General features: G+C 37.6%; 5 protein-coding genes and 1 long non-coding RNA gene across 10 annotated transcripts; 2 read left to right on the top strand and 4 right to left on the bottom strand.

The window, feature by feature from the left end:
* Window positions 1-6,286: 6,286 nt before the first annotated feature.
* On the bottom strand, window positions 6,287-17,541 carry LOC134844176 (uncharacterized). Of its 2 annotated transcripts, none has more exons than XM_063860734.1 (4): window positions 17,233-17,541; window positions 13,327-13,647; window positions 12,581-12,653; window positions 6,287-8,032 (listed from the first exon to the last, which is right to left on the bottom strand). In XM_063860734.1, the coding sequence occupies exons 1-4, from the start codon at window positions 17,310-17,312 to the stop codon at window positions 6,884-6,886; spliced, it is 1,623 nt and encodes a 540-aa protein (XP_063716804.1). In that variant the 5' UTR covers window positions 17,313-17,541; the 3' UTR covers window positions 6,287-6,883. The 2 variants fall into 2 exon arrangements, with proteins under 2 accessions (XP_063716804.1, XP_063716805.1); XM_063860735.1 differs by lacking the exon at window positions 17,233-17,541 and adding an exon at window positions 13,726-13,832.
* Window positions 17,542-17,688: 147 nt separating this feature from the next.
* On the top strand, window positions 17,689-30,096 carry LOC134844177 (uncharacterized). The gene is made up of 4 exons (XM_063860736.1): window positions 17,689-17,879; window positions 22,562-22,627; window positions 23,967-24,080; window positions 28,959-30,096. Exons 1-4 carry the CDS (start codon window positions 17,831-17,833, stop codon window positions 29,498-29,500), a joined length of 771 nt encoding a protein of 256 aa, XP_063716806.1. The 5' UTR covers window positions 17,689-17,830; the 3' UTR covers window positions 29,501-30,096.
* A 28,800-nt stretch (window positions 30,097-58,896) lies between these two features.
* On the bottom strand, window positions 58,897-76,821 carry LOC134843797 (uncharacterized). Of its 3 annotated transcripts, none has more exons than XM_063860078.1 (10): window positions 76,599-76,820; window positions 74,780-75,094; window positions 73,648-73,962; window positions 73,137-73,306; window positions 72,836-72,986; window positions 72,428-72,537; window positions 70,186-70,381; window positions 68,741-68,936; window positions 59,711-59,812; window positions 58,897-59,208 (listed from the first exon to the last, which is right to left on the bottom strand). In XM_063860078.1, exons 1-10 carry the CDS (start codon window positions 76,663-76,665, stop codon window positions 59,016-59,018), a joined length of 1,815 nt encoding a protein of 604 aa, XP_063716148.1. In that variant the 5' UTR covers window positions 76,666-76,820; the 3' UTR covers window positions 58,897-59,015. The 3 variants fall into 3 exon arrangements, with proteins under 3 accessions (XP_063716148.1, XP_063716149.1, XP_063716150.1); XM_063860079.1 differs by having other exon boundaries at window positions 58,897-59,202; window positions 76,599-76,818; XM_063860080.1 differs by lacking the exons at window positions 58,897-59,208; window positions 59,711-59,812 and adding an exon at window positions 61,286-61,481 and having other exon boundaries at window positions 76,599-76,821.
* An 11,273-nt stretch (window positions 76,822-88,094) lies between these two features.
* Window positions 88,095-170,037, bottom strand: LOC134843527 (meckelin-like). Of its 2 annotated transcripts, XM_063859632.1 has the most exons (19): window positions 169,928-170,037; window positions 169,625-169,815; window positions 151,470-151,686; window positions 151,079-151,218; window positions 135,300-135,396; window positions 134,323-134,346; window positions 113,198-113,287; window positions 112,612-112,807; window positions 108,979-109,178; window positions 104,227-104,283; window positions 103,926-104,024; window positions 103,410-103,508; window positions 103,240-103,335; window positions 102,615-102,986; window positions 94,792-94,989; window positions 93,847-94,119; window positions 93,235-93,340; window positions 90,045-90,187; window positions 88,095-88,401 (listed from the first exon to the last, which is right to left on the bottom strand). In XM_063859632.1, the coding sequence occupies exons 1-19, from the start codon at window positions 169,928-169,930 to the stop codon at window positions 88,321-88,323; spliced, it is 2,682 nt and encodes an 893-aa protein (XP_063715702.1). In that variant the 5' UTR covers window positions 169,931-170,037; the 3' UTR covers window positions 88,095-88,320. The 2 variants fall into 2 exon arrangements, with proteins under 2 accessions (XP_063715702.1, XP_063715703.1); XM_063859633.1 differs by lacking the exon at window positions 134,323-134,346.
* Window positions 170,038-173,429: 3,392 nt separating this feature from the next.
* On the bottom strand, window positions 173,430-184,436 carry LOC134844627 (uncharacterized). Its single transcript, XR_010162695.1, has 3 exons — window positions 184,279-184,436; window positions 173,726-173,841; window positions 173,430-173,613 (listed from the first exon to the last, which is right to left on the bottom strand). It is a non-coding gene; the product is annotated as an uncharacterized LOC134844627 (long non-coding RNA).
* Window positions 184,437-216,292: 31,856 nt separating this feature from the next.
* LOC134844776 (uncharacterized) lies at window positions 216,293-219,271 on the top strand. The gene is made up of 4 exons (XM_063861592.1): window positions 216,293-216,655; window positions 217,227-217,891; window positions 218,519-218,841; window positions 219,222-219,271. The coding sequence occupies exons 1-4, from the start codon at window positions 216,293-216,295 to the stop codon at window positions 219,269-219,271; spliced, it is 1,401 nt and encodes a 466-aa protein (XP_063717662.1).
* The last annotated feature ends 20,804 nt before the right edge of the window (window positions 219,272-240,075 follow it).

Consider the following 240,075-nt stretch of genomic DNA (forward strand, 5'->3'; position numbering starts at 1 on the left):
CCCAAAGTTTTACCATCCTAGCTTCAAAATACAAGGAGTTATCACATCTTTTATCGAGCCCTTCAACTGGTTTTAACGTTTCTCTAATAAATTTACATATATTTTTCCTAAATACTTATCAAAGCAAACAAACTCGGGTATTAGGAGAAAGCCCTGCGCAAGACCAAACTAATGATATTCCTCCCACTTGAATCCGTCATCTCTATGAGGAGTTCTTTTAAAAAAACTGATGTGTACTCATCAAAAAAAAAATCCTGTAACAACAAAAAATGACTAAAAAAGTGATTGAAAACAGTTTAACACTAAATCTGATAATAACTTCATCAATAATGTTGTAATTTACGCTTAACCTCAAAGTTTTGTCATCCTAGCTTCAATTTAGAATGAGATATCACATCTTTTATCGAGCCCTTCAACTGAATTTAACGTTTCTCTAATAAATATGCATATCTTTTTCCTAAATACTTTCCAAAACAAATAAACTCGGGTACTAGGAGAAAGCCCTGCTCAAGACCAAACCATATTACTTCCATTTAAATCCGTCATTTCTACGAAAAGTTTTTCCTAAAAAACTGATGTATACTCATTAAAAAAAAAGACCTGTAACAACAAAAATTGACTAAAAAACCTGACTAAACCTATTTTAACCGTACTCATGATGCTAACATCATAAACACTGGTGTAATCTACGCTTAACCTCGAATTTGTATCATCCTAGCTGCAATATACGTAGAGTTCAAGGCATGGTCCAATATAAGGATAGTCAACTAGCATGGAGGTCATCACGAAAAAATTCAAAGACCGGTGAAAACAAGCAAAAACGGGTACTGGAAGACAGTATAGCTCACGACTGACTGACTGATAGCTTTAATTATCAAACATGTCAACATAGCACGGTTTTTATAATATGCACTGCTTATAATTCTGTTTTTATGAAAAAACTATTTTGAGTCGAGTAAGCACAAAAAGCGCCTACCCTAAATGCTTAGTTGAAAAACATGTACAAAGAAAAAACTGTGTAAACTTCAGTTTTTAGTCATCCAAAGGTTCATTTCGATCATAAATAATTGTTTACAGGTGACAGCGCCTTTGAAAGCGAAAACTCAGATCATATTCCGCTGAACATCATGGATAAGTTAAGCATAAACTAAAGCTTTGGGTTTATCTTTAAAAAAAAAACTAAACCAATTTTCAAAGCTTACAGGACAATTTAATATGCTTTAATACTAAAACTGCTTCTGAAGTTGCTCTGAGAGCTACCTCGTTTGCACAAACTGACAATTTGTTTAGATGTAATTGCAAAATTCAATGTGTTATTTTGCTACTTTGCATAATTTTTTTTGTTTTTGGTACGGCTTCCCCAATATGTTTTCTTAGAAACTAAAACTACAATAGGTTCATCGTAATCACTCACTTACTCTGTTTTTCAACAACACAATTGAGCTTCTAATTACCTTGCATTCCTCAGTAAAAAGGAAAATTTCAAAGACACGAGAAAAAACTCAGAATTGGTATAAAATTCAATTTTCGCAAAAGTTGCAATTAGTCGAAAACATCTTTTCCTCTCTAAATTTGCAACAAATGGGAGTGCTTTAGAGAGCTCTAGCTATGATCTTTTGATTGAAACTACAATCAAATCATGTTAAAATTGACTCATAACGTTATGAGTCCTAGAAAAAAAAATGTTGATAACAGAATGACTGGCAGCAGAAAAAAGATCATTTCTCTACGGAAACTTATTGGATTTCAAAAAAATTGGTATGGTTGAGCTTCTCTTGAGCTACGAAAATAATATAAAACCACTTTCAGAGCTTAAAATTTCATTTTCTTGTTACGTCTTAAAAGAAAACAGTCTGACTAGGAAAACAAATTTGGCTATTTGTTAGCCTTTTGTTCATCCCTGTATCAAAACCTTTTTTTTATTTTCTTCGGCTTTGAATGAGTTGAAGGAAATCACATAATAATAAAAAGAATGAGAAAATTTCAAAATATTGATCAAACAATAAGAATTCTGGGATTATTATGATGACTTGAGCGGCCAGGACGTGAGATTTATGTAAAAGCGAGGTTTTAAGCATTAATAAAATTTTATTACAGCTATAGTTGTTGCTGGTAGCTGGACGAATTGATTAGTGATTGTTGTATACTTGATCAGTATGAATAATTTGGTGATATTTACAGTATAATATGATAATCAAACAGCAAAATTTCCTTTAGGAACAATCCACATATAAATAGTGATAACTATTTCTCTTGGATAATGTTTGATGTTACAGTTCAATGACATCATGATTTTCTAAGAATATGACACCACTACTCTTTAAAAAAATTTGACGGTTTTTCATTTTTCACTGGTCGAACAAACCACTGATCAGTTGGTCTAAGACAATGTCGATGAAAATGACATGGCTGCTTCCGTTTTTAGACCATCTTCTCTGTCTCTGGATGTTAGAATAACTGCTATTAACCCTTGAGTGGGTTTTTTTCTTCTTTTTCTTCAGTAGTTGCCTTCTTTGGGGCAATTCTCAATTGGCGCAATTTTCGTCGTTGGTGATGATGGCTGTTAGAAGACGTCAGCTCCATGCAAAACTCCTCAAAATTGCCAGGATTTAATGAATTAGAATATCTGTATTCTTGTTTTTGTCTTCTTCCGCATGAATTCGTATCGCTTTGATGGCAATCCCACACTCCTGTTATCAAATGATGACTTAGAGGTCAGGACTTGAGATATATGTAAAAGCAAGGTTTTAAGCATTAATTATATACTATTACAGCTATCGTTGTTGGTGGTAGCTGGACTAATCGGTTAGTGATTGTTGTATACTTGATCAGTATGAACAATTTGGTGATATTTACAGTATTAAATAATAATCAAACAGCAAAATTTCCGTTAGAAACAATCCACAATAAAAAAGTGATAACTATTTCTCCTGGATAATGTTTGATATTACAGTTCAATGACATCATGATATTCTAAGATCATGACAATTATCTCATTTCAAAGTAAAAAAACTTTTGAAACAGTTTTTTTGGCCTAAATTCTCAAAAAAAATGAGATAGATCATGAGTATCACTTGATAAATGGATGGACAAACCTGTTTTGTTTTCCCAAAGACGAATATTGCGTCAGTTATTCAGAGTTGATCCAAAGAGAATTGTTGTGGCTAGAAATTTTTTTTTTTTTTAATTTTTTTTTCAAATCTGTTTTCCAAAAATTGTGAAATTATTCTTAAGAAACCCTAATCCTAACCTAACCCTAACCCCTACCTACCCCGAGTCATTTTCGGAGAAGAAGAACTGTGTGGCTCCGACCTTCGATATCTCAGTTTTACTCGTCGTAAGCTAACAATTTGTGACGATTAAAACTGAGCAAAAAACCTGGTTTTAAAATCTCATTTTTGATGAGCAAGGTGTTTTAAATTGAGCAAAAGCACTCTTGATTACTTTAAATTTGATTAAAAACAAGTTTTAACATTATTCTGAACATCTTGACTTTTATGAAAAAATGGTTATCATACAATTTTCATATATGCCAATTGTAGGATAACTATTTTTTTAGCTTCAAATTAAATTTTCGTTTTTGATGAGCATTGTCCTTTAAATTAAGCAAAAGCACTCTTAAATAATTTAAATTTGTTTATGAACAAGTTTGAACAATTTCTGAAAATCTTGCCTTTCATGAAAAAAAGGTTATCATACAATTTTCATATATGGAAATTGTATGATAACCATTTTTTTTTCAAAAAAATAAACGTAATTATTTTTCATCACCAGACTGTTGTATTTGGTTCAATTAGCCGGAGAAACTAGATTGAGTCTTTTTTCAATGGTTTTTTGAAATTGTATGAATATTGTATGATTAGCATTTTTCCATACATTTGATGCAGGCAATTGTATGATAAGCTTTTTCGGTGTGGGGAAATTTAAAATAAGCATTTTCGTTTTATGGATGTCAACCCGGGGTCACATTATCTTTCCAGGCCTTTTTGTTGGTTTTAATCGGTTTTCTTTATAAGACCGCTCATAAACCGCTCAAAAACCGCTCAAATCTTGCTTGAAAAACCGTTCAAAAATCACCGCAAGAAATGAGCTGTTTTTGAGCGGTTTTTTAAACAAGATTTGAGCGGTTTTTCCAAAAAAAAACCGCCCAAACCGCTCAAGCCGCTCAAAAGTTGCTGAAAAACCGCTCAAAAACAGCTCAATTCTTGCGGTGATTTTTGAACGGTTTTTCAAGCAAGATTTGAGCGGTTTTTGAGCGGTTTATGAGCGGTCTTATAAAGAAAACCGATTAAAACCAACAAAAAGGCCTGGAAAGATAATGTGACCCCGGGTTGACATCCATAAACCAAAAATGCTTATTTTGAATTTCCCCACACCGAAAAAGCTTATCATACAATTTCCTGTATATGAAAAAACGCTTATCCTAGAGTTTTTTTTTTAATTTTCTGAGCCTATGAAACTGTAAAAAATTGTAGGACAAGCATTTTTAGTCAACCCACGCTAAGATGCAGTTGAAATACTATCTACAACTTAAAAAAGTGCTTAACCGTTCTCAAATCAAGCAATATTTTTTTCGATGTCTTGACCAAAAACAATGTGAGCGACTTTTTTCAAATGCTCGAGCAAAATAAATACTGGAAAATATGTAAGATTTGAGCGGTTTGAGCGGTTTTTTTAGACAATTACGCTCAAAATCTTGCTTCAAAATGAGCGTTTTGAGCGGTTTTTGAACGGTTTATCTAAAAAAAAAACCGCGCAAGATTTGAGCGGTTTTTTAGGACAATTACGCTCAAAATCTTGCTTCAAAATGAGCGGTTTGAGCGGTTTTTGAACGGTTTATCTAAAAAAACCGCGCAAGATTTGAGCGGTTTGAGCGGTTTTCTTAGACAATTACGCTCAAAATCTTGCTTCTAAATGAGCGGTTCGAGCAATTTTTGAACGGTTTATCTAAAAAAACCGCTCAAAAACCGCGCAAGATTTGAACGGTTTTTTTAGATAAACCGCTCAAAATCGTTCAAATCTTGCACGGTTTTTGAGCGGTTTTTTTTAGATAAATCCGTTCAAAAACCGCTCAAACCGCTCATTTTGAAGCAAGATTTTCAGCGTAATTGTCTAAAAAAACCGCTCCGCTCAAACCGCTCAAATCTTGCTTCAAAATAGGTGAAAAATCTCGACTCGGGAAGGTCAATCGACCTGTACACATTAATGTTATATAATATCAAAACATAAATGATATATGAATACATAAGAAGTTTTATCTGGAGTTTTATCTATCCATGCCGGATGACACCCCCCTTCCCCACCCGCTCCCCCGCTAAATCCGCTGGTGGGGGTAGCAACGAGTTGCAACTTATAAGAGGGCTTTTGGTGCTATTGCACGACCGGACCGCTCCCATCGGAAAATTAGCAAAAATTGGCTCCGAATGTGCCTTTATAGCGAAATTAGGGTTGTTCGGGAAACGTTGATTGTCCCAAAAGTAACTCCCCCTCCCCTTTAAATCCGCTACTGAGTATTAGGGTGTCTAATTGTGGATGATGAAAATGATTCGTCGTTTATTGAGGGTGACAGTTTTTCTCAAATGAAGTTGTTAATATTGCTGAAGCCCGCTTTTTGAAAAGTTGGCTTAACTGAACTAATTAACTTCACGGTGATATATCGAAGTCAAATGAAAATTGCAAACGAATATTGATGTCAAGCAACATTTTATTGTTGACACTATCAGGGCCATCCCAATTTTCAAACTGGGCTTAGCAAAGAAAATATCAAACCAACGGTTATTTTTTTTAAAAAAATTATCACTGCCTGGACGTGAGAATAAACATTTTCTGGTGTTCGCTACGTGAAATGATTCTATACCTGAAAATTATTTCAAGATTTTGTGAGAAAAGAAATGAAACGTGATCTGCATTTTTTTTTCAAAAAATATATAGCTTCAATTTTGATTGATTATAGTAGAGATGATGACTATTAATAGACTCTTCTAGGTAAGAACCAGAATAACTACTTAGTTACCAGATACTTTTTAAAAAAAAGTTAGTGTATAAACTAAAAACTACTCTTACAAATCTTTTTTCAAGCTTTCTCACTCAATTTTGTTTTTGGCTTCCAAATTTCACAATTACTTTTAATCGGGTTTTCTTTCTTTTTTTGCAACTTCAACATGTGAACTCAAAAAAACATTTTTCAAAATTCCGATTGGGTTTTCCGACCCAATATTTTTTTAAGGTCATGAAAAAATGAGGTGCTAGTCGAATATGGGAAACAACTAATCTAAAAATATAGGAGTTAAATTTTTCTCCAAAAAAATTGAAGTTCTGAAGCCAGATTTTTTGAAGCCAGAAACAAGGCAAGGGGAAAAACTGTCCCCTTGCCTTATTTACATAATAATGAATACAGCATGAGAAGTCATCAGGCATGATTATCTGGAAGCCTTTGAGAAACTGCAACATCACAAATTAAAGCATTAAATGAAACTTCATAATGGGGTAATCAGCAGTAGCAAGTGCACAGAGTTTTTGACGGGGCTGCTTTTTAGCCCGACTAAAATGAATTATCGCGCTCCTTTTAAATCCTATAAAAACATTTTGCCTTTAACTTTTGTGCCGGTTCAATTTTTTAAAAACTCAGCTCGGAAATAAAGTTTTTGAGCGTTTTTTTTTTTGCAAAGTTTAGACCAAAAAATTGTGTTTTTTTTTGCGAGCGTTTTCACTTTAAATTAAAATAGATTGGCGTCAAAGGCGAAATTGGGAAATTTCTACGGTTGATTAATCAGAAATAGCTACCGTAAAATCACTCTAAATTGAAAATTCTTTGGAAAAGTTTAGAAACAAGAATCGAGAGGGAAAGTGCGCGACAAAAAATGCCCCCTCGGCGCTCAATTGGTTATTTTACAGTTAGTTCTTTTAACTCCATTATTCCCATCTTTTCGTCCGTTGTCACAAACACCAATTTGTCTCTCTTTGCAGTCCGGATCAGCGCCATGATTTTGAAATCGAGACGCTCCTCTTGTATCAAAGCAATAGCAGGGTTCAAAATATCAGGCCTGTTGAAATTCAGCTCATATATCATGATTCGGTTTAGTTTCCTTAACTGTACAGCAACCAAGTATATTTTAGCCCCAATGTCGATTCCCATGATGCTGTGAATGGCTCCGATATTTGCCAGGTTGAAGTGATACTTTTTGAACTTGTCGAGAACGTTTCCGTTTTCCATCCATTTCACAGCAATCAAGTCGTTGTCATGCTCATTGGCATGGAACAAGTAATCTCCGTGATAGAATGATCTGAAAGATTTGATTTTCAGAGGGATTTCAACTTGTTCTTTTTTAATGACTTTGTCGTTTTGGATAATTGTGTAATTAATCACATTCTGCTCTTTGCACTCCATCGCAATCAGCATATCAGGTGTACCAATTAGCAGAAAGCACTGGACCTCTTCATAGGTACCATGCTCCTCTAATTCGCCTTGGTTCTTCAGGGTAGAGCAATCTATCTGCTGTATTTCACCAATTCCATTTTCGTTCAAAACAGCTGCAAAAAGCTGCCCATTGCTCATGGCAATTTTGCGCGCGTCTTCTTTATTCGGCAAGAACTTGCTGTCGACCAACTTGATTTTGTTTCCTTCTATATTAAAAACAGATATCAGTTGTTTTTTGGTGGAGCCTTGCTCCCCAAATAGGAGTCTTATCGTGTTATCCTCGTACGATACCGCATACGACAGATACGAGGTATCTTTCTCCGACTCTCCGTTCGCAGCTCGATCAATTACAGGACCAAACAACACTTGCAGTTTCTTCTCATGCGTTTCACATTCAGTTCCCGAGACTCCGTGTGAGAACTGTGTTCTCTGGAACTCTCCCAGCTTGCTGTTCATCTTGACCCGAGCAGCATCGCTCGCGAAGATGTCGCCCTCTTCCCCGTAGACGTCTTCCATAATGTAGCCCAGAATCTCAGAAGCAGCGCCTAAGAGGTTTTTGTCCGATGAGTGACTTTCTTGGTTTTCACTGAAACCCCGTTTCCACTCTCTGATTTTCTGAAAAAGTAAAAAGTTGGTTCAGATCGATCAACAAAGGAGAACAATTATTCGACAAGAATACAATTTCTGCTTTCTTAGTTAAACAGTGTTAAACTTATTCTACCTGTAAGAATTGCTCACAGGCAGAGGTGGGTTTAGGGAAGGGCGCGGAAAAGCGAACCTCATAGGTACTACACAAAATCCAACTTTTGGCCGACCGGCCCTACAGGTTATCTATAACTGCCAAAAAAGCAAAAAAGTTTGGCAAAATTTTGGAAAAGGCTGTTTGAAGGGGTGTCAGGACTATTGCTCAAAGTCAGACGGCCCTATGCGAATTTTTCCGTTACTAACTTGTCCTAAATGGCAATTTGTCCTGTGCCAACTTGCTCCTCATTACATTTTATCCTATGTCGTTTTGCACCACACTTGTTTTACTTGATTCTCTGATGTTTAAATTGAGGACCAGCATGTGACTATGTAGTCTACACTCGTTTTTAGAAAACGAAAAAGTCTAATTGGAAATAATTTAGGCTGAGCCTAAGCAAAAATGTTTTTTGGCGGTTACAACGCAAGGTTTGACATTAATCCACAATTACGCCATTGAAACAGAATCAGACAATTTGCGTCAATCTTTTAGCATTTGCTTCTTAAAAGTTTTGCGTCATTCTTTTTTAATACTTGGTTCCTAAACATCCAACATAATTACTATGAGTCAAATTGCGTGGGGACTCGACGAAATAAACGACCGCTCATAATCGACAGACACAATTTCACAAAAAACAACACGATTTCACAAAAAGCAAACAACAAAAGCCACTGAGCGCTGGAGATGCGCACGATAGTGTTGCATGCTTATTATCACAGCAGGAGATGAACTGATATCAACCAAAACGAGCACAGCCACGTTGTAAGACCTGGAAAAACCAGATTAAGCAAACCAGATCATGCATCAGATAAAAAAAGAAGCCACGCAGCAAATTGTATCATCAAAAGTAGTCTAACTGCCACTAGTCTCCAGGAAATAACAGCTAAGAAAGCAGCTCAACTATCCTTGCCCAGTTGTGCAGCAAAAACAGAGCTGTTAACCGTCCGAAACCAAACTTGGTCCCATCCTTGCCAATTTTAATATGGTTTCAACCGAAAATACCGATTTTTTTTTCATTGGTCACTGGAGCAATGGACTCTGAGCGAAAATTCTTTTTCGGTGGCTCAGATAGTGTTCATGCCCTCTTTACAATTCACTTTGGCGATGCAACTTTATCTGCTTTATAGTACACATAATCAGATTGGCAGCTTTTACCCGCCTTGCATTTTTGCTCTATAGCTGAAAAAAATGAATAGAAGTATTCAAAATTCCCGAAAGCCTTTTCTTCTGTCTCTGATAACGCGCAACCATGTGGGGCAAAGTGGCATGTAACCTTTTGAAAGTCGTCAAACACCAACGTAATCCAAACATAACTTTTGCGCCTGGAATCCCATGGCTACAAAAATACTTGTTAAATCAAATATGTTGAACGACAAAAAAATGAAACACTATTCGATAAAGCTTTTAGTTGGATCACTATTGCAAAAGGAATAACATTTTATCTGAGCTTTTGCAAGAAATAAAATCATTGTATAGTCATAGTTTTCAAGTTACCAGGAACAGAACTTCACACGAATGCTATATCAAAACCCTAAATGTTCCGATTGCACTTTAAAATCTAAGTGTTCGCTTTAAGAAATGAATAAATATTCCACAAAAAAAAACGAAAAAACGAAGCATTTTAAAACTTTTCCTAAATCATCACCCCACACGCTATTCTATATACAAAATGTTATATTTTCCAGATAGCAAATTATCAAAAGCATCCTCAATTCATTTGGAACGACTTCTAAGACAATTTAAATCTCCCCATACGAGTTAATACCGCACAACGCGCACAACTTGGCAACGTTTAACCCCATAATTTTACAAAAAAAAAACAATCACAGGTGAATTTTTTTAAATTTGAGCTCAAAACAGCAAAAATCTTTGAATGATATGGAAACTCCGTCAAAAAATTTTCTCCGAAGCTGTGATTGTTTCGTTTGCCTGTTAAGGTCTATGGAGCAGTAAAAAAAATAAAATAGTTAAATGTATTAAAATGAAAGTTTTTTTTTGAAATATGAGATTTTTTTGTGAAAACCATCCACCCACACGCCATATAAAGTCCGAAGTGATAGATTTCGCTACTAGTAACAAATCAATTATGGCAAATAAGGTTCCTTCAACCAATTTGGAACAATTTTTTTGACGGGTTGAGTTTCCGCTTGCGCGCTAAGAAACCCAAACTGGCCAAAATGTCAATCCTTGAACCCCTTTAATTTTAAGAAAAATGATCACAGGTGAAACATCTTTTCAAACGTAAGCTTAGAACAACAAAACTTTTTGAATGATTTTGAAAAATTTGGTCAAAAAAGGCTGGCTAACAAGTTGAAAAATGTCTGAAGAAAAAAACCACCTCGTGCACAATTTTAAAGATTGGCTGACAATTTTAAATTTTGACCGATGGAGCGCGCCGTATATCTATTATACTGTCCTGAGACTTAAAAAATTGTGTTTAAACTATTTTTTTTCCATTGTTCGTTCAATCATAGTGGGAACATTTTAGTTTGCTATTTTCAAGAAAATCGACATACCAAAGAAGAAACACAAACAAAAGATTCAATTTTAAAAATTCAAAATGCAACTAAGGCTATTCCTGGAACCGCAAATAAATGCATTTTATAATTGTTCGTTTTCGAAATGCACAAACTTTTCCGAAATTGAAACTTAGAAGCGCATTCCACAAATTCGCCTGTTTCTTGAGCAATTTTGAGCGTACATTGTTTTAGCTTGTTGTTTGTGGAATCCAAAACAGCACAGAAGATCCAAAAAAAAGCAAAGTTACGGATTCCGCAAAAAAACTGATTTTGGCTTTTGCATAATCCGCTCAAAATTCGAAAAATGCGCAGTTTGGCCTCGTAATGTCAAAACCAGAAGTATTGAGTGCTTTTTGTTCTAAAATTATTCTCATTCAAAAAAACGCTAGCAAGTTGAAGTGTACATAACAGATGATGTATTTTAAGTGAAAAAAGATCAAAAAATAGTTTGCTTTGTCCAAAATAACCTTTTTTCTAGAAGGGGGATGAGTTATGGGCAAAAAACAAGAAAAGCGTTAAATAATATAGCAGCAACGTTAAATTGCCAGAGAGTTAAAACTTGGTTGTCATCACATTTCGTCTAACTTTGTCTAATTTCAAAAAAGTTTTCAGGTAATTTTGGATCTTTTCCCTCAACACAAACCTTCAACTGAAGTTTTTACTAGTCAATTTTTGTTCACATTGTCTGTTAAAGACATAAAATGGCATGCCGATTCCTTAGGCAAAAGCAAATATATTTAGTTTTTTTATACTCAAGCTTTTACAAATCTCGTTACACCATAAAATTGTTGCTTATGAGGGGTAATGGAAAAGTCATAATTTTTTCGCAAGACTGAGACATACAGTTTGTCTCAGTGTTGGAAAAAATATGGCTCTTTTTCCTCTCCCCCACCCCTCACAATTTTATGGTGTAATGGGGTTCGTAAAACTTTGAGTAGGAAACAAAGCTAAAAATATTTTTCGCTTGATGAGTCCGCATGCCAGTTTTTGTTACACCCGGACAATGTGAAGAAAAATTGTGAAAAATATTTTTATGTTAACTTCATCAAAAGTTTTTGTGTTCTATCATTATGTATAAAGAGAAATATTCGAGATTTATGTGCAACATTAAGTGAAACCTGGCTGGAAATCACTCTTTTGTAGCTTCCCGCGAATGGGCAAATATATGGCGAACTACTATCAGTTTCTGTGGTCAAACTGCTTCATATACAGACAGATTGAAATAAAGTTAATCTGAACCTAATCTAGGTTTTACCAGTTCTTTTCCAGGTCTTTTGAGACTACGGAGAGTGAGAGTATGGAGTAAAAGACTGAATATTAGTTTCAGATTAAAAAGCTCTCAGACATGCCGGTCTCATCCTCGGCGCTTATGGATAGGTTCAGAAAAATTACAGAAATTTTTGAAGGGGTGGTTCCAGGGGCGGATTTAGGGGGGGGGGGGTGCGGACGCCTTTCGTTCTCAGGCATTCGACCCCCAGCCGACCCAAAGGGTCCCCCCTTTGGTACTTTTTCAGAAATCCATTTTTGGCCGACCGGCCCTAAAATTTTTCTAAAGGCGCCTTTGGCGCCAATATATACTAACTTTGAGGGGGAGCGCGCGCCAAAAAAAACGCGATCTTTTTGTCAAAATTTTCCAAAAATTGCCTAAAAACGGCTTTTTCGACCTAGTTTTTTCTCAAAAAAAAGTTCGTCAAAAATTTCGAAACTTTTTTGAAAATAAGCCCCCCCCCCCTCGAGAAAATTCTAGATCCGCCCCTGGGTGGCTCCCATGTAAGCAACTTTTCAAAATACTTCTTCATCTAGCATCTCTTCAGTTTCCTCTGGTGGTAAATTAGTCTTAGGATAGCTCTTTAATAACTCATGGGAGTAGGTTCTTAGATGGTAGAGTTCAAAAATACTCACAAGGTATGTGGCGAATCCAGCGTCGTGATCTGTCATTACACTGCTGGCGTCTCGAGTTAGCCGTTTCAGTACTCTGAAAACTTACAAATTTTGTTTCTTTTGCGATGCAGTCTCTCGATAAGTGAAAATATTAGTTGAATGTCTTCTTCATATGCTCTCTAGATTTTGTATCTAGTATCAAAATTTCCCATTTTGCAATAAGGAGATGTAGCAGCGGATTTGGGGGATCCCCCTGTCCTCAGGAAGTAGACCCCCTGATCAGCCATAGGTTTTCCCTTGGCTACTAGTTTAAGGCATCCATTTTGGGCTCACCGACTACCATTTTTCTTAAGACATCTTCGGCGTCACTATATAACACATTTGAGAGGAGCGCGCGACAAGTACGCAATATTTTAATCTAAACTTTCCAAAAAACCGCAAACGTTTTTTTTGGACAAAATTCTTGTCTACAAAAATTCGAAAAAATTTTTGTCACCCTCAAACAAAATCCTAAATCTGCGCCTGGGGCGAAGGGGCAGTTAAAGAGATCAGATTTCAAAATACTCTTATGATTTGTGAAAAGCTTAGAAAGTCGAATTGCCAAATTTCAAAAAAGTATCGAAAATTTTGTTCGTGATTTTTTACATCACTACAACTGGTTTCTCAAAATTTCAAATGAATAGTAATTTGAGCTTTCAGAGCTTTTCATAACGCCAGAAAAAACCGGGCAATGGATTTTAGACTTGTTTCCTTTTTTGAAAATTTACCGTGCGAAGCCTTCAGATTCTGAGCAGAGTTCTTCCATTAGTAGAGTATATGCCTCCCATTCTTTCGACTCCACAAAATAGTCAACTTTGGCTCGCTTTGCCGCCTTTCGCTTCAACTTCAAATTCATCTCTATCTCTTCAAGTCTCAATGTCAATCTGATTCTCAAGTGTTCGAGTTCAGGAGCAGAGGTTTTGGCAGTTTCGATCAGTCTGAAGTTTTCTTTCAGAGTTTGAAAACTCTCGAGGAATCTCTGGAAGCCCGATACGTTAACAGGAGGCAAAGATTTTAAGAAAGATTCCATCGCATCAAAATCGAAACTTCTAAAAGCAAACATAACAATTAAATGTCATGGCTTGACAAAAAATAAAGTAAATATGTTTGACGAAAATAAATCTTACACCATCTAAAAAAATGCTTTTCAAACTCTGCCGATCAGCTGATTTTTGTAATAGTTTCTGATAGTTCCAATGTTATCTATTTATAAACCGAAAAATTTATAGTTTTTATAGTTTGTTTAATTTAACAGCTGGAATATACATAAAATGCTGAAAATATGATTTACAACAGCTTTGTTAAATATAAATGCACTGCGTAATATCAGTTTTGATTATAAAAAGCGAAACTCTGACAATAACTTTTGGTTGCTTAGTCGTCGCAAATTCTGGAAGGGATCATTCAATTCTGCGCAACTATACGGCAGTTTAGTGCGATCATAAATCTTTGTGTTTTGCTCGGTACAGCTGATGAACTTGCATCTTACAGTGAAATGGAATTGTAGCGTTTCCTTTTATTGTACCCGTAATTTAAAGCCTCTAAGATAATTGAAATAAGTTCATTAGCAAAGAACTTCTAAATTAACATTTAGTGGATGCCTACAAAGTATGAGTTTCGGACTGTCTTGTACTGTTGAACGTTTAGGAGTGTCTTGTACTGTTGAACGTTTAGGTTTTCTTCGTTTTTATGAAGGCTTTAAAACTTTTTAATTTTTCAAAATAATTTCATTAAGGTGATAATCCTTTAGTCTACTTCAAAGAGTAATAAACTAGCGTTTTTTTGTTTTTTTTTCTTAACTTTAATAGAATGCATACCAAAAAAAATTCGCAGCCTTTTTTACGACTAATTTCGCTTATGTTTTTAGAATTTCTTGTTTGTAAACGATCGAAAGAAACCAATGATATTGCGAAGTTGTTTCACAAAAAGGTGATAAACATTAGTCAATTTAGAGGGGAAATAAGAGTGCAGTTTTTAATATTATGAGTTTGAGAATGCCCAAAACTTATATGTTTTGAAGCATACGCCTAATAGAAAGTAAAGGTTATGAAAGTGTTAACATCCCTTTGTTAATTTTGAGGAACAATGAATCACCCTTTTTGGTTGCGTAATTTTAGCTGAAAGCACACCAGACAAATGATTTTGCTCGTTTTTTTTTTACCGCAAAGACCACTTGACAAAAATTTTGATCCTCAGAAGTTTTTTTCAGTTGTTAAGTAACTGCTAAGCGAATTTTTCACCGCTCATACTATCTTTTATTTAAAATCATCCCAAAAACTTCTGGTTGTTCACATTGTTACAAAAAACCGTTACATTAAAATGATAACGAGCGGCCTAACCAATGATTTCTAAATTGTTAACTCTACGTGAATGCCTCCTAAATGTATAAATTTGAGCATATTTACCGCTAATTTCATAGTTTTTCTTCTATTTGTAACCAGCAGAAAATTGAATCGATATATCAAATTCATATCATAGGATTTTTGACATTTTTATTATGTTAGCAAAATTACTTCATTTATTAATTTTTAAATGTGGATTAGCAAAACTGTGACACAAATTATTTCAATTCAAAAATATATAACAGCGCTTTTATCAATAATTTTTTGTGAATGTCTGCCAAATATATGTTCAGAGCTTTGTACGGAAATTTTTTTGTTAACATTCTATTTGTAAACACTGAAAACGCTATTTACAATCCGAAGTTTGTCACACAGTTGTTCACATGAGCTAGCTTTTCAGCTCTATTAATTTTACGCGAACACATACCAAATAAAGGTTTTGGACCCCATTTTCGGGGGTTGAGAAATTAGGCAATAAGCAAATTAGGCGGAGGTCCTTAAGAAGAAATAAGACGATTTTGCAAAACTGCAATTGTGAGAAAATAGACGAAGGTGAGAGAGGTTAAAATTGTTTGCAGACCAAATTCGTTAGAAAAATGAAATTGTTTGCTGACTACATTTAAATTTCTGTGGCCAAAAATTTTACAAGTCAATCATGCATAATTTATTCAATTCAAAACTCTCCTGTAATATTCGAATTTGACATTTATGTTCATTTATACTAATTGTTTTGATAGATATGGAGATTTTATGTTCTTGTTGTATTTGTGAAACTTGACTCTCAAAAAAAAATTTTGTTGGCCCTTTCCTTTTCATAGCTTCTTCGTCTAAAATGCCAGATCTGTAAAAAATAAATTCTGCCTCATTTCGTTTTCGTAGCGTCCGTCTAATTTGCTTCTCGTCAAATTTCCTAGGCCCCGCTTTTTTCACAGCTTAAGTTGTGGACTTGTTATTTGTTTGTTAACGCTTGAACATTTGATCAGTACGACAAAGTTATATCACAAAACTGTTGACATCACTTAGTTTGTCTTAAGGGGTGATAAGCAAGCGCTTCTGGTCTATTGGTTATAAGCGAATACATCCCAAATATTTGTGTCGGAGCGTTTTTACCGCTCAAGTTTCGGCGTTTTTTCATATTTATAAACGTTTGAAAAACTACTGGTAATCTGCAGTTGTATCACTAAACTGTAAAAAAACTAGTTTTTTTTCAAGGGGCAATAACAGTGATTTTTGTCTTTTTTTGGAATGTAAGTGCCAATCAATTTTTTTGGGTCTAGAAATTTTAAGTGACTAACTACCAAAAAAAGTGTTGCAGCTTATTTAAATTCTATGGATTTTATCCTGTTTTTGAACAGTTAAAATCTTTATGGACATTCGCGAACCTTGAAATTGTTTCACGAGCCTGTGACTTTCTTAGTTTATTTTTTAAGACAATAAAAGTTCTGTTTTTGAGCGTTTTTTACATATCAATGCTTTTTTTTTCTTGTAACCACCTGGAAAATCTATTGATGAAGAATTTTTTTCTCAAAACTGTGCAATAATCAAGATTAATAATGATCAATGATCGAGAGATTTTATAAACGATTTTTCAATTTTATGTTAATTGCCACCAAATATATGTTTTGAAGCTTTTTTTTCAGCCATTTTTTGAAGTCTTTTGTCTTTTTGTAAATGCGTAAAAACTTTGTTGACTTTTTAAAATTCTTAACGTTACCTCAATAAGAGTGTTGAAATTATAGGGTTATTTTAAAACATCTTTAAAGAAAAGATTTAAAAGTTTTAAAAAAAGAAACCTTTTGGAAATATTTGGAGAAGTATTTTAAAATTAATTTAGGTTTAGTTTTTTTCTTCAGTTCTTAATAAGTATTTTGTTTTAGCAAAAGGTGGTTGAATTAGATAAGAAACTGCCAGATTGGGAGAGTGAAATTGTTGAAACCGGAAGTGTGAAATTATAGTAGTGGGAAATAACGTTTCAGCGAAAAATGGCGAGGTCAGCCTCTCATTTCTCGTCATGTTTGTCTGAAAAAGAAAAGTTTTCTAAGAAATAAATATTTCAAAAAAAAGTTTTGTCCGAAAAAAACTTTTCTCCAAACTGAGATATCTTTTATAATTACTGTTTTTGGAACCACAGCCAATATGCTTTTTGTATGATATTACGTTTGAATCTTTTTAGCGTTCGTTAAGGTACTTTAAATTGGGTGGCAAATCCATAGTTCTGTCCCTTCGCACAAAATATTTGCACATCACGAATTGCACGGAAAAATTTAATAATATATATGTTTGTGACCTTACCCTTGGGTCTCATTCAGGTCCATTGATGTCACATGCGAAGAAATCTGGCCAAATTGCACAGTACTATTTGAACTACTCATTGCAAAACGATTCGTTTCGGCTGTCTGACCAAGATAAATAAAAATGCAGTCGAAGCGGCAACAGAGCTTTTTGTATGTTACTTTTGTAAATTTACGATAAGCGGTTTGTTCAGTTTTTTCAATTCATCATGGTTATTTCTATGATTCTCGAAGTGCCATTATAAAATAGTTGGTGGTGTAAAATTGAACCTCGCAAAACAAGTGCGAGAGCAGTTTTTATGGCCAAGCAAACACAAAATCGTAAGACAAAAATGAGCAATGAAAAAATTTAATACATTTTTTAACCGTTGTGCGAAAACAATTTAGACTGACAACAGAGGTGCTTTTATTTTTTCAGTGATGACTAGCGGCTGAAAAAGATACCATATAAGACGTTTAACACTTGATGCTGAAGTAACAAAAATATGCAAAAAAACTTCAAGATTTGATGTTGTAGTTTAGACTTACGTTTAGACTTACGTTTTACAACTCGAGTTTCGTTTTTAATTAATCGGGACTTGATTTACAACTCTAAGACGATGAGCATCCGATCGACAGTCACGGCAGATGGTTTGGATTCCAGTTCAGGTATTGTTCAGGGTTAGAGCAGATAATGCTAGCAGGGGGTTGGACATACGAATTTGACACCTATCCTCGAAATTTTGACCATAATCACTCTGAACGTGATCACATTTTTACACGCTTTGGAGCTATTTTTGACCTAAAATTTAGTTTAATCAAAAATTTTAAAATTTTCTCAAAGACGCCTCAGGTTCCAAAATGCTCTTGAGAGCTTCTTTTTTAAAGTTTTTTTTTCGAATCAGTAACTTAGAATCAGAGCCAAAAATTTTTTCAGAATCAGAGCTAAAAATTTATCAGTAAATGCATGCGTAAATTGGGTTTCTACTGTTCTGCAGTGCTGATTTAATTTATCCGGACAAAACGAACAAAATTAGAAGTTTTAACCAAGGGTTCTCCTACTGGGACGGGGTTAGACAAAAAGTGAAGAGAACAAAAATGGGTTAATGTTTTACCGGAGTATCATCGTGCATTTTTTTGCAAAATTCGGAATCAAAACTTCCCCACAAATATGTCATTACTTTTCTTAATTAATCAAAATTGACGCTGAAACTATCAAGTTAATTGATGAGAAAAATATATCAAAAAAACTTCTTATACAGCCCAACAAAGCTTTAGAAAGTTAAAATCTCCAAAAACTTCTCTAAGACGATATATTGTCGCTTGATGGCTAAAAACTATTATTTTCACTTTACAAAACTCAAAATCATTGCTTTAAAAGAACTTTCTTCGTTTGATGTAAATTTCTGATCATTTAAGTTGTTAGTTTCAGCATGAGGTAAGTTTTGTTTCCAAAAATTTTGGTTCCGTGAAAGCATTAATAAATGTTAGACAACGTTTGTTCTATTCCGAAACGCGTTTGTAATTTGCAATAACTTTTGTTTTTCCCGCATAATGTCGATCCACAATGTAGTAAATAAAGGAGAACAGCATTTTTTTTACTCCAACCCTCATCCTTTGGATTCACGCCTTTTAATCATTAAACGTTCAGCTTTCCTAAAGTGATGCTATGTAATCTAGCAGAGCAACTTTTGCTCATCATATGAGAGCATGCGAAACTCGAAAATTTTTGAGTTTTTCCGAATTCTACATCAAGAACGCTTCCCTCCTAAATCCAATCCCGGTTCAGACAGTTTTTTGGTAGAACCATGATTAAAATTTGTGAATACGACACTAATTTAACTCTTAACTTAATTTTTTTAATAAACACTTGTCCGATGGAAATGGGCCTTTCAAAATCAGGGTTGTTTTCTCCTCTTTTTGACCTGGATACTGAAAACAAACAGACAGCGCTATTGTTTTCCTTTTAATCAACCGCGTTGAAGCGTTTTCTTTTTTATCTTCTCCTTAATTGTCACTTCAAGCAAAAGATTTATCGCAAAAAAATTGGTTTTAAAACTGAGAGAAGAAAAACTCTACTTCTTTCTCAAACAAATTGTTTGCGTTGTCTGTTTCAGTAAATCTGGTGTCCTTTGAGCAGAGAACGACCCCTTAAAATGAACATACATTTTTTGAAAAAACAATTAAATTGTCTTGAAATGATGATTGTCATTGGATGAGAGTTTCTGTTAGTCACTTTACAATTTAAAAAAGCTATGGAACAGAGGTTATCTGTTTTTAGAGCCCTCACTCTACTTGACTGCCCTATTACTAATCACACTTAGATATGATCAAGTTTATCAATATCTTTTTTTCGCTCAGCAGTCTATACGCCAGCTCTCTGCTAAATTTATCTTACAAAATTTCAGCTTATTTTCATTATGATTATTATGAATCAAAGAAAAAAAACGTTCTTTGGCCCAGTCGGTTAGTATAAACAAAAAATTATATTCAAAACATAGGTCGGTTTAAGTTTTTTTTCTTTCATCAGACATTCCAAAAGAGCTGTATAAACTTATTAAGTCCTTAAATATCTTCTGAAAAAGTGTGAAAGATGTCCTTGTATGCAATTAAGTGTACTCTAAAAGGTTGATGAACTGATATTACATATCAAAAAATAATAATAAAATTTGTGCCAATTTGAGAATCCAACTCTTTTTTTCAATTTGCTAAACTGTGCTTTATAATGATTTCCAGCATTTCCAAGGCTTATCTTCAAACCTAATTTTGATAATTTTCAAATTAAATTTTCTCGTCAAGGAAGAAATCTCGTCAAAGGAAGTACTAACAAATGATGTGCTTTTACAAATGATTTTTTTTTCAACGACCCAATTTGCGAGATTTCAATAAAACTTATATTAACTTCAGCCAAAAAACAATAGATAAACCTCTAGTAAGATAAGTTTATGTTGATAAAAACTTTTATAAGTTATGTTGATAAAAATTTATATTGTTTAAGTTGAAAATAATCCAGTCTGCCCTTCAAATTAGGAAAAAAATTGACTTCAATAAAAATTACCCACATGTGACAACAGAAAAAATTAGCCACATGCAATCAAATTCCAATTGACACCCTTTTTTGTCAAAATGAATCTAAAATAAGTTTGAAAAAAAAACTAACTGATGTCAATTAATGTCAAAATTTTGTCTAAGCGCATAAAAATCAAATGAAGCTATAACTAAATTGGTTTTGATTAAATTATTTTTACAATTAGGTTTTCCCTCAAGTTTTACTGTTGAGCAAATTTGTATTTTTTTTTATTTGGGAATTTTTCAGCTATTTTTATTTTTTTTTTATTTGGGAATTTTTCGGCTATTTGTCGGCTATATGTCCAAAAAGTTTAATTTTTCAATTTTTTTCTTCAAAATTTCACAGTATGGTTAATCATTTTCATTGTAAAAAATTGATCGTTTTGGTGTTAATTTTGATTTGTTAATTGACCAGGTAAAACTTGAAGAAAAAAAATCTTTTTTGCATTTTCCTTTTTTCAGTTAATTTTTAGAAAAGTCATGGATTTACTGCTCAATTATGATATATTCTTTTTCTGTAGAATGAGAGAAATTTGTTAAGCATTTTCTTTAAAAATTTACCTTTTTTGTTCTATTTTTATTAAAAAAAAAGCTAAATACAACACGAACGAAACAATTTTTCAACTTTCCCATAAAAAAAAGTAGTTTTATCTGTCAGTAATTTTACGCGTTTTCTAATCATGCTCATATGATCGAACGATAAAAAACCAAAAAAAAAATTTTTTTTTAATTGGCAGTTTTTTGTCTTTTTTCATCAAATATTTTCCTTACCAGGCTCGATTTTCATCCCTCTTATTTTACAAAAACAAAGTTTCCTAAAAAAATAGAAATTATTTTGATGAAATTGTACTTTTGGTCAAAAAAGTTATCAAGAAGATTAATTTTTGTTTTTAGCCAGGACATACAGCAGAAAAAGTTGAGGAAAAAAAATTGCCTGTTCCAATTAAGTTTTCTAATAAAAACTATCAATTGATACTTTTGAAGTTTCTAAATCAAACTGGAATCGTGAATTTATACTTATATCGAGTGAACTTGAAATATACGACTGAATACAAACTTTCTATAGTCTAGAACGGAAAAGTATTGATTTGCTACTAGGAGCAAAATTTATCACTTTGATTTTTTTGTTGTGTGTGGGGTGTTGATTTTCACAAAAAATCTCAAATTTGAAAAACAAAATCATTTTTTTATTACATTTGATTTTTTTTACTTTAATACTGCTCCATAGACCTCAAAAGGCAGTCGGAACACTCAAGCTGTCGCACTGATACGAGCAGTCTTGTTCTGAATTTCGTAACGAAAGTAACGGAATCTTGGTGCTTGGGTAGTTTTTTTCTTCTGACAATTTTCGACCATTTAACTAAAAATTTCTTTATATCATTCAAAAAGTATTGTTGTCTTGAGCCTAAATTTGAAAAGATATTTCACTTGTGATCAATTTTTGTAATGTGATGGGGCAATAAAGATTGCAATTTTGGCCAAATTGGGACAATTAATGCGCGACATATTTGGCACTGTTAACGCGTAAGCAGAGATTTAATCCGTCATAGAAATCGTTCCAAATTGGTTAAAGGAAGCTTTTTTGCCCGCGTCTGTACAAACAGTCCCATAAAAAACAGTCTAATACAAAACAGTCCGGAAAAGTATAAAAATGAACAAGAAAACAGTGCGGTACCAAATGTCCGAAAAACAGTCCCAATTGATAATTGTTTTAAAAAGCAGGCAGGCTGAGTATTGTCCTTTGTTCGACAAACTTATTAAACAGAACAGTAACCGCCGCAGTTGCGCCAACGTACTGCGATCTTGCCAACAGAGGGTAGGACTTAATACGTAATTTAGAGCCGGTTATCGCCGCAAAGCGGCGACGCGCGCGCAGCCGCTCCACCGGCTACCTTAAGCCGGACTTTTATTTATTACTTCCTCCGTATTTTCCTCCATTACATGATTTTTCGGAAGATTTTGTATAGGACTTTTTTGTATGGGACTGTTTTGTATATGCACCTATTTGCCATAATTGATTTGTTAATAATTGCTAAACTTTGTACTTTATATGGCGTGTGGGGGAGATGATTTTCACAAAAAATCTCATTTAAAAAAAAGAATTATAGATTTATTTTTTTTTTAATTTTAACTTTCCATTTTATTGCTGTTCCATAAACCTTAAAAAGCAGTCGGAACATTCAGGGCTTTGCCCTGGTACGTGCAGTCTTACTTTGATTACAAAATCAATTGTCCAATATGAGATGCTTATGAGTAAAAGGTTTTCAAACTTTACTTTTTAGTCATACAAGAAGCTGGACCTTCACAGACTGGCAACGCGGCAGAAATCAGACAAAACATAGCAGCAGGTATGAAAATAAATTACTTCAGGTGTGATTATTTTACATGCATGTTCATAGACATTTATGAAAAAATTCAGGTGGTAAAAAAAAACAAAACGTAAGCGTTTGAATCTATGCTTTTTTTCACGCTGAAACTCCGAAGTTAACACAAAGGTGGTACCAAAACGAAGTACTAACAAAAAATATATTAAAGCAAGTTTCATCTAATTGACAAAATGAACTTTTTGCAAAGAACACATGTTACAAAAGTTACCTGACGCCTCATGCTCAGCAAAAAAAAACAACAAAAACTTGACCAGAAACTAAGCTGACTGAGGAAAATATACTTCAGGAAAAAATCGAAAACCAATTCTCATTATACATTCTCAGTTTCATACCAATTCTCAGTTTCATATCAATTTTTTCAACCACTCTTTACTGAGTACCGAAAGCAAAAAAGATAAAAACAGAGGGGAAACTGAGCCGAAAAAGAACAAACAACAAAAAAATGTCAAGTCTCGCATTGAAAACTCAGCAAAATGGCTGATTTATGCTCAAAATCACGGGCGGATTTAGGAGGGGGCGGGGCGGAAGGTGCGGACGCCCCCCCCCCCCCCCCTCAGTGATTGGACCCCCTGCCGACCCAAAGGGTCCCCCCTTTGGTACTTTTTAAGAAATCCATTTTTGGCCGACAGAACCTAAAATTTTTCTAAATGCGCCTTCGGCGCCAAAATATACTAACTTTGAGATGCAAGTTCATCAGCTGTACCAGGGGCGGATTTAGGAGGGGGGCGGAAGGTGCGGACGCCCCCCCCCCCCCCCCCCCCCCCCCAGTGATTCGACCCCCTGCCGACCCAAAGGGTCCCCCCTTTGGTACTTTTTAAGAAATCCATTTTTGGCCGACAGAACCTAAAATTTTTCTAAATGCGCTTTTGGCGCCAATATATACTAACTTTGAGGGGGATATCTCAAAATAGTACAAAGGGGGGAAGCCTTTGGGTCCTCATGGGAGTCGAATCCCCCCCCCCTAAATCCGCTACTGGTCCTAAGCATCAGATTTCCTAAGCACCAAGTAATCAGAAGCAGTCATTGATTTTGAAAAAAAAAAACAGTTCGAAGTGCGATTTCTGAGAACAAAGTTTCGAGCGGGGAAAATAGTACTCGAGTGCAAAACAGATACTAATTGCAAAAAGTAAACTTATTCCAGTAAGTTCTGCTATTTATCACTGTAGTTGAATCTTCAAATAGACGGCTAATTAGCAGACAGAGTTAAGTAAACAGTAATTTAAATTAAATCCTTAATAGAAAAATTATGGCCTATGGAAGTGATTTGGGCAGGACATATATTGAAACCGAACATTTTCAGGCGACGTGCGCCCTGACCCGGGGCCTCAAATGACCCAACATCCACCGAGACAGTATCAGCATGGAGATGCCACTATGGACGTAAACGATTTGGGGCCAAACTGCCGATTGGACGGTAATTAACGCTCAGTTCTTCTTAAGCATATGCAAAAATTCCAGCAGAGAAAATTATATACTTTTTTTGGATTAAGTTAACATAACTTGATTCTAATTTGGGATTTTTCAGCATATCAGAATCGAGCATTTTACATACAGCGCTTAGCAAATTTAATTTAAATTAAGCGCTGGGGGGAGGATGTTAATTTGATCCATTTTTAAAAAAATTGTATGAGAACAAAAGAAGCTATCAGCTAAAATAAACTGAAAAGATTGACTTATATGTTGTACTGAGTTGACTGCGATGTCAAATTTTTTTTACCCCTCGTGTGAATTTGAAATTGTAGTGTTTCTTCAAGTTTAATCTACAGTTACTGCTCTAGAAACAGGCAAAAAAGGAAACAGATCATTCAGTTAAGCATGCAAGAGCCTAATAAATGTATTTTTTTGAAAGTTTAGTGTTTAAACCGAATACAAGGTGAAAGAATACAAGGCTTTACAGGATACAAGGTAAAAACTCCAGGCCAAGGTATTCATAGTTCATAGTTGCTCGTTTTTTTTTCTTCAAAAACTTCAAAACGGCGATTTCGGAAGCTTCTGTTTTCAGAATATAACACCTGTCTATTGGCCTTTTCTGTTGCTCTTCTTATTCAGTCCAATTCAACAGTGGAATTTCTCACAAAGTGGAAGTTTTAGTTTTTGTTTTCTTTTTTTTTTTAAATTTAAACATAAGGTACCATGTCTTCAAACTAATATCTTAATTATGAGGTTTTTAGTAGTTCATATAGATAAAAAGCTAGACTGTCAAGTTTAAATAGACTTCTTTTTAAATATACTAGACTTCTTTTTAAATATATTTTCGTGTTTTTCAAATTTAATTCGTGTTTTTCAAATATGCATTTTACAATATGGTGTTTTCGTATATGCCGCAACGGATAAAAACCAAATTAAATTACCTAGAATGCAAAGTAAATCGTAAAATCAGATTTGTCAGTTAAAAATACAAACTAGTCATTAAACCAAACAAGACAAGAAAAAAGTTTACTCAGAACAAGAACTACATATCTATGGATTGCTAAAAGTTTTTTTGCAAAATTATCAAAAACTATTGTACATGCAAAATTTTGACCCTATTATTGGGTCAAAACTATTACATTATTCAGTAAACATTTGACAAAATTTGCCAAAACTGAAAAAAAGCTCAAAAAACACCGACCAATATTGATAAGTTTTCCAAATACTCCTTAAGTGTTTGAAAGAAAGTCATGCTAAGCAGTGTATCAAAGTACTACCCTTTGTTCGCCACAATTATTTCAGCGGCAACTTCGTGATAAACACATTGGTAATTACCATAATACCGTGTTTGTTTGTATTTTCTCTCGGGAACTAAGAACCAATTCTTTATATTTCGGCCTTCAGACATTTTTCACCGATCTCCCCATAATTACTCCTTATTATTTTAAATGTAGGGGAAAACTGTTGAGAGAGGGAGTTTATATGTGCGAGGATGGTAACTCATTCCCGAATGCTTGTAAGAATCTTAAGTCGAAAAAAAAACAATTTAAAAAAGTCATACGAAAAGCGAGTAGTACAAATGAAACCGTGCTGTAAAAGTAGGAAACTGAGTAAATCTGAAAAAAACCAACAAAATTACAAAACAGTTTTTTAAAATTTGTTGTTACAAATTTGAAGATTGATGAAGCAGTCATCAGGATTTAATATTTGTTGCTTGGCTTGTTTGGTGGCTTAAATGATTTTCTTCCGACCACCGAACAAAAAAGAAAATTAACTGTAATTAACGGGAAAACTTTAGAGGCCACAGACGCGCATTCGTTCCCATATCTGGGTTGATCATATCAATGATGCTAAATATATCTTTCTGTACTTTACAAAGCGTGTGGGAGGATGATTTTCACAAAAAAAACTCCAGACATTTTTTTAAATGTATTTTTTGAAAATTTCATCACTTTTTTTAAAGCGAAGAGTACTCTATAGATCTCAATTAGAACAATTAGGGTTTCGCCCTGATACGAGCAGTCGTGTTATACTTTATGTTTCAAGTTTCAAGAAGATTGATGAAACAGAATTCAGGTTTTCAGTTAAAATGCCTTATTGGCCTACTTTCTTATGAATCGTGTCCTTCTGAGTACTTAATAACAAAATTATGGAATAATACAAACCAGTGTTTTTGAAGCAACTCGAGTGCGTTCGTAGAAATAAGCATATTGATTTGTGAAACTCTAGTTAGACATACAAAAACATATGCTAGAATCCTTCATAGGCGAATAAAAAAAAGGGCTGAAATAAAAATTAGCCAATCAGATCTCAGTTTTCCAAAATATGTAAAAATAGCATCAAAATCTCAAACAAAAAGTATTTCCAGGGACTTGGTAATAAAATTAGCCAAACATAAAACGGCGGTGATACACAAATTTTCAAATTGTCACTGACAGCCTGCGAATTGAAACAATTTATATATTTTTGAAGGGGTTCGTTATAAAAGAAACAATTTTTTTTTTCATTTAATTCCTTTTAAATAATCGTCAATTGATCCATATTGTTAATTGAATATCGGCTGATTTTGTTTTCCGTTCACACATGAGTCCTTCACCCACTCACTTATTTATTGTTTTTTTTTATGTAAACAATCGTTATTTTTTTTATTCTGTAATCTATTAGAAACTAGGCAAACAAAGCTACTTGAATTATTTCCGGAACTCTGTTTTATCAATTTTGAAATCTGAAACAAAAAATTTCAAAACTTCAGCCCACATCAGTTTTTTAATTTTAATTTTACTCAGTTTGATCCTTTTTCTGCACAATTTTTTTTGCCCAAAACAACCCACAACCCACTTTTCCAAAAAAAAAATTAGGTCAAAAAATAGCCCTCCACCAGCCCGAATTTGTGTTTTTGGCTCACTTCCTCCTCATTTGGGTGAAATTTATCTGGTTTATTCATCAAGGTACAAAGCCAGCAGCACACAAATTGATCGCATCAACGTACATTAGATACAAAGTTTTATATGAGAGTGAATTAAACGCTGTCCATTCTTTTTACGCTGTCCATCTAAAAAATTACATTACAGTAAAAATAACTGTGTATTCTTCTTTAAACTTTTTGATTGTGAATTTCAAAATTTATTATAATCAAGGTTTATTCAATCGTAATGAATCATTGTAGACTTTTCTAAAAATGATAATTATATAAATATAATTCACTAATGTTAATATATATGCTGTAATGACTGCTTCCTATCCCTTGTTGATTACAATTTCACCTTCGAATTTTGAAATAATCATAACCTAATTTTGTAGACTGCCCTCCTTGAGGTTCAATGGATGATAATCAATTATCTTGGACTTTCATGGTTTTTCTCCATCAAAACAATCATTTATAAAACAAATAAAATAGATATCAATTTAATCCCTTAGAATAATTTATACAGAACCATAATAGCTTTAAAAAATTATGTGTACGAAACTGAATTTTCCAAAACCTTCAAAGTAATTTTTCAAATTTTGAACATTGCAATCGTTAAATTGTGTTTTACCATTGCCTACAATGATGTATTTTTTCTAAAAATTTTTGTCTTCGCCACTTTCCCCCGCCACCACCACCACCACTTACTTCACTTACCACACCATGCCCTCCCATACCACTTACCCTTTACTTACATTTACCGTAAAAATACGTGAAAATACTGCAACGTGTGCCCCCCTCACCTCTACCCCCACACATATCTTAACCTCCCCTCCCATGCAGACCTTTAAGACTTCCCCCACCCCCAAAAAAATCTTTATGGGGTTAGGTGTGTGTATTAATAATGGGGGATGGGAGATAGGCGTGTTCAATTTGGGTGTTAAACAGAAGAACTGGGTTTAAAGTGTGAAAGGTACAGTTTTTCATAAATTAATTTATGAAAGTAGATTTGGAAATTGAATATGTTGTTAGTATTGCAAATTTAGTTGCCAACTTGCAGAAACTTTGAAAAAATCATAGGTAATATAACTAAATTTATAATAATCCTTTAAATCCATTATAATGGATTTTAAATGAATTAAAATCAATTTAATTTCTTTAAAAAAATAGATTATATTTGATTACAATCGATTTTGTGGTCTCAAAGTGTAATTATAATCAATTATACGGCAACATTTTTGACCACAAAATTCGTTTATAATCGATTTTTATCCCTGGAACTTCACTGTGGCTGTCACCATAAAAAATTTTAAAAATCCAATAAATTTGATTATTTGACTTACTGATATGTTTTACTAATAAGTTTCAGAAAAACAATAAAAAAAATTTTACTTGCTTTAATTGAGAAGCTACCATGCAGGCCAATTTAATTGTTCAGATATCATCATAGATATCATCAAGTATTGAATAGATCAGAAAGCATGCCTCAATTCAAGTTGGAACGATTTCTAATACGGATTAAATCTCCGCTTAAGCGTTAATAGCCCCAAATGTATCTTTTAATCAATCTGTTAATTGTTAAAATCTTAATAATAATTAATATGGATTTTTGTTATCACAATAATGGATTCCATGTTGCCCTCAGACAACTAATTAGAGCAAAAAATCAATTATAATCCATTTAAAATATTTTAAGAAATTTTCTCTCCACTTTTTTGTTTCCTATTGTGCAAAATTTGCAAAAACATCTGCCTTTACCAAATTAGTAATGGAAAATTTTTGTAAAACGAATGTACAGCCTACTCGATTTCTAAATATAAACTTTCGCAAACGATCCACGAGTTTATCCACGAAAATTCAAAGCGGGTTGATAATTTAGACAGATATATTCAAGCTGATTCGAGCTGACACCCGTATTTGTAAACATTTTTACCGACCTACTGATTTTTTTCATCTGATAAACGCTTAATATTTTAGAAAACCCCTTCAACATATCTCGAAGAGAACTCAATGATCAACTAGGACCCTTGATGATGGTAGAACAAAAGCTACCTGGTTGCCAAGTTTCACTGATGAATCTCATCGTTAATTTGGATCGGTTCGAGAAAGATGATTGGACGATTGAGAGTGCTCGCAAACTGGACAGTCACCTGCTACATATTCGGAATCTGGCGGAAGACTTCAAAATGGATTTCTTTAACAAGGTCAACGGAGTTCATGGCGCCAGATTAACACACATCGCCGACCCGTACTACTACATTGACCTTCTTATGCTTCTTAAAAAGGTCATTACTTCGGTAAAAGCTTTCGTGGGTCATTTCAAGCTCCAAATAGACGCAATTGAAAGAGTTCGAGGAAACGGTCAAACTGGAAGAATATCAGAGCGTCTCGAAGCAAGAGAGAGCGTCAAGTCTTACTTAACTGACGATGTCGATGGGCTGCAAAAGCTAATTAGGAAGCTTAGAAGGCGGGAAGCACGAGCAGGTTTGGCGTTCTCCGACAGTGAAGCTGAAAACTAAAATGCTTAGGAATGAAATAAAAGACTTTATACTGTTTAAGCGAACAAGTAAATACAAAAACAAGAGATATTGCAGACCAAACTTCATGTTCCGACCCCAATATACACCCCCATTCCACTAATGTCGAGAAAAATGGGGCCGTAAATTTCTCTTTTTCAGAAAAAAAACACCCGAAAATTGCTTGGAGACAAAATTACTTTTGCAGCCTTATCACTCGAATAAAAAACACCGAATGGGGAAAAGAAATTCTTTTAATGAATGTTTTTGATTACCTTGAATTTCTTTTTGAAATTTTTTCAAGCTTCTCAATTTAAACTTCCAAGGTCGAAACATTCTGCGTCATTTGCACATAGCGACTGACTATCCTGGTTCTGCTTGATACTACTTTGTAAATGTAGTAAATAATACATATTTGTACATGAGAATTACTAGTCAATAAATAGCAGACTGGCAATTTTATGATGTTGATGATTTACTGAATATTATTGATTGAAGCTGATAACATGGAGTGGCTCGTATGACTGATGAGGCAATCGGTCGTCTCTGGAGTGTATAAAATCTCAGGTTTGATTGTGAAATTAATATTTCAGTTTATTTTTTTCCGGTTTTGGAGAATTACGAGCTTTTTGTTTATCGGCGATATTTCCCTCCTTGCCAAGATCTCTACAAGGCAAGCCCCCACCGACCATTCCCAATTGCTAATATCTGACGTATCCAAAGGAATAAATCGATATTTATCGCATGAGAAATAACCTGAAATGTTGTTCTTTTTTGACTGAATTGGTTGTCTTCTACTGGGGTTCGTCGGTGTATTAGCCTGCCTTTTCCGCTTAGGCGCATCCCCTGAAGTGAACTTGTTTGCTGTTGGGGCCTTGGTTTTGGCTGTTGGTTTTCCTTTGAAAGGCGGTGAGGATGAGGAACACTGGATGAAGGTAGTTGTACCGGTATCCGCTGTCGTCCTTTCCGGTGGATGAAGGATTTCACTTTCCAGGTTTGTCTCCAAAGGAATCCGGGAACTATTCTTCTAGCCTCTCCTATCTACTTCGACAATTTGATGGAAAACCAATGGTTCCTATAGTTGCTCGCAAAGTGGGTGCTTTTAACAAACCAGATTTTATCACCGCTATGTTCAATTTACAAATATCTTGTACCGGGGAAAGTTCAAATGTCAATTGACGTGATTTTATTATTTCAGTTTTAAAGTCTTCGATGTAGCTCAATTAAAGACTTTAGAAAGAAGCATGCCTCAATTCAAGTTGGAATGATTTCTAATACGGATTAAATCTCCGCTTACGCGTTAATAGCCCGAAATATAACTTTTAATTATTCTGTTAATTGTTAAGATCTTAATAATATTTAAGATGGATTTTTGTTATCAAAATAATGGATTTCATGTTGCCTTCAGACAACTAATTGGAGCAAAAAGTCAATTATAGTCCATTTAAAATCATTTAAAAATTTTTTTCTCCACTTTTTTGTTTCCTATTGCGCAAATTTTTGCAAAAACACCTGCATTTACCAAATTAGTAAGGGAAAATTTTGCAAAACGAGTGTACAACCTACTCAATTTCTAAATCTAAAGTTTCTCGAACGTTTGCCGCTTGTTTCTTTTTTACCACCTCCATCTCCGTCCCGCCAAAGTTTGCCCTTTACCACTAACCCCCGCCACCGCCGCCGCCAGAACGAACCAAACCCCAGCGTTGTGATTCTTGAGGGGGGGGGGGGGGGTCGAGACTTGCAAGCCGTTGGTTCGGGGAGTTTATCCATAAAAATTCAGTGCGGGTTGATAATTTAGACAGATATATTCAAGCTGATTCGAACTGACACCCGTATTTGTAAATATTTTTACCGACCTACTGATTTTTTTCATCTGATAAACGCTTAATATTTTAGAAAACCCCTTCAACATATCTCAAAGAGAACTCAATGATCAAAAAAACAAGAGATATTGCAGACCAAATTTCATGTTCCGACCCCAATACGCCCCCATTCCACTAATGTCGAGAAAAATGGGGCCGTAATTTTCTCTTTTTCAGAAAAAACCACACAAAAATTGCACGGAGACAAAATTAATTTTTTCTTGCAAGAGTTCAACCAATTTTGCAGCCTTAACACTCGAATAAAAAACGTCGAATGGGGAAAAGAAGTTCTTGTAATGGATGTTTTTTAAAACATTGAATTTCTTTTTGAAATTTTTTTCAAGCTTCTCAATTTAAATTTCTAAGGTCGGAACATTCTGCGTCACTTGCACATAGCGACTGGCTATCCTGATTCAGCTTCTTACTACTTTGTAAATGTAGTTAATAATACATATTTGTACACGAGAATTACTAGTCGATAGCAGGCTGACATTTTATGATGTTGATGATTTCCTGAATATTATTGATTGAAGTTGATAACATGAAGTGGCTCGTATGACCGATGAGGCAATCGGTCGTCTCTGGAGTGTATAAATTCTCAGGTTTGATTGTGAAATTAGTATTTTAGTTTATTTTTTTCCGGTTTTGGAGATTTACGAGCTTTTTGTTTATCGGCGATATTTCTCTCCTTGCCAAGATCCCTACAAGGCAAGCCCCCACCGACCATTCCCAATTGCTAATATCTGACGTATCCAAAGGAATAAATCAATATTTATCGCATGAGAAATAACCTGAAATGTTGTTCTTCTTTGACCGAAAAGGTTCCCGGGTTGACCAAAAATGCTAGTCATACAATTTCCATATATGGAAAAATGCTAGTCATACACTTTCCATACAGTTCCATACGTACAGATAATTGCATGAAAGGTCTATGATTAAAATTTTTTCATATATGGAATTTGTATGACTAGCATTTTTCCATAAACCAAAAACATTGAATTTTTACATTTTAATTTCTCAAAATTTTTTGGTTGTGTTCGTAACCGAACACAAATGACTTAAACCTTGGTTACTCAAACGTAGTAACCAAAGGTGTGGCCGTCTCGCATTAAAAATGCTTTGGAAACAGCCTGCAATGTCTTTATTCTGTCTCACGCAAATCAGATAACGAAAGTATCAAATTTTTAAATTTTGGCAAAAGTTTTCTAAGATGGTTATTTCTAAAATTTGAATTTTCAAAATACGAGACATTGATCAAAGCATACAAAAACATGCCATAGAAAACACGAGGAGTCTTGAGCACTTTTGAAAAATGGTATCAAGAGAAAAGGAGAAAAAAATCCAATATTAGTATATCCAGGACTACACATAAAAAAATAAATTTTGCATACAAAATTTTTTTTTTTGAAAAAATGTTGGTTTGAGTACGAAAATCATTTTGCGGTTGAAAAAAAAACACAAAAAAATTTTTCGGGGGTAATTTCAAAACATATGGAAATTGTATGATTCGCATTTTTTTGACAAAAAGTTTTTCTTTTTTATTTTGTACGATACACCAAAATTTATGCCAAAATAAGAGAAAAGTTCTTCGAAAATTCGATGACACCATTTTAAAATGTATGAAATTTGTATGACTAGTATTTTTTCATAGACTTAGTTTATGGAATTGTATGATATTAGCATTTTTGGTCTACGGAGGTCAACCCGGGTTGTCTTCTACTGGGGTTCGTCGGTGTATTAGCCTGCCTTTTCCTCTTAGGCGCATCCCTTGAAGTGGACTTGATTTCTGTTGGGGCCTTGGTTTTGGCTGATGGTTTTCGATTGAAAGGTGGTGAGGATGAGGAACACTGGATGAAGGTAGTTGCACCGGTAGCCGCTGTCGTCCTTTCCGGTGGATGAAGGATTTCACTTTCCGGGTTTGTCTCCAAAGGAATCCGGGAACTCTCCTTCTAGCCTCTCCTATCTACTTCGACAATTTGATTAACGAAGTATGGAAAACCAATGGTTCCTATAGTTGCTCGCAAAGTGTGTGTTTTTAACAAACCAGATTTTATCACCGCTGTGTTCAATTTACAAATATCTTGTACCGGGGAAAGTTCAAATGTCAATTGACGTGAGTTTATTATTTCAGTTTTAAAGTCTTCGATGTAGCTCAATTAAAGACTTTAGAAAGAACGTTACCTTTGCTAAATGGATTCCTGGGGGGAATTCTGCTGTTTGATCTCCCTACCATTTTATTTCGAACCACTGAGTTGTAACTTTTAGCCTGTTTTTTTTGTGATTAAACTTTAGACAGAAAATGGAGTTGATCTATCATAAAAAACAGATTTCAATCCACTAGATTGCTTTAAAAAAATTTGGATGACGATGACTTGTATTTATTATTTTTTGATAGGGCATAAGGTAATTCCTGAGCGACAGCCCGACACCTTACCCTGGAGCTTGACCAAGTACAAGGGATCGACTCACTGGGTGCTCAACTTCGAAGCGGTAAAGTTTGCACTTGAACAACCTATATATAGCTCACGCTTTGAACGCATCGTTGGCTCTTTATTTGGCAACTGAGGAATCCTTCTTTCAAAATCTCAACTTCAATCCACAGGTCAATTTTCCTGGTGGATGGCGTGAAAATGTTTCCGATGAGTCATAAAGAGACCCTGGAATTCACAGGTTTAACGACATATTACATAATGACATTTTACCCTATTTCAACCTACACTCTAAAAACTTCCCGTGTTGACCTCCATAGACCAAAAGTTAATGCTTATCGTACAATTCCATCCACGGAGTCGATGGAAAAAATGATTATCATGCAATTTCAAATCATGAAAATTTTAAACGATGCGTTTTCTCCAACCAAAATTAAAATTTCAAAAAAATCCTGGAAATAATTTTTAGGGTATTATAAATTTAATAACGTCGTTTTTGTTGAGAATGCGCTAAGCTCCTGACAAGATATCGTGTGATGCAAAAAATTGTATAAATTACACAATTTTTCGGCATTTTTGTCTAGGTCACCGTTAGACAAAAACTGATACAAAGAGGTTGGATATCTAGATATAAAGTTCAACTCTAAAAAACTAGCTCAGACTAAACGGTAAAAACTGATAAACTAAGACTGGTTTCAAAAAATAAGATTACGGTAAAATGCTGAATTAAAAATAAGATGTCAGTTTAGAGAACATAATCTAATAAAATAAACCACTTTGTCCAAAGTTTAGCAAATTTTTGGCAGGGTACCTTTCTTAAATTGCTTAAAATGCTTCGAGTTAAATATGACTGCAAAAATAACAAGAAGTTAAACTACACGTAATTCAAATACTTTCTGCAAGTTTCTGGCAAGCATGCTATAGTATTCAACAAATTTTCACCCGCAAAATACCAAACCCGGGTTGACCTCTACACTCCGAAAAAGGTAGTCATACAATTTCATTCAATTCTTCTTTGGGAAAATGCTAGTCATACGATTCGCATAGATAAGAGTTGTTCGACTAGCATTCTTCCACAATGAAAACTAATGACCATGCATGGAAATTTGTATGACTAGCAATTTTTTTTTCAAATTCAGGTTTTTTCAAAAAAAAATCATTTTTCAACCCACTTTGAAAATTTTTTAAGGCATCCGAAAAAATGTATCGCAACATCCCGTGTTGATCTCCATACAAAAAATGGTTTATCAGACATTTCCATACATTTAAAATGCTTGCCATTCAATTCCATACAAAAAAATGCCTATCATAATATTCCATAAACAAAAAACGCTTGTCACACAAATCAAATTCTTCGTTGATGTATGCAAAAAAATGCAAAAAATCCATGCAAGCCCTCAAGGGAGAAAATGATTATCATACAATTTCCATGTATGAAAATTGTATATTACACATGTTTTTCAAAAGACAATTTTGTCTCAGAATTACTTCAAAAAGAGTTTTTGTATGGGTTTATATAAGTTTTAATCGGTTTTTAAATAAATGAGAAAATATCGGTAATCAAAATCATAATTTTTTTGGAGCTGAAAATGCTTATCATACAATTTCAATTAAAAAAAATTGCATAAAACACATTTTTCCATAGATTATTTTGTCTCAGAAAACTTCAAAAAACAATTTCTTGGATAAATTTGTACAAGTTTAAATCAATTTTTAACCAAAAAGATCATATTGGTCATCAAAATCATAATTTTTGAGGGGTGGATTTGAAAAAATATTAACACGACAGATAAAAAAGACAAAATGTCAAGACAGATTAGAAAAAAGTGTAGCTTATTTTCAACTCTGGTCACAGTATCAACAGAACTGTTGAACTTTTCATTAAATTAGAATCTATGTGGTTGTAATTGGTGAAAAGGATGCAGCGTAAAATAACACATTGCGAAAAAAAAAGGCATTTTTAAGCGAAAATTTGAACGAAATGAATTTTAGAAATGAAAAACAAATAGAGTAAACAATAGAAACAGCCGCAGCCAGTCTTAATAGAGATAAACAAAAAAAAACAAATTTTCATCAAAAGATTCATTTTTTTGAGGCATCTCTCTGTCTGGCTGCATTTGGGACAGAATATTGTCCTAACTGGTCAAGCGTCATAGTTCCCCCTCGCATAGCATCAAGGATTCACAGTGCCAGCAACCAATCTTGATCTCTAACCTTGATCTGCGTGGAGGCTGTCGGCCGGCGAGCCTGTCAGTCAGGTTTAGCTCCTTGCTATCGGGCACTACGCTGCTGATTGACACTTCTATACCGGGTTATAGGGGGTAGCATTTAATCGAGAAGGTGTTAATCTGATTTGTGTCCCTCGCTTCGTTCGCCTTGATGGTGTTTTGACCTGGTTTGTTCATAAGCGTAACAGAAGTTGTTTAGTCTAAGAATAAAAATATGGATGTTGAACTTCCCACTGTCCGCAGATATTCTAGGCTGATGGGGTTCTCTGTGTGTGGTCTTTTCCAAGTCAATCATCAGGCGTGTCAACATAACTCGTTTTTCCAATAATTTTGCTTCTGTTTTTTCTCATTGGTCTAACTTTATTTCGCTCGGTTACCGTGGCCAAGGTGGCTTCATAGGAGAAGTCCATTTTGCTCTTGACGCTCAGCCGTTAATTTAGCCGTTCATATTGTTTTGGGTGCCATAGGTTTGCTTCCCTTTTTTGTAAAATTTTGTTTGATTGAGTTGAATTTCCAATGGGTTTTGAAAAAGTGCTAGTTGGTTTTTAGCCGACTGGTCTTGATTCTAGTTTTGACGGGCGGCTAGTGCAAAAGTCTAGTGACCTGGGTCACAGATTGTGCCCTGAAAGACATTTCCTGATTTTAATGGCTGCCTAGCCTTCTCGAGATCCAAATTATCGTGTAGTTAAATTCTTCTTTACGTCCTCTAGCGAGATTAAGTCGCTCGAGTTGTCCTCGGATACAGCCTCAGTCGAGATATTTAGGTGATTTTGCGTAGCCGGCTCGAGAAGCTACTTCCACGTGACAATTTTGAGATCGACCGTCGTCGAGCCGGAGGTTATGTTCGGATTCATTGGTGCTCTAATGGAGGCTCATTGATCCTTTTCTCCGCTCTGCAATGTTTCTCGGAAGCTATTTATACGCGCGTTATTTATAGTTTTGAAAGGTCCAGTTCCTCAAACTTGTTTAATGTTCTTTTTGTGCAGGCGAGCTCTAGAACATCTGAAATCAAAATTTCGAGCCGTTTTTTTGAGTAAAAGTTTGAGGGCTCACAGGCTAAATCAGACTTTTGTAAATCAAGAAGGGGGCAATTGTTGAGTAGGTTAAGTTAGTCGGCTTTTCGACCAATCAGAATGCAGCAAAATTCGAATTTTACATAAAACGTTTTAGTGCTAGTTTACTGCTTTTATTTCTAGTGGTGGGAACTTTTTTAGAAGAGACCATACGGAGGGCGATTGTAAAGTAGATCCGGAAAATTCATGCTACCCAGTTGTTTGATTTGATACTCACAACAACTCTTCGCTCTATAAAATTGTGTTTATAAAAAAATATTATGCTTTTTGTGAATTGATCCAGTTGTTCGTTGTTAAAATTGCTGTCATTAATTTTTGACCAATGAAACATTTTTTTTTATGTTTCATTTTTATGTCCGATGTAGGGAAAACTGAGTTAGTTTGGATTTGGATTTGAATTTTTGTCCTTTAGAGTTAGTGGTCACTCCAAAACCTCTAAATTGACTTGAGTCTCTTTGACATAGGGGTTGTGGTTTACCCCATTGAAAACTAAGGGTTGTTTCAGTTTTTTCCTCACAACAGAAAACTTCTCAGAGGTACTGTTTACCGTTTTGTTGTGACTGATGTTATCTTCGATCTCATTTTCCAATGCCAACAAAACCAGATTTACAGTGATTTTCTTCTGATTTACTACGAACTCGAGTTCCACCTGTGATTTATCACGATAGGTGGGCTGGTTTGTTCTACCGTGTTGGTTTATGATCCGCTATTTCTGTAATACTTAGCAAAGTGTCTTTCAAGCCGGCAACTGTTAAAGAATCTCTCCTTAGCTAGACACGCCGACATATTTCTCAACGATTGCACTATTGTCGCTTATTTTTCAAACTTTTTTGTTTTTTGTTTCGGAAAACAGTCATTACGAGGCCAAACTGTGCACTGGATAGGCGCAAAATTTGTTTTATAATTATTCCTGGGTTCCAGAGACAAGTTTTTACACATGTTCTAAAATGTAAGTGGACTCCACTTACAAAATCTCTGTGGATTCAGAGTACAAATACTTGTGAAGTAAAATTTGCCCGCACATTAGCTTTGTCGCTGATTCTGCTTGAGCAAATATAGCTAGTTGTTCCGGATTCCGCAAATAAAAGCAAATTTAGCAAAATGTAAGCGGATTCGGCAACTGTACGCAGGTTTCACATACATAGGTGAACTGTATTTTGTTTGTTATACTGAACTGAGCTAGCCCTTGTGTGAACAATTAAGAGCTAAAGATAGAATTATATCTAGCAAATGCGAAATTTAAAAGCAAAGATCTAACTATTGTTTGTGAATGGAAGATTTAACTAGTGTTTGGAATTGATGAATATTATAACTAGTTCAGCATTATAACCCCTATATAATTCAGTTTGTTTTCTTTCTCTACGTATTTAAAATTGCAAAAAATGTTCATTTTTCAGCATTTGAGATCGGAAAAATGTTCATTTTTCAGCATTTGAGATTGGAAAAATGTTCATTTTTCAGCATTTGAGATCAAAAAATGTTCATTTTTTAGTATTTCAGATCGGGAAAATGTTCATTTTTCATTATTTCTTTCAGTAAAATGTTCATTCTTTCAAAATCTTTGCAGTAAATGAGATTGAACAGTTGGAAAATCTTGTAATGATTCACAAACAATAGATTTTATTGAAAAATAATATTTCAAGAAGAAACTATGTATGTGATTGGAATCCGGATTTCGCTTACAATTCGGCGGATTTTGCATACAATTTGGGGATTTTGTTTACAGTTGCGACTTCTTAATTTAACTATACTTATAATTTTTCATGTGTTCCACAAACTGTTCCGTTTCCCGGAAAAATTGTTGCGGATTCCGCAGTTTTGCCTATTTTTGGAGCTATTTTAAACGATACGGTGTTCTAAATACTTGCCGGTAGAACCCAACTTGTCGGTGTGAACAATTTGAACCCAACTTGGCGTTGTGAACAATTCGGTGTCGGTACTTGTCGGTGTGAACAATTAAAAGCTAAATATAGAATTAATTCTAGCAAATGCGAAATTTAAAAGCAAAGATTTAACTATTGTTTGTGAAAGGAAGATTTAACTAGTGTTTGGAATTGATGAATACTATAACTAGTTCAGCATTATAACCCCTATAGAATTCAGTTTGTTTTCTTTCTCTACGTATTTAAAATTGCAAAAAAATGTTCATTTTTTAGCATTTGAGATCGGAAAAATGTTCATTTTTTCAGCATTTGAGATTGGAAAAATGTTCATTTTTCAGTATTTCAGATCGGGAAAATGTTCATTTTTCATTATTTCTTTCAGTAAAATGTTCATTCTTTCAAAATCTTTGCAGTAAATGAGATTGAACAGTTGGAAAATCTTGTAATGATTCACAAACAATAGATTTCATTGAAAAATAAAATTTCAAGACGAAACTATGTATGTGATTGGAATGCGGATTTCGCTTACAATTCAGCGGATTTTGCATACAATTTGGGGATTTTGTTTACAGTTGCGACTTTTTAATTTAACTATACTTAAAATGTTTCATGTGTTCCACAAACTGTTCCGTTTCCCGGAAAAATTGTTGCGGATTCCGCAGTTTTGCCTATATTTGGAGTTATTTTAAACGATACGGTATTCTAACTACTTGTCGGTAGAACCCAAAACAGCAAAAAAATTAGCAGTGTTGCAGATTCCGCAACAATTCTGCTTTTAGCCTGTTGCGGTATCTGCTTACAATTCACAAAATGCAAAATTTGGCCTCGTGATGGTAGTGCTGATGACAAATTTTCAGTTTATTGTTCATCAGGAGAGGTCTACCTCGGACTAATCGCTTCCTTACTTCTGACAATCAATTTGCATCAAATTAATTAGGTTGGTCTGCTAAAAGACTAGTTTTTCATATTTTATGCTAAAATATTGGTCGACTACAAGATATACTAACTCTCTATGATACAAATGCAGCCAAAAACTACACGGTTCAAAAGAAGCTGAGCTGGAACACTGTAAGAAAAACACAATCGCATTTCAGATTTAAAGTCTTTATTCTCTAATTTTTTAAATCAGAATGGTTTATGAGATGGGCCATTAGGATTTGCTTGTTGTATAATGCTATGAGCTGCTACAAAACACCGAAAGGAGGTCACGCTATCTTTTTTAATTGATTAGTTTTTTCACAATACTATTCTCAATTTTTAAGCTCAACCCTACTATTTTTACTGAGCCTCAAAAGCTCTAAGCATGAAATAATTGTAAGAGTTATAAAAGAGATCAACTGTTTGCAATCAGAAGTTAAGTCTGATTGTCTAGAAATATTACACATCTAATATAGAGTTTGCTGGAGTGGATTATCATTGATTAGTCCTACTGATGAGTCTTCATGTCTTTAAAATGGTTAGTCAAGTGTATGTATCAAAATAAAAGGCTTGAAGCAAAAGTAATAAGTGAAGAGATATTAACTGATTGCAATTAACATCAGGAAAAAATCGACCACACAGTATTGTTCTTAGACAAACACGGCGGCTGCTATATAAGCAAGAGGTTTTATTGCTATTCTGGGGCGGATTTTGGGGGATTCGATCTCCTGCCGACCCAACCGGTCCCCCTTTGTACTATTATGAGATATCCATTTTCGACTAACTGACCGTAAAATTTTTCTAATTTTTCGGCGCCAATCTATACTAATTTTGAGGGGGGAGCGCGCGCCGAAAAAACGCAATTTTTTGGTCAACATTTTCCAAAAAGTACCTAAAAACGCCTTTTTGGCCCGTTTTTTCTAAAGTTTGCCTGCGGCGCAGAAAAATTTGTCAGAATAGGGTCTTCATAGTGATTTGAGAGAGCTCAGATAATAAATTTCGTCGCCTTAAAAAGTCGACAAATTTTTTCTTTTGAAAATCCCCCTCCTCGAGAAAATCTTAGATCCGCCACTGTTGCTATTAAATCTGCTATAAGTAAAAAGTTTCATTGGTAAGCAATCTGTGGACAACACTGTAAAAGCAACTCTCATCAATTTCTTTGAACTAAAAACGAATGGTCTTCACAACTTCACTATGAGGTTAGATTTTGGCGTAGAAAGCAACATAAATTTCAATTTTTTTGAGCGCATTTGACGAGTTCTGACAGCCAATTTAATTTTAAATCTTCTTGAACTTTTGATTCAATCACCAAAAAAGCGGGAAAAATTGTCGCTTGGTGTATTTTGGTTTTTTAGTTTTTTAATAAAACACAATAAAACAAACATACGTCAGACGGTAAAAAAGATCAAAAAATTTTACAATAGTGACTCAATCTATAGTTTAACTATAATCGACCTATATTCGAACTGAGGTACCTGCTACTATGCTTGTACTTAAGTGATTGCTCGACTGCATTATCAGAAAAACACGCCAATTATAAATGTATAACAAATTCAATTGAAACCAATCTCCCTCGTTTTCGTGAGCTCATTGGTTCACTTGAATTGTAAGTCCTTGCGCTCTTTTTCGGTCATTAATCTTCGGGGACCGGCCTACTAGCATGCGTGCCGCTTAGCATGCAACTATTAGTGCAATAAGAAATGTGTTTGTTTTGTCAAAATTAAAACTAAAACTCACAAACTAAAGCGTGCGACAAACTAAAGCGTGCGTGTTAAAACGTTTTCAATTATTTTTTTTTGGTCATTTTTTGTTGTTACAGTCCTTTTTTTTATTGAGTACACATCATTTTTTTTACAAAAAACTCGTCGTTGAGATGATGAATTTAAGTGGGAGGAGTATCATCAGTTTAGTTTTGAGCAGCGCTTTCTCCTAGTATCCGAGTTTGTTTGTTTTGGTAAGTATTTTTATGAAAAATATATGCATATTTATTAGAGAAACGTTAAAAGCCGTTGAAGGGCTCGATAAAAGATGTGATAACTCCGTGTATTTTGAAGCTAGGCTGGTAGAACTTTGGGCTCAAGCGTAGAACACAACAGTATATATGAAGCTATAGTCAAGAGTAGGGTTAAATTAATTTAGTTAGTTTTTTGTCAATTTTTGTTCTTACAGGTCTTTTTTTAATGAGTTACACATCAGTCTTTTAAGAACAACTCGTCAAGAAAGTGATGGAAGCAAGTAGAAGTGGTACCATTCGTTCGTTCCTGAAAAGATTTTTTTCGCAATAACCCATTTTGCTTGATTAGATGAGTATATAGGAAAATTTATTGCAGATTTGTTTGAGAAGATTAAATAATAGTTAAAGAGCTCGATAACAGATTTGATAACTCAATGTGCATTGGAGATAAGATGATAAAACTTTTATATTAGGCGTAAAATATATTAGTATTGATGTTTTTGTTATCCGCTATGCTGTTAAAATCGTTTTATTTAGTTGTTTTAGTCAATTTTAGAGGTCTGGTTTTTTTTATAACTCTGAATGTTTATTCGATCTTTGAATTACACAGCGACCTTTTTTTTGGATTGTTAATGCATTGTGGATATGCTGAAGGTTTATGGGATTAATTTTTGATTTTGGTTTATTGATTTTGATTAATTTTCTGAAAAATGTCTTTTTTTGTGTTCATCCTTGATGCGATTTTTTGTGGTACACATTTTTTCATTTTTCAGGATAGTGGGTGACTAATTTTGTCATCTTGATGTGTTCATTGTTGTTATATTCATCAGTTCTACTGAGTTAGCGATCGTTGCGCAAGCGGTTTTGCTCTGTGGTAATTTTTGTCCGAAAAAGTTGTCGTCACAAATTGGTAGTTTCCAATAGCTTGTGGTCTTGACTACTTAATGTTTCTACAGTTTGACATCTTTGAAATTTGCAGCGCCGCTTTTTTGGGTTGTTAATGCGTTGTGGGTTTGCTGATGGCTCATATGAGCTCTGGGTTTTTGATTTTTGTATTTATGTTTCTGAAAAATGTCTTTTTTGTGTTCATCCATGATGCGATTTTTTGTGGTACAAATTTTTTTCAATTTCCAGGACAGTGTGTGGCTAGTTAAGAAATCTTGATGTGTTCATTGTTGTTCCATTCATCATCTCTACTGGGTTAGCGATCGTTTCAGAAGTGGATTTGCGCTGTGGTTTTTTTGTCCGAAAAAAGTTGTCGTTACAAATTGGTTGTTTCCACTAGCTTCTGGTCTTAGCTACTGAATGTTCCTCAGTTTTGACAACCAAAAACATATACAACGACAATTTTTTTCGGTTGTTAATGCTTTAATGCGTTGTGGGCATGCTGAAGGTTTATGGCATTAATTTTTGATTTTGGTTCTTATGTTTCTGAAAAATGTATTTTTTTGTGTTCACCCTTGATGCGATTTTTTGTGGTACAAGTTTTTTCATTTTTCAGGACAGTGGGTGACTAATTTTGTCATCTTGATGTGTTCATTATTGTTATATTCATCAGTTCTACTGAGTTAGCGATCGTTGCGGAAGCGGTTTTGCTCTGTGGTAATTTTTGACATTTGACATTTTTGAAATTCACAGCGCCACTTTTTTGGGTTGTTCATGCGTTGTGGGTTTGCTGATAGTTCATGAGAGCTCTGGGTTTTTGATTTTTGTATTTATGTTTCTGAAATATGTCTTCTTTGTGTTCATCCATGATGCGATTTTTTGTGGTACAAATTTTTTCATTTTCCAGGAAAATGTGTGGCTAGTTAAAAAATCTTGATGTGTTCATCGATGTTCCATTCATCAGTTCTACTGAGTTAGCGATTATTGCAGAAGCGGATTTCCGCTGTGTTGATTTTTATCCGAAAAGCTGAAAAGTTGTCATCACAAATTGGTTATTTCCACTAGCTTCTGGTCCTGGCTACTGAATGTTTCCTCAGTTTTGACAACCAAAAAGTATACAGCGACGAATGTTTATGATCTGCTACTTCTGTAATACTTAGCAAGGTGTCTTTCACGCCGGCAACTGTTCAAGAATCTTTCCTTAGCTAGACACACTGATATATTTCTCACAGATTGCACTATTGTCGGCTTATTTTGCAATTTTCTTTGTTTTTGTTTCAGAAAACAGTCATTACGAGGCCAAACTGTGCATTGGATAGGCGCAATACTTGTTGTCTAATTGTTACTGGATTCCAGAGAAAAGTTTTCAAACATGTTCTAATGTAAGTGGAATCCATCTTCAAAATTTCTGTGGATCCCGTGTACAAATACTTATAAAGTAAAATTTTTCCGCACATTAGCTTTGTTGCTGATTCTGCATTGCACAAGTATAGCTTGTTGTTCCGGATTCCGCAAATGAAAGCAAATTTTGCAAAAAGTGAGCGGATTCCGCAAATGTACGCAGATTTCACAAACATAGGTGATCGCAGGTTTGTTTGTTATACTGTACTGAACTAGTTCTTGCTAGAACAATTAAGAGCTATAGTTAGAAATTTTATCTAGCAAATGCGAAAAATAAAAACAAAGTTTTAACTATTGTTTGTGAATGGAAGATTTAACTAGTGTTTGGAATAGATGAAAAAAATTAATAATTCAGCGTTACAACCAATGAAATAATTTATCTCAGTTTAGTTTCATTCTTTTAGTATTTGAAATTGGAAAACTTGTTATTGAAATGTTATTGAAATCCGGAAACAAAAAACGGATTCCGCTCACAATTAAGCGGATTTTGCCTCCACTTTGGGGATTTTGTTTACAGTTGCGAAATCTCAATTTTAATATATAAGTATATATATTATGATTTGTATGTGGAGTCCACAAACTGTTCCGGTTTTCGGAAAAACTGTTGCCGATTCCACAATTTTGCCTATTTTTGGAGCTGTTTTTAACAGTACAGTGTTTTTGCTATGTGTTCGTGGAATGCAAAACAGCAAAGAAGATTAAAAAGTTAGCAGTGTCGCAGATTCTACCACAAGTCTGATTTTGGCCTGTTGAGGAATCTGCTTACAATTCACAAAATGCAAAGTTTAGCCTCGTAATGGTAGTGTTGTTGACAAAATTTCAGCTAATTTTTCATTAGGAGAGCTCTGCCCCAAACTAATCGCCTCCTTACTTCTGACAATCAATTTTGCATCAAATTTATTATGTTGGTCTGTCAAAAGACTCGTTTTTCATGTTTTATGCTAAAATATTGGTCGACTACAAGATCTGTCCCTAAGTTATTTAAAAGGGCTTACAATAATTACATAGGGATAGGAAAAGTCTGACAAAACGTCTATCTTGGGAAGTCGCACATCGAACGCTACCCGAGCTCTACTAAAAATTTAGATTTTTTTTGCCTCGACAAGTTTTTGGAAACGCTATGCCATATCTTCTGATCATGAGTTTTATTAAAACACTTTATCAGCAACAAAGCGAAACTTTCTTATGCATTTCAACTTAATTTTTGTAGTGTCGTGGGGGTGTAATAAACTAGTTTCTAAGTGTCACGAGCAAAAACAAAAAGGTAAAAGAGTGTTTATAGGGTAAAGCATCCTCCCCTTTTGACTCAGAATTCCTACGGGTACAAATTGGTAGCCAACAAGTTTCCCTGGGATTTCCAGCCACTAGCTTGGGACTGTTTGATTGTATGGCACATGCAAAGTGTTCTGAATGGATTTCCTACCGGCAAAATTGCTCATGATTTCAAGTATGTAATCGAAAATCCCTATTTTAAGTCTGCCAGACAAGTTCCCGGGATTTAGTCTATTTGTAAGTATACGTTCTCGATCGATGCTTCAAATTCATGAAAATGTGTGAATATGATCATTTTCTCAATATTATGGTGCTTTTGTAATAATATAAAATCTTAATATTTTTATTGCCTGTGCATTTTGAGCTCAACTCAACGAATTATGATGCCTTTTTCAATTAAACTTTTTTAATCGTGGCTTCATGAAAATCTAAGACCATAAAAAACAAGGGTTTTGTTGCAGTTGTAAGCCCCATAAGTCGCTTATGACTGGTAGATATCAGAATTGATTTTTGCAACAACACAGCCATCTGATATGATAACAATTAATATTTTGTTAAAATCAGACAAAAAAAACGCAGTTTTTATTTTAAAAAAAGTATTCACAATTTTTTAAATTGACTTCTCTTAAAAACAAACAAAAAACGTCACGTGAAATAATTTAAGTAAGATGAATTTCACTTTTTTGCTAATTTTCTATGATAGAAATGCAGCCAAAAACTACACGGTTCAAAAGAAATTGAGGTAGAACATCGAAAAAAAAATCGCAAATCGCATTCCAGATTTAAAATCTTTATTCTCTAATTTTTTTAATCAAAACAATTTATGAGATGGGCCCTTAGGATTTGCTTTTTGTAGATTGCTATGATCTGCTACAAAACACCGAAAGGATGTCATGATATCTTTTATAATCGAATAGTTTTACACAATACTATTTTCAATTTTTAAGCTCAGTCTTACTATTTTTACTGAGCCTCAAAAGCTCTAAGCATGAAATAATTGCAAGGGTTATAAAAGAGATCAACTGTTTGCAATCAGAAGTTAAGTCTGATTGTCTAGAAATTTTACACATCTAATATAGAGTTTGCTGGAATGGATTATCATTGATTAGTCTTACTGATGAGTCTTTATGTCTTCAAAATGGTTAATCAAGTGAAGGTATAAAAAAAGAAGCAAAAGTAATATATGAAGATATATTAGCTAATTGCAATTGAAATCATGAAAAATTCGACCACAGTACTGTTTTTTGACAAACACGGCAGCTGCTATATAAGCAAGATGGTTTATTGCTATTCAGGGGCGGATTTAGGGGGGGAGGAGAGACGCCTTCTTTCAGGGATTCGGCCCCTGCCGACCCCTGCCGACCCCTGCCGACCCCTGCCGACCCCTGCCGACCCCTGCCGACCCCCTTTGTACTATTTTGAGATATTCATTTTTGGCTGACTGACCCTAAAATTTTTCTAAAGGCGCTTTCGGCGCAATATACACTGAATTTGAGAGGGGAGCGTGCGCCAAAAAAAACGCAATTTTTTGGTCAACATTTTCCAAAAAGTACCTAAAAACGCCTGTTTTGGCCGGTTTTTTCAAAAGTTTGCCTGCGGCGAAAAAAAAATTTGTCAGAAAAGGGTCTTCATAGTGATTTGGGAGTGCTCAGAAAATAATTTTGGTCGACCTAAAAAAAATCGACAAAATTTTCAATTTTTTTTTTTAAAAATCCACCCCCTCGAGAAAATTTTAGATCCTCCATTATTGCTATTAAATCTGCTATAAATAAATTGTTTCATTGGTTTGCAATCTGCGGACAACACTGTATAAGCACCTGTAATCATTTTTTGAACTAATAACAAATGGTCGCCGCAACTTCACTGTGAGGCTAGATTTTGGCAGAAAGCAACAAAAAATTTCAATGTTTTTGAGCACAACTGACGAGTTTTGGTAATAAAAACATTTCATTTTAAATAAAATCTCATTAAATTTGTGATTCGATTACCGAAAAAGCGCAAAAAATGTCTTTTTTGGCGTTTTACTTTTTTTTGGCGTTTTAGTTTGTTAATTGGAACGCAATGTTCGGTACAACAAACATACGTCAAACGGTCGAAAAATCAAAATACTTACAATAGTGACCTGATCTATAGTCTAACTATAATCGACCTATATTCGAACTGAGGAACTGACTACTCTCTCTTTTTTTACTTGGGTGATTGCTCGACTGCTCTACCAGAAAAACACGCCATTTACAAATGTAAACAAGACTGCTCGTATCAGGGCAAAGCCCTGAATGTTCCGACTGCCGTTTCAGGTTTATCGAGCAGTAGTAACATAAAAAAAATTAAATATAATTTAATAAAAATGAAAAAAACAATTCTAAAATTTGAAATTTTTTTAATGAAATCATCCCCCTACACGCCATATAAAGTTTAAAAGAATAGATTTTGCTCATTGTAACAAAACAATTATGGCAAATAAGCTTCTTTCAACGATTTTGGAACGATTTAAAAGACGGATTAAATCTCCGCTTACGCGTTAATAGCGCGAAAAATATCGCTCGTTAAATGTCCCAAATTGACCAAAATGGCAATCTTTAAACCCTCATAACTTTACAAAAAATGATCACAAGTGAAATATCTTTTCAAATTTAAGCTCAGGACAACAAAAAATTTTGTCAAAAATGGCTATAAAAAAATTTTGTCAAAAAGGGCTAGTTAAAAAGTACAAATTTGTCTGAAGAAAAAAAAACCCACCCCGAGCACAAATATTCCGTCAATTTCGTCTCGAAAGTCGGAACAAAAAGATTCATTGAAACTTATCCCTCGCTTTTTTCTGAGCTCATTCTTTTACTTGAATTATTAATTTTTGTCGGTCAGTAATCTTTGGGGACCGGCCTACCAGCATGCTTGCCGCTTAGCATAAAACTATTAGCGCAATGAGAAATGGGTTTGTTTTGTCAAAATTCTAACTAAAACTCAAAGTGATGCGTGCGATAAATTATTCCAATTGTGGATGCTAAGCAGCACGCATGCAACTACACCCATTAATCTTCCTGCTTAAAATTATTTTGTTTTGACTTTCGAAGAAAGTGCATAATTTCTATGCTTGGTGTGATTTTTTTTCCAGTCAATTTTCGACCTGTTAACTAAGCGTTTTTGACGGAATTTTTTTAAATATTGACTGAGAGATAATGTCATCCTAAGCTCAAATTTGAAACGTTATTCCACCTGTCATCTTTTATCGTAAAGTTGCTGTTGTTTGAAAATAGATTGTTTGGCCAATTTATAACACGATTAAGAAGCAAACTAATGCCTTCCAATTTGAATTGAGACCAGCATCTTATTCCCATTATCATAAAACGAGACGATAAACACATCCATAGTAATTTACATATTTACATAGCGTATGGGGCAGGGGTTGTGGTAAAGTGAAGTAAAACTTTACTCGTAAATTGAAAATGATTAGTTTCAATACTTTAATTCAAATTGAAACTGTGTCTTTTAACATCATCTGCGGTTCTGTGAACCAGCTTGACAAACGTAACTCGGTGCGCAAAGCTTAACAACTAAAGTACAGAATCTACGCAGCGATCAGCACTGCATGACCTTGGCCATTACGTAATAACAATATATATAATTATAGATACCAATATGCGGTCCAAGGTTAGTGTGCAGCAAAGAATACTTGGTTACTGCACATGCAGTCTGTGCTGTACTACACTCCCCTTGCACTAACAAATTTCAGATAGTATACATATATAATTTAACTAGTTATGAGTTTTGGTACTCAGTTTAATTGATTTCAACGGTTAAGAGTTTATATGATTCTCCTTTCTATTCTTCCTCTTCTCTATTTTGATCTACTGTTTCGATTTCCTCCGCATATAGTGGTACTTGCCATGCCGCGTTCCAAGTCTTTGAGATATCTAGTGCCTCACTTCCAAATTTCCGCCGAAATAGATGTTTTTCAATAATCCCAACTTTGTCTCAATCGGCCTACTGACATCCGGTTTCAGTGTTGCTAATTTGACTCTGTATGCCTCTAGCGCCGCTTTGTTAAGATCGCCAAGTCTTGATCGGTCGTAATTAATTTGATGAGGTGTGTCACTGGATTTCCGAAATGAATTGAGCCCTTGTTTTTCGTTTGTCTTCCGCTCGGTCTGATCGGTACTTCAGTCTCGCCTGATTCGTCTGAAAAACCTGGAGGTGCATTGCTTCTTTCATCCTCGCTTCCATCTGCGTTTTTCAGGATTGCTTCTGCCTCTCTCTGAACTCCCCTTGTCAAGACCTGGCCCGCCAGCAGATTCCAATCTTCAGTGACTAAGTCATAGCTTTGAGAAGTCTCTAATGTCTTTTCTGCTGAGGTGTTCCGAGTGATTTCCTTACTCTTGTCCTTCAACTCTTTTCTCGGAGTTGATGTGTTGAGAGCCTTTTCGGGAGATGACATGTTATTTGTGTCATCCTCCTCCGTCTGAGATTTTTGGTGTGCTGTTGCTGCAGCTTTCTATTTTCTAGTCTCTTGACCTGTAGGCTTCTTCTCCTTCTTTCCAGCACCTTTAGATTCTACACTCTCTTTATTTCCCGTCACTGGACCGGCATTGTTGGGTTTAGCTCTCTTTACAGCCAAATTAAGGCCTCCATTCACCTCTAATTCTTTTGACGTTACATTCTGTTGACTATTCTGATAAAGCTCTACTGTATTGTTCAAGTTCGAACGTTTTTGTATCTCCGGCATCTCGTCAGAATCATTAGTTTTTTCATTGAACCCACTTCCTTTTTCTTCGACTTCGATCTGGGCTCGTCTACAAGTGGACTTCGTCTGAAATGTTCTTTTTTTGGGCTTTTATCTCTCTTGTCGTTAGTATCGATTTTTGCTTGAGCAATGTCACTTTTTCTATACACTGTTCCTGCAGCTGTTTTAATTGTGTGTGGGGTTTTTGAAACTACTTTCCTTTTTAATGGGTTAGTCAACGCTTTTTCCTTTTTCCGGTTTTTGTCTTTTCTCAGAAGGTTAGTTGAACTTGGCTTTATCTCCTCGAGTTTATCTTCAATAAACCCGTATTCCCACGAATACAATAACTCTTTCCGTAAGTCTGGGTTAATTGTACTTGTCTCGTCCACTATTCTCCTAATGTCATTTGCCGACGTATCTCTTCTTGTCGCGTTCCAACGGGCATTCGCCTCCAATTATGTCCTCAGAGCTTTCGCCGATTCTACTTCAGCTTTGAACATGGGACTGACGTCTCTGCTATCTTGACCTTTTTTTAAAACAATTTTTACGTGCTCACGCGGCAGATCAATCCTTCGTTTCAACTGCGATGCTGTGAGGGCTGAGCGCTCCAGATGTTCCTTATCTAAACGATCAGAACTTTTAATGAGCTTATCCCTTAATATCTTGAATTCCGTCATTTAATCGTTTTTTGTTTACTCCATCTAAGGTCTCTAATTATCGTGCTAAGAGCAAGTTTTAATGATGTGACGTTTTCATCCAATAACATAACTCCCAGTCTCCGTTTTATTGGTTGAATAGCTCGCTCAACAAGCCCGCATCCCCGGTGGTCCCCTACCGGACAGAATTTTTGCTCGTTATTAATTTCAGAACAGAACTTTCTCATTGTTTTTCCTTTAAATCCCGAGAATTTATCAGTTGTTATTGATTCCGGTTTTCCTTGTGTTTTAATATAAGTACGCAGAAATTTCACCGATGGCTTTCCCCCGGTCGGTTTTGTTATTTTTACTGATGGAAATTTTGAATATCTATCTATGGCTGTAAGCAGGTAGATTTTCTTACCCTTCTTATCATCTAAAGGGCCGGCGTAATCTAATTGCAGCTCTTGCCCCGGCTGCGTGAGCAGTGGGAGAGGTTTTGACTCATTTTTTGGTATAATATATTTAACATTCATATCATAGCGAGTACAACTACGACATTCCTCTGCCAAATTCACAATGTCTTTGTACTTGTGTGGCCACCACAGGTACTTAGATACGTCTTACATCGCTTCTTCTCCTGGGTGGCCTCGGTGAATCCGTTTAAAACTGCAGAGCGTAGTTGTCCCGGAACTGCAAGTCTCCCATCTACTACTATGCAATCGTCTACACAGAGTGAATTTGTGTAAGGTCCCATCAGTTCAAATGAGTGGCGATCTTTCCGTTCTATCACTCTACTCAGACGATCCATCCACGTGTCCTCCGTGGTTAATTCAGCAAGTAGATTTTGGTCGAAAAGCTTCGATAAGTTGTTTAGATTATTGTCTTCTACTTGTTCTGCTAATCGGAATTCTTCCTTTCTGGACTTTCGAACATTCTTCTGTCCCCCAATTAGACTAACCTCCGGGCTTGAGATGGAGCTGTCTGCCGTAAGGTCTACTTCGATAATTTTTGATTGATTCCTTCTGTACTGTTCTCCTGTGGGCTGAGCATATTGGTTGATGCTTCCAATTCCAACAAGCTTCCCGGTATTACTTTATCAGCCCGCTCGGATCTTACTAGATCCCAAAACGAAATCAGTTTTTGAGGCTCTGCTTGCTTAGTCTCTAAGTGTGTCGGTGTTGACGTCGATTGACCCGAATCCCTTCTCCATTTAATAATATCCATTTTCCGCCATTCTACCTGTGGCGTATCGTCCTCCGAACTGTCGGAATCTTGTCCTCGATGCACTGTCCTTGTTCTCCGATATGTTGTTTCCCTCTACTTCTATCCCGTTCCACTGTTTTCACTGTCTTTTTGGTTTCTCCTCCATTCTGCTGCTTGTTTCTAGATATACTTGTTTACTGATTTTGTCGACCGACTGTTCGCATTGAGAAATTTTACATAAACTGTTTGGCACACACTTTGAAAGACTTGAGTTTGAACCGTTTTCGTTCCGGTCGAGCCGTGTTCATTTTTGGACAGAACGGTTGCTATAGCAACTATGGGAATTTATCTATGATTCACTATGATTTATCTTTCAAATCATCCAATGTGTCTCTCAATCCAGAATGTTCTAGAATATTTTCATTCTGAATTTTTTTTGCTGAATCAATGAACCGACTGCTTAAGCAGTCGAGTGCTTTATGAAAACATTCAATCGATGCCACAACAAATTTTTCATCTAAATATGTCTCTGGCCACGGTACCCGTTTGGTTCTCTTGACATATAATCCAAAATTCCCATGTTTTTACCTGATATATGTACTACTTTAAATTGGTAAGGTAATAACCTATCTACCCACCTAGTAAGTCGGGATTGGTACGTTTTGTTAGACTTGTCTTCACCTAAGGCTGATGTAAGAGCCTTATGGTCTGTGGCCAGAATGAATTCTTTCCCCAGTAGGTAGTGTTTAAATCTATCTACCGCCCAAACTACTGCGAGCAGTTCTATTTGTTTGTCGAATACTTTTTTTCTTGAACGTTAAGATAACGTGATGCGAACGCAATAAGTACCCAATCATTATCTTCCATTTTTTGTTCTAACGCTGCTCCGAGACCACTATGGCTAGCATCACATTTTACCCGAGTATCCTTTTTAGGATCATAGTAATGGATTTGTGCGATTCGTGCCACCGCTGTTTTAATCTCTTCAAAGATTATCGAGTGTTCTACCCCCCACTCGAATTTTTTTCCAGGCAATTTAACATTCTTCATCTTCTTTTTCTCATTTTCTTCACGTAACAATGGTCTGAGTCTGTCTGTTAAACTCGCATTGTTAGGGATAAATTTAGAAAGATGATTAATACTACCCATGAACGATCTTAATTGTTTTAAAGACTTCGGGTGTTGCAATTTTAGAATTGCCTCTGTTATTGTGATTTTCGGTGTTATGCCTTCTGACGTAAGTTTGTGACCTAGCCAGTTCACCCCTGATTGAGAAATGCACATTTTTCCAATTTTAACGCTAAGTTTTCATTGTCCAATTTCTTCAAAGCATTTGTTACCAACTGTTCATGTTCATGTTCATCTCCCTTGGATACGATTAAAATGTCATCCAGAAAACAGAAGGTATTTTTTGCAATATTCAATGTTCGATCCATAGCTTTTTGAAATTCTGCAGGCATAACTGCTAATCCATAGAACCCGGTTAAAAACCTATATGTTTCTATTGCCAGTCCACCCACTATGTTAAAATTACACTGCTTACCTGTTTCAGCATTCAGTTTAATTTGACTATAGGCATATTTCAAATCCAAAAGAGTGAAATACAGCATACCAACTGTATTAGCAGTTACTATCTGACTGACTCCATCCAATAATTCATCCCCAATCGGCATCTGATATTTGTTTTTATACAGTTGCCTATTTATGGGTTTTGCATCTAGCGCCAACTTAATGGAATCATCTTTTTTCACAGTAACTACTATCGGAGCAATGAAACAGTCACTCGTGCATTTGTCCAATTTTGTTATATGACCCTCTGATAACAGCTTTGATAATTCAGCTTGCACTTTGTCTTGTATATGTATAGGAATCCTCCTACCTTTTTCCTGAATGGGACATAGTGGGTGTTTGAATTTTGTGTTCACCACATGGTTTTTCGATTCCCCTTTTTGATCAAATAGGGACGGAAAGTTTTTTTAAAACTGATTTTTTGTACCTTCCGGCTGCTCACACAGTAGCACGTCAAACCTGGACTTTTGTGATGGGGCAGACTTCTGTGTTGTTTGTATTCCCAGTTTTCCTTGCAAATCTAAGCCCAGAATACAACTTGCTCGGCGTTCTGTAACTAAGAACGTTGCGTCTGTCACTTCCCACCTTGCTGACCTGATACTAGTACATAATGCACCAAGTATTTGAATTGGTTGTTTGTTATAATCAACAAATTGCGTCGATAGATTCAGTTTTTCAGGTGGAATGAACTTTATCTTTGTAGCTCCCTCCATCAGTTGTTTGGCCGTTGTCCAATTCAGAAAAGATACTGGACTTCCCGTGTCAATTGTCATATTGATAATATGTGTATCGATTCTTACCAAGGCTTTCAAAGCTTTTATTTTGTATGATCTTGAATCCCTTCTAATGTAAATTTTTCGAACATCTTTTGCATCCATTCTCGTCTCTTTACTTTTGATTTCTGATATCAATTTTCCAATTTCTCCATCTGAGTCCTGTAATTTTGATTCCACCGGCATGATTTCAAACTCTTCACAGGAATCAAAACTACGAATTAAGTTGCATTCTTCTTCTAAACTAGAATTTTCTTCCGCTATTTCATTCACCTGGTTCCATCTACACATTTTTGCGAAGTGATATGGATTATTGCAGCTTTTACATGTTTTTCCCATCGCTGGACAAACTTTCACCAAAGGTTTTACCACATCTAGTACATGTTTTTTTTTCAGTTCTGTTTTTATCTTTGTTATCGTTCCATTTCTTCTTCAATTGGTCTCGATTTGATCGTTTGTAATTCTGATTTTTGTTCCCAACTGCCATAATTGGTTCCTGTTTTATTTTAATCTGAGGCTCAAAAATTTTTCCTCCCATTGAACTTGGTTTGTTCAAATTTAATGGCCCGTTTCAATACTTCATCTGGTGTGAAGGTTTCAAAAGTCAATGTATCTTGCAATGCAGTGTTCTTCATTCGTGATATAAATAGATCTCTCACCAATTCTTCCTCTAAACCACCCAATTCGGCCGTAGCTGCTTGGACAGTTAAAGCCGCATGAAAAGACTCCAAAGTCTCTCCGGATTCTTGTGTCCTGGTGAATAATCTATATCTCTCGTACGTACTGTTTTTCGTCTTTTCAAATGATGCTTTAGCTTATCTCACTATCTCACTGAACTCAATCTTTGAGATTTCGATATGTGGATTTTTCTGTACGAATTTTTTCTTTCCTTCTCTGCCTAATGCCAAAAATAGACGAGACGTATGTCGTTTTTGAACTTCGTTATAGAACACATTATGTCCTACCTTTGGACCTCGTTCTCTTCTCTCTTCATTCTCGAGTATTACTCTGTCTCTTCTTAATCTATCTCTCGCCTCCCGATCTGTTGTAGCCTGAGCAGTTTCATGATCTCATGGAGTTTCCGGGTGAGGCATTGGCTCATCAATTACATCTTTTGGTTCTTCTAGTAATATCTCAGGATTTACACTTTCTTTGACTGTCACTGCTAACATAAATTGATCCAACCAAATTTTGAAATTCCACGGTGGATCCGAGCTAGCGGACGTCCAGAACACTGGGATACCCATGTCTGTTCTTTTATTCTGTGCCATGAATCCTGCTGGCTGCGCCATGTGGTAAAGTGAAGTAAAACTTTACTCGTAAATTGAAAATGATTAGTTTCAATATTTTAATTCAAATGAAACTGTGTCTTTTAACATCAGCTGCGGTTCTGTGAACCAGCTTGACAAACGTAACTCGGCACGCAAAGCTTAACAACTAAAATACAGAATCTACGCAGCGATCAACACTGCATGACCTTGGCCATTACGTAATAACAATATACTTATAGATATTAATAGTTATACTTATAGATATAACAATATACTTATATACTTATAGATATAATATAATTATAGATACCAATATGCGGTCCACGGTTAGTGTGCAGCAAAGGTTACTTGGTTACTGCACATGCAGTATGTGCTGTACCACAGGGGTGTAGAAAATATAATTTAAATGTCTTTTAGCCAAAACCAAATTTGTTTTGTTGTGAATATCTCATTGTTTACACATACATCCAAAAACTGCTGATCGAAAAACAAAACTTCTGAGATTCAAAACGCATCAGAAGGTTTTTCTTTAGGCTACTAGCTCATGCGATCAATGTAAATGTTATTTTTTTCGCTAACTGCTGTTGTGCAGCTCGTCATCCAATAGTAATCACCACAGCCAGCTCTAACCTGAAGCTGTTACAATTACACTTTAGTATAAATCCGCGATCATTCCTTGCTACAAAACACAGTGCTGATTTAAATTATCCGGACAAAACTTGAATTTTCAAACGCGTTTTTCTCAAATTGGGTTAAGATTTGACAAAAAGTTATGAGAACAAAATTTGCTTAGAATTTCACCAGAATTAATATGGTGCCATTTTTTCAAAATTCTCAACAAAAGTTTTACCCCAAAAATGGGTCATTTTGGCTTTTTTCAATTAATCAAGAATTAAGCGGAAACTACTTTGTTAATTGATAAGAAAATTATATAACAGGAAGCCTCTTACGCAGCTCAACAAAGTTTAATAAGGGTTAAATCTCCAAAAACCAATATAAGAGAAAAAATTTTCACTTGATAGTCAATAAATGTGATTTATACTATATGAAACCCAGAATCTCTGTTTAAAAAAATATTTTAAACAATTTGCGCAGATTTTTGGAGGTTTAACCTTTCTTAAACTTTGTTGAGCTGCGTACGAGGCTTCTTGTGATATAATTTTCTTATCAATTAACAAAGTAGTTTCCGCGTAATTCTTGATTCATTGGAAAAATCCAAAATGACCCATTTTTGGGGTAAAATTTTGGTTGAGAATTTTGGAGAAAAAATGGCACCATATCAATTCTGGTGAAATTCTAGGCAAATTTTGATCTCCTCACTTTTTGTCTAACCTCAACCCAATTTGACAAAAACGCGTTCGAAAATTTAAGTTTTGTTCGTTTTGTCCGGATAATTTAAATCAGCACTGTATTGTCTCCAACAATGAATAAATTTTATTGAATATCCTCGAAAACAAATTATTCAAATAATTTTATTGGCAATAATTGCGTAATCAATAATTTTTTACACCCTTGTGTGTGGGGGAAAAGATGATGAAAAATGAAACAGAAAACTTTTTTTTCTCAAGTATTTTGTCAATTATTCAACCCAAAAAAAATTTTGAATTGGCTTAAGCGCAGTCGAGACATTCAGGGCTTTGCCCTGATAGACGAGCAGCCTTATTTAAAATATTACAAGACTGCTCGTATCAGGGCGAAGCCCTGATGTTCCGACTGCGCATTAAGGTTTATGGAGCAGTAATATCATTAAAAAATTAAAAGTAATAAAACAAAATGAAATTTTTTTTTTCAAAAATTTTTAATTTTTTTTAAATCATCCCCCCACACGCCATATAAAGTACAAAAGGATAGATTTCGCTACTTGTAACAAATCAATCATGGCAAATAAGCCTCGTTAAACCAATTTGGAACGATTTCTAAGACGGATTAATATATCGCGCGTTAATTGTCCCAAATTGGCCAAAATGGCAATCTTTAAACCCCCATAACTTTACAAAAAATGATCACAGGTGAAATTTGAGCTCAGGACAACAATACCTTTCGAATGATATAAAAAAATTTTGTCAAAAATGGCTAATTAAAAAGTCGAAATTTGTCTGGAGAAAAAAAACCCACCCCGAGCACAAATATTCCGTTACTTTCGTATCGAAAGTCGGAACAAAAAGACAAATCTCGACTTTTTAACTAGCCATTTTTGACGGAATTTTTATATCATTTGAAAGTTATTGTTGTCTTGAGCTTAAATTTGAAAAGATATATTACCTGTGATCATTTTTGGTAAAGTTATGGGGGTTTAAAAATTGCCATTTTGGCCAATTTGGGACAATTAACGCGCGATAATTTCGCGCTATTAACGTGTAAGCGAAGAGTTAATCCGTCATAAAATCGTTCCAAATTGATTGAAAGAAGCTTATTTGCCATAATTGATTTGTTACAAGGAGCTAAATCTATCTTTTTGTACTTTAAATGGCGGGGGATGATTTTCATGAAACTTTCAAATTTAAGAAAAAAAAATTTCATATTATTTAATTACATTTAATTTTTTTAATGTTATTACTGCTCCATAAAACGTTAAAAGGCGGTCGGAACATTCAGGGCTTCGCCTTGATACGAGCAGTCTTGTTTATTCTTTGTTGTCGATGTTTTTTGTATTCCAGATTAAAAAGTTGTCCTAGCAAATAACATCAACTGTGGCTTGCTAAATCCAGGAAAAAAATGTCATAATCTGGTGGTAAAATTTTTACAACTAGTCAAATAAAATCGGAATTATTTGAAGAAGTTACAAACAACATAAAAACAAATTATGAACAGAACAGGCGTATAAAATGCAAACAAGACTGCTCGTATCAGGGCGAAGCCCTGAATATTCCGACTGCCTTTCAGGTTTATGGAGCAGCAGTAATAACATTAAAAAAATTAAATTAAAAAAAATAAAACGAAAATTTTTTTTGAAAATCATCTTGTTAAAATCATCTTGTAATTTTTTTTTTAATAGCGCGAATTATATCGCGCGTTAATTGTCTCGAATTGGTCAAAATGGCAAACTTTAAACCCTCATAACTTTACGAAAAATTCCGTCAAAATGGCTAGTTAAAAAGTCGAAATTTGTCTGAAGAAAAAAAACCCACCCCGAGCACAAATATTCCGTTACTTTCGTATCGAAAGTCGGAACAACAATCTCAAAATATGCCTGCTGTGTGAAGCCAGCGTAGTTCACGAAAAGACTCAGTTCTCGAATTGGCTTGGTTAGACAAGGCTTTACCGGAAAAAACCTGAGCTGCGCATGTGTAATAAATTGCAATTTTCATCAGAATTAAAATTGATTTTTAGGAAGAATGTGAATTATTTATTTATTACTTCTATGTACAAATAAGCTAGCCAAACAGTAGAGAATGAATAAATCATAGTTTTGGATTTACTGAGTTGTAGGGCATGTATGTTCTCATAGTCCAGTATCTTCGATCTGGTTTTCGTGTCTCATTTGGAAATTATAGTCATCATTGGACTCATTACCAGGAGTGATGTCACTGAAGGACAACTTCGGCTTCGTTTCCTCTGTCCTTGTTTCGTAGTCTTCAGTGTACGCTAGATTTTCATAGTTCAAACCTCGACCGTAGGAGGTACCTGCTCTGAAACTGGACCAATCATTAAAATACTAAAATGTCAGCCATTGTTCAATAACGCTAGATGTTTTTGAATTTTCTGATACATTTTCCTCGTCCTAAGCAGATCAGCCTTTTTTGCAGATCAGCCCAGATATATGTATTTTGCAATTCTTGTACCCAATTTTAAGCAGGAAACAATAGTTCGACTGTTGGATGCTTAGAAAATTGCGCTTTTGTTTCAGAAAAGAAGATAATATTTTCTGCAAAAAAACGAGGACAAAGGCTTGATAGCTATTTATAATACAATCGTTTCGAAGCTAAGAACAAATGGTAGGAAGCAAAAGGATATAGGAGAACTTCAAGGTGTTCCTACGAAACGGATTGGCGTCCAATGATGATGATGGTCATTTTTAGATACTACTCGATGTAATGGTGGATTTTTTAGAATAATTTGAAAACTGTGACTTTAAGTGCCTCGTAACAATTTTTCAATGTCTTTGGAAATCATTATAACAACAAACAGTTCACTTACAACGCATCTTCATATTCGTTTTCCTGCAAATACACTTCGTCCAGACTAGCCACATGGTGCACAGTAGCCTCACGATGACTACCGGGTCTCATTGTTGGATTTCTGCGAAAAGAGAGAATGACGATTTTTTAGTTTCCAAATCACTAAACAGATAAAATCTGAGATGAGCTTAAGGAAAAATGTTTTTAATTGAAGTTACAACACACTGAAAACTAATTTAGATATCAAAACTATGAAACCTGCAAATCAGGAACGGACTTAATGGAAGCAAGTTTTTTTTAACGAGGATCTGGGCATTTCTTGGAACGGAATTGTCTTCCAATGATGGACCCGATGGGCTGACATAGGAGGGGCTTTTTAAATGAAGCCAAGTCTCCCTCCCATGGATTGGTGAAAGCTGAAAGCCTGTGGGTTTTCAGTTCAAGAGTGTTGCAAGCCCAAATAAGCGCCTGGTTACAAGTTAAAATGCAGTGTCCTTAAACTTTTAAGAAAACACCATTGTAAGTTGAATTGCCGTACTTGCACGTTAACCTGTGTTTTACCTCATCTTGGCTCACAGTCCCTCTACTTCTAATCCCAGCTCGCCTAATCCTTCTCTATGTCCCCTTTACAGAAAGATCCGCAAAGAAAGAAACAAAGAAAAATGTGGCATCCTTTTTGTGATTCACAATAACCCGGGTTGACCAAAACTTCTTATCATACAATTTTCATATATGAGAAACTTCTTGTCATACAATTTCATACGTACAGAAAATTGTATGAAAACTCTATGATAAGCATTTTTCCATATATGAAAATTGTATGATAAGTGTTTTCCCATAAACCAAAACTTTTGATTTCTTCTTTCTGAATTTAGTTTCTGAAAAATTTTCGGTTGTGTTTGCAACCGAACACAAGTGACAAAGACCTTGGTTACTCATAACAACAAAGGTTGGACGGTCTTGCATATTTCATGCGTAGAAAACGACCTGAATGTGGGTGTCTTTCACAATTAATATAACAAAAGTAACAAACTTTTCTTTTTTGGCAAAATTTTTTAATGATGATTATTTCAAATTTGTGAATTTTCAAATTATCAGAAATTGATCAGGGCATACATTAACACCCCATACAAAAGAAATTGCAATTTTCAGCGTTTTTGAAAAAAAAATTTAAGTGCAAAGAAAATAAAAGCCAATTTTATCGTATCCAGGACTACGTTATGCACACAACATATTAAATTTTGCATGCAAAAAAAATTTTTCGAAAAATGTTTGTTTGCGTACGAAATTCGATTTGCGGTTGAAAAAAAAACATAAAATTTTTTGGGCAAAATTTGGAAAATTACTTACTCAAAAAAATGCCCGTCATACAATTTCCATATATGGGAATTGTATGATAAGCATTTTTTTCAAAAAACGAAAACCTCAGTTTTTTATCACCAGACTGTTTTATTAGAATCAAACAGCCACAGAAATAAGTTTATACCAGTTTTCAACCATTTTTAGAAATTGTATGGAAATTGTATGACTAGCATTTTCCACACACTTGATGTATGGAATTGTATGATAAGCATTTTCGGTGTATGGAGGTCAACCCGGGAAACTAACATTACATGTTACAGACCAGTTTAGGAATTTCGTTATACAGTTGTAGCAAAATCTTTGTGCTTGTAACTTTTTTATTCGTTCTTGCGATATAGGGGCATGTTTTTAATCTAATGTAAATTTATTCAATTCTGTCTGGAGACCTGCCAGCTGGCCTTGTCGACCTCTTTTCTATCTGGTGTATGCTAAAACAAAATGTCAAGATGAATTAATTTTCTTGAACTACATGTTTGCCTTCAAAATTGAGCTTGACTTAACATCCGTTTTCACGTTTAGATCATGGTGCAGCAAGTGAAAAGAAAGTGGGAGCAAACCCACACCGCATAATGTCGTTTTGGGATTCACAGACGACGGAGCCGCATGCAAACTGGAGAAAATGGATTATCAAAATTTACTGTGACATGATTGCCAAGTATAATATTGACCCTGATGGCAATTACTTAGCAGCTTCCCTCAGCTTATTAACATTACCGGGAGATTTAAGCGGCAAGCACGGTCTGGAGTCGGAAACAAAAGTTAAAGTCGAATCGGTTTTTAATTATCGGAGATGAAGCGCAACGAAAGGGACAATGTCATCGGTCCTGGACGAAAGGGACAATGTCATCAAAAGCGAATTGTCACGCGCGACGCGCGACAAAAACACTTGCGGAAGTATACCGCATTGCTTTGTCATACGAGAGGAGAGAGCGGGCATACAAATTGTACACCGGTAAGCCAGCCTCGTTGACGCTGCACATTTCCATCAAACAGAAACCTGTAGGGAGCATCAGAAAAATATCGGGATACTTTCGTAATCGGGCGTGCGATGGCAGAGGAAGCGCACCGGATGAACTCAGCAGGCGGGAGGAGATGCTACATTTATGGCGCTCCGATTTATACTCTGGAACATATTCCTAACTGCCATGCGCAGAACCTAACAAGCAACCCTAGTCGGAAACTCAGTCATTTTGAGAAAACCTGCCAGGGAGTAAGAAACTGAAGTAACCAGTGGAGAGTACGGAACCGAGTGGGGTTAGTCATGGACGAAAATGAACATCAGAGTTCATTAAGTGTCGATAGTTGTAGCATGCACAAGGAACAAGCTGGATGAGTCAACCAACAGCAGGCAGAAAAGGAAAAAGTATCCACATTCTCCGGGTCGGTCGACTATACGGGAATGTGCATAACGAAGAACAACACAGTTGAAATGACAATTTTGGGGGTCTGAGTTCAAGCTAAAACCTCCGGACAGAAACCTCCGGTCCCCTGTCATCATATTCAGCATGAATGACCTGATGTCGAATTTGGGTATGGCGAATCATCAACTACAATCGACTAAAGACGAGTGTCTTGATTATAACAGCAGTCGTTTGCATACTCTTGGAAAAACTTCGGTATCGATTGAGTTGCACGGGTGAACGAGAAGTGTCAAAGTGTCAGTGATAGCAGGGAACTACCAGTGAAAGCTCGAGTGCGATTGGATTGGATACCTCGGACAGAATTTGAGTTAGCGTAAAGGGGAAGGGTGAAAAGGATTGTAGGGGAGTAAAGCAGTGACAATGCAGAAGGCCTGGATGAGTGGCGAACGTACTTTTATAAGTTGTCTCCGAAAATATTTTCACGACCAGGGAAAACCCGAAAGGCAAAAATGAAAGAAGTCTTTTTGACTGTTTATAACTCATTTTGCAGAAAGGGCTCAGGGTGCTCTATTAGTCTTCAGGTAAACAGGAAAATAATGCACTTAGTAAACGGGTACACAAAATCAAATTTCATGAACACTCAGACAAAAGTTACGTGTCACCAATAGTAATTGCGGTACAAAATATGCAAGCCTACAGTTGGCATAAAAGTCAAGCCAAATAATCAAACAAGCTGACAAGAACAAGTATGACAAAAATCGACAAAATAGTTAATGAGATTAGTCAAATAATTTCAGAACGAAAAACGAAAGTAGTATTTTTCACCAGCCTAAAATTATCGTATGCATACGGTCATGCAGGTAGTCTTAGAACAAAAAAAACTAGCGAACAATGTAAGTTTTCCCTTGTTGGCGGGAAAACAACAGGAACATCATGAAAATGATGGCCTAAAAACAATCCAGGGAGAATTTCAAAAAGTTAACGACGCCATGGTAAATGATTTTCTACAAGCACGTGCTTTTATCAACGACATATCAATCATTTCGAAGCATGCGAAGATTGAGCACGTATCGTTAATAGAAAAAGTGCTCAAGAAAACGGACGTATCTAACGCCTCATTGAAATCACAAAATGCAAATTTGCAAAAATCGATTGTGGTTAGCTCGGGTTCAAAATCGCAAAAATGGAAGACAAAGCAAAATTTTAGGTACCAAATAAAACAACAAAAACGACAATTAAACTCAATTGATCATGCAAAACACTCGCAGCCAATCCAAAAGTGCCCAGAGATGAATATGCAAAAAAAACAAGTTTAAATCATTAGTGCCACGAGAGGGTGTGAGGTCATGCACATGGCGCCTAGCCTTTCAAAAGCAAAATAACTGCATACCGAAGGAAATAGGCAAATACGAGAATCCTAAGTTTAGATTTTCGGCTCAAACTGTTAAGTTCAGTTGCAAACAATAAGTGTCCCCTAATAACTCTCTTGAAAATCGGAAAATGGTCAACACCATTGTTACAACAACCCAATCCAGAAATATCAATTTTGTTGTTGTACTAAACAGTCTTGCTAGTAAAACCCCTCCTCTGAGCTCAAATTCAGACAATGAGGTGATTTCTTTTGAAAAGATACGGCCCAAAATAAGTTAGGCTAAAAATATTTTTTCTTGTCATTTCTTCACCACTTTTCATGGCCCTTGTGCTACATTTTGAATCGGAAAAATTGTTTTTTTTGGCTATTCTGTTGAAAAGCCGCAATATGAGGAAAAAAGGTTAAGCAGAAATACTTAACCTTACTTTCGAAAAAGCTTATCTGGCAAAAGATCCGATTATGAAAAATATCAAGGACGCGATCCTTGACAAGGATCCGCAGGCCAAAGAAACGGTGACGCGCTTCTGGCAGTACTATGCTCAACTTAATAACAATTTTGCGGTGAAAGAACTGCCTGTTTAAAGATGGCCGGATAGCGATCCCGAAGGCTCGTTTCACAGCGGTAATGAGAAGGCCCCAACACAGCCATCCTTGCCGCTGCGAAAGATATATAGATGCGAAAGGACATCCCCAAGGCAAATTTCAGTGAAAGGTATAAACTTTTCTGAATCAACCGAAATGGTCCCACGGGATTTTTGGGACCAATCAATTAAGTAACAGATCGGAAAAAAATACCTTCTAGTGGCAGTAGATGTTTCATTTCTTTATCTATCAAGGAGTAGTAAATCCAAATCGTACTTAAGTTTTTAACCATGTATATCGCTAGGCATGTGCTTTCAGGAAAAAAATGCACAGATCTGGCATACGGTTTCTTTTCTTATGAGATTCAAAATTCTACCTTTTGTAACTATGAAGAAATCGAAATAGAAAGTTCACCGGTGAAAGATTAATGGGAATGGTAGCGAGAACCATTGGATCGTCGAAAAGTTTTGTTTTACCTTACTTGAAGGAGGATTACAAAAAAAGTTATGGGAACTGGTTTCACGAGCGGTAATCGCTTTACGCTCTGAATTGAATTTCACGCCTTTATAAGGCTCATCACAGAATGAAAACTAACTCAAAATTTCATTGCCTTTCAAAGATACCATCGCTAAGGAATTTAGACTGGAGAAGTGTAATAAACCAAAAGTTACATCAATAAGTTTTAGCAAAGGAACGCCCGGAAAATGATGCAATCATTGACGACTGGTTAAAAACATCGACGTGGTCAACCTTGGTGTGTTCCACAATATAGGAACGCACCAAGGTTCTTGGACAAGCACGAACTTGCCACGCAGGGTATCAAAAAAACGCATTCGAACGCACCATCCTGGTTGAAAAGACACAAACCGAGCATTATTGTGGTCTACAAGAAAACAGAGGTAATCGCTCAAGGACAACCGAAGGTATAAGAAACTAAGTACTCACATTTGAGAAGTAACTACACATACGGTCCAAATGAAAAAGATATTTGCTAAGGCAGAGGATGCATGATTGGGTCTGACAATCCAAGATGCCAGTTAACTGGGGCTCATCGATACGAGTACCCCTAGCATAAGCTCGAAAAACAGAAACAAGCGCGGGCCTATGGAAAACTTAAAAGCAGGGCGGACACTCTAGCAGTCGGAGCGGAAAAGCCGAAACGGAAGTTGCTTAAAAAGCGAAGTGAAACAGAAAAAGTTAAAACAACCTGGCCAAAATTTGAAGTAATGAAGAAAACGTGGAGGTCATTTTTAAAAAAAATTGAGCGGATGAAAGGGGAGCGAAGCTGACGAGACGACGAAAGCTAAGGAAGCGAGCGAGAACGAAAAAATGGGGACATCAGAAACCCCAGGGCCAGCTGAAGAGCAGCCCAAGGGACTGGCTAGAAAATTAATTCGTCAAAGAAGGAGCGTAAACATCAAATGCGGAGTGATTATCTGGAAGATCACGCGCAAAAGGTAAAAGACACGTAGAAAAAAGGAATATTCCGAGAGGACGGATTTAAAAAGCCAAAAAATTTAAGCAAACCAAACTCACTTAAAACTCAATGAAATCGGTAGACGTATGTGTTTGTAGCATTAACTGTCCACAGGACCTATGTACACGGGTACACAATTTTCACAGTATTTACGGGAGCTTATATTGATCATATATTTAAAAACTTCGTTTGAAAATTATTGTGGCTGTTCCCATGGCATAGCGGCATGTTGCTTAACCTAATGTAAACTGAATGAGTTCTATTTGGAGACCTGTCAGTTGACCTTGTCGACCATTTTGTGTCTCTCATATGCTAAATCAAAATTTTCAGATTAATCAATGTTGTTGAAGTTCATATTTGTATTCAAAACTAACTTATACGAAATACCCGTTTTCATGTCTACATTACTAGATCCTGTTGTCATGCGTTGTTAGTTTACTTGAATTTACTTGAACTTTATATATCTAAGGTTTATATGTCTATATTTATATCACTATATTTAAATTGCACTGCGGATGCCAACAAGCACTGCATTCACGATTAGAAAAAAACAAACTATGTTGAAAATTATCGGGACCAAATAACGAAATCACTGGACCCTGTAATTCATAAGAAAAACAGAACCAAAATTGTTTCACTACAGATGACTACAACGGTTCTTTCCCGATTTTGTCCCTCGCATCACAATTTCTTCTCCTATCAGCTTACTGATTACACCATCGCTAGTATCTTTTGACCTACACCTGAATGAAGATTTAGTTTTACCCACAAACCTTGTCCACAAATTTTTTAATTCTGATGATGTGCATGTTTTTAAAACATTTTTTTAACCGATTTTGAGTAGGATTTTTCTGCAGCAGTCCCTTCATCTTTTCTCGCGACTAACATTAACGCCATTAAAACTTCCTTACATCTAGTGTAGTTTACACAAAATGAAGCCCTGTGAGTTTATACGTGTTCTACTCTCATGATTTCACTGCCACCTACCTAGGGAAACTCTGCTGAATGAAATAAGCCACAAAATTCTTTTAACTTCCTGTTGTTATTTTTTACAACTCGCTTTCATCACACAGATAGTTTTTACACGCTCACTATCTTTCCTTTCTCAAGTGAGTCCATCTAGTTGAGCTATTTCAAAGAAGAATTTTTTATTATCCGATTTGTGTAACTCGTTGTTTTCTTACTCTTGCTACTCACAAAATTTACCATATGATTAACTGTGTTCTGATTTCCAATAGAAACAGAAACAAGAATTATTTTTTTGAGCTCACAAAATGTGACGCCGCCGCCACCACAAAACAAATATGTTTTTAATCCCTTGCAAATGGAAGGGAAATGCTATTGGAATAATTCGTATAACGTTTTAAGCCTTGAGAATTGAAACGACTATTCTCATTCAATGCGAATAATAACGATTCCTCTCGTAAAATACGAGCAAACGAAACATTCTTCTCGTAAAATACGAAAGTACGAATAGAGAATACGAAGTTAAGAAGTAACTTCTCATTTAATACTAAAAGTGGTACGATTTCCCATCTGAGTATAAATAGAAGCTCAAAACTACGGGAATTCATTCCCAACAATTTCTCTTCTAACACCACCACCTCCCTCTCTAAAATTCCAACAAAATCTCACCAAATACCAATACTCTCTCTTCAACCACCCCAACCATTCTCTAAAATAATATCCAGTCTCAGCAGTAAAAATATCTCTAATCTCACACTTAAAATAAAGATTGAGTCAAAAGGCAACTTGCTGTAAGTTCGTACTAACCTTTTTTTAATAAAATATTTCTCAGCGAATTTTAGATTTACTTTCTAAGATAGAAAGTAGAAAGGACCCTTTATTCCTAGCAAGCGTTTTGTCCGGCGCACATAGTGTTGCTAGCTCAGAATAACTGCTTCAAAAATGTTCACCCAGAAGCTTGTGGGATCGACTTGTTGATGATGCGCTGTTCCTCAACATGAAGACTGACAAGCCTAACGCTATCAACTTGAGCCGACAAGCTAACAAGCAAACAAACAATGAAACCAGGGGCGGGTTTAGGGGGGGCGGGGGGGGGGGGGCTTACGCCTGCCTTTCTCAGGGATTCGACACCCTGCCGACCCAAAGGGTCCCCCCTTTGGTACTTCTTAAGAAATCCACTTTTGGCCGACCGACCCTAAAATTTTTAAAGGCGACCCTAAAATTTTGAGGGGGGAGCGCGCGCCGAAAAAACGCAATGTTTTGGTCAACATTTTCCAAAAAGTGCCTAAAAACGCCTTTTTTGACTGTTTTTTTTTCAAAAATTTGCCTGCGGCTCAGAAAATTTTGCCAAAATCGGGGCAAAACAGTGCTTTGGGAGAGCTCAAAAAATCTATTTGGTCGATCTAAAAAAAAGGTCGTCAAAATTTTCGATTTCTTTTTGAAAATCCGCCCCGCCCTCGAGCAAATCCTAGATCCGCCCCTGAATCAAACGAAAACAATCCTTTTTTCGGACCGGCTTCTCTCCTCAAATTGAATAGTACAGGCACTAAAGGCTTCTTAGAAATTTCTAGATAAGTTCGAGCAAACATCTAATTTGGTCGAGCAGATTCGACCAACGCTTCTTCTAAGAATTTGACAGGAGCGCAGTTTTTGGACAAAATTTTCCAAGAACTGTCCAGAAACGCAATTTTTTTGGACAACGCAATTTTTTTGGAAAAAATTTTCCAAGAACTAAACAGAAACACGGCGCAAAAATTTGTTTTGTGAGTGCTCGGAAACTAAATTTAATGGACCTAAAAAAAGGTCGACAAAATTTTCAAAAAGTTTGGGTCCGGTTTTCCGGTCCTGTTACATTTATGAAGGATTTCCTTTGATTCTCCGGATTCAAACTGCTTCTGTGTCGTCAAGTTAAATTAAATTTTTGATTACTTGGGTTGTCGCAGCCCGAAGAGGAGGTACACCGAGACTACAGCAATTAGGAGCAGAAGGAAGAAACATATGGCAACTATTGTTGCAGGCTTCAGTCCCTCGTCATGCTCTTCACTAACTCGGATATCGATTTCCCCTTCACGTTGAGCATCATCGTCGCCTGGCTCTGCATCGTCGTCTCCATTCTCAGGCCGGTCTAATTGTAAATTCAAACGTATAAACTATCTAGTCACTTCTTTTAATATTAATTTGTGTTTTTTCAATCATATATATATATGATTGACAGAAAACAAATTAATTGATGATTTTCATAATTTATTCTCACCCATGTGTACGAAAATAGCCATAGGATATAGGAAAAAGGTGTACGTACAGCGTATTTCTTGATAAATTAAAAAAACCAAAATGACCCATTTTTGGGTCAAAATTCTGGCCGCCAATGCTGGTGAAATTCTAAGCAACATTTGTCTTCTGCTTTTTTGTCTAATCTTACCGCAATTTGAGAAAACGCGTTTAAAGTTTTAATTTTTATTTTATTTTGAAATAAATTTGAAAAACAGCCATTTAAAATATAGACTTATGGCACTTCAGTTCCTACATGCATTCACTCGTCCCAGTTACGTCACATCTACGTTACAGATTTGACAATTATAAGGAGTAGCAGAGCTCATAGGGGAGAAAACTGGATCAAAAGGTGATTATTTCATTCCGCTGTGAAAGATAAAAACTAAGTAAAGTGGAATTTTGAAACTGAAACGTTTTTTGGGCCTTTTATTCTTTTGCTATTGAAGGGCGTAGTTTGCCTTCCACTTCAGCAATAGTTTTGAGTGATTTATCATGAGCGAATTTCCTCAGAAAAAAACTCCTTCCAGCCCTGAGAAAAAATGTTGAAATTTTTTCTAACAATCCTAAAAGCATGGGATCTACTTAACAATTGCCCTCCCCCTTTTTTAAGAAAGGGGGGGGGGGGCAATTTTTAAGTAGATTAAAATAGCGCATTTTCGACCAATCAGAATGATGCAGCAAAATTCTAATTCTCAATAGAAAGTTCAGGGCTAATTTACTGCTTTTATTAATAGGGGTCGCAATTGTTAAGTAGATCCAAAGCATGAAACCACGGGCAGAAAATCCACGTTAGGCCACAATTGTTCGGATAGGAACAATGATCAAAGTTAAATGAGGAATGGCCAGAAGAAAGGGGAAGCAGGCAGAAAAGTTCTTCAATCACTGTGAAACTCAAAAAACTGTAAGATCCATAAATTACGTTAAATGGTTGGGATGTTTAACGGTTAAAATAGTGCGATTTCTTGTATTACTTGAAACTTTGGATTCTCTTGCCATGTTGTTTTAAGTCATGGGTAAAAATAACTTAAATTGACAACATCGTCGGAAATAAAAGAATTGAATTAACATAGCAAATAATGATTTTCTTAAATTTGACTCACGATTGTATAATTTGTGCTCATAAGTCCACGGAAGAGAAACATTCCACAGACTCACAGAAACAGTTAGAGTGAAGTTGAATCCCGAACTGAAGCCCAAATTTTCTAACAGGTACGAACACGACACGGCTGTTGTGTTACAATCACTGCCCAGAAAAAATCCCGTTCGTTCAACGTCTCCGTATGGTTGATAGGTAACCTGAACAAAGAGTGTGAATAAAACAGCCGAAGTAAAAACCAACCGAAAATGCGCAAAGTATATAAATCAGCCGAAAAGTTACGTCATATGAAACCAAAGTATATAAACCAGGCGAAAAGTTACGTATATGAATCAAATTTGCATAACTTTCGGAGCTGTTGTATAATTGTTACATAACTATTTCATAACACTTACGCATTTTCGGCTGGCGTATATGGTAGCTGGTTTATACATCCCCGCTTGTTTATATACACCTGAACAAACTGTTCGTCATGACAATGTAAATCAAGAAAAAAAATCGTTCATATTATAATTCTCCTGGTCAGAAATTCGAACCAGCTGGTGGATTTAGGTTGTATATCAGGAAATCAACTCAATATATTGAAAACTTTCCATTTTCATGGTAATTTTTACTGTCAGCTTTTCTTTCAAATTAAGTTTTTCTGCGTTGTCCACAGCTTTTTAGTGAAAAACTGAACATGACCGAGGGTCGTGGTCCCAGATTTATGCATAGACTTTGAAAGTAGCGCCGTATACGAATCCATATGCCAATTACATATTCGCATATGCAAGTTACCTAAAATCACAAATAATTGATCACGAAGTCGTGAAAGTCTGGAAAAGTGCAAAAATCTGGGCTAAAAGTCACAAATATGAGGATGTAGAATTGCGCAAGTCTCGACATAAAGTGGCCAAAAACTGAAGACAGAGTAGCAACCATGCAACAACGTCGCCGTTTTGCAAGTCTGAACAGAAAAATTCAAATGATCCTGCACAAAAATTCGAGAAGCAATATCCAGCAGAAAATTTTCCTCATAAAGAAATACTACAACAATTGGGGGCTCTTTTCCCCGTTCTCCCCACATTCGATTTGTAAATTTGAAAAACTACTTTAACGTTGGCATAATGCCATTTTGAAGTCTGATTTTTAGACTTTTGCAACCTCGTATTTAGACTTTCGTGACCCAAATTTGGCATGTCCAGACATTTGCGACCAAAACATTCGCGAAATGTGCGACAATTTTTGGTCGTTAAATGCTGGAAATACAAAATTCTGGTCGCAAAACTCTGAACTTAGTGGCAAATAAAACTGGCGCAACGTTCGCGAAAATTTTGGTCGCAAATGTCTGAACATGCCAAAATTTGATCGCGAAAATCTGGACATGTCAAAACTTGGCTGCTATAGCCTGGACATAAAAAAACCTAAACTGCTAAATGAGATTAAATCTTGTCTACAAAATACATAAAAATTGAACAAAAACGAAAAATTGGGAGCGCAGTTCAACACAGAGGCGAAGTTGCACTTTGCATGCACAAGCACAAACATGACCGGCAACGCTACAGGGAAAAACTGAATGAGTAAAACTTTGAGTCCACAAAACTTCTTAAGTGACGCAAGCTAATTATGACGCATTGGCAGTACCAGTCAATTTGAAAAAAAAATTACCAACTAACATGCCTCAATTTATAGGGCGGACGCATTTAGCTAGTATACAAAAAAGTTCATTAATAACATCCGACCCTGCCCACTTTTATATTGTTGCGGGTCTCCTTCCCTACGCTCTACGCTACAGGTCCATGATACCTTGCAGCTAAAGTTCTATTTGTAAAATTATAGTCTGTGTTAAAATCCTTAGCATTGGCTGTACTTAATAATTGATTATTGACCAGAATGAACACATTTTGTCGCAACAATATTTGCGTCGCAACAATGTTTGAGACTTAGGTTGGAAAAAAGAGAGTTCATACTAAAACACAAACTTTACTTGTGCAAATATAAATCAGTATTAATCTATATAAAATTCAACTGCTTCCAAGACCTCAGGCTGCCACTGATAGATCTTCCTTAAAAATAGATAAAAATAGTTTTCAATTTTAACTTGTACTGATTTGAAAGTTGAACAATTGCAAATTAAATTAGGGTCCTGGTCTTGAATTCGATTCCATGCTAAGGCTGAACGACTGAAAAAGCAGTTGAACCGCAATAGCACCTCAAGTACCAGAGACAAGAGACACTTTTAAAAAGAGATTGTCTGCATATTTTACCGTATAGATGAAGGTGAACTCCTCCCTAGTGTCTAGTTTGTCGTCGGTCAGAGTGATCGTGCAGTTTTCAGAGTCGCAGACAGAGGAAATTGTCAGAGAAAATAGTCGGTCTAAAACAAACAAACATAACTATACGTGCGTATTTGACTAGCTGGTGAGTATTGCAGTTGACGTCTTTTCTGAAAACTTGAAACGAACTTTGAGAAAATTGTAACGATAGAAATCTCATGGTTGTTGTTCATTCCAGAGGCCTGTAATGTGAAGTGTTGAAGACCAGGTAATGAGAAAACGTAACCATAGCTAGTTTTGGTAATCTTTTTGGTAGTTTGGAAGTTTTGGTAGTTTTGGTAGTTTTGGCATTGTTGCTAATCTGGTAAGTATAAAAAAATATGACATATAGTTTCTAACCTATGACTGACAAGCTGAAATTGAACAAAGTTGGATTGGACACTGGATAGGAACAGTTGTGTAGATCACTTTTCCGGAGGGCCAATTCAACCTGAACATCTTCTTCATTAAACGTCTGGGACAAGGGGAAACAATGCAGTCCGGTGTCTTGCTGAAAAAGAGACTCTTTTTAAATTTGCTTTTAAAAAGTTTCAAACAACCACACAGCACCAATTCTTATTCTGAAACTGAGATAAACTCAATCGGGAAGAAATAACTCACATCATGAAAAGTAACTAACTAACCTAACTAGCCAACTAACCTTTCTATCGACGCTGTATTCTTGTTCGCTCTCTAGAGTTTTGTTGCCTTGTTTAAGGGCTAATACCATTCCAGTATAGTCCACAGTTGATTTAGCTTGATTCCACTTAATGCAGAACCAGTCTGAAGTCTTGGACAAGACTACTGGCGTCTCAGAGACGTGTGGCATAACTAAAAAAAATGAAATTGAAAGTCTTAGAAAGAAGTTTAGTATCACTATTTAAATTTACATCCGAAAGGACATTAAGTTTTTCTGCTTTAGAATTCTGGTTTTGAAGATGCAATTGTGGGAAGCAAAACAGTAAAAGTTAATAATGAATGAATACTCTGCTATTATTTCTCGGAATTGTATGAATTGAATAGCACAAGTTTTCGGCTAAGATGAATATAGAATTACTCTTACAGAAAAACAAAAAGATTGCAAGAATATGATAATTTTCGCTTACTTTGACATTTTTTCAACTAAAAATCTATTCAAAATTTGCTCGATTTTTTACAATTTGAAAGCTTACTTGAGCATGCTTTATACTCTGTAGCATCATTTGACTCCAGTTCAGGGTTGTCGCATTCCGACCGATTGTTGATAGCATAAACTTGGAACTTATATTCAGTTCCCGGCCCCAAATTGTATATTTCGAGGTTTTCGTTCACAGCTACTGTTCCGGTGCTTCTGAAAGCTGATTGGTTGTTGTGGTCGGTTTTGATGCCGTAATGTGTGAGGTAACCATTGTTATTGGAGGGTGTTACAGGGTTGTCTGAGGCGAGGATTGAGATTGAGGTCTCATTGGAAATGTAGGGAACGCCAGAGAGATCAGGGGCAACAGGTGCTGCAAACAACATCAATTACATGAACTTGTGGATCTGTATAGTTATCCTCGCCCCTATGCTACCTAGTAACAAATATGCATGCCTATAAAATACTAATTGAAAGAAGGTTAAGCCTATGCGAATTTCCTAACTAGTAACAATTACTATTATTACTTTAAATATTTTAAGTATTTCTCCCTCTGGCGATACAGGGGGAAATACTGAAGGAGAACCCATAAATTTCGCAAATGAGATAATAAAACAAGTATTTTTAACTATAATAATTTCTCGGAAACTAAAGCTATTTAGGGGGGGGGGGGGCGGAGGCTCCACCCCTCAGTGATTCGACCCCCTGTCGACCCAAAGGGTCCTCCCTTTGGGACTTTTTAAGAAATCCATTTTTGGCCGACCGACCCTAACATTTTTCTTTGGCGCCAATATATACTAATTTTAAGGGGGGAGCGCGCGCCGAAAAAACTCGATTTTTCGGTCAAAGTTTTCCAAAAGCTGCCTAAAAACGCCTTTTTTGGACTGTTTTTTCGTCTGTTTGTTGCGGCGCAGAAAATTTGGCCAAAAAAGGGACGAAACCGAGGCTAGGGAGAGCTGGAAAAATCAATTCGGTCTGTTTGGACTGTTTGTTGCGGCGCAGAAAATTTGGCCAAAAAAGGGACCAAACCGAGGCTAGGGAGAGCTGGAAAAATCAATTCGGTCGACCTAAAAAAAAAGGTCGTCGACAAAGTTTTCAATTTTTTTTTGAAAATCCGCACCCTCAAGAAAATCCTAGATCCGCCCCTGATTTAGGGATACCAAAAAGGAACCTGAATCGTGCCTCTTTACCTGTGCAAAGATGAATGGTAAGTTGGGATATGTCATTCTGGCCTGCACTCGTGAACAGACCGTCAATCTCGAAAGTGATCACGCTCCCAGGTGTCAATCCCGAATAGGAGAACCAGGGTGGATAAGTCTCATCGTCGGTCTTATGACTCAATTCACCACATGCTTCAGGATGGTGGATTAAGGAACAAGTTATATTGCCGACATGCCAAGATGCATTTGCAACCGTTTCATTTGTGATGGCATCGGAAGTCACGGAGACGTTGACCGTCGTTGCAGTGACATCTTCTAATTTAAAAAATAGTCTACTCTCCACACCTGAAAGAAGAAAAAAATCATTTAAATATTATCAAAACATCGGAGATTAGCAAACTTGAACTGGTATCTGGTATCTCAGTATAATGACTCTTTAATCTTAAGGATACTGGTTCGAGTCTCGCCATACCCCAGAGGCATCTTTTCCAAGCAACAAAAAACAAGGATAGCCGGTTACCGTGCAATTAGCACAAATTGTTCCGACCATAGTCTTAAAAAATACAAAAAAAAGGTTTTTTCTAAAACAAAAATTCAGAACTTAGGCATACAATGCTGATTTAAATTAACCGGACAAAACGAGCTAAACTTGAAATTTAAAACGCCTTTTTCTCAAATTGCGTTGAGCTTAGGTGAAAACTTATAAGACCAAACTTGATTAGAGTTTTAGCAGAACTAATATGGTGTAATTTGTTTTGCGAAGTTCAGGCCAAAAATTTTACCCCAAAAAGGGTTAAATTGGCTTTTCTTAGTTAATCAAAAATTACTCCAAAAAAACCCAGTCGATCAGACATGATTATATCAAAGTGAGCCCCTTACGTAGTCCAACAAGTTTTAAGGAGGCTATATTCTCCAAAACATTGTATAGATTTATTTATTTTTGTTTGATAGACAAAAAAGGTCGTTTTTACTAAATAAAATACCAACTTTTTATTTAAAAACAATTTTTAAACGGTTTGCATTTTTTTTGGAGAATATACCCTGCTTAAAGTTTGTTGGGCTACGTAAGGGGCTCATTTTGATATAATTATGTCTGTGATCGACTGGATATTTTGGCGTAATTTTTGATTAACTAAAAAAATCAAAACGACCCATTTTTGGGGTAAAATTTTGAGCCCGAGTTTCGCAAAACAAACTAAACCATCTAAGTTCTGCTAAAATTCTAATCAAGTTTTGTCTTCATAAGTTTTCACCTAAACTCTACCCAATTTTAGAAAAAGGCGTTTTAAATTTCAAATTTAACGCATTTTGTCAGGTTAATTTAAATCAGCACTGTATTCGACAGTCATAATAAAATAGGCAAATTGGAAAAATGACTATGCAAATTAGAATAATTCAAAACGAAAAAAGAAATTTGAAAGAAATTGAAAGAATTATTTGAATGTTTTTGATTCCCAAAATGGTCGGAACAAAAAAAACTAAAACAACTCACCCAAATGCAAGCGTCCTCCCTATTTTCAATGGTCGGAACAACAACAATTTACTTGCTTAGGACCATTTTCATTTGAGCTTAAAGGCAGAATTAAATTATCGACATAACAGCAGTTCAGCTCCTAGCGGCGAACCACTGCTATTATCTGATTGAAGTCTACATGCGATATATCTTGTACTATTTTTGGATTGAAAAAACCCTCTGCCCTCAAACAACAAAGACAGACCAGGTTTTTTGAAAAAGTTAAGGGGGGGGGGGGACAAATATTTAAGCGACATGGTTGCCATATTAACTTTTGCAAGTACAAAGTCATATAACATTTAATTATGACACTTGAGCCCAATTAATTGTGCTTACCTTGAATGTTTAAAAGGGTCCATAGGTGAAACGAGAACAAAGTGCACCGAAAACTATAGAAAAACATCTTCAAACGATGAATCTTCTAAAAGTGAGTTCAGATGTTTCTCAAATTTGAATCTACATTGAAACTACGCTGTCATAAAAACATAAGCTGATTGATGTAATAAAATATAACTATTCAAAGTTGTATAAAGTATGCATACATTAAGCTGCTTTAATAGTTAACTAGTTAATTTTTTCATCTTTTCTGACTTAATCGTGGCGACGAATGTTCACCAAGTTTTTGATGCAGAGTCGAAGTTGTTCTTTACAAACTTCAGCTTAAACTTTAAAACAGATTTTTTACAATACAACCTAAGCAAAATTCAAGCCAGCAGAAAAGAATGTTCTAAGCAGTTTTATCTTTGAAAAAAAAACTATGCCAGCAGAAAAGAATGTTCTAAACAGTTTTATCTTTGAAAAAAAACTATGACAGTAGAAAAGAATATTCTATGAAGTTTTATCTTATCGGAAAAAAAACAGAAGGAAAAAAAGTTTCACACCTATTTGCCACACAAAAACATATGCTACGTATAGGCGTTTTACAATTTTTAAGAAAAAGTTGATTATGTTTCCTATTTTACAGAACCTCAAAACTTTTGAAAAGAACTCGGGTTGCCAATCGTAGAAGGTAATGGGCAGCCACACGTATCCAATTATGGCTTGCGTGGAAAATGACTTATCAACTTATTGGAACTCAATTATCTGCATCATTGAAGCGATCATTTTCATTTGTGATCAAAATCACCGTTCTGTTCTGTAACTAAACTGAGAAAACATTTTAGCAGACAAACAAAAATCAACAATTATAACTATTCCTTTACATTTTCTCTGTATCTGCTTGATCAAGTTGTTTTCTTTCAAATCAAAGTATTGTTTACAGTATAACCTGTTACAGATTGCACGGGGCTATCAGATTGAAAAACATCAAACAATAGAGCCAGGTGTTTGGGAATGGAAAATCAAATTGATCTGCAAACAGAAAAAAAAAACTGAGTTCGAATTTTCTTTTTCATTATATGAATTTTTTCTTATCTGGGCTTGTTTTTCATCAGACTAAATTCAACTTAAATTTAACAATTTTTACCAGAAATGTTAATGCTATCCGACAGATAGCTTACAGAACTTACCTATAGCTCAGTAGCGGGTTTAGTAGTGTACGCCCCCTCCCCTCAGACATTCGACCCCCTGCCGACCCAAAAAGTCCCCCCTTTGTACTATTTTGAGATCCATTTTTGCTCGACTGGCCCTAAAAAATTTTCAGATCTTTGTGAAAAAAATAAAAACAATTCAAAAAAAACGAATAATTTTATTCAAAATTTTTGTTTACAAAAAAGCTTCTACCACACTTTGTGTCAAACGCAGAGTTAGTTTTATCGTCTGGCAACACATTTTTAATCGAGAATAAAGTACCTCGTTTTGGTTCGTAAAGATTTTTTAGCTGGGTTCGATTAGCCCGTACGCATATACAGTACGAAATTAATCGCGCTGCATATGTACCAACCCGGGATGACCAAAAATACTAGTCATACAACTTCCATATATGGAAAAATGCTAGTCATACACTTTCCAGGCAATTCCATACGTACAGAAAATTGCATGAAAGGTCTATGATTAGTATTTTTTTCATATATGGAAATTGTATAACTAGCATTTTTCCATAAACCAAAAATATTGATTCTTACATTTTAATTTCTCAAAATTTTTTAGTTGTGTTCGTAACCGAACACAAATGACATAAACCTTGATTACTCAAACGTAGTAACCAAAGGTTTGGCAGTCTTGCATTAAAAATGCATTGGAAACAGCCTGATATTTGTTATTTCTGTCTCACGCAAATAATATAACGAAAGTAATGAACTTTTAAATTTTGGCAATAATTTTCAAAGATGATTATTTCTAAAATTTGAATGTTTAAATTACCAGACATTTATCAAGGCATACAAAAACATGTCATACAAAAGAAAGAGGAGTTTTAAGCGTTTTTGAAAAAAGTTACGAAGAGAAAAGGAAAAAAATCCAATATTAGTATATCCAGGACTACGTTATACACACAAAAAATTAAATTTTGCATGCAAAATTTTTTTTTCAAAAAATGTTTGTTTGAACACGAAAATCAATTTGCAATTGAAAAAAAAAAAATTTTGGGGGCAATTTCAAAAGTACTTAGAAAAATTTTTGTCGTCGCCATCAAAAAAATGCTAGTCATACAATTTCCATATATGGAAATTGTATGACTAGTGTTTTCTTTTCAGAGAAAAAAATAAAAAAAGTCAAAGTTTTCAGTCGTAGCAGCCCAAAAAAACACTTAAATGTTTTGCAAGCAGTAGAATTGATTGTTCAAAGCTTTTTTTTTCACAAAAAAAAATTTAAAAAAAAATTTAATCATACAATTTCCATATATGGAAATTGTATGGGTAGCATTTTTTTTCATACCATTTTTTTTTCCTTTTTTTATGAAGAGATACCAATTTCGATACCAAAACAACTATAAAACACCTTTGAAATTCGATTAAATTCATTTTGCAAAAATGTATGAAATTTGTATGAACAGCATTTTTCCATAGAGTAAGTGTATGAAATTGTATGATTAGCATTTTCGGTCTATGGAGGTCAACCCGGGAAACTGGTAGTTTTCAGTTAGCATTTTCGAGATATAGATCTGAGAGCATGATTATCCTTCAAGTGATCTCCAATATTAAGTACATAGAGGCAAAGCGGAGCTTCGAATCACTGGTTACAGAACGCAAACATAGCATAAAAAGCAAGCCGAAAAAAACTGAGACGAGAGACAAAATCATCTTAAAGTTTCGTACATTTGTCTCAAGTGAAACTCAATATCATGAAAATCACTTGAATAACACGATTACCAAGGAGACAAACTTTATCGAGAAAAAATTTTGCAGAAAAAAATTTCGGTATATGCGCACTGAGCCAGGAAATCAAAGTTTACAAATTTCAAGCTATAATGATTCGAAAAATCCAAACTTTATGTTCTTACCGAAATACCAAAACGCATAGAGTCTAGTTTCGCAATTCAAACGACGTACTATTAGGCAAAAAACAACAATATATCAAATCGAAAACATTCAACCCAAAGAAACATTCAAAGTGAAAGAAAAACAAGACTGCCCGTATCAGGGCGAAGCCTTGAATGTTCCAACTACCTTTTAAAAATTATGGAGCAGTAGTAACATTATAAAATTAAATGTAATAAAACAAAATTGAAAAAATAAAATTCTAAAATTTGAAATTTTTTAATGATACATCCCCCCACACGCCATTTAAAGTACAAAAGAATAGATTTTGCTCATTGCAACAAATCAATTATGGCAAATAAGCTTCTTTCAACCAATTTGGAACGATTTTAATACGGATTAATTGTCCGCTTACGCGTTAATAGCGCGAGATAAATCGCGCGTTTATTGTCCCAAATTGGCCAAAATGGCAATCTTCAAACCCGGATAACTTTACCAAAAAAGATCACAGGTAAAATATCTTTTCAAATATAAGCTCAAGACAACAATACCTTTTGAGTGATATATAAAAATTCCGTCAAAAATGGCTAGTTAAAAAGTCGAAATTTGTGTGAAGAAAAAAAAACCCCACCCCGAGCACAAATATTCCGTTACTTTCGTATCGAAAGTCGGAACAACAAGACTGCTCGTATCAGGGCGAAGCCTTGAATGTTCCGACTGCCTTTTAAGGTTTATGGAGCAGTAATAACCTAAAAAAAAATAAATGTAATAAAATGAAATGCAATTTTTTTTTAATTTGAAAGTTTTTATGAAAGTCATCCCCCCACAAGCCATATAAAGTACAAAAGGACTATGGGGATTTTCGTTCCTTGTAACAAATCAGTTATGGCAAATAAGCTTCTTTTAACCAATTTGGAACAATTTCTAAGACGGATTAAATCTCCGCTTACCCGTTTATAGCGCGAAATTTATCGCGCGTTAATTGTCCCAAATTGGCCAAAACGGCGATCTTTAAACCCCCCTAACTTTACAAAAAATGATCACAGGGGAAAAATCTTTTCAAATTTAAGCTCAGTACAGCAATACCTTCTGAATGATATAAAAAATTCCGTCACAAATGGCTAGTTAAAAAGTCGAAATTTGTCTGAAGAAAAAAAACCCACCCCGAGCACAAATTTCTGTTAATTTCGTATCGGAAGTCGGAAGAACAAAGCGATTATATAAGATATCTGAGCTCTGTTACTTGCACAATTTCGAACAATTAAATGCTTTAAATAACTGATTCTTAAAGAAAACGGAACGAAACAGACAAAATCAGCACTGTGTAGTTAAAAACAGAAGTTTTAATTCACAGAGTGCGGAATAACAGATCCCAAGGGAACCCATAAGACAAAGTCTTTGAATTTGAAATCAATACAAGACTGCTCGTAACAGGGCGAAGCCCTGAATGTTCCGACTGCCTTTTCAGGTTTATGGAGCAGTAATAACATTAAAAAAATTCAATGAAATAAAAAAAATGAAATTTTTTTTTCTAAAATTTGAAATTTTTTTATGAAAATCATCACCCCACACGCCATATAAAGTACAAAAGGATAAATTTAGCTCCTTGTAACAAACCAAATATGGCAAATAAGCTTCTTTTAACCAATTTGGAACGATTTCTAAGACGGATTAACTCTCCGCTTACGCGTTAATAGCGCGAAATATCGCGCTTTAATTGTCCCAAATTGGCCAAAATTGCAATCTTTAAACCCCCGTAAGTTTACGAAAAATAATCACAGGTGAAATATCTTTTCAAATTTGAGCTCAGGACAACAATACCTTTCGAATGATATTAAACAAATTCCGTCAAAAACGGCTAGTGAAAAAGTCGAAATTTGTCTGAAGAAAAAAAAACCCACCCCGAGCACAAATATTCCGTTACTTTCGTATCAAAAGTCGGAACAATAAGGCAAGATACCAGGTGATTGACAGTTTCTGTTTAAAAGAATTTATAATAAAGAACAATACTTCAATTCGTTTTCACTTGCTCAAAGAAAAACTTGAAAAACTGAACTTGCTAAATGCGCTTATAGACAAACCTGAAAACAAATTTTGAGAAACTTGAGGATGTTTTAGGAAAACATCTTAGCAGTTATTCGAAATTTTTTATGTGCTTTTCCCTTGATTGAATATGCTTACAACAAAGTTTATAAAAATATATCGCGAATTCAGACGCTTTGAAACTAAGCTCCTGGCTTATTTCTGTCACCATTTGTTTCTGTGTCATTTTAAATTGTAACTTGCGTGTATTTTTGCCAATTAATTTGACTTGAAACTAAAATGAAGTCTCAGCAAATCGCTAAAATGATTCTGTAAACGAAACTTTACCTATCATGTTTAACAAGTTTTGCGCGTTTAGCATATTTGACACGCACAAAATTCTTTTTTCAATCACTGCTTAATGTATAAGTCAAATTACCCCGTTTTAGAAAAGACAACCATTTTATTTGAGATAAACTACCCGCATCCAGTTGCAAGCGTTAATAATCGTTTATATTACGATTTTAGTACCAGTCTTACTAAAATTGAGAAACAATCGATTTTAATCAATTAAAAATCGATAATATTCTCTCTTTTTAAAATCAATTTTTAATTAATTATAATCTATTATAATCGATTATAATCGATTATTTATTCGTCGATTTTTTGATACAATTATAATCGATTATAATTGATTATAATCCATTATTTTATTCAAACTTCTAGTTCTTTAGTTTTGCACAAAAGTCCATTATAGTCGATTATTAGTTGATTATAATCCCTTTTGTTTGTCCATTTTGTCTTCGAAGTTGCATCTAAATTGCTTATATGTTACGCTTTTTGTAGACGTTGGTTCCTATGAAAAATGTGAAAAATATTTTTAATGTTTTCCAACTAATTCAAATTTATAAGTTTTTTCATTGCTTCCCCATTAGAGTTGTTTTGTGATGCATGTTTTAAGCTTTTTTAAACACCAAAACATTAGCAAATTGATTTAATTTCATGACTGATTCGGAAGATTTATTTTTCATTTACCGCAGGAACCTTTCCACTCATATGAAAGGATCTCTGTGAAACTTTTGTCTCGTGGTAAAACTTTGTGTTCAGATGAACCATAGTGTTCAAGAGATCTCTATTTTAGAGGTTTTCTTTTTGACACAAAAATAATAACCCATAAGATATAATGCGAATATAATTTTGAATTGACAAAATTTTGGCAAAATAAGAGATTATAATCGATTATAATCGATTATAATTGATTTTTAAGGGTTTTTTGTAAGAATTATAATCAATTATAATCGATTAAAAGCGATTATAATCTCTTTGAAATTATCACGATTATAATCAATTATAAATCCTTTAAACAACTAATTTTGGTAATTATAATCAATTTTAATTGTCAAAAAATCATCATAATAATCCGTTATAATCGATTACTTACGCCTAAACTTGGATGCGGGTAACTCTTCTGAACAGAGTATTTTGTTCGATGCGAATTTTTATCGTGGTACTTGCGTGGGGCGTGGCAAAAAAAACGTAAAATGAAAGTTATGTTCGATTTTTTTTTAATCATATAGTCTGGGCTTTCAACGAGTCGTTTTAAACACTTCAAGTCAGGTATGGGAACTTTATCTGAGTTTCATTTCATTATTGTTTCGACTTTTTAAAAATTCCGTCACTTTCTTAGAAAATCAGAGCAATAATGAAATTTTTAATATCTGTTTCGAATTTTTTAGATAAGGTAGTTTAGGGTGTTTTTTTGCTCATAAGTCGTTCCAAGTTGAAATGAGGCATGATGTTTGGTGTAATTGATACGTTACTAGACGCTAAGAACATCACTTTGAACTTAACATTGCGTGTGGGGGTAGTTTTTAAAAACAACTGAAAAAAAAATCATTATATATTTTTTAAAACTTTGAACTAGTGTTTTCAGAACCTATTTCAGAAATTGCAGCGCAGTTGGAAAATTCAGGGCTTAGCACTGATATGAGTTATTTTGTTTATGCTAGAAGCAAGTTTTCTGTTTAATTTCAGTTTGAATACAAAGAAGTGAAGCGGAGCTTCACACCACTTGCAAAGTAACCCTAAAAAGCATTGTAAGCTAACCGTCGTGAGATAAAAGTTAATAGATCGAAATAATTGTTTGCAAAAATGTAAACAAAGAAACTATGAAAACTTAAGCTTCAACTCGATTTTTTCTTAAAAAAATGATTTTTTTGATAAAGAACTAGCCAGAAAAAAACATGGTAAATGATGAATAAGCAAATATATGAAAATTTTACAAAGCGATAACTAAAGGAACAATTATTTCTTATTTGCTAAATTTTTTCCACAATTTGTTTCCCAATTTTATTGTTGTAATGACTTTTGTTGCTTAAGCTAATGTTTTTTTTGATGTTTTAGACAAACAAATCAGCATAAACGAAAACGTACAACCTAACCTGTCTTACTTTTAAATTGTCATATGAACGTTTTTTAGACCATTTTTTCCCAAAAGAGTTACGAAACTGAAAAATAACTATAAGAGGTGAGTCTGCATTTCGCAAACACAAGCCAAATATGACTAGAAGCAGCTTTTAAAAGGTAAAAAATTTATCAAGACATTAAACTGAAATAAAGAAGAGTTTTAAAAAAGTAAATGACCTCTACTTAAATCAAACCCCAGCACTCAGACTTCCAACAAGTAAAGTCGACTGCCCTACACAACTGTTACACTGACGCTTTTATAAACCACATACATGTCAAGAAAAATTTGGAGAATACATTCTTCGAAACATCCAAACACTATGCGGCTAAGTCACCAAATTAAGCGCTTTTTTACGAATTGGGATGAAGACAAATTGAACTTTGTGCACAGAGCCGAAGCTTTGCAAACATTTGAGAGAACACGACCAAAAAGCAGCTCTATCAAGTGAAATAAGAACAAGTAGAAATAAGCCTCGATATAGCAAAAAACTCGATTATGTGTAGGATTTGAATCTGCGACCTACTGCAATCAAAAAACTTTGAGTCTAACGCACTATCCACTCAGTCACGCAAGCTTAACAACCGACAAACACTAGGCACGAAAAAAGGAGCTACATATGCCAATACCTTGCCCATGCGATTCAGCAAAATGGCACCAAATACAAATAGACTCAATTTTTCATGTAATAATTTGAAACATATAAAACTGAAGGCATCCACACAAACTTTGCCTGTAACAAATTGCAAAGCTTAAAACCACATAATGTATAAGTTATGTATTTCAAAAAATTGCGAATTATATTGAGTTGAAAAATTTCTGAAATCCAGTTTTTTTAATTTGAATGTTGTTTGAAACAAATATTTTTTTTCGGCTCATTTGATGAATTAAAAATGCATCAACTGCGTTAATTTATTCCTATTCGAATGTCAAAGCACATGCTTTCAAAAAGCTTTGAAGTTGTCCCATTATTATTGGGGTGCCGCACCATAAAAAGGCTTCTCCAATATTTGCGACTTAGGTTGGAATAAAAACATGGCTCTTACTAACACACTCGCTACGCTATTTAAAAATGACACTACGCTCTCATGTGTAATGGTTTATGCATAAACGATGCTTCTGAAAATTCTCGCCAAATACATAGACCCAGTAAGCTCTGAATATTTTTTTAATTTTAATTTTGTCTAGTAAGAAAATTGTATTTTTTTATTCATTGATTGAAATTAAAAACATATCCAACACAAAAATTGATTGAAAAGTTTTGAACATTTTTATCTTTCAAACTTCGAAGAAAAACTTCTAGTTAAAACATCTTCAATTTCCAGAATAAATTAATGGTTGACCTTTATTATACAGTTAAGCCCAGTTTAAGGCATAGGGGTGAGAAAATTTTTTTTAGGAAAGATCAAAAAATAAGAAAGGGGCAAAATATAGCTCTTAAATAATAAAAAAGTGCGAAAAAAAAATTAAAAATAATAAATAGTGTGCTAGATGCCGGAGTCGAAAACTCAACCGCAGTATCCAAAATCGCACATCCTTGCATCTGCGCCTTGTCAGCTCAAGACTAAATGAACACTAATTATCAGTTTGTTGACGTTTATAAAATCTCTTTCAAAGGTAATTAGTTTTTTTTCAAAATGTTTTGAAAAGTCAAAAATGAGATTTTTACTGAGCCTAAGGCTGTTTCCCATCAGAAGTAGGAGAAAACACATTTGCAGTTGGAATTGAACATCTCTATTTGATTATACTACTCATTCAAATCTGAATTAAGTAAGGTAATCAAACAGAGATGTTCAGTCTCGCATGCAAAAGTGTTTCTCCGTTTTTTTTTTTTGATAAAAAACAGCCGTACGCTCATTCAAAGTCCCATTTTTTGACTCTTCGAAACATTTTGAGAAACTCCATAAGGCCCAAAATTGCCAGTCAGTTACTACTTGAGTCCCTAGTGGATTCCTTCCTCAAATTGAAAATATTTACTTATTCAAGGGATACAATTACCGCTTGCTTTGTTCTTTTCAACTTATAATTTTAGTGTAGTTTTGGTAATGTATTTTTCGAGAAAATACAAAAATTCCAAAAATGGCCAATATTTTAGAAGATGGATTTTTTCTAATTTCAATATTTCTTTGCAGCAAAAATAAGGGCGTATCAACTTTGCAGACAAAATTATTACGAAATACGGTCTTGATTTCAAAAATTACAAATATTTTATTCAAGTGCAAAACTACTTTTCTACTAAAACTTAGGGCGTAGCAACTTATCGAGAGAAACTCCAGCCATTTTTTTTTCGGTTTAACTTTTCATCTCAGATTTGGCAGGGTAGTTTTCGAAGAAAAATCAGAGTTTCCAAACGGTCAGAAACTCAAAAACTGTAAATTTTCCAAGGCGGTTATTTTTATCAGAAAAATTTGGCAACACCAGTTCTGCAAGGAAAACGCTCAAACTTGTTTTTAATAATTAAATACAAAGCTTCAAATTTGGCAGCGTTGAAATTTACGCGCAATTGAAATGAATGGGTTCGGCTTAATAAACGACTACGGGATTAGTCAAACTTTCCATTAGTACCATTTTGTTGAAAATCGGCCAAGTGGTTCGCGAGAAAAATTACAAAATGCTCGAAAATTTAGTAAAGTGTCTCATCAGAAAAAAAGCCTCCATAAATTTCCGTTACACCTATTTTTTTTATCGAAACGGATTAGCCATCAATAAAACAGATACAAAAAAATAATGCTGTACAGCAAAAGTAATCCAGGTAAAAGAAAGTGCTTAGTTGCACCAACAAACGAACATTTTGTTTGCGACTTAGGAAGGTAAAATAGCTACTGGAATATGACACTACGCTCTGCTTGTTGTTCCGACTTTCGATACGAAAGTAACGGAATAATTGTGCTCCGGGTGGGTTTTTTTTTCTTCAGACAAATTTCGACTTTTTAACTAGCCATGTTTGACGGAGTTTTTTAAAAATCATTCAAAAGGAATTGTTGTCCTGAGCTTACTTTTGAAAAGATATTTTACCTGTGATCCTTTTTGGTAAAGTTATGCGGGTTTAAAGATTGCCATTTTGGGACAATTAACGCGCGACATATTTCGCGCTATTCACGCGTAAGCGGACAGTTAAACCGTCTTAAAATCGTTCCAGATTGGTTGAAAGAAGCCTATTTGCCATAATTGATGTGTTACTGTAAAAATTTATCGCTGTGTACTTTATATGCCCTGTGGGGGATGATTTTCACAAAATAATTCAATTTTTGCAATTTTTTTTTATTTGATTTTTTTTTACATTTAATTTTTTCATGTTATTACTGTTTCATAGACCTTAAAAAGCAGTCGGAACATTCAGGGCTTCGCCCTGATACGAGCAGTCTTGTTCATTTTATCTTACTTTTAGCAGACGATTGTGACTTTAACTCAAAAGGTGCTTTCATAACTAATTGCAGGCATATGCATTAATAGGCAGGATGTTAGTTATTGGATCACTTTATGATTTGTTCCCTAAAGAAAAACAAACACAATCTTATAAAACCTATATAAAAGAAAACCAATTGAAATATAAGTGAGCAAACTCACAAACTTTTCCTGAAATAACAAAAAAATCAACACGGCCTATCTATGAGTATAAAAAAGATAAATACATTGATCCGAAACTAGTCAATCGGTACAGCTGCAAAAACTTCCAAATATTCAGCGAAAATTTCCAATGATGTTCGAAATACTTACATCAATTGCGCTTTTGTGATGGTTTGCTGAAACAAACCATCACAAACCAAACTATAACTCAGGACCAGGGGCGGATTTTCTCGAGGGTTTTCTGAAAAAGTATCAAAGGGGGGACCCTTTGGGTCGGCAGGGGGTCGAATCCCTGAGGGGAGGGGGGAGGGGGCGTCCGCCCCCCCCCCCCTAAATCCGCCCCTGAAATGATCTCTTAAGGTTATTTATGGACAAAATTTCGTAGCCGAATGCAGCGCATTTACTCACGCAAGTTCGAAAAAATTCAATTAAAAGAATTCAATTCGACGAAATGATATTGAATTTATATACAATTTTCACGACTTGGTACAGATATTCACAGTAAAATTACAAAAAAAAACAACTCTGATATTTACAATCCAAATTTTTTGCGTTATTAAAAAGATATTTACAAAGAGCCATGACGAAGTTTATTTCCGATTTCATCTTCTTGGTTTTTGTACAAGAGCCATTATTCATCTACAAGCTTCTAAATCAGGAATCTCTCATCTACTAGTGTCTTCTTGGCCAGATTTCGCTGTCCCAAAATTTCTCTAATCGGCACCATGATCTGAACAAAGAATTCAACAATTGAGATCAAAAACAAATTAGCTTCTACCAATCGATTCATTAAACAATGGGACCAAGTGAACAATCTTTTCACTGAATCAAATTAGAGAATCAGATTTGAGCATAGTATATAGTACACGAAGGCATTACTGCTTGAATTTGTCATTTACTTTTAGGGAGATTGTTTAAATAGGCCAAAAAAATAAAATTGAACCATAATAGAACACGAAGGAAGCTTAGTAATAAGAACAGTCGCGTTTTGTGAGACTAGCACAGAAAATTCCGTTCAGTCATCTTGGCAAAAAGAAACGAAAAAAATTTTTATACAGGGGACGTGGTACAAAATTCCTGAGCTAATTATTCAGTATATTATCAAACAAATTGTCTCTACTGGGGTATTCGCTCTATATCGATCCGCATTTTTCTCGACATCGAAATAATAATTACACAGAGGTAAAGATGCACTTCGCATACACAAGTAAAAAATATGACCGATAACACAACTGGGAAAAAATGTTTGAGTAAAAGTTTGTACATAATTTCTTACGTTTGTACTAAAAACATAATTTCTTACGTCGGTACGCCAATTATGAGTCTACATAATTTCTAAGTGACGCCAGCCAATTATGACGCATTAGCAGTAATAGTCAATTTGAAAAAAAAACCAACTAACATGCCTCAATTTATAGAGCGGACGCATTTTAACTAGTAGTAGAAAAAGTTCATTAAAAATATCCGACGCTGCCCCGGCTCGAACACTCTTTTAATTTGTTACGGGTCTCCTTCCCTACCTCTATGCTACAGATCCAAGATACCTTGAAGCTAAAGTGCTAGTTGTAATATAATAGTCTGTGTTAATATCCTTAGCATTGGCTGCGCTTAATAGCTGGGTATTACACAAGCTAAGCTCGTGTGATAGTACGAACTCCCTTTTTTCCACTAAGTCGGAAATTTTAAAAGTGTTCTTTGACTGCAGAATGTGCATTAGATCAACACAAAGGCGAATTTGCACTTCGCATACACAAGCAAAAATGATTTTAAAATTTTACTCATTCAGTTTTCCCAGTTGCGTTATCGGTCAAACTTTTGTTTGTGTATGCGAAGTGCAAATTCGCCTGTGTTGATTTTATGCACATACTGCAATAAAGGAACACTTTCAAAATGAACACTAAAATTTGCTTATGTTAGAAAAAAAAAGAGTTCATACTATCACCCAAGCTTTGCTTGTGTAATTATAATTTTTTTCTCAGCTCGAAACACGAATGCAAATGATTTATTATTATCCAAAACTCCACCTTGAAGAAAGTTTCGTTATGGCACCTGATTTTGCGTCAAAAAGAAAACAGCCGAACACTAAATTCCTTGTCAAAATTAAGTCAAACAAATCTCTGCAGTTCGTCGTCTTTTTATAGAATATTTTGATAGTCTCTCAAATTTCCGGTACAAAACACACAATACTAATAACATGTTCCTAACCCAGAAACTTATTAGAACATTATAGTCCCACCAAAATTTATAATTAGAGGCAATTTATATTTTCTACAACTTTTGCTATAATTGGAAAGATCGATTGTTCCCAGTGCATCATTACTATGAATGATTCAAAGTTAACTTCGAAAAACAATTATTCATTTTTATTGGTACCTTCTGGACGATGTAGACTCCGATGGCTGAGAGGAGGTAGCTGCCGATCATGTAGTCCAGTGCTACGAACAGATACACGTCAAACACGAACAGGGAGAACTCGTTCCCATAGAAAAGAACCTTGTCGAACACGTGACCCGCGTCTACAAACACACAAAACAAACTTATCAAAAACTGCCACAATCCACAAATAAATTTTTGAAACATAGCGTAACATACCGTTCAGAATTCAGTAACAAACTGGGCACAGAGGCGAAGCTGCACTTCGCAAACACTTGCAAGAACACGACCAAAAAGCAGCTATATCAAGTGAAATAAGCCTCGAATTCGCCAAAACGGCTACATGTCGGATTCGAATCTGCGACCTGGCAAATTTGAGTCTCACGCACTAAACACTAAGCCACGGATGATTTAAGTCCCCAAAAACTAGCCACCAATAACGCAGCTACATATGCTGATAAATTGCAAAGTCGATGCAGCAAAAGTAGCACCAAACACAAAAGGACACAATTTTGCATTTAAAAAATTGTAAAGCATAAAGCCATTATGCATTAAAAAAATTGCGAGATACATTGAGTTGGAAAATTTCTGCTGAAATCGAGCTTTTTATCATTGTACTGCTGTTTGAAACAAATTAATTTTTTCGGTTCCTTCGATGAATCAAAAATGCATAAGCTGTGTTAACTTTTTTCCTAATCCAATGTCAAAGCACATATGATATTATACTGCTACTGCAGCCTACCGATTCAAAATGGCCACCAAAAGTAGCGATTTTATTTGCGACTTAGGTTGAAAAAGAAAGTTCGAATTAAAAAAACTTTGCTTCGCAAGTGTAAACACACAGAAGAGAAGTTGCACTTCGCATACACAAGCAAAAATATGACCAATAACGCTACTGGAAAAAACTGAATTAGTAAAAGTTTGGGTATACGTAATTTCTTACGTGACGCACGCCAATTATGCCGCATTAGCAGTACCAGTAAATGTTTATCAAAAGAAATTACCAACTAACATGCCTCAATTTACAGAGCGGATGCATTTTAACTAGTAAACGAAAAAGTTCATTTGAAACATTCTACCCTGCCCAGGTTCGAACCCTCGTACTTTGTTGAGGGTCTCTTTCCCTACCTCTTCGCTACATATACATGATACCTTGAAGCTAAAGTTCTATTTGTAAAATAATAGTCTGTGTTAATATCCTTAGCATTGGCTGTACTTAATAGCTGGTTATTGATAAAATGAACACTTTCAGAATGAACACTAATATTTGCGACTTAGGTTGGAAAAAAAGATAGTTCATACTGTCACACAAGCTTTGCTTGTGTGATGATGAAAAAATCAAATTCAAGAAAACCCTTACTCACAGAAAAGCAAAAACAGAACTTACAAACTTTTATTTATTACTATTCAATGAAGTTCCAACGGTGGCAACCTATGGAAAAAAATTCATGGAAAGATTGCAAATTTTTTAGTTGAAACTCCGTGACATCATGATTCTATTTTTCAAAAGCTAATGATTTATATTCTAGTTTTTACTGTATTTGACAATCATAAAGAAACAGCAAGACTTACACTTGTACATTCGCAAAGATACTTTCAAATTGCGAAAAGTTTCTCTTTTTTTGATAATGAACTCAAGTAAACAGAAAAAAAAACTGACTTAAATTTTTGAAAAAAATCTCACCTAGAAATTTTCAACACAAAGGCGATGCTGCGATTCGGAAACACATGCGAGAACACGACCAAAAATTAGCTCTTGCGAGAACACGACCATGCGAGAACACGACCAAAAAATTAACACGACCAAAAAACACGACTCACGCGAGAACACGACCAAAAATTATGCGAGAACTCGACCAGAAAACCAAAAATCATGCGAGAACACGACCAGAAAACACGACTCATGCGAGAACACGACTCATGCGAGAACACGACTCATGCGAGAACACGACCAAAAATTAACACGACCAAAAAAATTAGAACACGACCAAAAATTAGTGAAAAAAGAAACAGAATTAAGCCTCGGAGTAGCAAAAAAACTCGACTACGTGTCGGGTTCGAATCTGCGACCTAGCGCATCCAAACAAACTTTGCATCAAACAAATCGCAAAGCATAAAACCACATTATGTATAAATTAGGCATACCAAAAAAATTCCGCGCAAATTGAGTAAAAAAAATTGTGTAATCAAAATTTTTTATGATTGTTATGTTGTTTGAAAAAATATGGCTTTTTTGGGATCATTTTATGAATTAAAAATAAATCAATTGTGATAACTTATTACTATTCGAATGCCAAAGCACATGCTATCAAAAAGCTGTTAAGATTACCGAAAAGTGGCACCAATATTTGCGATTTAAGTTGGAAAGAAAGAAAGTTCGTACTAATAGACTTTGCTTAGCAAGTGTAACGAAAAAAATACATGTTCTTAAAGCTCTTTGAAGTTCTTGATCAGTTATGGTTGCCACTTTCTTGAAAAAATTAAACCAACTTGAGAAAACTGGATCAAAGTTAAAGTTCTTGTTTCGCTGGAAATCTGATAATTAAATTCCAATTTCAAGCCGCAAAAAAGCAAGACTGAAAAAAAAAACGAAAACAAACAAATTATGGCCAAATAACAGTCGGAAAGAAGTAATGAACGCAAGGAAACTGAAACAAAACAGACTTGTTTTTTTTTCAAGAGCCTTCAACTTTTGAATTTCTACCTCTTTGAATATGTAGAAAAATTTATGATGGACAATTTTTGATAAAATTAACCCAAATTGAAAAAAAAAACTGGATGAATACGTTAAGCTGAGAAATCTGATAATTAATTTACATTTTCGAAATCAGAAGTCGATCACGTTTTTCGTGACCTTTATACTTCTGCTGTTCGATAGTGGAGTTTACCTTCCTTTTAACAATGGAAATGCACTGAACTACGTTCATTGACTTTTAATTACTGCCATATAAAACATCATTATCACTGATAACTATCAAAATAGTAAGCAATCCCGTTACTTTTCTTTTCTTTTGTATTAAAATTATATTGGGCCAATAAAATGGAAATTGATAATAGAAAAAGAACAAGTTATTGAACTGGTTAGACAATCAAGCAAGGCATTGAAGTGATTGCCATATCCTAATACTCGTCAGTAATTTGCCGAATTGGACAGCAGAATGTCTGAACACAGTCTGTAAAATAGACTCACCACTATAGAATATTCCCCTGGTGGGGGAATTCTCCACAAACTCCATGTCCAGCAGCTTCTCCAGAAACGGCCTTTCCCTCACCTCGTAATCACAGTCAGGAATGTCCTAAACAGCAACCTTTTCAGGGGAAACAAACGGAGCTCGACTTTTCCTTGTAACATTTTGAATTCCCAAATCCCTGAGGGCAACTAAAATTGATAAAGTTCTCAAAGAGGCCAAAAAAGAAATAGAGCTCCCGCTGTTGATATTGTTGCAGCAAGCTCGATAACCATATAAGCTACTTTTTTACAACTTTACTTTTAGCATCACGACGTCTTTGAAGTCGTTGCCAATACCAGGGGCGGATTTAAGGGGGGGGGAGGGGCGCACCTCTCTCCCCCTCAGGGATTCGACCCCATGCCGGCCCAAAGGGTCCCCCCTTTGAACTATTTTTGAGATATCCATTTTTGGCTGACGGACCAAAAATGGCTGACGGACCTAAGGGGAAGCGCGCGCCGAAAAGACGCGATTCTGGTTTAAAAAAATCCAAAAGTGCCTAAAAACGCCTTTTTGGCCTATCTTTTTTTCAATCCAAAACCAATACATTGTTTTTCAATCCGAAACCAACCAACCCTGTTGATGAATGCAGCCAAGAAAGCATTGAGCTGGTTGTATCCCTCAATGCACTTTCTCAGTTGGGGGTTCAGCTGACTAAGCGAGTTCCTGTCCACCCCAGCTCCCGTTTGATCCCCACTGGTTGCAGTAGTGGCTGCCTTGGCCGCATTCGATGGCATGGGGGGTTTGTAAAGTTTCCTGTATGCAGTGCGCAGATTCAGAGGTACTATCATCTCGAATGTCTGGATAGAAGAGTCGGGAAGAAGACCTCGTGTGCCTCTCAGGTCATCCTAAAGGAGACAACAAAATAAATGTTTCCAGTTTCAGAGCAAATTCTATGACCAAGCACCTCACAAATCACGAAATATGAAGCAAATTACATAGGCATAGATAAGTTTAGCCGAGAAAGTATAAAAATGATTTTATTGACTGCTTCCTTGTCCAGCTTGCCCTGGTACTTTCCTACATTTCACTGATACATTGGTTGAAAGAATTGAGCATTGCCAACAGACAGTTGGAAAAGAGTAATGAATGTAATGAAACAGAAAAAACTGACTTTCGAATTATTTCGATTAAAAAAAAAATAGATGGCCTTATAACTCTTTAATTTCTAGAACAATTTATAATTGATAATTTTTTCAAAAAATTAACCCAATTTGAGAAAACTGGATCAATACGTAAAATTTTTCTTTTGCTGTGAAACCTGATAATTAAATTTTATTTTCGAAACTAAAAGTCGATCAAGTTTTTCTTGACCTTAACACGTTTGCTGCCGACCTTCAAAAGAAATCAAAAATCAAACCGCGAAAAATCAAAATTAAGTGTGAACAATATTTAGATTATTTCCTAGAAAAAAATTAACCAAAAAAATCACCAAGACCTATACAAGGGTCTTCACTACGTTCATTACTCTTAAAAATTAAAAGACAACTGGTCCTAATCTTTCGGGCGTTAAAAGTTACCTGTTCTTTCTGCATGAGGAGAGACAGCTGAGCTAGATTTGCGTCTGCAAATCCGTGGACAGATCTGCCGTGGATGTAGTATCCGTACTGTTTCTGACTCATGATGAAGCAGCTGATGTTGCTGATGGAGCAGAGATCAACGAATTGGTTGAAGGGGTCCTCGATGAAGCGAGAGTAGAACAGGATCTCCACTAGGTACTAACAACGAAAAAGAAAACATCCACGACCGTATTTGAAACATTCCAACCATTTTCCATTCGTAATCATTTTAAAATTTAATTAACGTTTAATTTTGGCAAACCAAGCAAACTTGAAAACTAGTGAAAATAGTTGCTGTATCAGTAAATGACTATTGGAGAAGATTTTATGAAAAAAAAACTAGAATTTCAGTGAAAGAATTATTCTCATTGACTTGTAGTATTTATAAAACAAACCCCTTTCGATAGACCATGTTATCCATACGGATATCATAGTAAAACATTCCCATACAAACAATGTACAATCAGGTGCTAAAACTACCAGTTGGTAATGTTTACATATTATAAACCTAAATGATTACATAATACATATAGAAGTCTGAGGATTAAATAAGTATCTATCTATACCTAACAACATATGTAATAGTTATTATGAAACGCTGTATCTCAAATGCTTCGAGGTCAGCGTCATCCAGACTTAAACATAGACCGATGAATTTAAGTTACCATCGTAGTCTTTTCTATTTCTCATTTCATAGTCAGCGATTAGCATAGACTTGACAACTTAATTATACCTCACCTAACGGCTGAGGGTATAACATGGCGCAGCCAGCAGTCACAAAAAATCTATTGGGGATTACACCATTTTGGCAAAAAGCGTCCGCGGAACCACCAATAGAGTGGGACAAATGGAACCAGCAACTGTTTCTTGGCATCATCGCCAAAGATGGAATGAATTTGAACAAGCTTCTACATAACCCCCCAGCTGTTCGAAAACCCCAGGAACCAGGATACGAGCTCCCCATAGACGGAGAAACAGACAAACAAATACGCGATCGAAACCTTCGAAACCAAGAGAAACGTGTAACATGGGAGAACCAATGCCAACACTTGGATAATCTTGGCCCCACAGTCGACGGCATACCATGGGAGGAAGCCGATATCAAATGCAGAAGTTACATATACTTGTGTTTGGGGACGGAGGGCCAAAGACGAGTAACACAATATTATCCAAATCTCAGAATTCAAGATACCTCAACCAGAGAGTTTTGGAAACTCCTTAAGCAACTATTTGTTAAAGAACGCAACGTAACCTTCGATCGTTACGAAGCGTTCACACGCAAACAGGGAAAAACGGAATCTCTGGAAGAATTCCACTGCGGACTTACGGAACTGGTGGTAAAAGGAAACTTTAAATGCACGGCATGCAACGATGTTAGTCTCGAATCCGAGACCGTCAGAGACCTATTTATAGCACACATGTCAAACGACGAAGTTCAAAAAGACCTTCTGGCCGAAACAAAAACTCCCGAACAAGCTTTGGACTACGCAATAAAACGCGAAAGAGGCCTCGAGAACCAGCTCTATATTAGAAAACAGGGAACGACAAATAATCATCCCGGAATGCCAAATATTAAATCTGAACCGGTAAATTTCGTTCAAAAGCGGGGCGGATTTAAAGCGCATCAGCGAGGTGGACGCAGTAGAGGAGGACAAACGTCCAGAAACTATCCTGAGAAAACTGGACAAAAGAAAGACTGTTTCAAATGCGGAAATGCATTTTCAGGAAATCACTTAGCACAATGTCCGGCACGTGACAAAATCTGCAACAAGTGCACTAAAAGGGGCCATTTCGCTAGACTTTGCAAATCAAGTGAGGTTAATGCAATCCAGGAAGACAACCAAGAACAACAAGAACTTCAAGATACTGATATGACAGCATACGTCAATTACCTACAAGCGGGTGACGTCATACCAGGGTGGGAGTTAATCCATCCGGACGATACATCGACAAACTGGATAAATTTTGAACCAAGACGGGCAGAAGAACTATTGGACACAGATCTCAAAGGACACCTGATAAGGGTCCGCTCGGAGAAAAACAACATCGTTTTTATTGCCGACACAGGATCACCAACATCGTTCGTAAACGAAAAAACAGCCAACCTTCTGGCCACAACAGTAAAATCAGCAGTAAGAACAAGAATGCGAGAGGATGACGAAGCTAATAGAATGGTATGCTACAATGGCTACAAAATCCCATCTCTTGGCAGACTAACCGCCCCAATCGAATCAGGAGGTTGGACAATCCACACAGCGTCCTTCATTGTGGTGGACGACAGGCGGGCGAACATTTTGGGGCGGAATCTTCTCCCGCAAATTGGCATCCAGCTACACCAAGAAAGAAAACCAGCTGGTAAGTCAGTATGTCAAGTTAATAGTATTGAAAATTCAGACACACAAATTGCAACGTGGGTCAGAAGTACGTACCCGGGATTGTGTACACGAATTGGACGTTCAAAAAACCATATGGTCCATACACAATTTTTATCGGATTTCAAAGCCTTACAACAACGGGGGCGTCGAATTCCTATTCATATACAAGAAAAGGTGGAACACGAAATTAGATCATTAATCGATCAAGGTCACATCACTCGACTTGAAAAATGTAACGACAACCAATTCATAAGCCCTATCGTCATTACTGTTAAAAAGGATGGATCCATTAAATTAGCCATGGACTCAAAACAAATAAACAAATCGATCCACAAAAATAAGTACCAGATGCCAAATATTGACGTTCTGTTAGACAATATAGCACAATCGGCACAAGAGGGTACAAATAAGCCAGGAACGACGTATTTCTCAACAATAGATCTACGATACGCGTACAGTCAACTACCACTAGACGAAACAACCCGTACGCAGTGTAACTTCAGCATAATTGGAGGAAAAGCAACGGGAACATATCAGTTCCAAACCGGTTTCTACGGGCTTACTGATATGCCCGCAGAATTTCAGAAAGCCATTGATCTGACACTCAACAACGAGAAGGACACTTTCGCGTTCCTAGATGATATTTTAATAATATCCCATGGCACGAAAGAGAAGCACATTGAAAAATTAACAAAAGTTCTGAACAAACTAGATACGGAAAACATGGCTATTTCAATCGATAAGTGTAAATTTGGTTGTAGGGAAGTAGAATGGTTGGGATTTACCATAAACGAACACGGCACCATACCTATCCATAAGAAAACGGACGCAATTATAAACCTACCTCATCCAAAAACATTCAAACAATTGAAAAGTTTCATGGGTTCAGTTCATCACCTCAACAAATTCATCCCAAACTTAGCTCAGCTATGCAATCCCCTTCGACCACTGCTATCAACAGCAAATAAATTTAATTTCCAGTGGAATGAAGAAAACGGGAAAGCTTTCAAAAATGTCTTAAATGCCGTAAAGAACATAACAGAAAACAGACATTTTGTAACGGACCGAGACACCCGAATTGTCTGTGACGCCAGCCGCGAAGGTATAGGCGCGGCCCTGGAACAAAACACACCGGATGGTTGGGCCACAATTGCGTATGCATCACGATTCCTAAATTCATGCGAACAAAAATACTCGGTAAACTAACTCGAACTTCTAGCCGCAGTATGGGCCATTGAGCACTTCAAGTACTACCTATACGGCAGACGTTTTACTTTAATAACGGACCATCAAGCATTAGTTGGTGCATTAAAAAGTAATAGGGGCAATAAAACCTATCAAAGTAGGTTAACCAGATGGATTGATCGACTCATTCCATTCGATTTTGACATACACCACCTAGCTGGTAGTAAAATGGGTCTCATTGACTACATCTCACGACATCCGGTCGGAAAACCTCAACCCCCCGCGTACTGGGATGAAAATTTCGTAGTAGCACTAATTGATGACCTCGTAAAATGCGTAGAATTCCAAGATAGCAGTAGTATTAACGCCGCTTGGAATAACGTCAAAACGGCTAATTATCCAGGCACCAAAAAGCTCGACCGGAACGAGAACTTCGCACGTTCAAATTCGATTCAAACACAAACTGCATTCACTCTGCGTAGTCAATTGCTCAAATCAAGTCGATTTCAAATTAACTCAATTTCAAACAGTTCAAACTTAGAAAAACAAAACAACATGAGTAGACAATTACAACAAGGCATGACTTTACCACCCTTTCGCCGCATAACAAGGAAAGCACATACCGCAGCCCAAACCCAACTCACCTTCTCTCCCCTCAATTACGCATCGTTTAATGCACTTCTATCGAAACCCCCACCACCAGAACTTACATTCAGTGACGTGACACATCAGGTCATACCCTCTACAAACAGCTTCACATTCAACAGAATCGAATCCAAGAAAGCTGATGCCATTTGCCAGACACTGGAAAAAGATCAATCCCCTGACACAAACCATCAAACCCAAACCGACAACAACCAGTCATCAAAACAGGACACGGAAAGCCAAACTATTGCCAGCATAGAAGATGAAGACACCCCAATGTTCCGAAAGAATTTACGAAAGGTGATGGACGTAAGCTTCCTAGCAGCCGCTACCAAACGAGATAGAAATTTATCACCACTCTTAACAATGGTTAAGCAACAAAAGTGGGACTCGATCAAAAGCTGCTACGGCCCTTATTTTTACAATGTAAGGCATCGCCTATCAGTCAGGGACAACATTCTTCTCTACGACGACCGCGTCGTCATACCGAAACAACTGAGGCATACACTGATGGATGCTTTACACCTCACACATCCAGGACAAGGGGGAATGCTAGAAGCAGCGAAGCATGTGTGGTATCCGTTCCTTCACAGAGACATCGTCTCAACGGCACAAAACTGTAAAAGCTGTCGGGAAAAGGGTAAGAACTTTAAGGTTATCTCGGGTAAACAACACTTCACAACATTGGACGCGGTGGTAGAACCAAATGAGGAAATCCAATTAGATTTCGCAGGACCCTTACCGGACGAAAACGATAAGGATGTTTATATATTGGTGGGTGTCGATCGCTTCTCACGCTTTCCGTACGCAAAAGTTGTTACCAATAACAAAGCGGATACAATCATCCGTTTTATGCAAAATCACATAGTCAACCAAGGTGTACCCCGTGCTATCAGATGTGACCAAGCACAAGGTTTCAGAGCCAAAAAGTTCCTTATATATTGTAAATCTCACAATATAAAACTGATTTTCGCACCGGTGGACGACCATAGAGCGATAGGCATGGTCGAAAGGCTCATACGAACATTAAAATCACGACTAGCGATAATGAAAATTGACAAAACAAATCGTCCATATAAGTTAGCATCGGACGTAGCTGAATTAATAAAAACCCTCCGTATTACACCTAACTCTTCTACAAAAGTTACACCGTTTGAATCTCACTACGGTAGAAAAGCTAATACTCCCATAAGTAACCTCAGCACATCGCCTAAATTGTCAAACCTTTCGTGGGAAAATACTAAATTATCATGTTTAGACGAAAAAGTACTCGCAAAACCAGCGTTGTCGGCGGAATCAATGTGGAACAGGGATTTAAACAGCGAGGATGAACTAGACCTGAAATACAAAATGAAGCCCACACCCGAGCACCAATACGTGCCAGAACCAACATTCAACCCGGCCCCACCAGCACAAACTGTCGCGGATAAAAGTGCTACCGAAGCTAATCGACACACACAATCACACTCAGGAAAACGTAGAGCACAGAACCAGCCGGACGCAGACACACACACGGAGGCAGTAACATTAGACAGCAGCGATGAGGAATTCGACAGGAGGCTACTCCAAAAATTCCCAATATGTGCGCACCTACCTTTGACAAATAAGCCTTATGAAGCCAGATCACTTCAGGAAACCTTTCTAAAAGAAAAATCTAATGATTTTGATAAACTAAGGACTCGTAACCCCATAAGATTATTAACATCACAAGAAAAAGAAAAATTACGAAGAGCCCCATTAATATTTCTAAAGGATCGTTTTAAAGGTCCAGCACATACCATTAATCCTAAAACAGGACTACGCCTCGAACAAATTGCTAGAAAAACGGGGAAAATTGCCAGAAAAACAAAAAATCCGGGAACATTTGGGGCGCAGTTCAAAATCATCGAAAACGGCGCAATAATTAATTACTCTCCACACACTGCGTGGATACGGGAAGATGGGAAACAACCTAGGGTAATTAGGCATGACGGTCTTGCATTCATACCAGATCCAAGGGTCTATGGAAAATGTAGACCAGCGGCACTAAAGGACTTTGTCGCGTATAAACACCTACCAAGAGCTAAACCGCGTATTTTAGAGAAAAAGACACCTAGCACAGGGGCACAAGGAGGAACATCAGGAAATTCAGCGAAAAGCCCTAGAAAGCCACCACCAAAATCAACACAGGAGATAATTCAGCAGACATTGAATCGACGAGCCCTAGGTCCACAGAAACTATTGGCTACATTTACACCAACACAGCAAGGGAATGCCCGGGACAGAAGCAAATCGATCACGCAACGCCTCCCGGCAAAGGCAGTACCTCACAGAACAGTTAGCCCGAAGAAGAAAGCAAGAGTCGACCCTGCAACCATCCAATTCGACTGTGATACATCGATTTCACTCTCATCGGATAACGAGCTCGACCATAAATCCCCATCTCCAAGTAAACAACCTGCAGCAAAACGAATTGACTTAAAGGCCACACCAGAAACCAAATCACCGGAAATACGGCGATCAACCAGATCACGAAAAAGCACGCTGGCCGGAAAATTCGGAAATGCCATCCCAATTGGACACATCTCAACAAACACTGAAGCCCCACTCACAGTAGCAACCATCGAACACACAAATACGGAGGATATTACACCGGCGAAACTTAGCACCTCCAATCTGAATGACAAAAATGACGAAAACCAAATCACAAAATACAATGAGGACACGACACACCAAACAGCATCGTTGGCGTCATCAGATGATATAGTGTGTACAGAAGTCCACATGAGTAGCGATACGCCCGAAAACACCCGAAATATGACTAAGACCAATACAATTGCAAGAACCACAAGCTCGCGGTATATTCTAGACAAGCCGCAGATCACTGAAGACTCTTTCAGTAAAGATTTTGAAGAAGCAATGAATTTCTTACAATCGATTAGTCCTATTCGAGGAAATTCAATGACGTTCCAGAGAGAGAAAGAAGACGAAAAACAAACTTCCCCACAACAGAGATCATCTGACATACCTAAAACCGATAAACAACAATCGGCGGAGACGCGAGGACAAGCCACGGATAATTCGCAGGAGGACGATCTAAATCAAGCTTAAATTGAGAACTCAATTTCTTAAAAGGAGGGAAGTGTTATCCATACGGATATCATAGTAAAACATTCCCATACAAACAATGTACAATCAGGTGCTAAAACTACCAGTTGGTAATGTTTACATATTATAAACCTAAATGATTACATAATACATATAGAAGTCTGAGGATTAAATAAGTATCTATCTATACCTAACAACATATGTAATAGTTATTATGAAACGCTGTATCTCAAATGCTTCGAGGTCAGCGTCATCCAGACTTAAACATAGACCGATGAATTTAAGTTACCATCGTAGTCTTTTCTATTTCTCATTTCATAGTCAGCGATTAGCATAGACTTGACAACTTAATTATACCTCACCTAACGGCTGAGGGTATAACAGACCAGATCAATAATAAGTAACTTGTTGATCAAAAATAGTTCAAGAAAGATTTCAATAAGTGCGCATATTTCTTTCGTAATAATGAGTCAAGCTGTATTGGTGTCTTACTTGTGCAATTCCGATAGCTACATAAACACTTGCTCCCACGGCAAACCTCAACCAGGTGTTGTAGGGAGAATTCACATAGTTCTCATCTGGAAACAGGTCATTACTCGGATCTGCCCTCGCGAACTCCTTGAAGTTCAGACCCTCCAAGAAAAATATAACAGCCACAATTTGGAACAAAACATTCGTCTTCCGGATAGTCTGGATTTCATTCCACTCGTTGGCAACGAAGTATGTACGCCAGATGCTAACTGTAGATGCCTCCGATCCCTTCTTGGTGTCGCTGGGCGACTTGGTCGATTTTGGTCTCTCCCAGTCGATGAAGAAAATGTCCACGTTGCACTGTGAGTAGATTAAGTGTAGGACTTCGATACACTAAAAAAACCAGACGTTAAGATAATATTGAAGCACTTGGTTAAAAAAATTCTACTCTTTTGCCCAACTGTCCTTAATGATCTTTGCTTGATAAAACTCTTCAAACATTTGAGTGTCAACGAGTCGAAAATTTAATTTAGAACACCATATTAACAATTAATAGACAGCGTTTAACTGTAATTTAGCAAAAAAGGGCGAGGGATGAGTAAAAAAAATGGGTTGACTCACACTAATGAAGAATAAACAGAGCTACCTTAGCGAGGAATCCGGTCCAGAAATAACCAATGAAGGGTCTGATATCTCCTCTGTCATTGGCCGCGGGCAGAAGAATATACAGTACATCTTGATTCTGAAATAGTTCATTATTATCAAAAACTGATTTTAACCTAAGTGTTCGGAACTTGTAGTATAACACCAACACACCCTCCAGCTGATTAGCATGTACAGTCCAGTGAAGAACAGGACGAGGAAAAATGCGTTGGCAGTTGCTCCAAACCAGGAGAACATGAATTTCAGAAGCGCCTAAAACGGAAATCAATTGTTGCCCAAGTTTGTAACGCTAATCTATGCTCATAGACTTTAAGAAAGAGGTTGCTGTCTGTCTCGTTTGATCTTTCTAGAGCTAAGATTCTCAACGATTATGCTACGCTCACAGATAAAAACGAAAAATATCAGACCAACAAATAATTAGCAATTTCTGGAAACTTATTAGTCCTCTATTTGGTATGTTCTACGAACCAAAATTAATCTTGTACACCATATGAACCTAACTTCAGAATAGATCAGACCTTTCTCAATCAGGTCAAATTCTTTGCACATTTCTGAAAATCTAAGTCATTAACGTTTATAGCTGTTTAATGAAATGGTGAGGAAAAAATCAAGGATTATTACGTTACCAAAGAAAACTGTTGAAATGGATAGATGAAACAAGAAACATACCAATAAATCAAGAGTAGTAGCTCCCGCTCGCTTTCTCCATCCGTTGATTTTAACGACGCTGTAGACCATGACGAACACGCCGATTACACCTATCGCTATCTTAACAAATATTCAGTTTAATGTTAAAAACATTTAAGGCGAACTTTCAATTAAATTTTCCGATTGGAAAAATTTGCACAGAGTATTAGCGAAGACAGCGTAAACTTTATGGCTTCTATGCATGAATACCTTGGTTTTCATGCTTTGAATACCTTGGTTGTCATAAATACCTTGGTTAAAGAATTAAAAGAATGAAACTAACTCCGATGTTTTGGTTGAAATCGCCATACTTCTGGTCATACTCCACCGAAAACTCAGTCTGAAACAAATCAATTATCAATCTGAATCACAGGGTCATACACAGAGATGAAGCTGCACTAGGTGGTTAAAATTTTTGACAACTCATGAAAAACCGCATATATTGGAAACCAGATCTGTAGGCTTTTAGTGTACTCAATTACATGGTTGGTAATTTCAAATTTTATAAAAAAAATGTCCAATTCCTATTTTCCGTCATCTCGAAAACGTCAAATCTCGAAAACTAAAAATATTTGAATAGTCATAATTGGAGTCAAGATTTACTACTCCTGCGAGTACCCTGGCAGCACCCAAGTACAGGGTTGGGATATTTTAGTGAATTTTTCTAAACCTTAGTCAACTTAAATTATTGGAAAAATCATTTAAAAAAACCTCATATCTCGATAACTACAAGGATTTGAGCAGTCATATTTGTAGGTATGATTCGCAACCCCTATGAAAACCCATACAGCACCCAACGTCAGGGTTAGGAATTTCAAATTTGAAAGAATTCGAAGTTGAGTTTTCTGAAAAACTTTGAGAAAATCACAAAAACGTCATATTTGGAAAACTACAAAGATTTTACAAAGATAATTGGATGCAAGGTTTGCAACCCGTGAGAGTACTCTGATGGCCCCTAAGTACAGGGTTGGGAATTTCAAATTTTGAAAAAAAAATTCGTTTGCGTTTTCTGAAAAATTTTTAAAAAAATTCACAAAAAGCCTCATATCTCAAAAACTACAAGGAGTTGAGCACTCATATTTAAAGGCAAGATTCGCAACTCCTGAGTGTACCCTGACAGCACCAAACTACAGCGCAAAGAATTTCAAATTTAAAAAAATTATTTAACTTTTTCAAAAAAAATCACAAAACAGGTCATATCTCAAAAACTACAAGAATTTGAGCAGTCACAATTGGAGACAAGTTTCGCAACCCCCTGAGCAAACTCTAATAGCCCCAGCCCCCAACTACAGGGTTGGGAATTTCAAATTTGGAAGAAAAAAATTTCGTTAAGTTTTCTGAAACTTTTTTGAAAAATCATAAAAAAAACGTCATATCTCGAAAACTACAAGGATTTGAGGGATCATATTTGGAGGCAAGATTCACAATCCCTGAGAGTACCCTGACAGCACACAACTACAGAGCAAGGGATAACAAACTTTGACAACAAAAATTAATTCAAGTATTTTGAAAATTTTTCGAAAAAAAAACACAAAAAACGTCATATCTCGAAAACTACATGAGTTTGAGCAGTCATAATTGGAGGCAATGTTCGCACTGCCTGAAAGTACTCTGCTATTCCCCAAGTATAGAGTTGGGAAATGCAAATTTTAAAGAAATATTTCGTTAAGTTTTCTGAAAATTTTTGAAACATCACAAAAACGTCATATCTCGAAAACTACAAGGATTTGAGTAGTCTCATTTGGAGGCAAGATCCGCAATCCTTGAGAGTACTCTGACAGCACCCAACTACAGGGTTGGGAACTTCAAGTTTTGTAATTTGTTTTGTGATTTAAGCTTTCTGAAAATCTTTGAAAAAAAATCGTCGTATCCCGTACACTAAAAAGATTTGAGCATTTTTAATTGGACACCAAATTCACAACCACTTTGTGAACACTGACAGCATCCCACTATTGGGCTTTTTGAAACTCGGTGGAATTACAATTCAACCTGGAAAATCGGAAAATATCTTAACCATTGCAATAGAGAAAAGATGAGAAAAAAGATAAAGAAAAAGTGACAAAGAAAAAGTTGTATTGAAATATAGATATAAAAAGATAGAGAAAGAAAGATAGAAAAAAGATCGAAAAAGGATCAAAAAAACATATAGAGAAAATATAGAAAAAAAGATAGAAAGATGGAAAAAAGAAACCAAATTGAAAATTAAAAAACTAGGAGACGGTAGACAGACATAATCAAATTAATTTAAAAAGCAGGTACACAGATAGACAGACAGTCAGACGTAATTTGGCCTCGAAAAAAATTACCGAAAAATAAATGACCTTGCGGAAAACTAATTGAAAATTTTCTTAAGCATTGCAAAAGATGATATAGCTTAAACTAGAAAAAATTCTTTCGTTAAACATGCAAAATTATTACGCTTAAACATGGGAGATAGATGTCACTAGCAAAATATTTCGTTAGCATTGTATAATTGAACTTTTGCTATGAGTCGGGTTCGAAAACCCTAGAATATGCGCCACGGGTCCATGAAAGTTTTCTGACATAAGCCACCAACAAAACAGACAGATGCTAAAAAATTGCTAATGCTATGCAGCAAAAAGGGGGCCACCAAATAATAATAAAACGTCTGATCAAAGAGGCATTGAACCTCCGACCTGAAGACTAGAAGTCTTACGTCCTTCAATCTGTGCCATCTATGCCATGGTCGTATATTGATAGGCAAACACTTGCAACCAATAAAGCAGAAAACATGCTATGAAATTTCCAATGCTACAAAAAATTATTAGAGTAGAAAAAGTGCCACCAACAGTACTTTTTTGCGATTTCGGTCGGGGAAAAAATAGATTCATACTATTACACTAAGCTCGCTGGTGAATAAGAATTTCCCTTCTTATCTAGTCGTCTCAAATTTGGTTAACTTTATCGAAAAGTGTCGGTCAAGTAAAAAAAAGAAACAAGGAAAGAACAACGCCAACAGATAGTAGGAAAAGATTCAATGAACGCAAGTAAACAGAAAAAATAGACTTGTTTTATTGAACTTTTGAGCTTTGAAAAAAAAGATGGCCTTGAAGCACTTTGAAATTCAAGAACAATTGATTTCTGATAATTTTTGATAAAATTAACCAAAATTTTTATTTCGCCGGGAAATCTGATAATTAAATTCCATTTCGAAAAAACAAGTCAATCAAGTTTTTGCGACCTTTACTTTCGCTGTTGCATAAAAAAGTTTGTCTTCCTTTAAGCATAGCCAATCAAAGGTTGCAAAAGAGTAATGAATGCAAGTAAGCATAAAAAACACACTAGACTTTGCTGAAAAAAATCTCAACTTACGATTTTCAAAAAAAAGATGACCTTCAAGCTCTTTGAATTTCTAGAACGATTTATGACCGGCGCTTTTTGATAACATTAACCCTATTTGAGAAAACTGGATAAACAGGTAAAATTTTTATTTCTCTGGAAATCTAACATTAATAAATTACACTTTCGAAACTTGAAATCGTTCACGTTTTTCCGCGTCATTTCCACGTTCGTATTTGATGAGTGCTATTTACGTCGCTTTCAGCCCATGAAATTCAATTGAACTCAAAAAGTGCATATAGACCTAAGTTCATTCATAAATGCATCAATATGTATGAACGCAAATCTGTAGTTATTAGAGATTTTTTCCTGAAAAAAAAAAAAACAAAAAAAATCAGCAAGACCTATATAGGAGTCTTCACTACGTTCATTACTCTTAACAAACGAAAAGTGAAAAGAAAACAAAAGTCAAACAGCGAAAAAGTTTGAGCCTGAACAATTACAAAACATTTCGAATCATAATACTACACAGAGGCGAAGTTGCACTTCGCATTCTCAGCAAAAATGACCGGTAACGCTACTGGGAAAACTGAATGAGTAAAACTTTGAATCTACAAAAATTCCTAAGTGACGCACGCCAATTATGATGCATTAGCAGTACCAGTCAATTTGAAAACAAATTACCAACTAACCTCCTCAATTTATAGAGCAGTCTATGGAGCAGTAAAAACATTTAAAAATTAAATGTAATAAAAATGAATTTTAATTTGAAATTTTTTGTGAAAATCGTCCTCTCACACCGTTTACGCGTTAACAGCGCAAAATATATCGCGCGTTAATTGTTCTAAATTGGTCAAAATTGGTCAAATTTTTAAACCCCCATGATTTAACGAAAAAATATCACAGGTGAAATATTTTTCCAAATTTAAGCTCAGGACAACAATAACTTTTTAGTGATATAAAAAATTCCGTCAAAGATCTCTAGTTTCAATGTCGAAATTTGTCTGAAGAAAAAAAAACACCCCGAGCACAAGTATTCCGTTACTTTTGTTACAAAAATCGGAACAAAAATAGTGTGTTAGTATCCTTAGCATTGGCTTTACTTATTATCTGGTTAGTGATAAAATGAATACTTTCAAAATGAACACATTTTTATCGCAACAATATTTGTGACTTAGAAAAAAAGATAGTTCATACTATAACACAAGCTTTGCTTGTATAAATAGCGACCACGGTCATCGACACTAAAAATAAGAAATTTAAAAAGCTTTTGTCTTGTGCCGAAATCAATCACCCGACCTGGAGATAAGGCGCGTCACGTCCTCGCATCTGCGCCACGGGATGGAAACTTTACTATACAAGACCGCAATGAAGCAGCTACATTACTGAAGCTATGCATTGAATCAAAAGTGTCACCAAAAGAGCACTTTTACTTGCGAGTAAGGTTGGACGAAAAGTTGTAATATGACACTACGCTCGCTAGCTAACATGTGTAAATACCTGGAATGAAATTAATTTTGTATTAGAATTAAATTAGAAGAGATTATCCCTCTCATCGTGCCATTTAGTTTGAAAAATAGAAAAATTTAGATCAAGTTTTTAAAACGGACACAACTTTTTAGATTTTTTTTTGGAATCCGAACAACGATTGATTTTTTTGGGAGGTGAATCCATGTTTATGTGAGAGAGCTAAAATGGGAGAAAGAGTTGAGTGCACGCTCAATTTTCTTTTTACCTCTACAGTCTTATCATTGTCATAGTCCGACTGGAAAAGAGGCGAATGCGTCACTTTCATTGAGATAGGATTAGTGGACTTGAAACTGGTGCTGTAGTAGATCTCAATCTTAGACACATACGAGCCCAACACAATATTGTCTCCAGTTGCACCTTGACCAGACAAGTTGTCAACGAGGAACAGTCTGCGGTAGTATTCGGCTAAAACTCAACCGCAGTTACATTTAGTCATACAAATTTAAGGGTTGTTAGATTACTTGTTACATTCGAGCGAAGCCAAAAGCAGCCAAGTAAAGAAGCCAAAAGCAGCATGTTAATGCATATGTTTAGTCTACGAGCATGCATGTTTAACAACCTAACGGTCTGGGAGCACACAATTAAATATCAACAGAGGGTAGGAGTATATACAAACATAAGGGCCGATCATCGCCGCCAGGCGCGCCCACCGGCGAACGTAATCCATTTTTATAGTTTTTGGCCATTAAACTATTTGCGTTCAGGTTTCCAGCATTGCTTTTCTCATCCAATTGGATTCATTTGCATTTCGCTGGACCGATCTGCTTTTGGAATTATAGTGCTTATTCCAATTATCCAGAGAAAACGATCAAGTGTAATGTGCGGTCATGGCTGGAGAGGCTCCAGTGCCATCCGCCTCCTTAAGGTGGGATCGGCTACAGCGAAACTGAATGACATCTGTTTTCCTTATGGACGCAAGGCCTACAGTATAAGTAGGACCGGGACCAAAAATTATAACAATATTGAAAACTTGAAAGCAACTTCCCCAATTTTTTATGCGACTTGACAAAAAAATTTCGACAAGTACTGTTTGGAATTTTAACAGAAATAATATAATTTATTTCGCGAAATTCAGAAATGGGTCGTTTATGACTTCTTTAAATCAGTCAAAAATTACGCTATAACTACCCAATCAATTTCAGAAAAAAATTATTATAAATAACCTCTTGTGTAGCCTGACAATTATTATGAACAGTCGTTCAAATTTTGTTCAAGCAAGTATGCTTTTGATGGATAGGCAAAAAGATCATTTTTATTACCAAAAATAATTTTGTTGGTAGATGCTTTGCGCAAACTTACGGAGTTTATACCCTTCCCAAAGCTTGTTTTGCTACATAAGAGGCTCACTTTGATGATTGAGGCTCATTTTGGCGTAAATTTGATTGTTATGCTTTTGTGTGTTTCAAATAGAGGGTCGTAAAAAATATAGCTCAAACTTTGAATGCGTATTTAATGGCGGTGATGGTGTTTCTTGGCGTATTATTTTGAAAATGAAAATCATTCGCGACAAATTTATGAATTATCCTTTTTTTTCGAATTAAAAAAGTTTTTTAGTTGACTCCGTCTGTCTGCTTATTTACAATGCTACCTTTGTGTTGTATGGCAAGTGTTGCGAAGCTCCGCTTCGCCTCTGTGTTTAACTAGCATGTGTTGCCGAGTAGATTTGGATTAGTCATGAAGTCAAGAGGCTAACGGTTGAGCGAATTTGAATCCCGTGATGAGCCAAAAACGACGACACGATTTAAGGATTAAATTTTGGGTCCGAATTTTGCAAAATAAAATGCCCCATATTAATTCTTGTAATCTTAACAAAACAAAAAATGTCCAAAGTTTTTGTCAACCAAATTTCTCAACCATTTTTTGCCCCCAGCTATACCACCTTCTTCCTACCTTGGTCCTTGATTCCATAAGCGAGAAATATATCATCCATTTCGCCGTAGCCGGTGCCACCCTGCGGAGGCAGATGACACTGGAGCCCCTCCTACCGTAAGATTCGACCCACGAATTTCGTGTCAAATGTCGCGGGCATTGCCCACGCTGCCACGACCGCTCAGTTTTGATAGTTTTCTCCGGATAATCTCAGTCAGCCAATAATTTTATGAAAAAATACATGCTGAGAATTTGAAATTACGGCCGACTAATTCGCGTTGATACACAATCCTACCATGTTCTGCCAAGAATTACCTTCAACTTCATCTAAAATGAGACATAAAATAATTCAAACTAACAATGAGACATGAAACACTAAGGTGACAATGATAGCAACCAGTTAAGGGGTAAATAACACAATGTCAAATCGGAGTTTTTTTTTTTTCTAAAATTCATTTTTTTTTTCAAAATTTTTGAGAACACAGAATATCATTATCTTTTTTTTCTTGGAGGAGGATGTGTGAGTGTAATTGCAAACTTCAGAGAATTTTAATCAATTTTAATCTTCTGTCATTTTCCTTACTCCCGCTTTCTATAATCAAGTGTGAAAACCAAACTCCCAACCGTTTTTTTACTCAACAGTTTTTATATGGTCCGAATTTACGACCGAGTTTCTTGTTTAATATTGGCGCCTGATTTAAATAGGAAACAACGCAAAACAACACAACCTACATTTCCACGCAAAAACTGATGATCGGATAAAAACAGTCTAGACACTTTTCCGTTAAATCCCCCACACCCCCTCAATCTAAAGCACATAGGAGTTTTGCGGAAAAAAGCCCATGTATATTCAACAATTGATTTCACACCGACAAACTATACGTACTACGAGTGAACGCTTGCCCTATGAATATCATATGAATGGTGATATTGTTGAAAAACATATCGTTGATAAAAACTTCATTGATGTAGCAAACGTCAGATTTGAACTTGCTTGATTGACCTAATAGTCGATTAGCAACTCAGTAATGGCTAGGTGAAACATATGGCGGGTAATCTAACGTGACGGACACTAACTACAGGATAGTTTGAATTAAATTGATGCAGAACTTTATTGAAACAGTGGAAATCGTAAAAGATATCAGGATATTTGAAGTGCATAACTTTCTTATTTATCAACTCAATTTATGCATAATATTAATCAGACTGATCAGAAATTGCGGAAACCCCCTTAATAATTTTGAGCCCGTCAGCAATAAAATACGTCTTTACTGTCCGCAAAAGTCAAGCCCACCGGTAATTTTCAATCGCCTTCGAATTAAATACTGAAAATTAAAGAGTCTGTCGTTAGCAAACGGAAAATTGAAACTAATATCATATAAGAAACATAAAGCAAAATCTGCTGCACCAGCTCTCGCCAAATCACTGTGCTTACTGTTAATTTGAACATTTTGAGACTAATGATTATTTAGATTTGAAAAAAAAATCATAGCCAACAGACAGTCTTGGAAAAAAGTCATGAACGCAAGGAAACAGGAAAAAAATATTGACTTAAATTTTGAAAAAACTTCAACTTTCGAAGTTCAAAGTAAAAAATATATGGCCTTAAAATTGTAGAACACTTTATGATTGACACTTATTCGATAAAATTGGCCCAATTCGAGAACACTGGATCAATATAAGCAAAACTTCTATACTGTTAGGAATCAGAAACTTAAATTCCACTTTCGAAACTAGAAGTTCATCATGTTTTAAGTGACCTTTACAATTTTTGCCGTTCGAAAGTAGCCTTCCTTTTAACAAAGGAAATAAAATGAACCTTAAAATAAATTTAAATCAAACGGGGAATTGAAAAAAAAAATTACCAAAAAAGGTTTCCGAAGACCTATTTAAGAGTATTCACTACGTTGATGACTCTTAAAAACAATCCCGGAGAAACTTGCTTAGCCTTTTCCACTTGGTTACTTACTCTGCTCTCCGAACTGAATGGGGAAGTTGAAGAGTTTGTCTGTGGCATCATTAGTGGTGGTGAACTTGAGAAACACATCATAGAAAACTGTCTCATACTCATCCACTAACTGTCTCACTCTCAAACTGCACTTGTTGCGAATGTCTTTTCCGAAGCGGAATGCCAACTGCAGAGAGTACTGGTCTCCTTTGCACAGCTGAAAACAAACCACATAACACTGAGATAAGATCAAGGGTGAGGAACACATCAAACTTATCCATAGCCGTCACGCGAAATTGGGCGCAGGCGAACTTGACACCATTTAAGACCGCAATGGTGAATTTGCCTTGGTTAAAAGAAAAGAAATTCTTTTAAGTCCAGCGCAACCAAACGATCAATGCTTGAGCGTCATGGGATTCAATATGGGATGTTTCACGAAAGCACTACTTGTGACGAATTGCCATACCATCAATGACAAATTCTACACATAAAAATCGGTTGCTGTCTTCGAATGGATGCTGGTAGCATTGAAAAAATAATGCAATTATTGTGCTCATTCATAATTCCCGAATTGAATTATAACATTTAAATCATACTGCTCTCTCACCTGGAAAGCGCCAGTTTTCCAAGCTTCTTCAAAGCCCATGAAGTTTCCATCCACGTCATACTTGTAAGCCACCAGTCTCAGCCAATCCGACTAAAAAACATTTACTCCACAACTTAAAAAGTTTTCTTCTTAACTTGGCGAAAGAAAGTTTTCTTCTTAACTTGGCGAATTTACGGTGATAAAAAACCACAATAGTACATTAGCAATCATATTTATTGAACTCACATCTTCAGTACATTATATGCAAATTATATGTAGTTTGCAAGGCTTCTCAAATTACTATTATTGATATCTCGAGGAATTTTTATTGACAGTGCTTCATTATTTCAAAATAGGAGACAACGAATAAGTATCAATTGAGGAGTTTTACCTGAATTTGAGTGAAAGCTCAATGGAAAAAATTTTGCGTATTTAATAAAAGTACTCCCGGATATAAACTTAAATTTAGATCACACTTTTATTTACGTGACCTGTAAACTACGGGTGGTCTCAAGAATCCAAAACTAAGAATCTGAAACATGCATTTCCACATGAGAGCAAGAGATCTGTTCAAAACTCCCATGCGAAAAAAATGGAATGAAAAAGAGAGCGAAGAGAAAACTACTCTCTACTAGTTACTGATAAAACACATTTTCAAAATAAATACAAAAATTCATTTTTTTTTGTATTTAAGTGAAAATCAATGAAATTTCAGCCACTTTTGGAAGGTTTCGATTAAAAATGCGATCTCTCACAAAATTCCTTAATATTGAAGCAATTTAAGTGTTGATCAGCTAAAAATTGAACTTTCTGGGTGGAGAAAGGCTTCAATTTTGCGGGTGAAACGACTAAATATCCAATAGCATGACAAGGGCTATCACCTTGTCGCGATCGCCAAATATGAGCACTCTTTCGACATGCTTGATACCGCTGTCAAAAAGGCGGAAGCTCTCAATCTGCTAGGATTTTTCAAATTGCCAATCAACGATTGGTGAGGTGTAGGGTGTTACTGCTGTTTTCTGTGAGTTTGGAGCGCTGTTCATCGCAGATCGAGAACGTAAAGCTAATTGCGCAGCTTTTACGTTAGCTCTTGACAGGTTGCAAGCAGGTTGAAATTATACTGCTGCTGTTCACCGGCGCCTAATGGATTAAGGTATACGATTTCATTGTTGAAAAATATTCGAGCGTCGGACCGACCAAAGAAGACTCCTTGGCTGTTGGAACCTGATCTAAACTACATTTTATGATTGGATAAATTAGATATTTTACCAATGTAAAGTATTTAATATTAACCAATCATGATCCATCTAACTAACAACCCACTTATTTGTAAGTGCTGAAGTTACTTGTAATTTCAGCACCAGAGAGATTTGAATTTAACTTAGAAATTAGTTGGACTCTCCCGAGCACTTCAGCAGCCGCAATAAACCAGTATACCCTAGATCTATTGAGCCTAGCAGAGACTAGTTAAACAACCTGAGACTAGATAGTATAAGAGTAAGATTAGGATCGGTATTAGACTAAGAAGTTGCACGAATCTATCCGGCCGAAAATAAGATAGCGTGACGAGCAGACGGTGTACCCTATCCGAAATTACTCTATGAGTTATACACTCCAGTCCTAACTCATCTGGTGCGACCATAAGTCTCGAACAAGACCTTAATAGCTTAGAATTAACTAAAATAGATTAGAAATTAGACAAAAACATTTACAAAATGTTATACGACAATAATTTAATCGAAATGTCTCTACGACTCAATAGATCAGAGCCAATATTCCGAACCATAACAGAACTACCCGGAATTGGAAGAAGACCTCGAACCAGAGACGACATACGACAAAGTAGAAACTTGTCATATAGCTATATGATAGTTAGGCAAAAACCAGAACAAACTTTTATATTTAGAATATTACTGGCAATGAATTTAGATTTTCATTTGCAAACATAAAACCTTGAAGTTAATCTTCAAAATCATTTCAGGCGCTAAACAAAATTATTAATATACAATAACGATTGATAAAAAGATCTAAGATCGTTTTCCTAAAACTCTGCAGTAATATACAAAACATGTTTGAAAAATAATTATTGAAAAATAAAAAATAAAAATTAGTAGCATGACAATAAATGGTTAGTAATTATAAATCATCCTGTTGTTCCAGCTCCATCACCTAAAACATAACAGCAATCATAAACCCACTAATATCATCAAAACACTAAATCTTTCCTTTACACACATTTAAAATTTTATTAAAACTTAAATTCACTTAATTTTAAAACCAGATCATCAAGGCTTATCCTTGGATCTTAAATCATTTTCTACTTAATTAAATTTCAAATTTGATCATCAAGGCTTATCCTTGGATCAAACAGAACAACTTTGTTCTCCCCCACCCACTTAATTAGTGTCTAACGACCTCAAACGTCGATTCACTACCCAACCCTTTCTAAAGACCTAAGACTAATAGAAATTTTTAAACAAAACTAATCATTCAAATTAGGATAAACAGTGAAGAACTTCGGTTATTCATCCTTCACTTGACCCCCCCTCTTAACAGACCCAGGATAAATCTTAGACTTAGTAAGTTTAAAATAGTATCTAACGAACTACTCGCGTTCTAATTATACCTGAACCTTGTGGATCGATTTACTATTCTCCAACCCTTGAACACAATCACTACCCCTAAGTAAGATTAAGTAAGTTAACACCTTAACTTATACTAGCCACGAGAAAGTAAAAAATCATTCTTCGGAATCGATATACTTTTCTCTCCAACCCTGAACAAATAGACCCAGGTTAAGCTAACCAAAAAATCGTAAGAACTAACAGTTTAGGAAAATAGAAATCATTTAACAACCTTTTGCATCCGTCATCCTAAACCTTATGTCATTTAAAAACCTAGGAAATAAACAAACAATCGTTTTACACAATTGTGAAATAGATAACAAAAAATACGACCTTGTAATCACACCTCATACACAAACAGTTGGATACATTCGAACAAAACGACAAACACTAAAAAGAAAAATAATAACGAAACAAAGACAAATAACACGAAAAAGATTTTCAAAAAATCGAAACGCATTTTCAGAATCAGAAACCAACAGTTTAGACGAACTTTACAAACTAAAAGAATCAATAGATAAAAATTGCCCACTTCACGATCAATTATATTTTTCTGACTCAGAAACAACTTCAAATTCATCAAAAAGAGGAAAAAGAAGAATAAAAAAGCAGTATAAACACAAACCAGTACATTTATACAATTGGAATCAACCAATTCGACACATTAATAATTACATATTAACAGTCATCGAACGGAAAAATGAGCTCAACGCACACCCCAGGTGACGAAACCCCAGATGATGATGAAATCTTTCCTTTTATAATAGATGCAACCACTGATAGAGGACAGCATATATTTTGCAAAAATTTACTATTAAATTTATTTGAACCCGGAATCAGTCCATGTAAAACAGAGTTCCCAGATGTAAAAATCAAAAGACAAATCATAGACCACTACTTAAAAGATATATGCAACATAACACAACAGTATGGAATCTACTCCATAGAATTCACCTCACCAAACCATAATAATAGAAAATATACAATTCAAACAGACGATCTTGATTTAGAATTTTCAAAAGTTTTTTCAGAATATATAAAAAGCATCCAATATCATAACTCACAAAGAGCAAACTCCATATTCACCAATGAAGTTTTCGCAATAATATATAGTTATATTTCGATATTAGAAAACGAAATCCCAATAACAAATGTCTCACCGACAGAAACATCTAAACATTTAAGAGTACGACATGAAATCACACTACTCTCTAGTTATTTAAACATCATTAAAGAAAATTTCACGAAAGACGACGTTTCACAACATACAAAACACGATCTACAAAAAATTTTGGCATGGTTCATAATAGATTATTTCACACACAATATTGATTTAATTGCACAAGCAAGAAAAAATTTTAGACCCCAAAACTCGAACGATGATACCGCTATCACAGAACAATCAGATTATGTTTGGGACCCCGAATGGTCTCATCCCGCATTTATAAGCTTCCCACAATCAATCTCAAGTCAAGCAATAAGTACGATATCTTACATAAGAGATTATGTAAAAATAATACCATTCACCATTGATGCAACACCATTAAACTATCATACATTTTTGCCCGATACACAAAATAATAGTTTAAACTCTACAGTCATACACAATGAAAACCTCAATGGAACTAGGAATCTTACTCAACAAGATATCCAGACACCATCACACTTCATAAATGAAGAAATTGTACACACAACAACTACACAACAAAGTATTTCACCAATACGCCCAAATTTAACAACACCAAGAAATACAAATCCTTCACAAACACAGGTAACCTTACAATCAACCGTTAAACTTTCGGTTGCCCCTAAATATTCACATATGGATTACCAAACATACAGACCCATGACAATACCATCAAAAACACGCAAAACATTCACTAGAAACAACTTTACAGACCATAATTATAATTATACACATCCATCAAAAACATATAATCAACCACAAAGAAATTTTAACCAATATACAAGATCTCGAAATTGGGATAACCCAATGACCCAACCTAATTCAATAAATTTCCAAACAAATCCTCCACAGGATCACAGTGAAAATTACCCATTTTTTCAACAAAATAAAAATAAAAAACAGACATCTTATCAAATGGATTATTTATCCTCAGATGATGATTTCTTACAACCAGATATATTTGCACCAAATACTCAAGAATATCGTAGACAAGGAATACAGAGAACACGTACAAATCATAGAAATTTTTCTCCACAATCAATAGATGCACAACATCAACAACCAATTCAACAACAAAATCTAATTAATACACAATCTTTTCAACCAATTCAACAACAAAATCCAATGACTGCACACTCGTATCAACCATCACAAATGCAAAATGAAATACCACTCCCATATTATCTCCAACAACATGAAATAACAAGAAACCAACTTTCAAATTTTTCTCAAATGCCAAATGCAGCAGAATCATTACAAATGACAATGAATCCATACCTTATGGGTGGATCATCAATAACATCAAACAAACCTTTAATGGTTTTCACAGGAACAGACCCTGAATACTCTGTAGAAGATTATTTAAATGCAGTAACAGCAAACCTGATTTTAAATATTGGACCTGAACCAATTAATACGCCACTACATCAAAACTGGATACATCGACGCACAGCGTTAATACAAACAACCTTAGATGGCGCAGCCCAAAAATGGTTTTCAGTACTACCTCTAGAAATAAAATCAAACTGGAAAAGGTTTACACAGGAATTTTCAAAAATGTTTGACTCCGAAAGAAACAAACAACAACAAAGAGTTTTATGTAATGAAATTCGCAGATTACCAAACGAAACCATCAAGCAATTAGCAGTACGAATCGAAACACTAGTTCGAAAAGCATATTCACTAAATACACACGACTATAAAAACACAAAGATGACAGAAATCTTAATGATGACCTTAACACCACAATTAAGGAAAATAGCAATAAAAAAGAGAGCATCCCATCCTTCTTCAATTCGAGAACCCGATTTAGATTTTCGAAAACTAGTAGACAAATTAGAACAAGCAGAAATCACGATGAAACTAGAAGAAACGGAAAATCTGAAATTACAATACGTTAACAGAATTGAAACGACTCCCACTAATATTAATAATATACAGGAATCAGAGACAGACCTCGTTGAAAAAATCACTGAAATACTCAATATTTACGAAAAGAACCCAAACTTTAAAGGCAAACCATCTTTCAAAAAATGGTGTAATTATTGCCGACGATACGGACATAGTATTTCCGAATGTAGACAAAAACAGCAAGACAATCAAAATAAACCTCAAAAATATAAAGAACCAAATAAATCATTCCATCAATACATGAAAAAAGATCAAAACCTACCGAACAAAACAGTCTACAGCAACAACAGTTCAGGAAAACCACTCCCGAACAATACAAATTATACAAGAAATCAATCACCATATAACTCAAGTTATAGAGGAAGATCACCAGAACGAAGAAACACGCATAATTCATCACAAAATCACTACAATAGACCAAATAGTCGAAATAACTACTCCAGATCACATTCAAATACACAACGATTTGTTTCTAGATCTAATTCCCAATCAAGAAATAACTACTATCCAAACAACCAATCACGAAATTCATCATACAATAGGAATAGAAACTACTCCTATAATCGAAATAGAAGTTATTCAAACAACCGAAACCAGAATTACCCGAACAATCAATCAAGGAATAACTCATATAATAGATCGAACTTTAACAGACCAAACAATAATTACCAAAACAGATCGCGAAATAATTCACAGAATCGACACTCAAGTTATAATAATCGTTATAGAAATTATTCCCAATCACCACACCGGAATAAAAATAACTATAATAATTCTAATAATCGCCACAGAAGTAGTACACCTAAACATCAAAGACATATTAATCAAGTACAATCTAATCCAGAAACAACATCAGACCCTCCAGGCATTGATGACACAGTAACTGATACGTTACAACTCAATCAAATAAACTGTACATCATCAGATTCAGAAAGTGATACTGAAAACACTCTTTCTATCAATATGATAAAAGTCGAAAATGACTATGAATCTGTCATATATGAACAACCTTTTTCATCACACATATATGAAAATCAATCAGAATTTCTTCAAAATTATTACACTACACCCATAAATTCCACACCAACGACGCAAGAAACAAATGAGATTAACACTACAAATCAAACCAATAAAAATATCAAAACAAAATGCTTGAATACAAACCACATTTATCAAAATATACAAAAAGAACAACCCAAAGAAAAAATTTGGACAATACCATTTCTCTTAGAAAGCCCAAGAAATAAAGAATTTCAACCACCAGACCTTGAAATAGATTTTTTAATTGATTCAGGAGCAGAATCAAACATAATAAACATCCCCACATGGAATGAAATAAAAACTTTACACCCAAAGCTAACACCTCTTGAAACCTCCAGTAAGTTAGCAACAGCACAAGGATCAACATTGATAAACTACGGAAAAATCCAATTATTTCTCCTCCCCACCAGAACAATGGAGCAAAGCAAAATTTTAAATAAGCCATTTAAACAAATATTCCATATCACTGATATTAAATATAATATCATTGGAATACCATTTATTTCGAAGTATATACCAACAATTAACATCCTAAATAGTAAAATATTAATCAAAGATAAATATACAAAAACAAAAGAAACATCCTTAACATTTTTTCAAAGATTAAATAAACAACCACCATTCTTTTCAAAATTCTACCCGATATTTAACCAACAAAGAAAACACCTAAAACCACTATCAGGAAATATCTATAATTTTTCAATCAAACAAGTTCACCAATATGATAAAGAACAAAACAAACAAAAATTTTATATGTCAGATTTTGAATTCAAACCTATTCACAAATTTTTCAAAATCACAATCTCATCCATAAAATATTTGAAAAATTCGAATTCAGATATCATTTCCTTACATGTCTATAACAACACACCTTACCAAGTAACATTACCTTTAGGACTTTTAGGATATTGTGAAACCAACGCTACAATATCACCAATACACGAAAAAGCCTATCGCGTAAATAATATACTCCAATTACTAGATATTTGCCAATCTACAATTCTTAATGAAGAATTATCTATAAATAATATAATAAGTAACGAAAACAGAAATACGGATTATTTCACAAAAACTCCATATTTCAAACCTACATTCAACATAAGTAACTACACAGAGGACCAACAGAAATTTTTAACAATGTTTAATTTCCAACATTCACAAATAACACAAGACGAATTCGAAAAGTTAGCCAAACAGCTAATTAAATATTCATCAGTCTATGCAACATCAAAATTCGATGTTGGAAAAATCAGTTCATCACTACATCTCCCGTTAACACCAGACGCAGTTTTCAAAAAACAGAGAGCAAGTAAAGTACCAATTCACTTACATGATAAAGTGAACAGATTACTCGATATTTTAGAACAATACAACATTATATCACCAGTTAATAAAGAAGAACAACCAAAAGGGAACACATTTATCAACCCCGTTATCATTCTAGCTAAAGGAGAATCATTAAAAATCGTTCTCGATGCTAGATACCTCAATTCACTTATAGATGAATCAAAATGTAATTGGCCCATTGAACCAATACAAGTTATTTTAACAAAAATAAACGGCAAATACTTTACAACCGCCGATATGAATAGTGCATACAATCAAATGCCACTAGATGAACAATCACGACGTTTAACACAATTTGTTATCGGAAACCAACAATATGAATTCAACCGCTTATTCTATGGAATATCCATAGGACCAGCAGCATTTTCAGCTTTTATGAGCAAAATTTTTAGACCACTAATACTCAAGAAAAACGCAATCACCTATTTAGACGATGTTTTTATGCAATCACAAACAAAAGACGAGATGTTCAATGTTTTAGAAAAATATCACCAAATACTTCAGAACGAAAATCTGAAGGCCGCCCCCGATAAATCACACTTCTTTTTGACAAGAGTTAAATTCTTAGGACATAATATAGAAAGAAAAACAATCACTCCATTGAAATCACGCATTGACGCTATTCAAAAACTTCAACCACCAACAAATAAAAAGAAAATCCAAGAATTTCTTGGAATGTTAAACTTTTTAAGTAAATATGTTTATAAAATGCAATTATATCTACGACCATTTTATAACATCCTTAGACAACAAAATAATTTTGAATGGAACACAGAACATCAAACACGATTTGAAGAAATAAAGAAACTTTTAACTGAACAAATTTCAAACATAATTCCAGATTCAAATCAACCATTTTATGCAATGTGCGATGCTTCGAACTTTGGCATCGGTGCAGCACTATTACAATCACATAATGGTACAAATAAAATGAACCTCATATCAGCAAATTCTCGATTATTCACTCAAGCAGAGCTACGACTCTCAACTCTAATGAGAGAATGTACAGCCATAATATATACACTGACAGAATATGAATTTCTGATACTTGGATCAAAACATCCAACAGTTCTATTCACAGACCATAAACCAATCATCTTTCTCTTTACACAAAAATCTAACCCAAACCACCGAGTTTACAGATTTCAACTAATTCTAATGAAATTTCCAAACTTACATATAGTTTGGACTGCAGGAAAAAATCTTGCATTACCAGACACCTTAAGTCGAAATACACCACCTGAATTACTTACTCGAAAAACAACAGTTGAAATACCCAAAAACATAAAATTCTACCTTGCAGAAAACGAAACATCACCCCGATTGGAATGCAAATATGCAGTAAAAACTGATATTGAACAATCACAAATAAATAGTTTACAACATTTCCCACTTTATTTAGATTGTCAAAATAATCATTATGAAGTTGATCTACTTGGAACATCAACTTTCAAACCAATCCCATATTCTCAATGGATAAAAAATAACACCCAACAAAAACGAACAAAACAACACCCACCTAAGAAAGACCATTTTCCACTAATTGAAAAAGAAAATTTAACTGATAAAATAAATTTATCAGGACCACAAACAAATGATTCAAAATACACAATAAATCAAGTTTTTGACCTCCACGACCCACTTGATACAATACCCTTATCTAAATTCGAAATTGAAAACATTTTTCTCCCTCCAACAGAAACAATTACAATTTCAACACTGAAACAATATCAAAATCTTGACCCGATAATTAGACAACTAAAATCATGGCACAAATATAAAACTAAACCTGTCAAGGCAGATTCAACCATTCTAGGAAACAAAACACTCCTCCGATACTTTCGTAAATTTAACAACACAACAATTAACGAAAATACAGACCTTTTAGAGTATAACCTGAATGAATCTACAGTTCCCTGTCTCCCTTTAAGTATGATTCTTATAGCTTTTAATATTTCACATACACAAAATATTAAAGGACACTCTGGATCAGAAAAAACATATTCAAATTTTATACAAAATTTTTACTTCCCAAATGCACCAATTTGGATAAAAGTACTATGCAATGATTGTATAGTATGTCAACTAAATAAACCTTACCCAAATCAAAAACAAATAGCACAAAAACAAGATTTTAAAGGACAAAGTTTGTACTTTAATCATCGTATCTCATTTGATACCAAAGGACCAATTTCACCCTCATCCGAAGGAAACTCCTACATTATGGTAATTGTTGACGCATTTACACATTATGTAGCACTTAACCCAGTACCACATTGTAACGCTTATTACGCTTACACAACACTCTATGAACACTGGATAGCAAAATTCGGACTACCAGAAATTTTAGTTACAGACAACGGTACAGAATTCATAAATAATGAAATTATCACACTATGTCATTTATATAACATTAAACACAAACCACGTACATCTCATGCACCTTGGACAAACGGCTTAGTCGAAGGTATGAACCGTTCATTACACGAATATCTTAGATGTATCATCAACGGAAATGATACAAAATATACCGAATGGTCAGCAGATGTAAAATTATTTCCCTTAGCATATAATTCACAAATTACGACAACTTTAGGAATGTCACCATACGAAATGGTTTTTAACCAAAAGCCACGCAAACCAATAATGTTTACAGCAAATTCTCATAAAAACGCACAAGGTTATTGTCAACCAAATAAAGACTCAATTTGTTATAACCTACCTTTACATACACACGATGAAGATCATTTTCATCACCCACAAATTCTTAAACTAGCCTCCGGTACACACACCGAATGGATTCTAAATAGAGATAAAAAACACAATGAAATTTATCAAAAAATAACAAAAAAGTTATTACAAAGACAAAACATTAATGAACAAATCAATTCACGTTTTACACCAGCCTCCGAATTAAAAATTGGAACATTTGTTTTAATACCTAATTTTAATACTCAAAAGGGAATTTCTAAAAAATTACAACCCCTTCGAAAAGGACCATACCAAATAATTGCAAGACCCACTGAGGTCACATATAAAATTACCGACTCAAACAAAAAAGAAATCGTTCAACATCGAAACAACCTATTACCTTATTACCCAAAAGAATACGCACTCCGCGAATTAACTCAATTATATTCTTTCACAGGATTAAAAATCATTCAAAATGAACCACATCTGAAAAACACAGAACAAAATGATAACCCCACCGAAAATCAAAACACAAAACCAACCGCCACCAAAAACAATACACAAAACCATAAAGAATCCCCAAAACAAAGAAAAAATAGAAAAATGACCGAACAAATAATACCCCAAGAACAGATCGACAAATCAGAAAATCGAAAAACAACAAGACTCCGAAATCAACCACGTAAAAACTATAAAATATTCATCCCCCAATCTAAAATTTTAAAGAAAGTGGAATTTCAAAAGTAATTTTAACATTATACTTCACAACCTTGAAACCTCCGAAACATTTTTCATTTACATTTTTCAAAATAACATGCTGACAAGTACGCAATAATTCTAGTTCAAAATAGACCAATAGGATTCATCCAATCCGTCACTTTCTCTAACTCAAACTAAGACCAATTAGACGAATAATATAGAACTCCAGGCACATCTATAACTATAACTTTACGACCTCCAGGTCAAAAATAAGCAAACCACTCCAACTTGACAACTAAAATAAATATCACCATAATACCATACCCCTCCCTTATCTAATAACCCAAAGATCAACAATATTTCCCCAACTCAGACCACGAATACCCCCAAAACAAATTTGTTAACTTAGCCTAAAGTAACAAAATGAACATTTTAATTAGCCTAAAGTATAAAAATCTCACCATACCCCGGATCATTTGACAAACAAAAATAAAGAAAAAGACGACCTCCCGATCACCATGAAAATTGCCCCCAACAATTTTTTACAAAACTCAACCCACTTGTCAAAAAACTAATAAATAATCCGACCACACTTGAAAATCGCCTCAAACAGCAAAAAATATTCGACCAAGAGATCATTTCTTAAATGCTCTTCTCTCAATCAGTTACTCAAATACTCATAAATCTTAAACATTTTTTTACAATACTTGAAACCTTTATAATATTTCTTTTTGATATACTTGAATCTTTTCTAATAATCCTAATCATTTTTTGTAACATTTTTTTAATTTTCTACACTATACTCGAACTATTCCTCCAACTTTCCAAAACCCTTGATTATATCCACAGGTACGATTTATACAACTTGTCTAAATGATACGAACAATTTTCAGTAGAACTGATATTTTTTTATTGTTTGTAATTTTCATAACATTTTTATCATCCCTCATTTTGACAATATGCAAATGTATAAAGAAAGCAATCATCACATTTGCCCTAGCAACAATTTTTCTAATTATTTTTTTGGAAGAATATTATAATAAACATAAACCTTCCCACTAAAGTAACAATTCAAAAATCCATCAAAAATTGCTACCCAACAGTCACAGAATCAGTCTTCACCGACATCATCCCAAGATAACCCAACACCACCTTCAACTACTCAAAATCCTCAAACATCTACACGAATTTCTTTTCAAGACAATCCATACACTTTTGAAGAACGACATGCTCGTTTATCAGAACCACTAGAACCAGTTCAACGACAAGCACCTCTAAGCGAACCAACATATAACCTATACCCAACACTACCACAAGAACTAAGTAGAATAAGAAATCCTAGTCAAAACCAAAATACAGTCGAAATAAATAGACAAATTATACATCCTCGACGAAACAGAAATTTTCAAACTCCCCGAGTTCATTTTGATATACCTCAATCCCCATCACAAAACACTCCAGAAAACCCCATTGGTATATTACCAGAAACCCCTACGCTTCTTTCACAACGTAGCACCTCAAGCCTACCATCAGATTACTTAGGTTCAACACCAACATCTGAACAAATACGTGAAAATCCCTTTAACCCCCCAAACCAGGCATCACGACTACCATATTGGACAACACATTCATTTACACAAGGTGAATTAAATTTAGTCAATAATCCAATAGATATTTCTACGGATACAACAACATCCTCATCACTACCAGAAACATTATCACTACCATCAACACCATCAATAAGCCAGATTTCACCACCACCTTTTAACTTAAATTTTCCAAATAATCTCGACGCCAGATATCGAGAACAATCATCAATAAATATTCCTTTAAGACTAGATTGGAATACATTTACAGCACCTCCACCATTATTTGGACAACATCAAGAAAGTAACCGCCTTCATAACTGGGCACTTAATAGATTACAATATCGCCAAGATATTCACAACGATATCCGTGATCACAATATTCAAATACTCCAACAAAACAGTTTACAATTAAAGTTTGAAATCACAGTTAAGTTAAACAATATTACCCAACATCCCTACCCATTAAACCCACCTAACATAACAGCTCAATCACTACCACCACCGTTTATAACTACTGAAGTAATATACAAATACGACAGATATACCAAAAACACAATTGGCTACATTACATTTTATAATCCATACTCAGGATTATCATACACATGTATATTCTAAAATTATTAATTTTTCTCCAACTCCTTTTTCTAGTAATCTCAAATCAAAACATAAACCCTTCCCCTCGTACAGGACCACAAGATTTATTAGTAACACATTACGATTGTGAAGAAAATGAACAAAAAACACTACATAAATATGCAATAAATCAAGTATCACAATGTGAAACAGAACCACAAGCTATAGAAACCACAAATGTAATAGCAACACTCTATTCAAAAGCCCGAGCAACAACAGTTACAGGTTATAAATTCACAGCAACATTTTCCGAAAAGAAAGTACATTGTTCACAAGTCTCGAACGGAAACAAAAACCGACTTGACCATGAATCATTCTATCAGAGTAATATAGAACGTCTTTTACATCTCAATCCCGACGATTGTAAAAATGAATTACTTAGACTAAACATCACACAAAATAAAAACTCCGAAAGAAAGTTAGTTAACTTTCAAGTTTTTTCAGACTCTGTACATCAATCACAACTTGAAAGACACCAAGGACATATAAAACTAGACGAAAAATACCCGTATAACGGCGCACACGGACGATTAACCTATGACCTACACGATAAACATTGGATACCACACATTGGTATAAATAACCCATCAAACTGCAAAGCAGACACAAAAAATAAAGGATACCAAGAAATAATGTTTTTCGATTGGAAAATACAACTCGAAAAAATACAACTAACACGAGATTTATCAGATAATACAATGATCTATCAAGGAATCCGATTACCTTGTAAAAATGATCAAGGTTACTGCGACCCTACAACGAGAACACAAGCAACAATTGTTTGGTTCCCCGAAGATACATGTACAACATTTCAAGTAGCAAGAATACACGCTCGTATGATAAAATTTCACGAAAAATACTTTATACAATCAATTCCATATGAACAAGTACATCCATCACGAAAACAAAGTACTAATTTTAGAAACATACACAATATAGAAAATAAATTGACACGTTTTCAAATATATCAAGAAACAGAACTTGCATGTAAATACAGGAATCCACTTCACAGAACACAATACTCTGAAATATTAGTTGAATACGAAAAAGGATTCGACATGACCACTGGAAAAATAAAACTTGACCCATATGCCACAGGTCATCCTCCAAACGAAGGAACATCCTATATACCAGTTAATTTTGAAAAAAGCAACGGACAACCTGGTGGACATCTAAAACCCCATGACACCAGAAGCACACGCTTACAAGAATTATCACTAATGAATACTACATATTTCGGTAATATCCACTATGATATTCATTTAGATATGAAACTAGATTATACAATTAGCCGAATTTTTCAAGAAATGTCACTCTCCGAATTAGAAACACTACACCAACTATGCGAATTAGAACGAACACAAATATTACAATCACTTGCACTAGCAGTATTAAAAATACCCTATGCAGGATACTTATTATCTGGAAATAGATCAAATTTTTTAGACTATGAAGGAAACATCTTATGGTTTTATACTTGTACTAAAAAAGTATCACCACTATACGTTTTTGAAGATAAACGATGTTATAAAAGAATCCCTATCTTTTATAAGAATAAAGTACATTTCGTGGATACACTTTCACGAAGAACCTATTTCTGGGATACCGCAGTCCCATGTGGATCAGAAAACAGCCACAATGTAGTACAACTAAACCCTGATGAAAATAAATATTATCTTCTCACTCCATATCCCACATTAATGCAATCACTCAAAAAATTTTCACCAGAAAGCATTCGCGCTATTGCTCGAAACCCAAATATAGACTTACAATCAATAGGAATCTATTCAAAATCAGATATTCAACATCACATTAGAACACAACAATTCCAAGAATTATTAACACAAATGGACACTATACAAAGACAATCAATAGACCAAAATTTACGCAAACTTGCGGAAACCGCAGGATTTGCCGATATCTACACGCAAGACTATAGCGGATATTTTAAAGACATTAAAGATTATATATATCTAAACGGTGAAAAATACCGTCCCCAAGATATATCACCAATTAACATTTTTAGCTTTGTTACACTCAAAAATGAGATCCTCGATTTTCTAGGATGGCCCTACTACATCTTAGAAAAATTGACTATTTTATACGCAATGTTTAACTTTATTGGATTTCTTTTCTCACTTTTAAAAGGAATCTACAACACATGTGCTATACACACACAAGTAAACAGACAAGCAAGCGTAGCACGCATACTCTTTGCAGGATTTTTTGGAATCTTTTCTACATCTATAAACAAAATTCTTTTAGACGCACAAATAAAAGAATATAACACAAAAATAGCAACACGACAAAATACATACGACGAAGAACATAACAATGTAGACATAACGCCAACGGCACCACAATTACCACCCCTACCAAATAACCATCCACTATCCCTAGTCCCACGAAATTTTCGAAATTTAGCCATCACACATAATCCAAATTTTCGACTCACCACATCACAAAGTCCCATCCAACATATAATGACACACCAGTCACAAGATCATAATACTTATGAACAAATTATTGAACAACCCCATACCACCGCTTTTCAGTCTCAAAATAATCATTTTTTTAGCCCACGATGAGCCGCCAACTTGGATCACTACACCGATCAAATTCCCACCCAACCAATCTTACCTCTCCAATCCCAATAATACCACTTTTTGCTTTTCCGCCACCCGATTTTCCATCTAGTAATGTAACATCAGGCATGAATTCCGACACTAATTCACACATCTCAGTTTTATATTCCATCTCACAACTCAATAACCCGAATATTGAAACCCCCGATGAATTTGCCGACTCAGAACCATCCCCATCCAATAATTTTCATAACTCTTCTAATTTTTCTCAACCCCCTTTTCAACCCATATTATCCAATAACCCTGACCCAATCACTTCCACACCCTCTTATGCTTCCCAAGTTACCCCAACCTACTCCTCATTTCATTCTGACCAATCATCTCATTCTCCAGACACCCCCCGAATCTCCCCAGAGCTAGATAATTTTATTACCCTTCAACAACAACCCTACCACCTCCATACCCCAACAATAAACCAAATCTCCTCCACAATAAATTCATCCAACCCCCCTACCCCTACACCCTCTTCAAATTATACTGAATCATTAGCACCATCATCCACATCAACTGAATCTTCACTCAACACTAATAGAGCTTACCGCACTTTTAAAAGAAAGTTCCCCAACCATCCTTTCCCAGCAAAACCAGGAACAGCCCGTGAATACATCAACCACCCCAAGCATACTAACACAAAAGAATTTTTAGCCATCACCTTACCCTCATTCCCACAATACACCTTAAACACCCCCCACGACACTAACGAAACACGCAACTTTGTAGATGAATACGTTTTAATGCCCACTCTCTCTTGGACCTCATATTATCATTTTACTAACCCTCTTTGCTTACCTTTATCTAACACTCACATCGATATAGAGCGAAATACGGACATGCTATATCGACTCACTACACCACTAACCGCTAGACAATTTACTTACGTTGGATATAAAAAATCACTAAAAACACACACTGCACCTAGAGCTAACGAATATACACTCGAATACTATGATCACAACATCATCAGAGCTAACCAAGATCAATTCTTAGACGACGATCGCTTCGCTAATCCACAAATTACCGAGAAATTTTTCATCAAGACACCATATATATTTACACTAAACATCTTCGACCGAAAGTTTGATCACATTATTTCAGAAGCACTAACAGACACACAAGCATACGAAAGTTTTAAAGAACGCTTCCAAATATTTTCACTAACCTTTCATTTCCTTGCACCACACGAAAGAGATTTACACTGCTCACACGATATTATGTTGCGCACTAAACAAACCCACACATATAGTTATTATCGCTTCATCCAAAATCACTTTGACCTACACACACCCTCTAGACAACCACACCATCGTTTTCAATTCATTAATTCCAAATACACTTCACCATTTTTCCTAAATTTCACATATTGCATTAAAGATACTAACCTTCATGGTATTCTTCGCAATTATGATCCCATAACCCAAATGTACATCTTCTGTCCCATCACCAAGACCTTCAACGCCGAAGAATCCCGACCCTTCCTTATCCCGCACGAGTTTGTACAACCTATAGAAATCCCAATTTTAGAATTCATCCACAACACTAAATTCAATCACAAATTATATAATCTAATCCAAAACACACCTTATGAGTTTGCAGTTGGCACTGAAGAACTAACCACTATTAAGGCACTTCAATTGCTTTGGCCACTGCTTCAGACTAAAAATATCATCCGCATCTTAGCTAAACTACTAACAAATTCCGATCTCATCCACGACATCTTCCCCCACGGTTTTTTCCCCGACGACTAACAGGTAAGTATGAATTAAATGAATATTACTAACTAATTAAAATATTAAAAAACTCACCATACTTTATCCATGTTTTCTTTAGATTTTTAGCCTTCATCCGACAATTACCTACAAAAACCACAAAAGACAAATAAAAATCGCAAATTTCATCAAACAGATTTCAAAAATTCTATTAATCTCTTACACTTATAAATTTATAAATTTAATACCAATGCAGTAAATTCATTTCTAAAATTTTCCCCACAAGCAGTAAATCTAATTATGATGAAAATTTGTAACTTAAAATTCCCCCATAACTAGCAGTAAATTTCCAAATTCTATGCAGTAAATTAATAAAATGCAAATGCAGTACTAACCTTTTGATATTCTCATTCATTCGCACAGAAATTCTATCCACACTCGCACAGCTCGCCCACGAAGAATTGTTTAAAATAATGAATTTCAGTTTCAAGTTTTCACACTCAACAACTCTAACATATAATAACATGTTTCAAACCTTCCTTTAACCCGGTTGGAAAGGAATCATATACTAAACAAAACTAACCAACGCAGCTTACTAAATACCACAAATCATAGAATAACAGCATGACTAAGAAAAGGAAACCAACGGTACCCAAACCGGATTAACCCAGTTTAAAACTGGATAATTTATTCTTTTGAAGACTATTATAAAGTCTAAGAAAGAAATAATCAAACACAAAAAAGTCGAAAGACAAACCCATACCACGAACAATTTGCTTTTTGGAAAAAGGACATAACCAACAAGACATAAGAAAAACCACAACAAACCCAACATAAAACGTTGTCACATAACAGGACCCCTCATAAAAACCGCATGAAATCATACTCCCACTCCTGGCCTAACCCACCAGGAAGGACGTCCTGAGCATGCTCTATAGCCGGCCTAACCCACCGCGCTACATCCACGCTTTGTGACCACACCTCTATTTTTAATAAGAGCTACTCAAGGGTGAGTAACTCTTCAAAATAACCGAACTAAAACAAAAAGCTTTTGTGAAAACAACTAACTAAAATCATAATTAAAAAATATTAAACTAATAAATGTTTTATAAAATGTAAATTACATTATGCAATACATAGATCAGAATATAACACCAAGGACGAACATCTAAAGACAAAACGACCCCACTACACTCGAGAGAGAATGGCCAACCACAATCGATATGCCACTCACAATCACAACTCAAAGGATTTAGAGTACGACTTGACTTCGCAGAAAAGGACTTCATTGAGCTAGACCAATGACCACCTCGATGTTCAAGTATACGTACAGATCCGAGTAACCAGGCATCCCCTCCACGCACAATCTCCACGCCATTCCCAAACTAGATCAGACACAAAAGAAGTTCTCCACGCAGAACAGAAAAACCTGACATAGCCAACCATTCTGAAATCAGATTTGAGTTTGTTGCAAAGACTTAGTCGTTGTCACTAGAAGACACAACGTCTTATGTCTCTAACTCCAGCCTCCTGGAACTTCTTTAACAAAGAGGAAACGGAAGAAAATGATGTTCGCCAAAAACTAACGTCCATCATCCATCCTTCGAATCGCAGAAGAACTATTCTAAAAAACTCTGTAAAACCCGGATGGGTGGAACCTGATCTAAACTACATTTTATGATTGGATAAATTAGATATTTTACCAATGTAAAGTATTTAATATTAACCAATCATGATCCATCTAACTAACAACCCACTTATTTGTAAGTGCTGAAGTTACTTGTAATTTCAGCACCAGAGAGATTTGAATTTAACTTAGAAATTAGTTGGACTCTCCCGAGCACTTCAGCAGCCGCAATAAACCAGTATACCCTAGATCTATTGAGCCTAGCAGAGACTAGTTAAACAACCTGAGACTAGATAGTATAAGAGTAAGATTAGGATCGGTATTAGACTAAGAAGTTGCACGAATCTATCCGGCCGAAAATAAGATAGCGTGACGAGCAGACGGTGTACCCTATCCGAAATTACTCTATGAGTTATACACTCCAGTCCTAACTCACTGTGCTCATTGAGTGATGACATCAGATCATCTTGCATTTGTAGGAAAGCCATCTTGATCATTTTCAGAATTAGTTTCCACGTATCGCCTCTTGCTTTTTGGTACATTCGTAGCCATCAATAATAAGAGTGTTGAATGATAAAATAGACAGAATGCAACAGTTTTTGCAATCAATCTACTCCAACTTGTGAAAATTGCAGATTTAATTTAGTTTTTGTGATAACGTACAATCTTCAGACAAAGTGCTGACAGCCTCTTTTCAACAATAAGGTTGAATTTGCGACTCAACTGAGTATAAAGTTGTGGTCCTAAAAGAATTATCATTTGCAGGTTTAAAACTTATCGTTCCTTAACAGAGTTAAAGTAAACATCTAGGAGAAAAACTAACTGCGACACATTTCAGATAAATTGTAATGACGTATGAAGGATAGTTTGACATGACCGATAATCACCAACCTTTCATCTTAACGGCAGCGGTAAAGAGACTACGAGACTATTTTGCAAGCTTGACCCAGAACGCTCTGAAACTTCACATAAACGTTCGACTATGTGGCAGTATTTTCAAGACCTGTTCGTCAAAGTTCTAACATTTGTTCACTATCCACATACAAACTGGAGAATTTCATCCCCCTGGGTTTATGCACTGCTTAGCAACGAAAAAAACTACAATAAGTTCTTTAAGCTTGATTTTTCATTTTTGGTATAAAAACGAATCCGTCAACTAATATACGCCAACGAATAAAAGATTATTTGAATTCTAACTATATGCTTCGAATGCATTTACTTGATAAAGGTTAGAACGTAAACCCTGGGGGGACATGCTGCCTTTGCCTCTTAAAAATCTGCGGCAGGGACCCTGTACCAAAAATCAGCACTAGGCGGATAACAACTAAGATGAAATTTTAACGATTGATTCTTTAAAATGGGTTCGCTATACTAATGATTGGCGATAATGACCGTCTTAGATTTAATTTTAGTTATCCTTCTACGGGTGAACAAGTTCCGGTCCAACCTTCAAAGTCAGTTCATCATTCCCCTGGATAAAAGAGAACCATCATAATTGGAAGGTTATTATTACAGATAATTCTGTGACATTGACGTACAGTAGATGTTATCCTTTTCTAGTCTCTAAGTTATCGCTTAAATTATTAGTTACAGTAGGTTTTTTTAAATTTATCCAAGCTATCGATGAAAATAAAAAGCAAGAAACTTCAGCGAATCTCAGAATTTTGGTGCCTGTTCCGTTATACGACCCTGAAGATGGGGAAAAATGTCATTAACCTTGAGACTAAAATTCGATTTCATCCGTTATTCGGCGGATTTTACTCATCTCAGCTGAATTATTTAAATTTTGGCAATTGAACTAGTTCATTCGATCAAATTATATTATACTTCTAGATCATATTATACCCCCTTACACTAGAGTGAATTTCTTAGAAAAACCGTATTATATTCACTAATATAGCCAACAGAAAATTGAAAAAGAGTCATGAACGCAAGGAAACAGAAAAACATACTGGCTGTTTTTTGAAAAACTTTAAATCTCCAACTTCAAAGAAAAAATAGATGGCTTAGAGCTCTTTGAATTTCTAGAAAAATTTATGATTGAAACTTTTTTGATAAAATCAACCCAATTTGAGAAAGCTGGATCCAAAAGTAAATTTTCAAATTTGCTGGGAAATCTGAAAACCAAATTCCACTTTTGTGACTTCTACATTTTCGCTGTTCGGTAGTGGAGTTTGTCTTCCTTTTAACAAAATGAATGAACTGAACTTGAAAATAAATTAAAAGTCAAACCGGCAAAGTGTAAATCTGAGCCTGAACAAACTTTACAATTTTCCCTGAAAAAAAAAACAAAAAATCATCTCCAAAAGACCTATATAAGAGTATGGACTACGTACATCGACTCTTAATAAACCAACATTCGGGTTCCATTCTAGATGCATTTTTCGAACAACAAACAATAAGTGCAGTTAACACGTCACTCACATCTCTGCCCGTGTCCATCGTGTAGTCCTCAGGGAAGTTCTCCGTGTCCTCAATTTCTTCCACAGACAGTCTGATTTCAGGCACAGCTGGTGGCAATCTGAATAGCAAATTGCATTATTGTTACCAACTCAGGTTTGGTTTTAATGTTTTTTTTTTCATTCTATTTTTTTTTCTTTTTTTTATAACACGTCTTTTTTATGTTGTTAAAATTTTTTCTTTTCTGGTATAGACAATATCGAAAGGAAAAAACATTCATGTCCATAAAATATCGAAGTACAAAACGTGAAAATCAATATAATAAAACTAATAGCTACATTTTTGATGTGAAAATTTTTAAGACGAGAATGATTTGATTTCTTTACAAAACGGAGAAATGAGTAGTTCAACTTTTTTAGAAATCAGGCGTTTTTCCATTGTGGCAGGTTCTTCCACTAACATTTTTTCCATTGCGGCCTCAAAGCTGTTTGAATTTAATTTATAGAACAATTTATGATCGAGATTTTATGATGAAAATGGCTCTTTTCCCCTTCCCTTCTCAAACCCCCAACCCACCCACCTTTCGTATTTTCTCCTTCTCTAGTTGTTTCACGTGTTATTGTGGCTAAATGTGTAACTTTACTATGCCAAGTATGAAGAACAAATGTTCACAATTGTTAGTTTGTTCATCATACCAAGTGTCATTGCATTATGAAAAAAAAAAAATTTAACACAGAGGCGAAAAGGAGCAAACATAAAACCATACATAAAAAACATAAAAAGTCGATAAAAAGAAATATGTTGAAAGCATCTAGGTGAACCAAAATATTCATATATCTCGATTAAAGATAACTGGAGGTAGCTGTTTGATAATTTTGGAATTTGTTACCTGATAAGGGATGAAATGGCTAACTTGGAAAACTGGACTTTGCACAAAAGCTTAGTTGATTCTCACGTTCTTGCTATTGAACCCTTCCTTTCAGATTTGATAGGGTAATTTCTAAGAAAAAAGTTTCTAAACAACCACTAAGTTCAAAAATTTGACTTTCCGAACAACATAACTTTTTCTGCGATAAAAAAAGGTCAAAAACAGTCAAAAAATCAAAAAAAATGACTTTTTCTAGAACCAAAAAACTTTTATACAAAAAATTGGACATGAACACATATGTAGAAGAGCTTCCCAGATTCTCACAAACCTTTCTTTGATTGACCCCCAAAATTTCAGATTTGGGCGAGTAGTTTTTGAAAGAAGTCAGAATAAAAAACGGCCAAAATCAAAAATTTGACTATTAAGAAGGCCATAACATTTTGTGTCGAAAATATGGTCGTAGCTGCTGCTGCAGGGGAGATTAACAAAACCCGTTCTGCCCATTGAAGCCGAAATTTCAGACAGAGGCGACGCTGTGCTTCGCAAACACAAACGAGGAAAATGCAAAAAAGAGCTCTAAACAGGCAAAACAAAGTGAAATAAGTAAAAAAAACTAAAATACAAATAGACTATGAGTATCACGTTCTCGCATCTGCTCCGCAATCGCTTGTAACTTTACTAAAACTAGCCACCAATAAAGCAACTACAGTTTCTATCAAATTGCCTATGCTATGTAGCAAAAATTCCATCAAAAAAACTACTTCAATGTTCCGGACTTGAATCTCCGTCCTGTTGATTTGGAGTCTCACGTCCTGGCATCTGCCACGGTTGCTTGGATGCGCCTGTTTTTATGTTTTAGTGATACGGAAATGCGTAATTTTAAAAATTTCAAAAAAATGAACTTTATGCAAAACCCTAGAATTTCTCTGCTTAACTAGGGGATTAGCAGCTTATTTAAAGGAGAAAGCTACTACTATCTCTTTCAAGTAAATTCTTTCTCTCAGATTTGGCTGGGTAATCTTCGAAACAAGTGAAAAAGATTCCGAAAATGATCAAAACCCAAAACTCGACTTATTAAGTTAATATGAGTTCCCATGCCTACTAAAGCCTGGCAATAGCCTCTTATGCAGTACAAACTTCCACGCGCTTAAACTTCGTCTGAACTTTTAATATCAGATTAAGCTAGTGTTTTCTACTGATGATTTTTTTTTACAATGGTAAAAATTTCAAAAAAAGGAATAGTCCATATCTGCGTTTCTACAAACAAGTGGAGTGTAACATATTACGCAGGCAAAAACTAAGCATCATTTTAGTTTGCTAAGCTATCAAGCTCAGAATCGTCAGGCTAGTTATTGAAAAAAATTCAAAAAAAAACAGGAAACATTTCAAAAATTTGACCTTTTGTTTCAAAACGTAAGGCATAGACGATTGCGTAGAGGAGAGTCACGTAGCTGTTTTTTTTTCTTTCGGTTAAACCCTTAATCTCCAATTTTGCAGGTTAGTTTTTGAGAAAAGTATTAGAAAAAATCAAAATTAACCAAATTGTCAAAAAATGGGTGATTTTGAGGCCATAACTTTTTTTCTATCAAACTTAGGTCATAGCCGCTTTATAAGAGAAGATTTCCACGATTTGTTCTTTTGATTTAAGCTGTCATCTCCAATTTATGCTTTTAATATTTGAGAAATTAAAAACAATTAGATCAAAAACCCCCCTACTGAAACTTTCGAAGACCGTAGAACATGAGGTAAAATAAAAAGAGACCTATACCGGCCATTAGAAAAGCAGCCGATTTTTCCATTGGTATCATTTTTTTGAAAACAAGTACAGTAATTGCTGAGAAGAATTGAAACTTCTGCGGAAAGTGCAGAAATTTTCCAAAGCGTCGCAAAAAAAACAACGAAATCATACAGTTTAATGATACCTGTTTTTTTTTTTGAAAAAACAGGACCTAAGACAAGCCAAAAATACAGCAGCAACATATGCCAGTATATTGCCGTACTTCAATATGATTAAATTGAAATATACCAAAAAAGCCACAAAATGAGCACTTTTATTTGCGACTAAAGTTGGAAAAAACTTTCTTCGTAATAATACACTACGCTTCGCTTGAACGAAAAAAAATCCAAATTTATGGGTCAAATATCCCCCCACATAATTTGTCGAAGGCTGTAGCAAGAAAGTTAAAGCAAAAAGAGACTAGAGGATTATGCAGACACCCAGGGGAGTAAGCGATATTTCTATTGATACGCCTTTTTTGACAATGAGCAGAGTAGTTTTTTACTGAACTAACAACTTAGCAAAAGTGAAAAAAAAACTCGAAAGCGACTCAAAAAAATTAGCGTTTAACGCACCTCCGGTGCTTCGAAATTTTTCGACAACTCATGAAAACCCGCATATATTGGAAACAACATCTGCAAAATTTTAGTGCACTCTGACTGCACCCAATTACAGGGTTGGTAATTTCGAACTTTTTAATTTTTTTTAATTCCCATTTTAAAAGCGTCATCTCGAAAACTTTATGGGCCTTGTGGTACCGCAACTGCTACTGCCATTGCAGTAACTATGCAGTCCTCATATATATTGGCCTTGATAGTGCTACTTACATCTGCCACTGCTATCGCAGTAATCAGATAGTCATCACATATTGACCTTGATAGTGCTATACATATTGTTATCTATAAATTATATAATTCTATTATAAAAACCAAGGTCAAAGAATACGTGACCTTTTTAGAAATCCAAGAGAGTCAATCTCTCAGGCCTGTGGCTAAGAACACAGTCAGTAACAAACTAACAACAGAAAAGAAACGGTTTCAATATGGTTAATTAAACTCTTACGAAACCACTTCAGTTTTCACTATAAAACCTCAGAGGTATTGTTAGTTACCACATGGCGCAGCCAGCAGGATCCGGTTTCACTGCTCAGGATAATAGGACTGATCTAGGAATCCCAGTATTTTGGGCATCCGCAAATTCAGACCCACCTTGGAGTTTTGAAACGTGGCTTGACCAGTTCCTATTAGCTGTTACAGTTAAAGAGAATGTGGATCCAGAAATAATGTTACAAGAACCCAAACCGGTATTAGAAGAACCTTTACCAACTCCTGAAACACCAGCACAAAACGAGGATGAGATTGCGACAACAGAAAGAGAAGCTCGGAGCAGATTGGCTCGAGATAGAGTGGTTCAAGAAAATGAAGAACGGACACTAAGAGGACCTAGAGTGGGACACAATGTATTCTATCACGAAGTGGGCAAACGGCTAACATCGAGATTATTCCTCGCTTTAGGAGCAGAAGGGAAGAAAAAATTTATACAAAAGAACCCTCACACAGAAATATCCAAACTAGGGTTTCGCGATATAATTCGATTAGCAAAACTCTCATTTGAGAAAACGAAATGTATTACCTATGAGAGATACAAACTGTTCACACGATCCCACGAATCAAATGAAACGTTGGAATCTTTTCATGCCGCACTGACTGCACAAGCAGCAAAGGCTGAATTGGGAGCGTTGGAAGAAGAATTGGTACGAGATTTATTCATCTCAAGAATGAAAAATGCTGTCCTCCAAGACACATTGACTTTCGAAACATTCTCTCCAGAAGAAGTGTTAAAACGTGCACTAAAGTTTGAATATAGCAAACAAACAACTCAAGCATTCCAAAAATCTTCAAACACAAACAGCTCAGGACTGTTTACAACTCCACAGATGAAGATTAAACAAGAACCAATTATGGCAATCGGAAACAAAGGGTATAACCCTAGACGTCAAAATCAAAACAGAAGAAAACAGTACGAAAATAAACCTCCAAAAGGTAAAGGAGATCAAAAACAATGTACGAGATGCGGTAGAGCATTTGTAGAGAATCATTTAAAAAATTGTCCGGCAATGGGCAAAACATGTAAAAATTGTAACAAACCTAATCACTTCGCTAAAATGTGTAGGTCTCAACAAATTAACGAAATTGCAAATGAAGATTCGAGCTCGGGGGAAGAGTGCAATCTTATACAAACATTCGATTCATGTGATGATTTTGAAATCATGTCAGTAGAGGAAGAGTGCACTTCCATCATGGACATAGAAAAGTACATCACAAAAAGGATTTCGGAAAATGCGTACAATAACGAAAGAGGTCAGAATAGAGCATTGACGGAGAAGTCGGGTAAAATTGAAAAGATCGAAATTCGCAGAAATCCCAAATCGCATCAAATTAAAGCACTTAAAGCTTTGGTTAAGATTGATAGTCATATTTTGAATATGACTATAGATACTGGCAGTCCAGTATCACTCCTGAATTGGGCAACAACGAAACAGATTCTGGAAGGACCTTCGAATTCAAAATTTATTCCGGCAGAAAAGCTGAACCTGTCCGCGCAGTTTGTGGATTATAATAAACGACCTATTCTAATATTAGGAGCGTTAAAAGCCAATCTACGTTCGGCAGGTTGGGAAGTGTTGGGAGCGATGTTACTGGTCACAGAGAGACGTATGCGGTGCATATTAGGTTTAGATCTTCAGAGTAAACTAGGAATTCAAACCACGCAAAAATCGGCTCCAACACGAAGGTCCAGGTTTGATGTGTTACTGTGCGAACAGTCAGATAGTTGGAAGATTTACTTTTATAAGAAGTTCAAAGATCTATTCGATAGACAAGGGGAATCAAAAAATCACATGGTGAGTACAAAATTTAAATATCCTCTGTGCCCTATTCAAGAGAAAGGTAGGAGAATTCCTATACACATTCAGGATAAAGTTCAAACAGAACTAGACAAGCTGCTCACAGAGGGACACATTGCGAAATTAGACAAATGCACAAGCGATTGTTTTATTGCCCCAATTGTTATCACAGTAAAAAAAGACGATTCTATTAAATTAGCCTTGGACGCCAAACCCATTAATAGACAGTTGTACAAAAATAAATACCAGATGCCTAATGTGGACGAACTGATTGATGGGGTTAGCCAGATCATCACATCAGCATCAGAAGGCTCTCTCTTTTTCACCGTGTTAGACCTGAAATATGCTTATAGCCAGATAAAACTAACTGCTGAAACAGCAAAACAATGCAATTTCAATATAATAGGGGGTAATGCAACGGGTACGTACAGATTTCTGACAGGTTTCTACGGGTTGGCAGATATGCCAGCCGAATTCCAGAAAGCGATGGATAGAACACTAAACCACGCAAAGAATACCTTTTGTTTCTTGGATGATATTCTAATTGTTTCAAAGGGGGAAGCTAAAGAGCACGAGAAATTAGTACACAATGTGTTGCAAAAGTTGGACGACGAAAATCTCGCATTAAAAATTTCGAAATGCGAATTCCTGCAGCCCGCAGTGAACTGGTTAGGTCATAATTTGTCAATACAGGGTATAATTCCAAAAGTTACTAAAACGGAGGCAATTGCAAACCTTCAACCCCCCAAATCATTAAAGCAACTCAGATCGTTCATGGGTAGCATCAACCACTTAGCGAAATTTATCCCAAATGCGGCTAGTTTAACTGAAAAACTTAGACCACTACTGAAAGAAGAAAATGAAAAAAAGAAGATGAAAAATGTCCGGTTACCAGTTAAAAAATTTGAGTGGAACGATCAACACTCAGTAATTTTTGAGGACATAAAAAGGGCAGTTGCTAATATAGCCTTGTTAAACTATTACGATCCAGCAAAGCAATCTAGAGTAAAATGCGATGCAAGTCATAGTGGGCTCGGAGCTACTTTAGAACAATGGTCTCATCAGAGCGATTGGATACCGATCGCATTCGCTTCCCGGTATTTAAATGCTCAAGAAAAAAAATATTCTACCAATGAACTTGAGCTATTAGCAGTAGTTTGGGCGGTAGATCGTTTCAAACATTATCTACTAGGGAGAGAATTTGTCATAGCAACTGACCACAAGGCATTGACATCAGCTTTGGGAGAACATAGATCAAATAAAACGTATCAATCTCGTTTGACTAGGTGGGTTGACCGATTATTGCCCTTCCAATTTAAAATTACTCATATTCCCGGAAGGGATATGGGTATCGTTGACTACTTGTCAAGAGAACCTAATGGAGAACCGTGGCCAGAATCGGAACTGGATGAGAGATTCGTAGTAACGTCTATAGAAAGTTTCCATAAAGCACTCGACTGTTTAAACAGTCGGTCTAGTGAAACAAACCAAAGTAGCACTATGAACATTCCAGAACATTCTAGAACATCAAGAGAAATTAACTACTGTAAAGACAGCTCATCACGCGGTTGCTATGACAACCAGTTTGTTCAAAACCGGACAAAGCTCGACCGGAACGAGAACGGTCAAAACTCAAGTTTTCAAACAGTTGAGAAGCACAAAAACACATTGGACAGAATAGCTCGTGAGAAACAGTTGGTCGATATTTCAAAACTCAAAAATAAATTAAACTCCAAACAATTAGAACCTAAGGAAACGGCGTCATCGAAAAAAATGGAAAGAAGTGAAACAGGAAAATCAAAGAAGATGAAAAATAAACAGAACGGAAATCAGAGGGAGGACGATCAACTAACGGAACAAGTAACAGAAACCACCTTCTCTCGAACACGGATGGTAAAGAGAGGTGCTGCATGCAGTCGACAGGAGTCAGACGATTCTGATTCAGATATACCGCAAGTTGAGTGGAGACCAGTGAGAAAGACGATAAAGCCTAGAGGACTTAAAGAAATACAATCTGGAAAGGCGTCTGGAACTAGTGGAACAACCCTGATGTCATTTTGGGACCTCATAGGGGCAGAAAGACCAGACAATCCAAAAAGTCTACTTGAATTAGAGGCACAGACATGTCTACTTGAATTAGAGGCACAGACAGCCTTGGCAGATTGTAATCGAGGTGACCAGTCATCACAATTGAATACCCAAAGTGAAATCCCCCAAATTATTGAAGTGGACTTAACAGCCGAGAGCCCTTCGGAAAGCCCAGAAGTCAGCTTAATTAAAAAGGAAAAGACATGTCACGCTTCCAGGAAAGGCATACCAGATCAAAATAACGTGCGTACTGATATCAGTCTGGACAACCTAAACAAACTATTTGATAGAAGCCTATTAGCGGAGCTGATATCAGAAGACGCCTGGATGGACAGGCTGCGGCGGGTCATTGAGAGGAACGATCGACACAGCTTCGAGCTGATGGGTCCATATACCAACCCTCTCTGGCACCAACTCTCAGTTGTGGACGACTGCATCCTGGTTGACAACAGATTAGCTGTCCCGGAACAATTGCGTTTGGCAGTCCTAAAGAGAATTCACCGCGGTCACCCAGGCCAGGAAGCGATGCTAGATGTGTCAAGGTACCTGTGGTGGCCGCACATGCACAAGGATATCGTCAACCTTGCAGAGGAATGCAGAAGTTGCACCCGCTATGGTAAGAATGCAAAATACATCATACCAAAAAATGCTACGAAGCCTCTGCCGCTGCTCACGCAGCCAGGTCAAGAAATTCAATTAGACTATGCTGGCCCGCTTGAAGATTTCAAAGGAAAAAAGATTTATCTGTTGGTAGCAATAGATAGGTATTCTAAATTTCCTTCAGTAAAAATCACTAAATCAACAGGGGGAAAGTCGTCAATAAAATTTCTTCGCTCATATATTGATATACATGGAATACCTGAATCAATTAGAACGGATCAATTTTCCGGGTTCAAGGGCAAAGCAATGAAAAAATTTTGCTCCGACAATAACATTGAACAAAAATTTTGTCCAGTTGGCGACCATCGCGGATGCGGCTTAGTAGAACGCACTATACAAACCATCAAGAGAAGGTTGGGAGTAATGTTACTCGATGAAAATGTAACGTCGATAAAATTGTGCTTGAGTACGATAATTCGCGACCTTCGTTGGATAAAACAGAAGACAATTCAAATGTCGCCATTTGAAGCGCACTTTGGGCGATTGCCAAAAACAGAATTTAAAATTCTCAGTGATAGGTTCTTACAAAACTCTGATCGTTTAGATAAGGAACATCTGGAGCGCTCCGCCTTGACGGCTTCGCAACTCAAAAAGAGAATCGACCAATCTCGTGACAACTTAAAGATTGTCCGGAAGGGACAAAACAGCCGAGATGTGAGTCCATTATTCAAAGAGCAAGTCGTCTCGGCAAAGGACCGAGAAAGAGCGCGGGCCCTAAAAGAGCTTCTGGAGGCCAATGCAAGATGGAACCAGACTCGACGTGATACTTCGGCAAACGACCTAAAGCGTACTGTGGATGAGACGAGTACCATTAATCCCGAGCTACGCAAAGAAATGCTATACTCGTGGGAGCGGGGGTTCGTTGAAGATAAACCGGAGGCCATTTCTCAGCAACGTCAGTCGTCACCAATCCTGATACGAAAAGACGAGGGGAGGAAGAGCGGTAAGGCCCTCACGAAACCTCTAAAGGGAAGGGTCGTGGCCGAAACGCCTTCCACAATTAAGACGGCTGCAGGGTCCATTTACCGGAAAAGCGATATTGCAAAGGTTAAGGTTGCGGTGCATGATAAGGAGAAAAACAACAATAGACGATCCCCATCGGGAGAAGAACCTAAGAAAAAACAACAGAGGCATTCGAGGCGACAATCAGACGAACAAGATGAGGCTGAATTGAGTCAGTCGGATGAAGACTTATTGCTAGAGCAGCCAGGTGCAGCGAAGGAAAAATTTCAGGATAGCCCAACGGTGATCACTTCAAAAGACACCCTACAAGGCGGTGGACTGAATTTGGCGGTACGAAGAGCGAAGCCAAACTTGGCTGGACCATTCTCGAAATCAAATAAGGCTAAAGTGAGCCCAATCTCGACGAAAGACGCACAACAAGTCATATTACAGAATAAAAGTGCTGCGTCAGCAGCAGAAGTAATCGAACCGAAGGCGCCAGACCACGCATGTTCGTCGAACACTATCAAGAACAAGAAAGAAATTACACGCACTACATCTCCTGAAACAATCCTCGACACTTTCAATAGTAAGGATTTATCGGCGAATGACTGGAATCGATTAGCGGATCAAGTACTTGAACGAGGAGTTCAGCGCGCGGCGGCAGAGATACTGCATTCGAGAGAGGAAGCGAGAGACGACGAGGAATTGATGAATCCTCCGGGGTTTTCTGACGAATCCGAACTTGAGGAAACATCAGTACGGAAAAGCGGGAGATCGAAAAAGGGACCATCCAGATACGGAAACCCGATTAAGCATTCAGTGAAATCAATCTCGTTCCAGAATAACTTATTGGACTTGAACCAAGCCGCGCTCGAAGCATATAGAATCAAGCTTGCAAATTTTAAACCTGGTGCTTCTAATTCGGTGGAGACAAAATTTGGTCTGCTGGAAAAACATCTATTCAGGAGAAAGTTTGGCAGCGAAGCTCTAGACATAACCCGTTCATGGAACGCCGAGTGGAGAATCCCGTTACAGTTGGAAGAGGAACATGAAGAGAGAGATGGAAAATGAGTTATCTAATACACAAAGCCAAAACTTCTTAAACTGAGTTCTAAAACTCCTATTCATTATTATTTAAAATTTTAATAACATAGTATAAAAATTTTCTTGATCGAGGGGGTATGTGGTACCGCAACTGCTACTGCCATTGCAGTAACTATGCAGTCCTCATATATATTGGCCTTGATAGTGCTACTTACATCTGCCACTGCTATCGCAGTAATCAGATAGTCATCACATATTGACCTTGATAGTGCTATACATATTGTTATCTATAAATTATATAATTCTATTATAAAAACCAAGGTCAAAGAATACGTGACCTTTTTAGAAATCCAAGAGAGTCAATCTCTCAGGCCTGTGGCTAAGAACACAGTCAGTAACAAACTAACAACAGAAAAGAAACGGTTTCATTATGGTTAATTAAACTCTTACGAAACCACTTCAGTTTTCACTATAAAACCTCAGAGGTATTGTTAGTTACCACAGGCCTCTCGAGAAATTTTCCGAAAAAAAAAATTGAAAAATAAAAGTCTTATCTCGGAAACTAAAAGGACTTGAGCATTCATATTAAGAGGCAAGATTTGAGACGCCTGGGTGTACGCTGACAATAAGATTGTATCTTCATCAAGCTAGTTTCAAATTTTTTGAATTTCTTTGTAGATAAGTTCTTTGAGAAATTTTCAAAAAATCAAAAAACGTCACATCTCGGAAACTAAAAGCATTTGAGAAGTCGGGTTTAGCAGTCGCATGTGGCAAGATTTGCAACACTTTAGAGTAGCCTGACAACACCAAACTATAGCGTTCGGAATTTCAAATTTTGAAAAATAATTAATTTAAACTTTCCGAAAATTTTGAAAAAATCACAAAAAACGTCACAACTCGAAAAGAATTGAGCAGTCATACTTGGAGGTAAGATTCGCAATCCTTGATAGTACTCTAACAGGACCTAACTACAGGTTTAAGAATTTCAGATTTTAAAAAAATAATCATAATTTGAGTTTTCTGAAAATTTTTGAAAAAATCACAAAAATCGTCATATCTCAAAAACTACAATAAATTGAGCAGTCATACTTGGACGCAAGATTCGCAATCCTTGATAGTACTCTGAGAATACCCAATTACAGGGTTGGGAAATTCAGATTTTTGAAAAAAATCATAATTGAAGTTTTCTGAAAATTTTCGAAAAAATCACAAAAACATCGTATCTCGAAAACTACAGAGATTTGAGCAGTCATACTTGGAGGCAAGATTCGCAATCATTGAGAGTACTCTGACAGGACCCAACAACAGGGTTAGGAATTTCAGATTTTGCGAAAAAAAAATAATTATAAATTTTCTGAAAATTTTTTGAAAAATCACAAAAATCGTCATATCTCGAAAACTACAAGGATTTGAGCAGTCATAATTGGACGCAAGATTTGCAATCCCTGCTAGTACTCTGAGATTACCCAACTACAGGTTTGGGAATTTCAAATTTTTAAAAATTCGTTATCATTGAAGTTTTCTGAAAACTTTTGAAAAAATCACAAAAACATCATATCTCGAAAACTACAAAGAATTGAGCAGTCATACTTGGAGGCAAGATTCAAAAGTTTTGATAGTACTCTGACAGTACCCAACTACAGGGTTGGGAATTTCACATTTTAAAAAATCATTATGATTGAAGTTTTCTGAAAATTTTTGAAAAAATCACAAAAACATCATATCTCGAAAACTACAAAGAATTGAGCAGTCATATTTGCAGGCAAGATTCGCAATCCTTGATAGTACTCTGACAGTACCCAACTACCGGGTTGGGAACTTCAAGTTATGTAATTTTTTTTTGTTATTTGATATTTCTGAAATTTTTTTTAAAAATTATCAAAAATCGTCTTCTCTCGTTAACTAAAATGATTCGGGCATTCAAAATTGGAGGCCAAATTCGCAACCCTCTATTCGATATTGGGCTGCTTAATTTAAACTCGGTAAAATGATCACTAAAAGGAAACTGGAAATTCGAAAAAAAATCTTAATCATTGCAATATACGATATAGCTTAAACATGCAAAAATAATACGTTGAAAAGGCTTAAACATGGCGAGATAGTGAAGCCCGCATTTAAATATATAATAGATTGAAAAAAAAAACCAATACCATACACTTTCATAACACCTGACTAGGGCCCAGCTGAAGCTACCTGTATGACAATTTTCATTTGTGGTAATGATGAGGGATAAAAAGGAAAATTCAAAACATGGGCATCATTGGTTGTTGAACCTTAAAGGTTTCTGTAAAAAGATAAGAGTGAATTCTTTTGAGAATTTAGAAGTTTCCGAAAGACATCATTTTTCGCACAAATTTTAGGACATAGCCGCGTATGCACAGAAGCTTCCCACAACCTGTTGCCGCGATTAAGCCCTTGATGTCAGCTTCGACTGAGTCAATTTTGAGAACAAAGATTTTCAAAGAACGGTCAAAAAATCGAAAATATGATTTTTCTGATGGCCAGTTTTTTTTCAGAAAACTTTGAGCATAGCTGCTAAAGCAAGAGAGATTTCCACAACTCGTCTTTTGGATTGAAATCAAAACCTCAGATTTGGGAGGGTGGTTTCAGGAAAGTAAAAAAAGTTTCAAACATCGGTCAAAAAATAGAAGTAGTGACTTTTCCGAGTGCCATAACTTTTTGTTTAAAAAAATTGGGCGCAGCCGCTACTGCAGGGAAGCTTCTCACAACTCGCCCATTCGATTGAAATACAAATCGCAGATTGGGGAGGGTAGTTTTGAGGAAAGTCTAAAGGTTTCAAAAAACGGTCAGCTATTGCAGGGGAGCTTACCACAACTCCTTCTTTTGATTGAAAACGAAATCTCAGATTTGTTGTGTCAGTTTTCGAGAAAAAGTAAAAATTTCAAACATGTGTGTCAAACTTTTTTTGAAAGCTGTAAAAGTGGGGCAAGGTAAAAAAAGAGACAGGCATTCTGCAGGCATACAGGAAAATGGGCGGTCTTTCCCTTGAGACCATTTTTTTTTGAAAACCGATAGAATAATGTTGGAGAAAAACTAAATTTTTTGAGAAACGCAAAAATTTTTTCCAAAGCGTCTCAAAAAAAGAAAATAAAAAAACGATTCCATACAATTTTATTAAACCTGTTTTTATCAAACAGGAATTTTGTGCAACAGGATTTTTTGACCGTCAAAACTACAAAAAATGAGTTGATTGAGCCAAGTCTGATTTTAAAAATAGAAATATTTAAAATCAGACTTGGTAAAATGAAAAATTAAAGAGATTTCAATTATTGTAGAAAAAAATAGAATCAATTTAAATCCATGCTTTACAAAGAAGGCCACTAAAAATTAATACCAGATAACGTAAATAATATTTCAAAAAACGGAAAATGAACCGACGAAACTAGGCCGAAAACCACGAATGCGAAAAAATTATTTTTGCCCGAAAAATACTCCACCTTTTAAGTCCTAGATGAAGTAGTTTTTTTGATATTTCAAGAAATTGAGCATATCTTGAAATTTACCATTCTTATAAAATTGGCCATTCCGTGAACAAAGCTATTTACCAGAAAAAAAAATCCAGTACGAGATTAAAATACCATTGCTTGTCGCAGGAGCAAAAACTGAAATTGAACTTCAAGGTAGTGGGGGATGGGGGTTCGAGTGGAAAAGAACCATAAAATTAACCCAATTTGACACAGAGGGTAAGCGCAGCTTTGCACCACTTGTGATACAACGCAATCATAAAAAAAACATGTAAAAAATGAAAAAAGCTGACAAAAATTAGGTGAACCAAAACTTTCATATCTTTTGAAGAAGGACACCTAGGGCCCAGCTAAAGCTGGAAGTACGTGTTTGATATTTTTTTGAATTTGTTATACTGATGCGGGACGAAATGCGTATTTTGAGATTTTGGAATTTTCCCAAAGACATTTTTCTAACAAAAAATTAAGGAGTAGCCAGTTCCGCTTCTTTCGATTGAATTTTTCATTCAGATTTGAAAGGGTACTTTTTAAGAAAATTCTAGAAGTTTCTAAAAAAAACGGTCAAAGTTCAAAACCTTGATTTTCCGAAGACCGTAAAAAGAAGATTCCCAAAATTTTCGAGTAAATTCGAGAAACTTCCAAAAAACGGTTTAAGTTTCAAAACCTTAACTTGTTTGAAGGCCATAACTTTTTCTAAAAAAACTGGGCGTAGCAAAGTATACAGGTAAAATTTCAACAACCTGTGTCGAATAAACCTATGATAATAGATTTTGCATGATAGTTATCGAGAAGAGTCCAAAAAACAGTCAATAAATCAGGAAGTTAATATTTCCGATTGAACCCAAAAACCCAAAGTTTGGCAGAGTAGTTCTAAAGAAAAGTCAAAAGTTTCAATCAACGGTCAAAAGACGCAAAAATTTTAGTTTCTCGATTGCCATATATTATGAGAAAACTTGGGCGAAAATTAGAAAAAAAACACTAAAAAAAATCGACTTTTCCGAGGACGATAGCTTTTGTGCTAAGAAAACGTGAGAGGCCGTTTATGCAGGGGAGACTCTCATTACCAGTTATCTCCGTTGAACCCACAACCTCAAGTTTGGGAGGTGAGCTTTCGAGAAAAATCAAAAAGATTCAACGAACGGTCAAAAAATCTTAAATTCCACTTTTCCGAGGACCATAAATTTTTGTTTAAAAAAGTTTGGTCGTAGCCGCTCGTAGCGGGAGCTTTAAATCCGTTCTATTCAATTAAATCAAAATTTTAGATTTTCGTATAACTGTTTTTATCAAAGATGAATTCCAGGCAAACATGCCATCCAAGAAATTCAAATTAGCCATTGAAAATAACTTACGAAGCGCTAACAAGACTGACGACCTTTGAGCAGACACCAGATGAGCCGAAAAAATCTGATTCTGTAAAATTTTTTAAAAAGTTTAAGTCCCCTAGCATTATCAAAATCGCCTATATGGTACCCTACGTATGGTACCCTAGCATCATCAAAATCGCCTATTTGACCAATGCTACTTGAACTTGAACATGTGATTTAACTGATTTTGTTAAACTAGTTGTTAATCCAAAAAAAGTCTACATTCCGATTTGATAACGCTTGCTAATCGCAAGCGTAATAATTTAAAACCATTTTCGAAATTAGAAGTCAATCCGCCAAAAAGTACATTTGAGCCAGAACAAATTTAAAAAGTTCTCCTGAAAAAAAGCGAAAAGAAAAAAATTATCACGACCAATTCACTTTGTTCATCGACTCTTTAAATTAAAATTGGCATAAATTTATAGTAATTTAATGCAGGCAATTCAATTGCGTTGAATGAACTATTTTATCGGGACTAAAATCCAGTGGAGTCCATTCAGACTTACAACCCCCCCCCCCCCCCCCCCTCAAGTTCGCAGGGGTCGCCATCTTAGCTTACATTTCACATAATATTAAAGAGACCGTACACTTCTCACTAACTCAGCATACTGAAAATAAGCTCAAAGCATGTTTTAACTGCCACCACCGACAATTGTAATCTACTCACGCAGCATTTGCAACCAAAACTGGTCGGTCCAAAAGAATTTGCAGCATGCTACAGGGCACTTCAATGTTTTCTTTTGTCTTGTATAAACTCATGGCACACAGGTTTGCCAGTGCTTGACACGATTCAATGTCAATGTATTCCTAAAGAAAAAGTAAAAGAGTTAAAAGCTTTAAAGTTCATATGGAAAATTTTTTGATAAAACAGGGCGCGCAAACTTATCACTTAAATCAGTGCAAAGTCACTGGTCTGTCCAATAATCCACGGATTTTGCACTTATCACTTAAATCAATGCTAAATTTATTTGACTTACTCTATCATCATTCAACATTATCTATTTTACCATACATACCTTAAAGCGAATAACTTATTGGACTGACAAATGGAAACGAACCGAGCACTTGTAGAACCGAGCCTCCAAATTCTGCTCCAAATAAATCGACTCTTGAGATTCAGTGGCAGAGTAGTCGATAACGTAGTCTGGTTGGTTCACAGTCACAATTGGGTTTGTGGGTAGACAAACTCCAATATCAGCTACCGTCGTACAGTCGCATCCAGGAGAAGCTACATTGTCGTTGACAAAAAGAACATCAGCACTGCATCTCTCACACCTAAAATAGTAATTTGCGATGTATACAGAGCAGATTTAAATCAACCGGACAACAATCAACATTGGTAAATTCAAACACTTCTACCTCAAATAGGGTTGAAATTAGACAAAAAGTGAAGAATAAAATGTGCTTAGAGTTTCAACAGAATTAATATGGTGCAATTTTTTCTCTGAAATTATCATTCAAAATTTTACCCCAAAAGTTGGTCAAATTCGCTTTTTTAATTTATCAAGAATTACGCAAAAAATACATAATTAACGCAAAGCAAAACAAGACTGCTCGTATCAGGGCGAAGCCCTGAATGTTCCGACTGCCTTTTAAGGTTTTATGGAGCAGTAATAACATTTAAAAAAAACTTAATGATTTTTTTTCTTAAATTTTGAATTAGTAGTCCCAAATTGGCCAAAATCTCTAAACCCGCATAACTTTACAAAAAATGATCACAGGGGAAATATCTTTTCAAATTTGAACTCAGGACAACAATACCTTTTGAATGATATTAAAAAATTCCGTCAAAAATGGCTAGTTCAAAAGTCGAAATTTGTCTGAAGAAAAAAACACCCACCCCGAGCACAAATATTCCGTTACTTTCGTATCGAAACTCGGAACAAATACAAAAGCAAAAATATGACCGATAACGCTACTGGGAAAAAATGAATGCGTAATACTTTGAGTCTACACAAAACTTCTTAAGTGACACACGCGAATTATGACGCATTAGCAGTACCAGTCAATTTGAAAAAAAAAAGAAATTTACCAACTAACATGCCTCAATTTATAGAGCAGTCTATGGAGCAGTAATAACATGAAAAAATAAAAAGTAACAAAAAGAAGGAAAAATTTTGTGAAAATCATACCCCCACACGCCATATTAAGTACAAAGTGATAAATTTCGCTCCTAGTAATATATCAATTATGGCAAATAAGCTTCCTTCAACCAATTTGGAACGATTTCTATGACGCCTTAAATCTCCGCATACGCGTTAATATACAGGCAAGAATTGAAACATCAAGGAAAACACTGGAAAAATTTAAAACCCATAGAAACCTATTTATAGTCTTCTGAAAGATCACTTTTTTTTGGCCGACAGTTTTTTTGTTCTTTAAAATGTCTGTTTTGAGGCAAGGCGCTATCACAAAAAATCATTGCAAGCTAGCAGACAGGAAAGGAAACCACAAATAAAAAACTCATTCGATAGCTTTTAATGAAAAATCAAAAACAGTTGTCAAGAGAAAATAAATCTTGTCATGAAAAATTTTGAACATGGTAAAGCATGCTAACTATGGTTCCCTCCAACGAACCAAAATTAGGAAAGTAAGCCAAAAAACAAAAGCCGAAATCAATTACCCTGAAAAGTTTTTATGAAAAAAAATATATATACGAATTCAAGCATATTGCAGGAGTAAAGGAAAACAAAAAAAAAACAACTACTATGAAAACTGCAAACATAAATTTCTAAGCTGTGGCAACTAAGCCGACAAAACATAAGCAGACAAACTACAGGCCGAACGAAATTTTTTGAAAAATTTCCCGCTTAAAAAAAGGTCCTGCTTAGACTCGAACCCAGGACTTTTGCTATACCAGTCGTCCCAGTTCGTTACCTCCTGACTAAGTTTGCCGGAGACGCTTAGAAATTCCAATTCAAAATTAATCAAGATACCAAGTGATTCTGATAAACAAGTTGCTAACCCGAAAAAAGTCTATATTTGTGGTACCGTGATGAAACTCCTCAAGTCTAACCTCTACCGAAAAACAAGAAGTTATCAAATCAACGAATTTTGATCGTCCAGTACCGATACTTATTAGTCTAGCCATTCAACAATTTGTAGGCCTTAATTCGTTCTACGCTCGACAACTAAAAGTCTCAAAACTATGTCCGGCCTTTGCACTCAACTTCAGAGTTTTGTTTATACCAGACAGTTCTTACTATTACAAATATCACTGTCAGAACTAGCCACTTTCGAATCATCAAGGCCTTCAACAATCATCAAGTATACTTCTTTACGGCTCCAGTATTCCCGAAGGTACAGTCAGAGAGCTTTCAAACCGCCATCACGAAGGCCCAGTCTGAATATTTGTTGAAAAAAAAACAGTTATTGACTGACAAACAGGATTCTACTAAAGAGGGTTTCAGAAGATCCGGTTCTTTCTTCCACACTTTCTAACTGTAACGTGCACGAAGCCCCCTTAGGTCTTCCACGTAAAAGTTCAATCAAGGCCATTGAGGCGTCCGCGAATTTAGGACTTGAATTAGAGACTGAGGCAAGGCGGAGGTTTGCATCACTTGCAATACGCAAGTGTAGCATTGAAAGCTAGCGAAAAGAGATCGAGACAAAAATACCCGGTCGAAAAAAAAACTATTTGAAAAAGTAAAGTTCAATTTCAGAAAAACATTCAAGAAACACAACAAAGAGCAGTCATATACTTTTAGCATCATTTTACCGAGCAGCCAAACAGCCACAAAACTTGAGTAGACACCTCTGGGATCAAAATCAAACGCCAAAAATAAAAATTTGTCAAAAAATTGACTGTTTCAGTTTCAAAGATGAAAATTTTTCCACCACATTTTAAAATATCTTCATCGAAGTTTGCTCCTCCTACGACGAAAAAATAAATTTATTTGCCAAATTCAGAATTAAAAATATTGTGCCTTAAAGATCTTTGAATTTCAAAAACAGTTTATGCTGATAAAATTACTCAATTTGAGAAAATTGGATCAATATTAAAATTTTTATTCCGCCGGGACATCTGAAAATTAAAAGCCATTTTCGAAATAGGAAGTTATTAATGAACAAACTAAATGAACCGAACTTGAAAAGAAATCACAAGCCAAACCCTGAAAAAAAAACAATTATAAAAATCATCAAGGCCTTTATAAAAGTCTTCACTAAGTTCATCGACTCTTAACAAACTTTTTCCAACAGCAACCACAGCGAATCCCTTGAAAAATTGTTCTGATAATTCACAACTTGTTCTTCTTTTGTGGCATAAAACCTACAAAAAATGTTAATTAGCTTCTTCGCTTGCAATTATCTTAATTCATAGTGATCAAAACCCCAAATAATACTAGTAGTATGCATATAGTGCGTTAGGATGGGGGGGGGGGTTGTCATACATGGATGACCATTAGGCATAAATCATAATGGTCACCATGTATTAAATGATCAGCAATGGTCACTATGTAATAATCCTAATTGTCACCATGTATAATTTTATACCTAATGGTCACTATGTAATAATCCTAATTGTCAGCATGTCTAATTTTATACCTAATAGTCCTCATGTAAAACTTCGGTATATTATTGAGTAATCCCACTGAACGTTGTGGAAACGGGAATGGAATTAAGTTTTGGTCGGTGCATGTTTTCCCTTCTAAAGTTTGGGGGTATTGGCTTGTATTCATGTAAAATGACGTTATATACCTATTATATGCAATCAGTTGAACCTAATGCAACCAAACTATATGGTATATAGGAAAGCACCAGATTTTGGCAGCGTAGCTTAACTGTTGGCTGCGGTGAACGATTTCCTTCAAAAATGCTTGTTTTATTGCTGAATCTCGAAGAAAGGAAAATTCGTCAATTGCGGCGGACGCCACCTCTATTTAGGTAAAAATTAATGATCAATTTGACCGAAATGGGAATGAAAAATTACTTAAAGCCAAAAAAGCTAAAAAACACAGAAAAATTACGAAACACTGAAAACTCTAAAATAATGAAATTGGCTTGAAAATTTCGACATTTCCATTTTCCGTGTCTACAGGAGACTAAAAAAACGTCTGAAATTTATGACAAAAGCTTTGATTTTATAGAAAGGTTGAAAGAGCTAATAGGTTGAAGTGGCTAAAGATCTTGAAAAACGAGAACACTGATGAAAACCTAAAAATCCCATTAATTTTGCTGCAGCCATTTCTAAGACTTGCATATAAAAAAGGAAACAATTTTCGGGGCTTCTAGAAAACGTTTAGTACTTCCTATTAACTTTATTGTGCTAACCGAATTTTTGAAAATATTCATCAAAGCGGACCTAGTAACTGGGGGAAAACTGTTAATTGTTTGCCAATATATACGATAAAACAGAGTGACCATCGAATACAGCAGGTGAAAACTTATTTGCGACTTTCAAGGAAAGCAGTTATTCAAATTAGAGCAAATTCAATCGGGAAAGACTGAACACAAACTAAGACAAATTATGGATACAAACTCATAACTTGATATGAGTTCGGAGTTATAATTTGAGCATCCAAATTTTTTGATTTTCCATTAAAAGAATATGCAATTAAATAACTTTTAATTTGATACTAAAATCTGGCCAACTGTTCTCAGGATCTTCTAATTAGGTTCAAACTGGTTGTTGCAAGAACTTTCTATTCAAAAGTTTGAAGCGCTATCAGTTGTTATCATTGATAAACCCTCTGCTCAACAAATTAAATTTGAGTTTTTTAATATAAATCTGATCTTTTGAAAATTTCCATGATTACGGTATTGCCTCTCAACATACGGTGGCTTTTTGACCAAAATCTTTGATTATTCATCTACAACTAATTGTGTTTTCGAGAGATCAACCTTTCTTTCAACCTATGTTTGAGGTGATCCAAGCTTTCACATTCACGTGCTGATCACTAGCAGGATCAAAACAGTTCGCATCATGATATTTCTTCTCATTTATGCATCGATATTTGTCTTCTCTGTTAACAAGACTTGTCTTCGAAAAACCCTTAGTTGTTTGAAATTGTAAGAAAAAAAATCAAGCCTTATCATCAACACTCTACCTGAATCTTCGGATTCCGTCAGGACGATAGCTGTTTCACACTAAGCAATGCTTTCACACCGATTTGGCCACAGCAGTTTCCGAAAACTGGTAAAAGCCGTTTTGTAGTTTCAATGCATTTCGATAAACGTCAATTATATTGTGTTATCTTAAGCTGGAACGACTAACAAAGATATGTTTAATTTGCCCAAAATAAATTTGTTAGACATTTTTACTTTGAAGAATTAAAATTTTGAGCCTCAATGCAGAAAGACTTGCTATTTATTTCAAAGACAAAAGGCGTAAGCATTTTGAGCTATTTCATAAAAAGCTCTATCAACTAAATAAATCTTGAATTTAAAACTCATAACTTGATATGAGTTCGGAGTTATAATTTGAGCATCCAAATTTTTTGATTTTCCATTAAAAGAATATGCAATTAAATAACTTTTAATTTGATACTAAAATCTGGCCAACTGTTCTCAGGATCTTCTAATTAGGTTCAAACTGGTTGTTGCAAGAACTTTCTATTCAAAAGTTTGAAGCGCTATCAGTTGTTATCATTGATAAACCCTCTGCTCAACAAATTAAATTTGAGTTTTTTAATATAAATCTGATCTTTTGAAAATTTCCATGATTACGGTATTGCCTCTCAACATACGGTGGCTTTTTGACCAAAATCTTTGATTATTCATCTACAACTAATTGTGCTTTCGAGAGATCAACCTTTCTTTCAACCTATGTTTGAGGTGATCCAAGCTTTCACATTCACGTGCTGATCACTAGCAGGATCAAAACAGTTCGCATCATGATATTTCTTCTCATTTATGCATCGATATTTGTCTTCTCTGTTAACAAGACTTGTCTTCGAAAAACCCTTAGTTGTTTGAAATTGTAAGAAAAAAAATCAAGCCTTATCATCAACACTCTACCTGAATCTTCGGATTCCGTCAGGACGATAGCTGTTTCACACTAAGCAATGCTTTCACACCGATTTGGCCACAGCAGTTTCCGAAAACTGGTAAAAGCCGTTTTGTAGTTTCAATGCATTTCGATAAACGTCAATTATATTGTGTTATCTTAAGCTGGAACGACTAACAAAGATATGTTTAATTTGCCCAAAATAAATTTGTTAGACATTTTTACTTTGAAGAATTAAAATTTTGAGCCTCAATGCAGAAAGACTTGCTATTTATTTCAAAGACAAAAGGCGTAAGCATTTTGAGCTATTTCATAAAAAGCTCTATCAACTAAATAAATCTTGAATTTAAAAAAGTTGTACTGACTGTTTATCTGATTACACAATTGCTTCACTTGTGTGGGTTTATAAGTTTGATTCAATATTATGATTTTTCAAAAGAAAACCATTGAAAATTTGTGGTTTTTAGAGATTGATCAATCATTCTTCAAATTTACAGTACCTGTCACTTAGACTTTGCTCGCTTACCGTCTTCAGCTCTACAAGCTGCGTGTCATTTTCAACCATTCTTCTATCGATCGTGTTCGTCTGCACGATCAATGATTTTCCTCAATAAACCATAAATTTTTTCTAATAATTTTGTTATCGTAATTTTTATCTCTATGAGCAACAGTGCATCAAACACTTTTGACTCCATGCTGTCTCCAATTGGACTTGTTGTTTGATGCTTCCATCGACAAGTTTTTGTGAAAACTTGAAAATTGATCTTTCCCGTTGCAATTTTGAAACATTTTTCATAAATATTGATCGCAGATAAATTAAAATTATCAATGAAGCATATGCCACTTTTTCAAATTGAATTGTTCGTAATGAGGATACCTGGAAGATCAAATATTTCGAGGAAATTTTTTAAAAAAATTTATCAAATTGTTTTGCAAATCAAGAAAATGAAAAAAAATAACATTATAGTGTCTGGTTGATTATTCTAGAATAATCGAGAAACTTCAGAAGAAAGATTTGGATTGAGTTACATATAAACTTTTATATGAAATAAAATGAACGATTACAACTATACTCAAACATACATACCCCACCAAACATATAAAGCTGCATACTTGTAAACATAAAAAACATAAACACAATTTCATAAGTTGCAAACTTAAATGCATGCTCACAAAAAAAATCATACGTATTTTATTACATACATACATTTATTCATACACTCTTAAATACTTACATAAGGTTATTCATACAAACTTACATACAAAAACAATGACATACACACTTAATGAATACAAACATACATAAGCACAAACTTACATAAACTTATACATACATACATACACACATACATACATACATACATACATGCATACATAGATACATAAAAACGTACTTACATATATACATACAAATTTAAAGTTACTTAGAGACATTCATACAACCATACGTACAAAATTACATACATATATGCAAAAATACTTCCATACATACAAACATTCAAAATGAAGTCTTACATAAAGGTATGAATACAAACGTACATAATCTTATACATAAGAAGAATGCAAACAAACTACCATACATACATGAATTTTACATACTTGCTTACATACTTTTAAACCTGCAATCAATTATACGAAAAGTTTTGCTTACACACATACAAAGATTTTGACTTAAAATTTCTGCTGACTTTTAAAATAGGACCGCATTTAAACACACAAACCAGCTTACATCCACTTCACACTTTCAAGACAAATATATACACACATTCAGACAAAAGAGTCAGGCAATTCAGACCGGCATTCATACGTCTTTACATATAATCATATAAACGTGTCTTTCATACTCATATTCGAAAATGCATAGGTACTTGCCTACAAACAGACATGGATCGTACTTTCCAAGCATGCAACGACTCATGTGCACACACTTTCCTTTTAAACAGACATAAAACTTCAATCATAAATTTAAACAATTTGCAAACAAGCTAATTTTTAAATGATTTTAAACTGAAAAACCTACATTGATACAAAATAATTGCTGGTCTTCATTCACTCAATCAAGCGGACATGCAGTCAAGAAATCTTCTTAGATAAAAACATACAAATATACATAACTTCTAAATACTAAAATGAATACACACAACTAGTATGTTTATACATGATTAATTACATTTATACATGCAAAAAGTTGTACACTTTTACATAGATACATAGTTTACATAAATAGACACACGAAAGTTCTGCTGACCTTTAAAATACAACCACATGTAAACACGCAAACCAACTTACATTCTCTTCACACTTTCAAGACAAATATATACAAACATTCAGACAAAAAGAATCACGCATTACAGACTGGCATTCATACGTCTTTACATACAATCAAATAAACGTGCCTTTCATACTCATATACGAATATGCATAAGTACTTGCCCAAAAACATACATTGATACAAAACATTTGCTTGTATTCATTCACTCAATCAAGCGGACATGCAGTCAAGAGTTCTTACTTACATAAAAGCATACAAATTTACATAACTTCTAAATAATCAAATGAATACACATAAAAAGTATAACATTTAATAGAATACAAATAGTAGAATACAGTATAATAAATAGTAGAATACACACAAATATAACAAATAGTAGAATACACACAAAAGAATATAACATGATTAATTACCTTTATACATGCAAAACGTTGTACACTTTTACATAGATACATACAGTTTACATAAATACACACATACGCAAAGCATTTGTGCGTACATATATACTATGCACATAGTATCTTGTCAAACCTTCAAGAAAATCTAGAAACGTTAGTAAAAATCAAGTTGGGTTATAGTTATTCTTCTAGTTACAATTGTTTTGGTTTACAAGCGCATAAGGAAAAAAAATTGTACTCATACATACAAACACATCAACTTGCATACATACACGCATACACAAAAGATATTTACTTGCATTTGCTTATAAACACAAACATTCACACAAAAATTTTATCATTACGTTTTACGTATAAATGTATTCAAATACAAACAAACCTTCATACACAATTTGATTTTACAATGCAAACGTCGCAAGCAGAGATTTGCAAAGAAATGCCAGCTTTCAGCCAAGTCATCTATGCAATTTAGCAATTTTTTTCATCTTAAAAAAAATAAAAAATGGTGATAAACTATTTTTTAATATGTCCGTTGGTCTCCCAAACGATTTTACCAACGGTATCAAACTTCTATTCAAAATTGACCAGTGAGTCATGAGAAGCATTTTTAGTGGTCAGAAGAAAAAACCCAAGGCTTACTAATTTAGATTGGACGGGAAAATTTCAAAACAAATTGTTGAAAATTTTTTGTTGGATGGTTCGAATAGAGTTTTTTGACATATCGAAATTGCTCTCAAGTAATTATTTAGTTTTGTACAGAAAATTTAAGACAGTGGAAGTTTTGGTTTGAAAAATAAATTTTAGCCATTGTTTTAAGATTTGTAATCTTTTTTGAAAAATTTAGTATTTTGATTCATTTGTTGGTTCTCTAGTTTGATATATAATCAGTATACTATTAGGCTGCAGTTTTAACAGTAGACCAAGTTACATTGACTAGAGTTGCACATTATGTTGTTTTCTTGCTAAACCATTAAAAGTTTTGTTGTTCGAAAAAAAAAATATTTAGCTCTGAGAAAGCTATTTAACACAGGTTCAACTGTTCTTTTTTCCATCTTTTCCCCCGTTTTTATGCAATATCGATCGTTTGAGCTACAGTATCTTAAAAAATATTTTAACTAAGATGAAACTAACGGTAAAAGGTATGTTTTAGAGAAAACAAAAATTGATCTAAGCTGACGTGCAACTCATTTTTTCAGTTATAAAGAAAATTTTCAAAAAATTTTAAATTTGTGCAAAATAAACAACCCAATCTTCTTTTGCGAATTTGAATTTTCTAGAACGAACGTTTTTTAGACATGATTCTAAATGAAACAGAATTTTTTCTAAAGTTTAAGAATTAAGAGCAAACAAAATTGTTCTTTTTCTTTTATTTAATTTAGATTACAAAACAAACAGCTAAACATTAATAAATTCAACTTAACTAATTGAAAAAAGCAGCACAAAAACACAAAACAGACTGAAAACTTTTCAATTGACGCCACGTAAAGCAGAGATTGATGCGTTCCGATCCTTTTTCTTTTTTTGCGAGCAACTGGCGTTTACATTTGGCTAATATCGGTTGTCTGCCGACTGCACCAAGGACTCTTTGTTAGACTAATTTCTGCAACGAGAGTAACAAGGTGAAGCTGGTGGCTCCATTTCGAGGCCAACTTGGGCCTCTCGACTTCCTGGGAAGATCTAATTTGACTCTACGAAAGAGGAATGCACTCAAGAGATGAGTAAATCTTGATCTTTGATTAGGTCAACTTTGGCTATTTGCGCTCAATCGAGTTTTTTAAAGTTTTGCGGTAACGGAGATCAAACATTGAATTGAAACGGGTAAAATTATGAATCAAATGATGAAAGCACGCGCCTTCAGAGGCATTGTTATTGCGCTAAAAACAGAACAAGTCTAAGCATGGATTGGAAATGAAATAGCTGATAAATGCTTTGTTTTGTATAATCAACACCACATCTTTTCTAACTTTTTGATTGTAACTTTATCTCCTCTTATTCTCTTCTTCAAATTGAACAGTTTTGGACAAGTAAAAAAACACAGCATAGTTTTGGGCTCACTTTCATATCTTGTATTCAGCGGCTAATTTAAAATGAACACATAAATTTCCCCATGTTCGATTGAGATTTATGATTTGGTATAGATGTCAGTCCACAACCAGAAAGATTTTCAAAAAATACCCTTTACATTTCAACCTTATTTAGTCTTACCGGAACTTGTTTATCTGCTGGAAAATGTACCTGATTTGGCTACGCTGTGTATGATCTATCACTGGCTGATAAGCGAATGGTTCGAATAAACTTAAATTTATGTATTTATAACCGTGTTTGATTTTTAACGCGTGTTTATCGGTAAATGTAATTGTTAATTTTTATGTATATATTTTCAGAAGTATAACAATAGCTCAAAGTAAAGCCACAAATCAAACTCAATGTAGCTTTAATTCCAGATTAGTCAAAAACTTCTAGAACATTTAACTAGGTGTTGTATCTGTCTTATGTTCAACCAGAAACTATAAAGTAATATAATTATGTGTAAATTGTGTGCATTGCATGTTCGATATTTACATGCTTTACGATTTGCTTATTTTGGAAAGGTTATATCAGAAATGATGTACAAGCATGTTGTTCTAAAAAGTTTCCGAATCAACTTAGGATAAATAACTGTGATTGGAAATAAAATTCGATGTCAGAATCAATCCAATTTCTTCTTTTTACTTCTCTTCATTATTCTGGATTGCTTCACCAGATGCTAAGTGGGTACAGATTATCAATCAGGTTCGGATACGTAAAATTAGTGCATGTAGTTAGGCATTGTAATCAATTTTTATTTGTTATTGTAAGCACGATTAATGTCTACTTTGTATGTTTGTGGTTATATACATTTGTATATAATGATTCATATGTATAAATTCACTTATGTGATCAAAATTATGCCATCATAACTGCCACTTCAAGTAGAAAAACAATTCATCTCAAATTTTTTTTGGTGCTCTTGATTTCTGAGTAGTTCACCACATGCTAAAAGTTTACCAGATACTACATTAAAACGTAATTCTTTGCCTAAGTAGATATATAGTGTGTGATATGGTTTTACAAAACTTATCATTTGTTAACCTAATTAACCTAATGGTGCAATTTTTATTAGTAATGAAGCTAATAACTAAAATCATTTAAATTTTTGTTTCAGATTTTAAAATATTTCTCTCTAGGTATTTCATATGTAGTGTGAAAAAACGAATAATTAATTATATTTGAAATATGCGGGTATGTAAGTGACTAAGATTGTATGATTTTTCCATTTTAATTTCGGGCTGACGCCTGTATGGGTTTATTTATCTTTGTATAAATGAAAAAACTCAAAATGAACTTGACTTAAAGCCTGTTTTGTCAAGAAAACTCTTGTTTGTGTCACGTCAACGTAGATTTTAAATGAGCAAAAACATGTACAATTCATAAGTACATGCATCTATTTTTTTTGTTTGAGATGAATGATGCTGTGAATGAGTGTTTTAAAAAAAAAACTTGTTGTTTGTTTGTTTATTGAAGTTTTTGTTTAGGAACGCCTGTAACAGAATACTACTCTAAGTTGATAATCTTGCAACACGTTGGTCTGACTGTTGTTGTCAATATCAATTTTGCTTAAAATTCAATCTGTTAAACAAGGCTAGAAATTAAATACATGCCCTTCATTAGCAGGTTTTAATTTTTTTCAGTTTGCGTCAGTCAGTTTTGTTGATCTTTGATAAATCAGATGATTGCACATTTCGCTCAAAATGCACACATAAGCTGCTGTTATTCACTTAAAGGCAATCAATTTTCGTGAAATTTTGCAACAAAGACTTTCAAAAAAAATTGTACTCAGTTATCTATCTATTAGATTAGTTTTTTAAAATTCGCTTGTTAATCCTTAAATTTTTCTGTTCCAAACTTGTCCTAGCCTCCTTCGGTAAAACAGTAATTTTATTGTTAGGATGATAGTTCAGCCATACCGACAGTCTGTTTTACCGAAGAAGGCTAGGACAAGTTTGGAACAGAAAAATTTAAGTATTAACAAGCGAATTTTTAAAATAATAATCTAATAGATAGATAACTGAGTACAATTTTTTTTGAAAGTCTTTGTGGCAAAATCTCACAAAAATTGATTGCATTTAAGTGAATAACAGCAGCTTATGTGTGCATTTTGGGCAAAACCTGCAATTTATCAAAGATCAACAAAACTGACTGACAAAAACTGAAAAAAAAATTGAAACCTGCTAATGAAGGGCATGTATTCAAGTTCTAGCCTTGTTTAACAGATTCAATTTTAAGCAAAATTGATATTGACAACAACAGTCAGACCAACGTGTTTTAAGATTATCAACTTAGAGTAGTATTGTTACAGGCGTTCCTAAACAAAAACTTCAATAAACAAACAAACAGAACAAGTTTTATTTTAAAAACACTCATTCACAGCATCATTCATCTCAAACAAAATAAAATAGATGCATGAATTTATGAATTCTACATGTTTTTGTTCATTTAAAATCTACGTTGACGTGACACGAACAAGACTTTTCTTGACAAAACAGGCTTTAAGTCGAGTTCATTTTGAGTTTTTTCATTTATACAAAGATAAATAAACCAATACAGGCGTCAGCCCGAAATTAAGATGGAAAAATCATACAAACTTAGTTACTTACATACCCGCATATTTCAAATAAAATTAAACATTCGTTTTTTCACACTACATATGAAATACCTAGTGAGAAATATTTAAAAATCTGAAACAAAAATTTAAATGATTTTAGTTATTAGCTTTATTACTAACAAAAATTGCACCATTAGGTTAATTATGTTAACAAATGAATGATAAGTTTTGTAAAAACCATATCACACACTATATATCTATGTAGGCAAAGAATTACGTTTTAATGTAGTATCTGGTAAACTTTTAGCATGTGGTGAACTACTCAGAAATCAAGAGCACCAAAAAATATTTTAGATCAATTGTTTTTCTACTTGAAGTGGCATTCTGATGGCATAATTTTGATCACATATGTGAATTTATACATATGAATCATTATATATAAATGTATATAACCACAAACATACAAAGTAGACATTAATCGTGCTTACATTTACAAATAAAAATTGATTACAATGCCTAACTACATGCACTAATTTTACGTATCCGAACGTGATTGATAATCTGTACCCACTTAGCATCTGGTGAAGCAATCCAGAATAATGAAGAGAAATAAAAAGAAGAAATTGGATTGATTCTGACATCGAATTTTATTTCCAATCACAGTTAATTATCCTAAATTGATTCGAAAACTTTTTAGAACAACATGCTTGTACATCATTTCTGATATTACATTTCCGAAACAAGCATACCGTAAACCATGTAAATATCGAACATGCAATGCACACAATTTACACATAATTATATTACTTTATAGTTTCTGGTTGAACATAAGACAGATACAACACCTAGTAAAATGTTCTAGAAGTTCTTGACTAATCTGGAATTAAAGCTACATTGAGTTTGATTTGTGGCTTCACTTTGAGCTATTGTTACACTATACTGAAAATATTTACATAAAAATTAACAATTACATTTACCGATACTGTGTTTTTTTACTTGTCCAAAACTGTTCAATTTGAAGAAGAGAATAAGAGGAGATAAAGATACAATCAAAAAGTTAGAAAAGATGTGGTGTTGATTATACAAAACAAAGCATTTATCAGCTATTTCATTTCCAATCCATGCTTAGACTTGTTCTGTTTTTAGCGCAATAACAATGCCTCTGAAGGCGCGTGCTTTCATCATTTGATTCATAATTTTACCCGTTTCAATTCAATGTTTGATCTCCGTTACCGCAAAACTTTAAAAAACTGTATGTGTAAGTTTTGACTGATTCCGCTCAAGTACGTACTATTTTTGACAAGACTGCTCACGGAGATTTTCTTTCCTTATTGAACAATAATTAAATTCAAATAATGATAATTGGATCACTCTAAATTACATATTTTCCATTAAAGTTATCTTATTCCATTTATATCTTTTAAAAATATGGTTTAAAAGGCCATCAGAAAAGATGAATTTTTGATCATCGTAGTTTATATCATCGATTCAGCGCAAATAGCCAAAGTTAAGCTAATCAAAGATCAAGATTTACTCATCTCCTTATGAGTGCATTCCTCTTTCGTAGAGTCAAATTGGATCTTCCCAGGAAGTCGAGGGGCCCAAGTTGGCCTGGAAATGGAGCCACCAGCTTCACCTTGTTACTCTCATTGCAGAAATCAGTCTAACAAAGAGTTCCTGGTGCAGTCGGCAGACAACCCATATTAGCCAAATGTAACCGCCAGTTGCTCGCAAAAAAAGAAAAAGGATCGGAACGCATCAATCTGTTATACGTGGCGTCAATTGAAAAATTTTCAGTCTGTTCTGTGTTTTTTGCTGGTTTTTTCAATTAGTTAAGTTGAATTTATTAATGTTTACCTGTTTGTTTTGTAATCTAAATTATATAAAACAAAAAGAACAATTTTGTTTGCTCTTAATTCTTTAAAATTAAAAAAAAACTGTGTTTCATTTAGAATCATGTCTAAAAAACGTTCGTTCTAGAAAATTCAAATTCGCAAAAGAAGATTGGGTTGTTTATTTTGCACAAATTTAAAATTTTTTGAAAGTTTTCTTTATTACTGAAAAAATGAGTTGAACATCAGCTTAGATCAATTTTTGTTTTCTCTAAAACATACCTTTTACCGTTAGTTTCATCTTTGTTAAAATCTATTTTCTAAGATACTGTAGCTCAAACGATCGATATTGCATAAACACGGGGGAAAAGATGGAAAAAAGAACAGTTGAACCGGTGTTAAATAGCTTTCTCAGAGCTAAATACATTTTTTTGAACAACAAAACTTTTAATGGTTTAGCAAGAAAACAACATAATGTGCAACTCTACTCAATGTAACTTGGTCTACGGTTAAAACTGCAGCCTAATAGTATACTGATTATATAACAAACTAGAGAACCAACAAATGAATCAAAAAACAAAATTTTTCAAAAAAGATAACAAATCTTAAAACAATGGCTAAAAATTTTGTTTAAAACCAAAACCTCCACTGTCTTAAATTTTCTGTACAAAACTAAATAATTACTTGAGAGCAATTTCGATATGTCAAAAAAAATGTTTTCAAATTTTCCCGTCCAATGCAAATTAGTAAGCCTTGGTTTTTTCTTCTGACCACTAAAAATGCTTCATGACTAACTGGTCAATTTTGAATAGAAGTTTGATACCGTTGGTAAAATCGTTTGGGAGACCAACAGACATATTAAAAAATAGTTTATCACCATTTTTTATTTTTTTTAAGATGAAAAAAATTGCTAAATTGCATAGATGACTTGGCTGAAAGCTGGCATTTCTTTGCAAATCTCTGCTTGCGACGTTTGCATTGTAAAATCAAATTGTGTATGAAGGTTTGTTTGTATTTGAATACATTTATACGTAAAACGTAATGATAAAATTTTTGTGTGAATGTTTGTGTTTATAAGCAAATGCAAGTAAATATCTTTTGTGTATGCGTGTATGTATGCAAGTTGATGTGTTTGTATGTATGAGTACAATTTTTTTCCTTATGCGCTTGTAAACCAAAACAATTGTAAGTAGAAGAATAACTATAACCCAACTTGATTTTTACTAACGTTTCTAGATTTTCTTGAAGGTTTGACAAGATACTATGTGCATTGTATATATGTACGCACAAATGCTTTGCGTATGTGTGTATTTATGTAAACTGTATGTATCTATGTAAAAGTGTACAACGTTTTGCATGTATAAAGGTAATTAATCATGTTATATTCTTTTGTGTGTATTCTACTATTTGTTATATTTGTGTGTATTCTATTATTTATTATACTGTATTCTACTATTTGTATTCTATTAAATGTTATACTTTTTATGTGTATTCATTTGATTATTTAGAAGTTATGTAAATTTGTATGCTTTTATGTAAGTAAGAACTCTTGACTGCATGTCCGCTTGATTGAGTGAATGAATACAAGCAAATGTTTTGTATCAATGTATGTTTTTGGGCAAGTACTTATGCATATTCGTATATGAGTATGAAAGGCACGTTTATTTGATTGTATGTAAAGACGTATGAATGCCAGTCTGTAATGCGTGATTCTTTTTGTCTGAATGTTTGTATATATTTGTCTTGAAAGTGTGAAGAGAATGTAAGTTGGTTTGCGTGTTTACATGTGGTTGTATTTTAAAGGTCAGCAGAACTTTCGTGTGTCTATTTATGTAAACTATGTATCTATGTAAAAGTGTACAACTTTTTGCATGTATAAATGTAATTAATCATGTATAAACATACTAGTTGTGTGTATTCATTTTAGTATTTAGAAGTTATGTATATTTGTATGTTTTTATCTAAGAAGATTTCTTGACTGCATGTCCGCTTGATTGAGTGAATGAAGACCAGCAATTATTTTGTATCAATGTATGTTTTTCAATTTAAAAACATTTAAAAATTAGCTTGTTTGCAAATTGTACAAATTTATGATTGAAGTTTTATGTCTGTTTAAAAGGAAAGTGTGTACACATGAGTCGTTGCATGCTTGTAAAGTACGATCCATGTCTGTTTGTAGGCAAGAACCTATGCATTTTCGAATATGAGTATGAAAGACACGTTTATATGATTGTATGTAAAGACGTATGAATGCCGGTCTGTATTGCCTGACTCTTTTGTCTGAATGTGTGTATATATTTGTCTTGAAAGTGTGAAGTGAATGTAAGCTGATTTGTGTGTTTAAATGTGGTTCTAATTTAAAGGTCAGCAGAAATATTAAGTCAAAATCTTTGCATGTGTGTCAGCAAAACTGTTCATTTAATCGATTGCAGGTTTAAAAGTATGTAAGCAAGTATGTAAAATTCATGTATGTATGGTAGTTTATTTGCATTCTTCTTATGTATAAGACTATGTACGTTTGTATTCATACCTTTATGTAAGACTTCATTTTGAATAATTGTATGTATGGAAGTATTTTTGCATATATGTATGTAATTTTGTACGTAGGGTTGTATGAATGTCTCTAAGTAACTTTAAATTTGTATGTATATATGTAAGTACGTTTGTATGTATCTATGTTTACATGAATACAAGCCAATACCCCCAAACTTTAGAAGGGAAAACATGCACCGACCAAAACTTAATTCCATTCCCGTTTCCACAACGTTCAGTGGGATTACTCAATAATATACCGAAGTTTTACATGAGGACTATTAGGTATAAAATTATACATGATGACAATTAGGATTATTACATAGTGACCATTAGGTATAAAATTATACATGGTGACAATTAGGATTATTACATAGTGACCATTGCTGATCATTTAATACATGGTGACCATTATGATTTATACCTAAAGGTCATCCATGTATGACAACCCCCTCCCCGATCCTAACGCACTATATGCATACTACTAATACTTCTGTTGTAGATATTGAAAATTAAATTCTACCTGAGTCGAATTTTGATATAAAATATCCATTAATTGGCATTTTCATATTTTTATTGTTAGACTTGACGAGACAAATTAATACTTACTCATTTCCTTCTTCTGTTGGTCCAAAATTATCAGCGCACTCTTGGCACGAGGAAGGGTCGACCAGCCCTCCGAATTCGTCGCGGGAGTTCAATACACGCTCATCGGCACATGGCACACACTTACCAGTTGTAGGTTCGCGACTTGTTCCATCTCCGCAAGTTACACAATCCCATCCATCGGGAGAAACAGCCTGAAAAACAGCGGGTAGATTTAGCGAAGCATCAAAAGTATCAATTTATTTGTCAACAGCTTGGTATAGGAATTTTTTAGAGCAAATTTTAGATATCAACAACAATTCCTACCATTCCAGCAGGGCATGCCTGACACGCCAACACTTGAACTCCATCTCTAGTCGAATAGGGACCAGATCCAACATCTGCGATTGTTTTAAAGCCAACCGCACATGAGCAAGATACGTCTAAAATATTTGAGTAATAACAAAAAAGATACAAATTACAATACAAAAAATATTTGATCATAATCAGTGGCTGGTTGGTGCAAAAAATAGGACCTTATAAGTTTTTATTCTTTTCAATGATTGATTGTGAAGGTTGTTAATTTGCCTATTATCACGTGCCGTCGATTGTAGTAGCCAACCTCAATTTGCAAATCAGTAAATTAAGTTAAAAAAAGTGGCTGGTGGGGATTTTCTCAAGTCTTATTTAATGCAATATGCAAAGTGTAAGTAGCTGGAGTCTGTATGCAGTCGCATCGTTCCTGCTTTTGGTAGTAATTTAGAATCCTGTCGAGTTTTGGTGGTTCTATTTATTCATCTGTGGATGTAAGTTGCGTAGAGTGCAACTGATGTTGGGTTTCATGCAGCGTGTAATAGTCACTTTAGACAGCAAGCTTCGCTAGAACTGCCTCAGAAAACAAGAGGTCAAGAATTGCGCCTCACAACGCAGATGCAACAAGTGCAAATTCATCGAAGACCACTTTGACTTGAAGATAATCGTATCTACCTTAACTTGGATTGATGTTCATCGGTTTAGGGATTGATCAGAATCCACATTGGCTCCTGGAACCACCGATAAAACTTTTGTGTTACCGAGAGGGCATATGATCATGCACATGTTCGCAACTATTTAATATTAAATCGAGAAATAAAAGGGCCAACCACTCCATATCGTGCTTTTCATTTAGCTCATCGCCGAATAAGGCAGCCTTTGAGGTATCAATTCATATAAATTCAACTAAATGCCCTTTATGCCATTCGACCAGAACGCGGTCAATTTTTAATCGAGAGAACAAGAGTGTACGATACATAAAATGAGCCGATTAACGACGTTATTTACTATTTGAACCAAAAAAATGTAGTTATTTTCGATTTGGGTGAGCATGACACTTGATAATTTGATTTTCGCGCCAATTGAAACCGCGAAAATCTAAAGGACGATTTTAACTTTTCAGAAGAAGATCAGATATTGTATCAAGCAGACAGAAATGACGTGACACCATTTAAAAGATTACGGAGAAATAGAAGTATTCCGAAAAGTAACAATTGTACCATTACAATCGATACTAAACGCTATTTACCAATCAAAAAAGCCTGGGATCGGAATTACAACCCTCCCTGTTGGTGAAGAAGGAGCTTCTTCAACGAAGACCAACAACTCGGAAGGGCCTCTCGTTAAACAGGAGAACTGCATTGTTTTAATTTATAGCTTCCTGGAATGACCTGAATTCAATTTGTTCATTTTCAGGATATGAGAAGCTAGAAAATAAGGAAAGGGTCGATCAATCTGCGATGGCTGAGTGATTTTCTCTACTGTACAAAAACAAAAGTAACATAGCAATATGATAATAATAGTGCACTAGCCCTATTTAAGTAATGACCTTGTGGTCTGGGGATTCTGAAACCTAGCCATGAGCTCACTAATTTTAATGCAACTAAGTTAACTTGAGCGGCTCGGCTGAGAGCCTTAGGACAGTAACGAGTTTTGTCGACCCGATGTTGCGAAGACCATGTTGAATTGGCTATGGTATAGACGGTGAAAAGCACTTTTGACGCTAGCAAATCGTTGTAGGATTTAGCTTTACTTCTGCCAGTGTGTACTTTCCGTGCGAAGGCAACAATTTCTTCAGATTTCAATCAAGTCGAAGATACAATAAGAAAATTAGAATAATTTTGCTTATGACATAATAAACAAACAAGACAAACCAAATTTTAATTTCTTACAATTTGGTTTGTCTTGTTTTCACACAACCAATTTTATTTTCTAGTGACAGTCGGTTATTTTAATGCTTTATTTTTAGTTTATTCTTTTAATCGCCAGCATGTTTGACTTCGAAACTTAAACGAAGAATTGAAATATGAGACTTCTAAAAACGCCATGGAAGATATTATTTTATTTCAAAAAAATTATCGAAAACCTATCGACGTCAACAAAGAAAAAAAAAGGTAAAAATATTTTCGATCTGTAAAATTTTGAAAAAAAAAGGAAAACCGAAAAATTCAGAACACAAATTCGAAAACAATAGAATGGAAGAATGAAAACTCCAACAAATACACTAAAATAACAATTTTACACACCAGACGAAACCAATGAACGCAACTAAGAAATAATTGACCAAGATCACAAAAAGTCGACCAAACAAAACACCTTTTGTTACCAACTACTGCGGATTAATGCTGGGGGACTCATAAGTGAACAGAACAAATATCATATGAGGAATTAGCGAGAGGATTTGGGGGCCACAAAATTTCGGGACTGGTGGAACGGGCGATAAACAGTAAACCTCGCAATTCTTACCGCATAACTACTTCGATTGGAAAAAATGACTGTCTTTCAAACGAATTCGATGCAAAAGAACCTGTGAGTAATTTAGAGAAATTAATTTATTTTTCAAATAACAAGTTTACCACCCCCCCAAACAATCTCAACCTGTACAGTATCTCCTCTACGGGCTTTAAGAAAAGATTTTATTGCAAATGTACATAAATTTAACAAGCAGTTTTTACACTTAGTTAAAAATACGAAGGATTTGGGCGATGTAAAGTTAGATACTTTAGACTTAACAAGGCTTTTAATCAGAATAATGATGCTATTAGTTCAGATGGGTTGCATCCTTCTGATACAGGTGTTGAACAGGTGTTGAACAAAATGCTTTGATTTTTTCAAAACGGTGCAAGGTTGCTCAGAAAATAATAATTTTGTATTTTTTTCCTGATTTAGAATTTGGCGAAGAAACTTTAATCTTTTATCGTAATATTAAATTCTGGTTCTTTTTTGCGGCGCGTGGGAAAGTGGGGATATTGAAACTAATCCAGGCCCATATGAACCAATGGAACCTGTCTACAAAATTTGTTCCAAGAATGCAAAAAATCGGAAATTTGTTCATTTGAATTTTCAAAGTGTTATGAGAAAACGCATGCAGGTTAAAAAAAGTGTTCAGGAAATGGGTGAAAAAAACTGTTTTAGGAATTTCGAACACATGGTCGACAAAAAAGATAATTTGAAGATTTAGAACCAAAAAACACATGTTCAGATTTGATAGACAATCTTCAATAAAACTAAAAGGTGGCGGTGTTTTGTTAATTATACCTAGAAAATTGGCTCCGAAACTACGAGAAAACTTAAACTTGTTCGATGAAGAAAAGAATAAGTCAGTATGGGTTGAACGCAAAACGAAATTTTATATTGCGAGTAAAGAACAAATGTTAATTAATTTGTGTTATAATCCAAACAAAACAATCTTCATTGATTTTCTAGAAAAATTAACAATCAACATTGACAACACATTTACTGTTTCTAACAAGATAACACTTATAGCTGATTATAACAAAAATTACTTGAACATTTCCTTCTTCTGTTGGTCCAAAATTATCAGCGCACTCTTGGCACGAGGAAGGGTCGACCAGCCCTCCGAATTCGTCGCGGGAGTTCAATACACGCTCATCGGCACATGGCACACACTTACCAGTTGTAGGTTCGCGACTTGTTCCATCTCCGCAAGTTACACAATCCCATCCATCGGGAGAAACAGCCTGAAAAACAGCGGGTAGATTTAGCGAAGCATCAAAAGTATCAATTTATTTGTCAACAGCTTGGTATAGGAATTTTTTAGAGCAAATTTTAGATATCAACAACAATTCCTACCATTCCAGCAGGGCATGCCTGACACGCCAACACTTGAACTCCATCTCTAGTCGAATAGGGACCAGATCCAACATCTGCGATTGTTTTAAAGCCAACCGCACATGAGCAAGATACGTCTAAAATATTTGAGTAATAACAAAAAAGATACAAATTACAATACAAAAAATATTTAATCATAATCAGTGGCTGGTTGGTGCAAAAAATAAGACCTTATAAGTTTTTATTCTTTTCAATGATTGATTGTGAAGGTTGTTAATTTGCCTATTATCACGTGCCGTCGATTGTAGTAGCCAACCTCAATTTGCAAATCAGTAAATTAAGTTAAAAAAAGTGGCTGGTGGGGATTTTCTCAAGTCTTATTTAATGCAATATGCAAAGTGTAAGTAGCTGGAGTCTGTATGCAGTCGCATCGTTCCTGCTTTTGGTAGTAATTTAGAATCCTGTCGAGTTTTGGTGGTTCTATTTATTCATCTGTGGATGTAAGTTGCGTAGAGTGCAACTGATGTTGGGTTTCATGCAGCGTGTAATAGTCACTTTAGACAGCAAGCTTCGCTAGAACTGCCTCAGAAAACAAGAGGTCAAGAATTGCGCCTCACAACGCAGATGCAACAAGTGCAAATTCATCGAAGACCACTTTGACTTGAAGATAATCGTATCTACCTTAATTTGGATTGATGTTCATCGGTTTAGGGATTGATCAGAATCCACATTGGCTCCTGGAACCACCGATAAAACTTTTGTGTTACCGAGAGGGCATATGATCATGCACATGTTCGCAACTATCTAATATTAAATCGAGAAATAAAAGGGCCAACCACTCCATATCGTGCTTTTCATTTAGCTCATCGCCGAATAAGGCAGCCTTTGAGGTATCAATTCATATAAATTCAACTAAATGCCCTTTATGCCATTCGACCAGAACGCGGTCAATTTTTAATCGAGAGAACAAGAGTGTACGATACATAAAATGAGCCGATTAACGACGTTATTTACTATTTGAACCAAAAAAATGTAGTTATTTTCGATTTGGGTGAGCATGACACTTGATAATTTGATTTTCGCGCCAATTGAAACCGCGAAAATCAGAAGGACGATTTTAACTTTTCAGAAGAAGACCAGATATTGTATCAAGCAGACAGAAATGACGTGACACCATTTAAAAGATTACGGAGAAATAGAAGTATTCCGAAAAGTAACAATTGTACCATTACAATCGATACTAAACGCTATTTACCAATCAAAAAAGCCTGGGATCGGAATTACAACCCTCCCTGTTGGTGAAGAAGGAGCTTCTTCAACGAAGACCAACAACTCGGAAGGGCCTCTCGTTAAACAGGAGAACTGCATTGTTTTAATTTATAGCTTCCTGGAATGACCTGAATTCAATTTGTTCATTTTCAGGATATGAGAAGCTAGAAAATAAGGAAAGGGTCGATCAATCTGCGATGGCTGAGTGATTTTCTCTACTGTACAAAAACAAAAGTAACATAGCAATATGATAATAATAGTGCACTAGCCCTATTTAAGTAATGACCTTGTGGTCTGGGGATTCTGAAACCTAGCCATGAGCTCACTAATTTTAATGCAACTAAGTTAACTTGAGCGGCTCGGCTGAGAGCCTTAGGACAGTAACGAGTTTTGTCGACCCGATGTTGCGAAGACCATGTTGAATTGGCTATGGTATAGACGGTGAAAAGCACTTTTGACGCTAGCAAATCGTTGTAGGATTTAGCTTTACTTCTGCCAGTGTGTACTTTCCGTGCGAAGGCAACAATTTCTTCAGATTTCAATCAAGTCGAAGATACAATAAGAAAATTAGAATAATTTTGCTTATGACATAATAAACAAACAAGACAAACCAAATTTTAATTTCTTACAATTTGGTTTGTCTTGTTTTCACACAACCAATTTTATTTTCTAGTGACAGTCGGTTATTTTAATGCTTTATTTTTAGTTTATTCTTTTAATCGCCAGCATGTTTGACTTCGAAACTTAAACGAAGAATTGAAATATGAGACTTCTATAAACGCCATGGAAGATATTATTTTATTTCAAAAAAATTATCGAAAACCTATCGACGTCAACAAAGAAAAAAAAAGGTAAAAATATTTTCGATCTGTAAAATTTTGAAAAAAAAAAGGAAAACCGAAAAATTCAGAACACAAATTCGAAAACAATAGAATGGAAGAATGAAAACTCCAACAAATACACTAAAATAACAATTTTACACACCAGACGAAACCAATTAACGCAACTAAGAAATAATTGACCAAGATCACAAAAAGTCGAACAAACAAAACACCTTTTGTTACCAACTACTGCGGATTAATGCTGGGGGACTCATAAGTGAACAGAACAAATATCATATAAGGAATTAGCGAGAGGATTTGGGGGCCACAAAATTTCGGGACTGGTGGAACGGGCGATAAACAGTAAACCTCGCAATTCTTACCGCATAACTACTTCGATTGGAAAAAATGACTGTCTTTCAAACGAATTCGATGCAAAAGAACCTGTGAGTAATTTAGAGAAATTAATTTATTTTTCAAATAACAAGTTTACCACCCCCCCCCCCAAACAATCTCAACCTGTACAGTATCTCCTCTAGGGGCTTTAAGAAAAGATTTTATTGCAAATGTACATAAATTTAACAAGCAGTTTTTACACTTAGTTAAAAATACGAAGGATTTGGGCGATGTAAAGTTAGATACTTTAGACTTAACAAGGCTTTTAATCAGAATAATGATGCTATTCGTTCAGATGGGTTGCATCCTTCTGATACAGGTGTTGAACAGGTGTTGAACAAAATGCTTTGATTTTTTCAAAACGGTGCAAGGTTGCTCAGAAAATAATAATTTTGTATTTTTTTCCTGATTTAGAATTTGGCGAAGAAACTTTAATCTTTTATCGTAATATTAAATTCTGGTTCTTTTTTGCGGCGCGTGGGAAAGTGGGGATGTTGAAACTAATCCAGGCCCATATGAACCAATGGAACCTGTCTACAAAATTTGTTCCAAGAATGCAAAAAATCGGAAATTTGTTCATTTGAATTTTCAAAGTGTTATGAGAAAACGCATGCAGGTTAAAAAAAGTGTTCAGGAAATGGGTGAAAAAAACTGTTTTAGGAATTTCGAACACATGGTCGACAAAAAAAGATAATTTGAAGATTTAGAACCAAAAAACACATGTTCAGATTTGATAGACAATCTTCAATAAAACTAAAAGGTGGCGGTGTTTTGTTAATTATACCTAGAAAATTGGCTCCGAAACTACGAGAAAACTTAAACTTGTTCGATGAAGAAAAGAATAAGTCAGTATGGGTTGAACGCAAAACGAAATTTTATATTGCGAGTAAAGAAAAAATGTTAATTAATTTGTGTTATAATCCAAACAAAACAATCTTCAATGATTTTCTAGAAAAATTAACAATCAACATTGACAACACATTTACTGTTTCTAACAAGATAACACTTATAGCTGATTATAACAAAAATTACTTGAACAAATCAGATAAGGACAATATGGAATCTATCATTACTCCTTATGGGTTGAAAGTTTTCTGTCCCAACGATGAGACGCGAGTCAGTGCTTCGGCAAAGACTCATATCGATGACCTCATTAGTCATTATGAAACCTACGGAAACGAATTTTGTTCTGATACACCTTATAAAACGGACAATTTTGCTTCACTTGTGACAAATATTGAATGTGGAAAAATTTTGCCATTTTTATGCTTTCAAATAAGATGATGACCGTAAATCAGAGTTCTGTAAAACTCTTTTCGCTCTTCCTTAGTTTCAGTTACACCAATGGGCAGACGCACAAAATATGTTTTCATTGATAATAAATTTAATTTCTAATGCTCTTCGCCAACACGCGCCGATCGAAAAAAATAATTCGCAATTTCAAAAATAAAAATGTGCTGAAAACTGAATGGTTTGGTTCAGAGTGCAAAGAAAAGCTGAAAGTAAATAAAAATCCTTTTTAGCTTATCAAAATCAAAACACCGTAGATAATTGGCAAAACTATCGTGTTTCTCGTGAACAATTAGCCAGCTTAATTAAAGATGAACAGGAAAAACATTCGCTAAGTGTCTACTCACTTCTAAACACAATTCGGCAAAAAAGGAAATTTATCAACCAGGTTTGAGTTGTTCAAGCAGCAGCAGAATTATAGCGATACGTATTCGTTCAATCAAACGATAGCTCAGGATATAAAAATTGCAGATCATTTCAAGTATGTAATTTCAAACTTAGGCGAGTTTTTGGCTCTGTAAAGTTAACCTTATTTTCCAGTTAAGTCTGAATTTCCACCCTTACGTTTTCAGCACATAACAGTGAAGCAATGCTATGATGTACTTTGAGAATCAAATGTCATAAAATCATTAATTGTGACCCAACTTACTTGTTATTAATGCCTGCATAGATGAGAACTTTTTTCCATCTGAGCTAAAGAAAGCAAATGTCCCACCCTTTTTGAAAAAGATGACCCGTTGGATCCAAAAAATTATCACCCTATTTCAATAACATGTGCATTTTCCAAAATCTTTGCAAAGCTTCTTCATGCTCAAATAACAGAACATTCGAACAAACATCCAATAATTACTCCATTACAGTTTTGTTTTCACGAAAACTTCAACGCAAGATGCATTGATTATCGTATACAAAAAGTATCAGAAAATAATTCATTCTAAAAAAATTGTTCATGCAGCTTAATTGGATCTTTCAAAGGCTTTTGACTCTATTTCACATATTTCAGAGATAAAAACACAGTGTATCGGATTTTCAATTGAAGCAAATGCATTTAATAAAGATTTCCTCAACGAACGCATACAGAGGGTAAATGTGAATGGAGTTTTTCTGACAGGATTGAAGTTAGTGTGCTACAAGGCATAGTACTAGGTCCATTAATCTTCAAATTATATATCAATGATATACAAAAACGATCTCAAGAATGAACTTTGGTGCAATATGCAGACGACTATGAAGTTTGCATCATCCCTAACTTCAAATGATGCGTTGAATAAGTTACAAAGTTCCTTGCTCGCACTCACTAAATTTTTTGCCAAAAATCAGTTGAATTTGAATGCATCAAAACCAGAATTTAATACTTTTGTCAAAAAAAAAGGATAAACAGGATGTGGAAACTGACCGATTTAGTATAAATGACCAGTACATAGCGGAGAAAACTGAATGCAAATACTTAGGTCTGATTCTTGATTCTAATCTTTCATTTCAATCTCAAACAAAAAAATTGCAAAATATGGCCCAAGGAATTAAAACGATAGATAACATTGGACAACAACTTCCCGCATTGGTTTTGATTGCTTCGCTTCCTTTTTTAGTTTTAAGCAATTTAGATTATGCAGCAATATTGAACTCCGCTTTGAAACGCACATTTTACAGATCAAAATTTAAATCTTCTGCCGCACTACGGAAAAGTGAGTCATTTATCGGAATTGAAAAAAGAACTAAAATGAAACGTGTTACATATCTATATCAGTATCTTACTAACAAAAGGCAAGCATTTACAAATGCATTGAGGCTACCGACCGCGAATTATAGAAATCAAGGAATAAAGCAAATAATATTTGATAACCACTGTTCAACTGCTTCTCTACAAAATGTTTTTTTCATCTGACGTCAAAAAAATGGAAATCGTTGCCCAGTAAATTACGATATTTTGGTATTAACACATCAACGTTCAAGAAAAAAAATAAAAGAGCTCTACACAACAGAAATGAAGTCTAATCCTATATGTACGCATACAAACACATGGCGTGAATTCCGTTTTCATAAGTTGATTTGCAATTAAATGTTCTGTTTTGACAATTTTTTGCCCAGTAAATTATGAAATTTTGGTATTACCACATCAACGTTCAAGAAAAAATTAAACGAGCTCTACACTACTGAAATGAAATCTAATCCTATATGTACGCATACAAATACATTGCATTAATTCCGTTTTCATTAGCTGATTTGCAATTATATGATCTGTTTTGACAATGTTTATATAACTTTACGTTATTTACAACTTTAACGAGTGTACAAAAATTTTTTACTTCACATTTTCTTTGCTATATTGATGATTTAATTGATGTAATAATTGTTTATTGTTGTGATAAAATTATTAAATAGTTTCATGTGATATGATACGCTGATAATGGTACGCTTGTATGAAGAAGGCCCGGTACGGGATTTTAGAGACAAGCTCCTCAATCTCCCCCTCTACCCGGACATCCCCTCCGGAACCTCCACCCGCGAAAAACCAGGTTGTAATCGCTTTGATTTCTTTTTTGTTATTTGTATTTTCAAATCTATTTCTCTACAATCCATTTTACAACCTATTCTTTCTCTTGCTTTGCCTCTTTCGTATCCTGTTTAGTGAATGTCTGTGCCGAAGTACAAGCCGAAGTGGCTACCCAAGTGGAGTAGGAAACTGGTAATAGGAACCTGAAGGACCAAGTACTGCAGCCCCAAAGATGTCGGAGCCACGGTTCACTCGTACAGAGGTGCAAAGCTAGCCGACCTTGCCGCTACTGTCTCAAGCTACCCCTCGCAGAAACTGAACTGTGTTACTATAGTAGCCGGATTTAATGATAACTCATCTACGGTTTCAGACTTTGCTAATGATTGAAGATTTTTAATAAACTTGATAATTCATAGGTTTAACCCAAATGTGCTAATTATCCCCACAACCATCCTCTCTGCAGATAATCACTTCACAAACAGTAAATATGGTGCTCTAAGTAACTCTTTGTTTCGCCTTATTAATACATTTTACTACAAGAATCCGAATTATTTCCCCCAATTCAAACGCTAATTTAAGTGCTAATATGTTTTGTAAAGATGGTATTCATTTTTTTATGGTAATAAAATCTTCAGTTTATTGCTCGCTCAGCTAACTTGTATATATTCACCATAAGCTAACCCTCCTCGCTGCCAAATTATGGCCCAACAAACGCATTGACATATTTGCAAACGCCACCTCCGAAAAAGAGGCATATGGTGTGTCATTTGCAAAGCTTACATCCAAGTCTCATGTAGCGGGCTACAGAGCAGCAAATTTTATTACCATGGGTTCTCCTGCATACAATGCACCCCCGAGAACTTTGCAAAAGAGCCCAACTTTACCAACAGACCAACAAGCACAGCCCCCATCACAACTCAAAAACCAACAATCAAAGCCCCCATCACAACTCAAAAAGAAACATCACCATCAACACCTGAAACAAACGTACTGCCCAAAGCAAAAAAATCTTATCCATCGCCCCCAGCAATCACTACAGCCCCCTTCGACCCCTGGAAACTTATCGACCAAGAACTTGAAAAAAAAATAAATGGCATATATAAATGTCGTTAACTGGAAACCGCGCTTCATAATTCTAAACAAGAAGAATCCCGGTTTCCAATTCATAGAAATACTGAACCAGCAGCTGTTGTCATTAGTAGAAGAAACACCAAATTCCAACGTCGCAATGAAAGCAGCAATGACTCTCCCACATCTGCTGCTCCCCAAAACTAAATCAGAATCAAACAGATCAAACTCTAAAACACTAAGCCGCCGCATAATTTTATGGAAGCAAGGCCTATTAGACAAACTTTTCACTGAAGCGAAAGCTCTACAAATTAGTCATCCAAATTAGAAGAAGTCCGAAGTAAACGAGGAAGTTAAGCAATTCGATAAACTAATGAGTACAGGCAAAATATCTGCCGCCATTGGCTGCCTTTCAGACAAGAAAACAAAAGGAGTACTTCCCCTAAACGAAGTCATTGAAGGAAAAACAGTCCTTAGTATCCTGAGAGAAAAACACCCTCAAGCCAAAACAGCGAACACTAACTATATAACTGAATCAAAAAAAAAGACAATGCCATACCATCCCTCTACATTCGAACAAATAAACGCCAAGACAGTTCGAAAATCCACCCTGAAAACGCACGGAAGCCACGGTCTCTCAGGTCTAGATGCTTGCGAATCGAGAAGGATATTAACTCACTTCAACCAGACATCCATTGAGCTTTGCAAAACAATTGCTAAACTATCCTATACAATAGCAACTAAAGTTCTCCCCAATGAAAACCTAACGGCGTACAACTCGTGTCGCCTGAAACCTCTGGACAAAAATCCAGGGGTACGGCCCATTGGTATAGACGAAGTTCTGAGAAGAGTAATTGGCAAAACAATCACCCAATGTATAAAATCAGACCTTAAAAATCTCGGAAAAAATTTACATCTCTGCTTAGGCCAGAAGTGTGGAATCGAATATGCTATCAACAGCTTGGGAAACGAGTTTGAGAAACCGGAAACGGACGCCATACTACTTATTGATGCAGAAATGCCTTCAACTCGCTCAATAGAGAATTTGCTCTAAAAATTATAGAAATCCTTTGTCCGGCGCTACATCATGCGCTGGCCAACTCATATAAACATCCCTCAAATCTGTATGTCAATAATACGGTTTTGACATCTACCTAAGGCACAACGCAAGGTGATCCCCTCGCAATGGCTATGTATGGAATTGGGATAAACCCACTGATTGAGCTCCTGCAAAAACCAAATGTCACTCAAAAATGGTATGCAGATGATGGAAGCGCTGCAGGTGATCTTAAGAGTCTCCGCGCAATACTGGGAACCTGGATGTGCACGAAAGGCTTTCGGATACAATGTGGAGCCTTCCAAGTGTCAACTCATAGTAAAAAAACCGCCGAGACAGCGCCATAAAAGTATTCGAAGCCACAAATATTACAATGGTAGACGGTTTTAGAGTCCTTGGATCGGTTATAGGAACACCATCAGCATGCAATAAATAGGGAAGCGAAATTGAAAAGACCGCTACCCTAACTGAAAAGCTTTCCAAAATAACTAAAACATCACCACAAAATGCGTACTCCTGCTACACGAAGGTAGTTCAAAATAAATTAAGCTTTCTAACCAGAACAAATCCGGAAGCATTTAAGAAAATGGATGAAATTGAGAAAAATGTAAGACATCAGCTACTTCCTAGTATTTCGTGTAAAAACCATATAACCGATGAAGATCGCAACCTTTTTGCACTACCACCTCCTCAGTAACACGGACTTTTCCAGAAATTATGAGTGGTCACAAGCCATTTGTGATCCGTTAGAAAACAGTCATCCAGAAATATCTGAAACGGAACAAACTCGTCACAGAAAGGAGCATCGAATTGGCTCAGCGTGCTACCCTTAAGAAGGTACAATTTTTCACTCAACAAATCAGTTTAAATATGGATTACATCTGAGATATGGATGGGAACCACCAAACACCCCACACACATGCTCATGTGGACAACCGTTCACACTGGCCCACTCTCTACACTGTCCCAAAGGTGGATACACTCACCTAAGACATAATGAAATTCGCGATACCTTTGCGACACTCCTGGACGAAGTATGCCATGATGTTGAAATAGAGTCGAGACTTCAATCGTTGGAAGGCGAAAGCTTTCACAAAACAACCACTACTGAAGATGACGCTCGACTCGACATCAAGGCAAATGGACTCTGGGGTGGCCGATTCAGCCGAACCTTTTTCGATGTAAAAATTTTCAACATCCATGCTAAACCCTGCCCTAAAACTATATTTGACGCCTACAAATATCATGAGAGTGTCATAACATTAAAATACCAACAAAGAATTCTGGATGTGGAACACAGCAGCTTTGTTCCACTAATTTTTGCGTGTACCGGAGGAGCAGCACCAGGCTTTCACAAAACAACCACTACTGAAGATGGCGCTCGACTCGACATCAAGGCAAATGGACTATGGGGTGGCCGATTCAGCCGAACCTTTTTCGATGTAAAAATTTTCAACCCCCATGCTAAATCCTGCCCTAAAACTAAATTTGACGCCTACAAATATCATGAGAGTGTCATAACATTAAAATGCCAACAAAGAATTCTGGATGTGGAACACAGCAGCTTTGTTCCACTAATTTTTGCGTGTACCGGAGGAGCAGCACCAGGCTCTACAAAAACCATCCAGAAACTAGCAGAGAAACTAAGCGAGAAACGGAACGAATCATACTCGGACACAATAAACTTAATAAGAACAAAAATAAGTTTTGCACTTTTGAGGAGTGCAATCCTCTGCATTAGGGGGTGCAAAAATCTTAAAAATACATCCAACATAGACAATTCTACCTGTGCTATAATCGAGGAGGGTAGATTTAAATTGACAATTCTCTTGGTGCATTAATATCGACTTGATTTATTCATAAAATTTTGCCGATGTATTTATATAGCGTTGGTACGGCCCTATCCAACTTGTGCACGTACCGTCGCATGGCGGAAGGGCCCACTTTAATTGACTTTTTTTATTCTAACATGAGCCACTACTAATAGGACTTTGTAACTAATAATAACTTTACACTCTTACTATACTAATGCATTGACTATTCCGTATAGTAATTGACGCGTTTCTTCTTCTTCTTCACAACCGTGATATAATCATGATTAATTATAACAAAATGAAGAAAACATTAATTCAGACACCCTTCACAAAATAGAGTAAAGAACTATTAAAATGCAGCTTACGATCGGTAGTTGTAGTGTTTTCACCGCATTCGATACATAGTCGTGCAGCAGAATTGAAAAATTCGTTTCCGATGCAATTCTCAGGTCCCGTGATGAAATCAAACCCAACACTTCCGAAAACACCTGGAGTGCTAATAAGCAAGCCAAGTAAAATTATCATATCTGAAAAGCAATAAAAACGTCAAAAAAATCATTTCTATCAAAATAAAATTAACGCTGCTTGTTACGGGGACCAGCCTTAATGCATGTGCCGATTATCATGAAATAATTATTAAGCCATTCGACCAGGTCAGAAACTATCATGGCAACCGAATTTAATACACTAGTGCTTCTTCATTTCACCCAGTCAAAAAACCAATTGAACACATAAATTCGGAAAAAGCGAAGTATGACGGGAAGGAAAATAAAGAGAGACAGATGGTTGGGAATCAAGCCAACCAGATTGAGAAAACTAACACCTGCACTGAATAAACCGGAGTTGAAAGGATGTTACACCATTCAACCGAATGTAAGGCGAAAAACGTACGATTAGTCCGAAATAACGTTTATCGGATTGAAGCAAGATTTGAGCGTTTTTTTTAGACAATTGCGCTCAAAATCTTGCTTCAAAATGAGCGGTTTTTGAATGTTTTACCTAAGAAAAGCTAAAAAATCGCTCAAATCTTGCGCGGTTTTTTTAGATAAACAGCTCAAAAACCGTTTAAACCTTGCGCGGTTTTTTAGATAAACCGTTCAAAAAACGCTCATTTTGAAGCAAGATTTCAAGCGCAATCGTCTAAAAAAAACCGCTCAAACCTTGCTTCAAATTAGGTGAAAAATCTCGACTCGGGTGCAACACCAAGTTGTTAGATTTTGTGACCGCATATTTCGTAAAAATATTGAAGGCAAAGAAATGTAGTCCGATGCCATTTGTGACACGCGGTGAGTTGAGATGACGTGGATAAAATTTAATTTCTGATGCGATTAGTAAGTTGATTATAGAACACCGGATCACCGCTTGAAAATAAAATTGAATTATGCGTTCAATGGGGACATAGAAGGGACTGTCCGGTAAGTATGTGCCATTCCCGCGGATTGTCACAGTCAAACCCGCCGACGCAAGCAAAATTGTTGTTAAGGACGTTAGCATCAAATTGATTAAGAAAAGGAGGGTCGGAATATTCTAGATGTGCCAGTCGGTCATATTTGAAAGTTTGGCCTTGAGCAACGCAAAAGACATGATTTTGGGGTGAAATGGAATTTTTCCAAAATTTGAATTGAGCATGTCATGCTCCAGTTTCTCGCGACAACTGAAAAATATCAGAAAATAAGATGAGAAGAATCAAACTACAATCGCGAGAAAGTAGTCAAAAATAGCAGCGGGAAATTGCTATTCGCAATTTCCGATACATAATTCGAACGAGAGTAGAGCTGTCTTATTCGAAACAGAAGGCATGTAACATTCGCCCTGAAGATACATATCGACGGAAAACAAAACTAAGTCTTAAGACGACTGGCTAACGTCTAAACAGAGCTTTGCATGCTTTTCACCGTCTTTACCATGCCTGTACTTTTTGGTGGTCTTTTCTAACATCGGGTCGACAAAACGTTACTGCTTTCGGCTTCGGTCAAAACACTCAAATTAACTTAATTACATGCAGAAATAGTGAGCTCATGGCTGGGTCTCAGTATCCCCACACCACGAGGTCACTCCTAAAAACAGGGCGACTACTTATTATATTACTATTGTTTTTGTTCAGTAGATAAAAATCATCATCTCCATCGAAGATGGATCAATCCTTTCCCCCAACTCCTAGCTTCTCATCCTTATCAAAATGAATCCAGTTGTTAATTAAATTCAAATCAGGACATGACAAGAAGCTAAAAGTCTATATAAAAGAATAAAAGTCTCAGTTCCGAAACCCTTCCGGATTCTTGAATCCACTGAATCAAGCTCGTTAATCTTGATTTCTTCTTAATCCGGAAGGCTGTCCTCCACCCTTCACCGTTGTCTGCAACAGCCTTGCAACTATTGTAGCGACACAATAGTTGCAACTCGGAGTGTTCACTGCTATTCCTGCAATCTGCTATTGTTTTTTCTCACAATTTTCGTACTTATCGTCCGCGCAACTAATGTTTTTCTTAGTTCTTTTTGCTAAAATGACCGTTTCTGACGTTTCTCAGAAATCTTACGTAATCACTTCGATATTTTAAAAATTAGCAATTCCCGAATCCTTTAACCTTCACGTTTTGTTCAATCGTTCAAATAACGTTCTTAAATCTTAATAATCACCAATCCGGAAGGCTCGCTGCTAAAATTCGAATTCTGCAGAGATTGAAAAACAGTCACGCAGGCTGGAATATTTAAATATACTCCTTCACTTGAGCATTTCTAAATAAATAGTAAGTGAGTGTCTCTAAAACCACTCGACTAAAATCAAAATGCAAATTTATAAATGCAACAATTACAAAACTCAACTAAATCTTTCAGTTTTCAATTACAACTTGGTTGCTTGGTTTCTCACTTGAGTTTTTTCACACACATAAAACAATTCTGAGTTTTAGCTTTTTCTTCATTACTCCTTTGTTCTCTTCTTCTTTCGTCGTTTAGAAGTTCTAAAACTTCTAAATTCTTCTAATTTTTGTCTCTTTTTCCATCTTGCTTTTCGGTCATCCGTCAATACTCCATTTCTTCCTCCTGTGATACTGACTCTGCACTCTCAGTTTCCGTATCTTGCAACACGTCGTTAGCTATCCTGACGCTGCCGGAAGCCGTCCTCCAACACTTCTGCTCTTCCACCCTCTGTTTGCAGCAAGGTAGCGGATCCACGTTAGATTCTCTGTTCCTGCAGAAGCTGTTGTGGAGACACAACGTCACGTTTCTCTCCAAATATTCTTTCAGCATCTCTGCTTTCTCCTTTCCACTACGTTCACTCGTCCTGGAAATTCTTTTCACAGCGGTGGTCACTGCATTCCGATGAGTCACGAGAGTTCGCTTGAAAGCTCCTGCTCCAAGGTCCAGCTGATTTTCACTGTACACCCTGCCGTGCTTCGACATATGCGTTTTCGCATACTCGTACAACCATGCAGTCATGTTAGCTCTGAACCATGGCATCAATCGTTTTCTTGCCCATATCTTCTTTACTTCCATCGGAATGTTTAGAACTTTGCACATTGTCTCAAAAAGATCTAAATCTTTTAGACAATCTAACTTCTGCAACTGTTCTCTCGTCGGTGCCTCCTGTCTGTTATTTTCTCTCACATGAGCTTCCAGCCATCGTATCGCCATCATAACTCCCACTATCACTATTGTTACGGGCTGTGATGAGTCTGGTAAACCCATGGAGAGCAGCTCTCCAGAGTCCCAGATCAACGTCAGATTACTACGCTTGGGGTACCACCAGGTCTGCAGCAAGCAGTTATGGTTCCACTTCCATCATCACTCGGTGGACCTCATGATTCTCATCTACTGCATTGTAATCTGTGACAATGATGGAAGTGGATCCAGTAATGGTTCCACTTCCATCATCACTCGGTGGACCTCATCATTCTCATCTACTGCATTGTAATCTGTGACAGTTGATCCACTCTGTTTTTGTCACTCAAAGTCACTGAAATTCCCGCTCACATATCCCATGAACTTCTTTTCTAGTATTGACTCCAATTCTTCTTTGGTTCTCTCCGGAACTGCTGAGAACATCTTACATAGCAACTCGTAGGATTTCTCGGACATTCTCGCCAGTCTCACACACTTCGGCACTGATGAGGCTTGATCCACGATCGTTCTTGTACTCTTTGCGTCCACAGCCACGAAATGTACAGGGTATCTGCTCTTGCACATTGGAGCCATGTTGAACCCACCAAATACCGTGCTCCTGATGGTCTACAATAAGTCTCACTGTGTCTGATATTCATTTCCGTCTCGATTGCTTCCCTCCATTTTCCTATGTATTTCTGCTCAGTCTGCAGAACTCCTGGGAATACTTCTACACTGATGGCTGTGACCACCTCATGTTTCTGTTCTAGATTCAATAGTCACTCTACAGAACCAAACATGCTGTAGAATCCTAGTGCAGTCACTAGATTCACCTCGGTTCCTCCATGGCAATCTGCTATCAGTTCCGATGGCTCTTTGTAGTCCTGCCTCAAGCGCTCAATCTCTTGACCCTGCTTCTTGTTGCAGTCTTCAAACAACTTTCTCCACATGTCTCGATCTTCCTCCATCTGGAACATACTTTTGGTCATCTCGTCCAGCTCCTTCTTCGTACTTTTCAGTTCATCGTTCATCTCATCCAGATCTTGCATGGTTTGGTTCGTCTGAACTTTCTGTCCTACTTTCGCCCTTTTTGGTGACACAGCTGCTCTCAGTGGTGAACCAGACGAGGTCGCCTCGCTGTTCATCTCCCGATGCATTCTCGTCAACCCAGGTTTGGGCTTGGAGGGCATAGGCATCTCACCTGGTTGGTAGGTACTAGAACTGCCCAATCCAGGCTCATTCGCCAAGTCACTCCCTGAGAGAGCCCCATTTCCCCACCTCATCACTCTCATGTTCGGGCGGTCTAGTACTCCTCTTTCTCCATGTGCTGCCATCAACAGGACTTCCGTGGGGCGGTCCCCACGGTTGTCGTGCCCCAAGATGTTGATCAGGGCGGTCAGCAACATGACTACCTCTGGGTCCTCCAGAGCGAAGTCTCGATCGATCAGCCGACGATAGATCGCATCTATCATCGGTCCTACATATGCCTCTGCCAGGTCCATCAATTCATCCAAGTTGAAGTTATCCATTCTATTCTTTCAAGTTTGATTCGGTTTTGATTCCAAGATTTTGACTCAAGTGAGTAATTAAATGATCAATCAGGATCTAGAAAAGAAGTCACAAATATCACACTTGTCAGTTTCACCTTAACATATATCATTAAAATTTGCTTAAAAACAGTTCAGATAAAAAGATATTTATCCTAAAAGTTTATTAAAATCAATTGGTCTCTAAAATTTTGGAATTCGACCTAAGATTGGACAGTCCAAACTTTGGATCTATTCCTAAGATCGTCATTCAGTTGTTCATGGTCATCAACCCCTACTTACCCATGATCTTATTAACCTAACACATAACATAACATAATATAACACATATTACATACAACTTAGTCTTTGGCCTAACACCCTCTCGCACATCACTCAGCCTATACTTAAGTAATATTTCTTATGTAGATATACTTGTATGTTCGTATCAGAGAATATCACGTGTACAATCGCGTACAGTTCCCGAGGATGCAGTCTTCCTCTGTTTGGATCGTACACTGGAAGCGAGAGCTACTTCACGTCCATTTCCACAAGGAAGTCCCTCAGCCTCGTCAAGGACAAGACTAGGTTCTCTGGGTCCACGTGCTGCTTCTCCGTCGCCCTCGTTACCAAGAAGCATAGGTATTTTCCCGGTATCTGCGACGCCACCGGAGGTAAGGCTGCTACGCCCCCTATCCCTGGTCTTGCTTCCAAAGGAATTCCACGTTTTTGTAATCTCTCTTAAAATCTGCCGCTAACGCTGTCCTAAAACTCATGTCTGCTGTGATTGCTATCGCACATGTTCTATTTGTGAGAATGAAATCACTGTCTGTTAGTATTATGTTACTTGAATATTCATTTGTTAAGTTAAAATATGACTCAACTGCCCTGCCTATGTCAGGTTTCTTAGGCTCTTCGCCTGTCTCTGCTTCTAAGTCTCCTGTTTCTCTCGCTATTCTCAATTTTTTTATTATCAAGTTTTCAGTGTGGGTAAGTCCTACCCCCACTCCCCGGACAAAAATATCCATCGACGTCCCCGTCGATCGCATACCGGGTATCAAGTCGAAGTTAGAAGCTGGAATGAGTAGTCGTCCTTCCTGGGCAGCCCAGGAAGGATCATCTCGTTCGGTCTTGATGTATTTCATGCTTTCACGATCTACGTCTTGAATCGTGACACTGGTCTCCTCAGGATCCGAGGTTGTTTCATTCAGCCATTCTAAGACACGCAAGTTCGTCAAGTCTTGTTCACATGACTGCTGTTGCTCGTCGTCGAATTCTACCTCGGGTTTCGACCAGTCGTCAACCCACTCATCGTCGTGATCATCAACTATGTCAATGTCTTGTGACACAGTTATTTCCTCTAGACCCACTACTTCCTCCACTATCTTCTTAAGATCTATCCTATCCACTACGAAGTCGTCACCGTAAGGATTGTATTTCTTTCTTGGTCTCGACCCGTCCTTCTGACGAGTCTGTATCGTGAACGGAAGATCCGGCTCCAAGTTCTTGGAAACTTCTGTCTGTTCGGGATCCTGCCAATCTTCCTCTGCGTAGGGTAAGGTTTCATCGTCCGCTTCGATCTCCTCGTTTGGATCCAGGTCCAGCGGTGTATCCGTACCTTCCTCTACGACTTCGTTTCCATCGTTCTTCTCCCTGGTGCCCTTTTCATTGACCTCACAAGCAGGATTCATCATTAGATAATCCCCTTCTTCCATGTCTGCAGGTATACACCAGTCTTCTGTCGATAGATTGTGTGGCTTGATGTTCTCGTAGTGGGCGGCTCGGCCAGTACTCAGTCTATAAAAGCGTCCCTCCTGGTGCACCTCTGTAATCATGAAGGGTCCCCTCCATTTTTTTAGGAGCTTTTTCGTCCCTTTCGGTGGTATAACGTTCTGAAATACCCATACGTAGTCTCCCACCGAGTAAGCCTTTGCACCAGCTGCTTTCTTGTCGAATCTTTTCCTCTGCCTTGCCTGTGCTTGCTGAGTATTTCGTCTACACAAATCATTCAACTCCTGTTGGCGTCTGATCACATCCCTCACGTAGACCTGTGGGGACATTTTCTTTCCCTCATACTCTGGGTAGAAGAAGGTTAAGGGTAAAGACTTTTCGTGTCCAGTTAGCATCATGTGTGGACTGACTCCGGTGGTGGAGTGTTGCGTGCTGTTATATGCTCCCATCACCTGTGGAAGGTATCTGTCCCAATCGGTCATGTACCTGGAACAATATACTCTCAGAATCGACACTAACGTCCTATTCTGTCTTTCCACTAAGCCATTCGTCTGAGGGTGGTATGTCGTGGAGTGAGCCTGAGCGACCTGTGAGCGTCTCATAAGCTCTTTCGTAAGCTCTCCTACGAAAGTTGTTCCATTATCCGATTGAAATGTCATCGGACAACCATGTCTCGCTATCCACGTATTGATCAGGTGGTCGCATGTCTCTTCCGCCGAGGCAGTTATGCAGGGCACGGCCTCTGCATACTTCGTAAAATGATCTATCATGACCAGCACCTGATTATAACCATTGTCTGTCATGCATATCTTTTGGTGGTCTATTTGCAACTTCCTTGGATCCTTGACCTGCTGGCATGACAGACATGCTGTTACCCATTTCTCGCATGCCTTTTTCATCCCAGGCCACTCAAAGCGCTTCAGGATCCTCTGATATACTTTGTCGATCCCCTGATGGCCCATCTGATCATGTGACCCGAATAATAGTTCTGTCTGATAGAGTTGCGGTAACACTATCGCGTTATACTTGTACAGGACTCTGTCTTCCTCCCTTCTTTTGCAAGCCACAATCCCGTCCTTGTTCAAATATAACCTCCCTTCCTTCTGCATGAAGTATTGTCTCAGGATGCGATAACTATCTTCCTCGAGGTCCCCTTTATCCGGCGAACCATTCTCGATCCACCTTTTCAGGTTGCTTGTCATGCGATCATTTCTCTGCGCCCTTAGAAGATCCGAGAGTCGGTATCTCGCCTTTAAGTACGTCTTCATGACCCTCATCTGACTTCATGACCCTCATCGCTTGGTATAAGGTATTGATCGCTGTCAGGATCCTGGTGCACCTCTCTGTCCAGGTCCCTTGCCCGAGTTTCCACTAGTAGCGTGTGTATCGCTAGTTCTGACGGTTCTGATCCTGAACTCGAGTTCCTGTCTGAATAGGTGTCCATTCCTGAGTTTCGGGAATCATCATCCGTCGAAGAGGTTGTGCTGGATACTGCACGTTCCTCCAGATCATGTCTGTGCCTTCTTCGCATCCATCTGAACTCCCCGGACAAAACTTTGTTCTCTAGGTCCTGTTTCTCATCAGGAATTTTCTCGTCTATCTCAGACTCCCCGGACAAATTTTCTTGTCCCAGGTGTTGATCTGGTGATCGCTGGTTCTTTTCATCATTCGTCTCCCCGGACAAATAGTCTTGCAGCAGATTTTGTTCTACTTTTTTACCTTCCTTATCCTGGTCCACAAAGGTGACGGTTTTCTTTTGCTTGCTGCTCCCCTGTTCTTTCTGTCCGTAAGAAGTACTGGTTAAAATCTCTTGGGGTATTGAGGATATTAGTTGCTGGACTATTGTCCTACAATCCCTCTCGTTCTCTTCGTGCTGTCTTCTGGACGGCATGATCTTCACCTTCTCACTAACTGTTAGCGATGCCACTGCTGCTGTCCACTCGGGGTCATCTCTGGTCACTTCTCTTTCTAACAACCCACCCAGCATCCGCATCACTTGCGGTGTGACTTGCACCGTTTTATCCAATAATGAGAGGCTGTTTATGTTCATGCGAGAGAGTTCTTGCTGGACCAGGTTCGAGCGCAGCAACAGATCCAAGGGGACTGGGTCCTCCTTAGATAGGATCTTTATCTCGGCTGCTTTCCCTACAGGTAACTCAGGGTGCCCTGGAATTGGATGTCCAGACTTATCCAACCATCTCGTTAAGGGAAGCGCTTCATAAGTTTCTTTGTCCAGAAACGAGAATCCCTCCTTTATTTCCGCCGGATTGGCCTGCTTCTGCTCCAATCTTTCATAAATCACAGTTTTCTTGCTGAGGCTGTCAGCATTCTGGTGTTTATCATGCATCCTATGTTCGATTATCATATGGTAGCCATCCAATCTGACTATCCATCTACCAATATATCTCTGATCCATCGAGTAGGTTTTCAACCAGGATAACGCTCTGTTGTCCACGCGTAACTTGAAGGGAGCGCTCCCCAAGTATGCACGGTACTTTTCTACGAATGTGACTACTGCAAACATTTCTGCTTTTGGTGCGCCATATTTCATCTCTGTGTCACTCAAGACCTTGCTGCCGTATGCAATGGGACGGAGAACTGTTCTTCCGTTCCATTCTTGCTCTTGATGCAAGATTCCTGAGATGGCTACCACCGATGCGTCTGTGTCGAGAACATACATGCCCTTTTCTGTAGGCATGCCCAGCACTGGCGCTTCGCACAGTTCCCGTTTTATGTTCTCGAAAGCAACCTGTGCCTCATCGTTCCATTCGAATTTTTTCCCCTTGTTGCGCATCAGCTTCTGCATCGGATACACCTTGTCCGCATATCCTTTTATGAATTCTCGGTAGTAATTGGCAAACCCTAGGAAGCTCAGGAGCTGTGTGTCCGTTCTGGGGGCCTTTCATGTCAACACTGCTTCCACTGCTTCCGGGTCCGGCCTCACACCATGCCTATCCACCATTCTTCCTAGGTACTTAATCGAATCCCTAAGGATTTCACATTTCGATGGTTTGCACTTCAATCCAGCTCTTTTCATGCATCCAAAGACCTCATCGAGCCTATCAATGTGGTCTTCCAGGGTCGGTGTCGCTATGACTACGTCATCCACAAAACACATCACGAGATTCCCGTAATTCTTGGTCACTCTCGTCAAAGCCTGAGCCATCAGTCTTTGAAAAGTGGCCGTTGCATTGCACAAGCCGAAGGGCATCCTCTTCCACTGGTACAATCCCAATTCGCACGCGAATCCTGTTTTCTCTATGTCCTTCTTCCGCAGAGGGACCTGCCAGAAGGCAGAACCTAAATCCAATGTGGTGAAGAACTTGGCATCACGAAGCTTAGATAAGCTCTCGTCTATTCGCGGTATCGGGTACGCATCTTTTATCGTTACCGCGTTCAAGTAACGAAAGTCGCAACAAAATCTAAGCTGCCCCCCTTTCTTTTTCGCCATTACTACCCCGCAAGCCCATGGCGATTTCGAGGGTTCTATCATGTCGTATTCGAGCAACATTTCTATTTCTGCTCGGCACGCTTCCGATTTGTGTGGCGTCATTTGCCTTGCGCCTTCCCTATGGGGAACGGCGCCCTCTTCTAGTTCGATTTCGTGTTCGACGAAATTACAGCAACCGATATCCGCCTTGTGTTGTTTTGAAAATACATCTGCGTTCCAATTTAGGGGGTCCCGCAATTTTTGGAAATCTCCCTCATCTATTTTCCCTTTTAAATGTTCTATCTCTGGCAAAACCGGTTTGTCAGATTCTAGTTCATATGACGAGGGGCGTTCCGGAAAATTCGAGCAGTTTGATAAGCCGTCGTCCGTTTCGGATTTCATTGAAAACAATTTATGAATAGATTTTAATTCATTAATCCTCTTTAAAATTTTATCTTTATTTGCATGATAAGGACAGCCTTTCACACTATATTTCTTCAAGTTTTGTGTCTCCTCATAGTCGGTCCTCATCGGCAAAGCGTAGCCAAGCTTCTTTCCACGCTGGATTGAAACCGTGGTGTCCAGTGTGTTCAACAACACACTGACACACAGTCCGTTTCGCGTTACCGAGAAGCTCCGGCCTAAAATCACCGAACTCTGACTATTTGGATTCGGTACTAAGCAAACCTGTTTACTATCACTTAACGATTTCAAATTTCTCATTCTAAAAATTGCTACCACAGCCTGTCCTGGTTGTAATTTTACTTTTCTATCCAAAAAAATTGGTACCTTGTTTTCGTCTGTTATTATCCTATTAATTGGTCTCTTAACATACTTTCGGTCCGGGTTTCTAATCCGTATCAGACCGTTGTTCAGGTCAATCATCACGTCAAAATTCCTGACAAAATCTCTGTCCAAGATGAATTGGTCGGCGTCGTCCAGATTCTCTACCACCAGGAAGCTCATCCAAAGATCCCGTCCTCCCATGTGGAGGACCGTTATTGGTGTTCTTCCGGCCACGTAGATAGCTCCTCGATTGGCGGCGGCCAGTCGGAGATTCATTGGAATTCGATCTTCCCGCGTGAAGCCCATTCTTTCCCAAGTTTTTATCGGCATCACACTCACTACCGCTCCTGTGTCCAGAAGCCCTGTGACTCCGAGTTTTGTTCCGTTGGTGTCGAGCAGATGTGCAGTCACATCTGCTTCATACCCAATGTGTACTGCGTCTTGTTCCATCATGGCGTCATGGCCTATCATGCGGACTTTGAGTTCCTCCTCTCCCAAATAGATCTGCCCCATTTGGTCATCATCTGTTGTTACATAAGTCCTGGTGTAGATACTGATTCCATCCACGTTGAGCATCACTTGATACGGCCCATAGGCCTCTAGGTATCGTCCATGAAGTTTCTTCATGCGAGGGCCACCCGTCGTTAGTAGTGCTCGCACGGCTCTCGACTCGGTGCGTGGTTCCACCTGCCTCAGATAATCTGCATATGTGTCCAAATGCATCAAAGTGAACTCGGATGGTTCACTCAGATTTCTTTTTACCTGGTGTCCAGCCACTGAGATTATCGACTGTATCTTGCTTCCTTGCGGCACCATGCCGAACCTCTGACCGGAGATCACATTAAGTTTCATGCTCAAACTGATTGGTGCTTTCTCTTCTTCGAACTCCGTTGCTTCGAAGGTATTCAGTTGCTCCTGAAGTTTCTCATTTTCCAGTTCAAGTTTCACTTTTTGTTCGATCTCTTTCGTCACCAGTTCCTGCTGCACTCTATTTAGAGCATCCCTCGCGGCTGCCTTATAATCGATCTTGAAGTCATCAGCCGCAGTTGCTGGTTCCGGTTCACGTGTCTCCTCTGTTACCGCTTGCATTTTTTTTGCCGCCAGCTCTTGAGGTTTATCTTTTCTGCGTGCCTCCGCTTCACTCAAAAGTCGAGCCTTGCTGGCTTTCACTCCTGACAAAGCTTCTTCGTGTCTTGGATGCTTTATGTCTGCCACTGCATCCCAGAATTGCGGACAATCTGATTTAAAATGACCTTCCAAGTTGCAAAAGAAACAACTCGGTCCGAATTTTGCAATTACTCCTCTCATGAAATCCTCATGGTCCAATTCTGACGCATCTTCGTCCTCAAGGCTAAAGCCTATTGCTTTCATGCCTTGTTTGTAAGCTGGCATGCTGACACATGATGGTCCGTTGAACTGCAATTGGCACAAGAGCGTCTCTTGTCCATATCATCCCTCGGTTTGTACCAATTGTTCCCTTGGTTTGCTGGTCCGTTGTTAAAATTGCCATAATTGTTCTTGTAGTATCCAGATCTCGAAGGAGGTTCCAACAAAAGATACTCTTTTGACTTGAGCCTCAACTCCTCTGGTGTTGGCGCGTTGGTTGATAGTGGTGTGTAATGCGTTGCTAGCATCGTACGAAGTTCATCATTTTTCACACCATCGATGAATTTTGAGGCTACGGCCAGGTTCATCCTTCGGTTTGACTCATCCGGTTGGCTGCGTCTTCTCAGCATTTCCAAATCATCGAGAAACTTGTCTATCGTTTCATCTTCTCGTTGCCTCCGTTTCTCGAAGCGCATCATCGCCTGGTGCCCCTGCACCCCTGATTCGAAACAGTTTAACAGGATTTCGAAGATTTTCTCAGCAGTGTCACGTTGATATTGCTTCTTGGCCATGACACAGTTCAGGGCTGTCCCTTCCAAGTTGCTGGTGAGCGCACTGCATTCCTGTCTCTCCGACAAGTCCTCTTCCTCGAAATGCAACTTCATTACCTCTATCCAGGTGTCAATACAGCCATCAGATTCATCTTTATAGCATCTTGGGTTTTTAAAGACCCTTCTGGACTTCTCACTGCGTTCATTGGTTCTGGATAACCTTGTAAGGAATGTCTCCAAAGACCTGTTTAAGGGTTCAAATGCTGTAGCCATTGCCGTAGTATCCCTTGAGTGTCCCGCCTGAGTGTCCTCACACCTCGTCTGAGGCTCTGTATTCGGTGCATCCCTGCAATCCGAATCGCCGTGAGTGTTTCCCGCTTGGCCCACATGACTCCTCCTCGGGCTTGCATGCCCCCTGTTGCCGGAATCACTTCTCCCAGTCGCATGTGTGCCTTGCGTTGGTCGTTCGTTAGAGGTTTGTCTGTTCCCCGTTGAACTTGCTCTACTGTTCGGGCCCCATGCTCCATTACCCCTTGTGGCATAGCCTGATGAACTGCCCCTGCCTCTAGTGGATCCATACGTCTTCCTCTTTTGATGTTCATTGAAGTTCACCCTCGGCTCCCTGCTGGGACCTCCCGAGTTCGGTTCTCCTTTTTTTGGTCCACTCTTGCTGCTTAGTAGCCCGTCCAACCTATCCATGATAGCCTGAGTTCGCCTCTCCATCATCGCGTCTATCTTTGTGTCAAGAGTCCCAAGAGACTGCTCTTGCTGCACTCTTAACTTCTCCATGTCGTCTCTTAAGCGTAACTCTCGCTGTTCCGCTTCTCTTGTCATTCGCGACAATTTCTTCGCTATATGCTCGTCCGTTCTTTCTTTCAAGCGTTTTTCGCTCCTGCCAACTTCTTGTCTATTGCGGTTTATTTCTTCCCGCAGACTTTCTCGTTCAATGTGAACTGCCCTTTCTAGTTCACTCATTCTTATTGACATCTGTTCATTTTGTTCTCCTAAACTGTCCACTATGTTGTTTAAAGCTTCTTCTAGTGCTGCCCCGTTATCCACGAGTGGCGTCACTAGTGGCGGTGTAACCCTGTCAGTCCCAGGTAGCTTCGTGCTGGTCGAGATCCGGGCCCTGACTCTCTGTCTCGACGTCTTCTCATTATCTATTTCAGGATCCGCTAACGCGTTGCCTAGCCCTCTGGTTCTACTCTCTCCAGTCTGTGGCTCTGAATTTGTCATAATCGCGAAGTCTTTTGACTGGCCCGGTGTGTTTGCCTCTTTGCTTATCGTTGTCACTACACCAAATTTGTCCATGGTTCCAGTCTCTCTTCCGACGTATGCCTCGTTCTCCTGGATCGAACTATTGAGGCTGACCTGAGATCCAAAGTCCCCTTGCTCCTCTTCATCCTCTTCCTCATGGGATTCAACTTCGTTCCCTGCGCCTCCTCCCATGGTGAATGGAAAGATGTTTCCGAAGGTGTTCTTCATTCTTTCGGAGAACGATGATGACGTTGTTTGTTTCCCAGTTCCGCCTGCCATCATAGTGTTGTCTGTCGGAGATCTTCTCGTTGTCGCTACTTCAGTTGAGATGTCGGACAGTTCCGACATCTCTTCTCGATCCAATGTCCCGGTGGAAGTGGCAAAATCATGGCCTTTTTCTACCGGAGTAGATTCACTCGCCAGCCGTCTGCCTCTCCCTTCCAGTCCATGTACTTCCTGGTTGTCGTTCATGGCATGGTTTGTGTTGACCTCCACTTCTAACAATTCTTTACGCTCTTCTGAGGTCTTCTGACTTCTCGTTTCAACCATTCTGCCTAAAACCGTCTCCCCTTTGTCGGACCGGGATCGCTTGATCCAATCCACAAAAGGATCGGTCATCGTTTTTCTTTGCTTTTCAGGTATGAATTTCTTAGAGCTATTACCTCGTTTTGGTATCCTTGACTTGTCTAGACGCATTATCTATTTGTCACTTCCTAATGCCTATACACTTAACTCGATTGCTAGTGACCTTATAGTTTTATTAACAATAATAATGACACAACACAATAAATTTCACAAGATTTTATTAAATAGTGACCACGAATCCCTGTATGTTATCAGAGTACAGTTTGTATAAAATTTATTCACACTAGCCGATTATCGGTCGTAAGATTCGAAAGCTAGCACTATATGATGTTATCAGTCAATTTAAAAGATAGTGTACTCACTACCCAATCAAGCACAGTTTACGTTGATTTAAAATCAAAAACAAAAAAAAATTATATAATGACAGAATATTAATGCCTTTAAGAAAAGAAAAACGTATGTGTAATGTACTTTTAGTCGGTCGCAGTACAATAGTCGAACTTGTCTTTCAAAGAAAAAGCTTTCCCCGCTCGGTGCTGCACCAAACAGACAAAACTTTGAAGGCAGTAATTTTCTCAAGTGGGCGTCTATTGCGCCCACCGAGTACTGTGTTACCTATCTGCCTTCGGACTTCCCGAGCTAGATCTACTAAAATCCTCAGGGCAGTCACTTTTCACAAAAACGTATTATGTTACAATCCACACCAATGAATCACGCTCTTTTTAATATAGACTTAGTGTCGCGAATATCCGAGTTCGGACCTGTTTTGTTTTGGTCTGGTTCTTATTGAAAGGCAAGTTACCAGTGCAGTCACTGATTCCTAGCTTGTGTGCTAATAACCTAATACCTCTCACTTTAGTCTTTCTTCCACCTACCTAAGTCCTTTAATAAAATAATACCCCTCCGGATTGGCACAAATAGGACCCTTCCGGACTAACAAAATCTAGACCCTTCCGGATTGGGACCCCTCCGAGTTAGTTGACACAAAACCCCTCCGGATTCGGACCCCTCCGAATTAGCAACTATAAGACCACTCCGGATTCGGACCCCTCCTAACTTGAAAAAATTTTGACCCCTCCGGATTGGGAGCCCTCCGGTTTCGTAAAAGTAGCTTTTCGGAGATTTCCTTCTTTCAACCTATACCCCTCCGGATACGTTCTCCGATGCAATTTTGGTTTTTCAATTAACTAGGAAGGGTATGTACTACTTTCCTAGACCCTTCCGGATTGAAGTTAAGCCTCTTATTTTACAATTCACACTAACGGTGAAGGGTCTTGTCGCTTACCTAACTTCGGCTCGATTAAGGTTTTGCTGTGCCTTTAGCCTTCACTTTTCGTCTAAAACAGCCTAAAGTTACTTTATTCAACCGCTATTACCTTTTGGTAGGGGTATAACGGCTTTTCTAAAAAAAATTTTATGAAACGTGAAGGGTGTACCCTTCCAAATTGAGGAATTTGCTAAAAACAATCTCAAAAAATTTTCACGCTTACTTTTTTTGCAAAACTTTTGTCCCTATCAGTAAGCTCAGCTAATTTCTGATCTATTGGTACCAAGATCAACTCGATATGCCCAGTAGTTCCAAAGTTATTAACCAAAACGTTTTTTTTTCTAAAGTCAAGAAATTTCTCTCTTATAGGTTCCGCCTAACTTTTTTTGCAAATCTGGTCCTTTCGACCTAAAAATTGTTGATCCGAGCTCAGAAGGCCTATACTCTTCTAGTTCAATGCAAAAGACCCGATCTAAAACGCTTTAGTTGAAAAAATTTGCAAAAAAACTATGCTACCTGTACCCCTCCGGATTGATGAATCCACCAAATCAAACACGTTAAGTTCGATTTCTCTGCAACCGGGAAGGCTTTCGGGTAGCGGGAATTAAAACTTGAAGATTCACTACTGGACGTTGTCCGAACAACTATTTTTACTGTTCTAACTTAAAAATTTCAAAAAAATTTCTGAATTTTTAGTGTTTCGGTTTCTCAAAAATCACGAAAATTCGGTTTTTTGGTTCCAAAATAGTTCCAACCACTTCCGAACTAAACTTAACGGGTTCTATCTATTATGGTAGTGCAATTACGATGTAACACACTACCTTAGCGCTTTTTTCCGTTTCAAAAATTATCGATATCTCAAAAATCGCGACTTGTGGGGGGATCAAAATATCGCTATTTTGACCCTAAAAACCGGTCTGTTTTCGTTGTTTTTCACTGAAAAACGATATAAGACTATTAATATAGGCTATATCAGTAATAATAATAGTAATACTATACCCCTCCGGGTTTGTTTAATATCCGAATTAAGGTGCTTAACTCGGATATTCGCAGTTCGGTGAAGGGTCACTACAGTGCAGCACTGTCGAGCTTCCCACAGATTACTATCTTACTTTTTGTACCAAAAGGGATACAAAACTTGTTAATGATACCCAACAGTCGATTGTTGTTGTCGTTGAGCGTTTTCTTGTTGCTCCCTGTACTGCTTGCCGGATCAGTCTTCTCCCAAGACCCTTCCGAATTGAGCGCAAATCAGCTGACCCTTCCGGATTGAGCGCAATTTATCATTAACGTGCTTAAATGCTCAAATAACCCTACAGTACAAGCCTCACAAACAGGCTACAAAATTGATCGTAACGATCCTGACTGATATAAATGCCTGTAACAACAATATATCTATCAACAACAACGGGGGGGTCGGATCACATCTTGTCTGGGGGGATGATTTCTACTGATTTTTTACTTTTTTTTTACTGTTTTGGTTTTTTCGGTTATTTTTTATGTTTTTTGTTTTTCTTGGGTACTATACTACTTTTTGTTTGGTTTTATATATATCTTTAAGTGTTTTTGGTCACAAAGCTCTCAGGGAACGAGGGAATGGCCGATCCCCCCACCCTTCCTGATTCGTGAGTTTTCGGTCTTAACTAAGTTAAAAAGCTATTCACGGTAATCCGGAAGGCTTCCGCGTTCCAAACTACCCTTCCGCCCCGGCGGTTTAGGCCTATTAAGGGCGTTAATGTGAGCATCCGCTCGGCGCGGAGTGCTCGTTAACGGTTCTGCCGGTCATGATGTTAAAAAAAATAACACCCAGGAGCGCCATAAAAACATGTATGTAACATTCGCCCGGAAGATACATATCGACGGAAAACAAAACTAAGTCTTAAGACGACTGGCTAACGTCTAAACAGAGCTTTGCATGCTTTTCACCGTCTCTACCAAGCCAGTACTTTTTGGTGGTCTTTTCTAATATCGGGTCGACAAAACGTTACTGCTTTCGGCTTCGGTCAAAACACTCAAATTAACTTAATTACATGCAGAAATAGTGAGCTCATGGCTGGGTCTCAGTATCCCCAGACCACGAAGTCACTCCTAAAAACAGGGCTACTACTTATTATATTACTATTATTTTTGTTCAGTAGATAAAAATCATCATCTCCATCGAAGATGGATCAACCCTTTCCCCCAACTCCTAGCTTCTCATCCTTATCAAAATGAATCCAGTTGTTAATTAAATTCAAATCAGGACATGACAAGAAGCTAATAGTCTATATAAAAGAATAAAAGTCTCAGTTCCGAAACCCTTCCGGATTCTTGAATCCACTGAATCAAGCTCGTTAATCTTGATTTCTTCTTAATCCGGAAGGCTGTCCTCCACCCTTCACCGTTGCCTGCAACAGCCTTGCAACTATTGTAGCGACACAGTAGTTGCAACTCGGAGTGTTCACTGCTATTCCTGCAATCTGCTACTGCTTTTTCTCACAATTTTTGTACTTATCGTCCGCGCAACTAATGTTGTTCTGTTTTTCTTAGTTCTTTTTGCTAAAATTTTCTTTCTCAGAAATGTTACGTAATCACTTCGAAAATTTAAAAATTAGCAATTCCCGAATCCTTTAACCTTTACGTTTTGTTCAATCGTTCAAATAACGTTCTTAATTCTTAATAATCACCAATCCGGAAGGCTCGCTGCTAAAATTCGAATTCTGCAGAGATTGCATTTTGGCCATTCTGGTCGAATGTCACAGCAGAGTGATCGCGAGTAAATAAGAAATTAAATTAGAAGTGGACCAGAGTGAACCTTCGGTGGAAAAGTGGACAACCGAAGTCTCCCAATGGTCCAGAACCAAAACTTGGCCCTTGAGTTAAAACTGTCTTTTTCAAAACTTCTTGAGTTAACCTTGATTACACCATTTATGCTAGAGTTACTTATTTATTTAGTTACTCATTTCCAGAGGTCGTGCTGGTATGTGAGTACCCAATTTAAATTTCCTGAGTGTGTTTTATATTGTTATGTTGAGATAATGCGAGTTTTAGGTTGATCCATCTGCGGTGAGTTGAGATGACGTGGATAAAATTAAATTTCTGATGCGATTAGTAAGTTGATTATAGAACACCGGATCACCGCTTGAAAATAAAATTGAATTATGCGTTCAATGGGGACATAGAAGGGACTGTCCGGTAAGTATGTGTCATTCCCGCGGATTGTCACAGTCAAACCCGCCGACGCAAGCAAAATTGTTGTTAAGGACGTTAGCATCAAATTGATTAAGAAAAGGAGGGTCGGAATATTCTAGATGTGCCAGTCGGTCATATTTGAAAGTTTGGCCTTGAGCAACGCAAAAGACATGATTTTGGGGTGAAATGGAATTTTTCCAAAACTTGAATTGAGCATGTCATGCTCCAGTTTCTCGCGACAACTGAAAAATATCAGAAAATAAGATGAGAAGAATCAAACTACAATCGCGAGAAAGTAGTCAAAAATAGCAGCGGGAAATTGCTATTCGCAATTTCCGATACATAATTCGAACGAGAGTAGAGCTGTCTTATTCGAAACAGAAGGCAGATTGATCGCGAGTAAAGAAGAAATTATATTAGAAGTGGACCAGAGTGAACCTTCGGTGGAAAGGTGGACAACCGAAGTCTCCCAATGGTCCAGAACCAAAACTTGGCCCTTGAGTTAAAACTGTCTTTTTCAAAACTTCTTGAGTTAAACTTGATTACACCATTTATGCTAGAGTTACTTATTTGTTTAGTTACTCAATTCCAGAGGTCGTGCTGGTATGTGAGTACCCAATTTAAATTTCCTGAGTGTGTTTTATATTGTTATGTTGAGATAAGGCGAGTTTTAGGTTGATCCATCTGAAATGGATCAAAGTTCCACTGTCCAATAAAAAGGAACTTAACGGATTGTTCCGACCCTGTTTTCAACGGCGTTCGTGTATTTTGGGTATCTCGAGACCTAAGTATGGGGACGTTCTAATTTTCTAGAGTGGGGGGATGTTTTGGTAGTAGCCATTAAGCTGTAACGGGTTCTAGTCTCATGTCGCAAGCGAACCGAATTGGCTACGACCGTTCTTGAGGTAGAAAAACACAAGAGATAGTGTCCCTGACTCTTGAGCCAATGGTTATAGGGCCTATTTTTCTTAAGCCTCATATGTGACCGAAGTAGGCGACTGTTATATAGTGTTTTTATGGCGCTCCTGGGTGTTTTTACGACATCATGGTACGGTTCAGCGGGAACGTGTAAACCTTCCAGTTGTACCGTGATAGCTTTTTAAGAAAACTTGAGAAGACTTCCTGGTACGCTCTCCGAACGAGGCCTAGCTAACCGAGTAAGGGGGGTAACTAGGGGGACAAAAACACGAGCAAAAAGACAAAAAGCGAAACAAAAACAAGAAAAAAGTATAGAAAAAGGAACAAAAACCATAAAACGAAAAGACAGTGACTTTGATACCGGATCATTTGGATCAAACCTTTATATTAAGTAAATAGTATACCCATACTGTTTTATAAGACCGATCGTTTCGATCAATCTAGCGATTTAAACCAGTGACTTCAATAAGGTGCCCGAGTGGGGGGCGTTGTTAAGGGTTTTCAGATAGATTGCAACCTAGCCGGACCACTAGGAGACTTGACTGGAAGAGGTGGCCAGCCGAGTGGGAAGGTGGTTCACAAGGATCGAACCAGACCACTAGGAGACTTGACTGCAAGAGGTGACCAGCCGAGTGGGAAAGTGGTTCAGAAGGACTGAGCTGAACCGACTGGAAACTTGACTGGAAGAGGTGACCAGCCAAGTGGGAAGGTGGTGATGCTGTCAAGTGCAGAACGGAGACAACCAGCACGGGATCACTACAAGAGGACGCACAGGGGTGTTCTCAAGTTGGGCAAACGGGTATCGTTAGAATCCACATTACATTATAGGAGATAAGTGTAAAATTGGATAAGCGGAGCCCCATTGTTTTGAGGAAGTTTTTTACACAAGCAGGCCTGGAAACAGGTCTACGGTTTTCTCTCGAGAGGTTTAGCACCCGGCGCTTAAGGGATTTTTCGGCTTAAGAGGGGGGCTAAAGAGGGGGGAGGTTAGAAGGGTGGCTGGTTAGGTTAGAGGTTAGCGGTTGTAAATTGTAAAAAGGGGGGCACATAAGAGTAACTAATTGTTTGGCATCGTCGATTTAGTTACATTAGATACTTACACGCGTTGGTTATAAGAAGCGGATATCCAAATTTAACATCAGGTCAAGGTAGGTACCCTGGTCGGATCGGTAGGGGAGAACGGACATAGACAGTTTTTGTGATACCCCATAAGATCGCTAGGGGGGAGGAAAACGCGTGGCAATCGGGTACCAGAAATTTTTCGGACAAAGATTGACATCTGTCAACCTTGAATTTTAGGCGAATTCATCTCTCTGTTTTTTGAAATTTTTCCTGTTTAAATTTTTACGTTTTAGTGAAAAATTGTTGTTGGTATTTTAACGAACAGGTGATCACAAGATACCTGCAAGGAATTTAGGGTTTCAAATAGCCTGAAACATCGAGAGGGAGATAAATACAGGGGGATTAGTATTTGGGTTTTGACCATTAAGATAGGGATTTTGGGAAAATTTTTACTAGGGCTCAAGTGGTGGTAAAAGGTACAGTGGTACAATAGTCCCTACAACGAAGAAGAAGAGATCCGACATCCAGACACTCAGTGACAAGTCTTGGGACAGTACCCAAGAAGTCTTGGGACATTGCAGTCTGGAGACAGTCTTGGAGCAACACGGTCTTGGGACAGTCTCGGGACAGAGCAGTCTTGGGACAGTCTTGGGACAGTGCAGTCTTGGGACAGTCTTGGACCAGAGCAGTCTTGGTACGAAACAGTCTTGGGACACTAGTCTTGGGACAGTGATCTTGGGACATTGGTCTTGGGACATTGGTCTTGGAACATTGGTCTTAGGACAGTGGTCTTGGGACATTGGTCTTGGGACAGTGGTCTTGGGACATTGGTCTTGGGACATTGGTCTTGGGACAGTGGTCTTGGGACATTGGTCTTCGGACAGTGGTCTTGGGACATTGGTATTGGGACAGTGGTCTTGGGACAGTGGTCTTGGGACAGTAGTCTTGGGACACTAGTCTTGGGACAGTAGTCTTGGGACAGTAGTCTTGGGACAGTGGTCTTAGGACAGTAGTCTTGGGACACTAGTCTTGGGACAGTAGTCTTGGGACACTAGTCTTGGGACAGTAGTCTTGGGACAGTAGTCTTGGGACAGTAGTCTTGGGACAGTAGTCTTGGGACAGTAGTCTTGGGACAGTAGCCTTGGGACATTAGTCTTGGGACAGTAGTCTTGGGACAGTAGTCTTAGGGCAAGGGTCTTGGGACAGTGGTCTTGGGACACTAACAAGAAGTACTGGGACAACACTGAATAGTCTTGGGACAGTAGAGAGAAAGTCTTGGAACAGCATAAAGAAGGGTGTACTAAAAGATTAATAAGTCAGATTGAAGTAACCAATTGCAAAATCAAGTTTTCTATTCAATCCTAACATATAGAAATTTCAAAAGCTCAGGAAAAGTTGTTTTTAGCAAATTGTAAATTTCTTTTTATAAAATTTTATCAAAAGAGGTTTTAACCTTAGAGTAGAATTTTGTAGATAGTAATACTGTAAATAGTAACAATCGTATATAATGAGGCGGAGCAGGGTACCGGTAGCTGAAAAAAGATCTACCGAGGCGAAGACAAAGTATAACTCGTCGCTACGTAAAACAACATCAATGGGTCCGAAGGTAACAAAGAAGAACTTTTCAGTTATTATGGTCAGCACGAGGAGTACCACGGAGAACAGAGCGAAAGAGGGCACGGAAGGGGAACGAGTAGAACCCACCATCGAGATTGAACTAGACACACCGGATCAAAGTGTGGATGAAGTGGGAAAGAAAACGACAGAGTCAACTCCGATGCCCAATGCGGAAGAACCTAATCCGAAGCCCATGGAGTTCTCACCGATAGACAACGTGGAAGACACAACAGGCAACACGCCAGAAACGGTGAAGGATGAGTCTCAAAAGAGAACGTCTTTTACTGAAAGATTGGCGATGATGGTCGGAATGAGATCGAGAGACGCAGCAGCGGAGGAGACGAAAGCCGAGAAAAGCAAAACATTCGGAACAGTATCCACGAGAATGACGGAGACCGACCAAAACGAGGATCAGAAAAAACCGGGACCAGCGACCGACTACAGGACAACAACGGACCATGGAACAACTACTCTTGAGCTAAGCGACTTGATGGCGAAGCTAGATCAGATAGATGAGAAACTGAAGCACAGCGAAGAGGATAGAAATGTGATAACGAAGGAAATGAGAAACAACAAACATGAGTACCTGGACAACTATTTCCATCTAGCGAGAGCAACGGAGGAAAAGCTTCAGCAGATGTCTGAAAAAGTAGAAATCACTGATGGAGAGCGAGACAAGAACATCAGAAAAGACATGCGAGAAATGAAGCAGCGATATGACGCAGTGAATAGCCAGTTGGGGAGTTTGGAAACGAGAATGGATACGATGAGTAGGGACCAGGCTGAGAGCTCAAGTGCGATACAAACAAAGTTAGACGCTATCTTGAGGAATTCAACACCACAAGACAGGCCAGCGGCAGAGCGGACACAAGGTAATAGAGTTGACTTCGTGGAACCACAAAGGAACAAACGACAGTCAACACCGTTACCAGTAACCCGGGAGGCTGCGAGTACGGCACCGGTGGGGGCCAAGGCGATTATAAAAATTGGAACAGCGAACACAACAAGTGGTCCAGGAGACTCCACGACTCACAACAACATGGGACCGGATGCCATGACATGGGCAAGTACCTGGGAAATGATGAACAGGACACTAGAGGCCTTCGCTACAAGGAACACCGACTCGAGTGACAGAGGAAGCAACAAATCCAGGAAAACTTTCAAGAAACCAAAAGAATTCAAAGATGATTCAGACGATTGACACTTGGGTAGAAGTCATGAGGTTGCACTTGGAACAAGACAACTTGAACGATTAGAGGCAAGCATGCACAGCGATACTGAGCAACCTGGAAGGCCCGGCATTGAAATGCGTGGTTGCGAAGAAAGAAGAGGAACGCGATACAGCGGACAAAATTTTTGAAATATTGTTAAATCGATTCGGCTCAGGCATGAAGGGTCATCAAGCGATGATGCGATTTGAAAAGAGAAGACAAAGGGACGATGAATCGATAGACAGGTTCCTAGATGATCTTGAGAGCTTGAGAAGAAAGAGTGACCCGGAAGAATCTACCAATCGAAGGAACTTCAGCATCGCCTCAAAGTTCATTGATGGGGTAAAGAGTGTTGACTTGAGAACGATGTTAGCAACATACTATACATTGTCGAAAGACAGTGCACCAACTCCAGAAGAGATGAGGCAGAAGTCAAGAGAATACATGCTGATGAAACCCAAGAAATACTCGTACTCAGACACAAGGAATACGCAGGGGGGGAGTCAGCCACAAAGGTCGTCATGGTACAAGCCCAGAGATGACATGGACAAACGCAGATCATGCGCTAACTGCGGGTCAGCTGACCATCATGCGGCGGATTGCACGACATACAAACAGGGCATGAAGAGTTTGGGATATGCACCCGATGAGGAAGATATGAGCCAGATGGAAGAACACGAGTTCTATAGTGGCTTGATCATCAAAATAGGTGCAAGATGCTTCTTCTACAACCAATAGGGGCACTTCAGGATGGACTGTCCGTTGTTTTGGGAGGCGGTTAAGAATCAGAGTCATCCAAAACACAAGTTGGCGTTAGCAGCGGTACAGAACCAGAGAAACAGACAAGGTGAATTTGAGACGAAAAACCTAGAAAAACCAAGTGCGGAGCTACCGACGAAAACAGTGAAAGCTGTAACACAATGTAATAGTGCAATAGAAGCCACGGCAAGGAACGCCCTAGAAATAAATTATGAGAAGGCGGCAGCGGAGGCCATCAACAAAGTGAAACAGGACCTGGCAGCGAAAGAAATAGAACAACGGCTGAAGCAGGAGATCGAAAGACAGAAATTGAACGAAGCATTAAGTTGCTCACAAACAATACCAGAGGCTGTAGCGGGGTCGACAAAAAATGGAAACTGCAACACTGTAAAGATGGTTACAGGAAAACCATTCGGCATAACAAAGATTCGGGCAAGAATAATGTCAATAATCACTGTTGGCGGCCATGAGGTAATGAGAAACTTGAGCGAACCAAGTGACCAGACAATAATGCACATTGATGTGTACGCAGATTACTTGAGTTGTATAAGCCCACAAACGACTTCTAGAGCATTCAGGGCACTACTCACGAGTGGGGGTAGCAGGTCGGTACGTGTTGATAACAGGTACACAGAAGCTTATGGTCCACATGAGGTGATGCTAAATATAGATGGGATCAACATCTATACGAAAACGATGATAACATGTGATGAAAATCTAATAGGGCAAATCTACGTGGGAAAAGAAGTGTTGAAAGTGAGATCGATTGGACACTGCGCCATGCTTGAGGAAGATGCAATGCAAATCGGGACAGAGGCAGATGTGACAGCACATGTGCTTGACATAAGTGGCAAGAAGACTCAATTACGTGGGTTGCTTCATACGGGAGCGGCCTTGAGTGTCATACTAATCGAAACTTGGGAACGAATGGGCTTCAACAAAAATGATTTGATAGATTCAAGAATACGGTTGTCAGCTGCAAACAAAGGGGCGCTGCGGGTGTTGGGCAGAACGCCGATAATAGCCCTGAATCTGGGGGAACGTAACCTGTGGATGTGCTTTCTTGTGGTAGAAAACCTAGATGAGTCTCACCAATTTATTTTAGGCAGAGACTTCATCAGGAACTTTGATGTAGCGATTGATCTAAACAACGCAATGTTCAGGATACGGAACCCGGATAGGAGGTACGCAATCAAACCGGTAAATTTAATAATGGCAAATGAGACCAAAGCACCGGTATTCTTGAGTAGGAGAGTGAGGCTAAAGGCGAACGAGGCGGCGATCGTAAGCTTACGAATGAAAAATTACAATGAACTAAGTGACAACAAGCAGGTATGCATAGTCCCAAATCCGAATAGTCAAAGTGCTGCTGTTTTAGGCAGATCCTTCTCGATCACGAAGAGCGGTCTCTGCGTGAGTGTCTTGTTGAATACCCTTGACATGCCAATCACGATACAGAGGAGGAGGAAACTGGGATATGCTTTACCTGTAAAAACTTGATATGAAATGACTGAAAACCATAAACAAAATGAAGTTGTTGATTGTCCCAATCATAGGGACAAAATTTGTATTTTGAGACGATTGAAGAAAATAAAAGGTTCATCAGGTCTTGTGAAGTCACTTAAGTCAGAGACAGACGATGGACTATCGAGCTGTTCGAATTTCCCGGAACGGCCCACACTAGATGAAATACAGAGTGATAAACCGGTCCTACCGGAAATTGAACACTTAAGAGGCAAGTTAACGGACGAACAGCTCGAAGCCATCAAGGACGTACTAGAACGGAACGAGGAGGTTTTTATTCAAGACATAAGGCAGACATCGGGTGTTGTAATTTTGTTGAGCATGAAATAGAACTTGAGGAAAACGCAATACCGCACAGGGAGGGGGCGAGGCGCATGACCCCACACAAATCGGATGCGTGTAGAAAGGAGATTGAAACGCTACTAGAGTATGACATGATAGAACCATTCAAATCACCGTGGGAGTGTGGAGTAGTGATGGCCAAAAAGAAAGGCGACCAGTTGAGGTTTTGTTGTGACTTTCGATACCTGAACTCCGTCACAGTGAAGGATGCCTATCCCATACCTAGGATTGATGAGAGTCTCTCGAAGTTAGGTGATGCAAAATTTTTTACGACTCTTGATTTAGGCTCGGCATTTTGGCAGGTACCACTCAGGAAGCAGGACAGGGACAAGACAGGGTTTGCCTGCGAGTTGGGTATGTTTCAATGGAAACGGATGCCGTTTGGACTTTGCAATGCCACTGCCACGTTTCAGCGATTGATGGTACACGCGCTGATAGGCGTGACGAAGAAGTATGGCAATCTGGTAATGTGCTATGTGGATGACGTGGTAATAGCGACACCCACACTAGAGGCCCACATTGAGAGACTTGACGAAGTATTTGGGTGTATGAAGAGGTCGGGGCTGAAGTGCAAACCATCAAAGTGTGAGATACTCAAGGACTCGATAAAATACTTGGGCACGATGGTGGACAGACACGGCATCAGACCAGATCCAGACGCAGTAGAAGCAGTTCTAACTTGGAAATCGCCGAAAACGGAACACCAATTGATGAGCTTCCTGGGTTTTGCAAATTACTACAGAGAATTCGTTAAAGGCTATGCAGACAAGGTTTATCCGATGCAACAGTTAATGAGACACAAGGGCAAGAAGTTCACGTGGAACAACGCAGCGGAAGAGTCATTCCAGAGAATAAAGAAAGAGTTGTGCGAGGCACCAGTACTAGGGATGCCAACAGAGAAAGGGATGTACGTGCTGGATACGGAGGCGTCGGTAGTAGCGATATCGGGAATACTCCACCAGGAACAAGAGTGGAACGGGAAGACAGTCTTGAGACCAATAGCGTACGGGAGCAAAGTCCTAAGTGACACGGAAATGAAGTACGGAGCACCGAAAGCAGAGATGTTCGCGGTGGTTGCCTTTGTCGAGAAATATAGGGCATACCTAGGCAGCGAGCCATTCAAGCTGCGAGTTGACAACAGGGCACTAAGCTGGCTGAAGACGTACTCAATGGACCAAAATTACATTGGGAGGTGGATATTTCGCCTGGACGGATACGATATGATAATTGAGCATAGAACACGAGACAAACATCAAAATGCTGAGAGCTTGAGCAAGAAGACGGAGTTCTACGAGAGACAAGAACAGAGGGAGGCAGATAGACCTGAGATCAAGGATGGCTTCTCCTTCATGGACAAGGAAACGTATGACAGTCTTCCTCTCACGAGATGGTTGGACAAATCAGGCAAACCAATAGAAGATCACCCCGAATTACCAAAAGATCCTACGAAAGAAACAATCTTGAAAAAGAACCGAGGGATGCCGATAGGAATAATGCTCAAGTCAAAGATCGTAAGGGAGACGCTCAAAGCAAAAGGCTACGATCTTAACCAGGTAGAGATGGGGGAGGCACAAATAGACGATGACTTAAAGAGGTTACTCGAGAAACTAGCAGATGACAAGCCCGTGATCCAAGAAAATTGTAAGGAGGAACCTGAGGTCACAATACTGCGAAAGAGTGGGATAGCTAGTGATGGAAATACCTCGAAGGTGACTAACCCTGATGAGAAGGAAGTGGTGCAGTCACTGGTTGAAAAAATCCCAGCCGACTTAATTGAACGGACTAGGGCTAGGAAAAAGAGAGTGGAGTTCAAGGAAGAAGCTGAATACCTGGGACTAGGTCAAGAGTCCGGGGAGCGGTCCACGTCCACGGAGGAAGGAAACACTGAAGGAGAAAATTTGTCCGGGGAGTTTGAAATGTGGGATGAGGACTCGGAAGCGAGCAGTGACAATCAAGATAGTCTCTGCATGATATTGGCAGAAGAAAAGATTAGACACCGCGACAGGGAATTACAAACAGATCCGTCCTCAGGAACCTTCAACTTGGACGTGCAGGAAGTACGAGGAGGTGAGGAACTTGAAAGAATTGCAGTTTCGAGGAAACCATTCAGGGAACTATCATGCAACTCAAATGTGAGAACAAATCTGGTGCCAGAAGATGACATGAAGATAGTAAAGAGGATAGTATGCGTGAAGCTGAATGACGACGTCCACAACCCTGGGGAGATGAATGGGCAGATCATGGCGCTGAAGGAACATGTCAAGGCGAGATATAGGCTATCGGACCTGATAAGAGCCCAGAAGAATGACAAGATGACAAGCAATCTCTCCAAATTGATCCGAATGGGGTCCAAGGAGAAAGGGGAACTTGAGGAAGACAGCTACAAGATCCTGAGCCAGTTCTACAAAGACAGGAAAGAGTTACTCTATCACACGGCTGAGGGAGTGGTAGCATGCAAGAGAAAAGACGAGGAGAAGATACTACACAAGCACAACCTCATCACATTACCACAATTGTATCAGACAGAGGTGCTGTTCAGATCGCATGACCAAATGGGGCACCAGGGGATAGACAAGGTGCAACAAAGATTACTTCACAGGTTCGATTGGCCAGGATTGAGGAAAGCCTGTGAGAGGTGGGTGAATGCATGCCTGGCATGCCTGCAAGTGAAAGACCCAAGGAAGATGAAACTCCCGCTCAAATCAGTGGAAAGCTCGGAATTTAATGAAGTGGTGCAGATAGACCATCAGAAGATCTGCATGACGGAGTCGGGGTATAACCAGATACTGGTTATAATTGATCACTTCACAAAGCTGGCAGAAGCGGTGCCGTTTCAAACAGCTTCGGCAGAGGAGACTTGTGACCACTTGATAACCCATTGGATGTCAAGGTATGGTTGTCCAATGACTTTTCAGTCAGACAACGGCAAGGCCTTTGTGGGGGACTTGACTAAGGAATTAATGAAGAGGTCACACATTGCTCAAGCACACTCAACGACTTACCATCCTCAGACCAACGGGCTGGTAGAGAGACAGAATAGAACGTTGGTGAACATGCTGAGGGTATACTGCTCAAGATACATGACGGACTGGGATAAATATCTGCCGCAAGTGTTGGCATACAACAGCACTCAACACTCAACAATGGGCATCAGTCCTTTCATGATGTTGACAGGCAAAGAGAGAGCGATGCCCCTGACATTCTTTTACCCGGAATATGAAGGGAAGAGGACGTCGCCTCAAGCTTACGTGAAAGAAGCGATCAGGAGACAGCAGGAAATAAACGAGCTATGCAGGAGGAACACTGCGCAAGCACAAATGAGACAGCGCAAGAAATATGATGAAAGGATATTACAGGCAAAGCCATATGAAGTGGGCCAGTACGTGTGGGTTTTCCAGAATGTTATACCGCCTAAAGGGACGAAGAAACTACTCAAGAAATGGAGAGGACCATTCATGATAACGGAAGTACATCAACAAGGACGGTTCTATCGCTTGAGTACTGGGCGAGCAGCACATTATGAGAACCTGAAGCCTCATGTCCCATCCCCAGAGGACTGGTGTATACGAAAGGACATGGAGGGAATAGAGTACCTACTGGTGGAACCAGCATGTGAAGTGAACGAAAAAGGCACCAGAGATAAGAATGATGGCAACGAGAACTTGTGTTTGGATGACAATGAAAAAATAGACGCGGACTCTGAAGCGGAATCTTTTGTGGAAGAGGACTGGAACGATCCGGAGCAAGGTGAGGTGCCGAAGTGGACAGAACCAGACTTGTCAATACCAGCGGGGACAAGGAGTGGCAATCGCAAACGCACAGGCATAAGGTACAACAGGTATGGGGACAATTTCCTGATCGACAAGATACAGCCCGATGACCTAGGCAAAGAACTAATAAGTGTGGGCGAGCTGGCGGCAGATGGTGAATGGCAGATCATCGATGATAATGAACACTACCCACAGGAAGACTATTCGACACCGGAGCGGGAGACGGATTTAGAACAGAGCGAGATAGAGAGGAGGGAGAATACGAACCTGATGATATTAGAATGGATGCGCGATGTCAAGAACGGAATCGAGGAAGGACAGAGCATACAGCAAGTTGACATATCAGCGGGGAAGTACATGAAAACGGAGAATCCTCTTTTCGGCTGGACGGCAGCAGACAGCCCGCTCGATATTCCGCCAGATAATTCAAACCCAGCATCAACGACGGGGACGTCGATAAATATTTTTGTCCAGGGAGTGGGGGTAGGACTTACCCACACCAAAAATTTAATGATAAAGAAACTCATAGAAGTGAGAGAAACGTGCGGACTGGAACTGGAAGGGGAGGAGGCCGAGCCTACCATAGGACGGAATTTCAAAACGAAGTTTAAAATACCAAACGAATACTCAGAAAATATCCTGATAACGGATAGTGACTTCATTCTGTCAGACAGGACTAGAGCAATCTGTATCACGGCGGACATGAGTTTCAAATCAAGACTCTAGGCTGACTTCAAGAGAGAGTACCAGAACGTGGAGTTTCTGTTTAGACAGAGACCGGGACTGGGAGGAATGGCCGCATTTCCACCATCAGTAGCACAAGTCCCGGGCAAATACCTGTGCTTCCTAGTAATGACAGGAACACGATCGATCCCGAACACGTGATGTTGGCACTAACAAGACTACGAGACTTCATGATTGAAAGAGGGATAACGGAGGTCTCAATGCCGGTGTATGACCCAAAGAGGGGCAAATTGAGCCCAAGGGAATTGTACGCTATCCTACACGTGGTCTTCGCAGAAACTGAGATAATGGTGCATCTTCATAAGAAATACTACTTGAGCATCGCCTGAGTCGGTTACACGGGGTCTCGAGTTGGGCATGAGGGGAGAATCTCGAGTTAGGTGTGGGGGTACAAAACAGGTAAAGAATCTTAGAGGTGATTGGCATGACAATTAAAAATTTAAATGATTGATGGTACTAAAACATAAAACGAATCTGCATGTTTTTAGAAAATTTCCAATTGAACTATTTTAGTAGGACGAAAAGGAAAGGGTTTTAACTATAGTAGTGAAGGGGGTTTTTAGGTTAGGAACACAGCCTGTTAGTCTAAAAATCGGGTGTTATTTTCAGATTGGTTTGGTTAAGTCAAATTGACTACCCAACTGTATTCAATTGAAGAAAGGAAGTCCTTAAACGGAAACGCAAATTGAACGGCGCTTCAAGAAATAAAACTCAAGTTGCTCAGGTAAAACTCAAGTTGCTCAGGTAAAACTCAAGTTGCTCAGGTAAAACTCAAGTTGCTAAAACTCAAGATCACCTGGAAGTTACAGAAATGACAGATCGATTCTGGAAGTCCATGCCATCAGCTTTGAGAAAACCCACACTTGATGAGTAGTACAGACGCCTGAGGGACCTGGATTTCACTCAAGTGGATGAGAGAATGGCAGTGATGCTGAATGCCATCCTCCAGTTGGAGGAACAGGGCGAGTGCCGAGAGTCTGCGACAGAAGCGGTTTTGATGGTAGGCTACACCACCGATGGAATATCCAACCAAGAGCAAACCAGGTGGCTGTCCTGGAACGTGTATGGAGCAATGAGGGGGTTCGACTTGGCAAGGAACCCTGGCTTGAGTAACAATACTGAGTATGGTGCAGGGGAGTTCCCACTGCCGATCAGACCATCAGTCACGATCCACGGGCCAGAGCAAGAGTAAGACACCATCGATGACACGGGCGCAACAAACGGGGGAAGCGTATCCAGACCTCAGTATCATGAAGAGAGAGCTTGAGAGGACTCAGCGGGAGAGGAACAAGGCGAAACTTGAGAGGGATCAAGCGGTCGTCGAAAAGGACCAAGCGCGGAGGGAACTGGATATGTTGAGAGCTGAACATCTACAGGCAGAAAGAGTACGAGAGAATGCCGCGAATTGTGAGCAGCTGAAGTCGGAGCTTGAAAGGATCCAGCAACGACAACGCGAGCTTGACATGCAGAAAAGGGCTAGGCCCAAAGAGCGGGTGGTTATGAGGTTGTTGGAGGTGTGGATACCAACTGAGTCAGCATCCTCCCTGCGTGGTCTAGAGACACAAGTAATACGCCCGTTGATGGACGTCGCTTGCCTGGATATACACCAAGTTCAACCCCGAGTAGTAGTCAGGTGAGTGGTAGCTCGTCACGACTGAAAGAGTTGCACGAGCGGCTACAGCTAAGGAGTCGTGAGAGTCCAGCAAGAGTGGAGCTACCCTCGACGTGGAGGGAGCAACCTGTCAGGAGTGTGGTGATCTCAAGTTACAAGAAGAACACGGAAGGCAGATACCACAGGCACAATCGGATGGAATGGAGCACGGCGCAGAGAGACAGTAGAGACTGCTTCCATGACGCGGCTTGGGTGGAATACCTCACGCAGCCACGTGTGCCTGACGGGGCGGTCCACCTGATCATAGGGGACAGCTTGTTGCGGGTGCTGACCCGGATTCAGTCCCATTGGCAAACGGGGATCTTGAGCTTCGCTGGAGCTGCGACGCCGCAGATGTTAGCAACACTTGAGATGCTAGGGTGGGCAAGAGTATACACGGTGACTCTGATGGTCGGGACGAATGACGTGTCTAGGGGGGAAGCAAGGTGACGAGGCTGCACGACAAGATGAGCTGCATTCTTGAGGAATTGCGGATTCAAATGGATCCGGCCATTCTTACGGAGTGCACCATTCCTTACAACATGAAAGCAGACCAACATGCAATGGAGATGAATACAAAAGTGCGAAACCTGAACGAAATAATCAGGCAGATACACCAAAGGAGCGTCCTCCCCGTTGGACTGTTGGACGTGGCCGAGCAAATGGAGCTATCTGCTTTCCCTGACAATGCATCCTCGGATAGGATTCACTTTGACAGGTCCAGAGGGGTGGAATGGTTAAATGACGTCTTCCAAAGGCACATTAGCGCATTGGAGGCAGAGTTGCTAGAGACGGCCCAAGTCACGTTCGGACCACCTCCAAATCCACCCTTCTTCAACCCGAGGGCGTTGTCCAGTCGCTTGGGAGCGATGGCCGATTCTAGAGACAGTTCGAGGAACTGCCGGACCAAGTTGCCGGGCGCCGCACCCATGGAGGCCGAGGAGGCAACGTCATCAACTCCTCAGGGATCGATAATATCCTCGGTGGTGGTGGCGGAGAAGAAGAAACCGGAGAGGTCAGCGGAGACCAGTAGGTCGAGATATGTGGAGAAGGTGAAGGAGCTGGACTTGGAAGATCTGGAGTGCAGGCTAGAGTTGGCGGAAGCTTTGAGTCTTGAGCGGGTGTCGCACGAAGACTTGGGTAGACACCAGTGCGTGGACTGGCTGAACGCTCACGAGACGCATTTCTCAAATGCGAAAATGATGGAGACAGCGGATCTGACTGGGATTCCCACGAAATCGGTCATGGGACCTATCAACTATAGACCTCTCAAGAACGATCACTTGCATGTGACAGGGTTTCTTGAGCAGCTCAAGGGTGATGAACCGGCACCGAAGAAGATCTGGGAAGCCATCCAGACGTTATTTGCAGCCATGAATGAAGTACAAGAGAACGTTGCCTCACGATTTGGCTCCAAGACAAAAGTAGCGTTCACGACGTCCCCCGGGTACGCGAGCATGCCTCCCGCTCTGCAATTTGTATATGCGATCTTGATCTTGATAGCAGAAGAGAATTGGTGGCGTATTCTGATGGCAGCTCCCAATCGGGAGCTGGAACCAACGAACTTGAGACTTCGCAGATCAGAACTGGCGGCGGCGTGGGCGGATGTGTCCCACGCGTTGAGGGGCTTCTACGAGTTGGCTGACATCCTCATTGTATTGGACGAGGTCCTCTTGCTAGAGATATCCAACTTCGCTAGGCAACTCAAGCTCAGTCCGGTTATAGGGGATGATCATCCAGTGGTGACTCACCTGACGGCCAGTCTGTGGTTTCGAAGTATGGAGTTGACCATCACAAGCTCCACCAGTAAATCTAGAGGGCCGAGCAATGAAAGGAAAAACGTGGCCGCAGCGGAGAAGCAGCTGGAGTCGATGGTGTATCGACTGACACAAGAGAGAGGCAGATGGCCCTTCCTGACACCAAGGCTGGAGAACGCCACGGAGCAGACAAGAGAAGATGCCCCACCTCTGGTGAAGCAAATCTGGGATTTTCTTGAGGAGCAGCTGGAAGTGGTCGAGAAGAGGGAAATGACGGTGGCCAGAATCGTCACAGCAGCCAACGAAGTCACGATTGGAGGATTCTGGAGGGAGCACGCAAAGGGTGAACTGAGGACGTGGAGGGATCACGAGATTCTTGAGTTCTTGAGTCCTTGTTGGGGAAAGGAGTTCATGGCTGGAGTGTACAGCGCGAAAGAGACCATCTTTGGAGCCTTCATACAGGAAATCTTGAACATGCCCATCAGTCTGTTGTTGGCACTGTACCTGGTTTATCCAAGGTACTTGTTCAATATGGGCCCAGCGTACATGTTCAGTCGGGGCGTGGACACACTCCAGATTGACGGGTACTTGGCATTGGTGCTTCTAACCCATGGGGAACTGGTGTCATTTCACCGAGTAATGAAATACGGAGAGCCTCTGTCGATGGGAAGAACACACTCGAGTATTGACACCTATTCGTATAAGTGTGCTGCCGGACTAAAGACGCTGCTAGTGCAGTACCTACTGATGCAAAACCGGCACCTGACTGGTGAAGAAAAGAGCCCGAATACACGAGATGAGTGGAAAAAAGTGAATGGGGGCATGCCTCTGTTGACGGACTTATGCCTGGCAATGAGATCGGACCCCATGGGGATGATCCGGGGGCTAGAGGAGATCGTAACCTGCATTTATGGACCGGCCGTCACGTACGCGTTTCCAGATTCTCTGGTGACAGCTTATCGATACTCAGTGACCCACTTGAGCCTCATAAGCATACTAGATGGGACGACACTCAATTGGTGTCAGCAGGAGGTGCTAAGGGCACAAATGAGCAACACGGTGCTCTTCAGAAAGGTGAAGGATCCGGAGTTGGTGATATACAGTTTCCGAGGACAACCGCAGTGCAGGATGGGAGGTAAAAGCGAAGGCCCCATCGAAACCTATCCCAAGTTCTGGAATCTAAATCCCCTGACAGCAAATGGACAAGAGATCTTGAGAATTCCCGCATGGAAGAAAAGCTTCGAGCTGGTGAAAAGGGAGCTAGAGGCGATATTGGAGAAGGAAGTCCTACCAGCAAGCATTCCAGAGTTTCCAACAGTGAGGAGAATGACGCTGCGGATGAACAGCTCCCTGGTGGTCCCGTCCCTGTTCGCGAGAGCAGCAACCGACGAACAACAGAGGGAGTTCATCGACGGCTGGGATCCCCTCTTCATCGGCTACACTGCAGCAATTTATTTTCATACCAGCGATGCAAAAATAAATTCATGGACAACTCAAGCCAAGAAAATGAGAGGCTCGATGCCCCCGAAATTCGAGGTGCGAGATGCCTTGAGAACACTTGAGTGGGCAGGTCTGGAGAACAAGTTGCCGGTGTGGGACGATGGCAGGATGATCGTGAATGAATGACACATCGCACTGAAAGGAGACGAGATGGTGTTTGCCACAAGAAGATACCGGGCACCTTACGAACTGGAGCAAGTGGAGATGAGACAGGAGGGGAAGGAGCTGGATGCAGCAAGCCCATTGTATGTGGCTCTGACAGAGTATAAGAAAACGGGTCCAGCGACACCATCACCCCTATCAGTGGGCACCCCTTGGGATAAAAGGAGCGGTCCCGTAGAAGATCGATTCAGGAGGATTCTTGAGAGAAGAGAAGCAGAATTGGGAGAAGAGAGCATGGACGAGACTCTCAGCGAGGCAGGAGAGGATATGGAAGTGGGAAACACACCGGAACAGAAACCATCGGAGGAAGAGTTCACCACGCAAGAACTGTTGAAGGATCTGAGTGGAGAAAATTGGGCAGACACCCCCACGCCAGCTCTGACTTCATCTCCCCGCAAGAATCTAGAGTTACCACTGACGAGCGAGAATCCGAACATGGGAATGATTTTCCTGAGTGCGGAAAGAAGGGAGAAGAACACCTTCGAGGGAAACAGGGATGCCTTCCTAGGCACTCTGGATGAGGATGCTTGGCGAAAATTCTTGAGCGATTTTAATCGAGAAGTGGACGACGAGACCACATTGGACGATTTCAAGGAGGAGCTGTGGGACACGGTGGTGAAATTCAGAGAGCCTGTCCTGATGGGGACAGGTCTGGAGGAGAAAGCTAGAGGAGAGCTGCTGAGCAAGATGATCGAGTTGAGGAAGGTATCACGGAAGACCAAGGAAGACAAATGTAAAGACAGCTCTACTCTGAAACAAAAAACTGACAATAAAATAATTGAACATGTAAGGGGGATAAGGTCGGAACTAGTAATATAATTAAAAGTACTAATATCCTTAAGGCTCGAGCAGGGGGGAGGCAAGAGTTGGAAGGGTTGGATGGAGACAAGGAAGTCGAATCAGTGATGATAACGACAACGCCCCCGAGTAAAGACGTGAGGTCTCGCAAGAGGAAGAAAAAGGTGGAGGGATTGGGCAGTCCTTCAGCGGATGCGGTCTCGGAGAAAAACTTGAGAGAGACGGCCCCCATGGTTCTGGCACGATGGAAGACAGCAGCCTACAAGAGTAGCTACGAGCCAAGGAAACTGCTCGACGTAGAAAGAGAGATGGAGATCCCCACCAGCTCAACAACGGAAGAAGACTTCAAGCCTCAGAGGATAAAAATGAAGCGAGGTTCGACGAGCGGGCAGACCTGGGAAGTGGACGTCGGCAAAGGATGGGTCTCAAATGAACACCAGGCTACTGGGAAGCAAGTGACAAGCGATCCTCTTGAGAACAATAAAACGAGGAACACCTCCCGACCGTGGTGGGTGGCCCTGGAAACATTGCAGGAATTGGAAGACTGCCTAAAGAAGCTCGACAGTGGAGTGTCACGCAAACGGCGCAACTGGTCTACCCAGCAGAAGGCTGACATCAACAAATTGGAATGGGGGAGCCAACTGAAGAGAACATGGCAGAACTTGTTGAGGGATCATTTTGAAGAAGCGATGAGAACATCCTTGATGGCGAATCCCTTCATTAGAACCGCAGGACAACTGATGTTGCTTGGAGCCTGTTGGGAATAGAGTTAGAGACACTGACTTCGTACGACAAGTTGAAATTGGGAGGCAGGATCTAGAGGTGTATCGAGTATTGACGCAACACGTTGCTAGGGATAACTCAGGCTTGAGTCTGGCAAGGAGGAAAGATGCTACCTGTTTCTTGAGGTGGATAATGTCGATGATGACTGATAGTACCATCCTAGCATGCCACCAGAGAGCAATCGGAAGCAAGACGCTGGAAAAGAGAGTCTCCGCAGTCATCTTGAACGTGTACCAGAGTACTGGGATAGAAAAGGAGGATGGTTCTAGGCAGTCTCTAGAGAGCCACAGGAAGTTAGATGAGATACGGAGATTCTATAACAAGAAGTTCGAGGAGAAACACGATGTACACCGTAACTTGGCTTCGCCAGGAGAGCACTTGAAACCCAACAAAAAGGGAGAGTACCAGTATGTGTCTGGAGTGATGGGGATGGCATCCAACCCTTTCTTGGACTTGGACGCTGGAGGTGCCCACAGAACCTACGAGGTGGCGGAGCTGCTGAAGTTCTGGACAGAGAAGATAATGGAGATAGACACTGTGGAGAGAGAGAGACCTAGCCTAGGTTTGATTCTCGAGAAGACACCGGAAGTAATAAGTGTGCCGCGCTCAAGTAAAAGAGTCGAACTAAAAATGGGTAACGGGAACGGCACGTTGACCACGAATCTGGGAGTGGTGTGGAAATGGCTCAGGCCCTCCTGGTGTCCACATCCCCATGCGAGCCTGATCGAGGAAGTCACGGAGCGAGTGAGACTAGCGCCGACAGAGGATGAAGATTTGGCGACCTTAAGTATAGTACATAGACTGATCCTGCCTCAGGTGAAGGAGTCAAGTGAGGTGACGAGTAGAACAGGGTCGGTAAAGAAAATGGAGCCGGGTAGTTGTCTTGACTCGACGTGTGGGAATGGCGAGCACACCTGCGATGGACGATCATGCGTCAGGATACAGTCCTTCCAGAAAGAAGACCTAATCACCTGGTTTGAAGACATTACCGAAAGGGAGAAAAGTGAGATACAGATAGTGGCTGAGTGTTACGCGAGTACCACGGTGAACCTAGCAACAGCTCTGGGATTCTTCTCAAGAATGTGCAGTCTCCAGTCACTGGAGAGGCTAGAGTCAGAACATCACTTGGTGACCGCGTTGAGCGTGGAGTCACGCCCGGAGCGTTGAGCGTGGAGTCACGCCCGGAGTCACGCCCGGAGTGCAACACTCATGGCCCGGAGTGTTGCAAGTGACCCAGAAACACATCAAGAGTTGGAAGGTTGGACTCGAAGCGGAGATGGGATTTCCCATGAGCGAAGCCTATGGTCTGCCTCTAAATGCGAAGTCCCTAGTGGGGTCAGTGATGGCCAACCTATGTGGCAGCCACTATCCATTACACATGGCGATGGTAGAAGTGTCCAGCCAGAGGGTATTGATGTGCCCAAATGTGTAAGACTGGCTCGGATGTCACATCATTCACACAAGCTGTTGAGGAAGATCCGAGGAACAGTACCGAAAGAACAAAGGGACGACTTGAGTGAAATCTGGGGTGAAGAACTTCTAGGTTTGGAGAGCGAAAATACAAGTGACCACGAGAGACAAAACGTGATCGGGAAACCCATGGTTGGTGCTCCAAACTTCGAAGAGATCGACGTGATACACGAGAAGATGATGGAACTTGAGCCTCTCCTATAAGCCTCGGGGGAACGCAATCTTAGGAGCATCGACCTCACACACGGGGATTGTCCATGCCACTGTCTGGCGCAGACAGTGTGGTACCCAGACCACGCCAATCTCTGCCTGATCTGGGATGTGGAAGAAATCAGGTCGTTGGGACTGCCCGATCATCAGCAAAAGGTGACCATCTTGGTGGTGAGCACGATGCTGGCTCTACGATGGATGGAAGAAAATATAGCAAAGTATCGGGAATCGAAGACGCCAACGGCAGAGTCGATTCACGCGATAGATTACGGCAGGAGACTTGAGTTGTTCGAGACCGCATGCAAGGTATTTGCCATACCAATGAAAGTCAGACACATGTGGAGCCGCTTGAGATTCTTTCCTTGGTTTCGCGCGACGTTAACGTCCTGGTTATACGTGGTGACGAAGGATCACATGAGGAAACATCAAAAAGAATATCGACAGTTCCAGGCCGAGATAGGACCAGATGCCTTCAAGAGACCTCTGCTGACCCATCGAAATGCGATCACGACGGGGTGGAAAAGAGTGGGTAGAGTATCCAGAAACAACACTAGAGCGAGGGAGTCGATACTAGAGGAGGACCTGGCGAAGAATGTAAGCCTGAGTCTTCACAATTCCTTCTGTTTGAACCGGGAGTCGAAGGTGACGAGCTTACCGAATCAAGCGAAGAGATTGCAAGAGCAAAGGGAGTGGATGCGATCCTATGAACAGCTGAAGGCTTGGGAGGAGATTGTGATCAGCTCCGATGACGAAGAGGCACTATTGAAACAGATCACAGTGTCAAATATATCTGGGTCGGGTACCTCGAGGGCGAAGAACACGAGGTGAGCTGGTGGCTCAAAAGGAAATTCTAGAGTCTTGAGTCTTGAGAGGGAGGGGGCTCGAGGGTGAACTCGGATGAAATCTGGGTTCACGAAAAAGAAATTTTAAAAAATGAGATATTGTTTTTAATATGCTATATCTATTATATAAATCAAAATGCTGCATGACAATTTCCTGATTGAATAGGACAAAAGAAATTTTGATTTACCAGCTTAAAAATCGAGAATTCATAGGTGCAGGTGTGTGCAGATTTTGATTGCTGTTTAGCGATAGTGTGAAAATTTTATATGGTTGTGAATTTTGGAAGGTAGATAAACTAAAGTCTGCTGCAAACTTCTGTAAATGACCACTAGCACTGTATCTTGAGTGACACTCGGGTTTCTGGGGATTCACTGACAGAGACAGCACGCGATTAGGACATCAATCTTGAGTCCGGGGAGTATGTGCCAGTCGGTCATATCTGGAAGTTTGACCTTGAGGGACACGAAAATACGTGATTTTGGAGTGAAAATGGAGCCTGTCATGCTCAGTTTTCTCGCACCAACTGAAAACACAAAGTGAAAAATCAGAACCACCGAATTTACAATTGCGGGAAAATACTTAAGAAAACAGCAGGAAATTGCTATTCGCAATTTCCAGATACAAAATAAGACACGAGTAGAGCCGTCTTATCCTGAAATAGGAGGAGAGATAATCACGAGAAAAGAGTGCAATTATTCGAACTGAACCAGAGTGAACCTTCAACGGAAAAGTGGACAGCTTGAGTGTCCCAATGGTTCATACAAAAACTCAGATTCTAGAGTCAGAACTTACTTCTGTTATCAAAACTGACCAGTATTAAACTTATCTAGTTATATTATCTAATTCTCGAGTTGCTTACCAATTTAATTACTCCCTGTACTTGAGCGCATCAACATGTGAGTCCCTAATTTAATTTTCTCGAGTGTGTTTTATGATTGTTATGTTGAGATAAGGCGAGTTTTAGGTTGATCCATCTGAAATGGATCAAAGTTCCACTCTCCAATAAAAAGTAACTTAACGGATTGTTCCGACCCTGTTTTTAACGGCGTTCGTGTATTTTGGGTATTTTGAGACCTAAGTATGGGGACGTTCTTATTTTCTAGAGTGGGGGGATATTTTGGTAGTAGCCTTTAAGCTGTAATGGGTTCTAGTCTCATGTCACAAGCGAACCGAATTGGCTCCGACCGTTCTTGAGGTAGAAAAACACAAGAGATAGTGTCCCTGACTCTTGAGCCAATGGTTATAGGGCCTATTTTTCTTAAGCCTCATATGTGACCGAAGTAGGCGACTGTTACACAAGTGAGGACGTGAGCAAAGAAGAGAAGAGAAGGAGAAAAAACTTGATTGTCTTTGTGTGTTAAAACTTGAACCAATTAACCATGTTTTGTTTATTGAACTTGTTAAACTTTTTGTTTTGATTTAGTTTGGTCAAACCAGACTTTGAAAATTGTTACAATTGTTAAAATTGTTGAAAGAGAATTTTAGTTATACTATTCATGTATATATATAGAACATAGGTGAGTATATTTACCTATTTAAACATGACTGAAGTTTTTAACCTGTGTAAGACACAATTTAACTGTGTGGCGACATGGTAAGTTTGAGTAAACTCGCTCGAGAGGGTGAATAACTCAATAACTTTCCTAGCCACAGAGTTTCTTAGTTTTTATATTGAAAGGACCGCATAAATAACTGATTATACTTGGTGAGTGATGTTAAGTTAATTTTAACGGGTGCGTGGCCGTGCCACGTCCCAATTTTTAATCACAAAGAGCGAAAAGAAGTTTTATGGCAAGACGAAGGAAGTAGTCAGAAAAGAAATTTTATCTAGGACACTCCTCATGGTGCAAACTTTGTGAAAATGTTGAAAGGCAGTGAGATGTAGTACGATGCCATTTGTGAACACGTAGTGAGTTGAGGTGGAGTAGATAAATTTCATTTTCTTATGCGATTTGTAAGATTGATTACAGAGAACTGGAACACTACTTGACAATAACCCGGTGTTATGCGATCAATAGGGACATTGATGGGGACATGTCCGGGGAGTATGTGCCATTCTCCCAGATTGGCACAGCGCAACCTTCTGGCGACACGAAAGAAAACGAATAAAGGCCTTATTAACGAAAAAGTATTGCGAAGGAGGATAGGAAAATTCTAGAATTTTTATTTTCAAAATTTCGATCGAAGAGTGAATATTTCTCAGAAATACAACAAAGACGGCCATTTTGACGAAAAAGGACGAAAAAACAGAACAACGACAAATATTGTGGAAAATGGTCGCACAAGAGACGCAAAACACGAAGCCTCTTATCGTGGCAACAACACACGATAAGACTCTTAGCAGTAGAAATTGGTGGAGAAGGAAGCTTCAGTGGGGAAGGAATATTCCACGGAACCCTCCCGTGCCACAAATTGGAAGAGATAAGAACGTTATCTCAGGAAGATTACGGGAGCGGAGGCTTGGTCCCCCAGAGACTGTTTTATGTGAAGGGACTATATATAACTGACTTTGTATCTACTTGAATGTCGTAGAAGTCTGAATTAACACCGGTATAATTTGATATTTTAGAATATGAGTAGCTAGAAAGAGGAAAGGGTCAATCCATCTCCAATGGATTTAATATAGAACTGTCACACAAAAACATATTAAAATTGGTTGTTCGAGCCGTGTTTTTAATGGCAATCACGTAGTCTGAGGATCCGAGACTCAGCTATGTGGTTGTGTTCGCATGTAAGCGAAAGCTGATCAAAAGTCGTTTGACTGATGGCCTAAAAATAGTAACTTTTTACTTAGCCCTGAACAGACCAGAAAATCAACTAGCTAGTGTAACATTCGCCCGGAAGATACATATCGACGGAAAATAAAACTAAGTCCTAAGACGACTGGCTAACGTCTAAACAGAGCTTTATATGCTTTTCACCGTCTGTACCAAGCCAGTACTTTCGGTGGTCTTTTCTAACATCGGGTCGACAAAACGTTACTGCTTTCGGCTTCGGTCAAAACACTCAAATTAACTTAATTACATGCAGAAATAGTGAGCTCATGGCTGGGTCTCAGTATCCCCAGACCATGATATCACTCCTAAAAACAGGGCTACTACTTATTGAATTATTATTGTTTTTGTTCAGTAGATAAAAATCATCATCTCCATCGAAGATGGATCAACCCTTTCCCCCAACTCCTAGCTTCTCATCCTTATCAAAATGAAACCAGTTGTTAATTAAATTCAATTCAGGACATGACAAGAAGCTAAAAGTTTATATAACAGGATAAAAGTTTCAGTCCCGAAACCCTTCCGGATTCTTGAATCCACTGAATCAAGTATGTTAATCTTGATTTCTCCGTAATCCGGAAGGCTGTCTTCCACCCTTCACCGTTGTCTGCCACGGCCTTGCAACTATTGTAGCGACACAATAGTTGCAACTCGGAACGTTCTCTGTCAGCTCCGTGATTTGTTGTCGCTTTTATCACAATTTCCGCACTTCTCGCAATCGCAGCTAATGTTGTTCTGTTGCTTTTCAGCTTTTCTGCCAAAAATGGCCATTTCTGACGTTTCTCAGAAAAGTTACGTAATCACTTCGAAAAATTAAAATTTAGGAATTTCGGAATCCTTCAACCTTCACGTTTTGTTCAATCGTTCAAATAACGTTCTTAATCCTCCAAAATCATTAACTCGGAAGGCTCGCTGCTAAAAATGACTAAACTGCAGAGATTGCATTTTGGCACATTCTGGTCGAATGTCACATACTCCCCGGACAGTCCGGTCAATGTCCTCATTGAATCACGCAATGCTCGTAAAATAGATACAGTGTCATCGAACAGAATTTACAAAATGCACGAAATTACTTTTATCCACGTCACATCGACTCACTGCAGAATATAATTGGCATCATACCACATCATTATAGCCTTCAAACTCTTTCATTAATCTGCACATTGAGGATATGACCTAAGATAAAACATATTTTCTGACTTCCAATTTTAATGTCCCGATTAAAAACTTTTTCTCCTAGATTTAAAAGGTGTTGGTTTGCAGGACAGTCCTGCCAACCAACAAGCTAAAAATTATCCTACTATGCTTCTTCCCTTCGGAAATCTTGCTTGTTATTGTCCTGAATATTAAAACTAAGAAACTCTGTGGTTAGAAAGAACAATGAAACAATCTCCCTCTTCGAGAGATTACCCCAGCCTTTCATGTCACCACAAAGTGATCAGTTCTCCTAGCTGATTAAAAACAGTCATGTAGGCTGGAATATTTAAATATACTCCTTCACTCAAGCCTTTCTAAATAAATAGTAAGTGAGTGTCTCTAAAGCCACTCGACTAAAATCAAAATGCAAATTTATAAATTCAACAATTTCAAAACTCAACTAAATGTTTCAGTTTTCAATTACAACTTGGTTGCTTGGTTTCTCACTTGAGTTTTTTCACACACATAAAACAATTCTGAGTTTTAACTTTTTCTTCATCACTCCTTTGTTTTCTTCTTTTTTCGTCGTTTAGAAGTTCTAAAACTTCTAAATTCTTCTAATTTCGTCTCTTTTTGCATCTGGTTTTTCGGTCATTCGTCAATGTTCCATTTCTTCCTCCTGTGATACTGACTCTGCACTCTCAGTTTCCGTATCCTGCAACACGTCGTTAGCTATCCTGACGCTGCTGGAAGCCGTCCTCCAACACTTCTGCTCTTCTACCCTCTGTTTGCAACAAGGTAGGGGATCCACGTTAGATTCTCTGTTCCTGCAGAAGCTGTTGTGGAGACACAACGTCACATTTCTCTCCAAATCTTCCTTTAACATATCTGCCTTCTCCTTTCCACTACGTTCACTTGTCCTGGAAATTCTTTTCACAGCGGTGGTCACTGCATTCCGATGAGTCCTCAGAGCTCGCTTGAAAGCTCCTGCTCCAATGTCCAACTGATATTCACTGTACACCTTGCCGTGCTTCGACATATGCTTTTTCGCATATTCGTACAACCATGCAGTCATGTTAGCTCTGAACCATGGCATCAATCGTTTTCTTGCCCATATCTTCTTCACTTCCATCGGAATGTTTAGAATTTTGCACATTGTCTCAAAAAGATCTAAATCTTTTAGACAATCTAACTTCCGCAACTGTTCTCTCGTCGGTGCCTCCTGTCTGTTATTTTCTCTCACATGAGATTCCAGCCATCGTATCGCCATCATAACTCCCACTATTGTTATGGGCTGTGATGAATCTGGTAAACCCATGGAGAGCAGCTCTCCAGAGTCCCAGATCAACATCAGATTACTACGCTTGGGATACCACCAGGTCTGCAGCAAGCAGTGGCAAGGAAACTCATCATGTGTCAACATGATGCTCCTCCAATTACGTTTTCCCGAAGCTTCCAGTAATGGTTCCACTTCCATCATCACTCGGTGGACTTCATCATTCTCATCTACTGCATTGTTATCTGTGACAGTTGATCCTCTCTGTTTCTGTCTCTCAAAGTCACTGAAGTTCCCGCTCACATATCCCATGAACTTCTTTCCTAGTATTGACTCCAATTCTTCCTTGGTTCTCTCTGGAACTGCTGAGAACATCTTACACAGCAACTCGTATGACTTCTCGGACATTCTCGCCAGTCTCACACACTTTGGCACTGAGAAGGCTTGATCCACAATCGTTCTTGTACTCTTCACGTCCACAGCTACGAAATGTACAGGATATCTGCTCTTGCACATTGGAGCCAATGTTGAACCCACCAAATATCGTGCTCCTGATGATCTACAATAAGTCTCACTGTGTCTGATGTTCATTTCCGTCTCGATCGCTTCCCTCCATTTTCCTATGTATTTCTGCTCAGTCTGCAGAACTCCTGGGAATACTTCTACACTGATGGCTGTGACCATCTCATGTTTCTGTTCTAGATTCAATAGTGACTCTAAAGAACTAAACATGCTGTAGAATCCTAGTGCGGTCACTAGATTCACATCGGTTCCTCCATGGCAATCTGCTATCAGTTCCGTTTCTGTTCTTGCTTTCATCACTACGTTTCCAAACAATACCGTCAATTGCTTGTGTTGTTTCTCCAGGGTCTTCACACAGACCAGACTTCCACAAACGTGACCCTCCAGTCCACAGACTTCCGCCAGACAGCTACCAGGTTTGACCCAGTCTTCTGGTCCCCAGCCAGGCAACTCCACTTTATCTTCTCCGTTGCTCTTAGAGGCCGTTATCATCACATTATTTATGATGTTGAGGTCACGCAGGTTACAGTCTGCATTCAGTTCCCTCCGTACGTCTTGCGTCGCCCGTAATATCGAGTCAGCGTTGGGACTAGGACACCATGATGGCCTCATCAATTCCCACACTGCCATCAAGCTCGTTCTCAGTAATTCATCTGAGAATCCCAACCCAAACTTCACTCTTTTGTCGGATTTTGGTACTGATGGTGCAGTCACCTCTTCTTCCAAGACCAGTCCCAATTTGGCCTGTGGATTGTTAACGCTCTTAATCGTTACAATTCTGGACGTCCAGGATCTTAGCAACACCGCCTGCTCATAATCGAAGAAGCAATCGCGTATGTCTTCACTCAGGAAAGGATTGTACGCTATCCCTATGATCCTGGATACGTAGCTATACGATTTCTTCTTGACCGGTCCACAGTATTCACTGGATTTCGGCAATGCTCCCATAGATTCTTTAGCGAGTCTCAGCTCCTTGTTTGAAAATCTCCTGATTTCGTCTATCTTTCTCATGGGTTCTAGCTCCTCGGGTTCTTTCATGTTCACCCTCATCGGTTTACTTTGCTGCATATCCAGCAGTGCTAGCAAGAATAAGGCTTTTGCTCGCTCATCGCCTTCCCTCAACATTTTAACACAGGTGTTTAATGCAGGTACTGAAATCTGCTCTATCAGGAATCGAATGAAACAGAGAGCGTCTCTCCGCTTCGCACACGCTACTGCTGCTCCCTCCTGGACTATCAGATCCCTCAGGTTCGTCATAAGGAAAACCTTCTCTTCTTTCGACCTCTTCTCTTCCTTTCTTCTGAATCATACTCTTCGCGAGTCAGTCCCATCATGCACCAGGCGAACCTGAGTTGTAACTCTGTCCTTACGTAAGGTACTGCCACGAGAGCATGTATTTTTGGCGTAGTCCTCATTTCTTCTTCGAAATACCTTAATACTACTGATTTCCATGGAAGGCTCACCAACTGCTCCATTGTTTCTGCCTGTATGTCAGACGACGCTAAAGTCCCGTACGCCTTCTGCTTGAGGGTGGTGCCTTGCAACATCGTTTCCAGATAACCCTCCATGGCTTTACCATCTTCCAGGGCCATCACATACCCTCTAGCCGAGTTTCGGTATTCCATCATCTCCATGTATCCACCGGTGGGTTCATCTATCGACACAGTCTCCGACACTGTTAGTCGGTTATATTCCACTGATACTAGTTGTCCTGCGACACTTCCCTTTCCGTGATTCATGGGAGATGACTTAAAGTCTTTCATTGTGCTCTCTCCACATTGACTGAGTATTTCCATTTCTAAGGTTGCTCCAGTCAGAGTGCGGTCACTCCTTTTGGATTTATAACCTGTTGACTTTATCCCCGCCATGAGAATGGGTGGCACCATCGCTACATCAGTTAACATTTTATCTGTGCCAGACAGTTGATAATCACCTTGCCCCAAATCCATGACCTCCTCAACTCGTTTCCTTTTCGCTGAGTTAATAGATTTCATTGATATTTCTGAATCCACCTTCGTCTTTCCAACTCTCCTCGGCATCACTCTGCTGCCTAACTTCATCTTCATTGCATTGATTTTGTCAATCACCAATTTTGATCGCATCGTCCCTCTCCTGGTTCTCGACAGATACACCACCTCTCCTTTATCGTCCTGCGGTGTCATCTTGATGGGAGAATTCGCTTCACTTTCATCAGTGGCCGAGTCGATCAACAACTCACTCAGTCTCCCTTCACAATCATCAAGCTTGTCAAGGACTTCTCTCATCAAGGGTTGGTTGAGACCCGTTTTCAGAATGGACTGGGTCCCATAGCTTTGAACCACGGTCCAGACTTCTTCCATAAACGCCACTCTGTCCAGTTTGCATCCCGTCCTACTCTCGTGGTCTCGGTGATGTACTTCCAATTCTTCTTCGGGCAGCGTTCCCAAGAAAGGTACTCTGGCTGAGGCCTCTATTCTTCTCCTCCTAGGTGATTCCATGCGATTCTCTGGTCGTTATTTCTTGAATTGCCAGGAGAGCTGCTCTCCGGCAAATTCCGTTTCATTCCCATAAAGGCTGACGGAGGCTCCAGTGTCGAGATGCCTTCATCCGCTGGCTCAGTCGTTTCCAACGTATCTGCATTGTTCTCAAGATCACTGAATATATTGAAATCCAGGCTCGATGTTCCTCCTGTCGATGCCCTGTCGTCTTCCCCACCAGCTTGATCTTGTTGCATGGGTTCTTCGGTTTGACGGCTTCCTCCCTGTCCGTCATCTCCTTCTGACTTATCCTTGTTCGAGCTCGATGGTCCTTTTTCATCATTGTCGGCTTCTTCCTGGAATCTCGGTATGAGCAATGTACCGGCCGATTTATCTTCCTCTTCTCCATGGACCACTTTGATTTCTTCGCAGCCGAAGGGTTAGGCAGTATTGCAGTATTCCTCCCACTTTCATCTCCTGTTTTACGCTAGTCAGGATTAATGAGGCTTCAGGCAATTCGATCCTGCCTCTCATCCTCATCGGAGCTAAGCCTAATCCCTTCCACTCCTCATCAAATATTCCAGGCTTGGGAGTCGCGGCGTTGCTTATTCGCCTTCTCGTCTTTTGATCTGTATATGCAAATCGTGTGTATTGTAACACGGCGGCATTTCTCCCTACAAAATATGGATCCATCGTTCCCACGAAATTCCCTACTCTCCTTTCGTTGGTTTCGAATGCTCTCAATCTAGGAGTTTGTACCACGGAGACTGCTCCGAGCAACATCCTTCTTATCAGAGGGAATTCAGGGATTGCCTCCGGCAGCTTCTTGTAATCGCCCCAGTCCTTCGTCTCTTCTATCACTTTGTGATATGCTGCAGTGAGACGAGGCACTCTGGTTATTCCACCATTCGTTTTATCATAGGGTCTCAGATTCCAAAGCCTCGGAAACACTTCAATGTGTCCTCTTTCCACTTCTCCCATGCGATCACGGAAGTGATCGTCAAAATTGATGACTGTCATCTCTGGCTCCGATATTTTCGCAAATAACAGATCTTCACTCATGAGCTCCCGCAATGTGTGCTGCTCACACCAGTTCAGTGTACTACCGTCCACTGCCGATAAGAGGTTCAGGTGCAGCACCGACCTCCTATATGCTTCCACTTTAACGTCAGGGAACGCAAACGTGACTGCTGGTCCATAGATCACCGTTACAAACTCCGTGACTCCTCTGATCGGCGCCAAGGGATCGGTTCTCATAGCCAAGCTCAGATCGGTTAACAGCGGCATGCCTCCAACATGTCGTCTAACATCTTCCTCTCTTTCAATCGTCTCGTCTTCTCCCGTTTCAAAGCGATTTTGTTGTAAGAGATACTGGATAAGAGTGTGTCTCAGGTCTCTTATCTTGTTCCACGAGTCCGTGGATTTCTTCATATCCAAGTTCCTCACTCTCTCTCTCTCATCTGCTCTGGACAACGTGCCAGTTTCATCAGTCCTCCCAAGTTTCCGTGGGTAATTGCAATCAATGTCAGAAGTCCGTCTAGCCGCAGGTTCTGGATTCCATCAGTGAGCAGTATCGCCGGTCCCTTCACGAAACTTTCTGCTCTAAATGTCACGAACAAGGCTATTAGTTCCACTATCGACACTTCCACTACTGCTTGGAGGAATTCTTTTATCAAGTAGTGCGAGACTTTCGGGTAGACTTTTGCCAAGAAGGACGCGGTCCATCCGGCTCCCAACCCTTCCAACATGCTGTCTGTCCGTTCAAAGCCCTCCTGTCCCTTCACTTCCTGGGTACAGAAGGTTTCCAGAGTAATCTGACACATTCTGTTCACAAGTTCAGCGGTCTTTTCTCCGGCATTTTCCGCCAGGTTCACCTCCTTCAACAAGTAGGCATGTATCTTTGTGATCATCACGGGGCCTTGCTCAAAAGCATCTGCACCCAATGCCGCTACTCTAGGGTTCAGGTGTAGCCACTGGTTGGCTTCCGGCTTGGTTGTCAGAACCATCGCCTCCAAGTGAGCTCTCGTCTCTAGTGAATTTTTCCTTCTTGTGTCTTCACCTGCCACTTCCATTGCTCGGAACCATAAGTCATTGGACATCGCCGCGATCACTCGATGGTCGTCGTCTATTCCCGGTTTCAGTTTGAGCTGTCGACTGAAATTGGACAGTTCCAACCCCAGAAGCTCGTCCAACACTAACATGTGTAGCGCATGGTCCTTGAGTCCTCTCATCGCGTTTGAGATATCTGACCACACTGCAGGCAGTTCAGCCTTAAGTGGCCTCAGGTTCTCCATCTCTATCATGCGATTCGGGGCTGATATGATCACATCATATTTTCCTTACGAAAGTAAGGCCACAATCGCATACACAAATTTCAGTCCATCCGGGAGATGTGCATATCCCGGAGACAACGCAAATACTACTCTCAGTGTCACTTTAGTGAATGACCCCTCTTTCGTCGCATCCACTACTTCACCCATCGTTTCAAGGATATCCTTTATCGCTGGCCATACAGCGTTCTCTGCCGTTGTAGGATCTCTGAGTCTGCTCAGAAAACCTCTACTGTGTAGATGGTCGTTGATGCCAGCGAACACGATCGTAATTGGGTTCATGTCCGTCTGCCTTTGTACCCCTATAGCCAGAGATATCGATTGCAGTAGGTCCAGGTCGACCGCTGCCAACATTATGACGTCCGGCCAAAACAGAGACTTGGAGCTGTACACGAACTCTGAATTCGCTACTATCATAATCTTGGCCTTCCCCATTTCTGCTTTGTCATAGGCGGCGAAGATGGTCTCATCTTTCTTTATCGCTTTCAATCCGCCGTATCTTTGGGCATCACCATCTTGATTCACTAGTTTTGGGTATATTCTCTCCTTCACATGACCAGGGGGTGAGCTTACTTGCCTGAATATCTTCACGTGTTGTCCAATCGGCGCTCTCGTCGTCAGGAATCTTCCTGGTCTCTCTTCACGATTCCCCTCATCATGATTCAACCTCACATCTTGCAATGGTCTCGCATTCACTGGCCCCATTGTGTTGTTAGAGGGCAGTCCCTCTAAGTCAGCAAATCTCAAGGCCGTCGTGGAGCTGAAATTTATGCTAGCGGCTATCAACCAGTCTACGCCGGTTATCGAGTACAATCTGGTGACGGATAGCGTCGCTTCATTTAGCATCCTCCTCGCATCGTCGATGAAGCTTACCCTCTGGAGATCCAGCTTCATTAGCTCATCTTTGTATATATGCCAGGGAGACGGTATGGGTCTTGACCACATCAACGAGCCTCTGCTCGGACGTCTCTCCTCTCGACTGGTACTTGTCGTCTCCGATCTAGTGTCCGATCTAGTGTCCGATCTAGACGTGCCGGCTGTCTCTTCGATTGGATTGACAGGTCCTATCCTTCTCCTAGGATGGATGGTCCTCCTCATCGGCGCTTCTCCCAATCGATCTGGTACGTCTGTCCTCTGACCTGGTTCGCTGGAGCTTTGTTGCCTGTAGTTCGTGACGGCCGGGACCGTACCCAAGCGTGTTTCCAAGCTAGGAGGCACAAAGGTGGTAATCACCGCGTCACTCACTGTTCCTTCCTCTTTCAGCACTCCTGTGTCAAAGAGTTCTGCTTCCAGCTCGTCCAACCGCACTTGGAAGACTCGATTCAACCAAGCTTGTCCTTCGATACTGTCGAAGTGGATGCCGTCCGTGGTCAGTCTGGCCTGATCCATAGCTCTCAACTCATGTTCGATGTCCATGAGGATCATTCTTCCGGCATTCCGACTTGCGAGGTTCCTCAAGATGTTATTCCACCTGACGACTCCTTCGTTGTGCCTTCTTCCTGATGCTGTCAGGCTTCTCGTACTCATTGGCACAGTGCAAACGGTCAGTACCGCGCAATTGAATTTCTGCCAGAGGGTAGTAAACAAACACACCATCATTGACTCCCATAGCGCTTCCTGCTCATCTGAACCTCTGGAGATGTCATTCGTCCCAACTAAGATCATCACATTGGGGATCCTCCCTGGATTCATCAGTTCCACCATTCGATATAACTGGGCTATCGTCGCGCCTCCAAAGGCCATCACCGTGGTGACCCACGAGGTCCTCAAATTCGACAGCACTCTGACCAAGCTGTCTCCCAGTATCAGATGAGATGTCCCGAGTGGTGGTTGCTGCAGATTTACTGCCGGGCTCCAAGTCGCTCGATCCACGTCACTTATCCCCTGTCTGATCACGGTCTGGGAGAGTCCTACTCTGCCCGTGTCGTCAATCGTTCCATAGGGTGCAGTCACCCCGGACCTGGCGCATTCTTGTTAGCGACCAGTCTTCCAGCTGTCTCTATCAGCTTCCTCATTGTCTGTTCCACGACGGGGTCACCCAAGGTGTCACTAGGATCCGGGATTATTACTCGATTTGTCTCTGCTCGGAGCCGTGTCTCCGTTGTTTGACTCATTTCTCGAGGCGTCAAGAGCTCCATCGGGGACTGCCCACGAGGAATATCCCTTGCAGGTATCAGTTTCTCCACGGCCGTTGTCAACGCCATCTGTTCCCATCGCTCTTTGTAGTCCTGCCTCAAGCGCTCAATCTCTTGACCCTGCTTTTTGTTGCAGTCTTCAAACAACTTTCTCCATATGTCTCGATCTTCCTCTATCTGGAGCATACTTTTGGTCATCTCGTCCAGCTCCTTCTTCGTACTTTTCAGTTCATCGTTCATCTCATCCAGATCTTGCATGGTTTGGTTCGTCTGAACCTTCTGTCCTACTTTAGCCCTTTTTGGTGGCACAGCTGCTCTCAGTGGTGAACCAGAGGTCGCCTCGCTGTTCATCTCCCGATGCATTCTCGTCAGCCCAGGTTTGGGCTTGGAGGGCATTGGCATCTCACCTGGTTGGTAGGTCCTAGAACTTCCCAGTCCAGGCTCATTCGCCAAGTCACTCCCTGAGAGAGCCCCGTTTCTCCACCTCATCACTCTCATGTTCGGGCGGTCTAGTACTCCCCTTTCTCCATATGCTGCCATCAACAGGACTTCCGTGGGGCGGTCCCCACGGTTGTCGTGCCCCAAGATGTTGATCAGGGCGGTCAGCAATATGACTACCTCTGGGTCCTCCAGAGCGAAGTCCCGATCGATCAGCCGACGATAGATCGCATCTATCATCGGTCCTACATATGCCTCTGCCAGGTCCATCAATTCATCTAAGTTGAAATTTTCCATACTGTTCTTCAGATTTATTTTGATTCGATTCGATTCCAAGGTTTTGACTCAAGTGAGTAATTAAATGATCAATCAGGATCTAGAAAAGAAGTCACAAATATCACACTTGTCAGTTTCACCTAAACATATATCGTTAAAATTTGTTTAAAAACAGTCCAGATAAAAAGATATTTATCCTAAAATTTATTAAAATCAATCGGTCTCTAAAATTTTGGAATTCGACCTAAGATTGGACAGTCCAAACTTTGGATCTATTCCTAAGATCGTCATTCAGTTGTTCATGGTCATCAACCCCTACTTACCCATGATCTTATTAACCTAACACATAACATAACATAATATAACACATATTACATACAACTTAGTCTTTGACCTAACACCCTCTCGCACATCACTCAGCCTATACTTAAGTAATATTTCTTATGTAGATATACTTGTATGTTCGTATCAGAGAATATCACGTGTACAAGCGCGTACAATTCCCGAGGATGCAGTCTTCCTCTGTTTGGATCGTACAATGGAAGCGAGAGCTCCTTCACGTCCATTTCCACAAGGAAGTTCCTCAGCCTCGTCAAGGACAAGACTAGGTTCTCTGGGTCCACGTGCTGCTTTTCCGTCGCCCTCGTTACCAGGAAGCATAAGTATTTTCCCGGTATCTGCGGCGCCGCCGGAGGTAAGGCTGCTACGCCCCCTACTCCTGGTCGTTGCTTCCACAGGAACTCTATGTTTTTATATTCTCTCTTAAATTCTGCCGCTAACGCTGTCCTAAAACTCATGTCTGCTGTGATTTCTATCGCACATGTTCTATTTGTGAGTATGAAATCACTGTCTGTTAGTATTATGTTACTAGAATATTCATTTGGTAAGTTAAAATATGACTCAACTACCCTCCCTATTTCAGGTTTCTTAGGTTCTTCGCCTGTTTTTGCTTCTAAGTCTCCTGTTTCTCTTGCTATTCTTAATTTTTTTATTATCAAGTTTTCAGTGTGGGTAAGTCCTACCCCACTCCCCGGACAAAAATATCCATCGACGTCCCCGTCGATCGCATACCGGGTATCAAGTCGAGGTTAGAAGCTGGAATCAGTAGTCGTCCTTCCTGGGCAGCCCAGGAAGGATCATCTCGTTCGGTCTTGATGTATTTCATGCTTTCACGATCTACGTCTTGAATCGTGACACTGGTCTCCTCAGGATCCGAGGTTGTTTCATTCAGCCATTCTAAGACACGCAAGTTCGTCTAGTCTTGTTCACATGACTGCTGTTGCTCGTCGTCGAATTCTACCTCGGGTTTCGACCAGTCGTCAACCCACTCATCGTCGTGATCATCAACTATGTCAATGTCTTGTGACACAGATATTTCCTCTAGACCCACTACTTCCTCCACTATCTTCTTAAGATCTATCCTATCCACTACGAAGTCGTCACCGTAAGGATTGTATTTCTTTCTTGGTCTCGACCCGTCCTTCTGACGAGTCTGTATCGTGAACGGAAGATCCGGTTCCAAGTTCTTGGGAACTTCTGTCTGTTCGGGATCCTGCCAATCTTCCTCTGCGTAGGGTAAGGTTTCATCGTCCGCTTCGATCTCCTCGTTTGGATCCAGGTCCAGCGGTGTATCCGTACCTTGCTCTACAACTTCGTTTCCATCGTTCTTCTCCCTGGTGCCCTTTTCATTGACCTCACAAGCAGGATTCATCATTAGATAATCCCCTTCTTCCATGTCTGCAGGTATACACCAGTCTTCTGTCGATAGATTGTGTGGCTTGATGTTCTCGTAGTGGGCGGCTCGGCCAGTACTCAGTCTATAAAAGCGTCCCTCCTGGTGCACCTCTGTAATCATGAAGGGTCCCCTCCATTTTTTTAGGAGCTTTTTCGTCCCTTTCGGTGGTATAACGTTCTGAAATACCCATACGTAGTCTCCCACCGAGTAAGCCTTTGCACCAGCTGCTTTCTTGTCGAATCTTTTCCTCTGCCTTGCCTGTGCTTGCTGAGTATTTCGTCTACACAAATCATTCAACTCCTGTTGGCGTCTGATCACATCCCTCACGTAGACCTGTGGGGACATTTTCTTTCCCTCATACTCTGGGTAGAAGAAGGTTAAGGGTAAAGACTTTTCGTGTCCAGTTAGCATCATGTGTGGACTGACTCCGGTGGTGGAGTGTTGCGTGCTGTTATATGCTCCCATCACCTGTGGAAGGTATCTGTCCCAATCGGTCATGTACCTGGAACAATATACTCTCAGCATCGACACTAACGTCCTATTCTGTCTTTCCACTAAGCCATTCGTCTGAGGGTGGTATGTCGTGGAGTGAGCCTGAGCGACCTGTGAGCGTCTCATAAGCTCTTTCGTAAGCTCTCCTACGAAAGTTGTTCAATTATCCGATTGAAATGTCATCGGACAACCATGTCTCGCTATCCACGTATTGATCAGGTGGTCGCATGTCTCTTCCGC

The sequence above is a fragment of the Symsagittifera roscoffensis genome, chromosome 4 (genome assembly GCF_963678635.1).
Source record: "Symsagittifera roscoffensis chromosome 4, txSymRosc1.1, whole genome shotgun sequence".
NCBI lineage: Eukaryota > Metazoa > Xenacoelomorpha > Acoela > Convolutidae > Symsagittifera > Symsagittifera roscoffensis.

What these genes read in the sequence shown, in the direction of transcription:
- LOC134844176 (XM_063860734.1), bottom strand. Translation starts at nt 17,312, where the DNA reads ATGAGTAGTTCAAATAGTACTGTGCAATTTGGCCAGATTTCTTCGCAT. An exon ending in GAATCTGAAGGCTTCGCACG is followed by an intron (nt 12,654 to 13,326) that starts GTAAATTTTCAA and finishes GTAAGTTTTCAG; the next exon opens with AGTACTGAAACGGCTAACTC. An exon ending in CTGGATTCGCCACATACCTT is followed by an intron (nt 8,033 to 12,580) that starts GTGAGTATTTTT and finishes TTACTTTTTCAG; the next exon opens with AAAATCAGAGAGTGGAAACG.
- LOC134844177 (XM_063860736.1), top strand. Translation starts at nt 17,831, where the DNA reads ATGAGCATCCGATCGACAGTCACGGCAGATGGTTTGGATTCCAGTTCA. An exon ending in TGGTTTGGATTCCAGTTCAG is followed by an intron (nt 17,880 to 22,561) that starts GTATTGTTCAGG and finishes TTTACTTTTTAG; the next exon opens with TCATACAAGAAGCTGGACCT. An exon ending in CAGACAAAACATAGCAGCAG is followed by an intron (nt 22,628 to 23,966) that starts GTATGAAAATAA and finishes GAACATTTTCAG; the next exon opens with GCGACGTGCGCCCTGACCCG.
- LOC134843797 (XM_063860078.1), bottom strand. Translation starts at nt 76,665, where the DNA reads ATGTTTTTCTATAGTTTTCGGTGCACTTTGTTCTCGTTTCACCTATGG. An exon ending in TACCATTCATCTTTGCACAG is followed by an intron (nt 73,963 to 74,779) that starts GTAAAGAGGCAC and finishes TGTTGTTTGCAG; the next exon opens with CACCTGTTGCCCCTGATCTC. An exon ending in TTCGGGCTGCGACAACCCAA is followed by an intron (nt 59,813 to 68,740) that starts GTAATCAAAAAT and finishes CTCTTTTCGCAG; the next exon opens with AAATCCAACAATGAGACCCG.
- LOC134843527 (XM_063859632.1), bottom strand. An exon ending in CGATGGACACGGGCAGAGAT is followed by an intron (nt 134,347 to 135,299) that starts GTGAGTGACGTG and finishes TCTTTTATCCAG; the next exon opens with GGGAATGATGAACTGACTTT. An exon ending in GAGTCTACATCGTCCAGAAG is followed by an intron (nt 88,402 to 90,044) that starts GTACCAATAAAA and finishes TTCTTTGTTCAG; the next exon opens with ATCATGGTGCCGATTAGAGA.
- LOC134844776 (XM_063861592.1), top strand. Translation starts at nt 216,293, where the DNA reads ATGACACGGGCGCAACAAACGGGGGAAGCGTATCCAGACCTCAGTATC. An exon ending in TGCGTGGTCTAGAGACACAA is followed by an intron (nt 216,656 to 217,226) that starts GTAATACGCCCG and finishes TGCATTCTTGAG; the next exon opens with GAATTGCGGATTCAAATGGA. An exon ending in CTGGAGGGAGCACGCAAAGG is followed by an intron (nt 218,842 to 219,221) that starts GTGAACTGAGGA and finishes GCCGGACTAAAG; the next exon opens with ACGCTGCTAGTGCAGTACCT.